The sequence below is a fragment of the Mycena indigotica genome (assembly GCF_014461135.1).
Source record: "Mycena indigotica strain 171206Taipei chromosome Unknown Mind.scaff0005, whole genome shotgun sequence".
Classification (NCBI taxonomy): domain Eukaryota; kingdom Fungi; phylum Basidiomycota; class Agaricomycetes; order Agaricales; family Mycenaceae; genus Mycena; species Mycena indigotica.
In genome coordinates, this window is record NW_023503004.1 from 2,834,403 (window position 1) to 3,111,085 (window position 276,683).

The window sequence follows — 276,683 nt, forward strand, 5'->3', positions numbered from 1 at the left end:
GTCCAGCGCAACTACGAAATCCACGACAAGGAGATGCTGGCGATCATCCCGCACTCGAGGAGTATAGGCACTTCCTCGAGGGCGCCCGCGCATCCCGTCGAGATTTGGACTGACCATAAGAATCTGGAGTACTTCAGGAAGACGCAGCACCTCAACCGGAGACAGGCCCGCTGGTCCCTCTACCTCTCCCGGTTCGACTTCACGCTGCACCACAAGCCCGGCCGCGACATGGGCCGACCTGACGCCCCTCTCGGAGACCCGGCCACGGAATCGATTCCGACAACTCCGGCGTCGTCCTTCTGCGGCCCGAACTCTTCCATGTCCGCTCTCGAAGGTGTTTCCGTTTCCGGCCCTGGTTCTGAACTCCTTCGCGACATCCGCGATGCCCTCTCCGGTGAGCCTGACTTAGAGGAGCCCGTCGCACTAGCGGCCCGGCAACTCCTAAAGGTCCAAGGTCAAGCTCGAGGCCCCCGCTCCTCGCGCTCCGACGAGTGGGCTGTCTCCGGTGGTCTTCTTCACTTTCGTGGGAAGATCGTCGTACCTAAGGATAAGGACCTCCGGAGACGCATCATCGAGCTCTGCCACGACACTCGAGTTGCCGGACACGCTGGTCGCTTCAAGACCTTGGAGTTGGTCTCCCGGAACTACTGGTGGCCTCAGATGTCTCGCCATATTGGCCGGTACGTCGCGACCTGTGACTTGTGCTGTCGCACCAAAGCACTCCGGAGACTGCCCCCACGGAGAGCTGCACCCGACGGAAACGCCCCCAGAGCGTTGGCATACCGTCTCCGTCGACTTCATCGTCGAGCTTCCGGAGGCCCATGGGTACGACGCGATCATGGTCGTCGTCGACACCCTTGGGAAGCGTGCCCACTTCTCGGAGTGTCACACCACGGTCGACGCAGTAGGGGCGGCTCGCCTCTACTACCGGAATGTCTGGCGCCATCACGGGACTCCGGAGAAGTACGTCTCCGACCGCGGCTCGCAGTTCATCGCGGACTTCACCCGAGAACTCTGGCGTCTAATCGGCATCAAGCCTGCCACGTCCACCCCGTACCACCCGCAGACAGACGGTCAAACAGAGCGCGTCAACCAGGAGCTGGAGCAGTACCTGCGGATCTTTACCAACTATCAGCAGGGACGACTGGGATGAGCTGATTCCGGCCGCGGAGTTCGCCTACAACAACCACGTTCACTCCTCCACGCAACAAGTCCCCTTCATGACGGACACGGGACGACTCCCGCGCATGGGCTTCGAACCCGGAGTCCGTTCCGCTATGGAGTCCGTGAACGAGTTCCGCGACCGGATTGCCACTGGTGTTGCCGAAGCCAAGGCCGCGCTCACTAAGGCCAAAGAGGAGTACAAGCGCTACTACGACCGGAGACGCACTCCGTCTCCGGAGTTTAAGGTTGGCGACCGTGTTTGGCTGGATGCCTCTGACATCAGGACGACTCGCCCCTCGGAGAAGTTCTCCCACCGCCGCCTCGGACCGTTCAAGATAGTCGCGGAGATCAGCAAAGGTGCCTACAAGCTCGACCTCCCCTCCGCTACTCGAAGCTCCACCCGGTCTTCCCCGTCGTCAAGCTCGAGCTCGCCCAAGACGACCCCCTTCGACGGACGCCCCGGCTACGACCAGCCCCCTCCGGACCTCGAGGACGGAGTCCCGGAGTGGGAAGTAGAGGAAATCCTGGACGCAAGGGTGAGGTATAAACGGCTGAATTACCGTCAGATGGAAAGGCTACGACGCGCGTCGCACGACCAGTGGGTCCCTTCGACCGCGTCTTCGCCCCGGAGAAAATCGCGGAGTTCTATCGTAAGTACCCTGGCAAACCACGGCACATCGCCTCTGCAACCTTCGACTCGATTCCATTCCGGTCTATGCGTCGGGACGCCGCATTCAAAGGGGGGTGATGTCAGGGGAACCTCCCTTTCGCCCCCTCAGAGACGATTCCGATTCCGGTCCGACTCCGGTTCCGACTCCGGCGATCGCATCACCGCCTCCGTCAGGCGCATCGCCGCCCCGCCTGGCGATCCCCTGGGACCTGGCCTGCGACATGGCGCAGGCATACGCACGGAGCAACGATCAACCTTGGCGCGTCAAGAGCGCAGTATATAGTCCCGCTACCTAGCAGGCGGACCCTTAGAGTTTCTTCTCTTTGGATCCTCCCCTGCTAGGTCAGCCTCACTTGTATTTGCTTACTTCTATTCACTCTTTGGATCCTCCCCTGCTAGGACCTTGATCTCAGGCCTCCGGGGTTGCCCTTACAAGGTCGGTTGGGGTTAAGGCCTAACACCTCCATGGTTTCTCGCAGCTGCTCGTGCAACGCAAGGATTGCCAACGCGGCCCGATACTTGCTATCAATGAGCGATGCTAAGATAGAGAGAACATTATTAAAAACTTTCACAGGAGGAAGACACGAACTGATATTGGCCAGGGCGTCGAAGTTGTCTGCGTGTGCGAAATACTCCACAATATCTTGTTGACGATGGAAAGAAGACGCATGTCGTGTGGTTCCAGCGAGAGCGTTCGACTTGGAGAAGATGCTTTCGGCATTTTCTGAGCCCTCAAGGCCGCTGCCCCTTGTATAGATGGGCATCTTGAGGAGTTGGCATAGTCGTTTGTGCCCAGTCCCATGGAAGGCTCCAACAACAGCCTCAAATCCATGCTGGTGAGCGACGGGAGCGCAGAGCAGGTGAGTGTAGACCCACTGCTCAAACTTGCAGCCGATATCGTAGCCCAGATGAAACTTGCCGAGGATGGTGAGGATGTGATATGTGGCCGCGAGGCCGTATTTTGCCCTGAAAGGAGTTAGTGGACATCCAAGTTAGTGGACAACAAACGCACAGTTCACCACTCCATATCATATCGCAGATGGAATGGCAGAGGCAGTGACGACAAAAGACTGCAAAGATACCAGTCTCCTCGTAGATCCCCCGGGCCAGTTTAGTAATGTGCTCCTTCATGTTATGCCAGTCTTCACCACAACCGCTATCCTTTTCGGTATACTTCGGATCGGGCAGGAAGTCATTGAGCAAGTTGTTAACATTTTCCTTCGAAAATCGATCAACTTCTTGTGGTGGCAGGTAGTAATCGCGAGGAGCAACTCGACTGTCGATAGCTTCAATTGAAGGGCCTGCCAATTTGCTCCCATCCGGACCGATGTGGTATTCCCTCCTCTGCACCCTCTTGAGCGAGTTATTCCCATCCATAGTAAGGAAGAACGGAGGGTCAAGCGGTGTCTCGCCCTCCACTTTATAATGGCAACAAGGACAGGCGTTTTTTAAGCGCCAGTTGGGCTCATCACGGCCCAACTCCTTGGCCACCCTTAGCCGCACCACCTCCTTGGTCTGGAGGAATAAATCGTACGCGTTGGAGAACTGGGTTTGTAGATAAGGTCACGGTGCAACACCGTGCATGTCATTCAGCCCTCGTAGAAAGGCTTGCTTTCCTAGCCGAGGGCAACGCATCCGCAGGGAGTGGAAGGCGTTCAGAGTGCGCGCTGTGAAGACAACCGTCGCAAAGTATGGCGTACAAGGAAATAGGCCCTGTCGAACAAGGGTCGGTGCAATCGTGCTGTCGCCCGGCACAGAATGGTACGAGCACAAAGTGCTCCTCTGGAACACAACACAGTTGAGTTAGCATCAGGGAGGTCGATGATGCCCGAGCCACGCACCAAACATATCCACAACATATGTAGTCCGCTCTGCTTGGACCACTGCTCCTTCTGGCAGCTTGTATGTGGCGTTTGGACCGTGTTCTTCAACGAAGAGCTCCCATGACTCAAATGCATCTGCAATGGCATCGATTTGTCTCTCGAAGCCATCGACCACCAGCTTAGTACGGCCTCGACGATTTCTTCGCGGAGTTTTGAGGCTGAAAAAAGTTTGTGTGAGCATATTGAGTCTGTGGCTATTATAGACCGCTCACCCATGCTTGGCCAGGTATGCGGTGTAGATTTCGTTGACTTCAAGCGGCGTCCACGCTATTGGAACCTCTCCTTCAGTGGACATTTCCAGCGGTATATGGCCTTCGAGCGCAGCAGCGTCGTACTCATCAACGTCCATGTCCGGTTGTTGCAGTCCCGCAAAGAACCTTCGCTCACGGCGAGTGGCAGCTGAAAGCCGTCAGCAAGGGCATTCAAGCAGTTTTGGCGCACCAAGCCGATGGTGCTTCTCAGCGAGGTGGTCCATCTCCACCCGTTCAGCCGCTTGGGTCCTGTTGAGGATGGAGCGTCGACGAGAGCCAGGGCGACCATAGGTCGGCCCACCAGCCGCTGTGATTTGCAATTTAGCGGGCTTGCGGCCCTGTAACCGAATCGACGACATGAGAGAAGAAAGTTAGTGGCCGCAGATCTAGAACTTGCTAGAAGAAACCATCAAGTAAAGTTAGTGGTCACGCAAACTTGGTTTGCCAAACAAGACCAAAGTTAGTAGTCACATCGTACTTGCTCTTGACTCTGATGTCTCCCAAACGAAAGACCCCCTCTCCTTCTTCTCCCAAACAAAAGAAGCCCGCTCGCAAACGAAAGAACCCTCCGAAGCCCCAGTCCGAACTGACAGGAGCCAAACTAGCCCGACGACGAAAGCAAAAGCGCGAGTCGATGGCACGAATGCGACAAGAGAAGAAGGACAAGAACCCCGCCCTCTTCAGGGAAGAGGGGCGCTTGAACATGGAGACATTTCGGGCAGGACGGAGTGCTCAGCAGAAGCTGGACCTTGCTGAAAAGCAGAAGGGATGGAACGAGAGACACCGAGAACGGTATGCGCTTGTTGACGAGACCACACCCAAATGCTCACCACCCTTTTCCAGCGTGGCTAATTCAGAGGGCCCTCGTAAACGCGGGTGTGTAATCGAGTTGGAAGTGAAGCGACGATGACGATGAGTCCACTAGGTATATCTTATCTATCTTACCGTGACATGACATTTCTGATTCATCTTTTTCAGACCCACGCGCAAACGTGCCAAGCGCACTCCGAAGAGCAAAGAGTTCATCGAAAGTGACGAGGAGAACAGCGAGCAGGAAACCTCTCACGACAAAGCCCCACCACCGCTGACCATCAAACTTCGCGACCGCAAGAAACCCCGCCAAAACCATGTCGCTCAAAGCAATGCGGTGACGTCTGAAAACGAGGAGACCGAGACCGAGACCGAGGGCGAGGGCGAGGGTGAGGGCGAGGATGAGGGCGAGGTCAAGGTCGATGGCGAGGTCGATGGCGAGGTCGATGGCAAGATCAAGGTCGATGGCGAGGTCGATGGCGAGGTCGATGGCGAGGGCGAGGATGACGCGGGGGGCCACGAGGGTCGCGTGGACCAGGAACAGGCTGGCAGTGCGGGAAAGCAGGACGAGGACGGCAACAAGGGCCGCGTGGTCGACAACGACCTCAAGACCGAGAAGGGTGGGGCTGCAACGCGCCTTCGGTGCGTCTTTCTTTTTTTGACACCACCCTCGCTGATTTACTGACTGCCTTTAGCAGGTCGCAAAGAACTGGGGCCTCTAACCCAGAGCCCGCGGCTCAAAAGCGCCAGAAACAACCGCCCAAGACACCGGTGACTAAGAAGCAACCGGTGAAGCGAACGCCAGCGGCCAAGAAGCAACCCGTTAAGCCAAAGCCAAAGCCAGTGGCCAAGAAGCAACCCGTTAAGCCAAAGCCAAAGCCTGTGGCCAAGAAGTCGACGCCAAAGCCCGCCACGACCGCAAACAACTCGCCGAAATCCTCGAATAGAGATCCCATCTGGTCCTCCTCCCTCACACCACCGCCTTCCTCTTTGACACCGCCCAAGAAAAGGGGACCCCTCCGGCTCTCTCAGATCGACGAAGAAGATGACGAGGATGCCCATCAAGAGGTCAATCCGTCAACGAGCAACAAGGCAACCCAAAGAGAGCCGTTGTTCTTGGAAGGCTCTGATGATGAGGAAGGGAGCAACGTGGCAACGCGGCACGATTCCCTGAAGGAACAAGCCGCTGGGGACGAGGGAAAATCTACGGAGAAGCTTTTGGCACCGGAGGACGTGCCTGGAAGTCAGGACGAGGGGGGATTTGCGGTGAAGGTTTTGGCACTGAAGGATGTGCCCGAAAGTCAAGCAACGGCCCTGCTCGACGCTTTCAAAATTCGCGCAGCAGAGGTGCAGGCGTACCGGAGATTTTCTCACTATCAAGCCCGCTTCGACCCGATTCTCTACCGCGCCACGGCACCCACTTTGACCGATCCCTGGGACCCCACGAATTGGACCACCTCTAAGGGTGTAATGGACCCCCAGACGATCAAGAAGATCAAAAAGGAGATGGCTGAGCAGATGTTAAACGTCGACAGCTCAGTGTCTGAGCAAGATTCGGGTCCTGTCGACGACTCCACCTCTACGCTGGATCTCCCCGTAAAATCGTTGATGCGCATACCACAGACGCCTTGGGGGCCGGAGCAATATGCAGATCGGGAGCACTATTGGAGAAATGTCGATTGGCGTCGGTGGTGGATGTATCGAGGTCCATTCCTTGTTGGCGTGCACATTTCGCACAAGGACTTCAAGGCATATCACCGGGAGTGGAACTCGATCGATAAAGCAAGACTGGAAGAGGGAGGGCAGGGAGCGATGGGTAAAAAGACGGATGCCTGAACGGTGTCGTCAACGTCGTCAACTTCGTCTCTGTTTCTTATCTGTAGTTGCATCGCCCGCGGACTGTATATTTTTCATCGTAGACACATACCATATCGCTAGCCTGAATCGATGAATGAGTTGTCTTGCTTGAATGCTTGAGTATGTCAGCGGTTGGGGTTAGGGTTACTGGTGTCCACTAACTCCCGCGTCGGTGCACCATCATACTCCAATTATGAGCTCAGATTGTGGTTAAATCCTATATAAAATAGATATTTGGAAGGTGCCCAAGTGCCCGAAGTGCGCCATGGTCATCCTGAGAGATCTTGAACCGTATAAAAAAAATGTACCCTCCGTAGCACCATGTTTGGTGAGCGCGTCACACTAATAACATCTTCGTCTTTGCCTTCCTTCGGTCACCACATCTTGACTCTGCTTCTGCTACCCCACTAAACTCGGGATGGAACAGCGTGAACGGCAGCGTGCTAGACGTCTGAACTACGAGGAGAGCGACCGGTACGTTCACAACCAATTGCTCAACGGCACTCACTCATGCGTTTCAATAGAGGCCGCAAAGTTCGAGAAGAAGCTGCGCGAACTCGGAGAAGGCGAAAAAAGCCCAAGAGACATCTGTATCGTGTGCATATCCCATATAATCTTGAAGAATGGGCCACGGCTCCCGCTCTGCGACAAGAGTGCCTTCTTTGAAAAGGCACAGGGGTCTACTTTTTCCCCTGGCTCTTACTCACCATGGCTCGAGCTGCCGCCCTTCGATGACACGAAAATTCTCCAGCCACAGGCGAACGGACTTGAAACCTATGAAATCTGTGCAATGGTGGACGGCCGACTGCTTCGACTGGAGAGGGAATATAAGGAGCGGTTTAGGCAAGGACTGGCGGCCATGAAGATGTCTGCTCGGCACGACGCAATACATAACGAGGTTAATGGGCTGCTGAGAAGCGAGTGGGCTTCCCTCCAAGAATCAGCTCTCACCTGTGAGAGTTTTACTCGGAAGCAGGTGGTGCACGCGATCGTCATATGGTATTCATGGCTCGTAAAATCATGCATCTGTATCGTCTTTCCTTCATCTAGCAAGTGTCTTGAATACTATATCTACGGTGTCCACCAACTTACAACCGTGTCCACTAACTTACCAATTAAGCTGTCCACTAACTTCATCCATATGCAATGTCCACTAACTCCATCTACATATATGTTGTCCACTAACTCCATCCATATGTATGTGCGTGCTATGTACTTGATCTGTCTGCCGTTTCCGCTAGCTCTACCAGCTCATCAAGGGTGCTCCAAAGCTCAAGGCCCTGCTTCCACCGGCTGGCCTTCTCCGCCTGCCGACGTTCATAAAGCACGGGGTCCGAGGCTGCCAATTCCGCCTCCGTTTGAAACCCGTTATCCACATATCGGAAAAGTCCGCCAGCCGAGTACTGTGTGAATGAGGACCGATGTTCTGTGGCAGATACCGGGACGTTTGAGTGGGAGATGGTAGCCGATGGGATGAGAACCGTTGCACCTGGGGGAAACTCTATGATGAGCTTCAAATCCCAGAGGATGAGATGCCCTCCTTTGATGGGGTCGAAGTCGCCGATCACAGTAATGGCGCACCAGCCGAAGGGCAGGTTAAGGACATCCCGATGTCTGAAGGTCCAAACGTTAGGACCGAGGTTGAAGGTGGCAGCGGCGAAGACGGATCGAGGGAAAGGTCGAGCTTGTGGCAATCTGGGGTCCAGTTTCTCGTTATACGCTCGCTAGTATGCATAGAGTCGGGAGCCCAGAAGGCTAGCATGGCTAGGTGAAGGGTGAGCAAGACAAAAGAGGCCATGAAGTTGGTTCGCACCACTGCCGAATGAAGCAATGGACTGGAAGGAGGTGTCCTGGGCAAGTTGCTGCACTAGTTCTGGCGAGTTGCGACCGATTGGGCTCGGTTCTGTTTGACCCTGCCCATAGGAGATGCCGACCGTGCTGCTGGCGAAGCATCCGCGTCGATGGGTCGTTTGGGGTATATTGGCCGCTGCTCTGGCTGCAGTTGCTTGTGCGAGGAGGCCGTAGGCTCGTCGGGTGGCAGATTTGTATGCTTCAGTGTTCGGCTGGCCAGCTAGCACTGCGAATATCCTCCCACTTGCGTCGGTCAAAGGCCTACCCTCCTCGCTGACGGATAAGTTAGTGGACGAAGTCAAGCAAGTTGGCACTCACATCCCGTTCCATTTGACAAGCTGGAAGCCTAGTCTCAGAAAATCTGCGGCACTCCACGATCTTTTGGCGCCTCTGACTTCAGCCGCGCTAGGCATGCTAGCGCGATAGGCGCCGTGATCGACGGCTAGCTCGTCGGAGTTGAGCAGGGTGGCAACGGGGGCCGACTTGCTGGCATATCTTGCATAGGTGGCAGGCCGGGTTTGATGTCCTGCGGCTGCAACCGCAGACGCTCGCTTCTTTTGTCGGGCTCGATGTGCCCTTGCCCGATGGCCACCGCGAGCTGCTGGCTCTAATTCCAGGACGGCGTTCCTTGGCTGGTTGGCGTTTGGGCGGCGCCTGCTTGGTCCCGAAGGGATCTCGTCCAAGTCATTCCCCAAGCCTTTGACTTCATCTAACGCATGTTCATCCTCAGTGCCATCCTCGGGCTCAGCATCCTGCTGGTCGTCGTTTTCGTTCTCGATGGCGAGGGCTAGCGGCCCCTGGATGTTGAAAATGGGGGACTGAAAGAACTCTGCGAAGATTCGACCGCTTCTGGTCTATGTCTCTTCAGTTTTGGACTAGATGAGTGCCGTGGCTTACCTTCTTGGTCGCGGGCGTCCAGAGCATGCTGCTGAGAAAGTCAGTGCGTGGTGTGGGCATAGAAAGAAGAAGGGAAGAGAGCCTCGCCACCAGCTCCAGTACCATGGGGAGCCCAGTTTGAGCTACAACGCACACGGTGGAGTTGGTGGGTGGCAGCGCTGGGCTGGGGGTGCCCAGTTTGAGCTCGACCCTTACCCAGCGTGATGCCGAGGAAAATAAAGGGGAAGGAGAGAAGGGGGCACGAACCTGGTGAGTCGGGAGGGTGAGCTGGTGGTGGTCTTGTGAAGAGCGCGATCTCCCACAATCCGTGTGACACAGATCAATCTCTCAACAACCCGTGCAACGGTGACAAATGTGACAGCTCGTGTTAACAATGCACACCATTCGCTGGCTATTTTACTCGTATCGCCACCGCAACGGCCGCCCCGACAATAGCCCGCACGAAAATATCTCCACTGCCGCCACCACTATAGCCTCTTCCGACCCCATCGTTCCTCCCGGCAATGTCATCACCCCTGCCCCCGGACCAACAGAAGCGCTAGCCGAGGCTGCGCCCTTGGAGTCGGTCGGCGGAGATTCCGTCGAACCAGAGGACATACACAGTGATTTCGAGGATGAAGCTTTTCTGGATCTTGTGAGGGCCCTCAGTCCTGAGGACCTGACGGCGATGGGATGCGTGCTAGATGGAGTGCCCGCGAAGGACGTCCCGGAGGGCATTGGGTTGAGGAAGGATTCCGAAGCAGAACAATTGGAAAGCGGCTGGAGGCAGGACAATGTCTTTCAGTCCCGCCCAATACGTCGGTCTGAGCCATGGATGTCAGCGGATGACATCGACCGTGTGCTGGCAAAAAGGGCCCTTAAACGTGCAAAAAAGCAGCAGCAAGCCAAAACGAAGCCCGTGAACAAGAGTAACAAAAGAGGTGCAAAGGACTGCTTAGAATAGCTTGTACTCAAGAAATTGCAACGACATTTATTTAAGTTAGTGGACAATAAGTTAGTGGACAACACCGGCTTGGAAATCAGCCATAACCGGCATCAATCAATTTGTCACAGTGACCTTTTTTTTCGACTTCTTCTACCATGGGCAAGAAGAAGACTGCAGATGTCGTTCAAAACACCCAGGCCATCAGCGGAAGCAAGGCTAGGGAAAACCGAGCAGCAGTCATCAAAAAAATAGACGACTTCTACACCTATCGAGACGATTTCATCAAGAAAACTTTTGACGGCCAATTCGGAGAGAGTCGCATGAGCTTGGACTGGATTCGGAAACAAGTAACCAGCACGGCATACACGGAGGCCAGCCGGGCTCCTAACTACTACAACGCATACACAAGTAGACTGCAGAAGGAATTGAAGGAGGTCGACAGCAGTAAGTTTCTATCCTAATCTCTCTGGTTATATGCTGACCTGCCGGTAGATGCTACGCTTAAGGATGCCCAGACGGAAACGACACGTCGGTGGAAGGCCGCTGGATGCAGCAGCTTCAGCGAATTCCTGACAGATGCAGAGAAGGAGGATCTTCGTATAGAGCTGGCCGGTGGTCGGGTGGAGAAACATGTCTCTCCCCGGAAAACGGAGTCTTCTAATGCTGGAGATCTGCAGAAGAGCTGCGACAGGATACAAGTCATGGTGCGTGGTCCAGAAAATCAGCTCAAGTTCAATGTGCTAACTCAATTCTTAGATCGAGGGCATGTGGGAGCGGAGCTCTTCCATCTCTCTGTGTTTCATCGCCATGGGTAACGCGAAGGATGTAATGAAGTCACAGTGCCTTTATACTGGGCCGGCGAGGGAGTTTTTGGAACAGGTCTTCGGCATGTCTCCAGTCCAGTTCATGTGGAGATATGAGGCATTCTGTTCTTTCCGAGGCCAAGGTATGCCATGGCTGGTTGAAAAGTGGGTAAACTGACCAGCCTTGATAGTACCGGCTCCTGCAAAGAACGCAACATCTCTCCGACGGTCGGTTGTGAAATTGGTCAACGAGGGCTTGGGTAAGTCCATGTGCTATAAGGTTGAGTTGACTGAGCAATACTTTAGCCCTCATTACCCTACGAAAGGATGCAAAAATGTACTACAAGCACTATGACTACGGGATTCGTTGTCTCCTGGGAGTCGAACTGGTCGGTCTACCTGAGGGGGGATACAACGCCTATCAATCCAACTCAGATCACATCGGTGGACCGGCTGTTGAAGACGGTGGAGCTGTTGGAGACGGGAAAAATGCACTGGCGTAAGATGAAGAAAGGAGATCAGGAGAAGCTTATCCAGTCGATGAAGCTATCTGGTGAAGCGGTCCTTCGTACGAAAACCAAGATGGTGAAGAAGTCCAAGCCTGAGGGGGGGGATGAAGAGGAGCAGTTCAGTGAAGATGAGCCGATAGATGGTGAAGAAGGGGAAGGGAATGTGGAGGAGGTGGGGTCGGAGGATTTGGAGGATTTGGAAAAAGAGCAGGTGATGACTTCGGAGATGGAAATAGGGACAGGGGAGGAAGAGGAAGAGATTGGGCATACCCAGAAGAAACTCCAGGCAAATACTCCATCTGTGGGTCCAAAGAGCAAGAAGTCGAAGATCGTTGGAACTGGTCAGAAGAAGGGGTCATTGGGGAAGGAGAAGCAGGAAAAAAAGAAAAAACAGGCTTCGGAAGGATTAAAAAGGGCAAGAAAGGAGAAGGGAAAGGAGGAGAAGAAGAAGAAGAAGCAATCCAAGGGGGATAAAGACGAATCAGGGGAAACCAGCAAGGCTCCTGCACCTAGGCCCAAGCCCAAACCAAACTTCAAGTCGAGTGAAGGTTTGATGAAGGACCAAGGAAAAGTAGTGGAAGAGGGAAAGGAAGAGGGAGTAAGTGGGAGTGGAGCTGAGGCGGCTCCCCCTTTGACTTTGGTGTTGAACTTTGGGGAGGAGGGGGGGGTTCAAATGGAGAAGGAAAAAAAGAAAAGGTCCTTGGATGATGGAGAAAGTGTTGCTGTGAAACGTCAAAGACGTGTTCCCACCGAGGAAGCGATGAAAAAGAGAGAGGAGTTGATTGCGGCTTTGAGAAAGTAGTTAGTGAGAAGAAACATTCTTTGGTTAAATAAACAAGATGTGTCCACTAACTTAGCTTATGATGGAGCAAGGAATATGATGTCCACTAACTTCTGTACCCCGGAAGTTAGTGGACATCGTCACTGCATACCGACCATGGTCCAGTGGTGTCAGAGACTCACAGATATCTCTACGTACATGGTATATGGACCCTCTTGCCAACTATATACCCTCAGGTGCACTGTTCGATATAGGTGGGATGTCCACTAACTTCGGTACCCCGGAAGTTAGTGGACATCTTCACTGCATACCGACCATGGTCCAGTGGTGTCAGGAACTAACAGATATCTCTACGTACATGGTATATGGACCCTCTTGCCTACTTATATACCCTCAGGTGCACTGCTCGATATAGGTGGGATGTCCACTAACTTCGGTACCCCGGAAGTTAGTGGACATCTTCATTGCATACCGCCCATGGTCCAGTGGTGTCAGAGACTCACAGATATCTCTACGTACATGGTATATGGACCCTCTTGCCAAGTATCCACCCTCAGGTACACTGTTCGATATCGGTGGGATGTCCACTAACTTCGGTACCCCGGAAGTTAGTGGACATAGTGCTAGTCATAATATATAGATATCAACAACCATAACTACTCTAGAGAGATATATAGGGCTCTACAGACTCTACATTAGTGTATATATAGAGGTCATTGACTGTGATGATGTTCACTAACTTTGGACCTAGAAAAGTTAGTGAACACAATATAAACCACACAGCTATGCTAGTGGCTAGTACACTATAGAGGTCATTCAATTCTCACAGTTTCTTAGACATGCCTTATGTATAATTCCCTGTATTAATAAGAACATTCACTAAGTCTGACTATAGACAAGCTGATAGACAGCAACATGAGCCTATATCTTATTAAGGAGTATAGCCATGCATCTCATTACTTTACAATATGGACTAGAATGGTTCTCTCTACAAGTTAAATTTTTTGATCCCAGATCATTAGATCAAAAATATCATATCTTCCTTAATATTATATATTTTCAATTTTCGCTTGTACATTTGAGACTATCTAGATAAGATGCCAAACTTTGATATTCTGATGCGCCATCAGATCGGGACAGTGGGCGGGAGGTCGGGCAATGTCGAGATCAACGCTGGGAAGAGGTTTGATGAGTGGAGGAAACGACCACTAACTTTCAGAGTGGACTTGGCCCTGCAGCGAGCAGCCATGTCCACTAACTTACAGGGAATCCTAAGAGCACACCGGCCACTGGCCTAAACCCCTCTAGTTAGAGGCTAACCCCCCCTTAGCCTCTAATTAGAGGGGTAAGGTGGGCATGATAGGTGGTTTTATTTTCGCAATCGTCAGAAAGTCTTCCTGGAGCAAAAGCATAGCTTGAACCCAAAGGAGAGCCAGTTTAATAGCTATATTAGCTTATGTATCTCGAATTAACGTTGTCGCCCGACGGCGGGTCCATGGCTGTTCTAATCTTCCCATCTGGGCTCGGAGCTCGCAAGTGCAACTCAAGCTTGTCGCACACAGCCCGGTCAGTCCATAAATGAATACTGTGTGTAGACATAACCCTCCCGCTATGACGCGTTCACTCTTCGGCTCTCTTTGTTGGGCTCCCGCCAACAAAACGTGGTTCACACATGTTGTGCCGATTTACGCATGCCCTATGCCCCAGCCGGTCCTGACTCCAACTATCTCATTGTTCTTTTTGTTTACCATCAATTTCCCCCAACATGACTTACTTTGTTCTACTCGACTCTCTTTGTTTTACGCGGTCAGCGGGTAAAAACGCGATCACAACGTGGCATCTGCCGGAATATTTGTTTTCTGTTTCAAGGGCTGAAGCTCTTCTCCGATGCTGCAGGAACTTGGATGTTGCGTGGACAGGATAACGAACAGTTTTCTTGCTTTTCCTCTTTCACATCCATGCCAGACATGGGCGTCAAGGCTGGCAGAAGCCATCTTGCACAAGTTGCGGAACGACAGCACCGGCGGCGTCAGGTTCTGCGCCTGCAATCTCCGCTGTCAGAAGCAAGTAAATCGAGCGAAGTTTTCGTAAAGCCGTGAAGCGAGGCGCTTAGATTGCCGAGGAGTTGACTCGTCGTCGATGGTGGGCACAGCAACATTAGTTGTTTTAATAGCATCCCAACAGGTATAAAATGCGGGGCTTTTGACACATTCCTCCAGAACCAGCCCCCCCCCCTCGAGTCCTCTCATCTTATAACCCATTTCACCCACCTTTGACTCGATGTGTTCCACTTGCCAACCCAAGACCACTCAGGCTCTGCCCCCAACCTCCATCTCGTCGACGATGACCACAACGCCCGACGCGAAAGCAAACGGCACAGTCGATTCTCCTGTAAACGCGTCCACTGGGCCCGTATGCTGCCATTGCCATTGGCGCGGGGGGGAGCACGCGTACGTGTTGCATATTCTGCTCACTTACAGTCTGACTCTGCCTCCAGGTCCGACTGCCCATTCCGTTCGTTGCATCCTTCGCTTCCAGTCTCAACATAGTTCTCATGTTATCTTCCAGGTTAGAAAGCAAGGCCTATTTCTCGATGCCTCGGGTCCCTGTGGCTACCGCTGTCTCCTTGTGAGTCTATCCATGTGGGTGCTGTCGCTGAAGTTGATTCGTTCGTAAAAGGCTTCCGTATATATGATCGCTGTCGTGTTCTCAATGCTCTTCGGCTTCAACTTGTACATCGTTTAGAAAGCTTCTTGTATACTATGTCGTTGTCATCGCTGTCAAGATTGTTTGAACAGGAACTTACTTTTCATCCTAATGACATCGCGAAAAGTTTTGAAGACATTATCCTTGTGAGGTGGTCAGATTGATCACTCGAACATGGTCGATAAAGTCCATTCAGAGTCGTATCGTTCAATAGAAAACCATATATCTCCTTGCCGTTGAAGCGTTTCCAGCGCCGAGGTAAAGGCCTGGTCCAGAACCGGCGTTGTCTCGGGCTGATATTGCATTCGAAGCTCAAAGCGCCGTCCACCTCCTTTCACTGAACCACCTATACCGCCGGTGTTGACACCCATGTCGAGAAAAATGCTGCGACGCGATAAGGCAAAGTCCAACATGGCGTGTGAATCAAAACGAAACACTGTCGTACAGGAGAATCTACGAAGTCGGGGACAGATCGCGAGTCCCAGGCGCACCTCGGGCGCTGCCAGGTGGCCGTAGTCGGCCAATGGGTCCGCGGTCGACGAAAGATGCTGTAAGAGCTCATCGGTAATGACGACAAAGTCCGAGCCAGAATTTTGTTGAGCTGGAGTCTCATTGTTCGAGTCCGGAGGGCGAATAGAATCAGCGAGATGAAGAATTTCGAGACTTGGAAGGGCAGTAAGTATAGCCAGGAGTTGCGTAGTGGTGATGAGGACTCCGTGCAGGCCCAAACAAGTGAGCGTGTGGTCGCAGGAGGAACGGGCTAGGAATGAATTGAAGTGGGTCTCGATCCACGGCAGAGGTTGGTTCTGGGCTTTCATATGAATGCTAAATCGAGTGAGAAGCGGCAAGCTCAGCGCTTCAATCACTTCGCCAACAATAACCGCACTCCTAATGGAAGATAGATTTCGACTATTGCGCAATGTTAGGGAGAAGGAGGTTGCAGTATCAGAGTAAGCTTGTGGGAAACGAAGCGACGGCAATGTCCTTGATACAAGACCAGAAACATCGAGATTGGTGATGTCTACGGTATCGAGATTGGGGCAACGGGCGACTAGATTGAGAAATGCGGAGAGCTCTAGCGCATTGCCGTCTTCATATTTCAAACGACGCAATTGATTCCAAGGAAGAAGGGGTGGGCGTATAGATCCCGACCGTCGAAGGGTAACCTGATTCAACTTTGGGGCATGTTCGAAAATTTTTAGGTCGCTTAGCGAGTCTCCGTGTATCTCGAGCGTCTGGAGGATGGGTACGTCTATATGATGATGGGAGGAGAGGTTCGGGAAAGCACCCGAATGGATCCATATCGTCAAGTCACGCCATCGTGCTGACGATTTTGTTAACTGGTCCAGTCTTAGTGTTTCGAAAGGTTGTCCCGTGACTTGTAGCTTGAGGCTTAGAGGACAGTCCCCACTGCGCATCAAAGCCGCTGATAAAAGCGGATCGAGTGTACGCGCAACAGAAGGAAGATACCACTCTGCAAAATTAACTTGTATTGCGGCCCAAAGAGACGGTGAACTCATGATGACTGTCCGCCACATAGAGCAAACCCGGGATAGCCGTAGAAGATCGTGCCGCGCAAGCTGCTCCATATGTTCTTGTGGAGTCAGCCTACTCCATGATGTGAATCCCGCCGAAAACACATTTGCTCGGCTGCAAAGAAGGAATATCTTCAGGAGAATTTCCGTCGGGAGCCTGCGAATCGGCGCTACAGCGCTTTGGGAGCGCTCGAGATGCGTCTGGAGGATGTCACGTTGTAAGGTCGCTTGTTTGAGAGTATCAGCGAGAACTGCAATATCAGTGTCGCATCGGGTCAAATCAACGCGTAACGACTTGATGAGTGAGTGAAATGCGCCATAGTTGGGAGGGATAGAGTTGGTGCGGAGAAGAGAAAGGAGCTCTGAGTTTTGTGAGTCTGTTGGCAAAAGTTTGGAGATGAACAACCCATGGATGATGCAAGTTTCAAGCATCGCGTCACATTTCACGTGTCTGTGACGATTGTCAAGCTTACAACTTTTTGTCCTTAGAGTACGATTGTTCTAGCGATAACATGTATGGCTCGGTAAGGTCAAAAATCTCCCCATTGTTCGCCAACAACAAGATCATGCTGAGAACTTGTCCAACCTGCGTCAATACCTCTGCTTTGGAGCCCAGACATAACATCCTTGGCCAACGGACCTAAATCGTCGTCCAGGTATAATCGAAAGAATCCAAGATTCGCACAGGCATGAGCCCGGAAAGACGCTCTAGAGTCTGCCATTTGGAGTACCGCCTGCAAACCCTGACTTGGGTGGTAAGCATAGACGAACCATCGCAGCTTCGGCAGAATAACATCGGCCGGTGGCTCGCCTTCTCGTAGTGTGAGCATATTGAGAAGGTCGTATCTATCCACTTGTCGAGATGTTTCCAAGAGAAGTGCTTCGAGAGTCGGCAGCTCGCTGAACAAGGCCGCCAGCATCATTGACGGAGCCGTACAATTGAACAGTACAAGCTTTGTCAGATTGCACTGAGAGCGACGAACAAAGGGCAAAATTTGTTCCATCTCTGGCTCTTTCAGGCCATCATGCTCCTCACACCAGAGTCCGAGGGCGGAAAGCGCTGGGGCGGTGATTCGTTGCAGGAGTGGAGGGTTCGCCAGCCGTAGAATACGCAATGTCGGAAATAACACGGCCTCGTCTGAGAGGAGATCGTTCTTGTGAAAACCGTCAGTAGCACCCAAGACACACTCAACGAGATCCGTCGCTGAGTGCAGGAGGTCATAAGACTCGGACTTCTGTGTATCATATGTCCCGCGAAAGTGCGTTATTTTTGACCAGTTAAACCCCAATTCGGGTGGCGAGCAGTCCATCGTGGATGGCGACAAAAGGATAAGGCGACGAAGGGAGTGGGCAGTCATGAAAATATCATCTGGAATGATAGCTTGAGCACAGTCGAAGAGTTCTAGTCGGGCCAAACATGACATTTGGCCCTCGAGAGCGCTCATCCAGCTGAGATCAGCGGCAGCTCCAAGCATATCCAGTTGTAATGCCACCCAACGGTGAGATGTAGGGAGAAGAATGTCGAGTATTTCCTGAGACACCGACATGGTCTCGCTTGGCGTGCTAATGCAGACACGTAACAGCGCGCCTTTGGTTCGGGTGAGTTGGTTTTGGAGAGAGTCCGGGTCTTGACTAACATCACTGTCCACCACAACGGTATCCCATAGAGATGGGTAGTTTACCGCGGCATTCCTCCAGGACCGACAGATGTGTCCCAAACTCCAGGGTGTTGCTCTTCGAATACCTTGTGCCAATGACCGCTCTGAAGACACGACCAAATCAAATACTGTGCACACAATTTCCGGTGGAATGCGGTGGACCGGGGACAGATTTGTTTCGTGGGTAGACCGTTTATCGACCATATCCAGCAGTGTCGAGTGGCCAAATGCTTGCTGAGGAAGAGCGAGCTCATCGCCCTCCTGCTCTCTGAGCAGTGAAGCCTCAACACCAGCAGGGGACTGGTTGTTGGCCAGCAACGCAGCGTGAGCCATGTGGCCTTCCTTGATGGTGGTGAGAGAGAGAGAAGAATCGAGCTCGGAGTATAATTCCGTCGACACACATCATGTCTCGACATCATGACAGGCATTTCCCACGCTGACAAGATAAGGCTCGAACACAGCATACAAATGCGTCAACTCTTGTGCAAAGACATATTACTTTGGATCGTTCCATAATGCACTGCTGTCCCGCTCAACACACTCCCGCCCTCGAGCTGATCTGTCTCAACTGCAGATTGATTGCGATTAGAGTCACGTTTGGCCTTCTTGCGGTCACGACGGAGCAGGAAGAGAATTAGACCAGTCCAGAACACTACAGTGTGCTCAGTTCGTCATGCGAATTGAAATGCAAAAAAATCCTGACGGAGAAGGCATTGCAGAGTAATGGACCAATGATATCCTTTCCTCGCACGAGGAAAGTCCGTCGTTTTCCACACAAAGTTTGGTGCGATGGCTTGGACAACGTACGCAAAGTCATTTCCCATGGCGACGCATATGGCTCGCAGCTCATTCTGTGGTCAACATTTCAGCTGGGTATAGAGCAGAGAAAAAATAAGGACTGGCATCTGATTGGGTTATCTCGCTGATCCAGTTGAGAATCAGTGGTCCCGCTGTCGTTCCGAGGACCATCAGGTAAAAGTAAGCAAAATGGGCACGAATGTGGGTGTATAATGGTAAGTTGAGCCAAATAATGTCGAAGATGAGAATGAGGATGGCCCCGTTGATGATGATGGGCCATCGTCGACCTTCATGAATATCAGCCAATAACTTCGGTGCGTGAAACATCATACCTTTCAGGGGCCCGTCGCTGATCCATGCCAAGACCAAAGCCGTCACCACAAATATAGCCGTTGAAGGTAATGGGACTGAAAAATTCGACAATTCTAGGAACAACCATGAAGTCACGACGCACGGAGCTGAATTTGTGAAACGGTCCAATGCTTCCCAGGTACAGGATACGGTTTGACGTTGAAGCTCTTTAACCAGTATTGGAAAGGCGACTGAGCATTGCCGTTGTTCCACAGCACATATTCGATGGGAAGGACGTAAATGTACCAGCTGGTCAGGATCCGTCGAAGCTACGGTACTTTAGGGCAATCCGCGGACAAATATATACCCATGACATACCTTGGGCCAAGACCACGGCTCACTCTCTTTCCTTCCGATAGCTTTCATACGAGCACGAGCCAAGGCAATGTCGGGCTCTGTCAACATGAAATTGGGCTTCGCATTCCAGGGAAGATTGGGGAGGAAGATGTAGCCAAACAAAGCAATCGGAATAGTTCTGTTGACTCTCCGCTTGATTGGACGACCAATACTTCAGTAAAAACACGCACACGACTGCATCGACAATCATCAACCATCTAATCTGTCGTCAGAGCAGTGAAACTGACGATACATAATACACACCTCCACCCAGCGAGTCCATGCACCCCATCAAGGTTGTTATATGCAGCCGTCTGTAAAAAGCCAGAAAACATCGACCCCAACGAGCCCGAAACCCAGAAGATTGTCGATCGCTTTGAAAGTTCTCGTGGCGTGTACCACGACCCAAGAATGTAGTGCATGCCAGGATAGAACCCCGACTCAAATAGACCGACTGGATGGTATGAATGATTTTTCCATCTCCACATCAACGGAACACACCGAAAAAGCGAATGGCGTATAATGACTTGACAGACTTGACGGAATAGGTCGCAAGGGTTGCTAATCCCCAGGCCAATTCGAGCTATGATCGTCAGTACTGCAAAGGTCCGAGTGGTAACTTACAGTCGGTATCACAAGTTGCGGAGAAATGCGGGTGAGAAGTAAGTTTGAAGGTATCTGACCGATGACATATCTGACTTATATTAGACGACAGAACAGAGGGGCAGGCGAAAGGCAAACCCAGCTGTCCAGAAAGATGTTGCATGGACGAGTTCATTTTCGAACATGCCTCTACAGCCGATGAGCTGAGAATGTAGTGAAGACAAGATCAGACTCACAAGTCTTCCTTCATTCCCGCAAAGAACTACGAACTTAGAGTCAATACTGCGCAGACGATCCAAATGTGGCCTACGGCGCTGGTGATATTGGTCTTGTGTGGCGAACGGTTCAGCTGGCAGCATTGACATAGTCATGGAAGGTAGAGACCTGGTCCAGATTCTTGATGAAGTAACCCAGCTAGAGGACACATTCACAAGAGGAAAGGTGGAATTGTAAGGTACCCACCGAGGCAAATAGAAGCAAGGACACATCCACCTTCAATAGCATCCGCCGCTCATGCACCCCAAGGTCAGCCGTGTCCCACAAATAACCTAGCCATGTTTGTTTCTGATGCTCTTGGTCTTGAATGGCGGGCAAGGCAGTCGCAGTTGCAGTTGACCCTTTGGAGGAAGACGAGTCTGTCGTAGCAGCAAAATCGTTGTTTGTCGTGGTCGTAGCTGAAACAGGCATTATCTGGGGAGAGACGAGGAGTCACCCTCGGAGATTGTTCGCATTCCGAATCGCCAATTAAATGCGTCTCTGGAGCAGAGGTTGCGCGATACACGCCATACTATGCACCATTTCGCAGAAACAAGAAGCCATCATCTAGTTTGCACAGCACGCCGATAGAAGGAGGGAAGACGTTAACGTTTTGGCGTAGGCACTCATTCCCTTCCACCAAAATGGCGACAGATGACGATTTCAGCGATGCCGCCAAGAAGATGAATGGAAACCAGACTGCGACAGCAGCGAAGGTCGCAAGCTGTTCCTGGACTGCAGCTTCATTGGGCTCAGAGTCGCGCAGTGGACGGTACTCGTGAAAAAGCTGAGTATCACGTGTGTCCATCATTCATAAACACGGTCATGTGAAGCGAATCATTACTGGTACAGAAGCCCTGGCCAACTAATCCTCACTAGTTTCTCTACCAATCTTCGCCGTACACCCAATCTCCCGACCCTGTGGCGAGCGCAGCTTCAACAAAGCTGGCGCCAGTGGTAGTATTCCCACTAGAGGTGAACCTGTCGACTCCATATAATGCTCTGGACCACACTGTCATAATCTCCTCGTTAGCCTTGGGCTCTCCCTCAATCTTGGATATTTTATCAGTCACAGAAAAGGATGCAAAATCGCTAGACGAACCTGTCTTCCACCAAAGCGAACGGCCGCTTGGTTAAGCCATGCGACAAAGAAGCGAATGCGTGCTGGAATAGACTTGATTCATGGGTTGGCGTGACGATGAAAAGACAAACTAGTCGTGCGTTCTGCTCCAAGGAATTGCAAGTGCCTTCCGTACCCTTCGCGTTCCCGTATACGATTGTTGTAAATTCGCCAGAGCTCTTTTGTGGAAGGGAGAACGGCCTTTTTCGACCAGACCTTGGCCAAAGCAAGGGAGAGATATTCGGCATATGTGAACGACTGCATGCCCCAGTTCACTGTCAGCAGTTGAGGATGGGGGACGAAGCAATCACACAAGCGAACATACTTGAAAGGAAGCCGATAGTTGGCTCCTCAATATAGAGGAAATCTTCGTACAACGCTCGAAGATGCGTCCCGTCGGTGACAATGGGGTTTTTGTTGACCGCACCAGATTCGTGGAACTGGGGAAGGAAAGGGAAGGAGTAATGGAATCCAGTCCCAAACACCACACGAGTCACGTCATATAAGTACTAAAATGTTAGGATATGAACAGTGAAGGACGAAGTACCTACAGTACCGTTGACGAGCTCTATGGAAGCATTGTTGACATGGAAAGCTTTGATTTCGGGAATCCGAGAGATGTTGGGTGGGAGGCGACTGAGCTGAATGCGAGTAAAGGCGTACGGGAGCTTGGGGTTGGCTTCCTAAAGGAAAGGTAAACATCAAGTGATTCCAAAGGTGATTTGTTATTACCCGGATAGACTGATAAACATGGCGCGCATGTTCGTTGACCTCGCGAGCAATTTCAACGGCACTCGTCTGCACAAGAGACAAGTCAAAATCGCCACTGAGGAAGAGGACATCACTGACCCCAGCGCCAATAACAACAATGGTCTCGTTGTGAAATGATTCGGGGCGGCGATATTGTCTCGAATGAGAAACCGAGCCGGGGAACTTGGTGGCCCACTCTTTCAGTCCCTTGATGCGAGGGAGGCTAGGTGCATTATATCGACCAGTAGCAACAACAACTGCGTCGAAGTCCTTGGTGCCCGGTCAAAGTCGCAAACATTTAAAGGTAATGTTGCTTACCTCCGTCCACCAAGTTGCCTTGACTTTCTGACTGGTGATTCTTTCTAGCTGTTTTAGCGTTAACCTCCACCCGTGTTCATTTCCGGCCTCGTCATGTCGCCTTTCCACTAGTTCAACCCGTGTGTTATAAGAAATGTCTGGGTTGCCGTCGTTGTTGTTGATGCCATGGAATGAGGCGAATGCACGAAGATAGCGCGCTAGTAATCTGTGCGGCAATTCTATGCGACAGGTCAGCCGCACCCCCCGAGTGATGAGCAATGTTATATACGCCAAGGGGTGCCCTGTGGCCAGGGAAGTTCGGTGATTTGTTGAACGGGCTGAACGTTTTATAGTAAGTCTGATGAATCAAAAGCCGTCGATTTTCTTACGGATGGTGCATTACTCTTCAGTGACTCCCACAATGGTTTTGGACCACGATGATCCCTCCAGCGTTGATTAGCCTCATCCCCAAGGTAGTATTCCTCCGTCGGCAAAGATCGACCAACTGGCGGTAATGATGGTTGGAAATCCCCAATGGCTGGATCCACATTAGGAATAGGAGCGTCAAGAGGAGTTTCTTCGGTGTAGTGCCAGTTTCCACCAGGTACACTGTCGCGTTCGAAAACACGAACTGTCTCGAAATCACCGCGATTGAACTCTCGGTATGCGATCAGCCCACTGCGGCGATACTTCAGCGCAATCAGACTGCAAGCTGCAAGAGACACAGACCTGACGCCAGCTCCAATAATGGCAACTTTCTTGATTGGCCATTTGAACTCGTAGCCCTCCTGATGGTCCGAGTCGAACGGATATTGTTGCTGAGAAACTATTGGCAGAGCGAGGGATAGAATCAAGACGAGTCTGGGACGGAGCATGGGGAAGCTGCGCGCGAAAGGCGGTCGGGAAGTTCTCCGTCGGACAGTTAAGTAGGGAATCATGTCGCTAGATCAAGCCAGGATGGCGCAACTTCGACATTGGAGGCCTGGCGGCTTCCGGCCCAGGCTAAATTCTGTCTATGGGTTCGGTGAGGACACCCCAAGGACATGAATATGGTGCTGACTGACTCAGTGGTTGGACTCCTTCCAGTCAAGGTTCCAAATTACTGGGGCTTGCCGTCGTGTTTGGATTCGAAGCCGCGATGTAAGTGAGGGTAGATGCGTAAGGCACATGTTGGATAAAAGTCAGAATTCCCGCGGGTCAAGCAGACTCGGAGTGGAAGCAAAGTGGAAGACAGAATTGATGTTGGAATTTGGAAAGAACCGCCTGTTGATCATTTGATGCGCCTTTAGACCCTTCAATTCCTTTGTGACGAACGAATGTTGTGAGTGAAGGGCCTCACTTGGGGGAGTTTTCCCATTCCTTCTTCTCAGAAAATGTACTTACTCTCGTGTTCCAGTTGATCAATTTCATCCTGATATAATCAGGCGGCAAGCTTGCGGCACACTTTAATTGATACCATGATGCATTTGTGAATGCTGTCCTTGACACCGAACTTCGACCGCACTGCGCAAAGAAACCCGCCAGCCAGCATTCTCGCTTCACTGCAAGTCCAGCTTAACACCCGGTTTGACATCATCAATATGCATATATGGACTATGTATGGCCAACGTCAACCGAAAGAGTCCTAGACTACTAGTCATTCAGCACCTGTCGTGCAGATAACGCTAGCCTCTGAAATGGCATCGACGTAACGTGTAACCTCGTTCGCGTCTTTCTTTCTCTCCAGCTCCTGGATGGGTCAGTTCAGTTCCTTCCACTCTTGTTCAGTGCTTGACGACAATATCTGCAGTGCGCAACCTTCTGCTTCTCCTGCTTTTCCCTGCGACGGTCGTTCTAGCCACTGTTAACTTTGAGACATGCCTCCAAGAAGTGCGCAACGGTGACTGGGGTTTGGAGGGAGGCAGGGACAACAATGGTGGTATAGTCAACGTCTCAGAGGCAACCGCGATATCGTATGATCTTTGCGTCGTTGCCTGCGGGACTGGACCTGAGCCGTTTGTGTGGAATAACTTCAGCCAGCAGTTTAGGTCCGTGGTGACACTCTCTTTCTGCTCCCCTCGGCTTATCAGGTTGACTTACATCGCGCAGTGCCTGGCTCCTTCCCTACTTGGCCTTGATGTCCCAACTGCCATTCGGCGCCAAGAACAGACTTGACAACCTCGTGTCGTTGCTTTTGGCCGTCGGGTCGCCCACTCTTGCGGCCTACTCTCTCGCCCTAACAGTGCTTAATGGGCATTATATCGCACACCGATTCTCCCACCTCACCTATCCCAACGTCTCAAACGCAGTCCGCATCCTCAGCTCTCTCCAACAGTCCGCAATCCACGTTATTACGGAGGAAGCGCTACTTGCTTCGCTTATCGTCTTGCCAGAGAATGATGAATGGTGGTCTGAGCTTGTTGTGTGGCTGAACTATGTTCATACATGGTCAGTCAGACAGCAGTCTAGACCGAATTGCAAACCTGACTAGCTTGTTTTTAGGTCTATTTCTGCTGTAGCGTCGATATTATGGGTTATAATAGCCTATGTTTTTACCGTGGTAGACTCGTTTACTTGTGAGTTGAGCCATCGTGCCTTGAAACTTTCTTAGAACTCTTTCAGCTGTCGTGACATACTCGTCGCTCAACTCCAATGGCCAGGCGGTGGGATCTATCTTTCTCTGGCTGCTTCCTGTTGTTGTTGGGTGGCTCCAGATCAGCCCCCAAGTGCGATTATGAACGAGTTGGGGCAGCGGTCGAGAGAGCCAATAAAATCGCCTATGTCGTGACCCACGATGGCGAAGCTATCCTTGCCTCGCATCTTTCCACCAAACGTGCCATCGCTATCCGCCGCGGTTCAGGCGACATTCACAGCGACGAACACCATACAGCGCCAATCTACAATTACGCGCGATTCCTTCCTTGGAGCATGGCCGTTGAGACTGTTTATGTCGCCTTTCGGGAGGCGTCGGAGCGCTCGAACAGTTATCGACCAGTTAATGGTGAGATGGCTTGGCAGAAGGGAGATAGGATGATGCCAGTTCGACCAGAGAATCGACAAGGCTCCTTGGAGCAGATTACAGCCTATGTGAAGACCTACCCTGTAGAAATTGAACCATCAAAGCGCAGCCGATGGGGACGGGGAATGGTCTCGCGATTCCTTCTGGCCTCGTTCCTTGCACTTGTGCTGACATGGGGGACAATTGGAGCGGCAATCCTCGTCGCGTTCTATACCCCAACGAAGGGGATCGCGTGTAGATCAGGGAGCTACCTCATCTATGGTGTCGTTTCGACGCTGATCTGGATTTTGCTTGTTATTTCGAGCGCTCTTTCACACTACTCCTCCCTTGTGCCGACCTACAAGGACCGATACCAGCACACACCTTCTACCCGCGTTGCAGGAATCACAGCGGTCATCCTTCGTCGTGCGGCGAAAACCTTGGCGGCCCTCAACTCCGCGTGGGTGATTCTGGCGTGTCTGTTCCAGTTCAGCAGCTTCTATGATCGCTGCTGGTGCAACTCGTCGGTTTTTTACTGGCGAGAGAACGCGTTTAACGTTATCAATGTGTCTCCGTCGGATGTTGCGGCGCTTGATCCGCCTTGGATCGGCGGGGTTGCCCTTGCGAGTGGATGTGCAGTGATTTTTTTGGGTTTCGTGAATCTCTTAATTCGGCCGACTCTCCCGACTTAGACTATTATGTAGCTGTATTTACTGTACTGATCTTGTCTGTTTACTATGTAAATTCGGTCTGTCTTTATTTTGGGTCAAAATTGCGTCAGTGTCTGTTTACAATAGTGTACATGAACGATACAACTCGAAGGGAATAAAATTTCATCAACTAGTCTACACAATATTTCAGGACTAATCAAAAAAACTTGGAAGCATGGCATTTGTTGTGTGACACTAACAAGTTGGTTAGTCCACAATTTCGATACAAGTTATGGATCTCCTTACATTCACTTCTGCTTTTTAGCAGGCTTGACTTGAGGCTTCTTCTTGTTGTCGCTGTTTGAATTCTTGGTGGTGCGTGGGGTAGTCTGGCCGGGGTTGTGTTTTGGGACAGGCCGTCCTCCATCTAGCATAATATATTAGTCTGGCGAGAACCTAGCGAGTCAAGCTTGTCGGGCTTACGCGCGGTACAGTAAGCGGAGCCCGAAACAGCCCTCATGCCGCATCCATGCGAGTGACAACGATGGGCTGCTCGACGCTGGCTAGGACCGCCAGGATTATAAGCGGGAGCGAACCCGTTTGCGTAGTAGTAAGACATTCGTTCAGAGGGGATACTCTGGCAGTGCCGTCGTAAGTGTAGAGAGATATTGGCGTATAAATACTGCGAGACCCAAAGGGCCGCTGCCTTTTCTCTGCACGGCGTCCACTGGCCTTCCATTTTGTTTGCTTGGAAAAAGCCTCAGGCTCTCTATCTAAGGAGGCTAGAACCAACTAAATCAGTGTCTCCTTCCGCCGCGTTGGGGGTGAGATTCGTTCAAGAGATCGGTTCGATATTAGCACCAAATATATATTGAGGTCCACAGCAAGAGCTGCTGTTAAGCAGAGTCATATGATATGTGGGTGTGTGAGTGGGTTTGTTCGAGTCAGAGTCATTTAGTGAGGTTAAGGTGTCGGACTCGGAATTGAACGCTCCAGGGCTTTTCACATTCGGAGAGAAATGGATTGTGCATGGATAAAAGACGTATCGGCGTTTATAGGGAGCCTCAGGCTGTCGTGTTATCGGTGACGAAAAGAGGGTACGTGGTGGAAAGGCTGATCAACTCTCCGAGGTCCGTATCACGTGAGCGTGAACACACTGTGGGCGTCCTCGTCCACAGCACTTTCAATCACTAACCACCATGGCGCAGAAGGAGTGCATTATCCCCTCATGCAGCTCTTCTGGGTCGTCTGCTCGACCATGCTACTGTGCCATATGCGAATGTTCATTCTGTTGGCAACATTTCAGCTCCAATGAGCACCACACCTGCAACACTTACACGGCACGTCCCCGTCGAAGTCGACCTGAAAGTCGCTTATTGACCCGTCATTAGGGCGAGAAAATAACCGAGGAGCTCCGCAAACGCGACTCTGCGGTCCGTGACCGGTTTCTTCAATCTCTGAACGTAGAACGACTTTTGGAGCGGGCATCGCTGGTTAACGGTGGAGTCAGCTGCATCTCTTCCAATAAAGAGGAAGTCGCGGAAAACCTGTTTGGAGGTGGCCGTAACTTCATGGTCCCCATTGAATTCGAGGATGGGCAATGCTGGTTTGCTCGTTTCCGCCGCCCAGAGCACCGTGGTCCCAGCAAAGAAATGCTGCGGCACGTTCTCCTGAGCGAAGTCGCAACATACCAGTTCCTGGTGTCCATCGATTTCCCGGTTCCGGAGATCTTCGATTATGCGGTCGATGCTGAGAGCAGCCATGGCGTTGGCCTGCCATATATTCTCATGGACAGAGTGGACGGGGTGTCTTTGGATATGATGGCATTTCGATCGCTTGATGCGGAAACGCGCGCCAAGGTACTCCGTCAGGCTGCAGAGCTCCAGGTCAAGCTCGCTGACAACCCGTTACCGTCGATTGGCGCCATCATCAACCCTACGTCGCCAGAGGTCGGGCCATTGACTTTCGATGCTCTCTTTCCAAGCGAGGAGAAGCCCTCAGGTCCATTCACTTCGGTTGCCGAGTATTGGGACCATAGGCTCGAGCAACGATGGAGACTGTCTGTGGGCGACATCGAGACATATCTGACATGCCTTTTCTTCCGCGAGGCCATCGCAAAACTATTCCCCCAGGATAATCAGCCCGAACAAGAGTTCTTTTTGCGTCATATGGATGACGGCGGAGACCACATTCTTGTGGACGACGATTACAATATCGTCGCAGTCATTGACTGGGAGTATGCTTGGGTGCTACCTAAAGCGCAGGCATTGAACTGTCCCGAGTGGGTCACAGAAGACATCGACGAGTTGACTCTCGATCTCAGTCCCACCGAACGGGAGTTTGCCTCTCTGCTGAGAACCGAATTCGGCCGCGACGATCTGGCAGCCTCAGCGGAAACAGGTCGCGCTTATTGGATCTTCGAAAACGCGTTCCGAGGCGAATGGGAATCACCCTTGTTCCGATACGAGTATATCCCCGCTATTCTCACATCGCTCGGGACACCTATGAGTTGGGATGAGTGGAGAACGATGGCACTGAGGAAATACGACGGTGATGAGGTCCTAAAACGTCTGAATGCGGAATTTCCCGCGATAACCAGCGCGTAGTGACGATAATAGACTGAAAATCTATTCAATGGTATTCGCCGAAGAGAAATTTTGACTTGATTGGCTCGTTTCAATCTCTCGTTTTCCCGCAACGATATCGCGCCTGGAGGTTACTAAATATACCATATCAGAATGGAAGTTGGGCCAGTTAGAGGAAAGAACAGACCTGTCCAACGCGTACAACTTTGGTTGCCTCGAGGCTCGTCAACACACGGGATTGAGCGAAGACACTTGATACCCGTGCACCTATTAACCCTTCACATTATATCAGTGATTCAGGAGACCACCGTATCGAATGTAAGGAGAACGTGCTCAGCTTTCTCTCCAGTCCCTTTGTAGCAAACTTCTCCACTGGCGCCGAAATAATCAGAGAAACTGGGTTGGAGAACAACACTTGTTCAACCCTAGATACATTCACAGGTCGTCGGGAAAAAAACCTCGCAGCCAGTTAGCCTCTTCTTCCATCTCCTTCATCGTTCTAGGTCTCCGGCTTTCATCTGCGTCGACGCGTAAAGGTTCTGATCTTATATCGTCCCTCAAGCCAGCTTCAGCCTTTTCAAGCGCTGGGTATATTTTGTCGTTCTCCTCGCCAGAAAAACGGTCGCCGGCAAGTTTTCGGGGAAGGAGATGGAAGTGAACGTGTGGGACAGATTGGCCCGCAGCTGCACCGTCCTAAAGTTATGTACAATGAATTCGGATTTGGTGGAGAGTGGTGTGGATTACCTGACACGCCACTGTGAGCCCATCCGCTCCATATACCCGTTCTACAACAGACCCGACGCGTTGAACAGCACGCATGAGGGAGTTGAGCTCGGGTTCTGCTTCGAGTTAAGTAGAAGAAAAAGCAAAATGTTCAGACGTGCCATTCAAGTCCGAAAGACGGTGAACAGGTCGAGTAGGTATAACAAGGACATCTGGGACAGATGAAATCGTTTTGCAGTATGGGTTTGCTAAAGGCGCACGACTAACGTCCGGGCACGATGGCTGGGATATTCAGTCAACGTTAGAGAGTTTTAAAGAGAGAACACACGCTTGAGGTTCACGATGGCATATGAGAGAGTGTTTCGGTAGAATGCCTGCTTTGTTACTTCAATCGTCGAAAAAAACAGCGCAGAGGACATGGGTGTCAAGGACAAGTCAATTTTGATACCATCAATCTAGGGCTACAAGGTGCCGCCAGCTCCGCGGCGACTGACCAACCTTGCTTTGACATATTGAAAAGAGTAAATGATTTGCAATTTTTAAGTTTGTTCTATCACGCATGAAATATGTCTGTTAGCACTCCGTTTCTCCACCATTGCCTGTTCATTGGTGTGCTTGAGCAACACGGAATCAACCAACTGACACACCCTCTACCCACGTTGACCACGGCCAGATCCAATGTTACTCGGCGGCCGCTACACTGGTTTATGAGAGCAAAGGGTTTCGCTGAACCCCAATCACTTATCCTACCGTCTCCTCTGCACTGTTCCAAATCCACACATACAAAAATCGCAGGAAATTCGTCGAATTTGTACACAAGGATAGGTTGACCTGCAGGGTATCGTTGCCAGAAGTCCAGCATCATTTCACGCAGCAGTGAGCAAACATTGCCCTGAAATAATTTTTGAACGAAGTCTCGTTCAAGTTGGTCGATGTCTGCGCTGCGGAACACTGCCAAGCTAGTCAACACAACGGCCGCCTTCAACCTGATACAAAACCTACTCATGACTGATGCCCTGAACAGAACACAGTTGTGCGCATGCACTGAACACCCCTGTTGTAGTGGGCTATTAACAACACACCCATCCGAGAAACTGAGGAAAGAAGATGAGCGGTTGGATAAGCTGACGGTGGACACCAAGAGGCGAGAAAGGGAGAAAAGGCGAGAAGGAACATACAATATATTACAGCATCTAACAACTGCCGACAGTGCTGGATAGCAGATAGCGCTATGTGGGATACAAATGAACATGGAAACGACAACGAGATGGAATTCAACGCACCTTCGACCGCTCCTTGCATCTACTAAACACCCCCACTTTACCGCACAAGCACGAAGTCGACGTTGAAATTTGAGCGTTGAAATGGCATAAGGCAGGAAATGAAAAGGGCTGCACATGTGATTAGAGAGAGTACGGGAAGCCCGGAAGAAACGGAATGCCTCACCAGCACAGGTTAGAGCCGAGTGCTTCGAGGGGAAGACGGTCTGACGAGCGGTAGCAATGATGTCGTCGGCAGCGAGGATGTTAATGTCCCAGTCGGTATTATTGTCACAGTCGCGCGGCAAATCATGCTATGAGTGCGATGTGCTGGGTGTGGACGGTGTATTGAAGATAAAGAGGAGACCGTGGTGATCAAAAAGAGAATGTCTGCGAGCAATGATGAGTAGGGCTACCGAAAAGTGCATAAGGACAGTGGGGGAGGAGGGAGGACGACGGGGGTAGTGGCAATGAAGGAACAAGTGGCAGGAGGACATGTGTGGGGAAGGGAGCACAGGGAATTATTAGTAGGAAGAGCATATGAAGGGAAAGCAGAGAACGGCGGACGCGTAGGGAGCCGGATCACCCAGTGTTGTGATATGTTTGTTTCTGGCAGACGAATTCGACCCAGGAAACGAAGGTAAATGACGTAAGGTGTTTACATTTGTTTGTAAATGGCAAGCCAAGCGAAGAATAGGATCACAGAGTGATGAGTATTTGATGGAACTTACCATAAAAGGGTCATTTCGACCGTGGGGGACCTTGCATTTTCAAAGCAAGGTGACAGCAAACCATGACCACCACCAGCAGAAATCCATAAGTCATAATAAGAGCCATACTTCTCCTCAAGCGCGGCAACCTCTGGGCATTTCGCGATGCGACAAACTCCATCCCTTCCCATCACTTTTTGACCATGCATGCACCGGTGTGTTGTGGCTGTCGACAAATCCACCACCATTATCGTGTTTCGACTTTCTATCATGTGGCGCTCGTCTAGCAAATCTCCATGAACGATCCCACTGGCATGGATGGCATAGATCGCGTCCATGTTATACCGTCTGAATGCAAGTCAACTTCAAGCAGGAAAAACGCAAAAGCAAACTCACCCAATGTAGTCCCGGTCGCCCATGAAAGGTGGCTTGCCATATTGCATCAGCAGGCACTGAATCTCCTTCCCGTCAACTCGCCCTCGAAAATGTCCGTAGATTTTTGGAACTGCCCTCCCTTGAACTTTCTTCAACACCCGATACATCGCCGCCTCTCGTTCGAGGGTGGCAATCTGCTCTGGCGTCTGTGCCATCTTGACGATAGCTGGTAGGGTTTTCTCGTCGCGGTTGCTCTTCGGAATCGTCATGTCCGTCTTGTGGGCTCCGATTCGCGCGGTGAGCACCCGTAAAGAGTGGTCCCGCCCTCCGTTCGCAATGCTTTTGATAATGTGAGCAACATAATCGGTGTCGGTCTCTGTCGTCCATGACCAGAGCTTCAGATAGGACCTTTTTTCCGGCCAGAAGAGCTCGAGGGTCGACATTGTTGGTTACTGTGGATGGATGTGGGTGGGCGGGTATGTTCTTGGATCCCAAATTCCACGTACTTATACCTCAACAACGGTACTGGTCCTCATTCCAAGCGCACCCTCGTGTGGCCACTGCGCAAGAGTGGTCCACAAAGCGCCGATTACTTCTGCCTTTGATATAAGACGGGGATCAAAGCGTTTCGATGCCATGATACCAAGTCTCCGTCAAAATCTCATTGGGTGTTATTAGCCAAGGCTAGTTTGGACCTGCGTATTGAGTTACTAGTAGAGATGTTCATTATAAACAGTCCTGGATCCTCGAACTATGGTGATGCAGTATACTCATTCTGTGATTGAGGGCAAAATTCTGGACCTCCATGTCAACATTGAGGGGGAAGCTGGGTATTTAAAGATTGTGTGCTTTGATCCAGCTTTGAGCGTTCACGTGATCTTTTGATTCCCTTTCCTTGACCACTGTCATGTCGCTTGCAGCTGGGTTGTCCTCTGAATGGCTCATTGTATCTGAACCTACACCACATGTCCTGCAAGTTTCGCTTTCCCGGTAGGCGATCTATATGCGTGGTTATCATGGTCTAAAAGTCGGAAAGATCACCGGTCAACGCATTTTCAACTGAGCAAGTAGGATATTCCCTTGGGTGCATTTCTCTGACATCGTCTCTCAGATTCTGGACAGCTTACGGAGCCTTGTTTGACCGCATAACGCGTGAACGGCGCGATGTGCGCGCTCTAGTCGTCTCGTCAGCACTTCCTAAGCTGTTCTCTGCGGGCATTGACAGTAAGCTATCGTCAAGCCCCTTGCCCCGACTGATGTCTTGAGTAAAGTCAAGGGCGGGATTGTAGAGGAAACGACTGGTGACGCAGCTCGGTCATCGTTGAACACGTACAACAAACTTAAGGAATTTCAAAGTGCAATCGGCGCCCCACAACGCTGTCCATTTCCTGTAATCGTCGCGGTCCATGGACTCGTTGTTGGCTTGGGGATTGACTTGATTTGCGCCTGCGACGTTCGCTATGCTGCCGACAACAGCCAGTTCACTATCAAAGTGCGCCTTCCTAGGCCTATATATTAACAATGCTCAATCTCTGAGCGAACAGGAAGTTGACGTCGGTCTGGCAGCTGATATCGGGACTCTTGCCTTCCTTCCGAAAATCACTGGCAACCACTCTCTGATGCACGAACTAGCTTACACTTCGAGGATATTCTCTGCCACCGAAGCATTGCAGCTTGGATTAGTCTCGCAAGTCGTTCCAGGTGGTCAGAAAGACGTGATTGGTGCTGCTCTTAAACTGGCTTCAACTATTGCGACCAAAAGTCCAATCGCGGTCTCAGGCACCAAGAGGATATTGACGCACTCGAGAGACCATAGGTTTGATCCAACGCAAAGCAACGCGTTTGATATTCATCCACTTGCAGTGTACCTCAAAATCTCGACTACGTCGCTGCTTGGAACGCCGCAGCCCTTCGCACTGACGTATGCCGGCTGACAAAGTCTACCTAAACACGCTAACCATGCAACTCAGGACATCCCCGAGGGTCTTCGTGCAGCACAGGCGCGCAAGCAAGCCACCTTTCAACCTTTGTCAAAACCCAAACTCTGATCGCTTTCGATGTTGTTCATTATGGATATCTATAGACGTCAATAAACCCTCTCGCTCCTAGTCCTGTTTCTCTTTCATATACTTCTCTGCTGTCACCTTCGTCTCCGCAATTACCCTCGTCATCTCAAACGCCAGCGTATGAAAATCGGCAGAGGCGCAAATAATGGTGAAACCCTGGTCGATGCGCAGCTTGAGCATCTCAACCCCCATTGCTAGTCCGAGTAATGGGACGTGGTGTTTTTGGGACATTTTCGTGGCTTTCGCGAGGGCAGCGACGAATTCCGGCTCATCGCCGGTCATACCGAGAGACAACCCCATGTCGAGACGAAGATCACCAGCACCGATCATGAACGCGGTAATCTCAGGCATTTTGACTATCTCTTCGAGATTCTTGATACCGATACGCGACTCGACTTGGGGAATGATGGCCACGTGCTTATTTGCCACAGAGAAGACTGTTTCGCCAGCGGGTGTTCTGTCCGTGATGCCGTTCACCTATCGAATTCTGGTCACAGAATCCGCGCGACCACTGGAAGGATATACTGACGAATGTAAACGGCGGGAAAGAGCGGTGTCCAATAGGTCTGTGTGGAGTGAAGTGAACATCAGACGATCGTACTCAACGAAAAACAGAAACGACAAACGGGAAACGACAAGCCTTGATCACTTGCTCTACCTCCTCTGCAGTTTCTATATGCGGGATAATGATGCCTCCTGCTCCAGCATCAAGGCACCACGCCTTAAAAAGGGATGAGGCCCACGAAGTTCGAAAGCTGATTCCTTACCATGTAATCGAAGGAGGTCTTGCTCGGCACCCGGACAACTGGGATCATCTTGCCGCCACTCTCGTGGATAATAACCTGGATGCATTCTACAAGTTGGGTCGCTGACCAAGCGACATGTTCAGCATCCTGCTTATTGACTTAGGACCCAATCAGTGGAGGAAGGTCACCCACAATCCAGCACCAATCTGCCCCAGTAATCGCGACTGTTTTTGCCACATGTCGACTTGGGATGGCCAGGCCAGTTCCAACCACGATCCTGCCCGAACGAAATAGCGCATGAGCATTGTTGGGCTGTTGCCGCGTCATTGCTTGGTACTGCTCTTGCATGCTCGTATTGAGGGTGAAGTGAGGCTCAGTAATGGTGCCGTTCATGTTACTCCAAGGTCGTCTGGTAGCTCACTTATCGCCTCGGTAGCCTTTATAGGCTTGGAATGTCCAGAAAAGGAACCCACAAGTCCGCCGAATTGCGACTAAACGACGATTCGGCGTCGCGTCTGCGATCATGATATGCGTTACGATTCCCTCCTTGTAGGGCAGACTACCGTTGTTGGTTTCCATATTTACCCCTTCTGAAAGTCCCCAAGAGCAGAATCACACTCTCTTCTGGCCGCCCGAAAACTCACGAGAGTGCCTGACTCGGAGGTTACTTGTCGGCATCGGCACGAGTGCATACGCGTCCCGCAACCAACTCCCGCTTTGTCCACTGGTTCAGTCTTCAAGTTGATCAAATTTAACTCTGTAGACCTGGAACGGGGTAAGTACATTACTCTGTGCCAAATGCGTTGACCAGCGTGAAATTTAGTGAGCACTACTGTGGATATCCGGGGCAAAGACAAACGAGATCCGTTGGGATTTGAGAATTTTACAAGTCGGCAAGGATCGCCGCGAGTCTTACTCGTGAAGGTAACCATCAATGGGGTTCATTTGGTACCGTCCAAACGAAATGCCTTACACGGAGCAGACCACACGGAGGGACATTGGAAGGAGTTATCTAATTTTGGATCCAGGGAAACAAGTATACACAATCAAGACAGTATGCTACAAACAACAAGTGGGAGATGTAGGTTAGTCAAGCACTACCCATCGACGGCGGTATCGTAGTTCTTCATCACTTTTTCCAATTCGTCCATATCGAATGAACTGTTTGACACGTCAAACATAGCATCGTCGGAACTGGGCTCCTTCGGGTTTGGTGGATTCACATTTGAGCAGCGATCGATGGGTGAGGGTGTGGTTGATTCGGCGGGTGTGGATGGCGGTGGGGTCGCATTAGTGGTATACGGCGACGAGTCTTGGATGGTTTCAAGTAAGTACGTGGATCAGAAAATGCGAGTAGAGTAAAATGAGCAATGTGGAGCGGCGAACAGCGAGAGCACGTAGCAATTGGAATTCCTGTGAAGGGGATATGACAAAAGAAAAAATTCACGCACCAGTCTTCCTTGAGCTGCTGCTCCGTGAAGAAGACGACTTCGTCGATCCGGAAGTTACAGGGGTCGCACATCCAACGTCCACGCTATTTGCCATGGACATAGATTTAAGCGGAGCCTTGTAAGGCTTTCTTAGTTGTGCTTGTGACGAAGCTAACCCTCCCGAAACCATTCCAACTGGTCCACTATGCGACCTCCGCATGCCCAGCGCAGGCGGCCCAGCTCGAGCAAGTCGGTGAGGAAGAGGTTGGGACTGTGAGGGTAATGGGACCTCAACAGCCGGAGCAGGCATGGATTTTGGCTTCGACTTGGATTCGCTTTGTGTCCGCGTTGTTCCGTTTCTTTTCTTCTCTTGTTGCTCAAGCAATTTTGGATGCAATTTGGCTTCCCGTTGAGAATGTTGGAGAATAGATGGAGGTTCGCGTCGGACCGGCGGAGAGTTCGTCTTGGAGGCAATTAAAGCCGGAGTCAATGCTTGCAGTTTGCTTCCTCCGCCCGTCGACATGGTGCTTTGCTTGGCTGGCACTGGTGGCGGTGGCATCAACTCGATATCTGCATCGAGTTCCATTGAGTGATTGGCATCGCGTCTTCCAAAGGAGGTTGACGCCGTATTAGTCCTTGAAGGACTGAAGAACAATGGGTCGTCGGCGCTGTTTGGCGCTGGGGCAAAAGATTGGGGAATCGAAGTACTTGAGAGTGGTGGACGGTTGGATATAGACGCCGACCCTCGTCCGTCGCTCCTTCTATCGCGTTCTCTTTCCTTACCCTTTCCCTTTCCCGAATGCTCGATGACTGAGGCAGGTCGTCCACCGCTCCCAATATTCAGCCTGGTCTGTTTTTTCAAGCCCATTCTCAAAGACCGTTCTGCGATGTTCTCGTCGGTCTTGGCCACCACACTTTTGAGAACTTGAGTCAAATCAGCGCGGCCTAGGTCGAAAATTTGGGCAGCCTGAGCCTGAGCTGAGTGGGATATCGAGCTCTCGCTTGCGGTTGAGGTCAATGACGGTGCAGAGTGTCGCGCTCTTTGTCGCCTTTGATGACCCGCTGTCGAGTTCCGGCGAGTCATCGATGTCGAGGCAATGGGGGCACTGTTGAGCTTGTCCTCGAACCATGGACGTATGCTCGGCGTGGGCTGTGAGCTCAGGTCTGGCTGAGAAAGGCTTGCTAAAAGTTGACGCGTTAGTAGTAGACAGTCAGAAACAACAGCGGCGACAACATACTTCTGAGGACTGCACTCTCTGCCTCTGCCTGGAGCCGTCTGTACACAGGATTGGCGGATTGAGAAGCTTGCCATATTACTCCGGGAAGTGATGGCTCCATTTCGAGGAAATCCGAGGTCCAAGAATCGGCTTCCATTTATATGTAGACCTTGTCTTTGTCCAGTGTCTACCCATTCAAGGATGGGACTCTTTGACGCAGGCAGAAACGGCCACGTGATGATGTCACGCAAGTTACGATACGCGGCACCTACGAAAGCTTCCGCGTTCGACGATGCAGTATATAATTCGATAGATAGGCATATAAACTTTAATGCACTCTACCACCGTGTCAAATCAACTTCTGCCTCCCCGAACACGCTTTCTTTCTTCACCGCAAAGTCATCTTCTCCTTCAACTTCTTCCACGGGACCCGAATACATATCTGCCAGTTCTCTCTGAAGGTACCCCAACACACAGTGGTTGATCTCTTCAAATTCCACCAAAAACCCATCATGACCCTCCCCGCTTGGGATCACGACCAATTCCGAATCAGGAATATGTGTCGCAAGAAGTGCTTGCTCGGGAGGTGTGAACAGTCCGTCAGACTGAATAGAGATTACGAGCGCTCGACTAGGCAGTCGTGAGAGTGTCTGGACCAGCGCTTCTTCTGGTTGAGCCTCCTCCGTAACTCTACCCCTGGCAAGGTCGTGTGTATCCATCTTCCGAGTGATGTGGATGTAGCAATTGGCGTCAAAGCGGGCAATGAACTTGTCGCCCTGATATCGCAAATAGGATTGAGCGGAGAATATGGGAGGTCGAGTAGGTGGCGAGTCGAGAGTATGGGCTCTGTGTCCGTCATTATGCAAATCGACCGCTTCGAGAGGAGGGGAAGCAGGGGGGGTCATGAGGACTGCGTTGTCATCAAGACGAGGGGATGGTGGGTGTTGCGCTTGGACTTTCCTGCCAAATCTCCGTTCGAAAGAATCTCTGGACCTATATGTTAGCAACGCTGTCATACGGGCAGCAGCAAGTCCGTTTCGAGGTTGTTGTTCGACCTCGTAGTATCCTCCTTTATAAGCGGGATCGCTATAGATGCTCTGTCGCTGACTTTCTCCCCATGCAATGCACCAAGCAGAGTGTCGAGCAGATGTCGCTAGAACAACGATTCTCTGTACAAAGCCTGGAGCAATGAGCGGCCATTCGAGTGTCGCCATTCCGCCCATTGAACCACCGATAACTACGGCGACTCTTCGCACGCCAAGATGTGTACGAAGCACATGTTGGTGAATCTTTACGTCGTCTCGAATCGAAGTAGGAGGGAAGGTCGGGCCGTAAGGCTTGCCAGTATCTGGATTTGTTGTAATGGGCGACGCAGAACCATAGGGCGAGCCCAGTGTGTTTGCACAAAAAATGAAAAAACGGCTGGGGTCAAATGCCTTGTTTCGACCCATGAGTGGGCCCCACCTATGGCTTGTGGTAAGTATACCAGTGAGAAACAAGGTAAGCACACACCAGTCTTCGACATCGGCACTTCCAGTGAGTGCATGGCAGATAACCATAACATTATCTTTTGTCTCGTTCAGTCGACCCCAAGTTTTGTACGCGACAGGCACGCTTTTAAGCTCTGTCCCGCATTCCAGAGTAAAAGACGGCAGAAAATGAATGTTCTGGTCAATCTGTGGGATGGTGGCGGAAGCCATGAGGTCTAACGAGAACAAGCGCTTGACCGGGTGTAAATGTTTGAATGGTCTAAAGATGGTGACAAGCGAAGATATGGTTATAGGCGATGTGAGAGCATGTGTAGTCGCTTAGGGAGCTCAAGAAAGCGGGGAACGAGGATTTTCGTCCTAGACAAGATGGACTATGTAGGAGGAAAAAAAGTAAGTTGCTTGGATGATGGCGGAACGGAAACAGAACGACAATCCGGATCGGCGTTGCGCAAAAAACAGAACTACAACTTGACATCCACTTCCTCTGTTCCCCCATTCAAGCCTCTAGATGTTCTCATAGTAGCCAGCCACAAAAAAAAACGGGGCAACGGTCTAAAGGGGTAGCGCCAGGCTTATCAACGACATCGGAAACTTATTCACTGACTAATGGAACTCTCCTTCCAGCCATCGAAGCCGCCTGAGCCACAATGCCCTTTCGACTGTCGAAGACCACTGAGACGTAGACTAACCGACCAAGTAAAGCACCACCACTGGCACTGAACTTACCACTAACCCCTACCTGATCACGTTCAGCGGCTAAACGGCGCGCAACAATTGGGTCAATCTTGTCCACATCTTCTCATCCGGTAGCACCTTTTCCAGGGCTAAACGGCTCTTTGGCCGCTTCATAAACCATGTCGACTTCCCTGGAGGCTGCTGACTCGGACACAATGGATATGAGTCTCCTCTTTCAGCCTCTCGAGGTGGGCGACGTAACCATACCGAATCGAATCGGTGAGCTTTACATTGAGCATCCTTTGACCCTTCGTTTCAAGCCCTTATAGGCATGAGTGCGATGTCTCGAAACCGCGCTGACCCAAAACGCATGCCCAGCCACCTCATGAAGAAATACTATCTTCAACGCGCATTGGGTGGTGTGTTTCATCCGGCTTGCTCTAGTCTTATACTCAAGTTTGCTGACCAGGTGCGGGATTAATTATCTCGGAGGCTACACTCATTAGTCCACATGGGTTCGTTCTGTCGGTCATCCTTCGTCCTCTTTCCATTGACTTCGCCCAGCGCGCAATTTGACCGTTGTCCTGGCATATGGAATTCCGAACAAGTCGCAGCCTGGAAGAAAATCACCAATGTCGTTCATTTAGCCGGGAGTAAGATGTATTGTCAGGTGAGCATCCTTATAGCGCGTTTGCGTCAACTAAAACCAACCCAATAGTTATGGCACTGTAAGCACCCAGTCCATCACTCACGCTCTCCAACTGACAGAATATAGTGGGTCGCCTAAGTCATCCTGATCCTAATGGGATGGTCTACTCGCCCTCCGCCATCCAGGCCTCGGGAGAAAAATACTGTTTTCATTATCTTCTGGGAGAGCTAGACTTCGTTGTGGTCCGTGATCTTGATTTTCTCGTCTCAAAGTCTCTTGAACTATCGTTACTAGCCCTCTGCGATTGAAGACCCTTTTGTTCTTGTCAAACAATTCAAAGATGCTGCTGTTAACGCAAAAGCGGCTGGCTTTGATGGCGTTGAGAGTATGTTGGCCCACATCCCATTAACACTGGCTAATAACTACATCTATCCAGTCCATGGTGCAGCCGGCTTCCTCGTCCATCAGTTCTTAGACACTTCTGCCAACATTCGCACAGACGAATGGGGTGGAAGTCCAGAGAAGCGCACGCGTTTCGCACTCGAGGTATTGAAAGCTTGCAAGGAAGTTTTCGGGATCAATGTCAGCCTCAAAATCAGTCCCGGTAGGTCCCTTTTTCTCTCTCTATCGTAACTTGTTCTTGATGAGCTTCAACAGCTGGAGGATTCAATGACTCCGGAATGCCGCTACAGGAGACTCTCGATACGTATCGTCACCTCGTCGCGGAGGTTGACAAACTGGGACTGTCTTACATCTCGCTCTATCGTCACAACGCACACAAAGACCCAATTGTCGATGGCAAACGTAGAGGAACGCCACACGATCTCGTTGCTTCGTACGGACCTTATATCAAGCAGTCCAAGATATTTGTCGTCGGTGGGGTCACGCCAATGGAAGCTGCTGAGCTTATACGCACTGAACAAGTCGCGGGAGTCTTTTTTGGCATGCCATGGCTCTCACATCCAGACCTCGCAAAAAGGATCAAGCACGGGAAGAATCTTGACAATCTTGTCGCCATGCCGTTCTTGTATGGTGACACGCAGGCGGGGGTCGACCCTCGAGTGGGTTACACAGACTACCCGAGCGTGACCTATTGACCTACGCACCCATATAATATACCCTATCGTGGGCTTCTATGTAGCTTTCCTCTTTGAACACATTTGTATCTTTTATTAGGCTGACGATTCGCCACTTCCATATTGCCAGTGAGAGTCACGAGTTGTGACTCTTCCTTGAACAACACCTCTAGGTGTATTTTCATCGTATCCGTAACCAGTACCAAGCTAGAATAGTCGGCATATGCACAAAAACGTGAGTTTGGGAACGTTCTAAAAATACGCGATCCGAGTCTGAATCGTGACCAAAGATTTCCAACACTAGAATGCAAACCCCGTAGGATTCTGACCGAAACGACGCTCAAGGAACGACATCCAGCCAGTTTATCACCGCCCCACCGAGAAATAAATAGAATTAGAAGCTCCCTCCCCGGGGCCGCCGAGTGTTCAGGGTTGGAACCATTTTATGGTTTGTGTGTCCAATCAACGGTTGCGGTAGTGCAGTGGCCAACAGTGGCAACTGATAAATTCATACAGGATTATAAGCGGCACCGAACATAGAGTACTCAAGCTGAATTTGCCAGCCGCCCTAAAATGGTAGTTTGCCTATTCGAGTCGTTCAAGCTTCAACTGATAATTCTTCATAGGCTTGGAACCTGCATCGAGATGACTGAAATATACGCAGATGCTGACAGCTGTTGGCAAAATCCTAGGCCACTCCAAAATTTCTACTCGTCTGACGTCACACACGCTCTGAGCTCGGAGGGTCGCTTAACTGGAGCAACAGTGGAGCATTGGCACTGCAAACTGCTTTATTTGGGTTGAATTCTGTCCGATGCTCCAAGAGAGGAAATTTTAATGTGGCCTAGGATTTTGCCAACAGCTGGAACGTCACCGACGAATTTCGGTTCAAGCCAGCTGATTGAGGACGGAGACGGGAATCTTCGAAGCCTCAGGCTCGCACATTCAGGGTCCACCCAGTTTACCCAATCATCAACCGGCGTTCTCCAACAGAAATATCGTCAAGCAAACTCTCGCTTAAGGCTCCCTCGGCATTGCGCGGCCCCATAACATATTTAAAAGGCTTTTAGAGCGCACTGTTGACTTAGGTTCTCTCCCAACAACACACTCATTCAAGCTGCGTGAACCAATGTCGGCTCCTCCCGTCCCCCAACTCCCGCCATTGGACTCGACCTACGGCGTATGGCTCGTATCCTTGTTCGTCGAGACTATTCTTTACGGAATGGGCATCCTGCAAGCATGGATCTACTTTGCCAATCGGCCTCAAGACTCGTTGTCTATCAAGCTCACGGTAAGCCGGCCTCCCGTGTTCAACTAAACAGCTGCTCATCGATGCTTTAGGTCTTGATCGTCGTGTATGTTCTTGCTTCGGTTTTCGACTTTCACCAACATGTCATAGTGTCCTCGAAACCTTACAGGCCACCTTCTTTTTTCGCTCGAGCTATCTCCGCTTCGTTCAAAACTTCGGAGTCTTGACTGCTGTGCTTAACTGGTCTGTTTTACCTTGTGCTCCGCCTTACGTCGCTGACTAGATGATTTACAGGGTCGATTCTGTGCAACTCCTTTCGTCAGTGAGTAATTTTTAGCCTCTTCAAGTGGAATCGGACCGTGTTCTTATACGCTGGTCAGTATCTCGGTGCCTTTGCCGTTCAACTCTTCTTCGCAAGCCGGGTTTATAGATGTCAATGCTCTCCTCTCGACATCTAGGACTCTCGATGTTCTGACCCCTCTCTAGTGACCCAAAACACTCGGAGCTGGTTTGCCAAGATCGGAATGTATGGCATCGTACGTCCCATCGTTGTTATTCGCCGCCGCGGACAAATACTAATGTGCAATTTTTAGTTCTTTTTCGCCTTCATTTCCGTTGGTACGCACCTGTGTACTGGGGGGAGGTGTTGACGTTAATCATCAACAGTTGCCGGTATCGCGCAAACAGCCTGGACAAACGCTATCGGCTCCTTCCTCAAATTGGATGAGACAAAGGCTAGTTTGGTTCATCGCTCGTAGCTCGAGCTCTCGCTTATATTATTCACATAGGCTGTCACTACTGTCCAAGCTGCTACTTCGCTTGCCTGCGACTTGCTTATCACGCTCTTCCTTTGTGTCTTCCTCACCAGCCAGAAGGGTGATATCAAAAAGTGAGTCCTCCACCTTGGCATTTGACTTCGGATCGGAGTCAAGTCAAACCGCAACCTCAGAGCATGGTCGCTCATGGGCATACCATTCTACAACAGGACAAACGTTATGATGGATAGGCTCATCTACGAGGCAATCAATCGCGGCACCTTAACTGCGTTGGCGTCTGGAATCAACCTTGTGCTGGTGAGCCGTCCATTTTGCATCTGTGTTTTGATACTCAGACTCTCGCTAGTTCCTTGCTCTTCCCGACACGTTCTGGTTCTTCCTCGGTCTCGCGCCCAGCTCGAAGTGTTGGTCTCCCATCGAAAATCTCGGAATATATTGTGCTCACAAGTTCTCTAGTGTACATGAATAGTATGCTTGCCACGTGAGTTTATTGCCTGGTTTTCCGTTATTCCGAGTTGTCCGACAAAACCGCAGGCTCAACAACCGACAACGCATTCGCGATCAAGTTGCTTCTTCTGCTGACAAGGGTTGGAACTCGATTCCGATGGGCTCCATGGCGCATACTGCTGGTGGACGATCAATGGGACCTATCGAGTTCAAGGCACACGGTAATGACACCAAGAGCAACTTTGAAGGCGACGTCTCGATCGTGCGTGTTTTTCTGTCTTTGAATTGCTTCTTCTCAATACACCTTTCAGATTGACGCGATGGCCAACAAAAGTTTGGAAGTCACCGACAATGCAGTTATGGGTGTCCACGTCAAGGTTCAGCGCCAAGTCTTGGCTCGTTAAACCTACCAAGTAGTGTGCTTCTTTCGAGTTTCTTCGTTCCTATTACTGTATTGTCTCCCCCAACATACGCGCATTCGTTCATAGGACCTCCTACTACTATCGCCACGCTACATATTCCATTCGCTACTCGCGATCATTTGTACTGCCGCTACATGCGTCCCAAAAGCAATAACATCGGATTGGACCTTCTCATCATCACCACGCGTTGGATATTGTCTCGTAGGGAGGGCTTTGATAAAGAAACTCGATCTTAAACACCTCCGCAACCCATCCGACCTCCCGTAAAACATCCGTGTCTTACATGGACGTCCTATAAATCTCAAGCTCGTGAAACTGTTCCGACGTTAACGTTCACAATGAGTTCAACCACTGGCACCAACACTACTTATCCTATCTCCGATGTTTCGAGTTGCAAGCTGACGATGCTTTGGAACTGGTACTTGACTCATTCTTCATCTGAGTCCTCTACTCAATATTCATTTCAGGGACACTGTGAACAGTTGTTTCATCTCCGAGCAATGGCATGTTCGCACCCAGCGTTTGTACCTATTCTTGCTCAACTGCCTCGATTGACGAGAGTTTCCACAGGGCAATATGCCGGAAGCGTCATTGCCATCTTCATTATTGTCATCCTTCTCGAGGGTGTCCGCCGAATTGCGCGGGTTTACGACCGCCACATCTTGCGCGTTCACCAAAACCGCCTCACCAGCTCACCCAGTCAGGTTCAAATCTCAGACACATTCCGCAATAACCGCCCCTTCAGGTAGGCATTTTCTTGACTGAAGGATTAGGTCTTTACTTGTGGTACAGGCCCACGGCGTTCCAGCAGTTGCTTCGTGCCTTCTTTTACTTTGTTCAGTTCAGCACTGGTTACCTTCTCATGCTGGCCGCGATGACGCACAACGGGGGCGTCATCATAGCGCTTTTCGTAAGTCCCCTCTCTTCAACTGACATTCGGCTTATTTGCTCGACAGCTTGGCGCTTTTGCAGGTTATCTGGTCTTCGGCGTGAGTTTGGCTTTATATCTTTGACTCACTGTCTCAAATGTCAACAGCGCGACACAGTCGCTGGCGCGACGGTCATAGAGACAACCGACTACGGTATTTGCCTTGAACAGGTCGGTTTTGGAAAGGGGAAAAGCGCCAAGGGCGATGATGTTTAAGTCCGTGTAGTATCCCAAACTGTATCGAATCAAGCTCCTTTCTTCTCCCCAAACTAGAGTTCATCGCAGTAAGGGAGGTCCTCGTCGTCGTCAGCATTGGTCTCCGGTTCCGGGCTCGGGTTGTTGAGCGGTTTAAGCTTTGATTCAGTGGCGGGCTTTGACTCAGAGGCGGCAGGCCCGGCGGGGACCTGGACAGTCTTGGACACGCAAAGGACCTAAAACACGTCAGAGGATGCCAATAGAGGTACAGGAAACAAAACCTGTCCGATGTAAATGTTCTCGCACTTTGCGTCAATCAACGGGTTGTTCGCATAGAGCACGTCGCTTCCGATACTGAATTGGGCGGTGATTTGTTCGCACGTGTCGTTGGGCCGGACAACATAGGTGGAAGTGCAGTCTTCGTTTCCGTAGCCAAGGCAAAGACGGTTGCCGGGCACAAGGTTGCCACAGTCTTTGTCAATGTCGTTGGAATTAACCGTTGCAAGCTGGTAGCTGAGACACGATGAGCACCGTCACTAAAATTGGAGAGGGTGCTCACGTAGAGACGTTGTGTGCTGCTGAGATGGAATCGCAAATATCATTTTCCTGGATCGTGTACCACCGGTTGCAATCGTCGCGCTCCTCAAGGGGCGTAACAGCCACCGCTGCAGCCGCATTTTGTCAGTGTGAGAGCATATATATGTAGAAACGGAGTCGTACAGTGGACTAGCAAGGGCAGGAGGAAGGCGACTCCGAGGGCAAGCATGAGGAAATGAATGTGTTGGTTCAAATGAGAGACGAAGATGGTGGTTGGGAGCAGGAAGGATATGAAAGGGGAATTTTGACCGTGTTGGCGAAGCGGGTTGCCAGCCCTGTCCGTCACTTTGTTTCAACAACGGACCGCAGCAAGCTAAGCAATGCCAAGCATCACGTGCCATCATCTAATCTTATCGTGAGTCAAGTGTTTGACTAAGCAAGAACCAAGCTTGTGTCCTGCATCCATGTCCCAATTTCCGTCCCAAAAGATCCAGATATCGCAAAGTTGGAAGGGCTCTGACTCACTCAAATTTCTTGTCATCTTGTATGTTCCCTCCAGTAAAAGCCGGGCTCATATTGGGCAGTGGGGACTCGTACTCAGCAGTGGGCTACGATTTCGCTTCCCACGTCCCAACAACAGAGGAGCCACTAGGAATTCCGTTTCCTGGAGAGACCTACACTGAACCAAGCACACCCAACTGGGTCGGCCATTTCATCACGACATGCGCAGTCGAAAATAAATGGGTCGTGTTCGACTACGCAGTTGGTGGCGCTAGTGTCCATGATGTGTGGCATCAAGTCAAATTTTGCTTCAAGGACGACATCGCCGATGCCTCCAGCAAGGCAGACTGGGCAACGGAAAACACTTTATTTGGTGGGGATTTCGATAAGTAGGTTGCGAGATCTCTCTGACGGACTCCAAGTGACTTGGGTGGGTATAAATGATTCTGCGTACGTGGTTGATCAGAATATTATGACCCTCTGCTGAAGCCTTTGGCGATGAAGATGGACGTCCGAACACGGAGGAAACATGAAGAAGTTGCTGTCAGCGCAGGAGGAGTTGTATAACTGGGGTATGAACCTGTCTTTCTTGGAAAGTCAGTGAGTTGAAGCGCGCTACTAGGTGCTCGGAATTTCCTCTTCATTAACGTGCCAGCCATCGACAGAGCCCCAGCCCAAGGAATAGCGGAAAATTACGTGGGCTGGAACACCGAACTGACAAAATCAGCGGCATCATTCGCTGCAACACATTCAGATTGCACAGTTTTGTTGTTCTCCGCTTGGGATACGTTTAACGCGCTTCTCGACGATCCTGTAGGCCATGGCTTCTGCAAAGGAGATGAGAGCAAGGCGTATAGTTCAGTGTGGACCGATATGCTGCATCCTACAAGCCGTGTGCACGACTTTGTCGCACTAGATGTGGTTGAATTTCTGAGAGAAGTAGAAAGATCAAGTTAACGTAATCGATCAGACGTCTACACGTGTCGTTGTGATCGACATTTTGATTGGACACTTGTCCTTTCCTTGCGGTCCACTCTTTCCGTCCTGTCCGTCATACTTAGCAGCCAGCAATGGCTACTCTTACCCAGCCCCCAACTGCATCGTTCCCGGCTTTGCATCTTTATCCCATTGACGACTCATTTATACCAAAACGCATCCAACTCGGTGGCGGACAGCGCGTTAAAATTGCTCGTCCGCCAAACACAAAAACTTTACCGGGCGAGCGGAACGGATACTTTGACTCCCGGGTTCTGAGCAGGTGCGCTCTGCTTCCACCTGTGTGGCAACTACCTTATATGCTATTAGACAACATGCGGAGGTCTGGGAGGAGGAAGGCAAGGTGAGTTTGTCAGCCGCGAACTGTTCTTGGTAGACGCTCAACGGAACGGAACAGATTTGGATTAAAGACATCAAAAGTGCCAATGGTACCTTCCTCAACGGCGAGAGGCTGAGCCCCGAAGGCCGGGAATCCGAACCTTGCGAGCTCAAGACGGACGATATTCTCGTATGTTTGGTTGAGACGAATGTTCTCAAGCTTAGCAATCAACAGGAATTTGGCGTGGACATTGTTTCAGAAGACAACAAGACTATCCTACACCGTAAGGTTGTCGCTCGAGTTGCGTGTATGCTCCCTGGCCAGCCCATACCCCTCACCGACCAGTACACCAATGGTCGACGCTCACAGCAAATGCCGATGATGCATCAAGGAATAGCTGGCCTTGGTGGTATGGGAGGTGGAGTCCGAGTACCTGGCCGTGGTCTCACGCTCGACCATATCTTCAGTCGCTTACAGGCAGAACTCGCCAAGAGTCGTGACACTGGTCATGACCTCCAGGTCCTGACTGGTGCCTTGAATGGGATTGAGGACACGTTGAATGGGGCATTGGTAAGTGCTCTTATTTACTCTGGCATGTTTTCGATGGAGTTCATTTCTTTCAAGCCAAATTCCGATGGGCCGCCACGTTTCCCCGATTCACTTCCGCCAGTTCGACCGCCCCCGGCAAGGTCAATGACCTTGCCAGCGCTACCAAATGTGCCCCCAGTTGAAAATAACCCTCAAGAGCAAGCAATTTCTGAGCTGCAGGCCCAGCTTAGAGAACATCAACGTGCTTTGGCAGCCCATGTCGAAAGCATTCGTGCTTTGGAGAGTGTCCTTGCCGAGCAGGAGGCTATGAAGCGGGAGGTTCAAGAATTAAGGCAGTTTGTTGGCGTCGATCGGAAAGACGAAGAAGATATCATGGCAAAAGACGACGATGATGACGATGCAAGGAGCATCGTAACTGCTGTGGCACACGACCTAACATTGGAGCGGGTGGAGGAGCTGGATGAAGTTGAAGTTGAACGGGAGGAAAATATGCGCCGAGAGCGAGCTCAGACACCTGAACCTACCTTTGAAGACCAAGACCCAGAACCGTCATCGCTTTCTCTCGGCGAACTTACTGCGCGTCTGACAACTCTAACCAATCAATTGGAAACGGCACTTGCTACCTCCAGTGAACTGCAGCAACAACATGCTTCCGCTCAGGCGACTATCCTGATCCTCGAGGAAAAACTCGCTCGCTTGGAAGCAAAAACCGAGCCCCAACCTGCCACTCCTCCTCCACCAACACCACCCGTCCCTATTACGGTCACACTGCCAAGTGCGGAGCTGGAAGAAATGCAAACCCAACTCGCAGCGATGCGAGCAGAATTGACTGCTGAGCGTGGGAGACGAGAAGCTTGGGCTGGCGCAGTCGACGAGCGAATACGGCTCGTGACCGTGAGCACATCGGTCCAAAATGGGCATATCCTAAAAAGCGAGGAAGAGATTGTCAGTCTTTCAGGCTCACCTCCGCCAGCTTACATCGCCAACGGTGTGATCAAGGCGGAAACAAGGATCGAACACCAGCAACCTCCGGTTCCTCCGATGGCGATGCAGACTGCCGTTGGCGTTCTTGTTTTGGGAATCGCCACTGCTGCTGTTCTGTGGCGAGTCAAGCCACAATAAGCCCGGTAGTGGCAACATCAAACCTACAGTATTTGCCTCGCTTATGTCTTGCGTTGGCGGGTGCTAGGATGGGAGCGACGGGACAGGCCCCTTGGTTTCTTCTGGAGAAACCGAGGTGAGTGCGTCGCCGGCTCGGTCAACCAGTGACTGCACAAACTGTCCCACGCTACGCGTTTGGGAGTGGATGGAATACCAACTAATGTCTTTCTTTTGGACGATCTCTCTCGTTTTCGATATTCTTATTTTGTATGCTCAGCTTCCAGTATCCATGTCACACTGTTACGGAGATTGCTTCCAGGTCCCCCGAAATCCCTATCAGAGTTGGTATTGTGTGCTGTGGAAACCTATCACCGACATTCATTCCAACCAATGATATGCAGACTAAATATTGACTGTAGCACTAGCCTAGTCAAAGTGTTGACGCTAATTCAAGTCAAAGCACATATATATCGGTTTCACAAGGCAAAACTTGAGACAACATGCGACACGTCCTCACCCCCACACTTGCCGCCTCCTTCGCTGGGCCAACCCGCCAGCAGCCCGCCAACCTTCGTGGACTGATCCATTCAGGCAAGATCCTCATTGGGCAGGTACTGTCGTACCCGAGCACGCAAGTGGCGCGGACGCTGGCTGCAACGGGCGCCGACTGGATCTGGATTGTGAGCAATTTGACCGCTGATAATGCATATGGTGGGTTGATGTTGGTCGGTGGTAGGACACAGAACATGTTGGCTGGTCGCCTGCGACGCTGGTGGAGTGCATCCAAATCATCAGCCACGAAAGCGCCGGCAGGATGGTACCTATTGTCCGAGTTCCGAGCAAGACCGCGTTTGACTACATGGTAAAGTGTGTTTGATTTCGGGGAGGTAGTGTTTAGCTGAGATGAACTAGGCATGGAGTCTTGATGCTGGCGCAGGCGGTGTGATTCTCCCGCACATCGAAACGACCGAGGAAATTACCGCTGCTGTGAATGCATGTCGGTTTCCGTGCGTTTCTGTGGCTTTCTTCCGTCTTCGTCATTCATCGAGAATCTTATAGCCCTGAAGGCCACCGCTCATTTCCACCCTTCACCTTCGCATGTATCTTTTCCGTCCTTCTCCTTTCGCTAAATAGTGGTCAGATCCCCGGATTGACGGACGCGACTCCCCCTGGCGAAACCGTCTACACCATCGCCAATAAACACATCGCCATCATCCCACAAGTTGAGTCGCCGGCCGGAATCGCCAACATGGACGCAATTATGGCCCTGCCTAGCGTTGACGCGGTCATGATCGGAGGTTAGTCAACACCGGATGTGATTCTTTATCTAATCTCCACGTAAAGCTGGTGATCTCCGGCTTGAACTGGGTCTCCCGGTTGGCTTCATGGGGAACGAGGCTACATTTGTCAACGCGATGGGGCGGGCATCACTCGCAGCCAAAGAACATCCACACAAGGCACTGATTGGGGCCGCACTGGGTGCGGAAATGATCGAGGAGAGGCTGAGATTGGGATTCCGGATGTTGATCACCACTATCGACTTCCATACGTTAGCGCTAAGAACAGTGGTTGATTTAAGCGCAGCGAGAGAAACAGTAGAGGCATCGCGTTATTTGAAGTAGAGCCCCATATTTATACGTTTAGTCGAGTTTGATTGTTGGCGTGGGTGGATACAGACCCAGAAGAGGTGCAGTCGCGCCGAGAGAGAGAATCGGTAAGGCGGATGCTGCTAGAATCTTTGTGACGAGGTTGTCCAGGAAGGACCGGTACCAAACCAACAGAGAGAGACTGGTCCATACGACGTCCCAACCGATTGAAGACTGGGCTGGGTGCTCGTGGAGGGTGGCCCATATGGATTGCATCACTTGTGAAAACGAAGCAGAGTCGGAGAATGCAGAAAAGCCAGCAAAGGCGGATAGAAAGATCGATACGAAGGCTATTTGTGAATATAGGGCCTGGATGGTCACTACTCCGGAGGAGCTTTTGTGGGTGGGGAAGAGAAGCGGAATCATAGTAAGCGCGTGCATGACCAGCAAATTAGGGAGGAACGTTTTGGTGTCGGTGAATGGGCTTGCTGCGACGGTGATCAGCGAGAGAACGACAGGGAGCCACAGGGTGAGTGGGGCCCTTTGTCGCGGGCCGTGCTGGCGTGGGTGAGAAGGGCTGAGAGCAAGTGCAAGGTAAAACAAATTTGACGCGACAGAGATGGCGACGAGCTGGCCTAAGAGCATATATGCCCAGACACGCTTTATGTGGTGTCGTTGGCCTGGGAGTGGATGTGAATTCAAGTATATATGAATAGTTCGACACACACCTTCTATGGCGAGGAAGACCGTCCACCCGCCAACGGTATATAAACACAGCTGCTGGCTCCACCACCAATTCACCTTGCCAAAACACACGCGTGCCCATGCTTGCTCGAATAGCGACGTGTTCAATAGCCAGCGGCTGATTCGTACGATAATGGGTGTGTCGGGATGGACTATATTACTCGCCTCGAAATCGCGAAAACTCCACTGGCATGCTATCAGTCTGGGAGAGCAGGGGGACGAAAAGAAAGCATACGGCCATGAACTTGAACATGTCTGGTATCAAAAAGGTTCAGTATTTTCTTCTCTGCTGAGACAAAACACTCACAGAACCAAGTATGCGCAAACGAGCATACTGTCAGCCCGCCAAACATGTATAAGCGATCGCTGACAGGCTTCTGAACGCGACGGGCGAGATCACGTGATATGAGCGCAAACAGGGCCCCGATAATAGCGAAGTAGCTGATGAAGACGCTGCAGGCAGCAAGCTCTGCTGGTGTGAGGAACATGGGAGGCGAAGAGGAAGTGTTGGATCGTGGGAACCTGAGGCTAGTGGCTAACGGTCACGTGCTTTAGGCGAACATTCTCACACCGTCTTATTTACGCGTTGGGTCAACCTTCCACACGCGTTTTTCGTTGCGGCTCAAATGCCTTTTTCTGCGATGCCGGTATATGGAGCGGAGCCATGTGGATCATCACTAGATGTGCGATGATGGGCGATCGAAGAATCATATGACCCCTTGTAACCAACTTCTTTGTCGTTCGATTTTTTTTTTCTTCGGCTTTTGCATGGGCCAAATTTCGAGTGAGTCTCCCTTCTCTTCGACAACGCTGATAGTGCTGGAGGTAGGCAGCCACAGGAGGCTTAGGCTAGGCACATGTCCCCCACTAATTCCTGCTGAACGGAAGCGAGGTCAACATATTACTTGAAAGTGATTGACAGGCCCACGCCGGGGCCTTACTTACTTAATACTTCGCGACGAAACGTCCACTGAAACTATAAAAAGCGGGTCGTACCATTCCCAGTCCCCAACTCTTTCTTCCCCAGAGTCCACCCACCCACCCAAAAAACTCGTTCCAAAATGCGTTTCACGGTTGCCCTTCTCGCGTTCGCTGCCACTGCCTTTGCGCAGTCATCCTCTGGCCCTGCCTCGAGCCTCCCTGTCTCTGGCGCTCCCTCTGGCACTGGGTCTGCTCCACTCCCCAGTGGCTCGGCTGACATCAGCGCCCTGACGCCCTGCATCATTGGCTGCCTCACTGCCGCTGGTCAGGCCACCGTTTGCAACACCTTGTTCGTTGTCGTTTTTTTTTCCCCTTTTTCCTTTCTTTATTGACATGAAATTGTCTAGCACAAACGTGACCTGCGTGTGCACCAACGCCGACTTCCAACAGAAGTCTGCGTCCTGTTTCCAAGGCGAGTGCAAGGCTGCTGAACTCGCCCCCGCTATGGCCCTCCAACAGTCTCAGTGCGCCGCCGGTGAGTGTCTTCCCCACACTTCTTCTTTTCTTTTCCCACGCCTTGCCGTAAAATGCGACAGACGATCCTTGTTCCCATCTTTTAACCCACTCAACTGAATGCTGATCAAATTTTTTCCCAGCCGGTCTTTCTGCGACTGCTCGTCCCACCGCCAGCGCTCCCTTCCTGCCCTCCAACCCCGCCGCTGACATTTCCCGCTCTGGTTCTCCCTCTGGCTCGGCTGCTTCCCGCGCACCCTCCAGCTCTGGCTCGGCCCCGCCCAGCGCTGCTGCCCCCCTTGCTCTCCCTGGCATGGGTCTTGTCAGCGCTGTCTCCATCGTTGCCGTCCTCATCGGAGCTGCTGCTGTCTTCTAAGCGCCCGCACTAAAAATATAACTACATATACCAGTGTTAGTCTTGTCGTGTCGTAGGAAGGACGCGTAATGAGTTTTTTTTAATGACGTGTCGAGTGTGAATCATCTGACCGCATCTTGCTTCATCACACGAGGTCGAAGGTGTCCAGTCTTGGTTTATGCTCCAGCTTGTCTCCTTTGGTATTCCCGGGGCAGCATCTGACTGCATCATCTTCACCACGTAGCCAACACGTACCTCAGACTCACCGCTCAGTCACTGTCAACGTCTGTCTGCGGCGCATAAAAGGAGTCAATGGACTCTTCAACCGCCAACAATGTCGAGCTTACTCTCCGACCTCATCCGACGCGCCTTTCCCTCTACCAACCCCGGTTTCCGAGCGGTTATGCTTGGTCTCAACGACTCTGGCAAGACAACACTGCTCTACCGAATGAAACTGGCTGGTCAGGTGATCCAGACCATCCCCTCCATCGGGTTTAACGTCGAGGACGTCGTGCTCCAGACTGGTCGTCTTGGGATTCCCCTCAAGCTCACGTGTTGGGACATTGGTGGGTGCGGCCACAGTCATTTGCTTGGGCTCTTCGCGCAGCAAGCAGACATATCTGATGCGATTATCTGGTGGGGGGTTAAACATTGCCAGTGGCTTCCATGCTTATAACCTTTCATATGCAGGCTAATCGACAGCGCGTCTGATGAGGCGTGGTTCAAAGAGAGCCTCGATGAATTTGCCCAGATCCTGCGACATCCAAATTACTCGACCCAGCAGCAACCGATCCTGGTTATCGCGACCAAACAGGACCTGCCCAACCGCCGCTCCATTGACACCATCAGGCAAAGCATCGCTCCAGTCCTCAAGAATCGTCACTGGTTTGCGGTCGATGTGACACTCGAGACGAGCCTCCTTGACGGGCCACTCGTGCGCGCTTTCGGCTGGCTGCAGGGTGCCTTGGGAGCGAGGAAAATACAACAAGAGCAGAACGAACCACCACCACCCTCACCTTCAAAAACACCCTCCGCTCTCGAAACATGGCTGATCCGCGCCGATTCTGATTCGCCTGACGACGTTTTTCTCAGGCAGTTCGAAAATCTGTTATTGCCATCGTGGGACCACTACACCCACATCCGACTGGCGTTCGTCCTCCTCGAAAAACACGGCAGACAGAAGGGCAAAGACCTGCTTTTCTCGGGCATCCAAGACTACATCACCCGTGCCCCCCGCAGTCAGACAAATGGACGCACTTTCCATGTCACTATGACATACCTATGGATCCAGCTTGTGCACTTTGGCATGCAGAGCACCCCGCCCAGCGATAAGCCCGGGGCCTTCCTCCGCTTTCTCCTCGTGAACCCATATGTCGTAGACGGGGGGCTATGGCGCGATTATTACTCCAAGGACATCATGATGAGCCCGCAGGCGAAGGAGGGGATGGTGTTGCCTGACTTGAAGCCGTTGCCTAGTTTAGTTGTCAGAGATGCGATCAAGAGTGTCAGATAAGATAAGAGTCAAAGATTAGATTAGCTTTCTGCCCCTGTCAAAAGGCACGAGTGACCGGTCCCGCAGACGATCACAGACCTGTGCATACCTATCGGCCAGGGGCGCAATGGAGGGACGAGCCAGACAGACGATTTCGTCGGACAAGAGGAGCGACATATAATTTGCCAAGTTTATAAGAACTTGAAGTGATCAGCAAGCTTACACTGACCGGAAATGCAACTTCCCCTTGAGCTCATCCAGACTGTCATCGAAGCTTTCTGGCACATGCCGTTGACTGCTGCAGACCGCACGACGTTTCTTGCATCATCTACGCTGGTCAACTCGACTTGGGCCGACACTGTCGACCAGGTATCAGCCCGCCACGTTTATCTCACCAGCCCCTTGCTGGCTGAGCATTTCTTGCAATGCGCACAGGCCTCTGCGCGACCACCATTACCGCAAATAGCACCGAGCCTATTGGGCCGCCTCTTTTCGGGGCGGACGAAGCGGCCCGAGTCCCGCCGACTGCCCACTCGCCCCGCCAACCTCGCATGTGTTGCTATCACTGTGGAGATTACCAACACTGCAACACACCCCAAACCGCCCAAGTACCTTCCGCAACTGCCAATGGGCTTCGTTCTAGACGAACTGCTCGAGCACGTTGATGCCCACTCCCTCCTACCGAACCTCCGCACTCTAGCCATCGAGTATATTGACGCTCCGTTTGAGAATGTCTTCCAGCGCTACGGATTGGCGGCATTGCCTAATCATGTGCGCGAGTTGGCAGTCAGGTGGCGCTACAGTGAGGGTATGCCAGATTGGCTGGCAAAGTCTCTCAGAGAAAAACAGGGCCCCCAGTGCCACTTCAATTGGGTCGCGGAGGGAGTGCGGAGGGTGGTTGTCGAAGGGGCAGGTGACAACGTTGTCAAGGGTCTGAAATGTGCTTGTCCAGCAGCAAAAGTGGAAGCGGTCCGTTAGAAGCTGTTCATCTACTTTACAATCGAGTTTACACCACGCGCTGTTTATATCGTTATTCAATAATTTATCACTTGCTTTCATGGAACTCACCTGCAAGATAATCCTTCACCGCCGCCGGACTCTGACTCGAAAAATCGGCCAAAGTATGACTGCAGTGGAATGTGTGCTTACCAACCCCTTGATCAACTCGTAGATACTTTTGTCGTGGTACCGCAAGCGCGTCGCCGGGTCCGTATATGGTGCCTACAATAAGATGACAAATCGACAATGGAGCCAAAAGCCACCAAGTACCTCCAGTCCGGTGATATCGCAGTAATGTCGTTGGGGAAGCAACGACGGGGGTGCCTCGATTGAGGTGTCTGCCTCTCTTGAGCACATTTCCACAAACAAATCGCTACTCACATGTCGGAAATTCTTCTTCCTCCTCTTTGTTATCCTCCCCGTCGATTTCCATGCCCTCTCCATCGGCCTGCTCACGCTCCAGCCTACGTCTCTCCCGCTCTGCCTTTTCCCGTTCGCGTTCCTGAGTCAACACTGCCTTGACGTGTTTGGCGCGCTTGGACCCTTTGCGTATGTAGTCTGGGTTCTTGAAGGGACGAGGGAAGTCGAGGAAAGAGAGTTGCTCCGCGAGACTCTGTTGCAAATAAACACGAGTAACAACGGAAGTAAGGATGCCAACGTACAGGCATCTGGGGCGTTGCGGACCCATCTGACGGTGCGGGCTTGCGCTTCGTGGACCCTTTTGGCGGCCTGTGGGCAACGAAGCGTCAGTGAGTCGAGTGTTCATACGGTCCTCGAAATTGAACCGACATGGCTGGCGGAAAGAAAGCAGCGTTGATTGACCGCGTGGGACGCCGATCATCACCTCGATTTTTTTTCCGCTCACGATCATGGTCGCCTCCAAAGGTCAGTCGAAGAAGCGGTCAGCGCCAACGCAAGGCGGGCCTAAATCCAAGAAGGCTCATCTTGAAAGACGCAGGGAAAAGCCTGCATCAGCACCAGCTGAGAAAAAACCGAAACGAAGTCGGCCAGTCACACAAGTTGTGGAGGAAGAATCGGAAGATGATGATGATGAGGGGGAGGATGTGGGTGCATTTGAGGATGTGGAAGATGGGGATGAAAACGAAGATGTAATGGAAACAGATGAGCCAAAGACCTTCAAAGATCCACAAGGTATTGATCAACTCTCTTGTTTGTCCCTCTACCACTAACATACCCACCAACAGCCTCCAAAGAAGCCCACAAGGCGCAAAAAATCCTCCACGAGCAGCGAAAAGCACTCAAACCACACTCGACACTGTTAGCTGACGCCAAACGAGTCTGGTGTCTGGCCAATGCACAGAATGTCCCACCTGCGGAGCGACAAAAGCATATCGACGACCTGATGGGCGTGATTCGGGGCCATGTGAAGGAAATCGTTTTCAAGCACGACGCGAGTAGAATTGTGCAGACGGCCGTCAAACACGGCCGTCAGAAAGAAAGGGACGAAATTGCGTTGGAGCTCAAGGGGTCGTATCTGGCGCTGGTGCAGAGCAAGTATTCCAAGGTGTGCTTACTAACAAACGTAGTATTTCACTCACTGCTGTCCAGTTCCTCGTCTCAAAACTCATCCGGTTATGTACCACTCATCGGCCCGCCATCTTGAAAGAGTTCCAAGGCCATGTGTTGCGCCTTCTCCTCCATCGAGAGGCGACGTCAGTTCTTGCTGACGCGTTTGAGCTGTATGCCAACACCTATGAGCGTGCCCTTCTCGTTCGTGATTTTTATGGCAAAGAGGCAACATTGGCCACTGTCACGAGCGGCAGCGAACAGGATAAAGAACTGGCCAAGAAAGGGCTGGCAGGGCTACTGGAAAACGCGGACAACGATCGACGACGGAGAATTTTGACGTCGCTGAAGGAGTCGTTGACGTCGATGTCAGTTTTCCTTGCATTTCCTTCTGTTTTTTTTCATCGGGTTGCAGCTTCAACAACTCAGATAAAGGCGCGATAACACATGCAGTAGTTCATCGTGTACTGTGGGAGTACATCAGCGTGGTCACCAGCCTCCCCGACGAGGCTGAATCTACCAAACATTTCCGCGAGATATTCGAATTGCAAGTTTTTTCGACAAAAGTACTGACATGATACTGAGTACGATATAGATGTCAAGACATGCTGGCAGAGCTCGTGCACACAAAAGACGGCAGCAGAGTCGTGCGGGAATTCTTGGCGCGGGGCACAGCGAAGGTCAGCTTGCAGCATCTCACTTCCAACCAACACTGAAATTATGGCAGGACCGAAAACAAATTATCAAAGTGCTCAAACCACACGTTGAGCGCATGTGTCTCGATGATGAGGCCCAAACAGTGCTCTTCACCGCCCTTGATGTCATCGAGTGTGTTTTCTTGCTTGCTTTAAACCAAGGCCAATATTTGTTTCCAGCGACACCAAGCTCCTCGTCAAAACACTCGTTCCCGAGATAACCACACCTGTCAACACCCTTGTCGAAACACCCCAAGGCCGGCGCGCCATTCTCTACCTTCTTGTCCCCCGCACGAGAAGACACTTCATCCCCGCTCAAATTGCCAGCCTCGCCGAAACTGATGCTCTCCGGGCTCAGACGAGTAAGAAGGCGGTTGACGTAAGGCAGGCGGAGGTTCGGGCCGGCGCGAGCGAGGCATTGTTGGCGTGGGTCAAGCAGAAAGGCGGGATCCTTCTGCGAGAACCCGCGGCGAGCTTGGTTGTTGCTGAGATTATGCTCTTCACCGAGGGTGGTGAGCTTTTCTTGTTCTTGTGAAAAAAAAAACTGTGTTGACACCCACCACAGACAAATCCGGCGCAAGCCAAACGCTATTACGCGCCGTTTCTGCAACATATCCTGGGGCTGACGAGACAACGACGCACCCAATCGACCTCCCACACAGCTCGAGGCTGTACAAAACCCTCTTGCAGGGCGGACACTTCAACCGCACAGCCAACTCGGTCGACCGGTCGTCAAGCTGGGACTGTGGTGCCTTTGCACGTGATTTTGTTGAGATCGTCGGCCAGGATGTGTGTGTCGCGATGTGCACGACTGGGGGCTGCAATGGGACGTTTGTCATTGCCGAGTTGTGTGGCGCGCTCGTTACCTCAGACGACGACCATTCAGCAGAGACAAGGAAAACGGTCAAGCGTTGGTTCAGCGGTAAGGTGAGGAAAACAATCGAAGCAGGGGATGCAAAAGGGAAGAAGGTGCTACTGGACAGGATAGACACATTGTAGTGAAGCAAATTTATGACCTTTCCCGCAACCTCGCCCGTCGTGAAGCCCACTTTAGCCGCTCGTCCTCTCTGGCAATGCGCTTCTTCTCCTTTTCCAATGCATCTCTAATGGCAAGTGCCTTGGCATCCAATGGGGGTAACGTGATCCGGCGGGTCGGCCCCCACGGCCGGCGCGGTGGAACAGCGAGGCCATTTGGTCCACGCGCTTTCATATCCGGCTCGACCAACTTGAGGGTCGTCATCCGGAAGAGCGAAGGGCGTCTAATGTCATCGTCGTCAGTTAGTATATGCGGCTCCTCCTTCTTCCATGCTGCCTCTTTCGACGTCCGATCCAATTGTTCTGTGCCCACGCTGCCCTTCTCTTCAAGACTCCTTCCCTTCCGGCCACGTCGGCCCGCCGCCCAATTCTTTCCCGTCCGAGGCTGTTGTGCACGGGTCCGGACATCACCCTTCGGCTGATCGATTTGATGTGCTGGTTTTTCATGGTCAATTTCGGGCATTGATATCCTCACCGGAGCCCGTTGGTCCAAGGGTGTTTGTGGCCTGGAAGAAAGGTTGTCCGTGAGGGGTTCTGGAAGCGTTGGTGGGGCCAAGGCGGGTGGTTGGGGCTCGTGATCATTATCATCATTGATCGTATCAGGGAGGAGGGACAACGCTTCTGCAGGCGGCGTCAAGTGCGGTGGGATGCCAGTCGCAGCCTCGACTTGGCTTCGCAGAAGACGATTCTGCAGCCGAAGTGCGCCAACTTCCTTCTCCAGAGCGAGCACCTTGTCGGCCTCCACGCAAACAGACTCGAGATGGGGTGTACTGGACCGGGAAGTGGAAACAACGCCTACCGCGACGGAGGATAGTGTTACGCATTCAGAGACACCGCGACTCCCGGGCCGTGACATGTGGGAAGAACCGCTAGAGCTTGAATCGGAATCAGAGTCTTTGTCAAAGACCCTTCTAAGTTGGGCATTTGGTTCATCCTCGTCAGAAGAGCTTTCCGAATCGCTTGAGCCTGGATCGGACTCGGAATCGTCTTCGAAGACACTTTTCAGTTGAGCATCTGGTCCATCAGCTAGATAGCAGAATGAGCGCGAATTGGACAGTTGAACCAAAGGCTTACCGTCAGATGCACCTGAATCTGTATCGGAATGGACATGTAGGGACTGAAGTTCGTCCTCCAAGACATCATCAACATCTTGAACGGGAGTGAGCGAAAGTATGTTACTCGAAGAAACGAATATACCATGCTCCATGTTGGTACCGTCATTCTCCATGGCATTTTCGGCATCTGAAGCATCATCAACGAGTTGTTTTAAAAGGATGGGTAAAAAGGATATACCATCACGTGTGGCCATATCTGGGAAAGCATTGTCCTTGTCCTCGATATCTAGAGCGAGTGGGTATAAATGGGACAGTAGCAAAATGTGGATATACCGCGAGTGAGGACTGGTTCCGCATTGACATTGAGATAGCCAGAGTCATAGTCCTCCAAATCTTGCCATAGTCAGTGGAATTTGGGTACTTGGTGGTAGAGAGTATACCATATTGTACATTGGCATTCTCATGCTCAGAGTTATGGTCGTCCTCAGGATCTAGAGCGTAGTTATTAGTTGACGTCTGAAAGTGTTTGGCAGCAGTATACCGTGATGCGTGACTGAACTGCTGTCACTGTTGGACTCGTCTTCGTCTTTCTCCTCTAATGCGTCTGTGCAAGGGAGTGAGTGAAAATTGACCGATGGCCGCAAAAAATCATACCACGATGGATGACTGAATCTGTATCATCATGGTTGTCGTAGTTCACATGGGCAAATAAATGCGCAATCGACAAGTGGCCCTCCTCTTTCACAGTTCTCCCCGCGACAGCCTCCAATAAGAAAACTGCCGAAGTCTCGCTTTCCTCGCTGGGGGCAATCGAAACCGAGTCAGACCCCGCGTCTGTTACAACAGGCGTGCTGACATCTACAGAGTGGCCAGAGGGCGACGAAGATAGGTGTCGTTCCATGATGTGGGCGGAGTCAGAGTCGATTGAGGATGAGACTGCATGGCATCAATATCGACACAATTCCAGAAACACCAACAAGTACCTTCTGCATCTGCATTGGCAAATAGATGCCAAAGTTCATAGCACTCCTCCTCGTCCTCTGGCTCAAAGACTTGCACTTTTGCATCGTCATCTTCGATGTATAGGACTGGTGCATTTTGAACTCCTCCGTCAGTCTGAATCACTCCATCTGATCCCCACTCCGCCTCGACCGGTAAGAACCGCGATTCAGAGACGACTGAATGTCGACTGATTACAGATCTTGACTCGACTTCTTGCGTATGTTCGAGGGACTCGAGTTTATCAGGTTCGTAGACGAAGATTTCATGGTTGACATCAGTGGGCAGCGCAAGCGCTGGTACCAATTCCTCGACAGGGGGAGGAACGATGACTTGGGCGTTGGGGCTTTGACGCAAGAACAAGAGCGTTCTACGCCAATTCGTAGCCTTGTGGTCCTGTTTACCATTAAGAAGGCTTTTAGGGTGGTGAATGCATACCTTCTTCTTCTTCGGCGTCGAAGTTGGGACCACCGAGTTTGGTATCACACTCTTGCGCCGGCCGAAGCTGACCCCTTTGAACTTGAAGCGGTTTCTTGAAGGGCTGGGAGCTGATAATGGGGTAAGTTATGGCTGTCGTTGAGCACAAGGGAAGACGCTTGCATGGGACATCGGAGGACATGTTGGTGCAAGTGTGAGTGAAGGTGGAGGAGATTAAGACATCGAGCGGAGTAGGTGGCGGCTCGTAAAGTGATACATTGTTATCGAACACAAGGCTACGCAGCTAGAACGGAAGTTTCATGCAGTTGTCGGGAAACAGCAAACACGGTCAGGTGATTGATCATAAATTTGTGGCCAAAGTATAAATAAACATTCAGTCGGGGTTACATCGTAATGGTCGGTGCGGCCGCTCCGATGGTGATTTTCCCCCAGGGACTGTTAGGGAAAGCGCCAACTCCGACGGCAGCTGGCCAAGAAGAGTCGTCAAACCCGGGCTGCTCCCAGCCTGCAGGAATCATGCCTTTAGTAGACACCCAGCTTGCGTCAGTTAGCGCAAATGCCCCAGCAATACACCCAACTCGGCCACTAGGCACCATGTTGATCTCCGCTGCAAAAATTAATCCGGCAGGTCCAGCCGCTGAGTTGGTGGCAAGGACAGCAAACACAATTTCCTCCGGGGCCGTTGCGAAGTTGATGTTGTAGTGCTGGGCAGTGTTGAAGTTCGAGCCCGTCCCGATCTTGACGCCATTCACCCAGAGTGTGTATGCATTGTCCACGGAGACTATAATACTCGCGGAAGCGGCCACCTGGCCAGGCGCAGGCGTGAATGTCCGACGAAAGGCTCTTGAGCCAGCTGGAATGGTCCCGCCCGCAGGGACAGCATCTGTCCAAATCCATTCGCCGCGGTCGAAAGAAACGACAGGAGGAGAGGCGGGAATATTGATTTCATCCCAAGGGTCGTCACCAAATGAGCCACGGACAGTAGCAACAGGCCACGTAGTGTCATCGAATGAGAGTTGTTCAAAGCCGGCTACAGTTTTATGCACGCGCCAAGAAGCATCGCTCACAAGAGTATCCGTAGTCAAGTCGGAATAAGTGAGGAGGATAGTGGCAATCATTGCTGCTTCATCGACGGTTGAGTCGGTAGCGTTCACAGCAAAAACATTGAAACTTGGTAAGAGGTCGATGCAGAACCTTTGAGCGAAACGCCCACGGATCACGGGAGTGCCGTTCCCAATAAAATCTCCGTTGACATAGAAGCTGAAGCGATTGGACGCAGTTATGACGACCTCAGCTGCAATGAGAGATTTTCCCAGCGGCGGCGTAAATCCTTTGCGAAGTCCCACGAAGCTGTTAGCGACAAAGCCCGTCTGCCAGATCCACTCTGAGTTGGAAAGCGAGATGGGAGAGGTGTCTCTCGTGGTCAGGTTCGCTTCGCTACCTGCTATTGTTCAATCATATATTTCCCTTGAACGGGTAAGGAGCATACCATGAGAGATAGTCGAGCAAATCGCTACTGGAGTCAACAGAAAAGCAAACAAAATGGCTGCAAAATTTCATTATAGAAATCTAGCGGTAGAGAGGAAAAGCCTACAGAGGAAGGGCATTAGATTCTTCTGCTCCAGACATGGCTGACTGCCGATTTATATAGGAACATCGCTCACAATTTGAAGCGCTGCTTGAATACAAGAACTCTTCGGAAAGAGTGTTGAAGCTAAGGCTATGGCAAATTTCCCGCGCATGAGCGCTTCCGGAGTCTGCTCGATGATAGGCACAGACTTTGTTAGACAGTGAAATTGCAGTGAAATCGAAGTTGAACAAACTTGAAGTGAATCTTCGAATGAACAAATAGACCGTCGTCACATCAAGGTGACGTTTGATGGGGAGGTAGCCAAGCGGCGGCAAACAAGCCAAGAAAGACGACCGATCCGACGATCGAATCGAGATCGCGATCGTGCGCGCGTGCGACGACGGTGAGGAGGCAGCGACAGCGGAGGCAAACGACGAGGCCGCGCGACGAGGCCGAAACAACCACGCGCGGCGAGGGAAGGAAGGAAGGGGGAGGGAGAGAACGGAAACAAGAACGCGGGAGGCAAACAACGGACAACGGGGGTATGTATGAGAGAGAGAATGAGGAATGAAAAGAGCAACCGGCCGTAGGCCGGGAAGAAAAATCGAATCGGGGCGGGAAGGAGGAACGGAAAAGAAGGAGGAACGTACCCCGAAAGCCCCGAAAGCAAAAGACCACCACTAGTGGCCGCACTATAGCTAGTGGCCTGATACACTGGCAGTGGCGGCATGGTCTGTTGATTGATTCGTTTGTTGATTCGTTTGAGAGAAGTGGAGATTGCTGGGTGTGGGGATTGCTGGGTGTGGGTAACAGTGGATGGGAGGCGAGAAACGGTGGGGGGAGGGGAGGCGAGGAGGAACTTAGAGAAACGCGTGTTTAGTCGGACGGACGCGGACACGACGCGACACGGTGTCGATCGGACACGGACAGCGGGACAGCGAGACGTGTAGTGAAACAAGATAACTGGATCATTAACGTATGCTGTCAGTAAGGCATGTTTGCTCGGCTGCATACAAAATGTCTTTTGACGTTCGTTCCGACTCAGACTGTCTTTCAGTGTGAATTATGTGAGTGAAAAGACATTTCTCGCCAGCCAAAATTCGCCCGAGCGAACGAGACACATGGAAAAAAAGACCTTTTTGATATATGGGGACCAACAGCCGCCCAGTCCAGTCCGGTGCCGATCCCAGCAGCAGGTGCCGTCGCTTGTGCCTCGCGTGTCTTGTTGTGCTGGGTAATGGTTGGCCTGGCCGCGTTTTTTGTGTGACTTGAACGCGTCGCGTCGCGTTTGTTTATTATCGTCAACAACCCAAAAATGCAACAACCCAAAAATGGATTGCTTATTTAAGCCCGTGACTTGACCTCTCTTTCCGACCTTGCGAACGTCCTCTCCAGCCTTGCTGCCCTCAGCAGAGCAATGCTTGGTGGAGAGGACATTTTATCGAACCCCACTCCACTCCCGTCACAGACAGCCGCCTTCCAGTCGCCTTACAACCCTTGCCTCTGACCAACTCTAGCCTGGCTCGGCTCTGGTGGAGAGGACATTTTATCGAACCCCACTCCACTCCCGTCACAGACAGCCGCCTTCCAGTCGCCTTACAACCCTTGCCTCTGACCAACTCTAGCCTGGCTCGGCTCTCATGACTCACGGGCGGGGGCGGGCATTACAGCTGCGCTCTATCCGAGTCGTTGTGGCGTTGTGGATACTCTATGGCTAAAGGTATGTCTCTTTTTCCCTTTGGTCCCCCGCCAGTTGTTCATGCTCAGACAGCACTTGCCCATCGATATTCTTGCTCGACAGCCATCATCAATGACCCTCATCCACGCATGACCCACTGCACTTCCATCATTGGTACAGCGCAAACACCTCGCCTCGGAAATCTGTGCTGGGCACTGAGCTGCGCCATAATAGGCCGTGACGACTGGGTGGACAGCTTCACATTCGCAGCCAGGGCGTGGTCGTTTTTGCCTTTCTGCTACTTCTCTGTGCTCTGTGGTGAGCCCTCTCCCTCTTTCCTTTTGTTCCTCCCATCTCCCTTCTATGCATGCCGCAAGGAGATTCGCCCTTGGATCCTGCGTGGCATGTTTTCTCTCTCTTTGTTGTTCTTTTTGTTGTGCTTAGCTGATTTTTTCCGTGTTCTTCCAGGTCTGTCCGGGACCAACTGGCTACTGTCTTTGGGAGGCCCTAATCATGCCGCAAATGTATGTACCTCCTCTTTTGCTACTTCCAACTTGCAGGGTTGACATGAATCCATTTGGCTGCAGCGCGTCGACGCTAATCATGTGATCGCCGCCATTCGATTGTCGCTACCCCTCACCCTACCCCTTGACCACTACGACCATGGGCATCAAGCAAATGTGGACGGTAAGTATCAATACTCTGCCTATATGCTATTAGAATCAATGTTTGCTTTGCAGGAACTTGCCTGCGTCGAACGAAAGGTCTCGATGATTGCCTATTCGGTCAACGCTGGATTTCTGGCAAATACAAATGGGATGCGGGCTCTTGTAGTGGGTGTTGATGCCAGGTAACGGTGTTTCGAACTATGTGAATCGCATTGCTGACTTTTCTAGTGCGTGGATGCATTGTGCTGCTGCGAACGCAAAGGCAGGCCGAGGCAACGCTAGGCAGGAGCTCTGGGCTCGTGTTGAGCAGTTTGCAACTGCTGCTGTAGTGTTGGTCTTTGTGTTCGATGGACCCCAGCGCCCGGGCTACAAGCATGGCCATCGAATCTGTCGCAACGGTCACTGGCTTTGCGGGACTTCCAGGAGATCATCGAAGCCTTTGGCTTCAAGTGGTTTATTGTAAGTGCTTTAATACTTCAAAACACATTCTCAATCCCTCACTTAGGCTGCGGGAGAGGCAGAAGCAACATTGTCAAATATGTCGGCCTGTGGTATTCCGGTTCCCATTGATGCAGTACAATCCGACGACTCAGACTGCTTCGCCTTTGGTGCCTCCAGCGTCCTACGCATGTACGTTGTTCTGTATTGAGTTCTGTTCCTGAAGAGTGATCTCATACTGTTTACAGTCGCTCAGACGATAAGAAGACCTTCAACGTTTCACAATATTCAGCAGTGGATATCAGTAGCACCCTCGGTCTATCTCGAATCGACTTCATCTTTATAGCATTGCTTGTAGGTGGTGATTATGACGTGAGCTATCTATTCAATTTGTTGTTTGTCTCGCTGACAATAGCCTTTACAGAACGGGGTTACCAATTGTGGGATTATGACTGCGATGGCTCTTGTTCGTCTGGGCTTTGGTACCAAGCTGGCAGCGGCGGTTGAAGGTCACTCACGAGATACTGCTCACTACTTGCTCTCTCGTTGGCGGGAGGAACTATGCTCCGAGCTTACCACCAACGATTCCGGACTACTGCCAAGTCGAAAAGCTACCCTTGCGCAATCACTCCCTGCTTCATTCCCCGACCTCAACCTTATCTATCTCTACCTCCAACCCATCGTTTCGGGGCCGATCAACGGCTTTGAGCTTGAGCGACAAGAGCCTCAACTCAACAAGCTTGCTCCTCTCGCTGGCGTCTTTTCACATGGGGCCATTCAATAGGCATTCTTGAACGCTTTGCCAAACGAATCCTCACCGGATTTGTTGTTTCGATACTCATTCGTTCAGCTGTATCCATCGACAAGGGTCATCTGGTTTGCGCGACCTCAAGTCCTTGGCCGCATTGTGCGTGAGCGCTCACATGCTAATACTGGCCACACGCGTGAGCTGCGTGTCCTTATTTGCATCGATTCTGGCACTATCCGAGACGCATTGCGTGATCTATCTGGCCACCGGCGGAGTTCCAATACAGCAGTAGAGCAGTGGATGGAAGGAGAGCTTGGGAAACTTCGTGTTTGGCTGTCAAAGTCTATGCTAGAGGTGATTGATCCCTCGTATGTTCTCGACTTTGTCTGCAAGCCCTCCAAGCATATTCGTTCTCTGGCTGACAAGTGTCGTGGAACAGTTCCTCATTCTTTTCATGTCGCTTACAACATGTGTCCAGCTGATAAACGCTACACTGCTATATCGATAACATATGAAGGGCATGAGGAGATTTATATAATGAGTGACTCAGGGCGAGCTCTAGATATACTCCTAACTCATCTCCTACTTTCTTTTGTCATGTCGTTTGACCTTCGCTCACCTGCGTATTCTGGTGTACATGATGCAATCGCTAAACCCGGAAGTCAGTATAATGCTGCAATAGATAGTGCAGAGGAGGAGCGGATGGAAAGGGAGCAAAAGGAGATTGAAGATGATTTGGACGGCGAACAAGAGGCCTATGGATTCCCCAGGCTACAGGATCTGAGTCTCGAGCAGGAGGAAGATGAGTCGGAAGATGACGAGGCTGATGAAGATGAAGATGCAACAGACCAAGATGAAGCGCAAATGAGCAGCTTACCCCAAAGCCATACAACAAGTCAGATTGATCTTGGGAGCATGAAGAAAGTGATTGCTGAGGCATCGAAGGGGGTTATTGAGGCTACTGATGCAAGCTATCGAAGGCAGTGAATTCATACTTTTAAGCTCAAAATGCTGATCATATACCAGGTTGATTACTCAATCGAGAAATTTATGCATGACAAAGGTTTCATTCCAGAAGGCAAACAATTTTTTTCACCCACACCAGTGGCTGACTCGGCAACGTTCCTTGTTGCCTGGATTATGAGCGAGTAAGTTGTCTTCTAAACTCTAACAGATTTATCTAAGAGCTGTAGATGTGATGATATTAACCTCGATGGAACAGCAAAACCTTCCGGGCAAGTCCATGGCTCCTACAGTCATGCCCAAAAGATGCGAGCTGCTGCCACATATGGCTTTGGTCGCATCGCTGATCTTGGTTCACGTCCATGGGAACGAGTTGATTCCTATGAAGTCTCAGGAGCAAGAACCTGGCGCTGGATGGGCAATCCTTCGGTTTCTGAAACAGTTTCACGCTACATGATTACTCTCCGAAAGAAGAAAGTACGTGCTGGAGAGGTTGCTACAAGTGCTCGTGCAATCACACCCGTATGCTTACTATTGATAACTGGGTTTGACTTGTGGCTGACACTACATTAGGAAATGCTTTACAAGCTCTATCACTTTAATAACCAGCCTGAAGTCTCACAAATCAAACCGATCACTCGGAAGTCTCGGAAATCAGCAAATCTTGATAACTGGTGTGGCGGGGCACTCGAGCCATGCTACATGCAGTCTATGTACTTGCATTTCTGTGTCTACTTCGGTTTGATGAAGCTCTCAAAATTCAGCATCAAGATATCAGACGTCTTGATGAACATAGCTTTGAGCTTACCCTTCCTTTCAGGAAAACGAGCCAATATGGAGGCAAGTTTGCTGTATTAATCTCCAAACCTCTTTTCAATAGTATTCCAGACATCAAGCCATTTGTACTCCATGAACGCTCAGAGGACGAAGCTCACATCTGTCCTGTCCGAGCCCTTGCACGTTGGATGTCAATAATTGAACATGACGATGGGTATCTTTTCCCGAACATCACTAAACGAGACCAAGTTGGTGATTTCAGATTTCCAATGGTATGTGTATTCCAACAGTTGAAAACTCTATCTTATGCTATACGGAGAAATCGGAAAGATTTCTTGAACTGTTTCGAAACAACCTGCTTGATATCGGTTGTGACCCAGTTCCATATGGAACTCACTCCTTCCGCCGTGGTGGTTGCCAATTTTTTTCAACACACAAGCGATGGAGCATTCGGAAGATTTGTGAATGGGGTGGTTGGAGTATGGATTTCTCCAACTTGACCATCGTTAAGTACTTGATCAGTTGGAACGACGATCCAACTCAAAGGCGGGAGGATTTCCTCAATCCTAATCAACAGGTCACAAAGTTCTGTCCTGCATGTGGTCGAAACTGCCCTTGTGGAATGTAGATTTTGTTGTCTTGTCTATTTAATGTATTCCTTCAAGTTCCAATTCCAATACCTTCTGATTTCAAGAGAAAATGAATGTGGATTATTGTAAGTATAACACAAATTAAGCTAGTCAATTTCGATTCCATCCCGCTTTTTCAGACGTTTGTACTCTTCTGCAATATGAGACTCGCGAGTCATCACAACACGGTCACCTTTCTGTGATGATACGTAGGAGAATACCTCGGAAAACCTGCTACCATACTCTGCCCGTGCTTGTTCCACCAACTGACGATTCCTTACTCCACGCTCCTCCCGCAGCTTCTTCAAGATGGCCGTGTAGTTCATTCGTGTGCCATTTCGGGTGAAGTCGGCCCAGAAGTCTTCCATAGTACCACGCCGATATCGTTCGACTAGAAACTGAAGTAGAATTAGCATAGAAGTAGAGATCAAGAGTCAACTCATACCTTCCACTCTGTCCACGCTGATTTATGAGCAGACCATTGACCAGTACCTTTGAATAGCCCCCGCCAATGGATAATCGCAATGTGCCGACCACGAATTTGTACCAACGATTTATCCTTCCAAAAAGGTGAGCTATCATCCCACATCTCATTCAGTAACCCGAAATCTTTGGCGAATGAGTTGGCAGGAACGCTAACGCTCATGATCTCATGGCCAGTAACGGGAAATATGGTCCCGTCCCCAAGAACCAGCGAGCGGTCCGCAGGGTATTTCATATTCGAGCTATCCAACAGGTCAGAAGCAGGGCAGTAGCATCGTACAAATTACCTTTCAGCAACGAGCATTATTGGAGGATGTACCGTGGTTGAAAGCATGTTCTGAGTTGATTCAATCCGAGACCCGACGTGGAACACAATCTGTAACATACCATTTCGATATCGTAGGTGAAGCCAGTTGAGTCAATATCCATAGGTGCTGGCGCTGGTGGAGCTGAGACAGGTTGGGGTTGTTGGGACCAATCTAAGTCATTGAATCCCCCCATGAATGTGTTGTTCGTGGCCGTAACTTGCTCATATGGTTGCGGGTTGCAGTCCCATGGTGCCGCCCTTGACGAGAGGAGAGGATAGCTAGCCGACTTTCGAGCACCTCGAGTCGTGCCGAAACGTCAGCTACCTGTCATGCATAAGTTTATCTAGTTGACACATATCCTTCGAAGACTTGACTCACCTCAGTTATAACAACGGGAACAACAGGAACGGTTGCAGGACCCTCCTGTGGAATGAATGGTTGTGCCGGAGGTGGATTCTGCTGCTGAAATGGTGGAGCTCGGTATGGTAGCCTTGCACACGTTCGTTTGGCCTGTGTGATGCATTCATTGAAGCACTTGAGCAAAACAAAGGTGACGCACCCATTCCCGCATGTCCTTCTTGTCATTCTCTGTGCGATTGTCCTTAGAACGCTCTGTAACACGTTCGGTATCGATGATGTTGGCACGACGAGTGTCGGACAGCTTGGTTTTGGTCTTCTTGGTATCTTCACGTGGTCCCTTGTGTGCACGCAGAGCGGAAGCCTCTCTTTCCTTTGCGACTGAATAGAGTACACATAAGAATGAGAATGAGGGGCAGAGAAAAAGAAAAGTCGCACCAGTTGGCAGGATCAGCACAGTATTGGATGCTGAATTCTTGGAGGCGCTTCTCGAGAATAGGCTTGTTTCCGGTGAACGGGAGGTTGTATACGCGAAGGAGCTCTTGAAGCTCGTTCTTGGACTTGCCGGCCCTGGAAATTTGCCAACGATGAGGTATAATGAGAAGGAGTCAAGATATAGACACTCACAGACTGTGTTTTTCGCTGCCATTACCCTCCCTGGCCGGAAACAGAAATGCATTGCATTTTGCAGCAGCAGCAATCTCCTCCTCCGAAATTGAGGCTGGCATCGAAGTGGCTTGGGTGGCTTGGATGGATACGACGATGACCCGGGCCAGGGGCCAGAAGCAGGCAGCGAGGGCAACGGCAGAGAGCGTGAGTGGCGAAGAACGAGCGGCGGCTAAGACAGTGGTGGTGGTGGTAGAGAGGTGACTAGCGGTAGTGGTGACAGCGTCAAGGCCAGCAACGGCGATCGACGAAACGGCGGCAACACTGGAATAACATAACTTGCGTTAACGCGTATACGCAAGCCAAGTGAGAGGGAACGTCAAAAAACGAAGAAGCGGTGCAGCTGATGCCATCATCAAAAAACGGTCAGAATTGACGGCATACGCTTGAGCGTGACAGGACCGTCTTTCCGCCGAGAGAAGTGAATCTTCGAATGAACAAATAGACCGTCGTCACATCAAGGTGACGTTTGATGGGGAGGTAGCCAAGCGGCGGCAAACAAGCCAAGAAAGACGACCGATCCGACGATCGATCAGATCGAGATCGCGATCGTGCGCGTCGGCGACGACGGTGAGGAGGCAGCGACAGCGGAGGCAAAACGACGAGGCCGCGCGACGAGGCCGAAACAACCACGCGCGGCGAGGGAAGGAAGGAAGGGGAGGGAGAGAACGGAAACAAGAACGCGGGAGGCAAACAACGGACAACGGGGGTATGTATGAGAGAGAGAATGAGGAATGAAAAGAGCAACCGGCCGTAGGCCAGAAAAAAAATCGAATCGGGCGGGAAGGAGGAACGGAAAAGAAGGAGGAACGCACCGAAAGCCCCGAAAGCAAAAGACCACCACTAGTGGCCGCACTATAGCTAGTGGCCTGATACACTGGCAGTGGCGGCATGGTCTGTTGATTGATTCGTTTGTTGATTCGTTTGAGAGAAGTGGAGATTGCTGGGTGTGGGGATTGCTGGGTGTGGGTAACAGTGGATGGGAGGCGAGAAACGGTGGGGGGAGGGGAGGCGAGGAGGAACTTAGAGAAACGCGTGTTTAGTCGGACGGACGCGGACACGACGCGACACGGTGTCGATCGGACACGGACAGCGGGACAGCGAGACGTGTAGTGAAACAAGATAACTGGATCATTAACGTATGCTGTCAGTAAGGCATGTTTGCTCGGCTGCATACAAAATGTCTTTTGACGTTCGTTCCGACTCAGACTGTCTTTCAGTGTGAATTATGTGAGTGAAAAGACATTTCTCGCCAGCCAAAATTCGCCGAGCGAACGAGACACATGGAAAAAAAGACCTTTTTGATATATGGGGACCAACAGCCGCCCAGTCCAGTCCGGTGCCGATCCCAGCAGCAGGTGCCGTCGCTTGTGCCCTCGCGTGTCTTGTTGTGCTGGGTAATGGTTGGCCTGGCCTGGCGTTTTTTTGTGACTTGAACGTCGCGTCGCGTTTGTTTATTATCGTCAACAACCCAAAAATGCAACAACCCAAAAATGGATTGCTTATTTAAGCCCGTGACTTGACCTCTCTTTCCGACCTTGCGAACGTCCTCTCCAGCCTTGCTGCCCTCAGCAGAGCAATGCTTGGTGGAGAGGACATTTTATCGAACCCCACTCCACTCCCGTCACAGACAGCCGCCTTCCAGTCGCCTTACAACCCTTGCCTCTGACCAACTCTAGCCTGGCTCGGCTCTGGTGGAGAGGACATTTTATCGAACCCCACTCCACTCCCGTCACAGACAGCCGCCTTCCAGTCGCCTTACAACCCTTGCCTCTGACCAACTCTAGCCTGGCTCGGCTCTCATGACTCACGGGCGGGGGCGGGCATTACAGCTGCGCTCTATCCGAGTCGTTGTGGCGTTGTGGATACTCTATGGCTAAAGGTATGTCTCTTTTTCCCTTTGGTCCCCCGCCAGTTGTTCATGCTCAGACAGCACTTGCCCATCGATATTCTTGCTCGACAGCCATCATCAATGACCCTCATCCACGCATGACCCACTGCACTTCCATCATTGGTACAGCGCAAACACCTCGCCTCGGAAATCTGTGCTGGGCACTGAGCTGCGCCATAATAGGCCGTGACGACTGGGTGGACAGCTTCACATTCGGCCATGGCGCGTGGTCGTTTTTGCCTTTCGCTACTTCTCTGTGCTCTGTGGTGAGCCCTCTCCCTCTTTCCTTTTGTTCCTCCCATCTCCCTTCTATGCATGCCGCAAGGAGATTCGCCCTTGGATCCTGCGTGGCATGTTTTCTCTCTCTTTGTTGTTCTTTTTTGTTGTGCTTAGCTGATTTTTTTCCGTGTTCTTCCAGGTCTGTCCGGGACCAACTGGCTACTGTCTTTGGGAGGCCCTAATCATGCCGCAAATGTATGTACCTCCTCTTTTGCTACTTCCAACTTGCAGGGTTGACATGAATCCATTTTGGCTGCAGCGTCGACGCTAATCATGTGATCGCCGCCATTCGATTGTCGCTACCCCTCACCCTACCCCTTGACCACTACGACCATGGGCATCAAGCAAATGTGGACGGTAAGTATCAATACTCTGCCTATATGCTATTAGAATCAATGTTTGCTTTGCAGGAACTTGCCTGCGTCGAACGAAAGGTCTCGATGATTGCCTATTCGGTCAACGCTGGATTTCTGGCAAATACAAATGGGATGCGGGCTCTTGTAGTGGGTGTTGATGCCAGGTAACGGGTGTTTGAACTATGTGAATCGCATTGCTGACTTTTCTAGTGCGTGGATGCATTGTGCTGCTGCGAACGCAAAGGCAGGCCGAGGCAACGCTAGGCAGGAGCTCTGGGCTCGTGTTGAGCAGTTTGCAACTGCTGCTGTAGTGTTGGTCTTTGTGTTCGATGGACCCCAGCGCCCGGGCTACAAGCATGGCCATCGAATCTGTCGCAACGGTCACTGGCTTTCGCGGGACTTCCAGGAGATCATCGAAGCCTTTGGCTTCAAGTGGTTTATTGTAAGTGCTTTAATACTTCAAAAACACATTCTCAATCCCTCACTTAGGCTGCGGGAGAGGCAGAAGCAACATTGTCAAATATGTCGGCCTGTGGTATTCCGGTTCCCATTGATGCAGTACAATCCGACGACTCAGACTGCTTCGCCTTTGGTGCCTCCAGCGTCCTACGCATGTACGTTGTTCTGTATTGAGTTCTGTTCCTGAAGAGTGATCTCATACTGTTTACAGTCGCTCAGACGATAAGAAGACCTTCAACGTTTCACAATATTCAGCAGTGGATATCAGTAGCACCCTCGGTCTATCTCGAATCGACTTCATCTTTATAGCATTGCTTGTAGGTGGTGATTATGACGTGAGCTATCTATTCAATTTGTTGTTTGTCTCGCTGACAATAGCCTTTACAGAACGGGGTTACCAATTGTGGGATTATGACTGCGATGGCTCTTGTTCGTCTGGGCTTTGGTACCAAGCTGGCAGCGGCGGTTGAAGGTCACTCACGAGATACTGCTCACTACTTGCTCTCTCGTTGGCGGGAGGAACTATGCTCCGAGCTTACCACCAACGATTCCGGACTACTGCCAAGTCGAAAAGCTACCCTTGCGCAATCACTCCCTGCTTCATTCCCCGACCTCAACCTTATCTATCTCTACCTCCAACCCATCGTTTCGGGGCCGATCAACGGCTTTGAGCTTGAGCGACAAGAGCCTCAACTCAACAAGCTTGCTCCTCTCGCTGAGCGTCTTTTCACATGGGGCCATTCAATAGGCATTCTTGAACGCTTTGCCAAACGAATCCTCACCGGATTTGTTGTTTCGATACTCATTCGTTCAGCTGTATCCATCGACAAGGGTCATCTGGTTGCGCGACCTCAAGTCCTTGGCCGCATTGTGCGTGAGCGCTCACATGCTAATACTGGCCACACGCGTGAGCTGCGTGTCCTTATTTGCATCGATTCTGGCACTATCCGAGACGCATTGCGTGATCTATCTGGCCACCGGCGGAGTTCCAATACAGCAGTAGAGCAGTGGATGGAAGGAGAGCTTGGGAAACTTCGTGTTTGGCTGTCAAAGTCTATGCTAGAGGTGATTGATCCCTCGTATGTTCTCGACTTTGTCTGCAAGCCCTCCAAGCATATTCGTTCTCTGGCTGACAAGTGTACGTGGAACAGTTCCTCATTCTTTTCATGTCGCTTACAACATGTGTCCAGCTGATAAACGCTACACTGCTATATCGATAACATATGAAGGGCATGAGGAGATTTATATAATGAGTGACTCCGAGGGCGAGCTCTAGATATACTCCTAACTCATCTCCTACTTTCTTTTGTCATGTCGTTTGACCTTCGCTCACCTGCGTATTCTGGTGTACATGATGCAATCGCTAAACCCGGAAGTCAGTATAATGCTGCAATAGATAGTGCAGAGGAGGAGCGGATGGAAAGGGAGCAAAAGGAGATTGAAGATGATTTGGACGGCGAACAAGAGGCCTATGGATTCCCCAGGCTACAGGATCTGAGTCTCGAGCAGGAGGAAGATGAGTCGGAAGATGACGAGGCTGATGAAGATGAAGATGCAACAGACCAAGATGAAGCGCAAATGAGCAGCTTACCCCAAAGCCATACAACAAGTCAGATTGATCTTGGGAGCATGAAGAAAGTGATTGCTGAGGCATCGAAGGGGGTTATTGAGGCTACTGATGCAAGCTATCGAAGGCAGTGAATTCATACTTTTAAGCTCAAAATGCTGATCATATACCAGGTTGATTACTCAATGCGAGAAATTTATGCATGACAAAGGTTTCATTCCAGAAGGCAAACAATTTTTTTCACCCACACCAGTGGCTGACTCGGCAACGTTCCTTGTTGCCTGGATTATGAGCGAGTAAGTTGTCTTCTAAACTCTAACAGATTTATCTAAGAGCTGTAGATGTGATGATATTAACCTCGATGGAACAGCAAAACCTTCCGGGCAAGTCCATGGCTCCTACAGTCATGCCCAAAAGATGCGAGCTGCTGCCACATATGGCTTTGGTCGCATCGCTGATCTTGGTTCACGTCCATGGGAACGAGTTGATTCCTATGAAGTCTCAGGAGCAAGAACCTGGCGCTGGATGGGCAATCCTTCGGTTTCTGAAACAGTTTCACGCTACATGATTACTCTCCGAAAGAAGAAAATACGTGCTGGAGAGGTTGCTACAAGTGCTCGTGCAATCACACCCGTATGCTTACTATTGATAACTGGGTTTGACTTGTGGCTGACACTACATTAGGAAATGCTTTACAAGCTCTATCACTTTAATAACCAGCCTGAAGTCTCACAAATCAAACCGATCACTCGGAAGTCTCGGAAATCAGCAAATCTTGATAACTGGTGTGGCGGGCGCACTCGAGCCATGCTACATGCAGTCTATGTACTTGCATTTCTGTGTCTACTTCGGTTTGATGAAGCTCTCAAAATTCAGCATCAAGATATCAGACGTCTTGATGAACATAGCTTTGAGCTTACCCTTCCTTTCAGGAAAACGAGCCAATATGGAGGCAAGTTTGCTGTATTAATCTCCAAACCTCTTTTCAATAGTATTCCAGACATCAAGCCATTTTGTACTCCATGAACGCTCAGAGGACGAAGCTCACATCTGTCCTGTCCGAGCCCTTGCACGTTGGATGTCAATAATTGAACATGACGATGGGTATCTTTTCCCGAACATCACTAAACGAGACCAAGTTGGTGATTTCAGATTTCCAATGGTATGTGTATTCCAACAGTTGAAAACTCTATCTTATGCTATACGGAGAAATCGGAAAGATTTCTTGAACTGTTTCGAAACAACCTGCTTGATATCGGTTGTGACCCAGTTCCATATGGAACTCACTCCTTCCGCCGTGGTGGTTGCCAATTTTTTTCAACACACAAGCGATGGAGCATTCGGAAGATTTGTGAATGGGGTGGTTGGAGTATGGATTTCTCCAACTTGACCATCGTTAAGTACTTGATCAGTTGGAACGACGATCCAACTCAAAGGCGGGAGGATTTCCTCAATCCTAATCAACAGGTCACAAAGTTCTGTCCTGCATGTGGTCGAAACTGCCCTTGTGGAATGTAGATTTTGTTGTCTTGTCTATTTAATGTATTCCTTCAAGTTCCAATTCCAATACCTTCTGATTTCAAGAGAAAATGAATGTGGATTATTGTAAGTATAACACAAATTAAGCTAGTCAATTTCGATTCCATCCCGCTTTTTCAGACGTTTGTACTCTTCTGCAATATGAGACTCATGAGTCATCACAACACGGTCACCTTTCTGTGATGATACGTAGGAGAATACCTCGGAAAACCTGCTACCATACTCTGCCCGTGCTTGTTCCACCAACTGACGATTCCTTACTCCACGCTCCTCCCGCAGCTTCTTCAAGATGGCCGTGTAGTTCATTCGTGTGCCATTTCGGGTGAAGTCGGCCCAGAAGTCTTCCATAGTACCACGCCGATATCGTTCGACTAGAAACTGAAGTAGAATTAGCATAGAAGTAGAGATCAAGAGTCAACTCATACCTTCCACTCTGTCCACGCTGATTTATGAGCAGACCATTGACCAGTACCTTTGAATAGCCCCCGCCAATGGATAATCGCAATGTGCCGACCACGAATTTGTACCAACGATTTATCCTTCCAAAAAGGTGAGCTATCATCCCACATCTCATTCAGTAACCCGAAATCTTTGGCGAATGAGTTGGCAGGAACGCTAACGCTCATGATCTCATCAGGCCAGTAACGGGAAATATGGTCCCGTCCCCAAGAACCAGCGAGCGGTCCGCAGGGTATTTCATATTCGAGCTATCCAACAGGTCAGAAGCAGGGCAGTAGCATCGTACAAATTACCTTTCAGCAACGAGCATTATTGGAGGATGTACCGTGGTTGAAAGCATGTTCTGAGTTGATTCAATCCGAGACCCGACGTGGAACACAATCTGTAACATACCATTTCGATATCGTAGGTGAAGCCAGTTGAGTCAATATCCATAGGTGCTGGCGCTGGTGGAGCTGAGACAGGTTGGGGTTGTTGGGACCAATCTAAGTCATTGAATCCCCCCATGAATGTGTTGTTCGTGGCCGTAACTTGCTCATATGGTTGCGGGTTGCAGTCCCATGGTGCCGCCCTTGACGAGGAGAGGATAGCTAGCCGACTTTCGAGCACCTCGAGTCGTGCCGAAACGTCAGCTACCTGTCATGCATAAGTTTATCTAGTTGACACATATCCTTCGAAGACTTGACTCACCTCAGTTATAACAACGGGAACAACAGGAACGGTTGCAGGACCCTCCTGTGGAATGAATGGTTGTGCCGGAGGTGGATTCTGCTGCTGAAATGGTGGAGCTCGGTATGGTAGCCTTGCACACGTTCGTTTGGCCTGTGTGATGCATTCATTGAAGCACTTGAGCAAAACAAAGGTGACGCACCCATTCCCGCATGTCCTTCTTGTCATTCTCTGTGCGATTGTCCTTAGAACGCTCTGTAACACGTTCGGTATCGATGATGTTGGCACGACGAGTGTCGGACAGCTTGGTTTTGGTCTTCTTGGTATCTTCACGTGGTCCCTTGTGTGCACGCAGAGCGGAAGCTCTCTTTCCTTTGCGACTGAATAGAGTACACATAAGAATGAGAATGAGGGGCAGAGAAAAAGAAAAGTCGCACCAGTTGGCAGGATCAGCACAGTATTGGATGCTGAATTCTTGGAGGCGCTTCTCGAGAATAGGCTTGTTTCCGGTGAACGGGAGGTTGTATACGCGAAGGAGCTCTTGAAGCTCGTTCTTGGACTTGCCGGCCCTGGAAATTTGCCAACGATGAGGTATAATGAGAAGGAGTCAAGATATAGACACTCACAGACTGTGTTTTTCGCTGCCATTACCCTCCCTGGCCGGAAACAGAAATGCATTGCATTTTGCAGCAGCAGCAATCTCCTCCTCCGAAATTGAGGCTGGCATCGAAGTGGCTTGGGTGGCTTGGATGGATACGACGATGACCCGGGCCAGGGGCCAGAAGCAGGCAGCGAGGGCAACGGCAGAGAGCGTGAGTGGCGAAGAACGAGCGGCGGCTAAGACAGTGGTGGTGGTGGTAGAGAGGTGACTAGCGGTAGTGGTGACAGCGTCAAGGCCAGCAACGGCGATCGACGAAACGGCGGCAACACTGGAATAACATAACTTTGCGTTAACGCGTATACGCAAGCCAAGTGAGAGGGAACGTCAAAAAACGAAGAAGCGGTGCAGCTGATGCCATCATCAAAAAACGGTCAGAATTGACGGCATACGCTTGAGCGTGACAGGACCGTCTTTCCGCCGAGAGAAGTTGCAGACACTGGCGCCGTGACACAAGAGATCACGCGGTGTGACTACCCATCATTTGACGACCAACTTGAAGACCGTTTTCGCTGGACTCGCCCTAGGACTTACAAGTGACTTCTCATAATACTTGTCTCATCTTAACACTATGTAACGAAACCGCCAGAAAACCAGAGCCACCTCTTCATTCTCTTGACGCGATTTGAACCCGCATCAAGTGTTGATTCCGAAACCATTTCTTTTGTCCTCCTCTCTCAATGACTCTCATGACGTTTGGTTTGGTCATTTCGGCGACTGCATCCGAGTCTCTCCCAACGGAATGTGCATTAAACCGGTGGGCTTCCTTTCTTCATCACTTTTGACCCTTCATTCTAAGTTGCTTAGATTCAGAAGAACCGTCAAGGCGCTTCTCCTATCACCCAGTTGCTGCTCATCGGATATAATGTTCGTGTATTCATACTTACTGTTCGCAATGATCAATATCACAACTGGCAGATCTGGACCATCTGGTGACATTGTTGTCCTCGAAAGCGGCGCTCAGTATTTTAGCTCGGCACAATGTGAGCTGAATATGTAAACACAGAAAATCGCCTCTCTTTTGTTCTTCCATGACATGCTGCTCTACGGATTCGTCATTCCTTTAATCCACTTTCTTGCACGGGCCCATTCCGTGACCGCAATTGGCGTATGTTCCAATTTGACCTATCGCACTGTAGCCAACAAGGTTTCAGGTCCTGCTTCCATTATACGTCTACCCAGGCACCAACTGTGCAGCTTGGAGCGCTGTCAACAGCGCGTATGTTTGTTCCACAGCCTGGTTCCCCCTCTGAGCTCCTTCCTTCAGCATCTCTAGTCATATCTCAACACAATGGTACATTATCATCAATCCCAACTCCGGCCCCGGGAATACCGACACACTTTACCAAGGATGTGTGGCCTCTCTTGCTTCCTCCAACAACCGGATAACCATGGGGTACATTAACACGCGCGGAAGTAATGTCGAAGACGACATCAATAAATATGCAAATTGGCCAGTGAACGCGCGTCCGAAAGGGATTTACTTCGACTTCATCAGCCCTACTTCAGATAACCTCAATATGTACACGAAATATGTGTCATTCGCAAGGGGGAAAGGCTTCTCGTTCGTTCGTGTTTCATTCGTCGTCTCATTCTTCCCTAAACTCAGAGTGTAGATTGGTTTGGACTCTGGGCAGAATGTCCCTGACGGCTACCTTGCCCTCGGAAATCTCATCAACACATATCAGGCGTCGTACTCTTCATTCCAGGCTTCGTCGCTCACCGGTTCGCTCTCCAAACAGTCGATAACTCTGGAGAATGCACCAGCCTCAGACTCCTACAGCACTATTATCAAGCAGCTGGATAGTATGGGCGTCGCTGCTGTGTATATCACAAACGAGGGCGATTCCAGTCAAGCAATTCCCGCTCGTTTCAGCGCATTTGTTGACGAAGTTGCGAATCCTGGCGTATGGGTGGTTAAATTCTTCTGTGGTTCTGTTGACATTGCTTTCTAGACTTCTTTCGGTGGCAACCCCCCTCCTGTAAATCCCGCAGCTCCAACGACGTCAGGCAACAACAACAACAGCAATCCGCCTCCAAATTCATCGAATCCCGTTCCCACACAACCACCCTCCCATATTAGCCTTAGCTCACCCTCGACTACGCCGAAGGGCACTGAAAATTCTGGTCCCTCCCAACTTGAAGATGTGAGTAGCCATCGTTCCACGAACCCCCCACTGAAATACGAAAATTCAACCAGGCTGCATCCAGGTCTTCGACGGCGAATGCGCCCGGCAAGACGTTCAAATCCGATTCGCCCGGCTCATCGCCAGATGAGAACTCCAATCAAGATGGAGGTAATACGGGCTCTGGTTTGACAGCAACCCACCACAGTCCACCGGTGGCTGCTATTGTTGGAGGAATTCTCGGTGCCGCTGTGGTGATCCTTTGTCTATTCCTTGTTGCACTTTATCTGCGCCGGCGAAAAGGACGGTTTGAGGGTAAGGCTGCGCTCTTATTGTCTACCCGACCACTGATATTTGCCAGAATCTGGGTCTCCTCGCAATATTGCTCCCTTTACTACGGAACCGCGCCGTCAGATGTCAATAATTACAGACACCGTCACGGATGGTGTGTTTACCAACCGAGGCTCAGTTACACCAGACACCAGCCCGGAGGAATCGTCAGCAGGAGCGCCTATGCCGCCTTCGCGTCGTTATCAAACCCAACAGTGGACTGCGGACATCAAGCAACCCATTCCCGAGGATGCCGCCTCAGCCAGCTATCTCCCTAGCTCATCTGCTCAACTACCATCAAGACCCGAATCTAGCGACCCCTTCGCTGATCTTGAAGCAGCCACGGTACAAACCCCAACACGAACCTCTTTCATTTCCGCATTTTCCGCCTACACCGCATTGAGTGGTTCGACTATCCCGGCCTATCCCGGTGCCAACACGAATAGTGCGACCACGCGTGATTCAATGCCGCCACCCGCCTATGCTTAATACCATGGTTTTAATTCAACCAGGACTGTTTGGTTTCGCACTTGACATGATCGTTATAGGGCTATACATCGGTATGCGGTACTGTGCTTTAGAAAGTCTGGTAATGAATTCAGAGAAATTTGCGCTTCTATGGGCAGTGAGAGATGGCTCATGAGTCATCATACGCAGGTGGTGGCAACGACTCGCGCTGAGCAACATAAACAGGAACCGTGATCCCAGTCCCAGCGATCGAAATCGCAGACAATGATGAGTTCCGCTCTCTGATTAGAGCGGAATCAGTAGTTAGCTCAGTAGGTTGGCGGGTCGAGGTATCTGCATCCCCCGAGAATGGGGTTTTGACATCCAAGGCTCTGTGTTGGGTGGCCCATTGGCGGGAGGGCGGTATCACATCACCGACAGATGACTGTTCCTGGCCGATGGTCATCTCTTCGGAGATGGTTATTGGCGGCAAGTTTGAACGGCCAACTTGGGTGAACGGCAGAACAGCAGATTCGGGTGAGGCTGCAGGGGAGAGTAAGCAATCGTGACGACGGAGTCAGATAGAGAATGTACTGGTGTTAAGACGCCTCTTGCGTCTGCGAATACGCATGACAAGAAGAATGAGACCCAGTAGCACAACCATAGTACCAAGTATTCCGCCCACAATGGCGCTGGTCGATGAGCCATGGCGGCGCGATGTCCCAGAGTTCGAGTTTGCACCACTGCCTGACGAGGAGTCCGGATGACTGCCACTGGTAACAGTTGAAGCAGAGGAGAACGCAGTACCAAAATTCTTGTCAAAATGTCAATTGTGAGATCAAGTTTGACTACGAGATATACCTACGCCAGCAGTAGAGTGTGTTCCGCTATCCTTGGAGTTGATACCGCTTATAGATGGCGATACGGGGTTGGAAGAAACTGGCTGAGGGACTGTGCTGGGCGAGGTCGGTGGCAAGCTACTGTTCGGATCAGAACCAGGCAAAGATCCACTCGGCGAAGAGCCTGAGCCTCCAGAAGATTCGGATGTTGACTGACAGAAAGACATTAGTATGTAAAAGACAACAAAAGAAATGTATTACCCCCGTATTAGCCACCTCGCTAACAAACTGGTTCAACTGAGAGGGAAGCGCCTGGTTGGTATCATCCTCATTGGTGATATAAACAGCAGCAACACCCATACTGCTGAGCTGGTCGATGACCGTGCTGTACGACCCCGAAGACGGCGCATTCTCGAGGTTCACGGATTGTTTGGAAAGTGCACCAGTGAGGGAAGAGGGTGTGAAGGAAGTATAAGACGATTCGTATGTATTCACGAGGTCTCCCAGTGCAATGTAGGAGTCGGATACTGTTTGCCCTGGGTCTAGGCCGATCTGAAGCGAATAAAAAACGTCAGGAAAGCATCAATACAGACCTCGACGACGTACGAAAGAGAAGCCTTTGCTCCTCGCATATGACACGAGACTCGTATATGTGTTGAGATTGCCTGAGGTGGGGCTGATGGGATCGAAGTAAATTCCTGTCGGACGTGCATTGGAGGGCCAACTCGCATAGGTGTCGATATCTCTTTGAACATTTCCTCGGGTGTCGACGTATCCCAAAGTTACTCGATTCTTTGCTGGAGAAAGAGCAGCTACACAATTCTGATAGAGCGTATCCGGTTTGCCAGGTCCCGAGTCCGGGTTAATAATAATGTACCACTGGGTTGATGAGTGTGTTGAAATCCTTAGAGACAATCGAAAATTAATTAGGCCAAGTCAAACAGTAAGCTTACGCGCTGTTAACAGAGTTCCATGCAGCGCAGTTGTTGCCTGGATAGACGTAGAGCGGAAGGAGGACCTATTTTCGAGTGAATACGAAATTGCAGCATATCGAGGGTAGCTCACGCCAAGTGAGAGGGTTCGCGTAGCCCATGAAAGGCAAGTTAAAAGAACGAGGAGGCCATGGAGAGTCATGGCATGAGGGATAAGAAGGGAAAGGCTTTATGGTAGTTTCCGGGATCATATCAGTTCGAAGTTGACACCAACGATCTTAAGATATGTTTAACACCCGGGGAGAGGCCGCAGAATGCATGCTCAACGGGAACGGGCAGTGTGAACATCTGAGTGGCTTAGTGATTGCCCTCGAAAGTCAGGCAGTACTGTAGAAATATCGCATCAGGGGCCCTTTCCGCGAGAGAGAGTCTGCTCGACGCACATTTATTTCGTCATTTTCCCACTCCAAGGTCCGCCATCTGCCAACCCCCCGTAAGCCTGGTGCACACACATTATCACTGAATTGAGTTTGCCAGAGCTGGAGGCTTCGAATGGTGATCAAGTCCAAAGAGATTACAGTAGCTTGCCACAGTACGGAAGCAAAAGGAGACCAAACCCAGTGCTGTACAAACGGCCGTCCAAATCGGGCGAATGGCCCCAAAACGGCCCCTTTTTTGATTTTGCCTGAAGGGACATTTGATTTGTGACTGAAGGTGCCTATATTCGTACCTGAAGGCACTTAAATTTGCACCTGAGGTCTCAATATTCATGCCTATAGGCATCATTCATTCTTGCCTGAAGGCATCTTGCAATTTATACCTGAAGGGACTTATAATTGTGCCTGAAGGATAAAAAAACTTGACTATAGGCATTTTCATTGTATAAGTACCTCTGGGGACTTGATGGTGATGTGTTCCAAAAAAGGCAATTTAAATAACATGTCATTTCAACTCATTTAAGCCACTCTCTGCTCATAACACAATGTATCTCATGAAGGGATAATTCATTAAGTTGTATCAAACTGGTTAAAAATGTCCTCAATTAATTACAGCTTGATTTTCTTAGATCATCATATACATCAGTGATGCCAAAGTACAAACCATTTATACCGATCCTGTAGCATCTTGCTCTTGTTGCTTTTAATGCTGTTTCTCTGTTATTTGGTGACTTGCCTATAGTGCTTTGCTTCAGGATTTTGAACTGTAGCCTTTTTTTTATATTACAAGTAACTTGAATTCATCTCAGTTTCTTCAAGTAATGATAGGCCTGAGGGCATTTTTATTTGCTACTGAAGGGAAAGAACAAAACTCACTGCAGGAACAAGAATGAACTGTCCTACAGTGACCAGAACTTACACTGAAGGGGCAAAACATAATGTACTGTAGGTTCAATGCACTTGCACCTGAGGGAACAGAAATTGTGCCTCCAGGCATGAAATTGAATGCCTGAGGGAGCATAAAATATTGCCCTCGGGCACGATATTTCGTCCCTGAGGGCGCATTGGATTTTGCCCGAAGGCAACTTTTTTGTCACTGGGCCGTTTTGGGGCCGGCCCATCAATGGGCCGTGACTCGTACAGCACCAGTGGCTATCTGAGCAAAAGAGGATCGGTCACACTCCGCGTCACAACTGGCGATGTGCGGGTCCCTTTCAAAGACTCCATTAGTACTACTAGTAGTCACTCGCGGCGCTTTTGACTCCTCCAATAAACATACGTACCCGTTTTCTATACCCCGCCGCAAGTCAGCAATGAGAAATATCAGTAATCCAGCGATTCTAGCCCTCAAGTATCGTAAATACCAGTACAACTTTCGCGGAATCCAACTGAACAGTATAGCCGTGCCTCGATCACGAGTAAGCTCAACTGACTTACATATAGTGCTACGACTTGTTATGTAACTTGCTGCCTGTTCGTAAACGCCTACGTCTTTGTCTTTGGCCAATCTTTGGCCACTTGAAGGCAAGCATCTAATTTGACTCGGGATTATATCTCAGTCTTTTTCTAGCTCTTTGAGGTCCAGGGCCCGAGGTGAGCTATCTTATTTGGGTTGTTCACCTCATCTTCTGGACGGCCGCAGGAATGTCTTATGTCACTTTCATTGAGCTCTTCGCGACTCTTGTGGTAAAAGTGGACGTGTAGCACTAAGCAAATATGGGACACCATCATCCACTGCTGTCTAGAGCTTCCGCCATGATACCGCATCCATGTGTCCTCTCTTGGTTACCGTCAACTGAGTCGCCCGACATGGCGACACCACACCCTGACATTGACAAGACTTTCGCCTCCAACGAGTCCCGGTGTGGACATCAACATGCTTGGGTCATGCACTAGTCGGATCGGCACACATGGGACGGCCTCCGCCCAGAGAAAGTCAGGCAAATTCCTTTGCCCTTGATTTTCCTTTCACCGTTGTGCTCGGTCGGTACCTCTTCATATGCTTGAGCTCGGTGGTTGCTCGAGCGCTCATTATCGAACACCGTTTGAACTGAAGGAAGCCCTTCGTCGCGATCGAGAAGGTCTTTTACTTATGTAAGTATGATCGACGTAACCGACATCTTGGGTGGCATCGCCACAGCTCTGGCTGTTTATGAGCGTGGATCGTCAACAGCTGGGCTTTCTGTTCCCCTTGACGCTCTCCGACACTGGACACGCTCTTTTTCTATCTTTCTGTTTTTCCCGGCTCTGCCGGCCGTGTTGCTGGCAGCCGTTATCTTCACAAACTCTACCTTTAAGAGATGCAGGTCAATTCATTGTGCGTGGCTATCTTCAGGTGGGTACTCGATGTTTGCACAGCAGACTTCGGTTGATTTGTCTTTTGCTCTAGTTTCCTCTTCTTCTTTGCTCCACTGGTCACACGCGCCTTAATAATCACCGCTCCGAGCTCTGGACTTGTGAAGGGCAACAACACCATCTCATACACCCTCCAAGCTTCGGATGCCGTTGGGCTCTTGACATTCTTTCTTGCACGCAACTCAACAAGCGCGATAATTGCAAAGGACGTTTTGACTCGACCGATCTCCAGTGCGGTTCCCATTCCAGTCATCGTGCCTGCGGGAATCTCCGGGTCAGTATATTATCAAGGCGAAGGATGGCTCTCACTGAAATCATGTCATAGCGATGGATGGAGGATATTGGCGGTCAATTCAGACAAGTAGGTGTCGCTCCCTGCCATGGGTTGTGCGTCTGAAATCATCCAGCACCATTATCGGCCAATCGTCTCCCCTCCAAGTAAGAAACACTCCCGACTCGGAGAGAAAACGGGTTGACGGCGCTGTAATTGGGGGAGTCGTCGCTGGGGTCTTGGTTTTAGCCATTTTGATGCTCGTCCTTTTCATCTTCTGGCGACGTCGTCATCAGCGACAACTTGGTCCCACCTTCGATCTGGAGACTGCGTTCGCTGAGGCCAGGATGGAGCGAGATCGCTCGCGTTCTTTTTCTGGCTCTGTCAACGAGGTGGAGATGGGCAGGAAGTGGACGGAAGCAGACAAAGTGGAATGGGAGCGCGAGCTGGAGGATCAGTTTGCAAGAGCGCGTGCTGGGACACCCAGCGCCATGTTACGGGGCCTTGCTCCACTGAGACCACAACGCGCTGTCGTGCGCAACTAATTGCTATGCCCTTGACCTCAGACTCGGACAATTACGAAGAAATGGACTCTTATGGAAATGTTTCAAGATGCGTTTAATTCACTGCTTTAGTGTTGCGCGTCTGTTCTAGGGGAGAACTCGCCCAGAAAAAGGTTAGTTGTCTCTGTATATATGAACTGGTCGAATCCACGGACCCTAGGATTAGATCAGTGCTTTCTTCACAGTTTTGGCAAGGATGACTACAATGAACAACGTCAGCATGCTTCATATCTATAGTTGCTTGCGCCGTCGTATACCTTACCCTCCATCTAACTCTTACCATGACTTGGATACCCTTAGACTTGATATCCCATCCCGCTCTCTTTTTCTCGCGAAATCTCTTTCATGTCGCTTTGCCGAGTTGAAACGCGTTCTCGGCAGACAACCTTAAAAAGCCGCGCGTCAAAATGAGCCAACACACCAACTTTCCTTCGCAATATGAGCGTGTCCTTGTCAGCTCGCCGGTCTGCTTTGCAAACCCTATCAAGGTCAAAGCCATTGCGCACTGTCCTGCCAAGAAGGACCTTCGTCACTATCATCGAGCAGGGGAAGGAGGGCTGGCGGTTAAGGTACCACAAAACTCTCTTCGTTGGCTGTCTAATATTTTTTATTCAGCCTTGGTCGAAATCCCGTTCGTCTTACGCCAGGACTAAATCTCAATATCCCCGTATACCATTCGCTCCTCAAAATTGACCTTCGAGAATCTTCAATAAACATTCCCAACGTCGGTGTGGACCTAATCTTGGCCAAAGCAGAATTCTTATTCTTCGTAGCTTCCTGGTTACACAGCAGACAACGTGCCAATCATTGTCTCCGGTTCTCTGTTCTACCGCATCGTCGATGGGTACAAAGCGTGTTTCGCTGTCAGCGACGTAGAGACGAACATTAAGAATACGGGGACGTCTGCTGTCCGCTCTGTCCTAGGAACGTTCACATACGACCAGGTTCGTGCTCTTGACCAACCCAGTTTGTGCTAGTTCTCACTGCATATAGGTGATCAGCGACAGGAATGAACTAAATAGTCGGTTGAACACAGTTATTGGCAACTCCATAACGGCAAGTTCTGTCTTCTCCTCTGGTTTTATGTAGGTTCATCCGGCATAAAATCAGAACTGGGGTGTCGAATGTACTCGATTTGAAGTTCAGTCCTTCCAGCCAGCTAATCGTGAAGTTGAGGTATGCCAAAACATATTTGTCTTGTGTTCTTTGGAAGCCGATAGTCTTCCAGCGCCAACTCGAACTGCAAATGGAAGCGGAAAGGAACCGGAGAAAGCAGATGCTTGACACCCAGGCGCAGATCAACATTGCTGAAGGCCACAAGCAGCGTGTCATTCTAGAGAGTGAAGGCCATGTACGTTTATCAATCTATTGGTTAACACTCTTGAACTTGCCATCTCTTCAGCTTTCTGCAAAGTCCAACGAGGCAGATGCCGCATTCAAAACTGTTGTTCGAGAAGCAGAGGCCCGTAAAGAGCAGGCACTAATGGAAGCTTCCGCCTTGGCACAGCAGATATCGGCTGTTGCAGATGCTATCAGCGAACCAGGCGCAAACCCGGGGCCAGCAGAGCGCAAGCAGGCACTCAATGCATTGGTAGAGTTGAGGCGACTCGACCAATTAGGTGCGATTGCTCGTGGTACAGGAAACTCGACGTATTTCTTTGGCGATCGTGCTGCTCTTGCTGCCGGAGAGTCGTTCAATATCGACTATGCTGAACAGGTCAAAGCAGGATTGACAAACTCGAAAACGAAGAAAGGCGAAGTTGGAGCTTACGTGGCCTAAAATTTTCATGGCCGACGTACATCGTGTATCTACTACTTACCCCCACTCACTGTAGCAACCAAATAACCAATACGTTCTGTACAATCAACTTCTGAACTAATCACTTGGTCGCCTATGCGAAACCTAGTAGCACCAGCGCGCCGGAAACCACGATTGCCTAAAAGCGAAAAAGGTTGGTTGTGGGGGAAAATAATATCGCTCGATGACCTACAGCCTGAACGTAAAACACCAACTGGGGCATGGTGGATATCGAGCTATTGCAGCATTAGCAAATCGTTGGTAGCATCGATATCACTCACGCAGATAGTATACCACCCATAAGAACCGGTGAAAGCAGCTTCCCAAATCCAGAAACTATCTCTATCGCTGCTAACGTCTGACCTTGAATTAACGGGTCAACAGCCACAGTCCCAACGCCTAAAGAACTCATTGCAGCCGACGCAACCACACTACGAAGGATTGGGGCTCGTGGGGCGCTACATCCAATGACAACAACAGCTAAATTGTTGTTGCAAATTAGGTTACTGAGTTCGCACGTGCAAGGAACTTGCCTGCGAATTGAGCTTTGCGGCTGTTTACTGAGGCCAAAGCAATGAATCCTGCAGCGTCAATGCACCAGGCCAAAAAGATGAGGTGGATGTCAACACGCTTGCGCCCATCATTCCGTGCTACTTCAGTATTGTCTTGAGTATATTTCGCTCGGAGCATTGCGATGACACGAGGAATGACCATGGTCAACATTATAGTGCCGACTAGGTTGAGGGTTGTGAGAGCATACCCGACCTAGGGATCTCATAGGTTTGAATGAAAAGTTGGTCGCGAGGAATTACCTACCTCCTGAGGCGAATATCGCTCAACGGCAGTGAGATACACAATCAAAGCTGTCGAGCCATAGCCTCCACCAATGTCGACCAAGAGCGCATGGATGGCACAAACCATAAGTTGCCATTGTCTTGAACCAGTCTGGGGGTTGCGAGAGGGAAGAAGACGCCCAAGAGGCTTGCTCAGTAGCTGGACAATGTCACGATTGTTGGCATCGGGTTCCAAAGCACGGCGTTCGTCGCGTTTGCGTTTAGGGTAGGATTCAGGCAACGTGATGACGATGTAGAGAAGCATGGCCATCCAGACGACGCTTGAGACAACATAGACTGGAAGGTCATACTCCAGGTTGGTTGTGATGGTGCCGCCGATTGTGAACGAGAGTGCGGAGCCTGAATGCACGTTGAGGCGAATTCAACCACAAAGGACGTTCATACCAAGAGTTGACCAGCCCCAGAGAGTACTCAATGCGGATGTTCTAATGATTTGTCAATGAGTGCCAGCCATGAAGAGTCAATTGTACCTTTCATCAACCTCGACAAGATCTACAAGGTAGATGTTTGTCGCGAACACAACGATAAGGGGCTGAGAGAGCGAATTAAAGAGCATCCATAGTATCATTAGGGCTGCCCTCGTATGAAGGCTCGAACAGAGGTTTGAGGCGATCATGAGACCGTTTGCGGCCAGTCCCGCCGCAACCACACACAAAATGGCAGGTTTGCGCCCAAACCACGATGAGATCCAGCTCAGCAGCGTATATGCGACCATGGCTGTAATACTCATTATCAGGTCAAAACATTTTGCCCATTCCCCTCGAATTCTCGCTCACACCCAATTCCGTCGCTGACGGCCATGACTGTAAGCACGTTGGCGTATCGCTGCTTGACTTCGGGGATAGCGCAGAGAGTGTCTGGAATGCGACCAGTGGGTGGAACTTGGCCGGGTCCGTGTGCAGAGTACCATAGTTGACAAAGCAGTTGTTCGATGATGTGGAACGTGGTCGTTGAGGGGAGCCTGATGGCAAGGCGGCATATCATAGCAATGGGGACGACAAGGTATGTAGGAGAGAGTCTCGGCTTCAACCGTTGCTGACCGGAAACCAGAGGCTCGCTCTCCGAGTTGTCGTTCATGGCATGAAGCAAGAGATCACACCGAATGATGATTGACAAGTACAAGAATGAACAAAAAAAATTACTACAAGACTGAACTTCCGTGATCATACTCGCACATCTTGGAAGACCTCTTGGAATATCTCAAAATTTCCGGGCCCATTGCTTGGCCGACTATAGACGGCGAAGGCAACCTTCTTGAACCAGCCATGGAACTCTGGCTCAAGCAAGATGTCGCGCATTTCGCGCGAGACCCTCTGGGGAGGACATCCATATGCACCACACCCCATAGCGCCTGCGAATGATAACAATTTTTTTAACTGAGGTAAGCTTAGGTGTTAATCAAGAAACGCACCAAGCACAAGGTATCGCTGCCCGTTATGAGCAGCCAGCCGATATACGAGTCGGATTTTCTCCTGCATATATCGCAAAACTGCGGGTAGTGCGAATTCCGTCTCGTCCTCCGAAAGTCGTGGACCACGTGGTGCAGCAACGGTGATGACAGACACAATTCTCCGCTCTTCCTTGGGTAACTCGACGCAGTTATGGTCGAGGTCATCTCGGAAGATAACAACGCCAGGAGAGTAGATCCCAGCGACACATCCATCACCAAGATTTGGCCATGGATAGTACTTTTTCTTCAAGGTGACATAGAGTGTGGAGCTGTAGCAAAGTGCCTCTTCTTGAGTCGTGGTCATAACCTCGAGCCACGGGCCTGCAGGGAGTATGTCGCTTGCGAGGTTCAGAACAGCAACTTTGGCAGTGGGGTCGTCGTTCAACAGTCGCCGTGCGAGAGTGAAAGCATCGATGTTGACAACATCGACAGTAGTAGGAGTATGTTGGTCGATGTCAGGAGCAGGTCCCAATGGAGGAAGTTGCACCCTGTGGAATATGCCATCGAGCGAGGCGCCCAAGTCTGCGTGCTGGGAGACAATCTCAGCTGAGCGCTCGATGGAGTCGTACGCGATTTTCGTGCGCTGGTTGAAGTTGGGGGCCATGTTAAGCTGGGCAAAGCAGGTCCGTTATATATACGTTTGGTTTGACTCGTTGTGCATCAGAGGACACGTGGACCACTCCGGAATGACATCTTGGCGCTTTGAAATAGAAAAATAGCTCAGGAAGAGTAGTAGTCCAACTCTGGCTATCTGCCAACTCTTGTTACATAATCCAATCATTTGGTATGATACTCGACAGCAAGATATAGGATTACTCAGGTGATTATTCTACGGAAATGGTCTCGATGCAGCACGAGAAGCAGGAGCAGAAGGCATGGACATGGCAAGTGTAGGCGTTCGTGACTTGATGGTACTGGCCCGTCGGATTCCCTTTCGGATTGAACGCAAGGGCCACGAGAATCGATGCAAGATGGAGTATTCGTCTTCGTTGTTGCGGATGAGACTGTTGGGATCCCGTTTCCTATACTGGAATGCAACAATGACCCAGACCGTAATGAGCGTCAGTGGGACAGCGAATGCAACGTAGTGAGCGAGAGTTTCATTAGTGCCTGGGGCGATCTCTTTGACGTTCATCCCGAATACAGCCTGGGGGTGATTCAGCAATGGGTAAGCAAGCTCACAGAAGAGACGCACCGCAGCGAACGATGCAGGCAAGAAAAACATGGTCAGATAGGATATTTGCTTCATTGCTGAGATGAGGAATGAGAAAACGGACAAATTAGCTGGCTATGGTCCGAACCTGCACTGTCTCGTAACGCTGCTTCTGTAAGCTTCTGCATTGTGCGACTGTCTTCTAGTGCAACACTGCTGAATGCCTATGAAAAGCGCATATAGAGTGTGCAAGACCACGGGAAATTGAAGCGTACCAGGTTCATAACGTTTTTCAGCCGATTGTCCTGCATGCTCCGATTTTGCTCAAGCCTTGCGATTTCGTTCAGAAGATTGCTGGATTCCCGTCGCATGAGCTCCCGGACGAGAATTGTAGTCTCCGAAGGTGGGTCAGAAATATTATCTAAAAGCGGATTCGGTGTTTCCGCGACAAAGACCACAGTTTTTCGAAAGTCTTCTAGGACCGATGCGTAATGCAACAGATGAGCCCGCACAACATGTAGTTGTTGTGTCAACGTCATGTCCGTATTGCCCATGACGCGAGACTCCTGGTCGGAAAGTTAGCTGTGGGGGAAGAAGCACTAATGTAACCCACAAGCCAGCATATATGCGTATAAAGCGCTTCCAAGGACTCGTCGAATGCATATAGTGGAAACCATAACAAAGCTAGAAGAACGAATGTCGGGTCTGAATTGATCGTGCCTTCAAATATCTTGTTCCAGTACACAGATTGACCCGCGGCAAGGAGTCGGGTACGAAGCGTGAATGCTGTTGTTGTTCGATGAGTGTGAGGTGGGTGGTAGCTGATGATCGTGCTGTATTGCGGTGATCGGATCATATGGATGGCCAAGATATCAGGAAGAACAATTCGGTTACCTTGCCCGGTAGCTTAGCGCCCAGTGATAACATCCATGAAGGCTTACTTGAACTTAGTCCTAAAGGTGCCTGAGTATCGATGACCTGGTCCGCAGATTGAAGAGTAGGAATAGTCGGAGCAAAATTAGATGTTGGACTTGATGGCAGAGTTGTCGGGTTTTGCATCGACCGAAGGAAAGGCAGTGTCAGCGTGATATGGTCTCCTTCCCCGACAGCCTCTTGGTAACGAGAAGGTATCCAGTTCAGCGAGGAGGAAAAAAAGAAAGGCTCGATGTTATAGGCGGTTCCAAGCATCCTTTAGATATGCGGATAAGTCTTGCTTCATAGACTTGAATAAAGCCGCAAACCCACTGCAAAACTGGTCCACTAAGGTTATCGACGAAGAGAGCACGAAGTCGGACATCCATTGGAACAGCAGCCTTTAGTCGTTGCCAGTATTCGCCTTTGTTTTCGTCTGTGATGCTGACACTATCACCGGCCTTGAACTGGCCATCCAGGTGGACATCAACGCAATGGATTATACAAGGCTCTTTGTAGGGTCGGTTGACGATTTTGCTGATACCGCTTTTCGCCTGCTGCGCAAGAGTCCAATTCGGAAACAAAATTTGAGGGTACTGGCAAAACATGAGCCTAAGAATGACAATGTCAAGCTCAGGAAACACACCTTTTGCCAGTCAGACACTGTTTCCGGCATTGTAGGGCGCCTTGAGCACTCTAATTGCTCGGAGTCGATCTGGTGTTATATGAAGATCTGAGTAAGCGTTCTTGGAAGCGGAAAACACCTCCGAGTCCAAGTCAAGGAAGGGCCAAGGCCCAGATGGCGCGGCATGTCGATGGGACGGCTGTGGAATCCGCGGGGGGCATTTCTCGCGCATTTCGATACAGTTCGATAGGAAACTCCATGGGTTGACTCTGAGAAAATTAAAGATGAGTCTTACTTGAAGCGAACGATAACTTTAAGTACCTTGGGGTATAAATGCAGTAGTGGTGAAAGCAAAGAAAACCAGTCCGGAGGAGATGGAAGGTATATAATACTCAGCTCCACTTCGTTGCATGACAGCCAAACGCTGGAAGAGCAGAGTAAGTAGCCACAGCAAGGCTGTAAAGCGGAAGGAAATCACTCGTTTGGTACACATCGGAGTGTGACCGTGTGATAGGAAGTGTCAATTGAGATTTTCGACCACATCTTTATTTTTGGCACACGGTGACTTTAAGCCATCTACTCCGTCCTTCCTCTGACAGCCTACCTGCGTACCTATCAGGGGTATTAGTAGGCTCTTTTCAACCTCTGCAAGTTGTGTTTTACATATAGTTGCCAATGGCAGCTAGGATGGTCGATGAGGTCAGAATTACCTCTGATCCTGATGCGGGTGGTTCGGGAATCCACGCTTCCTCGGTTTCCCTTCGACTCCACGCTCGCTAGGCCCCCAATTTCTCTCTTTGCAACTGTCTTTTCTTCCAGTAATTTCCGAATGGCCGATCGAGCCAGCCCACAGCGAGGCTATTTCGCGGTCCCAAACTCATCTTCAGCCTTGCTCTCTCCATCGTCGCCAAATACTCCCCACTCTCCATTTCGGTCAACACCAAGCGAATCAGCTCATTCCATAAACCGCCCGTCATCGCTAACCACGTCTCTCTCCGAAAAGGTGCGTGGCTTGCTTGGCTAGACTTGGCTCTTGGCCGTTTACCTTTTTTTAAACTCGCCTATAGTATCATCTTACTGCTGACCCAACCGAATGGGGTGCCGACATAACTCGACCAGAACCTGACGATGCTCTACATGACCCTCGACGCGACGACAAGTCGCATAATGTTTTTACCCAACGTGGGCTGTGGAATGTTGGCTGTATCGCTGTTTTAGCTGTCCTTCTTGTTGCTCTCTTGTGCGTTAACGCCGACTGCATCCACGGAACTAAAATTCACATCATCTAGTCTGGGATACCCTGTAACTTATCACTTCACGCACAACGACTCAGCCACTACGACCTCTGCGCTCGTCAATGCTTCCGGTCAAGTCGCGAGCATAGGCAACTTCGGTCTCATCGACCTCAACACTCCGAAGGCGATTTCCACCAAACCTTTTGAATTGTGCTCAGACTCAAACCCCCACTCCAGGAATTCTACAAGATCGCTTCGTATTATGACCCATCGAAAGAGATGCAGCTCGTTTTCAGCGACGAGTTCGAGGAAGAAGGTCGCACATTTTACCCAGGTATTCACCGGCGAACAGGTACTCGTCTGCTTCGACTAACCCGTTAATCAGGCGATGACCCGTATTGGGAGGCTGTGGATATGCACTACTGGTCCACTGGTGATCTTGAATGGTTTGTCCGCAGTCGTTTCAGTGTGTGTTACGTGGCTCACGACGGTCGTAGGTATGATCCCGCGGCTATTACCACGCGCGGAGGTGCGCTGGAAATCAACCTCACACACTTCGATGACATCAGTCTCAACCATAACCTCGAATATCGTAGCGGAATGATGTCTACTTGGAACAAGTTCTGCTTTACTGGTGGCTTAATGTGAGTAGTAAACGAGCATGTAGCCCAAGAGTTGAGACCGATAGTCTTGCCAACGTTATGCTGCCCGGGACAACAAACGTCTTCGGTGATTCAAGTCTCCGCCAATGGGATAAATTTACAACTGCGGACAGGACTTTGGCCGGCGATCTGGACTATGGGCAATCTAGGTCGAGCAGGATAGTGAGTAGTCTTTGAGCTTCAAGTTTCCATGTGATGCTAACGAGTGTAGTGGAGCGACACTGGAGGGTATGGTGAGTACGCGCGAGTGTCATGATTGTGTTTTGTTTACTGACTAGTTCATCTCTTAGTGGCCCTATAGGTCCGTGAAATTGTTGTCTGTAATACACAGAGACTTATTCATGGTCAGCTACGACGCATGCGATGCCGGCACGATGCCAAATCAAACCCTGAATGGCGGCCCACCGGCGGCGCTCAACACGGGGAAGGATGGTACTGAATTATCATTCCTTCCCGGTCAACGGCTTTCTCGATGTGTCTGCCCTGGCGAGTCTCATCCAGGTCCCGTGCATGAAGATGGGACGTACGTTGGCAGATCAGCTCCGGAAATCGACGTGTTTGAGGCACAAATTGGTGGTCCCGATGGTGCGCATGTAGGGCAAGTTAGGTCAGCATTATCACATTCTCTGCACATTTTTTCTTCTCAATCAAGTTGTTAGTCAATCTGCCCAATGGGCGCCTTTCAACGCAGGATATATTTGGGACAACTCTAGCGCGAATGTTCAGATCCCAGATTTAACCGTGTCGTCTCAAAACACCTACTCAGGGTCCATATATCAGCAGGCGACCTCGGTGTTGACCACCACGAGTACATTTGTTTTCCTCGTTGCTATATATCTTCATCCGAGTTTACAGATCAGAATTGTTATCAACTCAAGAAGCAATGCTACGCTGTTCAAGGCTTCGAGTACATTCCTGGATATGATCAAGCAGTAAGGCACCCTTCAGTATCTCATCATTCAGACTAACTCGCCCGTAGTATGTCACTTGGATATCGGACAATAAGGTCTTTTCTTTTCTTTTTGCTCCTTTAAATAAGTTAGTAAAAACTTTTCTGGCAAGGTTTCTTGGACAATGAGAGCAGCAGCAGCTGGTGCGGACACTGCGGCAGAGATCTCTGCTCGTCCTATCACCCAGGAGCCACTGGTACGATGGTCTGTTTTCTGAAATCGTTCATCGCTCATCAAGACCAAGTACATCCTGGTTAATCTAGGCTTTTCTCATTCGTTCTCGTGGATCGACTTCGACAAGCTCATTTTCCCTGCAACAATGCGCGTCGACTGGATTCGGGTTTACCAACCCCAAGACAAGATCAACATCGGTTGCGATCCTGCAGAAAGACCCACCGCTGCGTATATAAACACGTTCGTTGTTGACTACATATTCTGTCGCTGCCTTGCCAGTGCTGAAGCCTTTCCAGGTACCTGGAGGCGTACACGAACCCCAATCTAACCACGTGGCATGACGATTATAAACAGCCGGTCCCTAAGAGCAAGCTGAATGGCGGATGCTGATAGACATACCTATAACCTAGAACTCTGTATTTGTCCTGAATTGTTGTCTTGTCATCATCATTTGTTTGGAAAGGCAACAGTTGATCATGATGTCGGTTGGCACTCTCTCCTCCTCTACTACTATGCCTTACCCATTCGCACTCACCGGTGAGTGTCTGTCTGCTGGTGCTAGTGTTAGATAGACTTAACTCGTGAAGATCGTCCTTCGGGCGACTGGAAAGACCAATTCGACAACCGAGCAATGTACGCTCCCTGGTTGCTTATATGTAGCCTTTTCAACTTGGCAACCTCAGCGAGATGTCCGTTTCGCACAACATGTTCATTCGTGGAATCAATGCCATCTACGCGCAAGCAGAACGGGTAACCAAAGCTCAAGTTAAGTCTTTTGCGTTCTTCTGTATTTCCTTTGTGCGTATGCGACGGTGCCAGTGCCAGTGTCGATTGGTTGAATATCGTTCAAAGATTGAAATGGTCCACCACCACCACCATATTGAGGAAACTTTGTTGTTCCCCTTCTTCGAGACCAAGTTTGGAGAGGGCTCGTTGCAGCAGAATGTCCAGCAACACACTACGTTCATGGGCGGTTTGCAAGATCTGCAAACATATTTTAAGGCCGTCCATGATGGATCGGAGGCATATAATGGCGTGACTGTCATCGAGAAGCTGAATAGCTTCAGTGACGAACTCGTCCGTCACTTGGTGGATGTGGGTTGTTGTTTTCTTTTACTTATTCCACTCGCCCCTAACCGCCGACGCAGGAAATCCCAACCCTCGAGTCCTCCAAGATGCGGGCAGCCTTCACTGAGAAGGAACTAACTGATCTCGATGCCGCTCTTGGTAAACGTATTCTGGCAGAGGTATCCCTCGTCACGTCGCTGCCTGTCGCACTTGTTTGTCACGAAAAGTCCTCCGCGCCTTAGTAAGGCCCCTTGGCTTGCTAACTATTCATGTACTGAAATTTCATGTCAGCTTTCCCCCATTGCCAACCCCCATCCTGTGGGTGGCCAAATATGGCTTGTATCGACTGCACAGTGACGCTTGGGCCTTCGGTCCCTGTGATGTTCATGGCATACTTAAACCTGGTTTTGGTAACGACGCGTAGTATATCTAAATGGACGGTTCATGAGTGTCGCGTCGTGACTTACGATGCATGTGACCGCGACTAGTTCATGTGGCTGGTATATATATATGTATATATTGCAAGTACTGGTTCTTTCTTCGCAGTATTGGGGACAAGGTATTGGGGACAAGTATCACTTAGCAAATTTTGTAGATTATAGTCCAATTATACCACAAAAACCAAGAGAGTCTCAATTTACATAACCACACACCGTTGATCTGGGTCTAAACCCAGCTCATGCAGCTGCTCCTGGGTCGCCTCCTGCTCGTTCTGCTTCAACTTCAGACTGGCTTCTTCTGGAAACCAGTCGCGCATAAAGTTGAGCAGTGCCCAATCGACATTGGCTATAATTGAGATCAGCAACCGGCCGATGAACAGGGGTCACACTCACATTTGTCTGCTAGCAAGACACACGGCGAGCGACACATCGGACATTGAGAATTACCCCGTTTTTGCATCTTCACCAAGCATCGCACACAGAAAAGGTGGCCACACCTCAGTCGAATGGGCTTGAATGCGATGCCTGTACATATTAAGCATGCGTAGTCCTCTAGCGATGGTATGACGGGAAGAAGAGTCGTTCCTAGCTCCTGAACGAGGATCTGTGGCAAAGAGGTGCGGCTGGTTGGCAACAATACGAGCGCGTTGTTGTTCTGGGAATCGGTCGCTGGTAAAGCCGTCCGTTTCGCATGTTTTTTGAGAATTTTGCGAGTCGCTTCGGCATTAGCCAATTCAAACTGTCATCAGTGACGAGTTTAGTATAAAATAACAGACGAGGATAGCTTCCCCATACCTTCTTGACATTCAAGATGAACAAGTTGAGTTGCAAGAATGACTCAAGTGCTGGCCGGCTTTGTGGAAGCCTCAGCGTCCGTCCGTCGCCGAGCGCTCGAGCGGTTACTCGTTCAATAAATTGCTTCAAGCGGTGCTCGGCGTCTTCTGTCGTTCGTTCCCCGCGGTGTTGCTCCGACACACTCTCGAATATTTCTGCCTCAATATATAGCTGGAATATCTCGCGCCACGAGTACAGGTCGCTCTGTTCTGTGTCAGACTCAACTTTTTTAAGAAACGGTCAACGCACTTTGCGACTACTGGCATCGACTCTAACACCTCCTGCATCCGCATTGAGCGCTGAATGGACCTTGAAGCTCGACACAGCTGAGGCAGGACGGGCCGAATTCGACACGGTCTTCGTCAACTCGGAAAGCGTTGCAATGAACTGGGTTCTGATCGTGAGGAGATTGTCGGAGAGGGCTTGGAGCGTTGTGGTGAGTAGTTCAAAGAAAGCCGAGTCTGACGGCAAAGGTATGACGAGTCCACCCTGCGCAGTGTCTCCGTCGAGCCTCTGAGTCTGCCGCTGCGATGCCCACAGTAGTGCAATTTGTGATGCCGTCTGTTCAGCCTCTGGGTCGACAACGTCGGATGCCTCGATAGCTGGTGGGCCGGCAAGAAGCCGAAGACGAGGTTCGATGTGGCCAGAGTGAGTGTCGAGTTCATACGAAACAATAGCCCTCTCCTCGGCTGCGCCAGACTTCAACAGATCATGGAGTACAGACGGAGCAAGTCCCAAAGATGCTAATTCAACAACGACTTGGTTGATTTGTTTCTTGAGCTATATATCGTTCACATACAGCGCACGTGGAGGTAGAATACTGGTACCTGTCTATATTGGATAGCATTTTGACTGAGTTCGGGAGGGAGCTCTTGCAGTAATTGCGCGTAAGTTTTCGAGAAATGCATAAGAGAAATACATTGCGTGACCGTGACATTTGTGACCCAGATCTTTGGTCTTGGCGGTCATGATCCTTGGGTTCAAGTTCGGCCTGCTCTTCCTCATTCTTTTTCTTTGGCGGGTGGCTACTAGGCTGCGCCGTTCACCCACGTCTAATGTTTCCCGTTTGAAAGCGCACCCACTTCCAACTAAAGAGGAATTGGAGGCGGTTTCCTATTCAGATATCGACTTGCTTGCAACAATTCCGCCCGCAACTCACTCAAGATATGTAGTCATCGGTGGCTCCGGTTTTTTGGGAACGTAAACTGCCCTCTCATTATATATCGCTACGTCACGCTGAAAGTTGTCTTAAGCTACATTGTCCGTTTGCTCATCATGCGTGGCGAGACCAACATCCAAATTCTTGATGTCAATCCACCTCCAGTCGCTATAGGCAACGACCCGTCCGTCTCCTTCATCAAGACCGACATCACCTCCCTTGATTCTCTCCGCCAAGCTATGCCTGCTGAGCACAATTCCCCCACCGTTATCTTCCATGTCGCCGCCACGATAAGATTCTGGGAACGTGCCGAATATTGTTTTAGTGCCTCCCACCATATCAATGTACTCGGTACAAAGAATGTGCTCCAGCTTGCTCAAGAGCTCTCGAATTCAATGATGATTTATACCTCATCCATTGACACAGTCCTGCCAATGCCCAAGTTCCTGCGAGCGGACTGGGATGTTTTCCCTGCTATAATCGACGATGACACTCCCGTGCCAACCCACATTCATGAAGGTTGCTATGCACGCTCAAAGCGTATGGCCGAGCAGTTAGTCGTCGAGGCTTCCATAAATCAGGGACTGAAGACTGGGATTTTGCGGCCAGGAGGGTAAGTGTTTCCTTGGCCACGACTCTAAATAATCGATTTTGCACAGAACCATTCTTGGGCCAAATGATCGTCTTGTGAGCAGCACACTCACCATGTCACAGGTAGCCGTTGAACCCTGTTACGCCTTTCAGTGCTCGTCCTCTGACCAACTTTCGAGGTTCCGATATGGGATGAACCTTGGACCGGAATCCACATATGTGCCTGGGATGCAGCCGCAGCTCATTTGTTGCTCGAAGATGCTTTGAATTGCATTCCAGAGCAGGTTTCTGGCCAAGGCTTCGCAATCACCGGCCGAGGCCCACCGTGGAGTATGGAAAACATCAGAAAAGTTATTCAGGTTTGTTCCTGACCTTGTACACGGCAATGAGTGAGCTTCTTCTAGCACTATGCGACCCGTGACCTAACCTTTATTACAATTCCGCCACTATGGATTTATCTCATGGCTCATATCATGGAATCTTTTCTCTTTCTGCGCTATTTTATACTGCTACCTCTGGCTTCAATGATGGGTCAGAAGCCTAGCTTGACACCACGATGGCTTGGTGCAGCAGTCTTTCTGCAACCTTCCACTCTCGATGTACAGCTGATAGATGTAGCTATCGATGACTCCCGTGCCAGGAAGCTTCTCCGGTATGTGCTGCGCTTGACACTGTTTGCATTTAACTGATTCCAATTACTTACTCTCAGGTATAGACCTCAGTGGGACATCTTACAAGCCATACGTTACTCTGTGGATGAAATCCAATCTGGAACAGTCGCTGCGGAGCATGGTCTTCGAGTGTACTAATCTTAGAGCCTAGAATAGCTACATTCGTTCCGTGTTGTTGGGTTTTCAGTAACGGTGGCTTCTTATCACTGACATAATAGTGGAGTGAATGTAGTGGTGTTAGTGTGGCAAATCTTGAAGGATATAACACTACTTGAAGTCATTTCCAGTCATCATCTTGCTCATGTTTGTGATTATTGTTTGGCTACTTGTCTTGGTTTCTTGTTGTCCAGCTCGCTTGTATCACAATGTGACACAGCTTCCTAAAGCTCATTATGACTTCATCATCATTGGTGGTACTGAAAGCTTCCTTACAGATTTTCCAGATATTAATATTTTTCTAGGAGGAACTGCAGGAAATGTGGTTGCAAATCGTCTAAGTGAGAATCCTGCCTTTTCTGTGCTGGTATTGGAAGCTGGTGGATCGTAAGCAAGATAATATTCAACCTTAGATAAACAGATAATATTGTCTAATATAGGAATATTGGCCTGCTTGCATCAGAGGTCCCTGGATTGGATGGATTGCTCTTTGTACCCCCCAGCAAAAACACCTGGTAGATTTAATTTCAAAAGATCTTGCAGGAATTAATATCTTAAAGGAACTATGTAACAACACCTCAAGCAGCAGCAGGCAATAGGATTCAGACATATCCACGGGGTCGAGTCCTTGGTGGGACAAGTTCAATCAGTTTGTTCTTTTTCCAATCACAAATTTAGGGCTTACATCCTTTCAATTAGATGGAATGTGGTATACTAGAGGTAGCTTTCAACTCATCCTTTAGCTATTGATTCAATTCACTATACACTCAAGGATCCAAGGATGATTTTGATCGATATGCTTCTGTCACTGGAGACCAGGGTTGGAGTTGGAAAGCAATTCAAAAATATTTCCATAAGGTTTGAACAATTAGCTTAAATCACATTTCTTTTGATATTTAAAAAGAATGAAAAATTTTCACCTCCTGCTGATCACCATAATACAACTGGCCAATATGATCCTGCAGTTCATTCAACTACTGGCATCAATGCTGTCAGCCTCCCTGGTTTTCAGTGGCCTTCATTCCAAAAGGTCATTGAAACTACACATGAAATGCCTCAGGAGTTCCCATTTGTCTTGGACTATAATGCAGGAACACCAATTGGTATTGGTATGTTACTGGCATCTTAGGCTATCAAACAAGTTTTATTAACTACACAATATAGGCTGGGCACAAAATACAATTGCAAATGGTGCTCGAAGCAGCTCTGCTACATCCTACTTGGCTTCTCAGTTTATTGATCGACCCAATCTTCATGTTCTTGTAAATGCACAGACTACAAGAATTCTGAGTGCAAATAGGTCACATCATTTTAATCAAGTTGAATTCTCTCAGGATTTCCAAAGTAAGACAAAGTCTAGATTTTCTTTGTTTCTTCTCTAATTAACTTTCAACTTGGTAGAGTTGCAAATTGTTACAGCATTAAAAGAAATTATCTTGTCTGCTGGGGCTATTGGCACACCACATATTCTGCTCAACTCAGGAATAGGAAATCAAACAATGCTTTCTAGCCTTGGTGTCAATCCAGTAATTGATTTACCAGATGTTGGTCAGAACTTCACAGATCAACCCTTGATATCAAATAGCTGGCTTGTCAATAGCACACAGACATATGAGAGTTTCTCAAACAATGCAACTCAAATGGCTGAAGACCTGGCACAATGGAATAAGACAAGAACCGGTCCACTAGTTTCAACAATTGTTGGTGGTCATATGGCATGGCTCCGATTGGAGAACAGTTCTACTATCCTGAAGCGGTTTCAAGATCCTGCTGCAGGAATAAATACCCCTCATTTGGAATTACAAATTGCAGTATTTATCCCTCTGTTACTACTAACGCAATCTACTTACAACTGCATTATAGAGTGGCATTGGCTTGGAGACTGTAATCCCTGAAGATGGAGGCAATTTTATTAGCATACAAACATCTGTTGTGTCTTCAGCAAGTCGTGAGTAATGTCAAAAATATTTAACATAGGAAACTAGAATATTATAGGTGGGACAATCACCCTCAACACATCAAATCCTAACCCTTTCAATGCTCCGCTCATTGATCCTGCAGTCTTTACACACAGATTTGATGTTGAAGCCATGCGTGTTGCCATTCAAAAGGCAGTCAAATTCCTCTCTGCCAATACTTGGAAGGGCTTTATCATCCGACCAATTGACAGCCTGGCACAAGCATTGACCTCAGATGCTGCCTTGAATAACTATATGCAACAAAATGTTATATTTGCTCTTCATGCTGTAGGAAGTGCAGCTATGTCCCCATCTGGTGCATCATGGGGAGTGGTGGACCCCGATCTCCTTTTGAAACATGCAATAGGTGTGCGGATTATTGATGCTTCTATTATGGCAAGTAGTCTCTTGTGCAACTCTTGTGTACAGTTTAAGGGTTCTGATGACTTGTAGCCTTTTATTCCAAGCTGCCACACTCAAGCACCAACCTATGCAATTGCAGAGCGGGGAGCAGACATGATAAAACAGAAATGGATGTAGTTACTTCTAATTCAATCAACACGTGATCGCGTTCCGTTCGAGGGCACGTGGATGTCACACCTCTTCCGCTCTCAGCACAACGACAACAGCGACGACGGATAATTACCAGACTGAATGGCGCCTCTACCAGCAACGCTGAAGCGTATTCACCGTGAAATAGCCGATGTACACAAGGAGGATCTTGGGGCAATAACGCTGACACCTTCCGACGATCTGTTTGCGTGGCATGGGTCGCTGCCTGGACCAGAAGGCAGTGTATACGAGGGCGGAACCTTCAACTTCGCGGTTGAGTTGCCAAAAGACTATCCATTCTCCGCCCCGAAGGTTGTTCTTAAAACACGGTGTGTCCTCCGAAGCCTTCTCTCTCACTCATAGCTTAGTCGGTATCACAGGATCTACCACATGAATGTAAGTGAGGTTGCGACGACTTAAAGGAAGGATATACTTAGTTGCGAGAAGATAAGCGACCAAGGCAACATCTGTCTGGACATCTTAAAACATAACTGGTCGCCCGCCCTTTCGCTTTTCAAAGTCATTCTATCCCTGTCCTCTCTGTTGACGGACCCAAATCCCAGTGCGTCTACGCAACTACTCTAGGACTTAGCCAACTCATTTGCACCTTTAGAGGATCCGCTAGGTATGGCCTATTCGTTTTTGACCGACTTCCCATTGAATGCCCCAGTGCCCGCCATTGCCACCCAATTTCAACGCAATCGGAAACTACACGACTCAACCGCGCGCCAATGGACTGATCTTTATGCACGACCTAAAGTGTCCGCTCCTTCTCCAGTCGTGGCCCCACCACGTGCATCGGCGCCGATAAGACAAAGCAGGATCACCCCGACGAACGCGGCTGCCAGCTCATCTCAGACAAGTCCTATAATCATTGACGATTCGGATGAGGAAACAAGTCGTTCCGCTGGGAAGAAGCGCAAACGAGACAAGGGTAGTACACTCGACGTTGAGGAGGAGCAGCGCACTGGGATTAGGAGTAAGAAGCGCCCTGAACGCAGTGGTTCGAGACGACCCACCGAAGTCATCGACATTGATTAGGTGTCTGGTGACTCTTCTATCTGTCTCCTTGATTGCACAAGACTACGGCTACAAGATTGTTTAATCGTTAAACATTTTACCTTCCAGCACTGAATTAGTGGTTAACTTGGGGCGGAGAAAATAAACCTACCAGTACAATTTGAAGCGCCACAGTAACATGCATTGCTTTGCTTATGACTCGGCCCATCCTCGTCCGTGTCAGGTTTGTAATCGTCGTCATTGCCCTTTAGCTCGTCATCTTCGTCCCCAGGAAGCTATGTAATGTCAGTAAACCTGGACGGATGTACTGACCAATCTGTGACCTTTCCAGAATATGAGAAGCATAGCTCCTCATCTGTCGCGATGTCCCGTGTCGCAAAGAATACAATCAAGGGTCGACGTTCGTCCGGTTCGTCAATGTAGCATGGACAAACACGGCAGTTGGGATCACAAGAATGATTCTGAAAGCCGTCGGTAATTGTCTGCTCGCTGACACGAAACTTACCAAAAAGCGTGTAAACTGGGCGAGATGAATATTGGAGTGCGAACTAGTGGCCCACTCACATTTCCAACATGGTACGCGTCAACCCCAAATTCAACGTTGTCGCCGAATTTGCGTGTTACATTATAGAAATCAATGTCGAGAAGATAGGTACGGTTCGACATGTCATAGACCCTAATGCTTATGTTAGCGCGATCGAGAAAACCATTAAAAAAACTTACATTCCCCGACGCTCGCATTCTCGCTCCAGAATGAACTCTCCCGAGTAGATACCAATAAAAGTACCCTCAAGAATCTTGGACTTGGCAAAGACACCCCAACCTTTCTTCTCCGTCTTTCTCAGGACGACATCACATTGCCTCCCCTTCTGAACCACGCGATTTCGACATTCCTCGTCGTCACATGAGCAATGAGCGTTGCACTCAAATATGGGAATCCCCTGATTCCTGATCCTGCCCTTAGTATCGTATTGGAAACCAGGCCAATACTCTTGTGTGTATTCGTTCTGCCTCTGAAGACATGTGCAAGTTTTTGAATCTGGGTCGCAGGGGCCAACGCAATCACAGCCTACCAATGTCGACATGTCCGATGCCTCAATGTCGCTTCCAAGCCACAGTCGATTTGTGTAGTAAAACTCCCAAGGTGGGGTAGGATCAGAGTCAACCATGTTTTCAATGCGAATAGGTGGCGCTACAGGCTCATCCTCCGAAGTGTTTTCGCGAATAACGGCTTCCAACAGCTTGCGCGTATCGGGACTGTCTCGGAAACTCTGCTGGTATGAGTTGATATGGTCGTGCATTGTGCTCTCCAAATCTTTGGCATAGTACGTGGGGTGATGGAAATTGTGCCGATAACTCTTCCAGGAAAGAGATGGGTATGATGTTGGCCTACTATCGTGCCGAGACTCATCTGCATCAGAAGATGAGGAGGAATCGGGAGTGGGAGAAATGGGAGGAGGTCGTCCTTTATGTGGAATTAGATCAAGTTGGTCAGATTCCTCCTCGTCATCAAGGTGTGGAACATCTTCGGACTGCGTCGAAGACCGCGAGGAAGGGCGCCGAAATGAAAACGGAGACCCTGAGCGAACGGAGGAGTCATCAAGGTCGAATTCCTATATGCCTACAGCTGAGACTGGCTTTTATGGTCAGAATGTCACATACTAAGAGTGCATCAATTTCATTGCTTGAGTTGGATGACATATCCTCGTCAACACTGCTCTGCAGCACTGTCAACTCTGGATCGCCCGAGACCAGTGGTCTGTCGGGAAGGGCAGGGCTATGCACCACGAGCGGCCTATCATCAAGATATTCGAGATAATAGGGTTCAGTATCATCGTAACTCCGTCGTCCTAAGACTAGTAAGAGGGGACAAACCATCAATACGTAGCTGGTAGCTTACCAGGACTAGGCGGAACAAGCGGCACCAGCTCGTCAATGTCGGCACCAGGTGGGAAAATAAGAATGACGTCCTTGACTACTTCACTGTGTAGGGGGATGATTTTTTGTTGATACATCTCAAGTCTCGTGGTTGCGTCAAGAACAGCATGTTGCTCTTGAGATGTGTCGGTATGTGTCAGTCCCGCGTCGGCATCCGCCAACTGAGGAGAGTTGCTGCTATCTGGGGTTTCAATGGCAGAAGCCGGTGGTGGATCAATAGGATTTTGTTCCTGTCTCTGACTCTGAGCTGCGATAGAAACCTTGCCTTTATTTTGCATGCGCCTCATTTTGTTGGCGATTTGTTGCAATATGGCGTCATTACTTTGAGGTAGCTCTGTCTGAATAGGCGACTGGGGTGGAGGCGTGTTGTCGAGCGTCAAGTCGACCACAGCATTGAATTCTGCGTCTTGATTATCGAGAGATTCGGCTCGTCGCTGGAGAGGCAACGTCGCATTCTCGCCGACGATATCGACTGAGGGTACCAGGGAGGAAACCTCAGCATCAGGGTGTTCAGAAGTAGATTGACGGGAACTTATTCGAGTTTTGAGATCTAGCAACGGTAATGTGCCTAGTGGTGAGATCGGTGAGGGGGGGATGGGGACGGAGAACGGGGATGTCGGAAGCAAGCCATTCGGCATGAAAACAAGTGGGGGCGAAATGCGATCCACGGTGGTTCGCGGGGGTGTTGGAGGGGGTGTCACGTCACCAGAATGAACGATTGGTGGTTTCTCGTTGAGAATAGGGCCGTCTTCCTCGGAGTCGCTAATCACGATTATCTCTTTACCCGGCACCGGAGATTCATCGTCAGAGTCAGGGATTTCAATTATTGCTACATATGCAGGTTGACTCTGGCAGAAGGAAGAAGCGAGAAGTGTGTCGTACCTGGCGTTTTCACTGGTGCAGTAATGGATGTCGAAAATCGACTTGCTAGTGCCGCTCTAGTAAATGATATGTTTCTCTGGGGTACTGGAGCAGAAATGGATTGTACGGCCTCGTCGTGAAAGGTATCCTCTTCGCTGTCCGAAAGCCCCGTCTTTTGCCTGTCCTTTTCTTGACGCGTTCTCTTGACGCGTTGGAGCCCTGCCCGCGGTTGACTAGTCAATGTAGTCGGCAGCTGCTTCGTGGTCTTTGCCTCATTCACCAATGGGTCTTATCTTAACATGAAGCAAAGTTCCAACCCGGTAAATAGCTCCTCACCATCGGATATGACCCTTCTCTTTCGCGGCCGCTGGAGAGGTGAGAATTCCTGCTTTCTTTTTTGCTGATAAGAGGGATTGCTAGCACGGTCGTCGCGGTTATTGCTGCGCTCGTCTTCTGAACGTTCCGTCCTGGAGTGGCGTTGAGTGGCGATGAAGGAGCAGAAAAGGTCTTGTGCCTTTCATGATTTCCCATCCTGGAGAGGACGCCTCATGCACGCGTTGCTGGCGCAGTGAACGCGTTGCTCAAGGTGTCCTTCCCGTGACCGTCACAAGCCAACGACGTAGAACGACACTCAACTCTCTTTGCAATGTTTACATTCGGTTTTTACATGAAGTATCATATATACATTGAATATTCCGCTTCACTTCCCACAGGTCGCGCACGAGCTGCAGATGGCTTCTTTGGCGGAGGCGTAGTCCAGGATGAAACTGCTTGAATTGGCCCGGGGTTCATTAAAGATTGGCAAAGCAACTTGTGGGCGGTGGTCAACAAGATGTCGTCCCATACCCCAAGACCATCTTCATGCAATACTAGGCGGTGACTTGGAACAAGATCACGTGGTGCAGGAGAACCAACAAAAGAAGTGGGGAAGAGAAACAATCGTGCATGCCGCGACCTCTCAGCTTGATGCGCGACAAAAGCAGCAGAAGCGGATTGCACCAAATTTGGGGGGGCGAATGGTTGGGCTTCTGGGGACTATCGAATGCTGAGTGGGTGAGGACGATAAGCATGAGGGACTGACGAAATAATTGTCTGTGGAAAGATAGCGAATGGGCGCCTTGACCAATCGTGATGATGATATGTAAGCAGGGGCCGGGTATTCGTCGAGAAGAATGAGTCGCTCAGGTTGAACTGAATCAAGGATAGTTGTCGCATATTGACGTATTGCCCACAGTGGAAGACGAGTTGAAACTTCTGAGATCACCACGGGAGCTGCTATCCAACGGGGTTGGAATAGGAGTCCTACCTAGAAAAACACTGGTCAGTTACAGTAGAAGAGGTTGAAATGACATAGTATCATCTAACCTCGAGCTCGTGAACGAAAACCGAGCCAATCTGTTCCCCAAGATCAGCTCCACGAGCCCAAATTTCCGCTACACTGCCCGTAGCGACAATGAGTTCATTCGATGGAGAAAATCCGGCAAGTTTAATGTCAAAAGATTTCGGCTTTCCGTGAAGAGTCTCCAGTGGGTTGTATTCGTCTTCGTCGTCCGATTCTATTGCGTGACGGGGCGGGACCGTATCGGCGAGAGGATCGACATCCTGGACAGCATCAGACTAGTAGGTTGTCTGCAATTAACTTCTTGCCATGAATGTGGGAAGTAAGTGAACGTGTGTGACAGGTGTTCGTGGCAGTTGAATACCCGATAGATAAGATTATACTCAGCACATCTAATCTAATCTAGTCCTCTTCTTTACGTCCCCAAGCTTTTGGCCCACGCGCACTTTCTGTCCAGCGTGAACCGCAAACTCGAAGTCGTTCGGCGCCTCGAAGACTAGTACGATCGTACTACCCAGACAAAATCCGCCCATCTCTTGTGCAGCCGTCAGCGGCTGGCCATTCAGCAATGTAGAGGCGGCTGAGTAGACCGCTTCTGTGTATGTTCCAGGCGGCGGCGGCTTTCCACGAACATTTGTGCGTAGTGTCTTTGGACCGGTAAGGCGCCGTGAACAAGGACAAAAAAATAGAACAGACCTGGTCAAAATTGACTTTGATGCTGCCAACATTCGTGGCGCCAACCGGGATCATGCTAAAAAAGCCATGCCTCCATCGGCCCAAGAGCGCCACCCTCTCATTTAGCACGAATAAGTTCTCCAGACGCTTGGCCACGTAGGGGGAGACTGAGAACAACTCGCCAACAAAATGACGCCTTTTCTCCACAACCCACGCTGTTGGACTATGGAAACGGTGATAGTCACCCGGGGCCAAGTAGATGACGGAGAAGAATAGTGAGTGGCCTGATTTCACTGTGGTTCCACTCGCGCTACGCGTGAGGGAAGGTTTCAGGCCCATCTCTGCTGCAACCGATGCGTCGTGTTGTATCGTTTCCGGCAAGTCGCGTTCAGTGACGACTGAGGCGTCAATCTGCTTTCCGAATTTCTGTGGGGGCGATTCGGAAACAGGAGTTGTTGTGCCAGAGGTACCAATGAGCTGATCCAAACTATACTCGATTCCGTTGACGTTAGCGAACTCATGGTCATCAACGACAGGCATAGTTGCGTCAACGTGTGCAAAGGTTGCAGGTGGTGTCCCAGGTCGTTCAACGCCGAGTAAAGCATCAAGTGAATATGTGATGCCCTTGACCTGTTCGACTCGTAAATCCTGAATAGTCCCAAAATGCAGTATCTTTCCGTCAGCAGGGCTGACAAGAATTGCATCAGCAACGGGCCGGGCACCGTCTTTCAGTTTGCGATAGAAGAATGCACCAAGACTTGGGTATGACTTCAAGTCTGCTGGCTCTATTTCATCAAGGTTGCAACCAAAAGCGACGGCGTAGAGGCGGAATCCATATGGCCGGAACCAGACCGGTAGTTCCAGCGAGTTGACATAACCCCATAGTCGAGACATGTTGCGAAGTGGTAAGGCACCAAGTACATGAACCTGAGAGATAAGTTTAGCACATGGAGAAGCCGAAACCTACCTGCCAGGGCCCCTTCAGCCTTATAACCTCGTTCCCATCCTCATCAACGTGTACCTCTTTCCTGGCCTTCTTGCGGTATTGGATAGCCACCAGAACTAGGGCGCCGACAGCAATTGGTATAGGATACCAGGTTACAGGGGTATCGCTCCAGGCGTTCAACAACTTGCCTAGAGGGAAAGATGGTCGGAGAGGTTCATTTTATGGGAACTGTACGTACGGTAAAGTGGCTGTTCAGTGTTGGTGGGGTCTGGCGGTCTTGTGGAATAGACACGGTGAAAACCTTTCGACCTCACTGACTTGAACAGCGCTGAAGTTTTGTTCGTGCTGTGGACCCAACATTTGGCGAAAGCCGAGGATGCGGTGGGGAACGAGGCATTTAATACTCGAGATGCTGCGCGGAGCGGTCGTCGTCCATTAGTGACGAGGTTTTTCTTGGAGAACATGAAGGGGAGAGGAAGGGAGTGATATGCGTAGTCTACTAGTATAACATCATCGCTATTACTCTTGGTATGGATATGAAAGCTTCGGCGCATCCGTCCGCCTCCATAATTTCTTCTTCTTTTTTGTGGGGATATGCTCAGCAAACACCTCCACACAATACTTTGCCTTGAACGTGCGGATGAAGCGAGGGTCCCTGATCAGCTTTTGAGCCTCGCAAACAACAGTGAAAGTGCATCTACTCACCATAACTCGCTCGCAACACCCAAATCCTTGCAGCATCGCATCAGCGCATTGCTCTTGGCCGACTCGAATGCAGTGGGAATGCCAGCGGGATCGAAATATTCTTGTTCTCCCCGGGCAATAGCTACTAGCCTGCGAGTAGCGCGTGAAAAAAATAGGATGGGAACGACAGTAGCGACAACTTACCGACCTAAACACACCAGCGCGTACTCTCGACTGACCACTTTGGGGCCTACGTTGGTCATACTTCGCGGTGCAAGTCCCCAACCGCCAGGTCCAAAAGCGCGGTTGAGTATTCGCCTGTATTTGATTTCAGGAAGGTATAGCATTCCGTCTGGTAGTTCGTTACAGGGACGCAAGATAACGCGGTAGATTAACTTACCAGGCTTAACTTCAATATCATTTGGTTCAACAGGCGCGAGAAGAATGTCCGCTACCTCCTTTTCAAATGGCTTTTCAGACAAGCCAGCGTAGCTTTTAGACCAGTCTGTCGCCTCGTCCGTGGGAACAGGGAGTGGGCTTGTAGCATTTTCTGTCTTCTCTGCTTTCAACTGGTCAGGAATCGAGCTCAGCTCAGCTTCTGTTGAGACAAAACGACGTGTTGCGACAAAGCGACGAGCTGGGAAGTTTGAGATTCGTGAACGAAGTGGAAACATGACTAGTGTCCGCAGTGTCCCAGACATGGTTCTGCTCAAGTTTCTGGTCTTGAGGTTGGATCAATCAAGTCACACTCAAATTTTCTTTCCAACATGGCCAAGACCAAGAAATCTGTGCATTCCTCCCCAGTCCTCATCGACGGCCATGTGTCGTCAGAGCAATGTGCGCTAGCGGTCGAGGCGCTGCATCAGCACTTCGGAAAGCAGGAGAAGGCACGCGAAGAGACAGACCTACTGCCAGTCAAAGAGCAGCACATCTGGCTCAACCTGACCGTCAAAAAAATCGCCTCTGCCCACCGTTTCAAACCGATTAAAATTCCCATTACTCACCCTATCGTCGACCCACGCGTGGAGGCGGTCTGTCTTCTCACGAAAGATCCACAGCGCAAATATAAAGACTTGTTAGAGGAGCATGGGATCAAGTTCATCTCTCGGGTTGTGGGTATCGAAAAACTCAAGGGCAAGTTCAAGCCTTTCGAAGCGAGGAGACAGTTGCTCAAACATAATGGATTGTTTCTTGCGGATGAACGGATTGTTCCATTACTTCCTAAGTTGCTTGGGGTCAAATGGTTTGAGGCGAAAAAAGTGCGTGCCTTTTCCAACTCAAGTTTCGTTGCTAACTTCCTGTAGACAGCCTATACCTGTGTGCTTGACGAGGAAAGATCTCAAGGCAGAATTAGAACGTGCAATCTCGTCGACGTATATGAACCAAAATCAAGGCACTTGCACGTAGGCTAGCTCCCTCGTATGCAACGACCTGCGCACTGATTTTTTGCAGAGCTATTAAAATAGCCAAGTTACCTACACATACGCCAGCCCAAACTATTGCTAATTTGACGAGGGCACTTCCCGCTGCTGTTAACGCGATTAAAGGTGGCTGGGAGAATGTGCAAAGTTTGCTACTGAAAACCAACTCGAGCCCGGGATTACCAATATGGAGCTGCGATTTAGGAGAGAGTCGCTGGGTCGGATTGGAAGAAAAGATGGAGGAGAGTGAAATCAAAGAAGTGCAGGCGGGTGGCGCAACCAAGGGTAAAAAAAGAGCTGCAGATTCGGATGGAGATGAGGTTAGGTCTGTCAAAACCGGAGCAGTTGGGATTGACCAGCCAAACGAGGGCGTGGAGACAAAACCGAAGAAGAAAAAGGCCAAATATCTAGATGACTCGCTGCCATCCAAACGACAATCACCCGATTCGCAGGTCGACGTTCGAATCAGCAGCACCAAGATAACAACGAAGAAAGAATCGACTGAAAAGACGAAAAAGAGAGCGGAGCAAAAAGAGGACGTGCAGCTACCTGATACCCAGGTTGACGCGCGAATCAGCAGCAGCAAGGTATCAACGAAGAAACAGTCGACCGAACAGGAGAAAAAAAAAGCGGAGCCAAAGCAACCAAATGATGACGTGCCGCCCCCCGATACCCTTGGAATCAGCAGCAACAAAATATCGACGAAGAAAGAATCGACTGAAAAGGTGAAAAGGAGAGCGGAGAGCAAACTACCGGAGGCAAAACAACAGAATGATGACGTGCAGCCCCCGCCTCCGATAGCGACAACGTCCACCGACCTGAAGCAAAAGCGACATGGCGAGCGCAAGAAAGAGGTGATCGTGGGTGGAAAGGGGAAAAGGAGCAAAAACGTGAAGAATTCGGTGATTGGTCGGAAAGCAGGCCAGTAAATCTAGCATACAACGGTTGTATTGCAATACTGTACATGCGTGGAAATAATGGGTGCGCAACAGAACAAGAATGGATGGTATGGGGTAGATGTAATAATTACGTAGGTAGGTATGATGGTTCAAAGCCCCTGGATCTGGACAATGAGGAACTGCTTCTCATCGCTGAATTGCTCGTCTTTGGGCGCGTTCAACAAGCGTCAAAACTCGAAAAAATACATCGACTTACCTTCCTTATCATTGTGGAAGTTCTGGAGGAAGACAAGCAACTTGTCCTTATTGCGTCGCAGTATAGTTTCAATCTGAGTCGGCTTCTTGGGATTCGCTACAAAAACCTGGAGGAATCAATGACCAGCTTTGCTTATTAAAAGTAAACAGTACCTTGAAGACATGAAAGGCTTCGAACTGGATGTTCTTGCTCTTGTCGCGAAGCAGATTCATCATCATCTTGAGATTAGCTTCGTTGGCAATGTACCGAGTCATCACGTTGAAGTTGGCGCGGTCAAGGAGGATTTCACCGAGCAGCTTGAGAGACTGCCGCTTGGTGACATAGTTATTGGACAATATCAACGTAGTAAATGATGAGAAAAACTGAATCGGCATCAGTCAAAAAGATGGTAGAACGTTGAGCAAGACGGACTCGGTCATAGTTCTTGTCGATATATTCAGCAACCATTGGCTTGTGTCGGGTGAGCGTCTCCTTGAAGTTGGCAAATGCGTCACATGAAATGCCGAAGGTGGTGGTTTCAATGTAATGAGGGAACTTGTAGAATCTACGTCAATTTCAGCGATTAGGTCGAGAGCAAAGGTTATGTGTGGCACTGGTCTGAATAGAGCAGTATTTTACTCAGCTGCTCGTGACGCAGGATCTCCTTCAGAATCATCCCAGTGTTAAGCGCAACCTCCTCATTCTCATAGCCAGCCAGAGCAGCAAAGATGACCTCAGGCTTCGATGCGATGTAGTCAACTGTAGGCCACCGTGTGCCGATTTGCCTTCGTAAAAGATTATTGAAGATTTGGACAACGTCTTTGCGCGCCTCAAACTCTAGTCGAGCGATATTCAGCACGAGGAGATGGAGGAGGTCGGTGTTATATGTCTCTTGGGCTAGTTGAGCGACAACCTCGGGAAGGGGATCTATAGTTTGCTTAGTTGCAGTGCCGCTTGTACCGAAGGTATTACTCGCCGCCATCGCCATAGAGAATCCCCTTGATTTGCTGCAGATTCTTGGTAATGTCTTCGCTAGCCTCCATACACGTTGTTAGCGATGACGAACGGGCGGATCAGCAAAGAAGTACCTTGCGACGGGACTCGCTTCCAGGTGCGCCATGCTCAAGGCGGGGTATTGTGTCGCGCAAACCACGAACAAGGTCTGGGGGTGTCCGTTGCTTGGTCTTGAAGAAGTTCATCTGGTCGCCGAGGATGGACTAGTAGCGGCGGCGAGGGCGCAGTCGCGGGGAGGAAAGAAGGGTCGGTTAAACGGAGAGGTCCGTCGTCGACGTCAACTGAGGGAAGGAAGCTGTTTGTTTTGGGTGTGTCACGATGTTACAGGGCATCCAACACTCCTCATTATTACGCGCCGTCTAGCGCGTCAATGCCCGCCCCACGTCCCTCGGAGAGTGCTGCAGCTCGAGCCGCAGCACAACAGGCTGAATTCAACGAGAAAAAGTGGGTTTGGGTTCCCGATGACAAGGACGGTTACCTCGCAGGATGGGTGAACTCAGAGGAGGGTGATTATGCCCAAATTATCATGTCTGCTAACGGCGAGGTGTGTATTTTCCCCGTTCCTGTTGTATTTGAGCACGATCTGTTAGTTTCGGAATGTGCCACTTTATGCATTGTCCAAAATGAACCCTCCCAAGTTCGACCGCGTCGAAGATATCGCCGATCTCACCTTCCTGAATGAAGCCAGCGTAGTACATAACCTCCGTCTACGCTTTGGTTCCGGCGCTATATACGTGCGTGCAAAGCTACTAGTGCCTCAAGTGGAATTGTAACTTGGCTTTGGCATCCAGACCTACTCAGGCCTGTTCTTGGTTGCCATTAACCCCTACCAAAGTTTACCTCTCTATTCGGATGCTATTATCCAGCAGTATCGCAGTAAACGGCGAGACGAGAACCCTCCTCATATCTTTGCGGTCGCTGAGCGAGCGTGGGTTAATATGGGCGATGAGAGGGAAAACCAGAGCATTCTCATAACGTTTGTCCATTGATATATTCTTTCTGCGACTGACTTATATGATTCTCAGGGGCGAATCTGGTGCCGGAAAGACAGAAAGTACCAAGAAAGTTATCCAATATCTTGCTGCGATTGCGACAGACGTCCATATAGCTCACTCACGCTCTCCTACAATCGGCACGTCGGCTTCTACTGCGAGCATTTCTCGGAGCGACTCATTCCGACGTGGTCATGGCCCCTCATCATCCAGCGGTACGGGTAGCCATATGACAGCTCGGGGCCGCCTGGGTCTCCTGGAACGTCAGATTCTGCAAGCAAATCCAATCCTAGAGGCCTTCGGAAACGCGCAGACTCAGCGGAACAATAATTCCAGTCGATTCGGCAAATTCGTGCGAATAACCTTCGCCCCAGATGGCAGCATTGCAGGAGCGAACATTGATTGGTACTTACTAGAAAAAAGCCGAGTGGTGGTAAGGAGTGAAGCAGAACGAAATTTCCATGTGTTCTATCAGCTGATGGCAGGTGGTGGTAGTCTCAAAGGTCGATTCTTTCAGCATGTTGATGACTTGGGCTCACTTATTTGTAGAGAATCTGTTACTGAGCGGTGGGATTGAAGACTATGAATATCTCAACATGAGCCGACGAGAAGTAGATGGTGTGGATGATAAGGAAGAATGGTCTCTACTCAAGGTGAACCGATAGATCTCCGCCGATTCTTCCATCTCAAACATTCAAGGGTGCTCTTGACATAGTCGGGTTCACGACTGCTGAACAATTCGATTTGTTCCGCATTGTTGCTGCCATCCTTCACATCGGAAACATTACCATCACTTCGACAAGGGCAGACGACGCAGTCATGCCAGACCCATCCCAGGCAGAACGAGTTTGTCATTTGTTAGGCATGCCTGTGGCAGATTTTACGCGTGCTGTCTTGCGTCCACGGACGCTTGCAGGACGCGAATGGGTCACTCAAGCCAGAACAAAGCAACAAGCTCTTGACGAGCTAGGCTCCCTATGCAAGACCCTCTACGAGAAATCATTCAGCGCCATTGTAGACCGCATCAACGTAGCTCTTGATCGACCATCCTCGAAGTCGACTTTTATTGGCGTTCTCGATATCGCCGGTTTTGAAATTTTCGAGATCAATGGATACGAACAACTCCTAATCAATTACACCAATGAGAAACTCCAACAGTTCTTCAATCACCACATGTTCGTACTGGAACAGGAGGAATACGCTCGCGAGGGAATCAAATGGGACTACGTGAACTTCGGACTCGATCTACAGCCCACGATCGACCTCATTGAGGCCAGTGGCTCGGTGATAGGCATTTTGAGCTGTCTCGACGAGGAATGCATTATGCCACGTGCAACGGACCTGACGTTCACGAATAAACTGCATGGACTGTGGGCAGGCGGTGTTGATGATGAACATTCGCACTCTGGCCGAAGCAAATACGATCCGACCCGCTTTGATCAAGGCTTCATTGTGCACCATTATGCTGCTAATGTTGAATACCGGACTGATGGTTGGTTGGAGAAGAACAAGGACCCACTCAATGACAATCTCACTCGTGTCTTGGCCGCATCGTCTGACCGCTACGTCGCTTCGCTCTTTGCAGAATATGCTGACACACCCAACGCAAGTGGAAGTATGTTCGTCGCGAGTAAAAAGCGTGGTACCAAGAAAGGTGCTTTCAGAACAGTGGCCCAAAGACACAAAGAGCAGCTGTCAAGCTTGATGTCTCAGCTTCAAGCCACTCAGCCCCATTTCGTACGTTGCATCGTCCCCAACTCGAATAAGAAACCAGGTCGACTCGATGTACCTCTCGTACTGGATCAGCTCCGCTGCAATGGTGTTCTAGAAGGAATACGGATCGCTCGGTTGGGATACCCCAACCGGTTACCATTCGTGGAATTCCGGCAGCGTTATGAAGTGCTGACTCCTGGTATCATACCCAGAGGATATATGGATGGGCGAGAAGCGTGTCGGCGGATGGTCAAGGCATTGGAATTGGATGATGCCATCTTCAAGATTGGTACTTCCAAGATATTTTTCAAGGCTGGCGTGCTGGCCGAATTAGAAGAGCGTCGTGATGCATTGCTCTTCGAAATATTCTCCCGACTCCAAGCCGTCGCCCGAATGTGGACCGCGCGGCGCCAGATGAAGAAGATTCTGCACAGGGCCGTTGCCATTCGGACCATCCAGCGAAATGCCAGGGTCTATGCGGAGCTTAGGGACTGGCCTTGGTGGCAATTGTACACTAAGGTATTCCGTTTCTTGCGCCATTCACCAGATATCACAATGCGGAGCAGGTCAGGCCATTACTAGCGGCCACGCGCAACGATGAAGAGCTCCGAAAGAAGGAAGCCGAACTGAGCTTAATCAAAGAGCGCGCTGAACGCGATAAGCAAGAACGTGAGGCGCTCGAAACGCTGAAATCATCGCTTGAAGCCGAAAAACGGAGAGTGGAGGAAGAACTGGAGGCGGAACGCATGCTTGCCATCGATAAGAATATAGTGCTTGAACGGAGCAAGAAGCGCGAAAGCGAGCTCGAAGATGAAATTTCTGCCTTGCAAAGTGACTTGGATATGCTCGACTCGCAACTCGATCGCGCAATGAAGCTTCAGAAGGAAAGTGATGACAAGTTCGAGAACCTTCGGCAAATGTTCGACCAAGCTGCGGAGCATCTCGTGCGCTTAGAAGCCGACGAGAAAACATGGGCATCCAAGGAACAAGAATTAAACGCCCAACTGTTATCAGCCCATAAGGAGGCTGAGTCAATGCAATCCACCATCCAGGAGCTCCACAAGATCGGCGAAGAGCTGAAAAATCTTGCTTTGCAGCGGGAAGAAGACCTGGCACGTACGAAGGAACGGGCAGATGGAGCAGTCAAAGAGTGGGAAGCGAAGCTCCAAGCAGGGGCCAAAACCGGGTGCGTCGTTCCATTCTGCCCCACCTTTTATCCTCATGAGTATCAGCGAAATCTTACAACACAAAGTCGACGAACTCGAGGAAAGTCGACGACAATCGCACCAGCATCTCGCCGAGATGGAGCGTACCGTCACAACGTCAGCCAAATCAATACAAGACAGGGACACACAGCTGAAGAATCTTTCCGACCAAATCGCCTCCATGAAAAAGCTGCATGGGGAGGCGCTTACCGAAATCCGTGCTTTGCAGAACGACATCAATGCCCTCGAAGGAGAGCTTGAGGTTGAGCGCGGGTACCGGACCAACGAGAACGAAACTCGAAAGAAGCTGGAGCATGAGTTGGACGAATTGCGCAAGATGATGGAAGCTAAGACAAGTGAGGCGACGCGGAGGGCCGAGGCGGAGAAAAGTAAGGAACAAGAACTGGCAAATCTCAGAGAACAGGCGCAAAGGCTGCAACAGGACCTCAGTGATGGGCGGAAGCAACTTGTTGATGCGCAGAAGCAACTCAAATTGGAGCTAGAGACATCACGGAGGGAGCATCTAGCATTGCAAGAAAGCCACAAATCGTTGGAGGCGCGTGAGCAGACGGTTGAAGCAGAGCTCAAACGGGCGTTGGCGCAAGTCGGAGAACTTGAGAAATCCAGGCGTTCTTTGGAGTCAGAACTTCAATCGACACATACTCGACATAACGATATCCAAGAACAGCTGGCTGAAACCAAGAAGGCCAAAGAGGTACCTTCCGTGTGGTAATCCGTTTAAATGCTCACATTCATCTATTAGGCTCTGGATCGGCAATTGGCAGTATCTCTACACAAGCACCATGAAATCGAGGATGTTATGCTTCAACTGGAACGCGACAAGAGCGCCCAAGACAGACAGTTGGATGTGCTGAAACAGCAGTTCGAAAATGAGTCTACCAAGCGCAGTCAACTAGAACAATCTCTTGCCAGTCGAAAGAATGACATCGCACAACTAAAGCAACAAAATACGGAACTTGACGCTGCTCTTGCGCAAGCTCTGCTGGACATTCAGACACGGGATCATGAAGTCAAGCAGATTGAGACGAAACAACACACGACGATTGTAGAGCATGTCCATGTTCTTGAAGAAGCCAAGCGAGTGACTGATAGGGAGTTGGCGGACGCAAGGGCGGAACTGGAGCAAAATAGAGCCTACATCCGATCCTTAGAGAAGGCTAAGACTGGGCTCATGCGAGAGGCGGAAGATCTGACCAGGGAAACGGAAAGAGAACGCCTCGAACTCCAGGCCAAAGAAAGATTGGTCAAAGCACAAGAAGATAAAATGGTCAAAGCGGTCGCAGAGGCTGAGCGGGACAGGAAGGAGAAGGACGCTGCCGAGTTACAGACAAGAAGACTCCAAATTGAACTGCAAAGCACCCAACGACAAGTGGAAGAGCTCAACCACCAATTGTCTCAACTTCGGCGCTCCAAAGATCAGCTGGATGCCGACTTAGACAGGCTTGTGGACGACAATGCGGAACCGGCGAGAAAGTCGATGGCACGGAGGATATCACAGCTCGAGGGTCAAATTATCGAGTCGAATTCACCTCGGATGCCCGCTCGATATGATGGTGAAGGACCGAGTGACTGGAGGCGACAGAAGGAGCGGTTGGAGTTGAAGCTGGCTGAAATGACCAAAGCCTACGAACGGTCCTCAGCCGAGCAATCCGAACAACGAAGCCAAATCACAACTATGCAAGGTCAAGTTAGTGAACTACGGTCCGCATTGAACGACGTGGAGGCCGACCGACTGATGCTTCAAAACGCAAGGAAGGCGCTTCAGAGCGAGCTGGAGACCATTCGACATGACCATATCGACACAAGTCTGGTTTCAAGTGATAGGGAGATGCACAAGCTTCAGTTAAGACAACTCGAACTGGAGAGAACAGTGGATGAACAAGAGTATCGGAGTGCGCAAAGCCTTGAAAGGATGAAAAAGGCCGAGATCAAAGCGTCTCAAAGCGAAATTGATTTGGGTAAGGTAAGGGTGGAGAAGTCAGCACTAGATCGTCTGAATGTGAGTGTTTTCTTGTCTGAGACGCTCAACGTGATTGATCCCACAGGCGAATTTGGAGAAACAAGTGATTGAACTTCGGGGACGTATCAACGAACTAGAGTCTCGCCCACCCAGTACTCCACGAGCGGTGAAGAGAGAAAGTCGGATTGAGGAACTCCAGAATCAGCTGCAGAACAAGTCGCGACGATGAGAAGGGTAGAGCCATAAATTATATCTTGCAACATTTGTATTGTACTCATGCATTTGTACCACTAATACTTTGATATGTTCAGTCCCATTCGTCATCGTCGTCGGCCTCCTCGTCGTCATCACTGTCTCCCATGTTCTTGTTGCGAAGCATGAGTGCTTCTGCAAGTGCAGTAGTGAGATCTGGAGCAGCGGACCCGTTTGTCGGTGATATCGGTTCTTCGGGAGCGGCTCGGGATGGTGGCTGTGGGGATTGATCCGTCTTACGTAAAGAGTGGATACCTTTTCCTTGGATTGATTCCAGGAGGGCTGCGCGACCTGGCTGAGGGGTGGGTAATGGACTGGATGTACTCCCATTTGTTGTGGGTGCTGGCGGGGGTGGGGGAGGTGGGGGAGGTGGGGGTGGGGGTGGGGGTGCGGATGAAGGAGCAGGTGTCGCATTATTAATATTATTATTTACGACTGATGGTCTCGGCGGAGGTGGGGGTACTGGTGTATTTCTGGTAGAGGGTCTGGCTGGTGGCGGTGGCGGTGACGGTTGTGCAACTGGTTGTCTCGGTGGAGGAACTGAAGGTCGAGCTGGTGGTGGCGGTGGTACCTGTGACACCCGGCTAGACCTTGGCGGTGGTGGGGGCGGAGGCATGGCAGTTGATGAAGAAGTGCTATCCGTCTGGGCATGAGTTCGGCTTCTTGACGGTGGAGGAGGGGGTTTGGGCTTTTTGGGTTCTTTCGTTGAAGGCAATGCTGCCTGCGGATGTTGACGGACGTAGTCCTTGATAAACTCCATTTCCTTGGCGATAATGTTCTTGTCCACTCCAGACTTTTCCAATTGCCCGAGGAATGCAGTCCAAGACGGGTCCACCCCGGTCGATGTGAAACCTTGGTTTTCGTCGTAACCCATATGCGCCACATGCTTGAACGCCGTTGGCGCAGAAATCATCGTCTTGTCAATTTTGCCACCTTTGGCTGCCTTCTTTTTCTTCTCTGACGCTGGTTTCGCTATCGTCGTGTTAGCTCGAGCTCAAGCGGAAGGGTAAGAAACATCTTACACCCCTTGGACTCCTTACGCTGCGTCACTTTCTTCCAAAAGGACTTGCCTTCACGTTCATCGGCGAATATGAATGCGACCATGCAGTCCTAGGGTTGGATGAGAACAATACCATGAAATACTAGATCCCAACGTACGTCGGAGGGGAAAGAGTGAAGATAGGCGGTGTCAGGCGTGTATTGAAGGCCATCGTACAACTCATGGTCCCAAATAACTCCGCGAGTTCCCGTCAAATCCACCATGCGGAAATAGTGCGAGTTCTTGCTCGTGTCTTTCACGAGTGCGATGCCGCCTTGTAGTCCAGCATAAGACCATTTCGTTGGGTCTGGGTGCGCATAATAGATACGGGCAAGCGTGGCAAAGAGGATCTTGTTGGTCGTTGCGGGTATTGCAGACTTTATTTTCGCCTTTTCGTCGTTGTTTAGCGTCGACTGTGAAGGCATGACAGAAACTGCGGGTCAGCGTGACCGACTGAAACTCTTGCTGTCTTACTCGATGGATGCACTGAACCAGACACAGCAAAGCGCAGTGGCCCAACTACGTGACCTCACAAACGGCGACGAGGACGTAGCTATCAGTGTTCTCCAGACTGTAGACTTTGATGTTGAACGGGCGGCTGAACTTATATTTGGCACCGCACCACCACCACCTGCTGGCCATGGACGCGTCGCACCAGTTGTAGAGGAATTCGACATTGACGACAGCGAGCAACGACATCACGGCCAGCCTGTTGTTGTGCGACCGACACATGCTTGGAGTATATCAGTCCTATTCACCTGGCCCTTTCAACTGCTGTCTTCGCTGCTCAGATTCATACTTGGTATTCTTCGGGTCCCTTTGCCTCGCCCATTTGCTTTCAATCTCGCTCTGTTCCGGCCACGGCGAACTTCCCCGCCGCGAGGGAATGGTGGGGCTGATCGTTGGGTGAGGGAATTGGAGGAGGAAACTGGTGCCCGGTCTCTCAGTGCCTCCGGTATTGAAACCAGTCCCAGCGCAGGGCCCTCTACGCTCACCCACCGACCCCAGAATGATAGAAAGGTCCTTCCGGATTTTACTCTCGGTACTTACGAAGAGGCTCTCCGAACCTGCCAGCGTGATCTACGCGTAGGCTGTATCGTTTTGGTCAGTGAAGAACATGACGATGTACCAGAATTCAAACGGTAACGCTCTCCCTCCTCTATGTTATCTTGCATGCTGATATCCGTTGAACCAGATCGACACTGACGGACTCCACATTTGTCAGGCTTCTCACAGAAAACAACGTCCTTGTTTGGGGTGGAGACGTTCGGGACCGTGAAGCCTACAGTGCTGGACTAAAACTGCAGGCCACTACCTACCCATTCGTAGCATTCCTCGCCCTCCAGCCGCGTCGTGGTTCTTCTTCAACATCATCGCCAGTTCTCACAGTATTGTCGCGCCATCAAGGCTCTCCCGCTGGTCCTACTTCAGCCAATACCTTAGCTAATCATCTGGAAAACCAAGTGTTGCCTCGCGTCACGCCATTTCTCGGCAGCCTGCGAGCCGTTCAACATGCTGCTGCTGCTGATAGGGCATTGCGCGAGGAACAAGGCCGTGCTTTCCGCGAAGCTGCCCTTAGGGATACTGCCAAGATACAAGCAGCAATTGAAGAAGAAAAACGTGCGAAACAAGAGAGAATTGAACGAATTAATGAGGCTGCGCGTATTGCTCAAGAGGCTGAGGTGAAGGAGAAAATGGCGAATGATCGTTTGCAATGGCGAGCGTGGACAAGAGCAGTTGTCGAACAAATTCCTGAGGATCGCGATGGAATACGGCTAGCAATGCGACTCCCCGATGGTAGAAGGCTGGTTCGCAAGTTTGACGCCAGCCGTTCACTTACTTTCCTCTACACATTTGTGGACGCACATCTCTCAGACCTCAATCGAGCCACCACGACGTCAACTTCGCCTGACGGCCATGGGGCAGACAACTTGGAACGTGCTATGGAGGAGCAAATCGATCGTGTTGGTGATCCTCAGTCGTGGTGGGGCTTTCAACTGATGCTGGCATACCCTCGACAAGAGATTTCATGGCGGCGAGGTGCCCTTGTTGGACAAATAGAAAGCCTCAAAGGCGGCGGACAGCTTGTTGTTCAAATGAACTCTTTGATGGTTGAGGGGGAAGCAGACGAGGAGGGATACATTTCGGAGGATTAACCGTGATAGAGCGTAATATACATTCTGGAACTACTGCGACAAGATCGTCCTGACGAACGATTCGTAATTGACGTTTCCGTCGCTAGAGTGTTGGTCAGCCTTTAAGCAAGTGCCGAAGATTAGGTATAACGCACGCCCCAATTTGGACTCCTTTGAGTAACTCATCAACCTCCTGGTCGGTCATTTTCTCTCCAAGTTGCGTCAAGACATAGCGTAACTCCCCCGCACCGATAATCCCATTCCCGTCCTTATCGAAGACTTGGAAACCGCGAATAAACTCCTCTGTTCTATCATGTTAGCTGGAGGGGGGGGGGAGAGGGGTAAAGCAAGACGAACCGGCAGTACCGGCGGGCTTGAAACCATCAGGTCGGTTGAGAATGGCCAGAAATGTCTTATAGTCAACTGCAACTTGTTCGGTAAAGTGAAGCAATTGTAGGATAAAAGAAAAGGACCATCGCGCGGAGCAGCACTGACGATCTCTGCTACCTCCGCTTGGGTTGGATTCTGGCCCAATGCACGCAGTAGATCGCCCAATGTTTCTCGGGGGACAGAGCCAGTTCCTCGTTTATCGAAGAGAGCGAAGGCTTCCTTGTATTCTGTGCAACGCAAGAGTCAAAATGGCTCAACGAACTGGAACACGGTATAACCTGCGTTGTCGCTCTAACAATAGGGTTGGTTGAGTTCAAGTCACCCTGAAGAGACACTGACCATAGTAGAAATGAAGTCAGAAGTGTGTGTGACTGGTCACTCAAATGATAATATACTGATTTAAGCAAGCAACTAGGATACATGGCGTCTGTACTGTGCACTAACCATCGCATGGTCTCTCTCATAAGGCTCGAGAGTAACCTGCTCGATAGGTTTAAACCTTCCTGCTTTCAGTGTCTGCAACTCGGCGGCAAAAACGACATCTGGTGGTGCAGTAGAGTCGATACAGCTCGCTTTTATCGAGATCACGACATGGCCGTTGTCTCGCAAGAAACTTTCCGCATTGCGAATAACGATACGAGCTTGGTCGGGTTGCGCTACGTCAGCAAAGATGACGTCCACAGTCGATATCAGCATTCGATACTTGTTCGGAAGTCGAGCATCTTCGACGATAGCTGAATTTGCTTAGTGAGAAATCTAACAAGAGGATAAAGAAAGAGAGATGTACGAATAACGTTGGTTCGTTTTTTTGCCATAGTGATCAGGTCACGGCCTGAACGCGGCGAGAATTCCACTGCGTAGACAACCCCTTCCTGCGCAAGTCCAATGAGACTATCAGGACAAACAAGAGAGAGTGACATACTGGGCCTACAATATCAGCGACATGGCTGACGCTGGTCCCGCTCGCTGCACCGAGATAAAGCACTTTTTTACCAGGATGAATATAAATGTTGTCAAGACCGCTGAGAATTCCCGCAGCAAGTTTGCTGCGAAAAGGATTCCAAACACGATATTCGATTTTTGTGCCGTCAACGCCGCCGTCGATGGATATTCTTTTTTCGCCATAGACAGATTCGCCTGGGACCAGATTTTTTGTAACGAGCATGTGTTCTTTGCCTTTTGCAATGAACACTCCTGGATGTCGGTGAGGTTCAAGGACAGTGTTAGATCCACCCTTGGCTCCACCCCGCCCACCGCGCGGAGCACCTCTTCCTCTTGGAGCACCACGGCCTCGCCCACCACCTCTGGGTGCACCTAGAAAGGAATCAAATCCAAAGAAAAAATAAAAATAAAAAAGAACAAGGCTCACCTCTGCCACCACCACCACCACGCATACCACCTCCCCGACCTCCCCGACCGCCTCTGTCGCCACCACCCCTGCCGCGTCCACCGCGTCCACCAAAACCACCTCGTCCTCCAGATTCACCAAAAGCCATCGAAGTTTTTCTGTGGAGATAACGCCTGTGACTGATGGTTTGTTCATGTTCTCCACTCGCCGATGTTTGCACGAGAATCCACTTGTTGGTGATATCTGAACTGAAAATCGCTCATTAAATAGCTACTAGGGGCTTCAAAGACTCGCATTGCCACGAAAAGCGACTGGGATTCCACAGAAACGTTGTATCCCAAATGTTAAACGTGTCGTAGCTGTCGCAAGTGGCAAAGGCGGCGTTGGAAAGAGCACTGTTGCTGGTAGAAAAATTTCCCCGCGTCTCTTTATCTTGCAAACTTGCTCTACAATAGTCAATCTTGCGTTTGCTCTATCGACTCGCAAACTACGTGTTGGTATCCTTGACTTAGATATATTCGGTCCTTCCATTCCAACTCTAATGGGACTACAACATAGCGAAGAGCCTCTAATCACGTCAAGTAAAATTTCGCTTTATTGCTTTTGTTGCTCATCCACGATATTTTCCACTTAGACGGAGCGCTGATTCCCTTGATGAACCACGGAATAGCAAGCATGTCGATGGGGTTTCTTCTGCCACGAGACCTCAAGTCTAGTTCTACACACGATAGTCCTGTCGTCTGGAGAGGGCTGATGGTACAAAAGGCTGTCCAGCAGCTTCTATTTGACGTGGACTGGTCGAATGAATCACGACTACCTCCTCTCGATGTCCTTGTCGTGGATCTTCCGCCTGGAACTGGTGATGTACCACTCACTCTCGGTCAACACGCTCAAGTCGATGGCGCAGTAGTCGTGTCAACCCCGCAAGATGTGGCACTTGCTGATGTTCGCAAAGGTATCGCCATGTTACGCAAAATAGACATCCCTGTGTGTTCTTGTTCAAAAACGAAGTGCTACTTGATGCCTTATATGTCTAGATCATTGGCCTTGTCCTCAATCTTGCCACGTTCCTTTGCACCTCTTGCCAAACGGCGCACCAACTTTTTGGATCCCCTGCAGCGTTTCACAACGTTGCTGAGCGCTTCGACATCAATGTCCTGGCGAAACTACCTCTCGTTCCTGGTGTCAGCATTGGCGGGGATAACGGTTCACCGTTTGCACTCTCTCGTGAACAACAGAGACATAGAGGTCCTGATCAGTGGCTATTAGAGATGGACAAAGCAGCAGAAAGTGTCTGGCAAGCAATAGTATAGCGTAGTATCATTCGACAACTCCAAGCATCGTTCTCATGACATATTCGCCTTTCCTTCTCCCTCCACCTCGACTCGTGTGACGGATGAACCCTAACAAATCAAGCTCGTGAACTGCTCGAACAAAGCGTGCTTGCACCCTTGATCGCATTTTATCTTCTGACTGTTCGTTCTCCAGTCGGACTGACGAGTGTTTTCGTTGCCGACCGTCTTCCTGGGCCTCCACTACGACTCTGAAAGTGTCAAACCAATCAAATACATTGATCATTTTGCCACCCTTGAGATACCCTTGGAATAGGATATTTGTATCTGGGAATGTGGATATTTCAGCGCTGATATTCTTGTCGAACGCTACGTTGTCCACGCCATTGAACGTGTACTCATGAGGAGAAGACAGGCCGTTAATCAGCGATGACCGCATAGCAGGATTGACGAGCTGCGGAAAGATAAGCTATCCAGCAAGCCACGAATCGATTTTGTTCACTTCACCGGGAAAGCAAGTTTTGCCTGTGTACCAAACGTCCCAGAGAGGACCTATTTCGTCCAAAGGTTTCAGCAATTCCCTGAAGCACTCAAAACCCCATGCAGCCATTTGAGCTTGAAGTTACCTGATGATTTTTTCCATCGCACTGGCACTTTGAGTTTCACTGTCACCCCTCACACTTTTTAACGTAACTATTTCGCTTCGAATTCTAACGTAGGCTTGGCGGACTTCAAGAGATGATTCTTGAAAATACTCGTGGAACTTGCCGAGCACTGTGCTAAGTTCAGATGGTGCCAGTTTCCTAGAAGCAGTTGTGGGATGTGCGGTCAACGGTGAGATGGACTTACTGTAGAAGACCCGCGACAGCATGACCCTCAGTCAATGCGCGAGACATCCGTGCAGCTCCGCGCCATCTTTCGATGGACTTGTCTGGACGAGAGCGGAGAAAAGTAATGACAAGATGAAGCAGCGAAAATGCAAGTTTGATATCCGTGACCTTGCGAGAAGCCGAGTCCCTGATGTCGTCGATGGCTCCAATCAGAGCGGCAAGAGACGAAGAGCAATTCCGCCAATCCTCCTTTTGTTTCGTTGAAAATTTCCCAGCGCTGTAGCGGTCGAGAAGATCTCGGGCAAAAACAGTCGATGTTTCGAACAGAAGGGGTGGCGTTGTCTGCGCAAGCAGACTGAACTTAATGGTCGAGAAGTGGTGCAAATATGCGATCTGCTGCAGGTTGAGAGAGACGATGGCGTTTTTTCCAAAGTACCTCCTTGTAAAACACTGATTAGTGCACTGATAGAAGAATCGTTTGTTTCGTAATACTCCTCCACGAACTCGAGCAGCTGTGGGCCGGGGAAGAGGGTTGCATCGAACGCGGGATTAAAGAAGACCTGTTAAATAATGAGCCAAAAAAGCAGAGACCAAGGAATGGCAGACTCCAAAGAGAATAGAATCGAGAACCGTTCGCCCGCCCGGGACCTCCAGGTGGTATGGTCGCAATAGTTTCAATGTGGAATGTGGAAGAGTCTTTTGAAGATAGTTTGATGACGATGGTCCTGATAGTAGCAACACAAAGAGGAATGGAAGGGTAGTCGAACTTGGCGATATGAAAACTCGGCCGCATCACACAGCAAGTAGTATTACACTGACCTGCAGATATAGAACATGTCTTGGACCGTCTGTTGGTCAAATTTCTCGAAATCGTGTAGAAAGACTACGAGACGTAGGTCTAAATAGGGTTAACGACTGGGTCTGTCCAGAGAAGGATAACTCTCGCCTTGAGCCATTTCCTGATACCATGCGCTAAGTAGTTGAATATCCACTGATGCCAAAGCAGTGCTCTTGCGCTGTAGGGCTTCTTTTTACTGTGAGCAGTGTTCGAAGATACAATCTGAGGTACCTTTATCCACAAAACCTGTGATCAGGCTTTTCATCGCTGCTCCAATGCTTAGATTGTCGTTAGGATGGATGTGGGTGTCCACAAAGTTGGTGGCATCGACACTCTCATTGACAAGGCTAAGAAAGATGGAGCCTCCTGAGGCGTCTATGGGATCCTCTAGCAGACATAATATTCCAAGGAGCAAATGGTGACTGACTGGTGACTGTAATAATAGGTAGTTCGTGAGAAGGTAAACCAGGAAGAAGGTCGATGTGAGCGCTCTCTAGCTTTTGGATGAATGTTGAAACGACCGGAGCGTAAATTTCCGCGATTATTTTCTACGATGAAAGGCGTGAGCTGAGATGAGGGCACACAAATGCAGCAGGGACTTTGATCCTATCCAGACAGCGGGCCCAGGCAACTGTGTACGCGTGCTGTCGTAGTAGAACTAAGTTGGTGTCTTGGGTTTGAGGCGGATCATCCTCTGGTTGAAAAGGAATAGAAACCACAATCTGGTGTGGTGGCATTGGTGAGTGTCACACTACTCGTGACCGCGCCAACTCATGCAGTCACCACTCATATCGATCCCTCGAAAGACGACAGAGGAGGTTGACTGGACTACAAGTATCAAGAATCTTATCTCGCATTCCTATGGAGAGAGCCCAGAAAACTACTCTGCGGAATGTGCAGCCCTTCAACGCTGTCGTCAAGACGCAGTTCGAGGTGCGGGCAGCGATATGACTGCTCGCGACCTTCTCTACAAGTATTTCGGCCAATTAGAGCTTCTGGAACTCCGTTTCTCCGAGATTCGTGTCACATTTCCATGGCACGATGCATTCACCCATAAATTAACTACCCAAACCTCTATCGCGTATGAGAAGGCATCCATACTCTTCCAAATCGCATCGACGCACTCCGCCATCGCTTCCTCGCAGAACCGCTCGTCGCCCGAAGGGCTAAAACGTGCATTCTACTACTTCAGAACATGTGCGGGAATGCTCACCTACATCAACGAAAACTTTCTTCACGCACCGTCTAAAGACCTTAGCAAAGAGGTCATCAAATTCCTCGTGAATCTCATCTTGGCCCAAGCTACGGAGGTTTTCTGGGAAAAGTGCGTCGAGGAGAAGAAAGGTAGTGGCCTGATTTCCAAAATCGCTTCTCAGGCTGCCACAATGTATACAAGTCTCGCTGAAGAGGTAAAGGAATTCCAAGGCCAAAATATATTGGATAGGAACTGGGTCACTCTGATTCAGGTTCGGACCTTGGTATCGGATGTGAACGAGCTGACAAATCCTATAGATCAAGTCAAAATACCTCACCTCGCAGGCTCAATACCATCGTTCTCTTGCAGATACGGATACTGGAACATATGGCGATGCCTTGTCGCGCCTCACCCTAGCCGAATCTCTTGCTAAAGAGGCTTTACGACTGTGCGCATCATTCAATCCGACATTCACACCAGCAACGGCCTCTGCACCCTCTTTGTCCACTTTTCCTGCCGACGCCAGCTCATCAATGCTTGCTCTGGCTAAGTCTCACCTCGCACTCGTGAGCGATCGTCGGGCAACCGCTAATCGCGAGAATGACCTGATATATAATGCCATCCTTCCTTCTGTCGATGCCCTTCCTTCCATCGAAACCAAGACTGCCCTTACCTTGGCGACTCCGATACCAATTCAAGAAGTCTACGGCACACCCGAAGTGCAGAAAACCATCGGTGCCGACATTTTTAGTCGTCTTGTACCTCTCAGCGTTCACGAGAGTGCATCTGTCTACTCTGAAGAGAAGGCAAAATTGGTTCGCGGAGAAGTAGAGCGGGCTGAAATTGCGGCTAGCGAGTCGAAAAGCTTTTTGGACGGACAACAGATCGTTCAGGGTCTGGATCGTTTTCGTCAAATGCTTCGCGGTACCCAATCAAATATTCCCCCCGAAGTCAAGCGATGGTCTTCCGAGATCTCCTCGCCGGAAAGTAGAGAAAGTATCTCCGATCTCTTGTCACAACTCATCCGACTCAAGAATGCCTTGCAGTCAGAGCTGGACCCTGCAACAGGGATTGCTAGAGAGCTGGATTCCGAGAGTAGAGAATGCGAAGCCATGAGAGTTCGGTATGATCACAGATGGACACAACAACCGAGTGCGGCTTTGAACAAATCCCTACGACAAGATTTGAAGGCTCATATCATCGCGATGGAGGAGGCCGCCAGAAGCGACGCTCAAGTTCAAACCCTTTGGGATAGCGTTTCAGCGGACATTAAAGCACTGGCGACTGGTCAACTAGAGTCGTACTTTGTTCAGATCTCGACGTCTGAGAAGCGAATGAGTCTGTTGGATCTCGGGGATGAAGCGGAAGTTGCCGAGAAGGAGGAGAAAAATCGCATTGCCCACTTCGTCCGCGAACTAGAAGAACGGTTAGCGGTGTTGCAGAAGATTGAGAAGGAGCGCAATGAGGTCTTGAAGGACCTGAAAGAGAAGGTAAGCATGTCTCTGCGAGCGATTGCGATTCTTTCTGATCGTTTTTTTTAGATACAAACCGACGATGTCTCGCACTTGCTTTTATTAAATCGTCGTAACACTGGCGTCGAACAAACACTCTTCGCTGCGGAACTAGAAAAGTTTCGGCCCTATCAGCAACGAATTGCGGCTACCATTCACCACCAAGAAGTTGCACTACAAGAAATTGTCGCTTGTTGGAAGGATCTGTGTGAGTTTGCAGATTCAAAGAACTCTTCACGTCAATGGGACGATAACGAGAAACGACGCGAGGTGGGTGTTCGTCAATTGAAGAGTGCTTGGGAAGGTTATCAGGAAGTTCGAGATGGTGTTGCGTGCGTTCTCTTTTCCCGTAGTAGAGGACTTTTCATTGACATTCTTTATAGCAAGGGGCTGCAATTCTACTCAGAGTTAACAGATCTGACCGTCAAGTTAAGGCGCAATGTGAAAGCGTTCATTAGCGGGAGGGCTGCTGAGCGAGAAGCCTTGGCATCCAAGCTCCGCGGCAAGAGGCTCACCCAGCCGGGCCCGCCCCCTCTTGCGCCAAAGCCATCATCGACGGGACTCGAGTCAACATTTTCTACCATGAGCATTGCACAGTCAACATCACAATGGTCGCCTCCAGCCTCTAATTTCCCTTCCCCACCCCCACCCCCACCTCCAAGCCAATTTCCACCTCCGACTCATTCAAATCCTCACTACTTGCAACCAGTACCTATTCAATCATTTCCCCCACCTCCGCCTCCCCCACCCCCAAGTCATTTTCCCTTTCAGTCCCACATTGCACCACAAGACCCCTATGCAAACCTAGGAATGTTTGCTTCATCATCAACACATGCAAGTGTATCATCACCTCAGAGTTCTGTGAAGCCAGAGATATATGGTGGTTATCACCCACCTGCAATACAACAATCTGGTTTCCCACCACCCTCATTGCCTGTTACCTACCAATACACTCCATCTTCTCCTCCTCCTCCTAACCAGTCACATTATACTGGATTGTATCATGAATCTTAATGTAGACAACTATTTTGTGTGTATATAACTTGTGGCTATAAGCCTTGTCAGATTGCTAAATATTAAGTTTTTCAAGGAGGAAGGAGAGAAGAGAGGGATATTGTAGTATACCTTAGGTACTTGATATACTGGTTTCTCTGCCTGATTTATATCCCATGCATCTTCGGATGCTCCAAGGTTATCCTTGGAGTGCAACAGGGTTTTTATATAATGAAGATATCTAAGTGTTTCCCTTCAAACAGTTAATCTGCACACAGACTCCCTCAGACAAGTTCAGACCCTTTGACTATCAATATCAGACCTTATCCCATATCTTCTCGTTCCCTTTTGTAAAGTGCCGTGCAAAGACTAAAGGGAAGTAATGGAGAGTCCAAAGGAAAACTGAGTAGCCATCACAACACTACATCAGAGTGAGCAACTACACATCTTGCAGGCTGAATACAAGTTTGAACAAATACATGAACTCTTGTATATATGTTCCGCAAGTCCAAAGGCAGCAAGGACTTAGAACACAAGGGGAGTCAGATAAGAGTGGAGAGCAAGGTAAGAAACATTAATAACGAAACTAACATATAGGAGCATAGAGTACAAGTATTTATACTAAGTAGTAAACATAAGGTATATGACCTCACAGGGAGATCCAAAGAGATCTTCCTGTGGAATAAGTACAAAGGCAGAGTAAAATAAGGGGAATGAGAAGACATACATAAGGCAAAGGAAACAAACTGAACACAGGTGTTATATGCATGCAAATATGTGTACCAGCTATATATAGTGGAAGCGCATATGACCAGTATTTGGTCATAGTGGTCTTTTGGCCTAGTTGGATTCTGTGTTAGCACTTCTGTATGGATTTCACAGTGATAGCCTCGGAGCGTCCAAAGATGCACAAGATATAATAGTACTCCTGTTAAAACTATTGCCCCGAGAGTCATAGAACCATCTAGAACAAAGCGTAACCTGCCGGTGATGGCCGAAAATTTCACTATATAAGGAGGTGAAACATTCCTATTAATTTCTGCTATGTCATCCGTAGCGCCAAACTGCCAACTGCCCAACAAGGATAATAAGGGGCCAAGCAAAAAAGGCTGCCCTAAAACAGAAGTCCTGCAAGGGCAAAGAGCCAGCAAGGAAGGAGGGGAGCGATTCGGAGAGACCGAGCAGGGCCCAGTTACCGCCAGTCAGTGCATCATAGCAAATCTGAATGGGCCGTACTAACCTATCCCACAGAGGGAAGTGGCCACCAAGATAGACGACGCTGTTGATATCCCGTGGCATCTTGTTGATCCAATTGATCTAGAAATAATCAGTCCGTGTGCTAGATTTTGAGTTTGACTGACCTGTTGCTATTGAGTAAACCCCACAAATCAAATCCTCTTCCTCAGGCGTTAATTTCTCAAAGAAGACAGTCCGGTTTGGCCCAGGAATAGGGAATGATGCATTGGCATCATATATATCGAGGTTATCTCGGGAGCATAGACTAATTGGGATCTCGATGATAAGATGAGTGATTCGCGAAATAACACCGCCAGCATGAATTGCAAGTTTGCCCCAAGGCAAGCATAAAAATTTGTCGGCAAGCTTGATATATCCGTAGTAGTCAAGGAGCATCGTGTCAGACTGCAGGTCGGGCCGTGCAAGGACTTCTCCTAAGAACGCCGCGCGCCCGGAACAGAACAGACGAATCATCGGGCCCGTGAGTACGGCGAGCGGGGTAGATCGAAACCGAAAGGGCCCATTAACTCGGTCCCTTGTCGCTGTTGGTGGTCAAAGGTTCGAATTGGGTCGTGTCGGGCCCGATGAGTTGTTGGCACCTCCTTGCATGGAGAAAGGTAGTTCTTCAGACGATCTAAGTGATATAGTACATGGTACGTTATCGTGCATTATATACACTGGCCCGCAAAGGGGTGATCGAACACCCTGGCCTCTCCTGCTCCTCCTCGCCCCCATTCCTGGCCGCAGAGGGGACGATTGTACATCCCTTGCGGGCCAGGCGCTACTCCTAACCTCCTAGCACTCCTCCTCAGTCCCCTGGTGTCGAGTTGGGCTCGGCAACGGCTCGACATGTTGTTCTCGGTCACGTGCTTTCCACGTGTGCATTCCTCCTACTGGGGCGCATGTTCCCCGTCGTCACATGCTGTGTGTTACGGGCCTGCGGTGGCCCGACACCAGCGCCAGAGAGGACGGGCCGGGTCTTATCCATGACATCACCCCCTCCCTAGGAACGACTCGTCTCGAGTTGGCGTGGCTTGGTCGCCCTGGTTTCTCAGGTTTTTTAACTTTAGCTCGTCCTTCCAATCGCAATTTCCATCCACCCCATAAGCTTAAGCTAAGCTTCAGCTGCGCGTTTTAATCTCCCGTGGCTTCTGTCGCCTTATGGCGCTCGCAGATCGCTTCTTCCTGTCCATCAAGTGTTTCACCGCAGTCACGTGCACAGCTGTGTTGGCATTTCCAATTCAGTTTCGCATCCTTTGTTTGTACTGATTGCGAGTAGGCTGTGCTGCGCACCTCTGTCAGGTTCGATATAGAATGTATTCGTTCTTTCTTTCATATAAGGCCCCGGGTTTTTCCTTCAACTCGACTTGCTTCCCTTCATGGCATCCCCCAACTTGTATCGTCCAGGGCTCCTGCCCCCGCTCCACTCGCAGATGGTCCCCCCGTCTTCGGAGCCCGGTCGTCTGTTTGTCCGATTCACGTCGATGTCTCTGATCGAGTTTCCTCCTTTCTGGCCTATCGCGCAGGGGCGAGACCCGTTGTACCAGGAGTCACTCGAGCCCCTTTGCTCTCTAGATGATCTGTCTCCTTCCCAGGCTGCCAAGCACTCCTCTAGGCTGGTTCCCCGTCTGGCCCCCTTAGTGCCTTCGCATCGTGCTCCAACTCCTCCGACTGCCATTCGTGATGTTGAACGCCGGATCCTTGTCGCGCAGGGTGCATGTATATCGAATCTCGACCTCCAAAGTGAGTAAGCTAAGACCCCATTGTCCGTTCCCATTCGCCGCGAGCGGGGACCGCACAGTGTTCGTCAGATGAGGCAAATTCTTCGCCCCCGTTATCCTCCCGTCCAGTGTTGTGACAAAGGAGTTCGACCGCTTGATACAGGCGCGCCTATGGCAGCCGGTCGTTTTTGGGGCCCCATCACCTCTACTTTGGCGTCCTTTTTGATGCATTCCCTTCTTTCACTGCGGGCAATGGAGCATATTCTGCCCTGGAATATGTTGAGAATATTATGAATATCATAGGCTGTATTCATTCCATCTTCTAGGCTGGAATATGACAGGAATATCCGTGGAATATTCTCAATTTTCTCACCATCTGTCATATATATGACAGCCCGGAAAATGTTGAGCAGATCCGTGGAATATTCTCAATATGCCACATGTTTTCATTCAATATTCCGGCCTGGAATATATCACATGTTCCAGGCTGGAATATTGTGATAAGATTTTGAGACTATCATTGATTGGGATTCTGATTAGGATTCTATAATTAGCTACTATTTCAGCAACCACACAAATGCTTAACAAATGCTGCCTCTAGAAATGCCCAGCAGACTTGCAAGAGGCAGAGCACAAACCTAAATGCTCTATTGCCTTCTAAATACATATATCTCATTACTAGCTAATACTACTAGTAGCACAGATGTAAGCCTGGCTTACATGAGAGATGATGGGATTGATAAGATCACCTTTTTCTTTGCTTCTGGACACTACATCGCTTGTACCGGTACATATCCCGAATCACCCACAGAAGGGTTCTGTTGTCTCTCGGCGTACCTCTCGACGCTCTTAGTGTTTCCAGTCTCTCCCGAGCACCGGTTTCCACTTTTTTGACAACATCAACCACTTTCTGGACGATAACTTGTACAAGACCTTGAAATCAACACCCCCACACCTTTCCGAGCATCTCGCCAACCTCTCCGTGGACTTCGACCTCCATTCGGAAGCCTCGCCGAAGGCACACGACCACGGACTCGTCGCCCGACTTATCACACACATCACATCCCTCGCTTGATCACCCGTAGCTGTAACATTTAGCCTAGTGTAAGGGCAACCCTGGAGACTCCGACGAAAGCCTAGCAGGGGAGGATCCAAAGAGAAGAAACTCTAAGGGTCCACCTGCTAGGGCACCCACCAACTATATACTGGTCGTCCGTAACTGCCGACGTAGAGCGCAGAAGGCCTGAGCGGCGTCGCAGGCTCTGTCCCAAGGTGATCGTTGGGAGGGTCTTGACGGATCGGTGATTGTGCGGGCGAAGGAGGCCGTGGACGATGGTCGGGGTGGGTCGGAGCGTCCGAGGGGGCGCTGGTCGGATGCGCCTCGGATGCGTTCAGAGGGTCCGAAGGAGGCCGAAGCGGGGGTTCCCCTGACAGCCAAGCGCGAGGAGATGGTGACTGACTACGACTTCAGGACCGCCTACTACCAGAGCACAGTACAGGTCCTCCATTTTCATGGGAGTCAATCCAACCTGCAGAAGCACGCCTGGTACTTGGACTATGTGCAGCCCATCAATGCGCTCGCTTATGCTCTCTACTCTACCGACTTCGAGCGCTCGGTCGGCGACTTCTCCTATGAGATGTTGTTCCTCCTTCAGGGCATTCGCCAAGAAGATCGTGTGCATGTCGCACTTTGTTATCGCGCAGAAGTATTTCAACGAGACATATGAGGAGCGGCAGCACCAGGAGGCACGCACTGGCCAATTGACACGGCCTTACAGTTATCTGACGGAATTGCTGATTCGGCAGAATGAAGAAGATCAGAAGGCATTCAAGACTCGTTAGTGGCATCATCTGTTCAAAATGTACAATTTACGTAGTGATTATGCAGAATTTTCGTTGATGAATCCCGCTGTGTCTATGGACTTCTACGACAGTGAAATGCGACAAAGAATCTAACGGTGGCGGTCAGAAATTATCTGACGACGACAGCATTACTTATTTGGGACTTTTTTCATTTACATCAGGTAAAATTAACGCAAGGGAAATCAACTCTTGAGAGTTGATATTATTATAACGACAATTCAATAAATATTTATTGGAATTTTATGAAAACTTTTTGGGCAACAATACTGAATAACACGCTGACTACTGTTATCATCGTTTACACTGCTCGTCGCGCGTATGTCACCGGGCCATCCAACGTTTGTATAACAATTCGATTGTGAGCGTCGATCCTGGTGTTTGCTTTGTCCAAAGTGTGTGCCAATCGACCCTCGTGGTGGATGTATCGTGTGCCCTCGTCGTCGACAACGGTGTACAACTCCTCAAAAAACCGAGTGACGAAGTAGGGATGAGGCATAGTTTTGTGATCCGAGGTGATAATACTCGAGATGGGCCAGCGAAGGGTTCGAGGGCATGTTGAGAGTCCGCAGTTGGCGACGGCCGCGAGATGCAGGGCTTAAAGCCCATGCTGTCTCGATAGCTTCCCTTCGACAAGGCATTGACGCTCAGATTGCATGTGAGGCACGAGTTCAGCCGGTAAATTCGGGACAAAACGATCAACGTTGAAACGAGGAGGGCCACTGCGAGTAGGGGAAATAGCTGGTGGGCCGTTGCGAGGGAGACGGCCAGCAGCCCGAGCCCGTTGCTCAGGGAGCTCAACCTCGACGTCTACTGTAATAAGTTGTCGCATAATGTCGGAATCGCAAAGGGCGTAGTAAGCACTACCAGCTTTGAAATGATTTAGCCAGCTTCGAGGGACAAAACGAGGCCTTACACTGGTGGGCATTGTCCTCAGACGCACGGCTTGAATCGTCTTCAAGTTCATCCGTCCATACAGTCGTCTGTGCCACAACTCAGTCAATTTAAGGACTTGAAGTAGTAGGAGATAGACCTGAATCGAAACTTATGGGAGAAGAGGAGGGCGGCGGAGGCGTTGGAGGCGTGGAGGAACGCGTATTAGTCTCGAAGGAGAGACAAGAATCGTCCAAGTTTTCAGTATGGGGATCCGAGTCCATGGTGGTGGAATGAAATTTTTTTTGCGTGACTGGAAAAGTTACAGGCCCAATTCTCATTTGGAATAGCGCGGGGGTTTGGATCTATCGGGCGTAGCCGGTGTCGGTCGCGTCAGCATCAAATGTTATGCTTCACTCATTTCAAGCCCGTCTTTTTGTCCTCAACCTATTTCTTCCATGCGAGAGCAGTCCTACAACGCGCCACCTCCTGGAGAAGATGAGGGACATATAACCGTTCCTTCGACTCCTCGCAAGATATCCTCACACACTGCAGGCAATGGAGCATATTCCGCCCTGGAATATGTTGAGAATATTATGAATATTACAGGCTGTATTCATTCCATTTTCTAGGCTGGAATATGACAGGAATATCCGTGGAATATTCTCAATTTTCTCACCATCTGTCATGTATATGACAGCCCGGAAAATGTTGGGCAGATCCGTGGAATATTCTCAATATGCCTCATGTTTTCATTCCATATTCCGGCCTGGAATATATCACATGTTCCAGGCTGGAATATTGTGATCAGATTCTGGGACTATTATTGATTGGGATTCTGATTGGGATTCCATAAAAACGTGATATACTAGTACCACTACACAATCACTGGTTACTAGTACTGTGAAGTGAAGACTAACCTGAACCAAATTGGAGTCACCTCACTTACAGGAAGATTCTCAGATTGTCAATGAGTTTTATCCAACGGGGACATTTCAACAACACTCTCCACCACAGATATGGTTGGACCTTGCTCGAAAGCACTAGCTCTGCGCAATCGAGCCACACCGCTTCAACGCCAATCCCTTGACCCGGCCCAGTGCACCCCCCAGCTCGACCTCACACATTGGTGGAAGCGACAATCATCCAACTCAACTGCATCCCACCGCCGGCTTGCGATTTGTCAATGACAAGCTTATCATTGAGGCAAAATTTGCACTGGGGCATACCTGACAAGTAGGTCCTCATTTGGACATACCTGTCAACATCCGCACCATCATTTCGCCACCATTGTTCTTCGACCATTGAATAATTCACCGTTGATGAGTGTTGGTGATGAAAGATACGGGGAAGGTGTGTGCTTGCTGCTGGCGGTGGGCGACGCGCAACTAGTCGCGCACCCAGGCATCTGTTTCCGTCTCCTTTGAGTCTGACGTCGACTCAGCTGGAGGCTGCTCATTGCAGCTGCAGGACATCTCACATCTCTTCTTCGTGGCTTTCAAAGTCGAGAAGGGTCACGATCTCGCGCAAGTTGGGCAGCGATGGCGGTCGTCAAAGCGGCCGTTTGGTGGGTAGTTGGCAAGAACGGGCCAACTTGAAGCACATTGGTGGGGAAAACACCAGCATGGCATTTCCCATAGGTTTCGGCTGGCGAGTCCGAACACAGACGAGCGCATCTGGGCAATAGGCATACTCTCTGTTATTAGGGTTCCCAGTAATGAAGTTCGTCGTCGTCGCTGGCGTTGAGAGTCGACACAGCCGTTGTCAGAGACAAGGAGAAAGCGGGGGGCATAGGTCAACGTTGTCTGGGCGGCCAATCCCGAGTTGCTGCTGTTGCCGTTGTTACCCCAGCCGCTTGCCCAGTTTTGGAGGAAGCCTGGCGGACCGGGTCAGCACAGTGATTCAGGCAGCGTGCGGACCCAGGCCGTAGTCCGTAGTTTGTCGTGAGTTGCCAGAGGGGATTCAGGGGAAGGGGGACGCCGGATATTGGGCGCCGGCATACGTTTTGGTGGTGGTTAAATGCTGCCGTTTGGGCCGGAGAGTGTGGGGTCGGCGTTGCCAAGTCGCTGTAGAGCGTTGGGTGTGGCCTGGTAGAAGTGTGATCGCTGGGGATAGCGGGCGTGCTGGGCCGGACTCACCGCTCGCTTGTAGATTCGCCGCTGCTCTGTCGCCGTTTCTCTCCCATCTCCCCCGGCGGGTATGCTCGTTTGTGGAAAGCTGTGGTCGTCAAAGAGGCCGTCTGCGCTTGCGGGCCGTCACCGCAAGCGCAGACGATCGGGATGAAAGACAAGAGGGAGAAACAAGTCACGACTCATGCTGTGTGACGGCACACGCGCAAGGTGAGCAAGATATCTCGTTGTTTTTCGACGTCACGACGACGTGATACAACGGTGTACTGACATGTATTCTACTAGGCTGTCCTGCTGAACATGCCCGCCATTCTAGTAAATGAGAACTGAACGTAAGAACTTCGATTATTTATCCTGCTTACCTTGTTGCTCCAGTCAAGCGCGAATGAGTTTGCCCCGGAAACCGCCTGTTCCGCCCCGAAGAGGCCATCGGCCACGTCTGGCAACGTCGAGGAAGGCCTGGTGGACTTGTCCCAGTGTTTTATTTGTAGAAACTTACCGTGATATTCAGCTGTTTTGGCCCAAACGGTGAGATGAACATTGGCGCGGAGAGGGCGGCATTGACGCGGGAGACGCAGCCGTTAAGTGGGTGCCTGGGGTTGTAGCTGGCGGCAAGGCGGCTCGTTTGGCGGGCAGTAGAAGTTGGCGCCAGAGTTGCGCGACCGGCCGATGAGTGCCGTCGAGTAGTCTAGCCAGATGCTGAGTGCGGCGCTTGTGCTCGCCGTTCGCGGCAGCCGCCCGATCCGGCCGTGCGTTTTGAGGGCGCCCAAGGAGGCCGTTTCGAGGCGGGCGGGCGGGAGATGGCGGTGGGCCAAAAGCCCGCTGCCAACGGGCACGTGTCCGCGTGAACCCTCCACTGTCAACCACGCGCGAGACCGTGGCCGCCCGCGGCTCCGCGCGCCCTGACGCGTTTTCCCGAGCTGGCGGTCGACGCTGGCTTGTCGTGAGCAAGAGTCAAGAACGGGGCTGGGGTCCAACTTGTGGTCTGACCGCCGCGACTTGCTCCCTGATGCGGTTTGCGGCTGCTGTTGAGGCTGCTGCATTCCACCCAAACGGAGCTGCAGTAAAATCGAGAGACGATTATGGACCATTCGTTGGTTTGGCTGTGTCGTAGCGTTTGAAGGACCCGCCCCCCCAGAGCGTCGAGAAATGTAGAGTCTCTGATTTCGGCGCGTGCACAGCCACAACGTGAGTCGAATGGTATATAAACCACCAGTGTTTCTTGTGTTGAGCTATTGCGAGATGGAGTTTGGATGGCGCGGATAAAGCAAAAGAAGATGCAGGGGCCAAATGCTTGACCCAGACACAGAACGACTCATTCCGCCCCGCCTTCGACGAAGAAACGAGTTGTGGGCCTCGGCTTCCACTAGACAGAGCCAGGATAAAATCAACGGGCGCTCGCGATGAAGGAGACGTAGCCTGTACTCCATGGGACGTTCCAGAGGACCAACGAAAACACGACACTGAGAAACGGCAATTTTGTGATTTCGCAGGTGCACAGCCACAGCTTCGAAAATGAAGTCGTTTTATATCGGTGCTGGAATAGCGTTGGATGGAGGTGGAGGACTTGTAGCGTATTCCAGGCCATGTTGTCGCCCCAATGGGAGACAATGCTTCTCGAAGCGGAAAGCTGGGCTGGTCGCGAAAGGCGAAGCACGGGCAAAATATCGAATTCCCGAGGCAGAAGAGCGGGAGGAGCAGGTCGGAGTAGATCGATTGGCCGCTGGTCGATATTATGTTGCGATGAACGACCACCGAATGGTCTTACTCAGAGAGAGAGTCGATTAGATTATACGCAGTGTCGAAGAAGGAGAATGTCGACATTGGCAACAGCCACGAAGGAGGAAAATGTGGAGTAATCTTGGTGCTTTTGGAGTTGACTCCAAAGAAACTCGTTGTCGGGCTTCGTTGGGTTTCGGGCCTAGAAAAGCCTGACTCCTAGCTAGACATACGAAATCAGTCCTGCAGCAAAAGCCCATTGGCGGGGGCGTTTACACACCTCGTTACTGGGTCTGAGACCAGTTTCTCCGGCGAGAAGATCTCCGTCGTGCCAAAGTGGCTCATTCCAGCCCAATAACGTCTCCCAGCTCAGCAAAAGATGGTCTTGGTACTCCGTCTCGAGGGCAGAAGTCAACTTCCAACTCAGCAGTGTTCCGCGAGAAGATTGTGGTGGAGCAGAGATAAAAAGGAATGAGGAGGATGAGGGGACGAGGTATGGGTCCTGCACAGTCAGAGTTAGCTCGAAAAGAACAAGTAGAAGACATACCGCTGTATCCAGCCGTTTTTCAAATGAAAGTCTGCTTGTCGTTGCGTTGTCGCTCGCTCACGACAACATCATTCAATGACCGCTCCCCGACACGCTACCCAGCCTTCTTCCTCTCCACACACAGTCCAGCTTTGCCCGCCACTCCCCCGAGTTCGCCTTCATAGTCGTGGGCTTTTGCGCAACGTCTGGGTGGGTGGAGATTCGAGTGCCGATGATGCTTGTCGCGGGTTTGGTGTAGAAAACGAGGGAAGTCTGGCTGCTCGTTCTGGTCTAAGCTGTCGAAGCCGCATCTCCAAATCGTAGCTGCAAGGCCCTGCAGTTTCACCAATGCATCTAGTTTTCGAATGAGCTCCCTGACGAAAGTGGTGAGGAACACTCACAGAACATCTCTCCGCCATGTAATAGTGCCAGTATGTTCAAATAAGATACCCAATGGTGAACTTGCGGGTCGGAAAGATAGGTTGGGATGTTTTGCGATGAGCTTGAAAGACATTCACATCTGTGGTATTCGTCCTTCTTCGTCTGCCAGTCAAATCTTTGAAGACCCGCCCTGAGCTCCTCTATACCGGCCGAAGCGATGGCGAACGGGAACGGGTGTCATGAAGGTGATCATGAATGTAGCTCATCACGGAAGGGAAAAGGAAGAAAGGCCTGTGACCATCTCCCATCTCTGTCGTGGACCTCTCATATAATGGAGCCCGCGTCTCATTCTGGACAGCAGAACAACATCTCATGCTACTCGTATTATTCGAGTCAAAAACCTCCTGACTGTCCTTAGTCCTCTTCACAGTTGCAGCTACTTATATGTACAGGAACCGGTCTGCGAGTATCACAGCATAATGTCGCTGCCAAATTCCAATATATCCACTTCCTCCCACTGGCAAGAGTCATCAACACTCAGCGAGCGAACAAACACTCGGTTTAGTGCTTGTTACAGGGTTCCTCAGTGTGCCCAGCGGCGGTATACTAATCTCCACAACGTCTCCGTCCTTGAGCCAAACCGGAGGCGCCATGCCCATCCCAACCCCGACCGGCGTGCCCGTCGCAATGACATCGCCCGGCTGGATCGAGATGCCCAGCGACGCGGTCTCGATAAGAGTCGGAACATCGAAGATGAGCTCCGATGTGTTCTGCGACTGGCGCACTTCGCCGTTGACTCTCGTCGTGAGATGGAGGTCGGGAAATGAGAGCGAGGAGGAGGGGACGAGGTACGGGCCCTAGCGAGTCGAAATTAGCTTGGAAACAAGCCAAACAAGCAGACACACCATTGGACAAAAGGTGTCCAGACTCTTCCCGATGAAAAACTGCTTGTGGTCGCGTTGTCGCTCCCTCGCAGTAACATCATTCACAATGACGGCTCCCCAGACATGCTCCCAAGCATTCTCCTTTGGTACGCCCAATCCGGCCTTGCCTAATACTATCCCCAACTCGCCCTCGTAGTCGGGGCTCTGCGTGACATCCGGGTGGGTGTAAATCGGCGTGTTTGTCGCAACGATACTTGTCGCGCGTTTGGTGAAGAAGACGGGAAAGTCCGGCTGCTCGTTTTTGTCCGAGCTGTCGAAGCCGCTCTTGTGGAACTCGGCTGCATGAGCTTTGTAGGAGTGCAATCCATGGCTTACTCGGCAATGCCAGGGCCTGTCCAATCGAACTATGGCCTGGCTCCGAGAAAAAGCAGCAAAGCTTGGCGCCGTGCGGTTCCAAAGCCTGGTGTGGGCAAAAGAAGACCCAATATCAGCTATGGAGATATTAGACATGTCGATATGGATGCTCAGGCCATGCACCAGGGCGCCCAGACGCGTTTTACGCGTGATTCCCCCTCCCCAAACAATGCTGCATCCCCTTCATGAGCATTTTACGCGTTTTCACGGCGTTCACATGCACTGCAAGCTAGCACAATCCCCGTAGTAAGCATGTTGAAGAGTTGGCAGTGAATTTCGGAGCCTTCGGCGGGTCGGGAAACGAGGGCATGGGGATGGATCAAAGCTGTGACGTGACGTGACGAGCACCGTCACGCGCATTCGTGAGCGCCGCACCACATTGCACAGGGCACTCAGATTCAATGTTATGCATATATGACGTCCATTAGAGTCTACTTGTGGTATGTGTGAGGTTTTGGCCCTTAATTATATATCCCAACGGGACAAACGTCAATTTTGTTTTAAGCTGTTTTAAGCCATTTGTCACAAGCACCTGACTCTGTTTGGTCACAACGCAACGCGACGTGTTTTCATGAGCGCGTGGCACGCTTTGTCGTCTTCAGACTCTTCCCTTGCGTTTGCGGTGTTAACCCAATAACGTAGCCCTCATGCGGGGCCAGTTCTTTGGAATAGGTTCTTGAGAATGGCAGTCATACATCATCACCCTTTTGTTGTCATTACAGGGCACAATGACGAGTGGTGCGTTGACCATTTGTACAGCTGTCTGAACCTACTGCCATCTGCACAAGTTTTGCCACCACCAACATCCCACGGCTGAGCCGATTCATGTGCGTACTAAGTGCTCATCTCCTGTCTCCTCTTCCCAGCTCTCATATCATTTCAGGTCTCAAGAGGCACGTTGGCCTGTTCCTCTTCACCAACCTCATCATGCCGAAGCTGCTCGCCACTGGCTCTCTTGATTTCACCCCGCGCGTGGTGTAGGTAACCGTCTTTCAGCTGTGCACGAAGTTAGTAGATGTCTAAGAGAAATGCACTGCGACACACCGATTTCGCAAACCATCCACGCTTCATGTATGGGTGAAGCTTCTGCAACATCACTTGGCGTTCGTTGTTTCCTCCTCCGAACCGCTGAAGAGGAGTTCTGAGCCAGCCTGAACCTCGCCGCCGCCATCCGCGCAAGTTCTCCCGCCAACGTCCAACGTCCTTGACGTCAACCTTGCCTCGCTTGCCGCTTGCCGCTGTCCGCACGGGCGCAAGGCTGCGCGGTCGCGTTGACATCTGGCGTGTCGATCTCACATGCTCGCACATGTTGCGCGTCTCCCTGCCTCGCACCTCACCAACGGCCTCTCCACTGACCCAGCCACCCTGGGGTCGTCCTAGCGGCTGAGTTCAGTATCGATTTGATGGGTTTCGAGGGCAGCCGTGATGGGAAGCGTTTGGGATGTTTTGGAAGACCTTGGCCGATTGCTGGAGGGAGGTAGTTAGCATCCTCAATGTAAAATGTTAGCACACTGAGCCAGATTCTCATTCGGTGCTTATGGTTGAGTTAGCGCCGGCGGCCGCAGCTGAGTAGTGTGCCATTTGCGGCCAGAGGCAAGATGAGACACGGCTGTCTTGTCCGTGCTGGACTGCGAGCGGGCTCAAATACTCTGCCTCCTCCTTCTCCAATGCAGCCCGACAGTAGTAATCGTTAGAACTGGTCATGCTTAGTCAGAGTCTTCCAGTTAGACTCTGACAAATCATCGTGACTCTTCGGGTCACAGTGCCGGGGTTTCTCTCACGCTTTCCACACCCACCACGACCTCGACACGAGCCTGACGACCTAGAAAGAGAGGCCGGCGGATGCAGCGATCATTGCCCGACCGGATCCCCGCATTCATGCAGCTGCTGTTTACAACCACCCATGGACAACATGGTGTGTAATTGTGGATTTGGAGCGTGGGTGGGGCTGATGAGAGGGCAGGTTATCCCAGCTTCCAATCTTCTGCTGGTACAATGCCCGTGTCCTTACGCCGCCTCAAAACGATCAGAGATCTGAAGGGCTGGAACTTGAATGCTCAGGCTGTCTGGTCCAGCTTTATAGCTTGCTCCTTTTGTGTGTGTATTTTGTTCTTTGTTAACTTGGATATTTCTCAGACCATTTCTGTGTAGTCCACCTAGAGCATCAAGCTCTTCACTGCCCGCAAAGTCACTTCTCATCTATAGTGTCTCTGCCTGTGGCGGCAGCACCGATATTCATCCATCCACGACTATCATCTATCAGCTTTTGTATGGCGTGTCTCGTCTCAACCTGGCCGTTGCAGTGTGCACAGCAGCGGAGAGCAATGGCATATCGATCACCACCCACTGCCTCTTCTTGGGGCACCTCAATGACACAGTTGGATTGCAAGGGTTGATAGCTTGCAACTGTCAACCCTTGCAATCCAACTGTGTCATTGACTTGGGTCGTTATCACTTCTACCCTGCCAGCACTTAAAGCTATTGTGGGTGGCCGATAGATAACTGCACATCCAGTCCTTGTCACGTGACTACTGCTTGTCACGTGCACTACTGCTTGTCATGTGCCCTGCCGCCCTTGCAGGTCCGGTGAGGTAGTGGAATAGGCTGCCAGGCAGCAAGGAGGAGGTGCGCAGTAGCCAGTCCCAATATTCCATGCTGAACTTTGTGTTAGTCCAAAATGTCCCATCACTGAGCTGCTGGACCACTGCCTCAGCCAATGAATTTCGATATCTGTCGCAGCAGCAACAGCACCAATTACTGCCCTGGCTGAAATGGTTATATCCCACTGTGAGTGAGATACTAGTAATCTATATAGTCAATGCTCATTTGATACTCCCTAGTATCTGTATAACTTTCTTGCTGGTTATAACAGGCTTTCCCCCAGCATGACCGACAGTCTGGTTGTATATGGACTGGCCTCAGTAGGACCGCTCACGCTGGTTGTAGAGGGCTTTTTCCACAGCACGACCGACGGTCTGGTTATATACGGGCTTGCCTCAGCATGACCGCTCCAGATCCCTTGCTGGTTGTAAGAGGGCTTTCCCCCAGCATGACCGACAGTCTGGTTGTATATGGACTGGCCTCAGTACGACCGCTCACGCTGGTTGTAGAGGGCTTTTCCACAGCACGACCGACGGTCTGGTTATATACGGGCTTGCCTCAGCATGACCGCTCCAGATCCCTTGCTGGTTGTAGAGGGCTTTCCCCCAGCATGACCGACAGTCTGGTTGTATATGGACTGGCCTCAGTACGACCGCTCACGCTGGTTGTAGAGGGCTTTTCCACAGCACGACCGACGGTCTGGTTATATACGGGCTTGCCTCAGCATGACCGCTCCAGATCCCTTGCTGGTTGTAGAGGGCTTTCCCCCAGCATGACCGACAGTCTGGTTGTATATGGACTGGCCTCAGTACGACCGCTCACGCTGGTTGTAGAGGGCTTTTCCACAGCACGACCGACAGTCTGGTTATATACGGGCTTGCCTCAGCACGACCGCTCCCTTGCTGGTTATAGAGGGCTTTCCCCCAGCATGACCGACAGTCTGGTTGTATATGGACTGGCCTCAGTACGACCGCTCACGCTGGTTGTAGAGGGCTTTTCCACAGCACGACCGACAGTCTGGTTATATACGGGCTTGCCTCAGCATGACCGCTCCGGATCCCTTGCTGGTTGTAGAGGGCTTTCCCCCAGCATGACCGATAGTCTGGTTGTATATGGACTGGCCTCAGTACGACCGCTCACGCTGGTTGTAGAGGGCTTTTCCACAGCACGACCGACAGTCTGGTTATATACGGGCTTGCCTCAGCACGACTGCTCCCTTGCTGGTTATAGAGGGCTTTCCCCCAGCATGATCACATCATTGCCCAAATCCTTATTGGACCAGCACCCTCCCCACAATTCCATCCCAGTCCTATGCTCTCATATGTTGACCTTGCTGTCTATCCTCACCAACTCCTTGACTATGTTGTTACTTAGTGCCTATCATGGTCTACCATTTACACATACACTACTCAATATTTTCTTGTAGCATTCTCTCTCTCCCTCTTTTTTATCTCGTCTTCCTCCTCCTTCGTGGTTTTGACTTAACATATTCCGGACTCGGTGCCATGGGTACTATATCTGGGGAGTGGGCGCTCTTTGAGTTTGTGGTGGAGCTAGAAACACTGCGGGCAATGGAGCATATTCCGCCCTGGAATATGTTGAGAATATTATGAATATTCCAGGCTGTATTCATTCCATCTTCTAGACTGGAATATGACAGGAATATCCGTGGAATATTCTCAATTTTCTCACCATCTGCCAAGTATATGACAGCCCGGAAAATGTTGGGCAGATCCGTAGAATATTCTCAATCTGCCACATGTTTTCATTCAATATTCCGGCCTGGAATATATCACATGTTCCAGCCTGGAATATTGTGATCAGATTCTGAGACCATCATTGATTGGGATTCTGATTGGGATACTATAATTAAGTACCATTTAAGCAAGAACTCCGTGGACCTGTCTATTCCACAAAAGAAAAATAACCTGAACAATTATGATGTCTACTCCCAATCTATCTAACAGCGCATGCATTCTTCCAGTCCTCAACTTACATTCTGGCACCAGCAGGGGCATAAATTTGTTGGTAAAGTCAAGCAACTCCAAATTACAAAATCATTTAAAATACTCTCCAGCACAGCCGACAAAGACCGATACCATGGCAGTGTTGCACATGTTGCGAGCTCCTGCCGGAAATAACATAGTTTTGGCGTGGGGATGTGACTCCGAGGGGCAAGGCAATGGCTATGAGGAAGAGTCGGCAGTGAGATGTCGGTGAAAAATGGGAGTTCGGTGAATGATGTCGCGCTTGATAGGCCGAGCGAGGCAGCAGCAGTGCAAACTCGAAGCAAGGTGCGTTGAGCTAGATGCCAGTCAGCGCCGCAGGCGAGCGAAATTGGAGAATGGTGGTTCCGTTCAACTGCAACTGGCGCCGCAGGCCGGAAAAATTCCCGCTACCCAGGCCAAAAACCCATACATCCCGCCGAAATCACGCAGTTTTGGCGCCCGGGGAGGTAAGTGGAAGATATTGGTCGACAATGGGGTTCGGGGTTGGCAAGTTAGTGCCGCAGTCGAGCAAAAAATCGCGCTGCCTAAGCCTTACGCCAAAACTGCGTCATTAGAGAGATGATGCCGGGGAGGGAAGCACCCTCGAGTGGGCCGCGTGTGTGTGAAAATGGAGGGAGGAGGTGGGAGAGTTGACGAGGATAGGTGTCGGTAGGAAATATGAATGATGGCGTCTGAATATCCATCAGCAATTGAGATACAAGACGAACGTGCAAGTCCACACTTACGAGGTAAGTCTTTGGTGCCATATCTGACAATGGCCCGCGGCACTGAAGTAGGTAAGCCACCGACAATGGTGATAGTCGTGACGGCGGCTAGGAGAAGCGTCGTCCACGGAACGAGGTCGGTGGGAGAAACATATTATTCTGAGTATCAGTCAGCAAAGGAATCAAAGATGAACGAGCAAGTACACACCTTCACTGTCGTCTCTGGGAGAGCTCGCGGATGCAAACTTGGCGCCGCAGACAAGCGAAAAATAGTGCCGCTTTGGTGTTCGACAGCCTGGGCGGGCCGGGCGCAGCCAGCAACGACAATGCTCATCGAAGTTGGTGGTGAGGACCAGCTGGAGTCTCTCGACTTCCGTGCCGAAATCATGTGTGCCATCCCAACATGGATTTGCGCAGCTCTGCGCCGCGCTCATAGAGCCAGAAACTACCCATGAAGGTGGGTATATGCTCCAAATTTAGTGTTGACAACTCGCCCACCCGCTTATTAGACGCTCGCTATGGCATCGTTTGCCGCGACGACCAGCCAAATCCCCCTCCAGCACGACTTGTCCACTTGTGCGCCGATGGAGCCGACCGTCGAGTTGTTTCGTTTCAGGCTGCAACTGCGCCAATTGCCGATTAAGCTGGTCGCGCCCTGCGTTCAGCACGAAACTGGTGAGTGTGGGGTTCAAACTTCAAAAGGAGCGCACTAACCTGCTTATTCGACGCTATAGCGTCGTTTCGTGACCAGCAACCCAAGTCGGCCCCAGCACGACTGGTCCCGGTGTTGCATAGATCGAGCTGGCCTGCGAGAGACTATAGGTTGAGGTGAGTTTGGGGCTCGAACACTTGGCGCATCCCTCGAACAGAACGAGGTGTGGAGTCCCTTCCGCGGTTTTGTGATTGTTGTTGCCGATTTTCAGACTCTCAGCCTCGATCTCGGTCACAATTTGACCGCCTCTGGAATGACAAGGTGTTTCTGGTCCTCGTTGACGCTGATTATCGTTGCGAATCGGCAGATTGGGAACTATATAACCCATGAGACTAGATTTGTCAAATGTGAACAGTATTTGCTTGACGCACTTTTGAAAACGGGCTCCGGGCCATTATCGAGACGAGGCCGTTTGCGGCTCCTTTCCGAGTTGCCATCAGCTGCAGCTGCACATTTTTCTTGAGCAAGTCGGTCGAGACCCAGGATAGACGCGCAAGGGATCGGCTCGAGTGGTTTTGCAAGTTTCCTTGAAGGTGTGCTGCTGAATAAGGTTAGAGCAAATATCACTTTGGGACGATGCACGCACTGTATTGGGCCTCGTAAGTCCACCTGAGCCTCGCCAGTCCAAGCTCGACTGCGGTGCCCGACTGGCTCGAATATCTTCTCTAAGTTCTCTTAGCAGCTTACGCTCAATCCGAGTGAGCTCTTCGCGTTTCCCTTGAGCCCCACGGACGATGTCTGCTCAAGCAGCATGCATGGCGTAAGCGATGGGTGGTGTTGCTGAGGAACTAAAGCTACCAGTTAACGACTAGAATGATGAAAAAAACAATAGACCACGCACCGCTTCCCCAAACCAGCTCCGTAGAACGTAAGGCTGCAGCTCGTCGGCAAGATATTGTCCAGTTCTTGCAGCTGCCCCTGCATCTGTTCCATCTTGCTGACCCTTCCTAACGACGCTGCGGGGCGTATCCCTCGTCCAACTCCTTGTTCATGAACGATGTGACATCGCTTTCGCCACCTAGCGCCAGCCACAGTCCTGAATTTGTGTCCACTGCAACGTTCAGGCTCGAGCTCTTGCGGGGAGAAGTCGGTGTTATCCTCCTCGACCCTATTGGTGCCGTTGTTTCGGCTGGATCGTTGGCCTCGTTCTGGACATTGACAATGTGGCACTTGAGCCCAGTGACGACCTCGTCGTGGTCATTGAGGGCAAGAACTTTCTAGCGAATCTAGAAAGCGTCAGGCTAATGAAGATGGTGGACGACGACGACGCACCACGCTGTTTTGCCTTGGGAGGTCATGGCGGAGAGGGAGAGAGAGCGTGTCAGATGACGAAGAGATTTTGCTCAGCGATTTGAGGCGCAACTGGAGATTGAAGAAGAAGAGGCTGAACGGGTGAACGAAGCCAATATAGAACCTACGGCGGATGCGCCGGCGACAACATTCGCAAAGGTTTTGATTGATAATGGGAAGGAATACGAGATTGGCGCAGCTGTCACCAAATATGTTTGCATTCAGCCATCGAGCAAGCTTACCCTTCGTCCCCTTCGCGTTCAAAATCTCCGTCTTGAGGACCTCCGACGGCGCCACGAGGGTACATTCGATTTGACAAATCTCGAACAAGAAGATCTTATCAAGATGAATGATTTATGTGCGTGTCTTGTGCGAACGAGAACATCTGTCTTTCTCGCCGTTGTCCAGATTCATGGCTTTCGATATCCGGGAGGACGCAAGCTGCAGGGTGCCATCACGATGGACGAACTCGAGGATGTCTCGAAAGCAATTACAGCCGTAGTCCAAATCATGGACTTCAAGCAAACGCCAGATCGGAGGAATTGGGAGTGGTCGGGCGAGTTTCTCTTGCGCAAACCACCCGAAAGCACAATCACGAGAGAAAGCTACCTTCTCAGCATCCCCGCTATCCTGCTTTGTCCCCTCACGCCCGACACCACCCATATCAAGCGTGGCCCTTCCGATGCTTCAATACGCAGTTTGACATGGCGGATCTCACATTCGTCTCTCCTACAAGATGTCAAAACGGCATGGGCCCTGGTTGCGGAAACCAACGAGAACAATATTCTCAACGGTATTCTTACACTTCCCTTCATTGACTTCGACGCTTTCGAGCTCCCATACTGGGATGTTGACGACAGACCTGTCTTTGTTGTGCCTAATGTCCCAAAAGAGATGCTGCAAACTACGCCCGCCAAAGATGCAAAAGAACCGGTTGCATGTCGGTGTTGCGCTCGGATTTACAAGCTCCGCGAGATGCGCAATCATGTTGGGATGCATATTCTGCGCTCCCTGCGGGGCATCGGCGACGAAGATGACAACAAGGTGCCTCTCCTACTTGAGATATATTCTCCCGATCCCGCTAATCTCGGTGTCAAGGTTGGCGATAACGCGTGCGGATTTTGTGGAGCAGATGGCTGTGTAACTCAGCTCATTGAAGATGGACGGAAGTACAAAATCTACTCGACCTGCGAATATCGGTACGAAAATCTCAAAATCCGGCAAATTCTTGAAAGGAAGATCAAATCGCAACCTTGCACGAATGTGCCAATCTTCTGTCGGTTTGAAGGTTGTCGATCGAAGGTCTCTCGTGTCCCCACTACAATCTGGAAGTACAACGCGCTCACACATATCATTTCCGAGCACTCCCAAGTGGAGGGCAAGCTACCCGCGATTCCCCCGCCGATGATGGTTGAAATGTTCACACGCCAGGCCGAGGAAAACGCTATGAGGGTCCCTGAAGATGTTACTTACAAGTACCGCGCCGAAAACAGCATTCCTGACAGCGACGTTATCTTCCAAGACGCCGAGGACGACCACCGCGACGATGATCTCCCTCCATCGAGTCCACCACCGGAGATCGGCCAAAAAAGGGATCGAGCACCGACAATCACACCAGGAAACCCAGCTAAGGCCAAGCGTCGCCCTATAGATACAGTATAACTTGTAATTAGACCGAAATCTACAGGCTTCAAGCGTGACTTTCTAATATGGAAAGATTTTGGGGGGGTCACTGGGCACGTCCATCCGTTCCTCTTCACCAACCTCATTGCGCCAAAGCTGCTCGCGGCCGGCTCCCCCTAGTTCACCCCGCGCGTGGTATGGGGTCACTGTGTTGACAACTTGAGCCTGGCCCATGCGCTTGACGACAGCGACGTCGACTTTGCGGGGCTCACCAGGCCCGGGCCCGATGCCGCGGCGGCGATGCGGCCACGTACGACCTGTGCAATGCATACAACCAGGTCAAATGCGCAAACGTGCTCAGCGCGGGCGAGCTGTTGGGCCGTGCCAGCGGGAAAATCAAGAGTTATAGCTGAATCCCGGATGTAAGCGGTCGGATTCGTCAATGTTGGCAACGATACTGACCGCTTCTCGCAGTAGTCTACACAGACATGCTCGTTGCTGACCTCGCCGTGTCGTTTTCCAAGGCCCTCGGTGCGCTCGGCGCAGACGGCAAGCCCTCGCGCAAGAAGTTTGACTGGAAGACACTCGCGCAGGGTGCTGGCACGTGCGATTTCGCTGATTGAACTGCCCTCCGAGCACTGACGGTCATGTAGGACCGTCGTGCCCTGCCGCAACCATGATGAGATCGCGCGGGCGGGTCGGGCGCTGTAAGGAAGCTTAGGATACGGTCGTGGGGCACGGGGAGGTGTCGGTGTATGAATCGTCGCCAGCACCAGATAAGCACTGATTCCTTGTGTGAGGAGGCGGGAGCGGGAGCGGGAGCGGGAGCGGGAGCGGGTTTGGTGTGGTCGTGGGGTATGATGCCGCGGCGCTGCCGTCAAATGCAGGCCCGGGCCTTGAATCTTGAGTGCGCTGGGTTTCATAGTCGCGAAGAGTAACTTTTTTGCCTGAACAAATATAAGCTAGTTGAACAGTCTCAATTCAGTCGGTTGTAAAAACCACTGGCCATGCTTAGTCAGAGTCTTCCCAGTCAGACTCTGACAAATCACTCTTCAGGTCACAGCGCTGGTCACACTTTCCCCACCCACGACCTCGACACGAGCCGGACGACAAGCTAGGGAGAGAGGATGGCGGATGCGGCGATGCTCAATCGGATCATGTGTTTGTGCTGCTGCTATGCTGCTGCTGTCTGCAACCACCTGAGTCAGACAATAAGGTGTGTAATTGTGGGTTTGGAGTGTGGGTGGGGCTGATGAGAGGGCAGATTATCATTGCATTGAGCATCAAGCTCTGCACTGCCTGCAAAGTCTGCCTTATCACTCCTGAAAGTTCGCACCTGCTTGACACTATACTACAATCCATCAAACTTGTCTGCTGCGATACCAAGAGCTCCAGACCAGCCTGCTTGCATCCGGTGCTATCAGTGGCGAGGTATGCTCTCTTGGCTAGCTTTTGTTGTTCTGACCCTCACTTGAAGTGTATATTTGGGACTTCCACTCACTTGCAAGTAAAGAAATGAGCACTCTCAGCTGCCACTCGTCACGCTCTGCTGCTTGTCACGTGCACTGCTGCTAGTCATGTGCACTGCCGCACATCTCTGGCACTGTCCTTATCTTCATCACCAAGCCCGCCAGAGCACGGCCTCAAATAACCAGTGCTGATTGCTGCCCTCACTGCAGTAGTTGCACTTTGCTGCTGTTGTGGCTATCACCAAACCCGCTCCTCCACATGATATTGTGTTCAGAGGCTCCCTAGCGCTGGGCCGGCCAGACCACGGCCTCTCTCTCTCTCTTGTCCTCAATGCTTAGTTAACTACCTGAAAGTAAGTTTCATAATCAGCTCTTGATAAGCTAATGCTCATTTGACATTCCCTAGTGTCTGTATGGCTTTCTTGCTGGTTGTAGAGGGCTTTCCCCAGCATGACCGACAGTCTGGTTGTATATGGACTCGCCTCAGCACGACCGCTCTTGCTGGTTGTAGAGGGTGTTTCCAGAGCACGACCGACAGTCTGGTTATATACGGGCTTGCCTCAGCACGACCGCTCCCTTGCTGGTTGTAGAGGGCTTTCCCCAGCATGACCGACAGTCTGGTTGTATATGGACTCGCCTCAGCATGACCGCTTTTGCTGGTTGTAGAGGGTGTTTCCAGAGCACGACCGACAGTCTGGTTATATACGGGCTTGCCTCAGCACGACCGCTCCCTTGCTGGTTGTAGAGGGCTTTCCCCAGCATGACCGACAGTCTGGTTGTATATGGACTCGCCTCAGCATGACCGCTTTTGCTGGTTGTAGAGGGTGTTTCCACAGCACGACCGACAGTCTGGTTATATACGGGCTTGCCTCAGCACGACCGCTTCCTTGCTGGTTGTAGAGGGCTTTCCCCAGCATGACCGACAGTCTGGTTGTATATGGACTCGCCTCAGCATGACCGCTTTTGCTGGTTGTAGAGGGTGTTTCCACAGCACGACCGACAGTCTGGTTATATCGGGTGACGCCTCAGCACGACTGCTCCCTTGCTGGTTGTAGAGGGCTTTCCCCTAGCATGACCGACAGTCTGGTTGTATATGGATTGGCCTCAGCACGACCGCTCTTGCAAAGCTGGTTGTAGAGGGCTCTTCCACAGCACGACCGACAGTCTGGTTATATCGGGCGACGCCTCAGCATGACCGCAATTGCCTCAGTACTTGATTATGCATTGAAGATGGCCTGGCCACCTGGCCTGGCCTATTCAAACTTCTCTAGCAAGTTTCTCAGCTTCACATATTTCCTTGTCTGATTCACTTTTTAGCCCTTCCAACAATCAAGAGGTTTTTCCTGCAATGGATAATTGGTAGTCATAGATAATAACTTTATACTAATACTTTTGGCTGACTCACAAAAATAGATTTACTACTCTGTGCTCATCATGGCAGATGTGTTGGGCCTGAGCAACAACTCACAATCTGACTAGAGGTAACTTTCAAAATCTATGTCATGCAAGTGGATACACTAACTACTACAGAAGGGCTCATTCCGCACGGCAGATGAGCTGGAACACCGCAGACCACATTTCAACGCGCAGGAAATGTGCCCCCCCACCTGCGAGTTTCGGGGCAGACACGGCCGTTGGCCAATCACGCTGGGACAAGTCCCCCGGGTCTTCCTCGACGTGGCTGGACGTGCCTCTAACTCGACGGTCAACCAGCAACCATGGCGGAAAATTGAAGATCGATTGATGGCCCGCCGCACGTCACATGTCACTTAACGTCACTTAAAGGCTAAAGCCCACACCAACCACGACCACGACCACGCTAACCACGACCAAGACCACGACTGCCGTGGCTTCACTGCTACTCGGAGCGCCCTGCGAACACCTGCGCTGCCGCCCGGGACAGCCTGCCCCTCCCAACATAACACGGCCCGCACGAGTTGGTACCAACGGCAACCCAGTTTTTTGGCCACTAGCTGGCTCAGCACTCCACACCAAACCCCGCGCCCAACGCCTGTGGAATCTCGCGGCACGGCCACGGCCACGGCTTCTGGCAACCGCTTCTGGCAACCGCAGGACTACGACTACTGTGCCGCCGAAACGACGAACACGGTGGGGTTTGCTTGGGCCGGGCGTGTGGTTAGGGCCGCGCGCGCATCATGATTTTGTTGGGGAGCGGAAGTGCTGGGAAGTCCGGGTCAAGGTGCGTAAAATCTGGCTGAGGTAACGCGCAAACTCACACTTTGAAGCGGCGCCGAACCACCCCCCGAATTGTGGGATTGCGATGGCCGGGACCGCCCGACCTGCAGACGTGCGAAGCTGGTCTACCCGTCTTTTCGGGGCGGGAAAAGGGATCGCAGGGGTGGAAGGCGATCAAGAACTTGCTACACTGGCCAGGTCAGGTCGTGTCTATCCGCTTCAACTGATCCACTTACTTGAGTAGGTTTTTGCAGCCATTTTGAGTGTGGCGGACATGAATCGGGGAAGTGCTGGGCTAGCTATGGCAGTGGCGGCGAGCTTCAGGCCGGTGTCAACAGTGCGCACATCTTCCCAAAGTGATATTTGCTCTAACCTTATTCAGCAGCACACCTTCAGGAAACTTGCAAAACCACTCGAGCCACCGACTCCTTGGCAACTCGGAAAGGAGCAGCAAGCGGCCTCGTCTCGATAATGGCCCGGAGCCTGTTTTCAAAAGTGCGTCAAGCAAATACTGTTCAAATTTGACAAAGCTAGTCTCATGGGTTATACAGTTCCCAATCTGCCGATTTGCAACGACAATCAGCATTAACGAGGACCAGAAACACCTTCTCATTCCAGAGACGGTCAAATCGTGACCGAGATCGAGGCTGAGAGTCTGAAAATCGGCAACAACAATCACAAAACCGCGGATGGGACTCCACACGTCGTTCTGTTCGAGGAAATGGCGATGCACCAAGTGTTCGCGTGTCAAATGTTGGCTGGAACGTTGTTCAGGAGATGATGGGTCCGGCTGGGGACGAATACTCCGACGATGACGCAGAAAGAGTGGGGAGGGCAGCTCGATGTATGCAACCACTGAGGTCTTAGTTTGCTGACCTTGGTTACTTCAAGCACATTTCCAACCAGGTTATTGCCGGGTTATCGTGTGCAACACCAAGTCTTGATTTAGACACCGTGGCCGGTGGGCCATTTGCGAGCATCTGGCGGAAGGTGAGTCTTGGTATCACTTGCCGCGATCTAACTGACCTTCTTCTGGAGTCGGAATGCATATGCCGTGCTCGCCTTGGTCATTGGCACCTGCTGGAAAGGTGAGTGATTGCATTGCTGGTCGTGTCAGACTGACCTGCTCGGCAGTTCGGACCTGTGTGCATTTGCGGAAGAGCCGCGATTGCCTGGCAGTTTGCATGTTCTCGTTGTGTCGATGCGTGGCCGGGTTGCCCTTGGCACGAAAGGTGGTCAGCCTCCATTTTGCCCCAGGTAAGTTCTACCTTCAAATGAGCCACATATTCACTGACCTGAGCAAGACAACAGCGCATTTTCAAGTCCCGCCGGTGTGTGCTAAACTGGGAAAAAGCAAGTCTTGCCCTCGCTTGCATTAATCGGATTAACCGCGTTCTCTAGTCGCGAGACGCCGTGTCATTTGCGCCAGCGGGAAAAAGTGGGCCATGATGTGTTGCTTGCAATGACCTGCTCGAGTTTGCTTGCGGGTATGTTCGGGATTGCCCTCTGTTTGCAGGGCAAATGTCATTGGGCTCTTTTGCGAGAAAGGTAAGTGGTTGGTGTTGTTTCCCATGATTGGACTCACCGACGTCAGATTCCCCGTTCAAGTTCCAGCACCTCCCATCCAAGCACCACCAAAATTGTGTTGCCCAGCCGGCCAGATACTAGTAGTCCTGTAAAGCTCGGTCAGCACCAGCCAAAACAGGACGAATAGGGCGCAAACTCGAACTCGGGATGTCTCGGGCAGCGCTGAACGACGGACGTTGAGCGCGAGCGATCTTGTGACCAACCCGCCACAGTCTTGCCTGTACGGTCAGTGTACCAGCCACGTTTGCCCCAAACGTGCTGCGTTGACAGCGGGCTTTTGCCGCCCACCGCCATCTCCCACCCGCCCGCCTCAAAAGGCCTCCTTGGGCACCCTCAAAATAACGGATTTCACGTCTGCGACGACCGACAACAAGGTCCATTTTGCCAAAAAATGTCTGGCAAATCACAAAGTGCGTTCTCGAGTATTTGCTCTCGGTCTACAAACGAATGGCGCCCACAGCCACCGTATTCTAAACCCGAAGCATCTGGTTCGTCCAGTTCGGTCAACCCGCAAGGCCGAGCTAGGACAAACAGCAAGAATTGTGGAGCGAACACAAGTGCCAACAAAAGGGGGCCCAAAGTGTGTGCGCCTGGCGCGTACGCTGTCATCGTGTCTGTCATCGACCCCGCCAAGCGCGCTGCCCAGCTCGGTAGCGTCGACATCTGGCACGTCGACCTCACGTGCCAGTGCTGCCCCGTCGCCTTGCCTCATCGCGGAACTACTGCTTTCCCTCCGCCAACCACCAGCCGCGAACACCTGCGCTGCGGCCCGGGACAGCCCGCCCCTTCCGACCTCGCCCGGCCACTCGCGGCCTTGCAACACGGCCCGCGCTTCCCTTGGCGCACGCGCGAGTTGGCACCAACGGCAACCCAGCTCATGATCATCCGCCACCCAGCTGGCTCGGCACTCCACGTTGCGCCGCAGCACGGCCACGGCTTCTGGCAAACTCAGGAGTACACAGCCGACTACTACTACGGGGCCCCGCCGAAACGACGAACACGGGCCGGGCGCGTGGTTAGGGGCTTGCGGGCTGCAACGCGCGCGCATGATGTTGTTGGGGAGCAACAGCGCTGGGGAGACAGTGGGGTCAGGGTCAAGGTGCATAAAATCTGGCTGAGGTAATGCGCAAACTCACGCTTTGAAGCAGTGTCGAACAAACCCCGAATTGTGGGATTGCGATGGCCGGGACCGCCCCACCTACAGCGGAACCCATACGCGAAGCTGGTCTACCCGTCTATTCGGGGCAGGAAACGGGGATCGCGAGGGTAGAAGTCGATGGAGGACTTGGTATGGTCGTTTCCGTCCGCTTCAACTAATCATCCTACTTGAGTAGGTTCTCGTAGCCATTTATGGCCGGCGGACGTGAATGGAAGTGCTGGGCTAGCTAAACGACTTGTAAGTTCTTCTCCCGTTTGTTTTAACCAGCCGACTCACTTGAATCTTGAGGTTGCGGAGGCAGCTCGCAAACGGGGTTACCGAATAAGGCGTGTTTGTAGGTACTTGGGAAACCAATTGGGGATTGCTGGGCTATAAGTGTCCGCGGAGAACTTGCGATGATGGCAGTGAACATTGCGCGGTTGTCACTAATATGGAGGTGAAAATATGTTGAAAGCACTTTTTGAAGAGGGTAGGGTGATTGTCGGACATCTCGAGACATTGACAAGAGTCTGTGCTGGTATTAGCCTAGTAATGAGATATATATATTTAGAAGGCAACAGAGCATTTGGGTTTGTGCTCTGCCTCTTGCAAGTCTGCTGGGCATTCCCAGAGGCAGTATTTGTTAAGCATTTGTGTGGTTGCCGAAATAGTAGGTAATTATAGAATCCCAATCAGAATCCCAATCAATGATGGTCCCAGAATCTGATCACAATATTCCCGCCTGGAACATGTGATATATTCCAGGCCGGAATATGGAATGAAAACATGAGGCATATTGAGAATATTCCACAGATCTGCCCAACATTTTCCGGGCTGTCATATACATGGCATATGGTGAGAAAATTGAGAATATTCCATGGATATTCCTGTCATATTCCAGCCTAGAAAATGGAATGAATACAGCCTGGAATATTCATAATATTCTCAACATATTCCAGGGTGGAATATGTTCTGTTGCCCGCAGTGAAACTGGTGAGTTTACTCCTGACCACGCCAACACACACTTACTTTCCCATAGCGCAGCCAAGTTCAACAAATTGGCAGGTCCTGCCCCTTTGGTCGGCATACTTGATGATTCCACTTGTTCGTGATTTGCGCCGCAAGCGCTGACTGGTGGGGGCGGAGTTTGGTTCTGGATCACTCTTTGTGAGTTTCGCTGCATGTCTCTGGGTGCACCAGCGACAAGACCTTGTTAGCTCGTTGCTGGGGTTGGGGTTGGTTCTGAGCTGGCTTGGTTGGTTTGGTGAGTATAGCTTCGCCCGCCTCGAATCACAACTCACCTGGCATAGCACACGTTTACCCGACTCGTTTGCCATTGCTGATGGAGTTGCCCGCTTGCACAAATTTGGGCTCAATGGTGGACGTGTCGACTCTGGGCTAATTTCCCGTGCCTGTAATGCGACTTACCGAACAAGAGACCCGCTTCCCTGACTTACCACGGCAATGAAGTTTTGCGCCCCGCACGGTAAACTTTGGGTGTTGTTTATGCAGCGTTGTTGTTGCCCTCTATGACAACCAAGGTAAGTTTGCTATTGCTTTCGATATCTGTGTTAACTTACCAGATTTGCAGCGTCATCCCCAGATGGTTGGCCGGAGCGGACTTGTGAACCGAGACGTTCCAGATCTGGGTGAGTCGGGCTCGTTTTCATGGCGAGGACTCTATGGCTGGTTTGATTTGGTAAGTCTAGCTTTCCTTGCCTCTAATCACGACTGACCTGACAAAAGACCCGTTTTCCCGACTCGTTCAGCATTGTGCGATGGACACGACTCGTTTGGCAGCTTATAGTTCCCCTCGCGATTGGGGCAAGACAATGCGCTCAGGTTCTTCTTGCGCGCACTATGACGACAAGGTCAGTTTTATAGTCTTTTCAAGTTCTGAGTCCACTTACCCAAGGTCGGACTAGTTCAGGCGTATCCTAGCCGTTCTCGGAGGGTTTGCCTTTGCTGTCACAAGCTGTCTTCGCCGAGCGGGATGAGGAGCGGCATAATCGGTGAGTTCGCAGCCGTCTGGCCGCTTGCGACTGCTGACTTGCTCCAGACGACAATTGCCGGGCCCGTTTTCATGGCGCGGCGCAAGGGAATTGGAGGGCCGGAGTTGCTTGCCGCTTTGGGGACTTGATTGTGCGTTGGGGTTCGCGCTAGCTGGGCAGAAAGCAACAAGTAAGCTTTGCACCCGTGCTGAAATCACTACTTACGTCGGTTCGCAGAAAGCAGCTTACCCCTTGTTGCCGTTTTTGTGAGAGATATTACCTCTGGTGCGAGCGGCGGTTCAAACGATGAGGGCGGTGACTGTTATTGCCAAGGTCAGCGCGGAGGGAACGAGTTGGCGCCAGTGCTCGCGCGGTGGTTTGGCGGGGGGATGGTGCTGATATTCCGCTGGTTGCGGTTGATGGGGAGAGCAACGGCATCGTTGTTACTGCTAGACTTGTTGCTGTTCGCTGAGCCTGTCGGTGCAGGTTGGCAGGACGGGGCCGACTTGTTGCCGAGGCAAAGTAAGCTGCGTGCCGCTCACGCCAGTTGATGAGCTAGTGCGCCGGGCGATGGGTTTACTTGTCGCTGTCGTTGGCTGCGGTTTGTCGGCTCACGCGGAGCTAGCTGTCTTGCTGTAGTGCAGTTGTCGCTGACTGCGAGTGGCCTGTGCCGCCCCACTCAGGTGTGCCCTCATTGTCGTTCTAGAGCTTGCCGCCAGCGACGTTGAGGTCAGAATCCTCTCTCCCTAGCGTGTCGTCCGGCTCGTGTCGAGGTCGTGAGTAGAGAAAGTGTGACCGGCGCTGTGACCCGAAGAGTGATTTGTCAGAGTCTGACTGGGAAGACTCTGACTAAGCATGACGAAGGCCAAATTCGCAACCGACTGAATCATGTTCATTCAAAGGATCGACAGCTATCTTTCCTTCTTCCTTCATGATGATAACCCAATAGCGCACTGACTCGATGTCTTCTTACTCGTCGTCCAACGGCCGCTTCCGCAATCGACTATCGCGAAAGAGATGGGGGGCGCCAGTCGTTGCCAGCGGAGGATTGGGGCTCATTTTGCTTGTGACGGTGGTTTGAAGGTGTTCCGGGGCAGTGGGGATCACGGTATGTGGCGCTTCCCCGCCATAAATGCGCTGCTAACAGATGCTCAAGACCTTAACTTGCCGCCCCCACGAAAAACGGGCACGCAGCACGACTTGCCGGACCCAAGCCAGCCGCATTACCCTGGCTCAGGGTCTTCAACGACGCCTACCGCTGTCGATGACCTCTTTGACTGGCAGTCGCAAACGCTGGAGCAGGCTGTTGCGCGGTATAGATTGAAGACAGACCGCAATCCACCGAATGGGTACGACAAGTGGTTTGAATACACGCGGGAGAAGAGGTGCTTGGTGGACGACTACGAGCAGATATACCGCGACTTTGCGCCGTTTTACCAGCTGGCGGATAAGAGGGAAAGCGAGAAGAATGCGGCAAAGTTCTTTCCTCAGATGGTCAAGGCGGTGGGGCACTGGTGCGCTTGTCTGATGTTTTCCGTGCTTGCAGGGGCTAAACTGCATATAGATTCACGAGGAAGACATCGGGATGAGGACATTCACCATGCAAGAACATCGTTTGGGCACAGCCGATGAGTGGACGAGCAATTACGACGAGCTTTGGAACACTACCCTTACCCAAGTGCGTGTTTTTGTCTTCTTTTTCTTGTGTAACGATTCAACGAAATGGGCAGCTGGGACCGTCTTTACCCGACTTCAAACTCATCATCAACCAGCGCGACGAGCCTCGAATAGCGTTCGATGTACGCGCGCTTTCGCCCGAAGTAGCCTTCAAACCAGAAGACAAGGCTCCGTTTCGCAATACGCCCAAGCCCACGTCCAAGTTTTACACCGACGACGGCCACTGTCTGGTGCCAAACGACCCCACGGGCTTTTTGACTTGGGCAAACAGCGCAAGCTCATGTGAGTTTTTGAGTCTCTTACTTTCTCAAGCTAATAATATTCCTAGTTTTGCTCTACAGCGCCAGCGCCGACTTCACCACCGACCTTTATCCGGTCCTCAGCCAATCGAAGATATACCCATGTTTCTCCGACATCCTCTTCCCCAGCCCCTTCCACTACAGCTCGCATAGAAAGTACTCCAAGCCGGACAATGTGGGGGTGGGCCAAGAAGAAGTCTGTACTTTACTGGCGCGGACAGTCGGTCAGCGGCTGGATATATGGCGTAAACTACCGCTCATTCCCGCGCTTCCGCCTCATTGACATCGCGCGCGAGCCTCAGAATGCTGGGTTGATGGACGTGGCGATAACCACGTTCTACTCATGGTTCTGCCAGCTGGAGGGCTGTGACGGCGAGAAGATCAGCAAGGAGTACAATATCACAGGGGAGAATGCACCAAGGGAGGAGGTTTATGGGTACAAATATGTGCTCGACATGGACGGCAACGCATTCTCGGGGCGCTATCTTGGGTTACTCGCGAGCGGGTCGTTGGTGTTCAAGGTGTGTCGCCCGTTGGTTGTTTCTGTTTTGTCCTTATGGTATTCCCAGTCAACGGTCTTCACGGAGTACTTCCACAACTGGCTGCAGCCGTTTGAGCATTATATCCCTGTTAGACCGGACCTGTCGGACCTTGCGGAGCGGATTCGGTGGGCACAGGCACATGATGAGGAGGCGCAGAGGCCTCACTCGTAACCTGCAGTGCAATACCTCTTCAAGCTTCCGCTGGCTCGACACCCCAGACACCCATCTCCCAAATATCGACGCCTTCGACAGACCTTTACGAGCCTCCACGCTCACGGTACGTGCTTTATCGGTATTCTGGACTGCTTTCACTGATGTCATCTCCGTCGTCTGCTTCCTTGACAGCAGATTTGCTCGAATTTGGACTGCCTGGAATGTCGGCTTTTAAGTTGGCGTCGGACTCCCCGGAGTGCTGAGTGCGGCTGGTCGGCCCGCCGTTCGCGGCAGTGCGCAGACTCCACCTTGAGTTTTGAGGGCGTGAGGGATGGCAGTTTCGAGCCAGGGCCCGATTCGGCGGGTGGGAGGATCGGAGATGGCGGTCCGATGTCAACGGGCACGTGCCCGTGTCTTGTCACCTCTTCTCTGCCCAACTGCCAACACGCTCGAGACCACCCGCCCGCCCCGACGCGTTTCCGTGAGCGGGCCGCTTGTCGCTAGGCCCAATGAGCAAGAAGCATGCAGGCCGCACTCCCTGTATGGCTTTGCTGGCCGCCGCGGCAGCTGCCTTCTGCACCTCCTTCTCCGTCCACGCTCGAGACCGCCCTGACGGGTTTACCCAAACTGGCCCTCGTCGCTGGGCCCAGTGAGCAAGAAGAACGCGGGCCGCACTTGCTGTGACCGCTGCGACCTGCTTTCTGGTGCGCCTCCATGTCTCCGGCTGCCGTTGGGTTACTATCGATGGCTTTATTTATACAATCTGCTCAAGGACAACTTGGACGAGGCCAACTCGACGCCGGAGACCAGGGAAGACACTATACATGCGGTCAAGGTGCGTCGTTAATAACATCCCGCTTCCTGCATTTTGACCCAGATTAGGAAAAACGCATTGCGTATGAAAACCTCAGTATGTTCCTTGCGTCGCTGGGCGGCGCCTGTGTCCAGGACGGCATCAACCTGAGGTTCCTCTCAACCGTCATCCCTCCCCAATATCTTCCCTATCAGCTACGCGAGATCCAGCAGCCAGCACCACTGGTGTCCAAGTTCCTTTATACGCTGATGGATGAACTGGTCAGTGAGGATTCACAGATGCGCGAGATTTCCAAGACCGCATTGGGTAGTGAGTTGAGTCCGAGACTATACTCAAGGCTATTGAGGCACTTTGACGAGTATGTTGTCAGCACTCTCTCGACTGTACTTGTTGATTGGCGTTTTCAGTACCATTCGTCAAATCAGTGTTTTAGTGACTGGCTCAGAGCTTGCAGAATCGCATATTTTATTTGTCGACCAGGTAATTTTCTGCCTTTGTGCGTATTCCTATTTCACTGAGAGATTTCTGTAGTTTAGCCGTCCTCAAGCTCATAATTGAGAGCACGCCCATCAACTCTGAAGAGATCATGAGTATCGACATCAGCGGAACGATGCATTTGTTAGCATCTTTCATTGGTCGTTTTAATGCGTATGCGGCTTTGCGACTTCGACTCCGGTTCTGCATTCTGTGTGATGCTGTTTTGCGACCGTGCGGATCTGTTGACAATCCGGTGAGATAGTCCTGCTCGCCAAAGGATTCTCGATATCTTGGCTGAGTGGATGCAGACGTTGCCAGAGGTATAATCCCTTTGGTCCAGGTTTATCGTTGTTGATGTATTCGCAGATCCCCCGAGCACCTTGCGCAGACGGAGCTAAATTTTGCTTGTCTGAGGACTTGTGTTAAGCTTCTCGACCGGTTGCAGATACGACCTCCACAAGAAGCTGCAGCCGGCGACGATAGTGCACATTCAGTCTCGCGCTTATGCCCCAAGTACTCTAGCTTACTTGTTCGTGGGTATATCGAGTGTCAACTGGACGATGTGGTTAGCATTTTTGTTTGGAACCGGAGGCTGAACTAACTGATCGTCCTGATAGCGTTTGGACAATGTTTCGGAGGCGATGTCCATACACAAGGTATACAGTATATCTTGTTATACAGTGAGTTGGTAATATAACTCGACCACAGAAGAATCGAGCGGCGCAACGGGAGGCCGAATTGCGCGAGCTCGTCATTACTGGTCTTACGCACATGGTCAGCGCCAACTCTGAGCATGGATTCAAGCAGTGTTTGCCCCTGGCCTACGGCTCTGATCTCAAGAAACGAGCAATATTTGCAAGCGTCTTTGCCCGTGTCATCTCTCAAGGCACCAAATTCGAGATTGAGGCAGTCCCCGCGGCCGTCAACCGGCATTCACGTTTACTGGAGCTTATGAAAGGGTTGAATGTAAACATGCCTTTGGTTGCGTCTGCGTATCTCATCGATCTATCATAGATGGTGCTTGTCATGGCTATTTGCTGGGTTATCAGGCATTATGGGTTATCCTGGCTATGGGTTATGTAGACTTTGACTGTAAATTGATTAGGTCAATATGAAAGAATGTTTAAATTTGTACTTGTCCAAGCATGGAGAGATGACTTTAAATGCTGGTAATATATATATATATATAATATATAGAATCCCAATCAGAATCCCAATCAATGATAGTCCCAGAATCTGATCACAATATTCCAGGCTGGAACATGTGATATATTCCAGGCTGGAATATTGAATGAAAACATGTGGCAGATTGAGAATATTCTACGGATCTGCCCAACATTTTCCGGGCTGTCATATACTTGGCAGATGGTGAGAAAATTGAGAATATTCCACGGATATTCCTGTCATATTCCAGCCTAGAAAATGGAATGAATACAGCCTGCAATATTCATAATATTCTCAACATATTCCAGGGCGGAATATGCTCCATTGCCCGCAGTGACACTTCCAGCCTCCATCAAAACCGCAAAAGCCTCTGTCGTCTGGTTGTAAGGACATCCAGCAGTCGTCTTGAAAGTCTTTGTCGTTGACTTGTCTAGGCTTCGCTTCTCCAACAATCATTCAAGGTAAAAAAACCTACGCATGGCCAAGTCCCAGACCTCTGACTGGTCAAGGTACGCTCTGCTTGACGTCGACCTTGTCATCATCTCTGACTCTCTTTCAGACAAAGCGGAGCTTCGCCAAAGGCAGCGAGAGTGACGAGAACGATTGAATACTCAACGCAAAGCACTTCAAACCCTTATTCGCCAGATACAAGCCTTAGCTGGAGATTTTGACCTGGTCAAACAGAAACGAGATTTGAGTGGTCAATATCATGGCATGGTTATTCGAGCCAACCAAAGTGTGGCAGACTGGTGCGAAGAAGTCGGGCATCATGTGAAGGCGACTCAACACCATCGAGAAATCGCGTACCACCTAGCTCGAGCTAAGATGGCCAAGAAGGAGGAGAAGGATGCGTTCAATGCATACTGGGCCTTGTTTCATGTTGAAGTTCGCATGCGCCACGAAAGCGACCTTCTCAAAGACGAAATTGAGTCCTTGTTACCTTGGTAGATAGTATATATTGCCATGCACAATCGAAGCACGATCGACGAGACCTATTCAAGATCATCGCTGGTGAACAGCTGGTGATATTCATGAAAGAGCAAGAGTAGAAAACAAGGTCATCGCTGGCGAGCAGCTGGTGACAGTGCATCAGACGAGTCATCGTTGTGATACTCAATGACTTGTCACATTGTTGCGTGGTCAGCAGAAAATAAGTCGGCGACCGAGTGGGTAGCAGCTCTGTAGTACTACATTACACATTTCTGGCGTGCTTTCGATGTATTAATTACTGAATAAGGTGTTGCCCATCAATATCTGAATCAAAATCGGAACCAAATTCGCCAGCTGCAGCTATCTTTGCTTCTAGTTGCGGATTGCACCAGAGCCAATCATGCGCGACTCCCAGCATGTCGTCCAAGTCCCCTGCTTCGCCCCAGCCGTAGTGTACGCTCCATTGAGACTCCGCCAACCCGACCGCACGGAGGTGTCCCCATCCCTCGTTAACAGCCCTGCTTCGGGCATGAGATTGTGAGATCATCGCATTCCAGCATCCTTTCTCCCATGGCAGGCTATCCCGATCTTCAGAAGGATTAAACCAGGACGGGAGGATTTTTTGCGCAATCTGCTTCGCTTTTCTCATTGATATTTTCTTGTCGGATATAGTCCTACCCATTATTCGAATCCGCTGTTGGTCAGCGCTGGAGAAAACTTGCTCGGCTTTTACTATCGCATTGCGAGCAAAGTGCTTGTCGATCCCATAATTAGTCGGCTCGGACCACATCAGCGTATGTGGAGGAGGAGGGTGCGAGGACAATTCCTCTATCGCAACTGCCATAGATTCGCTGGCAACCACCAAATTCTGTGTCAGACTGCGGGTCGGGCCGTGCAAGGACTTCTCCTAAGAACGCGCGCCCGGAACAGAACAGACGGATAGTCGGGCCCGCAAGTACGGTGGGCGGTGTAGATCAAAACCGAAAGGGCCCGTGAACTCGGTCCCTTGTCGTAGTCGGTGGTCGATGGTTCGAATCGGGTCGTGTCGGGCCCGATGAGTCGATAGCGTCTCCTCGCACGGAGTAAGGTAGTTCTTCAGACGATCTAAGCGATAGAGTATAAGGTACACTATCGCGCATTATATACGCGGGCCCGCAAAGGGGGTGATCGGACACCCTGGCCTCTCCTCCTCCTCCTCGCTCCCGTTCCTGGCCGCAGAGGGGACGATCGCACATCCCTTGCGGGCCAGGCGCTACTCCTGACCTCCTAGCACTCCTCCCCAGTCCCCTGGTGTCGAGTTGGGCTCGGCGACGGCTCGACGCGTCGTTCTCGGTCACGTGCTTCCCACGTGTGCGTTCCTCCTACTGGGGCGCATGTTCCCCGTCGTCACGTGCTGCGTGTTACGGGCCCGCGATGGCCCGACACCAGCGCCGGAGCGGACGGGCCGGGTCTTATCCGTGACATTCTGCAAACGGCCATAGACGATATGATGGAAGAGTCATCGGATGCTTTCAGGCTCTGAGCAGCAGCATAAGAGGAACAGTGTGTCAAGAGCAGGCAAATGAACCTGGGCAGCTTCAAGGTCGGATTGACTGCGGCACACAGCCCATTTCAGGTGCCGAAGGTTTGGTAGAAAATTCACCATCGCAACAAGGTCGGCCTCAAGCTCATTGGGACAATGAGTATCGTTGATGCACAGCACCGTAAGATTGGAAGGTGCCAGTGTTGGTTGATGAGCGAAAAAACAGGAGTGAGTCAGTTGGCTGGGCGAGTCGAGATTAAGGACGCCTTCCCCCAGACACTACGGACATTAATGTATTTTCTGCCCCAGAAAATGCACAGAAAATTTGAAATTTTCTGATAATCTTCTGAAGATTTTCCGAAGATTTTCTGTCACAGAAAATTTGGAATTTTCCATCAATCTTCTGAGAATTTTCTGGAAATTTTCCGGGTCAGAAGATTTCTAATTTTCTGCCACAGAAAATTTTCAGAAAATGTCAAACTCGGATCTGTGATCCGGCTGATTGCATCTTTCCAGTACACTAATTAGGCATCATGCGGCAGTGCCCGGATTTTAGTAATAATAATAATAATAATACGGCAAACAATATTCAGTTAGTCTCACCTTGACAAGTATAATACACAACATTACTATTCATACCTGCCCACCCTACATGGCGGGCCTCTTCTCCCACAATTTCACTCACAGCCGCCTCGCCATGCTATCTTCTGATGTTGATAAGAACAATATGCCCGCATCCAGTCCCGCATTCAGCAGCTGGCTAGAATCAAAAGTTAGCGCTGTTTTCCCACTGGAGAATTAGCTTCTGCACTGCAAAACACTCTGACTTCAAGTCAGTGTCAATGTTGTCAAATCTCTGGCCAAAGAACACAAAACATGCACCCAAACCGATATCATCCCTAATCCTAACTACTTATTGCCTCCCCAAAACTCTTGGCAAGACAGACCCCCCCATCAACTAAGTTGTAGACTTGAGATCAACCCAACTCTGTTGTCAGCAACACGAGCATTGGGAACAAATCATGACAAACCTCAAGCAAGGCGAACAGGGCCGAGCAATGGGCAGTGCCGCACGGATTGCGTGAAATGGCTGAGGCACAGGCGGCCAGTGCCAGAATAAAAGAGGAGCTCGGGACGACTCGGACTGTCGCCAACTGTTGGTCATTTGGGCCGGGATCGTGGCTTGCGGCGGCCTGGCGCGCAGCGGGAAGGCTGTACCTGCGGTGGGTCAAGCATTTACGCTTGCATCTCCTTCATCAGCAGCATTCTCCTCGCTGAACAAGCTGGGTATAGTGGTTGTACTCTCAGACTTGCTAATCGTTGGCGCAGTCTCGCTGACACTGACGCTCGTGGCCCGCACTGACTTCAGAAGGCGCTTTATCGCTCTCATCATCAGTCTCGGCGAACGAAACAAGGCCTCTCAAAATTAACCCCTCCTTCCCAGTTGTATCCCCATCAGATGTCGTTAAGCCAGCGAGTCCATGGCCCCCCCGAACTTTGCGCTCAACCTCCACCTTTTCGAAACCAAGCAGAGTGCTGTTCCTGCAAGTCTGTTCAAGCAGACTGAGAAGAGCCTTCCAACCCTCCCCATCAATCTGTTCGCGTGCCCAGTCCGCGACGGCCGCTTTGTCCTTGTCGAGGGCTTCCTGTAGACCTTGGGCGTGATCGACAACATCATGTTCAACGTATACAGTCTGCACGTGAACTGAGCCGCTTTGATGCTTCCTGGATGCGCTAGGGAGATATGCCACGCTGACAAGCTTGCCGCCAAAACAGAGCAATGGAACCACTTGGGTGGCTGGGAAAGAGAAAAGGTACCAGCATGGTCAGTTCCTCCAGGTCGAGCCACTCCCGACCATGACTTCCTTCTGCTTGCCGTCGCTGGCAGGCGCAATAGCGCTGCTGCCAGCGCATCTGCAAAAGGGTAAGTCCTGCCATCTCTATCTCTTGTCTTCCTTACCACTGTTGACAGTCCATGCGGCCTCGTTTAAATTTCTTGTCGGCCTATGCTGGGGAAAAGTTCGTCTTCGTCGTTGCCCAGTTCATTCCTTGCTCACCTTCTTCCAATTCAGTTTGTCGTCGTGCTAGGTATCACGGGCGGGATGCTTGTTGCTGTTCTGAGGTGAGTGCGGTACAGTAAGCTGCATTGGTGGACTCACATTGCATTGGTGCGCGTGTCTGGCAATTACTGCCCGCTAACGGTGCAGGTGAGTCGTTTGGTGATTCTCCTCCTTTGCAAGCGCTCACTCTAGCAATCGAAGTTCTGCGAGTTCCCGCTTGCCCTCCCGCTCGACGCCAAATCGTTGCGGGCTGTCGCCAACCTCAAAGGACAAGGTGAGTTTGACGCTATATCCATTGTCTTATCGACTTACCGCGTTTTAGAACCGTGCACTGGCATCAGTGCTCTAAATCCATCTCCATCGTAAGGTATCTTCTTGTTGTCAATGTACTTGTTGACAGACTTCCTCCCTGGGGCCCAACCTTATTGCAATCGTCTCCTGGGTTGGCGCCGCCCTCGACTCGTGTGCAAGCCATCAGCCCTCGATTCCGGTGTCGCGGAGCTGTTTTTGCTGATATTCCGTCCTCAGTGTCCAGAATGCTAACAAACAGCATAGTTAGCGTCATATTTTGAAGCCTCTGATTTCTGACGGTAAGCTCACTCAATAAAAAGGTCCTGCTGGTGATATAGGAGAAGGCGCTGACAGCGTGGATGGACTCGTTGTTGCCCATATCCGTATTTTGCGCCGCTTTGACTTCGAGTTAGTGTGTATTATAATATGGGACTCAACTCACTGGATGTGTTGCTCAAGAAAGCAAACTGGGAGACAGTGCTACTCGGAGACTATCTTTCCCATTCTGCGCTACGACGACCAAATACGAATTTCCCAAGTCTGGCAAGCCCTCCCCATGACCACTTCCCATCGGAATGAATGCTTGGTTCGTGAAAGGGTGCCGCTCCAGGACACTCAGGACGGTCATGCCGTCTTGAGAAATATCCTTCAAGGGATTGCAACGATATACCGACAAGCCCGCAGTTGCATTCACGTCAATTGGCTGGCTTGTCCGGGTTTGATGAGACTGATGAGTCTGCTAGACGTGTCGTTTAGAGGGTTGGTGAGCGGCTGCCAGTGATGACTTTGGAGGCATATTGTGATAATGTAGAATGAGTCTTTTGAGGACTGGAGACCATAGTTAGGGTAGACTTGGGCTAGCAAAATCTCGGATCGCGACATTGCAGGACTGAGATAATATCAGCCACAACGTGACGAGTAGCCAACAGCACAGTGCTGCTCATTGACGACAACGCGAAACCGGATGGCGGTTGGTGTTCACGTCGGGTTTTGTGGTGGCTGGGGACAGAACTGACCACCATAAAGCAGGTGTTGCCCGTGACTTCAATCCCGCCCGGCAATGATGACCGGCGGTGTCAAATCATGAACATCCGCGAGTCCAAGGTCAGCGCACGACTGAAAACTCTCACTTTCTCGGATCGAAACAACGCAAGACCGAGAAAAATCCGTGTTGTGGATGACCGGGGCATAACGAGAGCGCGAATTGCAGGGGTGCGCCTGGGAGGTGGATGGCCGGCAGAGATTGGCCGAGCCAGTGAATGTGCCGTTGGAGTAACGAGAGCGCGGATTGGAGTCGGGGTTTCAGTGAACCGGAAGGGGAAGGTGAGTGAATGTCAGCAGTGCTGGTCATTGACAGCGCGAAAGCGAATGGCGATAATGAAGACCGGCAGTGAGGTGTTATGACATTGTCCATGGCGGCAGTAGATGGGCAAGGCAGCGCTATTGCGTTGCGCCGCGCGAAACAAGTCACGTTTTGTGGTGGGTGGTTGTGCCGAGTGGGATTGAATCGCGGCGCCGAGGCGGCGACATCACGAAAGTCGGTTAACGTGACCTGCATATGTACAGTTGCAGCAGGCAATAGGTAACGGGTGGTGGAGTCAAGATGAGGGTGTGGCGGGGCAATGAAGGCGCGTGAAATAGCACCAGTGCTGGAGATAGCACATAGGGACTAAGCCACAGGTTGCAAGGTTACGGGCGTCTTTGGAGGCAGATGGTGTCGGATTTGCCTCTTGCCAGGCACGATAACGACTGATATTGGCCCGCCGGAAGGCAGATTGGCCGTGTTGTTGACTGAGTTCACAGACCAACGGTGTGACGGGCGCGGAGAAGGAAAGGAACGGAGGGTGACAGTGATGGTCGCACAAGTGATAGCAAGAGTGTGCCGGCAGCAAACAGCTGCCAACATTCACTTTGCTAGGCCAACCGGTTGTTGGCCTCCGGCGGCAAAACCCCACAAAATTTGAGCCGATTTAACGCGTTTTGTGAGCGCAGAATAGCTCCCCAAAATCATCGGGAAATTCGGATCATTGATCGAATCGACGTCCGACAGCTCGGCACTGGGTCCCGGCGCACGGCGCCATGATTTCCAAGTAATGTTCAGTTCATCGACAATGTGGTATTTTGGAATCATACCTGGCTGCAAATGGCAGCAGCCGCAACATTGAGTCCAGGCGGTTATGTGTTGCCTCCGGCGGCAAAATATCTGACAAAAGTGAGTTATTTCAAGTCGAAATGATGACAGGAAAATCGCTGACGTAATCACATACTTCCGTCTAATTTGCTGCTAAAAACCCAAATAAGGCCCCAAAAAGTCCTGTATGAGTTGTAAGGGAGTGTGTTAGAGAAGCAATCAACACACAGAGTTAGCCACTGGGGTGCAGCGCGGCCGCAAGCTGAACGTGCTTGGCACCGGCAATGATGATGATGAGCGGGTCATTCGACAGGCGCGCATATGGGCTTCAAGTATCTCGACGCGCTGTCGCGCGCTGCAGGCGCAAAGACTTGAGTGAGTAACATTCTGAAAGTCTCCGTCAACAATAGGCTTAACATGAATAGAATCAACTCACTAAAGCGCACTAGCATCACAAAAGTGCAAAAGCACGCGATGTTCCAGCACGGCAGCACCCGCCTGAGGCCTAGACTTGATGACCTTGGAGACGGCGAGGAATCTGGAGGAAGACAATGAGAACTTGATGCATGAGGGAGAAAAACAAAGACATGCCATGTCAGCACCATGGGGGGCTCACGATATGCAGCGTGTGGTTTGAGCGCGAAGACAAGTTCGAGTTGTTGACAGTTGCGTGACTCTAATGTGCACGGTTGGCCAAGCGGCGCGCAATTTGTGAGCGGGGATGTAGCCAGAGTCTACAAGCCATAAATCAGTACAGAAACAGGGCGCAGAAAGCACCACTGACCTGACTACAACATTTCAAGTTGGGGGCAGAGGCACGGACAGAGTCCCGCTTGTTGCCAGGCGGCCCGGAGACGAGCTTCGGCCTCGAATTTGCTGCTCCATTAGTGCCATTTATACTAGGATTGGTGGCGCTGCTGATAGCATTCGCGGCAAGTGAGTTCCAGCGTAAACGTGCTGCAAGAGAATTTCGATTGGGATTCGGGGCGGGCGATGATGTAGAGTTTGTGGTCGTGGTACAGACGCCGCATTAGGTATTGTAGCTGGTGACTTCGCTGAATTGAAGTTTGTTGCGTTCACAGCGGGCGAAGTTGGCTGGGGGACACGTAGCTCGGCAATAACAATTTCGAGCATCGCACTTGGTTTACCGACATTCTTGAGCTCAGCCAACTTCTGATGCAAAAATCGCGCATCTGTAAGGAGGCTGTCAAGGCACAAATTTGTCAAAAATCGCTCATTATCGAAGGCCGGGAAAAGACGCACCCCTGGCGTGCCTCTTCGTTGGGCAAAACTACTTTTTGCGTACTCTTCCAAAAGGCGGTGGTTGATCGCGGCGAATACCTGTACCATCACGTCCTATACCGCGCTATCAACATCGGCGTAAAGACCGCAGCATCATTCTTACCTCTACAACGGCGGCGGAGAGATGGCGCGACAGCACTTTGTGAAGGGTCACCGTCTCTCGCACCAACACTGTCATGTAAGAGTTGACACCCTCCCGTGGCGTAGACTAATCAATAGACTAACGTTTTCGATAAGCGCTTGGACCGTTTTCATAACACCAACTTGTCATACCTGGAAAGTACGAATATGGGCGTTGAGACGGTCGCCCATGATCGCAATCAACTTTGCGTGAATCTCGTTCTGATGCTCCTGATAATCCTGCTGTACAAAAATTGTGTTAGAAGGACGAAGGACAAGAGAGAGGAATGGAAGAGAACACACGTGTTTGAGTTTGTCAAATTCTACTAGCATAACAGCCTGCTTCTGGCTAAGGTGCCGTCGAAAAGTCTCTCGAACGTAGGGAATGAGGGCTATCATAATGGACAGGGATTGAGATGCAAGTGCTGTGGAAAAAAGGTTTATTATTATTGAGCCAACACAAAAGTCTCGGGCACATACCGAGATGCTTCGCAGTGATATTTTTGAGACCGGCAGATCGCATTGCCCCTGCACCCAAGACAACCTGGCACGTACGAGAGTTGAAAGCCTTGAGGAATTCAATCACACGGCTCATGGTGTCTGTTGTCAACATTGACGATAACGCGCAAATCGTCGAGTAGCAACGAGAGAACCTCAGTCGTCGCGGCTACTGCTCGACTCGGATCCGCAAACGAATCTTTGCGGCTTTAGCCGTGGATGATGAGCCATTGGCCTTCTTTGAGGGCGGCGGAGCAGATGGAGATGAAGGGGGAATGCCATTGGAAGAGTTCTCAGGGGCTAGACTGTCCATGGTCGATTGCGAAGGCATGGTAGCAGACACCAACAGTTCGGGCACATCTTTTACAGCGCATTCAACCAGAACATCAGTAATATGCTGAACTGGCTGTGTCGCGTCGACTTGCTCCCATTGCTCGTTTTCCACAAGACTGGCTGATTGGGTCAATCGAGCCTGATGGAAAGTTTGTAGGAACGTCTTTGACTGCGCCATGTTAGGAAATGCGATTAAAAACATGGCTGAAACGAACCTGGCTGATTACCATGCCTCATAGGCCCACGATCATCTGCCTGCATATCACTTCACACTTGACGACGAATGACCACGAGTCATTGAAGAAGACAAAAAACTTGGAGAGGCTGAGAATCGCATGCTGCTCGGCGCGAATAATAATTAATTTGGTGGCTTGCGTGTTGGAGAGCTCAGCAGCAGAGCTGAGAATGTCCGTAAGTTCTTCTTGAAGAGCGGCAGTATTCTGGAAGCTGGAATGCGGTCAAAGATGTGGCGCTTGGCTCAATTGACCTGTCACATACCTCGTCGTCTCAAGAACCTGAACAAAGGCCGCACATTGGGCTTGAAGCCCTTCTACGGCATTGAGGAAGCTCTTGTAGACAGATTGTATGAGCACCAAAAATTCGGCATGTGGCATGTTTTGGAGGTGGTTGGCCAGTCCCGGCCTGCGAGCATTAATTAAAGGAGCAGGGAGTAATAATTACTACCTCAAAGTGTCTCCGCCAGCTGTTGTTTGTTCTTCCGTTAGATCTACCCCCGGTAAATGCTACCGTATACGGAATGAGCAAAGGTTTTCTTCATCTGGCTTCAAAACATTACTCACTGTTGCCACAACCCCACGAATTTCGTCTAGCGCAATCTCTCTCCATGACAGTGTTGCTTCGCGAATGCCGTTTGTCCGTATCAAGCCTTGTAAGAGAGGTCGCAAACGATCTGTAAAGCCTTCGTGCAACTTCTTGGATGGAGTCCCAGAGCTGATACATTCCAAAATATCACCTCGAAGCACGGAAACGAGCTCCGTTGATAAAGAAGACGTTATTTCCAACGTTAATGTCCGAAGATGTTCTGTCAGAGCTGCAAAAGCAGTTAACGATGATAAGGGTATTGGCGGAGGAACGGAAGGCGAAGGGGCTGGCTGCTCTTCTGGTGTCGGTGGCAGAGCTGGCAGCCTCCGGTTGATGCTACCTTCAGCAGTTGCCACAGGAGAGGTCACCACACTAGAAGGCTGGGGTTCTGAAGTACCGTCCCATAAATGTTCCATCTCCATTAACACCGTCAGTGCTTGGTCCCATTGGCCAGCCGCGACTAAACCCTTGGCAACACTCGTCATTTCCCCACCACCCCACCCACAAAAGTAACGCCCTCGCGTACTTTTCCCAAATTCCGCAACCGACCACCCCATCACACCAGACCCTTCTTTGCGCTTTTATCGTCCACCTCCTTGAGTAAGGCACGAAGTTTGGAAATGCGGTCTAAGCATTGCTCGGATTCACTTTGCAACTCGTGGAGATTCGTGAGAGCAGCAAAAAACGATGCAGACCGAATAGAGATTTCTCGGACTAGGTGTTGCTCAACCGTATCGGCATAATGCGAGAATTTCTCGAGGAGTGGTAGAGAATAAGAAATCGAAGCGGGGTCATGCTCAGCAGAATTTTCTTCCGTTACAGTTTTGAATGTGCGCAGGTCGCCGAGGTTGAAGTTTCGCTGGAAGAAGACAGATGGGACAATGTCCAATGGTGGCAATGGGCGGCCTGACGCTTGCGTAAATGGGCCGTTTGTCGGCTTTGGTGTTGAACCCCCTTCCAGTTGTAGCTCGGCTTCACGACTAAGCTGGTGACTATGCTCGAGCCTTTCCCACTCTGGAGCAATTGCTCCAGGTATTAGCTTAGGTAATCTTAAGATACTTTTGGCCTAGTCACCCTTTATCTTAAGTTTACTTATACCTTAAGTTGAAATAAAATACCTGGTATGGGTCACGAGTATGAAAGATTATGTAATTTCTTTATAAAACATAACTTAAGTTCATGTCTTAATTTATTGAAGCTGAAGGGTAAGATCTTAAGATATTAGCCTTGTAGAATTAAGTTACAAGTCTTATGTACAAACAAACCTTAAGATTTATTGCAATACAGAGTGCTGGAAATCAATTATCTAACTAGGGAACTGAAGCTAAACTAGGGAACTGAAGCTAAACTAGGGAACTGAAGCTAACTAAAGCTAAATGAAGCTAAATGAAGCTAAATGAATGAAGCTAAATGAAGCTAAATAAACTTGAAGTCAACATATTGAAATATGTTATATAGGATGTAATGGAAGCTAAACACAAGCCCCATGACACTCCATACATGAGCTTGAACATCTAGTGGATTATAGTAAACCTATATAGTGAATTGAAGCTAAGTTGGCAGTCTAGGAGCATAGCTGAAGCTAATTTGATAGAGCCAACTATGATTTACAAATTTTTGTATATAATGGCACATGTAAAATGGTCCTTATTTGAGTTGAGTCAAATTGAAATCCTACAATAGTACCTTTAAGGTAAAGATATGGAGCCAAATGAAGCTAACCCTGATATTCATGGAAATTATCTGATGATACAATTTAAGGCCAACTGAAGCTAAACTCAATAAGTGATAATCATGCTGAAGGTTTATATCTACAGAAGAAAACTTAAGTTGAAGATTTGGTGATCTTTTGGGGCATCAAGTTTATATACTTAAGGCTCAGGTCTTAAGAGTCTTTTAAGTTACAAACCTTGAGATTTATAGTGGGCTATTTGATTGAAAACTTAAGTTCCAAAAGCTTAAGCTGTGTACTAAAGGCTATACTTAAGTATTAGATTTTAAGATCATGTTATATAATCATACATATAGATCTACTTAACCAGTGAGAGGTCCTAGTAATATTTCCAATATCTTAAGATTGAGCTAGGCTTAAGAAATAGTTTGACTAGGCCATGGAAAACTTAAGTTATGCTCAGCTAGTTTATGATTGCTCGGAGGTAAGAGTCGAAGTCCTTCCTTCGTACACGAGGAAGTTCGGCGGGCGCAACAGCCGGAAGAGAAGAATGGGCTTTCGGAGGGGCCTGTTTCTTGTGTGGGTTGTTCAATACCATTGATATGGCTTGAAACTTGGTGAGTGTCAGAGTTACCATGAAAGCAAGATGCCGCACCATGAAATCCATGGGTTGTACTGCTCCATTGTTGAGGAAGAGAGCTTAGGCCAAGATTGGCGGTAGAAGTGTTAAATAGATTGAGACGCGACGGGCCAGCGAAGTAATATTAAGTGATGTTCGCACCACTGGACGCACGGCCATATCCCTCCTCGCAGCACCTATGACCTCCACCTGCCCCCACGCGTGCGATGTCGTGATGCTTCTGCTCGCCGGCAGTGTCCCGCGGAGCTGCTCGCCCACGCCATGGAGGAGTTCGTGGCGGGCGGCTTTCGAGACGAGCGAAGGAGAGTGGTTAGCACCGGCGCCAAGTAACGTGACAGCTGATGATATGTAGCTGATCGTTAGGGAAGAAGACGTGAAGAGCGCTGGTAAATGGCTTGGGGCTGGGGGATGAAAACGGCGCCAGATCTCGATGGTTGTGCTGGCCGTCCCGCTCGCTCAGACCTTGCCAGGGTCCGCCGTCCGCCCGGTTGCCCGGTTGCCCGGTGTCGGCCGGAGTCCCTACTTCCTTATATAATCAGTGTTCCAAGACAGTGTAACACTGTCACATAAATGCCGCCGCGAACAGCTTGTGATAAGACAGGCCTGCAAAGCAAGTTGAGTTTTGACACTTTGGTGCCCTACGCGCGAGGTGAATCATTGCTGCAGCGGTACAGTTTCAAGTTGCTCATCTACTCACTATCTGTGCAGACTCGGCCCCCGCTAGTGGTGCGTGCGGCCTGGTGATTTCGGGCAGGGTTCTCAGACTAGTCAGTCCAAAGTCAGTCCGCTAACGCTGACTGGCAAAGAACGAGACGACTCACAATACTTCCAGAATCCAGAGTCAACCTCACGGTCGTCTTCTTCGATGGGTGCCGCGCGAGCCGTGCCGGGGCCCGGAAGAGCAAGAGAGAATTGAGTTTTCAAATTTGTGCGTGTGCATTGTTCAAGGGTCTGCGGCTGACGGGACTGTCGTGCCAGCCTGAGTGCGCCGTTGTAGTTTGATCCTGGCGGGCTCAACGGCTTGCATTTCCTTGGGCGCATCGCTAACACGCGCTCGAGTTTGACGGCGCCGCCACTCAGTGGGTGAACAAGATTGACCACATGAGACAAGGCTAGTACATGCTGTCACATCGCTCTCTCTTTTTCGATCACAGTCTCCTAGGTCGCAACTCTTGCGACTCGCAAGTGCCGCTTTTACTCGAGTCAAAGTCGGCCGAGCAATTGATACTGCTTCTCGGAATGCCTAAACCTTGCCGCCTGAACTCGACAGCACTTGTTGGCTCAAACTCAGCCCCTGCGAATCAAGAAACGGTCAACGCCAAGACCCGGGCCCTAACTGCTGGTGGACGCCGGCCAGGCCAGCACAAACCTAAGGTATGTTATTATTTTGCGGCTTTTCCAATTTTGATGAGGACACTCACCATTCACTCAGCTTGCGAATGTTGCCCAGCTCCCTCAATGGCCAGCAAAAGCTCACAAAGCATGGGTCACACCCGGCCGGCTTGGCCTTTACGCGCAACTCAAGACTACCGCCTGCCGCGCCGCTTCCAAGTCTCTGCAGCACAAGTGTTTTCAGGGCAATTGTTAACTCGGCGGTATGTTATGCTGTCGTTTTGAAGGAAACTCATCCTTAATTTCAAAGCATTGCCCAGCGTTACCTTCGTCAAAACCAGCGGCCACGCAAATGGCAAAGCCTCAGCCACGACCGGTTGTCTTTGCCTTCCTCCGCGCATGCAACTCGCAACTGAACGACTAGATACGGACTACTCGGACGGCACAAGCCCCGGCCCGCAATATCCCAAAGCAACATATTGTGCCGAAGGCAATAAGAGATTGGTTTGGCTGCGAAGGTGAGGCTAACACGTAGTTTCCGACAAGTCAGCTGACTAACTCAGAGGTTTGGCAGCAGCTGCCGGGGCCGATTTGAGCATGGAGACGGGCCTGGGCATACTCGATTCTTTTTTAGTTTGACGATACAACCAGCCCGCAAACTGTTCGGTTCAAGTTGTACAGAACCACGCGGTCGTCGAGTCGCCCCTTCGCTGCTCGGAAGGCGTGCTATCCGCATTACAACGAAACCCCGCGAATCCGAGCTGTAAACAAGCCCACATCCATCTTGCTGCACAAATCAACTCACCGAAAATCAGCATCCACTCATCCTATTGCGCTAGGCCAATTTGGCTCGCACTGGCAGCTCGTGCATTATGTTATGTTCCTTCGTCGAACACAAAACAGCGCCATCACGGTGGGCATTGGATGCAGGCTGAATTTGCGCTACTACGACTCGAGCGTTGCACTTCCCCTGCCACGCGTCCAATTCTGCTTTTGTTGGCACCCAGTTCGCTGCGGCGGTCCCTCGATACTCGATCGCGCTGTTCCCGGGGTATTTGCTGAGCTGGAAGAATGACCCGCAGTCGGCGCTAGCGGGTGTGGGCGGATAGATGGAGCGGCAGCAGCGAGAGAAGCAGGAAATTGAGGCGGAGGAGGCGGGAGGCCGCGGGTGATGTGGACAGCGGAGGAGAAGAAGAGATGAGGGCGGCGAGAGGAAGTGGGCAGGCGAGTGGGGATGGAGAATTAGCCGTGAATAAAAAGGAGGACTTGGAGGAGAGTGGACAGACTTTGCCGGGGATGGGTCCAAGAAATCGTTACAGGTTGGGGAGTTGGGACGGAAAAGCCAAGATTTGCATTTATTGAAGTACAAATATGGCGTCCAAATGCTGTGTATGGGGGGCGCTATTGTGAAATGCGGGTCAATGCAATGTGATTGCGACAAATGGAGGATTGGAGTTAATTAAGTATGCCGACTGATTGCCTTGATAGCTAACTTGTATGCCAGAAAAATGTTATCAGCTGGATCACAGATCCAAGGGCTATATTTTCTGCAAAATTTCTGTGACAGAAGATTAGAAATCTTCTAACCCGGAAAATTTCCAGAAGATTCTCAGAAGATTGATGGAAAATTTCAAATTTTCTGTGCATTTTCTGGGGCAGAAAATACATTAATGTCCGTAGTGAGAACAGTCAACTCCTTCAACCTTGGGGCGGGTCCGTCGAATCGAGAGAGCAGTTCGGCAGGCAATTCCAAGCAGAGAGATTTCCATCGCATTCGGACGGCGCAAATTGCGTTTATTGCATCAATGAAGTGGTCGTGAATTGGAACGAGAGGCCGAGGGCGGATAACGTATGTAATGAGTTGTTGGCCAGAACGGTCGGCCCAAAGCCTAACTAGCTGAGGTAAACCTGGGTTATCCACCCGCTGGAAGCGCAAGGAGGCCCATAACCGAGAGTTGTGGAGGACAATTTCCCTCCAACGTCTACAGACCGACGCCAAGGGGCGTAGGTGTTCCTTCTCCTTCGAAACCCGCAGGGTTGGTAACGTAGTGCTCAAAAATGATATTGAGAACTTCCACGGGAGCAGAGTTTGTGTCGAATACGATACCACCCAATCGGCCGCTGACTCCTTTGTTGGTCGCAACCTGGAATTGCAGTAGACGTCTCCATTTATTGGCGTGGGCTTCAATTGCTTGCAACTTGGAGCGGATTATGGCTTCGGTAGCTTGCCCACTGGAGAGCTCAGGCGCAGGGCCTGGTTTTGCGATGGAGGCGTGCATCAAGAGTCAAATACATAAGTGCTTATTTTCTTCCTTTGTGACCAATGTTGCTTTTTTGTTTTCTTTACTTGTAATCAATGACTGTGGCTTGTGGGAGAATGTCGGCATATAAGAGACAAACGGTCGCTAGCTGGGCATCAATCTTGGAAGAAACAGAGAAGAAACAAAGGACAAAAAAAATATATTAAGATGAATTGCTGCTGTTGAATACAGCGGACACTAGCCAGGACAACGAATAGGCAAGGGCGCCCATCACTACTGCCGGTGAATACGGCGGACAGTCGCAAACCAGCTGGCACAGACTCTTGTTCGTGACTCACAACCAATCTGGAAGCGGGTCAGAGCAGGACAATGATTACTGAGATAAGACTGACCCATCGTCCCTGACAAGTCGTTTTACGGCCATTCGAGAGGTCAGAACCGGCAGGACAAGGAATAGGACAAGGCGCCCATCACTGCTGCCGGTGAATACGGCGGACAGTCGCAAACCAAAGCTGGCAAGTCATTAAGTCCCATCGACCACTGCTGCCGGTGAACACGGCGGACAGTCGCAAACCAAAGCCCGCAATGCTCGCAGAAGCGTGTGGTCATTGGTTGAAAGGAGGATGAGAGTGATGTGACCCATGACATCAGAATCATCAGCATCATCAGAATAACGCTGTTTGAATGATTTGAAGAATTCTTAAGATTTATAAGACATGTTGTACATACAAAGCAGTGGTTTACAATCGAGATGAAAGGTATTCTTATCATAACAGATCCTGATGTTCGTAAATGTGGTGGGCCTTCTGAAAGTATTTAATATTTCATCGCCATTTTGTGTGAGTCCACATCCGGCCACCACCCGACTCCATCTCATTCAATATCTTCCGGAAGAAGTGCTCGCAATTAGGCGTCCACCATCCAACATTAAGACCTGATTTGAAGAATGCTGCGGGCTGAGGCCACCATGATAATCTTGCTGTGGATGTTTGCTGACCGCCGACTTGGATGTGACGACTATGTTCCAGGTGGTCTAATAACATACTGAATGGATGATAGTCATGGAAATAATCTGGATACACCCACTTATTTCGACCAAGTAACACACCACAAATGAGGTCCTCTTCCTGCGGGTTGAGTGATGGTAATAGTACGCGTGGTCGGCGAACTTTGGATTCACAATCTCCGCGTCAGCCCGCAAGATGTCGACTGAGTTCCAACGTATTCTGCGTAGAGGATCATCGAGAACATGTCGTGCGATACGGCTGATGATGCCACCGGAATATAGCGCAAGCACACCTCGTGGAGAGTGAAGGAATTGGTCTCGGTGGACCACATAGGACAAGAAATCGAGTCGAGATGGCCGATAACCCTCTTGACGAACCCCAAGACCAACCCATCTCATGTATCTAGGAGCATATGGGATTCTGGAATTCGCTAGTATGATATGGAATGGGCAACCGAGATGAACAAGTTCCGACAATAGATCTTCCCAGTCTTGAAATCTCAGTCGAATGAGGTGCAAAACAGTGGTCCGCTGAAAAGCAGAATCTTTTCGCCATGGTCGCTGTTCCTTCCACGGGGGGTTATCACGAAAACGCGGCTCTCGTGGACCGGAGCGTCTTGTTGTCGGAAATAAACAACGTTAATCCCCCGATCTTTCCAGAGGTGCATCTCTTCTTCCGCCTGGGCCAAATCAAGCAACACTGCTGGGATTTCGGCTAGGGGTTTTGCATTTGCAATCTCCTGGAATAGAACTCGAGTCGAATTTGACACTAGGTACGATGAACGGAGGTCTCCGAGCACATTTAAACAGTTCTCGGATGTGATAACCTCAGGTCCTGGAGCGTTGAAGGATTGATCTTCTATATGACCAAAGCGTTCTGCTAAGACGACACCGCAATCATCCCAATTTGTCAGAGACACTGGGGGCAAATTGTCTTTTTCCACCCTGTAAAAAGTTGAGAAAAAGTTTAAAAAAATCGATATTTTCTGGCTATTTTCCCATCTTTTTCCAGTCTGGAAAAAGTTAAGAAAAAAACTTATTTACTGGCTATTTTCTTATCTTTTTCCATGCTGGAAAATAACTTATTTTCTCATTATTTTCTTTTTCCAGGCTTGAAAAAGTTGGGAAAAAGTTGAGAAAGCATTACCAAATTAGGTATAGTTAGGATTCTCAGGATTTTCAGGATTGCTCTTACATAAGCTTCTTCTATTTTTAGGCAGCTGAGTTTCTTTTCTTATACTTCAAGTTTTAGTTGCTACTTTACCTCTCTTATCTGTCCTTCTGCTCTAGTCTCTAGATCTATATTTGATTCTCTTATTGGTCTCTTTGTCATGTGATAATACAGTCATGTGTTGAGAAAGACTGTCCTGAAGGAATGTGACTGTGGGAAAAGTCACATGCAAAGAAATTAAAGAAACCCTTCTCATAATAAAAGCTCTATAGTTATTCTTTTCTGTCTGTTCTTGCTGTTTTGTTGCTATGCAGGAGCTGGAGGGAAATATCAGTATTTAGTATTTCTATGACATCATTGGAGTCCTCGAACTCCAATTATATAATCAACAATCTACATATGAAATTAAAAGCATAGCAATCAGTTACATGCAGGATGAGCAGCAAAACCACTACGGAAATTTCAACAATCATTCATGATCAAGAGGCTATGATGTAGTCCGCAAAGTTGAAAATTTCACCCACCACCGAGTCCGTGATATTCTGTAGTAGTTGTTCAAGGCCGCAAATCCAACTAAAATCCAGACATGCTTATATAAACAGTAGTCTACATCTATACGAGCAAGATTTGCGCCGGCAAGATGCTCGAAGGGCCATATCCCTTCCGGCGGCAACACTTAGTCCAGACATTCCCATCGACCGCCCAACGTGCTCGCGGTTGACAGTCGGTATCGGAGGCTGTGGCCATTTCCCATTGACACGTTGAGTTGAGAAGACAGAGATAGGAGAACATACAATTATAACGCAGTAAAATGCCTTGTTAATGGTCCAGCCAAAGCGAGCTCTATGGATATGATATAACGGAGTCCATCGTTGGTGCCAGGTAGTCAAATACCACCTTGAAGGGTATGGGAGGTGAGTATCCGCTTGTCGTCGACGGACTTGTTGTCCTTCGGGATCATCTTGAGTTTGATTTGAAGTGCAGCAATATATATGCCTCACCGCAGCAGTCTGAAAGCTAGCCGTTAAAATTTTAATTGACTAGACAAAGCTAGAGAGTTACTAGTGGATTGGTGTTGTCGCGTTTGTGGCCCAAAGGAGGGCGCCCGCGCCCGCGCCGGATTTAGACACGAAACAAAAGCATGTGAATAATTGGCAGTGGTGGACTCTCTGAGTTGGATCGCAGAACCTGGGGAGAATCCAAGGTCCGTTGTACGGTCACACATGCCCACAACCCCTGTGCTGATTCCACTCGATTCAAACGCTGGGATGGCCTCAGTCTGGGGGTTTCCCGGACTGAGATTGTTCCTGCTTGCCGCGCATAGGCCATTTGCTAGAGGGATGGTCAGTTTGCCAACGTTCTTCAGTGACTTGCAGTCAGCGGGGCGGGACGACGTTCAAGTCGGGAACATCAGCATTGACAGTGAGTCTTTCGCGTGGTTGCGCTGCTCAAATTCTTGAGTTTGTCGGTATTCACGTCGTTTAGGTGCCCACCTTGAATCTATAGTTTCAGAACCACGATTCGACGTTGGTGTTCAGCGCGCTTTGTTGGTTTTGACTCGGGAAGGATCTCGTAGTCTGTTAGTTTTGCGCTGCGGATAATTTTCAAGCTCGCGCTTGAGAGCGAGGAAGACTTGCAGTCTTGAAGTACGTGCTCTTGCGTTTTGACCCCCGTTCCTCGATCCTGACCATGCGCAGTATCGATTCCCGCTCACAACACCCTCGAATCGCGATTTGCTGTCGGCGTTTACGAGCGGCGAGAGGTCGCATGTGATATGCCCAGTATGGATGCCTGCCGCTGGAATTTTTTGCGAAGCTAACCTTGTGATTCAGAGATTGCGATTTTGACGACATCGGCTTGTTGTTTGCTCCGAGCAGACTAACGATTTGTCGAATTTCTCCGAGCAGAGAGTGGTATCGTGGAGCGGGAGCCCTTGACCACGTGCGGGGGGGGGGGGGGGGGGGCGGGGGGGGGGGGGGGGGGGGGGGGGGAGGGGGGGGGGGCCGGGCGTCCTGCCCCCCTTTTCCCCCGGGGGGGGGGGGGGGGGGGGGGGGGGGGGGGGGGGGGGGGGGGGGGGGGGGGGGGGGGGGGGGGGGGGGGGGGGGGGGGGGGGGGGGGGGGGGGGGGGGGGGGGGGGGGGGGGGGGGGGGGGGGGGGGGGGGGGGGGGGGGGGGGGGGGGGGGGGGGGGGGGGGGGGGGGGGGGGGGGGGGGGGGGGGGGGGGGGGGGGGGGGGGGGGGGGGGGGGGGGGGGGGGGGGGGGGGGGGGGGGGGGGGGGGGGGGGGGGGGGGGGGGGGGGGGGGGGGGGGGGGGGGGGGGGGGGGGGGGGGGGGGGGGGGGGGGGGGGGGGGGGGGGGGGGGGGGGGGGGGGGGGGGGGGGGGGGGGGGGGGGGGGGGGGGGGGGGGGGGGGGGGGGGGGGGGGGGGCCGGGGGGGGGGGGGGGGGGGGGGGGGGGGGGGGGGGGGGGGGGGGGGGGGGGGGGGGGGGGGGGGGGGGGGGGGGGGTGTTATATCCCGTGCATCTTCGGACGCTCCAAGGGTTATCCTTGGAGCGCAACAGGGTTTTTACGCGATGAAGGTATCTGAGCGTTTCCCTTCAAACAGTTAATCTGCACGCAGACTCTCTCGGACCTGGTCGGACCCTCCGACCATCAACTCGGATCTTTACCCATTTGGACTTGCGTTTGTTTACTTATATCCTTTAGGCGTTCTCCTTGTTTCCTTTGCCTCGTGTATGTCTTCTCGTTCCCCTTACTTACTATGCCTTTGTACTTAACCCGCAGGGAGATCCTGCGGACCACATCGGATCTCCCTGCGAGGTCATATGCCTTATGCTTACCACTTAGTATAAATCCTCATACCTACGATCCTGTACTTCAGTTTCATTATTAACGTTTCTTGCCTCGCTCTCCGCTCTCGTCCGACTCCTCCCCGCGTTCTAAGCCTTATCGCCTTCGGCTTCTCCGAACGTATCCAGGGAGTTCACGTATTTGTTCAGACTTGCTTTCGGCCTGCAAGACGTGTAGTCGCTCACTCCGATATAGTGTTGTGATAGCCACTCGGTTCCCCCTTCGGACTTTCCGTTACTTCCTTTCGGTTCTTGCACGGCACTTAACAGTATAACGAAACTCAACTACTCGCCTTGCCATGTCTGGACACTTTTCCCCAACGACTCCCTCTCCCCAACGCGCGGTTCTGTACGCTGCGCCTCACAACCCCCCTTTGGTTTCTCCTTTGGTTCAAATGCCTTCTCGGGATCGACACTCGCATACGGAGCAAGGCCTACAAGTCCGTGTTATGGCCGACCGTCGTCAATCCCGCTTGTTCAGTCAAGTACCTATTTTGCGCTCTCCTACTCAGTACGTCTCTTCCTCTCCTGGTCCAAACACACAATTCATTGTTCCCCCTCAATTCGCGGTTCCCCGGTATCAAGACATTCCTGTCAATACCGCTCCACCATACTTCATGCCTCAACCTCGTCGCCACTCATCTGATGCTATTTTCTTGGATGAATCACTCCTCCCTCGGCCCCTCCGTAAATACGCCGACGCTCAAACTTCGCCCCGTCTTCACGAAATTGTGGAGACTAACGAAGGTGTTGGTGGGGGAAATCCGGGAGGTGATGGCGGCGACGGTGGGGATGAAGGTGGGGAACCCGAGGGTGGAAATGAAGGGCCAGGAGGAGGCGGAGGACCCGATACCCCTCCGAACCGAGGCTCTCCCCTTCCGGGAGGTGGCCCTGGCGGACCTGGTGGACCTGGTGGCCCGGGTGGCCCCGGAGGCCCCGGCGGTCCTGGTGGAGGTGGTGGAGGTCGAAGACCTGAGTCTTCTGCGTCTTCAAATCTGAGCGAAGATCGCCAGTGGTTCCGTAACGGTATGGCCGCCCTGATTGACGTTTTGACTGGCATTCGCAATGGCCAGCAACGTCCAACTACTCAGCGGCAATCCCGATCCAACCTTCGGAACCCCGACCCGTTCGATGGCTCTGAATCCTCAAAGCTAAGACCCTTCTTGGCTATTGTTTACCTGCATTTTGCTGAACGCCCTGACGCCTTCCCCGATGATGAATCTCGCATCATCTACGTCCTCTCGTACTTGAAGGGATCAGCACTTGCTTGGTTCGAGCTGGCCATCTACGACGCCGACCCCAACTTCTTGCCAGCCTGGCATAACAACTTTCCAGCTTTTGTTCAAGAGCTGCAAGACCACTTCGGCCCTGTGGACCCCGTCGGTGACGCCGAGACTGCCCTTCGGCATCTCCGTATGTCCTCCGGCGACCACATCTCGAAATACTTGGTCGAGTTTCATCGTCTTGCTTCGCTTGCTGGCTGGGGTCTAGTCGCCCTTCGTTCTCAGTTTTACGAAGGTTTGGCTCCACGGGTTAAGGATGCACTCCTTAATATGGAATACGACACTACTCTCCTCGGCGTCAGCGCGGCAGCTAAGAAAGCTGATCACCGTTACTGGCAACGCGTAGCCGAGAAGAAACGCGAAGGCATGACGTCTGCTAATGCCGGACGCTCCGACTCTTCGAGCTCTGCTCAGAGTTCGAATTCTAACCAGAAGGGTGGTGGGAAGAAGAAGGACAATCATCGGTCCTCTTCGGGAAATTCTGGTTCTTCCTCGTCGTCTAACAACTCGGGCAACAACAACAACGGCAACAGGGGTAACAACAACGGAAAGGGTTCGGGTTCTCCGAATACCTCCAAACCCTACGCCAATGTGCTCGACAAAGACGGGAAGCTAAGTCAAGCCGAAAAGGATAGGCGCAAAAAGAACAAGTTGTGCCTGTACTGCGGCGAAGACGGCCATATGCGGGACAAATGTCCCCATATTCCGGCCAACAAGACGGCTTCTGGGAAAGCGTCGACCGCGGAGACCTCCGGTAAATCCGCAAACACCTCCAACGCTAACGAGTCAAAAAATAGTTAGCAGCTCTGGCGATACCTCCTCGCACGCCCAGAGCTGCGTTGACTCAGGTGCGATTTCCGAGGTTGTCCTCAACGCGTCCGCTCTTTCCCCTAATGCCCTTTTCCTTGATCTACTCGTCTCTCTAGTTTCTCCTCTCTCTCTCGGACTCTCCCAGCCGTATTCAACCACGGTAGTATCGGACTTAGCGAAGGTAGCCTCGGGTTTCAACATCCTGTTGCGTACTCTTGTCGACTCGGGCTCTTCTCATTGTTTTATATCTTCGTCTACTTGTGAAACGCATCATATTTCCTCGTATTCGATCGCTCCGATTCGACTCCGATACCTCGACGGCTCTTTCTCTCTAATCGATCGGCAAGTCCGATTGCCTATTCGGTTTCCTTCTGGCGAAGTGCACCTCCTGGACTTCTTTGTCACCCGTCTTGATTCTCCCAGTGATTTGGTACTCGGATACAACTGGCTTCACCGCTTCAATCGTTGATTGACTGGTCGATGGCTAGTATCTCTTTCCGGACTACAGTTATTGAAGATTCTGTGTCGACACATGAGCCTCTGGCTCCTTCTGATTCGGAAGTTCCGCATCTGCCCCGAACTGTCCCTAGCTCGCACCCTGCCAACCTTCCTCGGGCTCACGACCCAACTTTAACACCTTCTTCGGATCCTATTCCTTATTCCCTTCCCTCGACATCAGAAACCCCCATCTCCGCACCGCTTGTCTCTCTGGTCTCCGCTAGTGCTTTCTCTGCTGTTCTCGCTCAGAAAGGTACAGTTCAGTACGTCCTCCGAATGCAACCCTCGGAGGAAGCACGGGCGCGAGCCGGGTCTGTTGATGAAGACCTCTCGGCTCTTCCGAATGAATACCGGGAGTTTGCTGACGTTTTCTCTGAGTCAGAAGCCTTCAACTTACCAGGGGGGGGGGGGGGGGAAAGGGGGGGGGGGGGGAAAAAAAAAAAAAAAAAAAATTTTTTTTTTATAATAAATTATTTTTTTTTTTTTTGTTTTTTTTGGGGGGGGGGGGGGGGGGGGTTTTATTTTTTTTTTTTTTTTTTTTTTTTTTTGGAATAATTTTTTTTTTTTTTTTTTTTTTTTTTTTTTTTGGTGTGTTGGGTGATTGAATTTTTTAAAAAATATTAAAAAAATAAAGAAAAAAAAAGGGGGGAAAAAAAAAAAAATAAAAAAAAATTATAGTTATAATATTTTTTTTTTTTTTGTTTTTTTTTTTTATTTTTTTTTTTGGGGGGGGGGGGGGGGGGGGTGTTTTTTTTTTTTTGGGGGGGGGGGGGGGGGGGGGGGGCAAAGAAGGGGGGGGTGCCTCATCGGGAGTACGATTTGCACATCGAAACCGAACAGGGTGAAGTCCCTCCAATTGGCCATATCTACTCGCTCTCTGAAAAGGAGCTCGCGGCCCTTCGGGATTTCCTGGACAAAAACCTTAAGTCTGGCTTCATTTACCCTTCTAAATCGACTCACGGAGCTCCCATACTTTTCGCGAAAAAGAAGGACGGTTCGCTTCGCTTATGCGTTGACTATCGTGGTTTGAACAAGATCACGAAAAAGGACCGTTATCCACTTCCTCTTATCGCTGACCTTTTGGACGCTCCGGGACGGGCCCGAATCTACACCAAACTTGGCTTGCGGCACGCTTACCACCTACTTCGCATCGCTGAGGGCGATGAATGGAAAACGGCCTTTCGCTCTCGCTACGGCTCTTACGAATGGCGAGTTGTACCTGAAGGCTTGACCAACGCCCCTGCAGCCTGGCAACGCTCGTCAACAGTCTGTTCGCAGATTTGCTGGACGTGTGCGTTATTGTTTATTTGGATGACATTCTGATTTATTCGGACGATCCGAAACAACATACGGCCCACGTTCGGGAAGTCCTAAAGCGACTCCGCGCTGCCAACCTTTACTGCAAGCTTCCCAAATGCGAATTTAGCGTCACTACGACAGAGTACTTGGGGTACATCCTCTCCCCCGACGGTTTCCGTATGGCTCCCGAAAAGGTCGCCGCCGTCGTTGATTGGCCTACCCCGCGTAAAGTCAAGGACGTTCAGTCCTTCCTTGGCTTTTGTAACTTCTATCGGAGGTTCATAGACGGCTATTCGGACATTACTGTCCCTCTTACCCGTCTAACGCGTACTAACGTCAAATGGGTTTGGTCTTCTGATTGTCAAAAGGCCTTTGATCATTTAAAGGCTGCTTTTTCTCATGCACCCATTCTTCACCATTGGGTTCCCGGTCGGCAAATCACGGTTGAGACCGATGCCTCCGACTATGCTATCGCGTCTATTCTTTCGATTGACGGCGACGATGGCGACATCCACCCTGTGGCTTTCCGAAGTCGCACCCTCGGACCCTCCGAATTGAACTACGCGTTCACGATAAGGAGCTCCTCGCTATTTTCGATGCTTTTTCAGTGTGGCGCCACTACCTTGAAGGCTCGGAGACTCCTATCGACGTGGTCACTGACCACAAGAACCTCGAGTATTTCTCTTCTATGAAGATACTCACGCGTCGTCAAGTTCGCTGGTCCGAATACCTTTGTCATTTCAACTTGACAATCCGCTTCCGTCCGGGCCGCCTGGGCGGAAAGCCCGATGCTTTAACTAGACAATGGGACGTCTACCCTAAAGAGGGGGAAAAAACGTACCGGCAAGTTAACCCCCAAAATTTGCGTCCTATCTTTTCTTCTGACCAACTATCGGCATCATTACGGGCTACCCTGCTCGAGGACGTTTGTCTTCGCGCAACTGTTGTCATGGACCTCGAAAAACTCCACAAAGACATTCGAGAGCACCTCCGTGACGATCCGGCTGCTGTCATCGGCATTACCGCTGCTGAATCTGGCTCTTCTAACCGCTGGACTCTTGACGAATCTGGGCTTTTACGCCTTGATGGTCGCATTTACGTTCCCTTAACCAACGGGACGTCCGAAGAACTCCGAGTACGTGTACTTCAATATCGTCATGATCATATTCTGGCTGGTCATTTCGGTCAGAATCGTACTTTGGAACTAGTTCGGCGCGACTATACTTGGCCGGAGCTCCGAACGTTTGTCCGAGTCTATGTTCAGTCTTGCGTTCTTTGCAAGCGCAACAAGAAGCCTCGACACAAGCCATACGGTTTACTCAAGCCGTTACCTGTCCCTCTTCGCCCTTGGCATTCTATTTCCATGGACTTCATTGAAGGCTTACCCAAATCTGGCGAGTACGATACTATCCTGGTTATTGTTGACCGCGCATCTAAGCAAGCGATCTTCATTCCCTGCGATAAACACATCGACTCCCCGGAGCTGGCACGGCTTTTCCTTATCCATGTCTTTTCGAAACACGGTATCCCCGAACACGTCACTTCGGACCGAGGTAGAGAATTCGTCTCAGCATTCTTTCGATCTCTTGCTATGCTCTTGAACATGGAGATGCACTACACGTCTGGCTACCACCCGGAGGCTGACGGACAAACCGAACGTGCTAACCAAACCCTCGAGCAGTACATTCGCATGTACACTTCGTACCAGCAAGACGATTGGGACCAACTCTTACCCTTAGCTGAGTTTGCTTATAATAACGCTCCTAACGCGTCTACGGGCATCTCACCTTTCTTCGCTAACAAGGGTTATAATCCAACTCTTACGGTCAATGCTGACTTGGACGTTCCGAACATTCCCGCTAGAGACTACACTGTCGAACTTCAATCGCTTCACGAGTTCCTACGCGAACAAATTACTTCTGCTCAGGAAAGGTATAAGGAGACTGCTGACCGAAAGCGGATTCCCCAACCTGACCTGGCAGTTGGCGACTCAGTCTATGTCCTGGCGAAGTACATTCGGACGACCCGACCAACTCCGAAGTTCTCTGAACAATTCCTTGGCCCCTACGAAATCATTGCGAAACCCAGTTCTGCTTCATATACGCTACGTCTTCCAAAAAATATGCGAGCCATTCACCCAGTCTTTCACGTATCTCAGCTCGAAACTTCCATTCCTAACCCCTTCCCTGATCGCGAACCGGAGCCCCCGGCCGCGGTCGAGGTAGATGGTGAAGAACAATGGGAAGTTAAAGAGATTGTCGATTCTAAGATCGATCGGAGATGCCGAGTTAGACTCCGCTACTATGTCGAATGGCTTGGTTTCGAAAACACTGACGAGCAATACTCCTGGGTTGGCGCTGACGACATTGCGGATGCTCCTGACCTGATCGAGAGTTTTCACAAGAAGTATCCTCAGAAACCTGGGCCTGACTACTAATGCCCTTCGGACTCTCCGTCTTACTCCGACTTCCTACTCTTGGTCACTCTGGTCTTTTCGGCACTTGGTTTCTTGCGGTTTTTTATTTACATTTGGGCTATACTATTTACTGGCCCTTTCTTGGCCCCCTTCGATGACCCTTCGCCTTTGTCGGCCCCTCCGTCCTTCTCCGAGCGCTTCTTCGACTTCTTGGCTTCTTCTTTGGAGGCTGTTCGGCCTCGGGTTCGGGGCCGCCGGCTTCTCCTTGCGCTTTGCGTCCTTCTCGTCATCAAGCCTTCTCTGCTTGTGACGCTTGTGCTCCATCCCCTTCTGGCCTTTGCCAACTTCTCCCGCCAGTTCGCGTCGTAGTCGCGATCGGTAATGTTCAACCGATCGCGCAGGTCGGCCTGGTTGCGGGGAAGCCGAGCCCGCGCTCGGGACCTCCGCGCCTCGTACGCCTCCTGCGACTGGTGCTCGGGCTCCGCCGAGCTTTGCCGAAGCGCCCCGCGATCTCGGTCCGGGAGGGCCACGTCGAAGTCGGGGAACTCGTAGGCAGAGTTCTCGACGTTGTCGTCGTGATGGTGGCGCGCCAACAACAAGATGGCGTTTTGGTTGCCATGGGCGTACGACAAGAGGTTGTCGATGTCGTCCTCGTTATCACGCTAGAAAAGGGGGTGAGTACTCGGACTCTCCGCTGAATCCGATAACGCACCATCGCCTGGTTGCCTGCAAGCGACTTCTGCGTCGCGTTCAACTCCAACGTCATACTTTTCACCCCCTCTCCATAAACCCCCAACTCGTCCTCCAAATCCTGCACCCTTCGGCGCAGCCGCGCTAACTCCGAACTCGAACCGCCGCCAGACGCGAACCTCTGCTCAAGGAGCCTCCGGCGGGCCTCCTGTGCGTCGCGCAGGTCGCATTTCTGCTTCTGTCGGCGACACCGCGTGCACGCCGGCCCCGGTCCAGCGACGCATGGCTCCTGCTCTCTGTCCGCCGTTGGTCGACGACTGCAGCGTTTACACTCTGTTGAGTTGGGTTAGTACGGCTCACTTCGGACGATCCGCCACGCACCGACTGGTGGCAGCTCGGCCTCGTTCGGCCCGTCCGATCGCTGGGTGCCTCCTCTCTAGCCGGCTCCTTGCCCTTGCGGGACTTCTTCTTTGGGGCGGCCTTTTTGCTCGGCCCTTGGTTGTTTTTGTTGGGCGGCTGACGGTTTGGTGCTGCGGACGACATGGGGAAAATTGATGGCAATGGTCGGTTTCTCCGCCGCCTTATATGGTGAAAATTTCGGCAATCACCGGCAGGTCACGTTTTGTTCTAGATGGTTCTATGACTCTGGGGCGAGAGTCTTAACGGGGAGTACTGTTATATCCCGTGCATCTTCGGACGCTCCGAGGGTTATCCTTGGAGCGCAACAGGGTTTTTACGCGATGAAGGTATCTGAGCGTTTCCCTTCAAACAGTTAATCTGCACGCAGACTCTCTCGGACCTGGTCGGACCCTCCGACCATCAACTCGGATCTTTACCCATTTGGACTTGCGTTTGTTTACTTATATCCTTTAGGCGTTCTCCTTGTTTCCTTTGCCTCGTGTATGTCTTCTCGTTCCCCTTACTTACTATGCCTTTGTACTTAACCCGCAGGGAGATCCTGCCGGACCACATCGGATCTCCCTGCAGGTCATATGCCTTATGCTTACCACTTAGTATAAATACTCATACTCTACGATCCTGTACTTCAGTTTCGTTATTAACGCTTTCTTGCCTCGCTCTCCGCTCTCGTCCGACTCCTCCCCGCGTTCTAAGCCTTATCGCCTTCGGCTTCTCCGAACGTATCCGCGGGAGTTCACGTATTTGTTCAGACTTGCTTTCGGCCTGCAAGACGTGTAGTCGCTCACTCCGATATAGTGTTGTGATAGCCACTCGGTTCCCCTTCGGACTTTCCGTTACTTCCTTTCGGTTCTTGCACGGCACTTAAGGGGGGGGGGGGGGGGGGGGGGGGGGGGGGGTGTGGTTTTTTTTTTTTTTTTTTTTTCAGGTGAGTTGAAAGTGGGCCCCCCCCCCGGGGGGGCCCCCCCCCCCCGGGGCCCCCCCCCCCCCCCCCCCCCCCCCCCCCCCCCCCCCCCGGGGGGGGGGGGGGGGGGGGGGGGGGGGCGCCCCGCCCGGGGGGGGGCGGGGGGGGGGGGGGGGGGGGGGGGGGGGGCCCCCCCCCCCCCCCCCCCCCCCCCCCCCCCCGGGGGGGGGGGGGGGGGGGGGGGGGGGGGGGGGGGGGGGGGGGGGGGGGGGGGGGGGGGGGGGGGGGGGGGGTTTGGGGGGGGGGTTGGGGGGGGGCGCGGCCCCCCCCCCCCCCCCCCCCCCCCCCCCCCCCCCCCCCCCCCCCCCCCCCCCCCCCCCCCCCCCCCCCCCCCCCCCCCCCCCCCCCCCCCCCCCCCCCCCCCCCCCCCCGGGGGGGGGGGGGGGGGGGGGGGGGGGGGGGGGGGGGTAGACCTTGCTCATTTTGGCTTGGACGACCATACCCATGCTCAAAAGACCAGCGGTGTTTAGCGCAATTAGTCCATGTAATGCTCTATTTATCTAATAAACAGCTTCCACGCTTTCTCGTTGCCCGTCGCTGTCTCCGAACGATTCGCTCGCCGCATTCTCAACGTTGCTGATGCCCTCCTCCCCCCCATTCTATAACACAGCCTTTGGCACTGGCTGGAAAAAGAGTCCTTGTTGAGGTCTTCACTCTTCGCAGTGCTGATGTGCGGTCCACGAAACACCATCGCCGCCGCTTTTTTTTTGTTCGCGCCTCAAAGCCTTTCCCAGCTCAAACCATGGCTTCCGTTATTTATCTTCTTCCCCCACCACGGAAATTTGTATTTATGTAGTATAAAGGGAAACATGTATATAAGTATGTATGATACTTGGGGTATTATTATGTAGAGGTCGTCCTCCCCGGCCTCTACGTAATATCGGGATAACAATCAATATTAGTCACTGCTTACACAACCTGCTCTTTTAGGACCATCTACATCCTCTTCCCTGTGCTGTAGTCTCAAGGAAATGGCTAAGAAAAACATCTTCCAACATTCAAGTAAAGCCTTTTAAAGACAAGAAGTTTATGTCAGAACAATCCTAGAAATCCTAAGAATCCTAACTATACCTAATTTGGTAATGCTTCTTCAACTTTTTCTCAACTTTTTTCCACACTGGAAAAAAACTTTTTTTCCAGGCTTGAAAAAGTTGGGAAAATAATGAGAAAATAATGAGAAAATAAGTTATTTTCCAGTATGGAAAAAGATGAGAAAATAGCCAGTAAATAAGTTTTTTTCTTAACTTTTTCCAGGCTGGAAAAAGATGGGAAAATAACCAGAAAATATCGATTTTTCTCAACTTTTTCTAGGGTGGAAAAAGACAATTTGCCCCTAGTGAGACTCCAGTTGCGTTGTCTCAAAGTCCATTCTTTCAGACTCGTAGAAAGCGACGACATTGGCGGAGGCTCCACCTCCATCGTTCAGCAACAACGACATGTTATCCGGAAGATTTACGGGAAGATTTGGGAAGGCAGGTCAACCACTGGCATCCGAGTCGTCGGCAACATCACTGACACTGGCTATCCCAACCGTGTTCGACTCGAAGTCGCTCACTTGAGACTCGATGTCGTCAGGCTCCAGCTGAACATCATCCCCAACACCATTCGCTACAGACTCGCTGTCGAAAGTCACCGGATGGGATTGAGAGTTTGGAATTTCCAGCTGGCCCGAATTAGACTCGGAGTCATCGGACTGATCATCAGAACTTTGACCCTTTGAGTCCGAGTCGCCAATGGTGGAGTCCGAGTCGCTGATAGTGGAGTCCGATTCGAGAGTTTTTGCTTGGCCCGGAGCAGAGTTCTGACTGGTTCTCGTCCTCGGTGCCGGATCATCTGCGATTGTCGTCAAAGCTGTGCTCTCTTCCCAAGTCCTGATTCCAGGACAGAGGTCCCATTGATTCGAGCCCACATCATAGACACGTTGATAGGGCTCATAATCTTTCCACACATTGACAGCAAATGAATGTGTTATCGGTCTGCGTATCAAAAAGCCGTCATAAGCATTCCACATGAAAACCTGTGTGTTCTTCGAACTCGGACCCAGTCCTTGCATCTTCATGACATGCTCTTGTCGTTTTTTAAGCTGTGCCTTCTCCTCTGCGGAATTGATCGCCGCGTTGTGTCTGGTGCGCCGCAGGAAAAAATCTTGATAACTCTCGCCAAATCTTTGGCCGCTATTCGGATCAACCGGCGGCATTTCCCGGCGCGGCGGCTTCTTTGGCAGTTCCTCAGCTTGAGCGCACGTTGCATAGAAATCAGCATTGCGGAATACTCCAAATCGGCGCCTAGCGTTGTCGATGAATGTCCATTCCATGATTGCATCTTGGCCACTAAGATTGCGAACTTTCTGTATGTGCTCTGATTGGACAGAAAGGTGGTAACATCGCATGGAGGGAAGAGCATTGAACAACGTGGGATCGGTGCTATTCAAGAAGAAATACAAGGGTACACGAATGTCATTCTTAGGGTTGAGCACGGGTCCGGGTCCGGGTCTCAGAAGGCCGACCCTGACCCTGACCCTGACTAACCCTGACCCTTCCGGGTACGGGTCCAACCGGGTCCGGGTTGACCCACGGGTTGGAGACATAGAAGTAGAAGATGTATTTGGGACAATAATTTCAACATAAGATACATTTTTCTGTATGATATTGGCTCAGATATAGCATATCGAGCCTATTCCTCAATATGTCAAGCATATTTAATACAGTGCACTCATATGTCACATGTCACATGAGTTTTGTCTCTTAAAAACTCACAAAAATCAAGTTTAGATAGGGAATTGTTAAATCACAACAGCTCATTGGACCCTCCGGGTTGACCCTGAAAGGGTCCGGGTTTGGCCGGGTTTAGAAATTGTCATACCCTGACCCTGACCCTGACAGACCCTACCCTGAAACCCTGCGGGTCGACCCTGACCCGTGCTCTACCCTAGTCATTCTTCAATATCATGGAGAATAGCCAATCCAGAGACCGAGCTTTCTTGATTGCTGCTGGGCTTGAAAAGTCCAAGATACCTCCAATGGGTCCCGCGGCAATCTGAAAAACGACTTCTTCTAGTTCGTCCCACAGTGCCGCATCCACTTGACTCTCCTTGATATAGCGTTCACGCCATCCTGGCATTTTAATGTCATTGAGAACTAGAGTCAATAATGTGATAGCCCCAAGCAGCGGGCAAAAAGCATGGAGAGATTGCAAGACAGCTTTGCGTAGATCTTGTAGGGATTCAAGGTCAAAGAGTTGTGTATACCCGAATGTTGATGGTAGAGAGTGCCATGGACAAACGTTAGATTTGAGTTCCGTCGGAGCCGTTGGCGCTTTCATAACATTTTGATCTAACCAAGTCAAGGTTGTTCGCAAAAAACCCTCGAGTCGGAGCCATTGATCACGCAAGTCACCTTTCATACCCCTAACTCGAACATGCTGCGCACCACGAAAATGCGGGACAACAAACTCCTCTTGCGGGGTTTCACCGATCTGAAAGTCCAGCGGATTGTGCAAGATGTGGAAACGAGGCATAAATAACAAGTGAGGTAGGTCCATATTAAGTCAGGCTGTTTTGGCCATCTCGCCGTTAAGCATTTTGTTCGAGGAAGTGGGAGGGGCTTGCCGCTGACTGGGGATGGAGTAAATGACAGCCCAATCGCCGTTGAATACGAAAAAAATTGCGGGCTTATTTCGCACAAGACCGGTATAATGTTTGGGGGAGGTCTTGATAACAGAGGTTAACGTCGAGTACCGGTTTGGTGGGAGCTAAGTTACTTTTGGTCGCTCCTCCTCATCAAGCGCGCGCTGAGAGGTAGCAGCCGCACAAATGAATTTCCGGACGTCGACATTTCGCATGACGCCATGAATGGTTGTTACCCGACGTCTTAGCGTCTGAGCTAGTCTTGAGATCTGAGAAACGGCCCGACCCGACGTCTTAGCGTCTAAGCCAGCAACAAGAGAGGAAGGAAGAGAGTATCCAGCAACAAGGAAGAGAGTGTTCAATGTCGTCGTCGCTCGCTCGCTCGCACAACTTGAGCACGGTGAGAATGTGCTTGCAGCCAACTGTCAGACATGAGAAACGAACAGTGTTCAGCGTGTACCTTCGCAACACGATCCAGACTGAGAAAATGTCAGAATCATGACCTTGGTGCGATGAGGTCTGATGAGGTGTGACGATAGGTGACAATGTGTGTAACGATAGGTGACGATGTGACGACTCGGAAGCTTCCGATTGTTCGTTCGTTCCTTGACACTGCGAGCTGTTGGCGAGCTGTATCCACCAGCCGTGACGGTTTACACACAGTATTTTAAAGCCCTTTCGCGAAACTCTCGGACGTTGCGAGCTGTATCCACCAGCCGTGACGGTTTACACTGTACTTCAGACGCCGCGAGGTGCTCCCTTCCGACCAACTACTTTGAAACGATGCGAATCTACCAGCCGCAGTCGCATGTCCTGCACAAGATCCACGAAACACCAAGAAATCTTCAACTTGGAGAGCGGCAAGTTCTTGGCTTATGGGAGCAATGTGATCCTCATTTTTGGACAGTTATGAAAATGTGGATTGGACTGCGGGATGGGCCTTGTTTAATAAGATGGGCAGTCTCTATGACTGCCATTATCTTCACATAGCGCCCGACACAGGAGGTCAAGGAATCAACCCAACCTGAACTTTCCCCAACTTCGCCAGCCAAGGTTGACGCAGAGTAGCCTGTAATTACTTATGGACCAAAAGAAATAATTGTCGTGAAATAAATGGACAGCGCATCAAGTTGATGCCTCCATCTTTTCGCATGCCTCGACTCCCCAACGTTGTGCGACACACATATTTTGACGACGCCGCTGAGGAGGAATTCAACCACCTACAAGTTCATTATTCTCTGGATGGACAGGCGTGCTGAGCCAGCAGACAAATCCATCGCCTAAAAAAAAAGGCTCGCCTTAATCAAGAGGTCATTGAAACTCAACCTGAACTCCCTGACTGAATGCCATTCCCAGATGCACAACTGGAGGACGTAAGAGAGCTGGTGGATACTGTGTCGTCGTTGGAGATTCAACTAGAAGAAGAATCGATATTGAAGAGAAAACATTATGCATCGGTCGGTTGATACTACGACTTTATACAGAAGCTCATTCCCTTAGGACGATCCTATGGCAATGTGGTAACCACTGACGGCTCTCTTTCTGAAGGAAATGCTACGAAGAGACGGTCTCGGAAACCCTAACGCATGCCAAGAATGTGTGAATTGTCAAGCCAATCATATGGAGGAGACGGGGCTCCGTTTTTTTTGCTGCAAGCAATGTGGGGACAGACTCCATTGTGAGACCTGTGTGGAAGCCGCTCATCAGAAATTGCCGCTCCATGAATTGCAGGTATTTATTTCTTCACCGATTTTGTTACTTGTTTACCTAGCTTGTTTAGGAATGGACGGATCACTTCTGGACGAAGGCCTCCTTGTTTTATGCCGGACCCATCCAGCATGGAGCTCGTGGTTTGGCGGGCTGTTATCAACTTGGTCATGCCGGTGCCCCATGCCCATTCCCTAGTAACCGTCGACTGTTGGTAGTCATCGATGTCAATGGCATTTTTACTTTGGACGTGCAGTACTGTGGCTGCGTGAATCCGTTCGGATTCGACCCTGTCAGACAATTGCTTCGAAATGCGTGGTATCCGGCCACGACAACAAACCCTGCGACCTGTGCAACCTTCAACGTTTTGGAGACATTTCGCTTCCTGCGCTCCATTGCAAACATCAATGTCCAAGACTATGTGCGCACGTTGGAGAAGTTGACGGATTCAACCGGACTGGAAAAGGTCCCAGATCGTCGCGTTGCTTTCGGTCGAATGGCTCGACAATACAGCTATCTTAAAATGATGAAGTGTGGAGGTCGCGGGCATGAAGCCAATGGAATCGTAACTACGCCGCCAGGGGCGTTGGCTGTGCATTGCTGGGCATGCCCAGATGCTTCTCGTAACTTGCCTTCCGGATGGGACAAGGTTCCGGAGTCGAAGGCGTGAGTAGCTATTTAATCAAACTATTCTTGACTAACGAATGTGCAGATACTTGTATAAGCTCATGTTGGCATTCCATGCCAATTTCCACCTGAAGAACAAGCTTCGTGCTGGAGAACGCATGGATCCGGCGTTGACCGATGGCTTGGGATACTTCATACAATCTGGACCATATAAAGAACATATTAAAACGCTCGTTGACGAAAAAGATGTCAGTGCGCTCTAGTCGAATCTATTCCATGTTAATGCGATACTTCAGGTCCAGGCTTGTGCTGCGTTTGCTGCTCTTTTACAGAAGGAGACCAAATTGACCACTGGCCTGAGAGTTTCTGGTGTAGTTGGTTGTGCACGGCACGGCCTCGTACGTCGTCGAGGGATGGGAGACCTTCAACGTGGGAGAACGGCAAGTTGCTTAATGCCAGGAACAACTTGGATACTAACTCATTGTGCCAGCTATGGAAACGTGGATTGGACCGTGCTATCAACTCTGTCAGACGAGGAAGTTCTGTGGGTCTTGCTTGCATACGACATTGTATGTCACTGGCAAGTATACTTTCCTGAGTGCGTCGCATGAATGAAGACAACGGGCGTGGATATCGAAGAGATATTCACCGAATTGGACCGTATTCGCCTGCAATACGGACTGCCGATCTGGTATGCTGAAGCTCATGACCCTAAATGTCGAATTCAGTTTGCGCTTAGGTACTTGTTGGGTGTTGGAAAGACAGATGGGGAAAGCACCGAGCGTTTGTGGAGCCTACCTACTCAATCCCCGCAAGTTGGTCGACAAAGGAAATGGGAGAAGGTGCCCGTGATGATGTCCTGGAGGACAAGATCGACCTGATTAATTTTGAGAAAAACAGGAGCATGGGTCAGTTAAGGTTTCTTTGAGAGTTTAAGCTCACTATTTGCAAGGGCAGACACTTGCAAGACGTTTGATTGTCGCTGTAGCAGAGCGTCAAAGGCAGGGCATTGAATTCCAGGAGCTGGACGACAGCATTCCTAAAAAAAAACGATGTGAATGGGCCAAGATGATGGATGCCTGGTATAAGGATAACACCCAGACGAATCCATTTGAAGTCCAGGGTGGGAAGCTCGGTATGCATGACGTTGAATACCTGTTGTAGCATTGATGACCTGTCTCGACAGCCGGGCCTAGTGAACGCGAAATAAGTGAAGAGTTGAAACGAGCTGAGGTGGAAGATGCACGAGCCGGAATCAAACCTTTGCTGAAAGGTAAAATGACCATGACAGCGTTCATCAGAGCGGGTATGCAGCTTCAGGCCATCCAGTATGTCAAAGTCTTCATTCCACAAACTCTATTCACTATCCCCAGGCGTCGTATACGGACTGCTCTGAAGGCAAAAAAGTCGGCAGATCAAGCGAGCCAGATACAAGAATTACGTCTATCTCTGATCAAACAAATGCGCACCTTCGAAAAACTTCAACTAACTTACATGCCTGGGGTTCAGGGTCTTCGCGACGCAGCACGGTATAAATTGGACGCGGAGAACGCGCAACCGGAAAGCGCAAAGCTTTATCTTCCGTCACAGTTAACCGCAGAAGAGTGTCGACAAGTCAGCATGGCGGACTTGATTGAGACCGAAGCAAAATTGCGTTGGGGACAGTGTGCAGATGCACTGGCTGCCTTACGAGGGAGGCTTCATTCGAAGCAACACATGATTTGGTTTCGCGGGGAAAACATGGTGGGGCAACGTGCAAGAACGCGCTCCGTCACTCTAATGGCTCGGATGGAAGAAGGTGTAACAAAGGCCGCTGCCAAATATACTGAAGGCTACGAGGCTCTCGTTCACCTCAAAGGCAAACGTTACGCTCCCGAGTTTCAAAAATTGGACAAGACCCATTTGAACACTCGTATCGAAATCGAGAGTGATGCAGCAAGAAGCTTACGAACAGCAGACGGATCGCGACCTATGAGAGAGGAGACTGCTGCAAAAAAGAAGAAAACCAAGATGGCGCCAATTTCCTAGATTTGGGCAGCAGGCGGGCAGGCCGACGGGTTGAACTTCATGACTGTGAGTAACTATGGCTTGTTGACCATTTGCTTTCGGTTGAACGTGGTATCATAGCTATGCGTGTCGAGTGGGCAAAAGCACGTGCATGGAAGGAACGCTGGAACGAGGAGGTTGAATTGTTGTAGGAGGAGATGAAGCGGGTCATGCGATCATTGAAGTGGGAGGCTTCAGAATGGCAAAAACGAGCCGACGAAGTTCGTTCAGACGTTGATAGAACGACGGCGGCTGGAATCCGAGCTTATGCGCTGCGTAACGTGTACCTGCATACTGAATTTATAGTGCGCTTTCGAGAGGAGTGGGACAAAACAATGGGAGCTGCTGTCCGTCATTGGGCAGCAGAGGAGGAGCGGGAAATATTAGAGGGAACATTTATGGCAGAGGGAATGTAGAGAACAATGTTAAAATTGTATGATTCGGACCAAATCAGTCGTAATGATGATATCAAAGCTGCAGGATAAAGCGGAGTTCGGAGATCAGCGGCAAGGAAGCACGGAAACGGGTGGGGTTCGAGTGTTGTCAGAGACCTCAGGTGGCAACACACAGGGATGATGGAATCGGATTTTCTGGCAGTTCCCGGGGCTGATTGAAACAGGCTCCAGCCACGGGTGCGGCACAAAAGAGGGTTCTGACTCTAAGTCTCCAAACGCATTGCTGGGTGAGCATGGCAGAACTAGTGAACGTGAGGAATCCAACAATGCATCTCTGATCTGCGGAGAGGCTGGGCTGGAAGACAAGTAACCTACAGCAGCCTTAATAGGCAGGTCAAGAAATTGCGAGTTGTTGCTTGGGCCCAACACATCTGCCATGATGAGCACAGAGTAGTAAATCTATTTTTGCGAGTCAGCCAAAAGTATCAGTATAAAGTTGTTATCTATGACTACCAATTATCTATTGCAGCAAAAAGCTCTTGATTGTTGGAAGGGGTAAAAAGCAAATCAGACAAGGAAATATGTAAAGCTGAGAAACTTGCTAGAGAAGTTTGAATAGGCCAGGCCAGGCCATCTTCAATGCATAATCAAGTACTGAGGCAATTGTGGTTGTGCTGAGGCAATCCCGTATATAACCAGACTGTCGGTCGTGCTGTGGAAAGGCCCTCTACAACCAGCAGGAGCGGTCGTGCTGAGGCAAGTCCATATACAACCAGACTGTCGGTCATGCTGGGGAACGCCCTCTACAAGCAGCAAGAAAGTTGCATACTAGGGAGTATCAAATGAGCCTTAGCTATATAGATTATCTCACTCACAGTTTGTGTATATTTCACTGTAACCTGGTTCAGTGGCAGCAGCATGGCATAACTATCATAGCAAGATCAGCAATTGGACCCATTGCTGCTGCAACAGACATTAAACTCCATTGTCTGAGGCTGTGGTCTGGCAGCTTAGTGACAGAGAGAGAGACAGGGACATTGTGGACTAAGACAAAGATTAGTATGGAATATTAGGACTGGCTACTGCACACCTTGTCCTGGCTGCCTGGCATTCCCTGCCAAGGACCCTGACTTGCTCATGTCAAGGCCCAGCCAATTCCATAACCTCACCAACCTGCACCACTTGCACCGGTGCACAGATGACGAGCGGCTGTGCACGTGACAATCGGTAGTGCACGTGACAAGCAGCAGTGGCGCACATGACAAGGGGCGGACATGCAGCTATCGGCTGCCCACAATTGCTGGACACAATGGGCGAGTGGCACCTCTGTAGAAGCAAGACAAGCAGAAAACACCTCCTTTCTGCGCAAATAGGCCTTGGCATCACTCTTCCAACTTGGGAAAGAAGTGTCCTTAGCAAGAATAGGCATAACATCTGAGTTTGCCATTGGGTGGAATGAGAGAGAAGTGAATGGATGGAAATGAATCCAAAGCTAAAACCACTGCAAATAGGCAAGTGGCGCCCTCAGTAGTGTGTGTGGTGATGAGAGAAAGAGAGAGAGAGAGATAGTAGGTAAATGAGTAAGCAGTTGTAATCTCTCTTGAGATCGCAATCCCTAGACTCAGTGGGGTTACCACAATGTTGTCTAGTGACCCAAAGGATGCCTTATACAAGGATTACCCCAACAGTTCAAGCTCCTATATACTAGAGACCACCACACACACAAAGGACAGAGATGTTGAGCAGAGGGGAGTCTCACACACAAGGAAAAACACTCAGAAATAGCTCAGAGAGCGGGGCCCATAACCTGTTGAACAGGCAAGCACAGAGGTCTGAGGTCAACAGTGAGAAACTCTGTGCTTGCCTGTTCAACAAGTTATGGTTGTGTAGTGTCGGTCTCATCTCCGGTCTCCCCACCCGTCATCCTGTTGAACAGGCAAGCACAGAGGTCTGAGGTCAACAGTGAGAAACTCGAGACCTCAGAGCAAAACTAGACTACTTATAGATGTATGAGTATGTATCTAGTATGCATCTAGTATGTATCTAGTATCAATCTAGGAAGGATGTGTAACAGTAAAGGAACAATATGTATCAGATATGTATCAGATAGCTAACAGAGTCCATGTGACACAGAGATAAGACGAGATTGAGAGAGATAAGACAAGATAGAATGAGACTGAATGAAGCCAATAGCATGGTTTTCAACAACCTTATAAGGCTAATCCCAATAAGGAGAATCCTAAAAGAATCCTAAGAATCCTAAGTATACCTAATTTGGTAATAAACCACTTTGGGCGCAAAATCAAGGCTTTTCAGGAAGACAAAGGTGGAGAGTACATGTCTAATAAGTGGGATAGAGGAGTCGTCAGCTTCAGATGCGCTGCCTGTGCAATGTTTGTGTCCTTGAACGAGAGTTCCAGCTCCGCAATGAGGTTGTCGAATGTATGGCTCGGTATCACTGGGGGCAAATTGTCTTTTTCTACCCTGGAAAAAGTTGAGAAAAATCAATATTTTCTGGCTATTTTTCCCATCTTTTTCCACCCTGGAAAAAGTTAAGGAAAAAGCTTATTTACTGGCTATTTTCTCATCTTTTTCCATAGTGGAAAATAACTTATTTTCTTATTATTTTCTTCTTATTTTCATAACTTTTTCCAGCCTAGAAAAAAACTCTTTTTCTGGTGCGGAAAAAGTTGAGAAAAAGTTGATAATTTGGTAAACTTAGGATTTTCAGGATTTCTGGTTATATAAACTTCTTCTTGTTGTTCCTAGGCAGCTGAGTTTCTTTTCTTACAGTTCTAGTTGCGATTATTATATCTGTCCTTCCACTCTATACTTAAGTTTATGATTGGTCCCTTTGTCATGTGACAATACAGTCATGTGTTGAGAAAGACTGTCCTGGCAGAATGTGACCGTGGGAAAAGTCACATGAGATCATTTTGAGGTTTGAAACTGTCAATTGTTGTGTTTTGTGCTGTGAAGCAGGTCTAAGACAGTACTTGACTGGTGCTTGAATGTTGCAAGGAGTTTTCTTAATCATTTCCCAGGGAAGAAAGAGCGGGTTGTGTAAGCATTGACTGATTGATCTCAAGATATTACGTAGAGGTCGTGTGTTATATCTGTGCATCCATCAAGAGCTGCAGCCCACGGCCGGCCACGGTCCACCAGGCTCCGGCCCGATCCGATCCGGTCGCTCTGGCGACCTTGTACTCTGTCTGTCCTTCGCCTTGTTACTTACATCTCTGTATATCCTTATGCTTGTTACTTTCCATATGCACTCTGTACCTTGTACTTACTTATGGTCTTCACTTTCTACTTACTCGTAGTATTTAAGCAGCTAAAGTAGCTATGGTACTTTAGCTTGATTATAAACGTTACTTGCACTCCTCCTCTCTGTGTGGAACGACTCCGACAACTCTCCTCTCTTCTCCTGTCCTTCAACCGGACTACTCTCTATTCACGGACCTTGTCCGCTCCGACTCCGCTCCGGTCCGGTTGGTCTTGTGTTCTTTCGTGTCAGGCAGCTACTGGCTTGTTAGCTATAGTAGAAACCCCCTCTGTTCTGCACGGCACTTGACAGTATAATCAAGCTAAATCTGTCTGGCTCTGTTTTTCCCTCATGTCTCACGACAACTCCCAACAACATTTCTCACCCAATCCTCATCGGTTTCCGACTCGTCCGCGATGGCCTCAACAGTCGTCTCCTCCGGCTCCTCTGGTTAACTTCTACGAGGGCCTAAATCTACAAGTCCAAGCTGATCGACGTTCTTCTGCTCTGTTTTCTTCGTTTCCCCCTGGGAATCTTTACAACACCCCTCCTGCTTTCCACGCTCCCATTCAGCAACCAATCTCGCCCTCTCCGTTGCCTCAAGGCGCTTCGTACGTCACTTTGCGCCCTTCAGCACATCAGTCCTTAGAACCCAACTTCGGACGACGCTCCGCTCCTCACCCCCTCGACTTATATGGATCCGCCTGTTCCGCCTCTCCCAGTCAACAATCCTATTCGGCAGTTCAATGCTGATGTCTCTGGCTTACGCGGAACCCTTCCGGCCGATCTGGCTCAGGAAATTCCGGATCACAACCGGTTTTCCCGAATCGATGAGGAGGTAGAGCAACAAGGTGAAACCATTCCTCCTCCTGTTGAAACAGAGGAACAACATGGTACTGGTTCTGGCCCTACTAATCCTGGTGGGCCAGGTGGGAATGGCCCTGGTTCGCCCAGCGGTCGTAACAGCCTGCTTGGTGAAGGTCCTGGTGGCCCTGGAGGTTCAGATGACCCAAATGGTCCTGATGGTTCTGACGGACCTGACGGTCCGGGTGGCGGCGGTGGCCCAGGAGGTGGCCCCGGCGGACCTGGTGGTCCTGGCGGCGGTGGTCCTGGAGGCGGAGGTCCTCCGGGAGGTAATCTGCCTGGTGGTCCTGGTGGTCCTGGTGGTCCTGGTGATCCGGGTGCCCCTCCGGCACCTAGGGGACCTACTGATGGAGAGAGAATGGCAGCTAGCATCGTTTCTGGTCTGGCTGCCCTGGCTGCTGCGATCAACACTATGTCGCAAAATCAGGCCATGGCTCAACAATTCTCCTTCAAGACGTCTCGAAACGGAAAGTCCAATCTCCGTAATCCAGAGCCTTTCGAAGGCTCTGACCCTTTAAAGCTTCGTCCCTTCCTCACTCAATGCTATTTGCATTTTGCTGAACGTCCCTCTGAGTTCACTACGGACTCGGAGAAGATTGTCTACATTCTCTCTTACCTTCGAGGTAATGCCTTGTCGTGGTTTGAACCCCAGCTGTTCAGCGACGATCCAGACTCCATTCCGTACTGGGACAGAAATTTGGAGCTCTTCTTATCAGAGCTTCAGACTACGTTTGGTCTGGCTGATCCGGTTGGTGATGTGGAGGCATCACTCCGCATCTTGAGGATGAAGAGCGAGGACAAGATTACGACCTATGTGATCGAGTTTACTCGACTTGCGTCTCACACCTTCTGGGGTCCGGAAGCCCTCCGATCCCAATTCTACGAAGGTCTTCCTCGACGCATCAAGGACGAGCTTTCTCGCGTCGACTACGCGAATACACTGGTCGGCATGCACCTTGCGGCAGTCAAAATCGACACTCGCTATTGGCGACGAGGAGATAATTCGCAAGAATAATCTCAAGGATTCCTCCCACTGGGGGCAAATTGTCTTTTTCTAGCCTGGAAAAAGCTAAGAAAAAGTTGAGAAAAATCATTATTTTCTAGCTATTTTTCTGCTATTTTCCAGGCCAGAAAATAATTTTTTTTCTTGTCTTTTTCCCATTATTTTCTCAACTTTTTCCAGGTAGGAAAAAAAGTCTTTTTCTGGTGCGGAAAAAGTTGAGAAAAAGTTGAAGAAGCCTGCCTATATAAGGGAGCTTCTATTTTGTACTGGCCGATGTTCAGAAGTGATCCTATCATCGGATCAATCAAATCTGATTGATTGAGGTGATTTCCGATCAAAATGGCGCTGGAAATTTCCTTATTTGGGAAATCTATCATCACAACATGATTGATAATCAGATCCCATCAAAGACTCGGCCAAGCCAGAAGCATCAGCTTCTTCAACTTTTTCTCAACTTTTTCCGCACTGGAAAATAACTTCTTTTCCCACCCGGAAAAAGTTGAGAAAATAATAGGAAAAAGTTGAGAAAAAAAAATATTTTCCAGCCTAGAAAATGATGAAAAAATAGCCAGAAAATATCGATTTTTCTCAGCTTTTTCTCAACTTTTTCCTAGGTAGAAAAAGACAATTTGCCCCCAGTGTCCGGTGGCGGTAACCAGAAGGGTGGTGGGAAGAAGTCTGGCGGGTCTAACAACTCATCGTCTTCGCATCGACTGGAACTTCTGGTTCGTCCAACTCCAACTTCAAAGGCAACAACAACGGCAACGGCAACAACAAGTCGAACGGGGGCAACAATCGCGAACAACTCCGGGGGTAAGACTTCCGACGTTCTCTCACCTTTTGAAGGGTGGCCATCTCAATGCTGCAGAGAAGGAACAACGGATCAAAGAGGGCCTTTGCCTCTATTGTGGATGGAGGTAAGGGTCATACGGCTGACAATTGCAAGAAGCGTCCGGCCAATGCTCAGGCCAAAGCTTCGACCACGGAGGCTGCTCCTGCCTCCGACGCTGCCGAGTCAAAAAAAATAGACAGCAGCCCTGATGCCTCTGCACTCTTCACTTGCCGCGGGATTCAACTCCCGCTTACGGACACTCATCGACTCTGGCTCCTCTCACTGTTTTATATCTGCTCAGGCGTGTAAAATATATGATTTTGTGCCTTACTCGATCGCGCCCGTTAAGCTCCGATATCTCGACGGCTCTAGTTCTATCATTCGAAGCCAAGTCCTGTTGAAATCTGTGCTATTGGCTTCATTCAGTCTCATTCTATCTCGTCTTATCTCTCTCAATCTCGTCTTATCTCTGTGTCACATGGACTCTGTTAGCTATCTGATACATATCTCATACACATTATTCCTTTACTGTTACACATCCTTCCTAGATTGATACTAGATACATACTCATACATATATAAGTAGTCTAGTTTCGCTCTGAGGTCTCCAGTTTCTCACTGTTGACCTCAGGCAAGTCTTCCTTGTACATCCAATCTAGAGTTTCTCACTGTTGACCTCAGACCTCTGTGCTTGCCTGTTCAACAGGTTATGGGCCCCGCTCTCTGAGCTATTTCTGAGTGTTTTTCCTTGTGTGTGAGACTCCCCTCTGCTCAACATCTCTGTCCTTTGTGTGTGTGGTGGTCTCTAGTATATAGGAGCTTGAACTGTTGGGGTAATCCTTGTATAAGGCATCCTTTGGGTCACTAGACAACATTGTGGTAACCCCACTGACACTGGGGGCAAATTGTCTTTTTCCACCCTGGAAAAAGTTGAGAAAAAGTTGAGAAAAATTGATATTTTCTGGCTATTTTCCCATCTTTTTCCAGCCTGGAAAAAGTTAAGAAAAAAACTTATTTACTGGCTATTTTCTCATCTTTTTCCATGCTGGAAAATAACTTATTTTCTCATTATTTTCTCATTATTTTCCCAACTTTTTCCAGCCTGGAAAAAAAGTTTTTTTCCAGTGCGGAAAAAGTTGAGAAAAAGTTGAAGAAGCATTACCAAATTAGGTATAGTTAGGATTCTTAGGATTCTTTTAGGATTCTCCTTATTGGGATTAGCCTTATTAGGTAGAAGCAAATAGCTATATATGGTAAATATGCTCAACTTGTTGTTAGAAATAGAATACATTCATATATTGCTACTAGCACTGAAAAACTCAGTATCACTCTCTGAACTGCTGCTACTAACATTATCTTGATACCATACTTTCTCTTGACCGTGGTCCAGATAAGTAAATGCAATATATACTCCTTGAAGTTTGTTCATCTTGCTCGCCTTTTGTATACTTGTATCATATGCGCAGACGCCAGGAGATTCCTACAGTAATGTAGAGAAGTGACTGCTAGAATGAGAGGAAGTTGGATGGAGAATCTGATCTATTGATCATCATCAAACTGATAGTTATCTTCTTTTCTTGAATCGTGTCAATATGCATGAATCTAGTGGTTCTGACTTTACTGGATATGAACAAGAACTGAGTATGTCTGCAAATATATACTTACTGATAGCAACCTTTAAAAGATATAACAGGTTCTAGTATAAGGTTTTTCCACTGCTTAAGTTTTGTAAGTTTCTCTGATGAATCTTTAGATGGTCTGAAGGTATGGAAGCTTATGAATCTTTTTATGGAGCTATAGCTTGTTTGCATAGAAATAACCTCAACACAATCATCAGGCTATTATCTTCGTTTGTTTAAGCTTTTATCAGATGGTGAATACTGATAAAAACAAAATTAGCCATATCTATGCAGTCAGACATGGGGATAATAGATGAGGATGATGAGTCAAGTAGTGAAGATGAGGAGAATAACAGTATCTCTTCTCCTCCATTATCAACAATATCAGGTGGGTGCTTGATATTTTATTATTAACTAAACTTATTTGTGGACAGGAAAGGGCAAACAAAAAGCACAGACTACTAGGTTCTCATCTCAGCAAAGAGTCAATGAATTTCAAAGAGTATGGCATGCATCACAACAATCTGGCTCTATTCAGAATCAGGAGAGTCAAAATAATATTCCAAGTCAGACTGTAAGAGCTATATATATATTGACTAATAGATACTTACTTCTGCTATTCTAGTTTGCAACACAAGCTGATATTGAGAATCTGCAGAATCAAATGAATAAAGGACTTCATCAGTTATTTCAATTGATTTCTGAAAACCAATCCTCTCGTCTGTTTCCTTTTACCATATATATCCTTTCTGATATAATATTCAACTTAGGAAACTCTAGACAGAGTTCTAGACAGAGTTCCAGAGCACAAACTCCCAATCTATCCAGAAATCAGGAGTCTGGAGCACCATTCCACCATTCCCAAGTGTTTTCATCAACACCACCACTAGGATCTGCTCCACCAGCGCCTCCTAGGCCTTCACCACCCAGACCTCCACCTCCACCACCCAGACCTCCACCACCTCTACCATCCAGACCTCCACCACCACCACCGCCACCACCACCTCTACCTCCATCCCAACCTGGACCCTCAAATCATTATTCATCTCAACACTTTAGTTCCTTCAGCTATCCAGGATTAAGCAGACCCTATCCAGTATCTTCCCCTAAAAAAACTGGTGGTGCAAAGAGACAAAATGCAGATGTTCTGACATTATCAGTAGGCTCTCTTATTATTATATATATATATATACTTTGCTAACTTGATTTATTAGAGAAATGTCCGCAAAGAATTTGACAAACTAGTACCTTATAAATCTCAAATTATTCCCTCTGTGGAACCATATGAGATTGTTGATTTTGAAGTCAATCTTGAGCCACTGGGATATGAAGCCACAACACTTCAATTTTTTCGATTTCATCTAGAGGGAAAAGCAAAATCTCCCTGGAATAAATCTTCAGCTCGTGTCTTTGCAAAATATATGATTCAGGAATATGGCTATCCAAACACATATGCCATGACTAATGCAATTTATGAGTCCTTTGCAACCTATCTACGGACTATTCAGAAGCGCTGGAGAGAGTCCAAAAAGGAAGCAAGTATTCAATTGCACAACAAGGTCAAAAATCGACGCCAGGTTCGAAAATACCAGGTATGAACATCTATATATACTAGACAGTTTGCTCATCTTTTCTCTAGCTGTTTCACCAACGTCGCTATCTAGCCTATGTTTTTGCTCCATTAAGAAAGCATGCTGATATACTAGAGCAATTTGGAGTTGATGGCATGTCTAGTGATGAATCAGAGGTTGATGAGGAGGGTGTTATATCCTTCCAATCACATATGCCTGCATGGAGGGCAGAAATTGTGACCATCTGGTTACATTTATTTGATGTGCTCCATTCTATGTTGAGGAAGACTTCTCTTGGGCCCACAAGGGGGTCTGCTCCTAGACAACGTAAACATCTACGGAAGGTCTCACAAACAGCCGGCAGTGTTCCTGGTTTACCTATTAATGCTTATGATTCTCAATGGCAACAAGCCAACTCTCAAACCTGGGCTCAGTTTTTGCAGCCAATAGCACCATATGACTTTTCTCATGATCCATCTGCAATGAAGTATGTTTCTCAACTGATCCTTGCTAAGGCTTTGACTGACCATTTCATTAGCTGGTTCTCATCACAATCCTCAGGAATCTAAGCTATAATAAATATTTACAATCAGTTTTTAGTTATAAAGCCATCTTACTTCAAATGACCATATTGTTTAGTTGTATTTGATTACAAATCATTATCTAATCAGAAGCAGTTTGTCTTATACCACGATCTCTGATAAATGTCGCTACAAACCATAAACCAAATCTTGCAAGCTTTGCTCTATCAAGAAGTAGACAATAGTTCTATCCAAGGTTAGTTTTCATTGAAATATTTCTGCTAAATCTCAAAGTCGAGCTAGCACTTCGCAAAGATCTTCAAAGCATAGATGACACCAGATTTAGACTTGATCAACTCGATAATCTGGTATCTGAGCGACTTTGGAAGCTAATTAAAAGCCAGATTCCAAATGAAATCTGGCTTGAAATCTTTAGACATTATGCAAATTCTAGAGATGCTGATGTGTTTACTCTTGCTCTTGTTTGTCATCAGTGGAAGAACCTGGTCTTATCAACTTCTACTTTTTGGAACAACTTCAATGCCTTTAGGTTTCATTATGATTATCGCAAAAGAAACCATCTAGTTAGATGTTTGCGCTTACTCCAACAGCCTTACTCTGGATCTTCGCTCCTGCCTTCCCACTACAGCACTGACTATACTGTCAAAGGCTGCTCCATTCTCAGATAAATGGAAGAGATTATACAATCCTGGTTATTCACCAGATATGTTGACAATACTTCATAATCATCTTCAAGGATGCCAATTCAACAAATTGACTACTCTTGGCATCATAATAGATAATGATTATGATTCGTCTATCCCTCTCTTAGCTTTCAAAGCTACTCCCTTACTTGAAAATTTGGAATTGGGCAGAAGAGCCACACCATCCAATCTAATACTCTCATGGTCTAACTTGAGATCTCTCAAAATTAAGCATCAAACAGTCTATTTGACCATCAAGATTCTTCAAGCAACTCCCAATCTTGAGGCTTTGAGCCTCATGGGCAGTGAGATTTTCCCAGATACTACTGTGCAAGTTTCCACAGAAGAAATCTATTTGCTTAAACTCTCTAAGCTTGAAATAGGTCCTGGCATTCCATTAAACGCAATTGGGGTTCTGCATGTTCCAGCTCTCAAAATACTAGGAATTTCTGGTTTAGGACAAGAAAATTTTCACACTCTATTGAAAATAATCAACAAACATCGTTGCTCAATTGAATCTCTAGATGTGGAGGAGTACCATCATTGGTGGCAGACATTTCAAATGTTACTTGAAACCATGTCTTCTACCTTACATCAACTATCTGTGCCATTAAAGTATCTGGAAGCATACAGGTACCCCTTCTTCAGACAGGCATTGCATACAAGAGACTTTCTTCCTGCACTCACACATCTTTATATAAAACAGGACAAAGATAGAAAAAACATTCCTATATCTCTTAAACAGATCATAACCAAGCGAACTGACTTAAAAATTTCTATTGTACATGTGTAGATCAGTTTTTTTTTTTCCAATATATATAGGCGAGAAAACTACTGGTTTTTTGTTTGTTTGTATAATTAAATGTCTTAAGGAAGTATGCCCAAGAGTCTGTTGTACTTTAGTATATTGTACATATAAACAAAGCTACCTCAAATTTATGCTATATGTTGTTTCAGATATGGTATATAGACAAATCTGGAACAGTATTGAACCATAGTATACCAGCTTAGTGTGCTAGTAGCATATAGAATAGTATGAATGTATTTTGTCTAATTAGAGTAAAAGTGCAAAGACAGAAAGAAATTGAACTTGCACTTAGTTATGCATTAGAGCAGCGTGAACAAATGAAGTAATATATCAATGTAGTAATCATAGCTTACTTTCTATCTCTCATTATGACTTTCCTACTGGACAAAGTTTTCCAAGCTCTGCTTGCATTGGATATAGGCCAAGCTGATAACCAGAGTATGTCTATGCATTGCTTGATTATATGAAGATAATTCAGATCTCTTATATAGCTGTAATCCGTAAAAATATTGAATCTATCAATACAGCAGGAGATACACTTGTCCAACTGCGCAGTGTACTATCTCAACAGCTTTGGAAGCTCATTCAAGATCAGATTCCAAATGAAATCTGGCTTGAAATCTTTGAACATTATGCAAAGGACACAGATCCATTTACTCTTGCTCTTGTCTGTCTTAAATGGAAGAATCTTGTTCTCTCAACTCCTGCCTTTTGGAACAACTTTGACAGTACTGGTTATAGTTATAATCCTGATAAACAGAATCACCTATTCCGATGTTTGCAGTACTCAAACATTCTGACACTGGATCTGCGCTCTAGTCTCAGTGAAACAGCATTGGTCATTTTAGCAAAGGCAGCACCATTCTCTATCAAGTGGAAGAGATTGTTCAATCCCACATATCACACACAAGATATGGTTTCTACTTTCCAAAGCATTCTTCAAGATTGCAAACTTGATAAGCTGGATACTCTGACATTTGGAATATCAGAGAATCCTGAGCAAGTGCCTATGATTTCTTCATTGGCTTTGCATACACCTGCACTTAAAACCCTGGAGCTTCAAGGGAGCACAATCAGCCTATCTCTTGTGGCATTGCCATGGTTGCAACTGACATGCTTTAAAATGATCTACAACCCTGCCCATCTGACTTTGGATATTCTAGAGGCAGCCCCTAGTCTTGAAATATTGACTCTATCATTCATCTATGCAGACACTCAGCATGATATAACTGCTCTTACAAACAAGCCAACTATTCACCTGCTTAGGCTATGTGAATTGGAAATCTATGGGACTACCTTCCATCTGCTAAACAAACTATATCTTCCAGCTCTCAAAGAGATCACTGCTGTAGATATAACAATTGAGACTCTTAATGCTCTGTCTGGAATGATACAGAGATCTGGCTCTCAAGTTCAATCTCTGAGTCTTCAAGGATATTACACATGGCCAGAATTCCAAGTCAACATATTACTTAAGACACTTTCTGCCACCATCTCAAATCTGTTTCTTCAGATGCGGTCCCTGGACATTGAGTGGATTCAGCAGTTGTGCAAGAAAGAGTTTTTCCCTTGCCTTACTTCTATTTCCATCGTGCAAAACAATGAAACTCAGATATCTGTACTGGAGGCTATTGAGGATTTAATTCTCCAGGCCAGTTTACAAACCTTTTATTATGAGAGTTGGTTACCTACAAACAAGAGAAAAGGGAAACAAGTATGGCAGAAGGCAAGTCAGATGAACAAACTCCGGGCAGTGCATATTGCATTTACATATCTGGATAATGATCAAGAGAAAGTATGGTCTCAAGATGATACTAGTGGCAGTTCAGATAGCAGAAGTGATCAGGATGCTGAGTTTCCAAATGCTAGTAGTCCTATAGAATGGTGAGAATGTATTGTATTTCTGACTGGTTTATGGATATTTGTTTTAAAAATATATATATTTTGTTTTCGACTGTTCATAAGCAGCATATTTACTATATATAGGTATTTGTTTTTACCTTATAAGGCTAATCCCAATAAGGAGAATCCTAAAAGAATCCTAAGAATCCTAACTATACCTAATTTGGTAATGCTTCTTCAACTTTTTCTCAACTTTTTCCGCACTGGAAAAAAACTTTTTTTCCAGGCTGGAAAAAGTTGGGAAAATAATGAGAAAATAATGAGAAAATAAGTGATTTTCCAGCATGGAAAAAGATGAGAAAATAGCCAGTAAATAAGTTTTTTTCTTAACTTTTTCCAGGCTGGAAAAAGATGGGAAAATAGCCAGAAAATATTGATTTTTCTCAACTTTTTCTCAACTTTTTCCAGGGTGGAAAAAGACAATTTGCCCCCAGTGTGAGTCTAGGGATTGCGATCTCAAGAGAGATTACAACTGCTTGCTCATTTACCTACTATCTCTTTTCTCTCATCACCACACACACTACTGAGGGCGCCACTTGCCTATTTGCAGTGGTTTTAGCTTTGGATTCATTTCCATCCATTCACTTCTCTCTCACTCCACACAATGGCAAACTCGGATGTTATGCCTATTCTTGCTAAGGACACTTCTTTCCCAAGTTGGAAGAGTGATGCCAAGGCCTATTTGCGCAGAAAGGAGGTGTTTTCTGCTTGTCTTGCTTCTACAGAGGCAGACAAGAAAGTGCTTGGTGCAGTTGCCATTGACAAGTGTGCTGGCATTCTGTGGGGTATGCTCTCTGCAGAGGTCAAACCTCTTGTTAAGCAGCATGAGGACGATCCTTGTGCCCTTTGGAAAGCCCTGGAGGACATCTTTGCCCCCAGGAAGGCTGGTGCTCGCTTCACTGCCTACAGAACCCTCACCTCAATTTGTCTTAGAGATGGGGAATCACTCCTAGGGCTCTCTGGTCGTGTTTCTACTGCTATGTCTCTCTTGAAGGAGTCAAGACCAACCGGTTTTGACCTCTCCAAGGCAGATGAAGAGCTACAAGCTGTGGTTCTTCTTATGGCTCTTCCTGATGAGGGACTCTTAGGAGTTCTCAAAGCACCTTTTCAGCAGTCTACTGAGCTCAAGGTGTCAGAGATCGAAACTGCCTTTGCCAATCACCAGGCATTTCGATTCCAGCATCAGGAAGGTGACACAAGTTCAGCAGAGCAAAATCCTCTGTCTGGTCTTGCTATGACTGCAACCCCTCCAACTGTTGTCCCACCAACTACACCTGCTGCCGCAGTTGCTGCTCCTGCAGTTGATCCTTGCATCTTCTGCAAAAAGCTACACCTCCCTCTCAAGTGTCCAGACTTCCTGGCCTTGTTAAAGGGCAAACACCATGCCAAAAAGGGCGGAAATGGTGAAGGTTCAGCAACAGTCCAAAGTGCTGCTAATGCAAGTCTTCTTACCCTCTCAACTCTTATGCTTGCTGACCCAAGATGGAATCCAGACTCAGGAGCCACGTCGCATATGACCCACCAAAAGGAGCGTCTACTCAATGCTAGGCCCTTCAGGATACCCATACAGGTTGCAAACGGAGTAATAGTCTACTCAGAGTTGATTGGAGATGTCTTGTTGAAGCCTGTACTTAGAAAAGGACAATTAGGTCGACACATTCTACTCACTTCTGTCTTGTATGTTCCGGGTTTATCCCATAATCTCATCTCTACCACTCATCTGTCTCGAGTTTATGGGCTCTCTGTTGTTATGAAGGGATGTACCATCTCCTTTGAACATTCTGGAGAAGTCCTGTTTGAGGCAGATATTGATGAGAGGAACCAAGCACATGTGAATGAAGTTGTCGATTCCATTTCTCAATCAGCTTTTTCTGCATCTGGGACTTTGCCTCTTGACTTGGACTTGCTGCATCGTCGGCTTGGACATCACTCTGACACTCAGAGAGTCTTGAGCAAGAATCTGGTGACTGGAGTGAAGCTTACTTCACAAAAGAAACCAGATCCCATTTGTGAACCATGCCTAGCTGGCAAGCTGAGTGCTGCACCTTTTCCCTCTACTGGTCATCGTTCTGGAGCGCCTCTTGATCTGGTTCACTCTGATCTCAAAGAATACCGTGTCTACACTCGAGAGGGTTACAGATACCGAATAGTCTTTGTTGATGATCATACTAGCTTTAAGGTGGTTCAACACCTGAAGCGTAAGAGTGATGCCTTTGCTGCTTTCAAAGAGTTCAAGGCTTATGCTGAGAACCACTTTGGGCGCAAAATCAAGGCTTTTCAGGAAGACAAAGGTGGAGAGTACATGTCTAATGAGTAGGATAGATATCTCAACTCAGAGGGCATTGTGCGTCGCCATTCGGTGAGGAACAGGCCACAGCAGAATGGAACAGCAGAGCGTGCTAATCGTACCATTGATGAGCATGCTACGGCTATGTTGCATGAGGCAAACTTGCCCCCTTCTTTCAAGGCTTTGGCTGTGAATGCTTACATTCATGTGTCCAACATGCATCCTACTTCTCACATTCCTGAGGATACTACTCCTCATGAATTGTGGTACAAGTCGAAGCCAAGTGTGGCACACCTTCGGGTTTTTGGTTGCCTTGCCTATGTGCATGTGCAAAAGGACAAAAGGCCCACTTCTGGTATTCATATTCAGAAGTGCATCTTTGTTGGCTACCCTCGTGGCTATAGGGGCTGGGCATTCTACAGTAGCGGCAAAATCAAATGATTCTGCCTTTTTTGGCAATTTTGTGATGCGAAGCTCTTTTCAGTATTCTAGCAAGAAATACGCAATGTACAGCAAAACTAAAAGTATGGAGGGTAAATAGTAGCTAGTATTTGGTCCAAAGAAAGTTATTATCCTTGAGTAAGCGAAGGCGGCGTGGAAATGAATGATAGACGTCTACGACATACTTCCCAAAAGAATCACTATACCAAATTTCTTCGAGCAACTGGAACAGCTGCATGTTGGTCCGCAGCTCCCAGTAGCGCCTGTCCAAGCGTGCCCGGCGCTTTAACTCAGCCCAGACATTCTCAATTGGGGAGAGATCTGGGGAGAGTGCCGGCCAGTCGAAGACATTGATGTCGTGTTGGTGAAACCAGTCCTTCGCGACTCTGGATTTATGCTTGGGGTCATTGTCTTGCTGGAAGACGAGGAAGGTGTGTGGATGGCGTTGGTAGTGCTGATACATTGGTAGCATCACGTGCTCAAGAATCTCTGTATACTTGACACCAGTCAAGTTGCCTTCGATACGAAAGAGAGTTCCCACTCCATCTGGCCCAATAGCGCCCCACACGTTCACCTTGACCTTGAGTCGGCCATGGGGGAGGTGTCGGCGGATGTTCCTCTCAGTATAAACCTGCTCCCCACGTCGACGGCGTGTGTATCGAATGCCATCCGATGCCGCAAGATTGACTTTGCTTTCATCTGAGTTGATAAAGACTCCCTGGTTGAAGACACGCTCATCGGTCCAGCTCTGGTTCTTCTCATACATTGTCTTGCGTTGCTGGACATGTGAAGGCTGGAGGTTGGCCTTCTTGCGTCGGACAAACCCCCCAAGACCACGACGTGTGAGTAGAGCGTGTCGGACCTGGGAAATCGATAGAATCAGATGTTAGTGTGTAGAAAAAAAGTATTGACACGCACTGTGCATTCCGGGACATCAGGAATCACTTTGCGATGAACATCCGCCGCAGTCTGCAATTCTCCCGACTCAATCCGCTCAACCACCTCGTCTAATGTCTCCTCTGAGATCTTGGGTTTGCGTCCACACCTCCCAATCTTCCCATTATAATAGCAGTCTCCATGATGCTTCTTGACAGCGCGAACATTTGCTGCGATGACGCAGGGTTGGATGGCCTTGAATGGTGACCGTTGTGCAATTTGTTGATAGGTTAGGTGAAGCTCATCATGGAGAATGATAGCTTTTGCGCGCTTGGTGGGTGTACATTTAGTCGCAGGATGCTCAATGGCACGTCGTTGGGGTGTGGTTGGAGGTGTCCGCACCATACAGTGGCGAAAAGAGGGCAAAGGAGGCAATGTGACATGTTATTGATCGTAACTACCAAAAAAAAGGCAGAATCATTTGATTTTGCCGCTACTGTATAACCCAGCCACCAGGAGGATTGTTATTGCTGAGCATGCTGTGTTTGATGAGCGCTATTTCCCTGGCAATAGCCCTACCCAAATGGCAAAGTGTCCTCGCATTGAGCCTTCTGTCTTCTCTCGTCTCAATCATCTCCTCCTCCTCCTCCACCTGATGGCATTTATGTTCCAGATGGTGATGATGATGATGACAATGACACTCCTGCTCATCCTATACCAGCCCCTGCTCCAGCACCCCCTTCTCCATCTCCATCTCCATCCCCCCCTCCTAATCTTCCTAACCTGCCAGAGCAAACTCCCCCGCCTTCTCCAGTTGGAGTGGCAGCTAGATGTCGCTTCCATGGTCAGATCACTGAGCATAGAGCTCCGGGGGAGTGGTGGAAGGCTTACAGAGAACCTACACCAGCTGTATCATCAGGTGAAGAATCATCTGATGATGAGTTGCTTCTCAAACCTGGCAGTGTTATGATTGTTGCCCATGAAGGCAATCCAATGTCTCCTGACTTGCAACGTGCTAACAGTGCCGTTGCTGCTCTTATGAGAGTTATGTTGGCTTCAGATCGTCTTCCTAGGAACCTACCTGAAGCATTGCGAATGGTAGATGGGCATTTATGGGATGAGGCAGCTATCGCAGAGATTCATGCTTTGCTTGAGAACTGTACATGGGAAGTGGTGGACGCACCTCCTGGCGTTAGCCCTATTCGTGCCCAATGGGTCTTTATCAAGAAGTACAAGTCTGATGGCACAATTGAGCGCTACAAGGCCCGGCTTGTTGCTGATGGTCGTAGACAGCGCCCAGGTGTGGATTTTAATGAGACATTCTCTCCCACCTTTAAACCTGCCACCCTCCGCACTATTTTTGCTCTTGCTGCTCAGCATGATATGAAGCTTCGTTCCATTGACTTCTCCTCTGCCTACCTCAATGGGGACCTTGAGGAAGATATCTATATGACTCAACCTCCTGGCTTTCCTCAAGGCAGACTGGACCAGGTGCTTAAACTTCTGCACTCTCTTTATGGCCTGAAGCAAGCAAGTCGGCAATGGTACAAGAAGCTTCTAGGGAAACTTGTTTCCATGGGATTCAAATGCCTCCAGTCTGATCACTCTTGCTATATCTACTCAGATGGCAATGTGCGCATCATACTCCCCATTCATGTTGATGATGGTGTCATCTGTGCCAAAGATGATGCTGCTATTGACCAGGTCATTGCTCAACTTGGCACTTCCTTCAAAGTCAAGAACCTTGGTCCCACTGAGTTCTTCTTGGGGATCAAGGTAGAGCGTGATTCCCAGACTGGAGCCATTTCCCTCTCCCAGCACCAATATGCTGTGGACATGCTTGAGCAGTATGGGATGTCTGATTGTAATCCTGTGCAAACTCCGATGTTGATGTGTTTACTCTTGCTCTTGTTTGTCATCAGTGGAAGAACCTGGTCTTATCAACTTCTACTTTTTGGAACAACTTCAATGCCTTTAGGTTTCATTATGATTATCGCAAAAGAAACCATCTAGTTAGATGTTTGCGCTACTCCAACAGCCTTACTCTGGATCTTCGCTCCTGCCTTCCCACTACAGCACTGACTATACTGTCAAAGGCTGCTCCATTCTCAGATAAATGGAAGAGATTATACAATCCTGGTTATTCACCAGATATGTTGACAATACTTCATAATCATCTTCAAGGATGCCAATTCAACAAATTGACTACTCTTGGCATCATAATAGATAATGATTATGATTCGTCTATCCCTCTCTTAGCTTTCAAAGCTACTCCCTTACTTGAAAATTTGGAATTGGGCAGAAGAGCCACACCATCCAATCTAATACTCTCATGGTCTAACTTGAGATCTCTCAAAATTAAGCATCAAACAGTCTATTTGACCATCAAGATTCTTCAAGCAACTCCCAATCTTGAGGCTTTGAGCCTCATGGGCAGTGAGATTTTCCCAGATACTACTGTGCAAGTTTCCACAGAAGAAATCTATTTGCTTAAACTCTCTAAGCTTGAAATAGGTCCTGGCATTCCATTAAACGCAATTGGGGTTCTGCATGTTCCAGCTCTCAAAATACTAGGAATTTCTGGTTTAGGACAAGAAAATTTTCACACTCTATTGAAAATAATCAACAAACATCGTTGCTCAATTGAATCTCTAGATGTGGAGGAGTACCATCATTGGTGGCAGACATTTCAAATGTTACTTGAAACCATGTCTTCTACCTTACATCAACTATCTGTGCCATTAAAGTATCTGGAAGCATACAGGTACCCCTTCTTCAGACAGGCATTGCATACAAGAGACTTTCTTCCTGCACTCACACATCTTTATATAAAACAGGACAAAGATAGAAAAAACATTCCTATATCTCTTAAACAGATCATAACCAAGCGAACTGACTTAAAAATTTCTATTGTACATGTGTAGATCTTTTTTTTTTTTCCAATATATATAGGCGAGAAAACTACTGGTTTTTTGTTTGTTTGTATAATTAAATGTCTTAAGGAAGTATGCCCAAGAGTCTGTTGTACTTTAGTATATTGTACATATAAACAAAGCTACCTCAAATTTATGCTATATGTTGTTTCAGATATGGTATATAGACAAATCTGGAACAGTATTGAACCATAGTATACCAGCTTAGTGTGCTAGTAGCATATAGAATAGTATGAATGTATTTTGTCTAATTAGAGTAAAAGTGCAAAGACAGAAAGAAATTGAACTTGCACTTAGTTATGCATTAGAGCAGCGTGAACAAATGAAGTAATATATCAATGTAGTAATCATAGCTTACTTTCTATCTCTCATTATGACTTTCCTACTGGACAAAGTTTTCCAAGCTCTGCTTGCATTGGATATAGGCCAAGCTGATAACCAGAGTATGTCTATGCATTGCTTGATTATATGAAGATAATTCAGATCTCTTATATAGCTGTAATCCGTAAAAATATTGAATCTATCAATACAGCAGGAGATACACTTGTCCAACTGCGCAGTGTACTATCTCAACAGCTTTGGAAGCTCATTCAAGATCAGATTCCAAATGAAATCTGGCTTGAAATCTTTGAACATTATGCAAAGGACACAGATCCATTTACTCTTGCTCTTGTCTGTCTTAAATGGAAGAATCTTGTTCTCTCAACTCCTGCCTTTTGGAACAACTTTGACAGTACTGGTTATAGTTATAATCCTGATAAACAGAATCACCTATTCCGATGTTTGCAGTACTCAAACATTCTGACACTGGATCTGCGCTCTAGTCTCAGTGAAACAGCATTGGTCATTTTAGCAAAGGCAGCACCATTCTCTATCAAGTGGAAGAGATTGTTCAATCCCACATATCACACACAAGATATGGTTTCTACTTTCCAAAGCATTCTTCAAGATTGCAAACTTGATAAGCTGGATACTCTGACATTTGGAATATCAGAGAATCCTGAGCAAGTGCCTATGATTTCTTCATTGGCTTTGCATACACCTGCACTTAAAACCCTGGAGCTTCAAGGGAGCACAATCAGCCTATCTCTTGTGGCATTGCCATGGTTGCAACTGACATGCTTTAAAATGATCTACAACCCTGCCCATCTGACTTTGGATATTCTAGAGGCAGCCCCTAGTCTTGAAATATTGACTCTATCATTCATCTATGCAGACACTCAGCATGATATAACTGCTCTTACAAACAAGCCAACTATTCACCTGCTTAGGCTATGTGAATTGGAAATCTATGGGACTACCTTCCATCTGCTAAACAAACTATATCTTCCAGCTCTCAAAGAGATCACTGCTGTAGATATAACAATTGAGACTCTTAATGCTCTGTCTGGAATGATACAGAGATCTGGCTCTCAAGTTCAATCTCTGAGTCTTCAAGGATATTACACATGGCCAGAATTCCAAGTCAACATATTACTTAAGACACTTTCTGCCACCATCTCAAATCTGTTTCTTCAGATGCGGTCCCTGGACATTGAGTGGATTCAGCAGTTGTGCAAGAAAGAGTTTTTCCCTTGCCTTACTTCTATTTCCATCGTGCAAAACAATGAAACTCAGATATCTGTACTGGAGGCTATTGAGGATTTAATTCTCCAGGCCAGTTTACAAACCTTTTATTATGAGAGTTGGTTACCTACAAACAAGAGAAAAGGGAAACAAGTATGGCAGAAGGCAAGTCAGATGAACAAACTCCGGGCAGTGCATATTGCATTTACATATCTGGATAATGATCAAGAGAAAGTATGGTCTCAAGATGATACTAGTGGCAGTTCAGATAGCAGAAGTGATCAGGATGCTGAGTTTCCAAATGCTAGTAGTCCTATAGAATGGTGAGAATGTATTGTATTTCTGACTGGTTTATGGATATTTGTTTTAAAAATATATATATTTTGTTTTCGACTGTTCATAAGCAGCATATTTACTATATATAGGTATTTGTTTTTACCTTATAAGGCTAATCCCAATAAGGAGAATCCTAAAAGAATCCTAAGAATCCTAACTATACCTAATTTGGTAATGCTTCTTCAACTTTTTCTCAACTTTTTCCGCACTGGAAAAAACTTTTTTCCAGGCTGGAAAAAGTTGGGAAAATAATGAGAAAATAATGAGAAAATAAGTGATTTTCCAGCATGGAAAAAGATGAGAAAATAGCCAGTAAATAAGTTTTTTTCTTAACTTTTTCCAGGCTGGAAAAAGATGGGAAAATAGCCAGAAAATATTGATTTTTCTCAACTTTTTTCTCAACTTTTTCCAGGGTGGAAAAAGACAATTTGCCCCCAGTGTGAGTCTAGGGATTGCGATCTCAAGAGAGATTACAACTGCTTGCTCATTTACCTACTATCTCTTTTTTCTCATCACCACACACACTACTGAGGGCGCCACTTGCCTATTTGCAGTGGTTTTAGCTTTGGATTCATTTCCATCCATTCACTTCTCTCTCACTCCACACAATGGCAAACTCGGATGTTATGCCTATTCTTGCTAAGGACACTTCTTTCCCAAGTTGGAAGAGTGATGCCAAGGCCTATTTGCGCAGAAAGGAGGTGTTTTCTGCTTGTCTTGCTTCTACAGAGGCAGACAAGAAAGTGCTTGGTGCAGTTGCCATTGACAAGTGTGCTGGCATTCTGTGGGGTATGCTCTCTGCAGAGGTCAAACCTCTTGTTAAGCAGCATGAGGACGATCCTTGTGCCCTTTGGAAAGCCCTGGAGGACATCTTTGCCCCCAGGAAGGCTGGTGCTCGCTTCACTGCCTACAGAACCCTCACCTCAATTTGTCTTAGAGATGGGGAATCACTCCTAGGGCTCTCTGGTCGTGTTTCTACTGCTATGTCTCTCTTGAAGGAGTCAAGACCAACCGGTTTTGACCTCTCCAAGGCAGATGAAGAGCTACAAGCTGTGGTTCTTCTTATGGCTCTTCCTGATGAGGGACTCTTAGGAGTTCTCAAAGCACCTTTTCAGCAGTCTACTGAGCTCAAGGTGTCAGAGATCGAAACTGCCTTTGCCAATCACCAGGCATTTCGATTCCAGCATCAGGAAGGTGACACAAGTTCAGCAGAGCAAAATCCTCTGTCTGGTCTTGCTATGACTGCAACCCCTCCAACTGTTGTCCCACCAACTACACCTGCTGCCGCAGTTGCTGCTCCTGCAGTTGATCCTTGCATCTTCTGCAAAAAGCTACACCTCCCTCTCAAGTGTCCAGACTTCCTGGCCTTGTTAAAGGGCAAACACCATGCCAAAAGGGCGGAAATGGTGAAGGTTCAGCAACAGTCCAAAGTGCTGCTAATGCAAGTCTTCTTACCCTCTCAACTCTTATGCTTGCTGACCCAAGATGGAATCCAGACTCAGGAGCCACGTCGCATATGACCCACCAAAAGGAGCGTCTACTCAATGCTAGGCCCTTCAGGATACCCATACAGGTTGCAAACGGAGTAATAGTCTACTCAGAGTTGATTGGAGATGTCTTGTTGAAGCCTGTACTTAGAAAAGGACAATTAGGTCGACACATTCTACTCACTTCTGTCTTGTATGTTCCGGGTTTATCCCATAATCTCATCTCTACCACTCATCTGTCTCGAGTTTATGGGCTCTCTGTTGTTATGAAGGGATGTACCATCTCCTTTGAACATTCTGGAGAAGTCCTGTTTGAGGCAGATATTGATGAGAGGAACCAAGCACATGTGAATGAAGTTGTCGATTCCATTTCTCAATCAGCTTTTTCTGCATCTGGGACTTTGCCTCTTGACTTGGACTTGCTGCATCGTCGGCTTGGACATCACTCTGACACTCAGAGAGTCTTGAGCAAGAATCTGGTGACTGGAGTGAAGCTTACTTCACAAAAGAAACCAGATCCCATTTGTGAACCATGCCTAGCTGGCAAGCTGAGTGCTGCACCTTTTCCCTCTACTGGTCATCGTTCTGGAGCGCCTCTTGATCTGGTTCACTCTGATCTCAAAGAATACCGTGTCTACACTCGAGAGGGTTACAGATACCGAATAGTCTTTGTTGATGATCATACTAGCTTTAAGGTGGTTCAACACCTGAAGCGTAAGAGTGATGCCTTTGCTGCTTTCAAAGAGTTCAAGGCTTATGCTGAGAACCACTTTGGGCGCAAAATCAAGGCTTTTCAGGAAGACAAAGGTGGAGAGTACATGTCTAATGAGTAGGATAGATATCTCAACTCAGAGGGCATTGTGCGTCGCCATTCGGTGAGGAACAGGCCACAGCAGAATGGAACAGCAGAGCGTGCTAATCGTACCATTGATGAGCATGCTACGGCTATGTTGCATGAGGCAAACTTGCCCCCTTCTTTCAAGGCTTTGGCTGTGAATGCTTACATTCATGTGTCCAACATGCATCCTACTTCTCACATTCCTGAGGATACTACTCCTCATGAATTGTGGTACAAGTCGAAGCCAAGTGTGGCACACCTTCGGGTTTTTGGTTGCCTTGCCTATGTGCATGTGCAAAAGGACAAAAGGCCCACTTCTGGTATTCATATTCAGAAGTGCATCTTTGTTGGCTACCCTCGTGGCTATAGGGGCTGGGCATTCTACAGTAGCGGCAAAATCAAATGATTCTGCCTTTTTTGGCAATTTTGTGATGCGAAGCTCTTTTCAGTATTCTAGCAAGAAATACGCAATGTACAGCAAAACTAAAAGTATGGAGGGTAAATAGTAGCTAGTATTTGGTCCAAAGAAAGTTATTATCCTTGAGTAAGCGAAGGCGGCGTGGAAATGAATGATAGACGTCTACGACATACTTCCCAAAAGAATCACTATACCAAATTTCTTCGAGCAACTGGAACAGCTGCATGTTGGTCCGCAGCTCCCAGTAGCGCCTGTCCAAGCGTGCCCGGCGCTTTAACTCAGCCCAGACATTCTCAATTGGGGAGAGATCTGGGGAGAGTGCCGGCCAGTCGAAGACATTGATGTCGTGTTGGTGAAACCAGTCCTTCGCGACTCTGGATTTATGCTTGGGGTCATTGTCTTGCTGGAAGACGAGGAAGGTGTGTGGATGGCGTTGGTAGTGCTGATACATTGGTAGCATCACGTGCTCAAGAATCTCTGTATACTTGACACCAGTCAAGTTGCCTTCGATACGAAAGAGAGTTCCCACTCCATCTGGCCCAATAGCGCCCCCACACGTTCACCTTGACCTTGAGTCGGCCATGGGGGAGGTGTCGGCGGATGTTCCTCTCAGTATAAACCTGCTCCCCACGTCGACGGCGTGTGTATCGAATGCCATCCGATGCCGCAAGATTGACTTTGCTTTCATCTGAGTTGATAAAGACTCCCTGGTTGAAGACACGCTCATCGGTCCAGCTCTGGTTCTTCTCATACATTGTCTTGCGTTGCTGGACATGTGAAGGCTGGAGGTTGGCCTTCTTGCGTCGGACAAACCCCCCAAGACCACGACGACGTGTGAGTAGAGCGTGTCGGACCTGGGAAATCGATAGAATCAGATGTTAGTGTGTAGAAAAAAAAGTATTGACACGCACTGTGCATTGCGGGACATCAGGAATCACTTTGCGATGAACATCCGCCGCAGTCTGCAATTCTCCCGACTCAATCCGCTCAACCACCTCGTCTAATGTCTCCTCTGAGATCTTGGGTTTGCGTCCACACCTCCCAATCTTCCCATTATAATAGCAGTCTCCATGATGCTTCTTGACAGCGCGAACATTTGCTGCGATGACGCAGGGTTGGATGGCCTTGAATGGTGACCGTTGTGCAATTTGTTGATAGGTTAGGTGAAGCTCATCATGGAGAATGATAGCTTTTTGCGCTTGGTGGGTGTACATTTAGTCGCAGGATGCTCAATGGCACGTCGTTGGGGTGTGGTTGGAGGTGTCCGCACCATACAGTGGCGAAAAGAGGGCAAAGGAGGCAATGTGACATGTTATTGATCGTAACTACCAAAAAAAGGCAGAATCATTTGATTTTGCCGCTACTGTATAACCCAGCCACCAGGAGGATTGTTATTGCTGAGCATGCTGTGTTTGATGAGCGCTATTTCCCTGGCAATAGCCCTACCCAAATGGCAAAGTGTCCTCGCATTGAGCCTTCTGTCTTCTCTCGTCTCAATCATCTCCCTCCTCCTCCACCTGATGGCATTTATGTTCCAGATGGTGATGATGATGATGACAATGACACTCCTGCTCATCCTATACCAGCCCCTGCTCCAGCACCCCCTTCTCCATCTCCATCTCCATCCCCCCCCTCCTAATCTTCCTAACCTGCCAGAGCAAACTCCCCCGCCTTCTCCAGTTGGAGTGGCAGCTAGATGTCGCTTCCATGGTCAGATCACTGAGCATAGAGCTCCGGGGGAGTGGTGGAAGGCTTACAGAGAACCTACACCAGCTGTATCATCAGGTGAAGAATCATCTGATGATGAGTTGCTTCTCAAACCTGGCAGTGTTATGATTGTTGCCCATGAAGGCAATCCAATGTCTCCTGACTTGCAACGTGCTAACAGTGCCGTTGCTGCTCTTATGAGAGTTATGTTGGCTTCAGATCGTCTTCCTAGGAACCTACCTGAAGCATTGCGAATGGTAGATGGGCATTTATGGGATGAGGCAGCTATCGCAGAGATTCATGCTTTGCTTGAGAACTGTACATGGGAAGTGGTGGACGCACCTCCTGGCGTTAGCCCTATTCGTGCCCAATGGGTCTTTATCAAGAAGTACAAGTCTGATGGCACAATTGAGCGCTACAAGGCCCGGCTTGTTGCTGATGGTCGTAGACAGCGCCCAGGTGTGGATTTTAATGAGACATTCTCTCCCACCTTTAAACCTGCCACCCTCCGCACTATTTTTGCTCTTGCTGCTCAGCATGATATGAAGCTTCGTTCCATTGACTTCTCCTCTGCCTACCTCAATGGGGACCTTGAGGAAGATATCTATATGACTCAACCTCCTGGCTTTCCTCAAGGCAGACTGGACCAGGTGCTTAAACTTCTGCACTCTCTTTATGGCCTGAAGCAAGCAAGTCGGCAATGGTACAAGAAGCTTCTAGGGAAACTTGTTTCCATGGGATTCAAATGCCTCCAGTCTGATCACTCTTGCTATATCTACTCAGATGGCAATGTGCGCATCATACTCCCCATTCATGTTGATGATGGTGTCATCTGTGCCAAAGATGATGCTGCTATTGACCAGGTCATTGCTCAACTTGGCACTTCCTTCAAAGTCAAGAACCTTGGTCCCACTGAGTTCTTCTTGGGGATCAAGGTAGAGCGTGATTCCCAGACTGGAGCCATTTCCCTCTCCCAGCACCAATATGCTGTGGACATGCTTGAGCAGTATGGGATGTCTGATTGTAATCCTGTGCAAACTCCGATGTTGCCTGGTCTTTCCTTGACCAAGGAGATGGGAGCCAAGACAGAAGATGAGTCAAAGCGCTACAAGAGTATTTATCTCTCTGCAGTTGGCTCTCTGATGTACTTGGCTACCCAAACTCGTCCAGATATCTCCTATACAGTCGGAGTTCTTGCCAGATACAACAGCAACCCTGGCCCAGTTCACTGGTCAGCTGTGAAGCATCTGTTCCGCTACATCAAAGGGACACTTGACTGACTTACACCAAAGAGGCATCTCCTTCATCACACATCTTCACTGCTTATGCAGATGCTGATCATGGTGGTTGCAAAGACTCTGGAAAGAGTACTGGTGGCTACATGATTATGATGAATGGTGCTCCAGTGAGCTGGAAGAGCAAGCTGCAATCGACTGTCTCTCTTTCTACAACAGAGGCAGAGTATATTGCAGCTGTAGAGGCTGGTAAGGAAATCAAGTGGATGCGCAATCTGCTCTCTGAATTGGCTTTCCCTGTATCTGGATCATCCCCATTGCTCATGGACAACCAGTCTGCCATATCTGTTGCAAAGAATCCTGAGCATCATGGGCGTATGAAACACCTAGACCTTGCCTTCTTCTGGCTTAGAGATGACGTTGGCAAGGGCACAATTGGTGTCCAGTATGTTCCCACTCAAGACCAGTTGGCAGACATCCTCACAAAGGCTTTACCTCGTCCTGCAGTTTCTCTCTCTCAGAGAGCGACTTGGACTCCATGGATGAGACTGCTTTCATCCTGGGGGGAGTGTGCTGCGGAAGGCAACCGGATGAATGTCGCCGTCATCCCCGTTGATAGAGAGGATAGAGGTGATGGCATAGTCGGAGGCGTCCGTTTCGACAGTAATTTGCCGACCAGGCACCCAATGGTGAAGTATTGGGGACTGTTTAAAGGCATTCTTAAGTGTATTAAACGCCGCCTCGCAGTCCTCCGACCAGTTCCACTTGGTATTGGCTCATGTGAGACGAGTCAATGGAACGGTAGTGTCGGAGTAGTAAGGAATGAAACACCGATAGAAATCACAGAACCCAAGAAAAGACTGTACATCTTTGACCTTGCGTGGCACAGGCCAGTCGACGATAGCCACAACTTTCTCCGGAGACATCCGGAAACCATCAGGTGAAAGGATATAGCCCAAGTACTCACAAGACTCCACGCTGAACTCGCATTTTGATAGTTCGCAGTAAAGTTCAGCATCGCGTAAGCGTCGGAGTACCTCCTGTACATGTTTGCGGTGCTCGGAGGGGTCGTCCGAATAGATTAGTATGTCGTCAAGGTAAACAATGACGCACACATCCAACATAGAGGCTATTGACGAAGTGTTGAAAAGCCGAAGGCGCGTTTATGAGGCCTTCAGGAACAACCCTCCATTCGTAAGAACCATACGGTGAGCAAAACACTGTTTTCTACTCGTTACCCTCCGCTATGCGGAGCAAGTGGTAAGCATGACGCAAGTCCAACTTCGTATAGATCCTAGCTCGACCCGGAGCGTCAAGGAGATCGGAAATGAGCGGAAGCAGATAGCGGTCGCGTTTAGTGATATGATTGAGACCACGGTAGTTGACACAAAGTTGAAGAGAGCCGTCCTTCTTCTTAGCAAATAGGATCGGAGCATCCGGGGTTGCCCTTACAACAGCATCAACTCTCTACATCGACCTTTCGACACGGCCACCTCGGAGCACCATGAGAGGATTTAGACGGGTAAATGAAGCCCGCCTTGAGGTTCTTGTCGATGAAGTCGCGTAAGGCTTCAAGTTCGGCTTGAGAGATAGAGTAGAGGTGTCCGATAGGCGGAACAGCTCTGTCCTCAGTCTTGATGTGCAAGTCGAACTCTCTATGCGGTGGCAGATTATAAGCTTCAGTCTCTGAAAAGACTTCAGCGTAGTCATGGTATTCGGAAGGGAGTCCGTCAGGCGGGCCAGATGCAGAGGCCGCATTACCACGGACTGTCAGAACGGTGGTCCGTAAGGTATACTGAACGGTACCTTTTTGACAAATAGCTGCAAATAAGCCGCAGCTGAGACAAGAGAGAGATGTGAGGGGCAGAAAAAGGTGAAGTGCCTTGACTAAAGGCCGAATCCATAGAAGGATCAGACTCCATAGAAGGAAGCAAGACAGGAGGAGGCGACAAGGGAGTGTTCAGAGGTGACGAAGGGGCCGGAGCGGTGTCCGCCGGAGTGTCGTCCGTAGAGGATGATTTCTGAACCAAGACAGGCGTAGTCGCCAGTGGTGTCGACACAGGATCATTAGGAGTAGTAGAATGGAAAGAGATACTGCCTGCTGACCAGTCAATCAACGGATTGAAGCGGTGCAGCCAGTTGTATCCAAGAACCAGTTGACTAGGAGGATCAAGACGAGTGACATAGAAGTCCAAGATTTGAATGTTGCCAGAAGGGAAAAGAATTGGTAGCAAGAATAGAATGAGACTGAATGAAGCCAATAACACAGATTTCAACACTCCCCCAGGATGAAAGCAGTCTCATCCATGGAGTCAGTAAGTCTCTCTGAGAGAGAGAACTGCAGGACGAGGTAAAGCCTTTGTGAGGATGTCTGCCAACTGGTCTTGAGTGGGAACATACTGGACACCAATTGTGCCCTTGCCAACGTCATCTCTAAGCCAGAAGAAGGCAAGGTCTAGGTGTTTCATACGCCCATGATGCTCAGGATTCTTTGCAACAGATATGGCAGACTGGTTGTCCATGAGCAATGGGGATGATCCAGATACAGGGAAAGCCAATTCAGAGAGCAGATTGCGCATCCACTTGATTTCCTTACCAGCCTCTACAGCTGCAATATACTCTGCCTCTGTTGTAGAAAGAGAGACAGTCGATTGCAGCTTGCTCTTCCAGCTCACTGGAGCACCATTCATCATAATCATGTAGCCACCAGTACTCTTTCCAGAGTCTTTGCAACCACCATGATCAGCATCTGCATAAGCAGTGAAGATGTGTGATGAAGGAGATGCCTCTTTGGTGTAAGTCAGTCAAGTGTCCCTTTGATGTAGCGGAACAGATGCTTCACAGCTGACCAGTGAACTGGGCCAGGGTTGCTGTTGTATCTGGCAAGAACTCCGACTGTATAGGAGATATCTGGACGAGTTTGGGTAGCCAAGTACATCAGAGAGCCAACTGCAGAGAGATAAATACTCTTGTAGCGCTTTGACTCATCTTCTGTCTTGGCTCCCATCTCCTTGGTCAAGGAAAGACCAGGCAACATCGGAGTTTGCACAGGATTACAATCAGACATCCCATACTGCTCAAGCATGTCCACAGCATATTGGTGCTGGGGAGAGGGAAATGGCTCCAGTCTGGGAATCACGCTCTACCTTGATCCCCAAGAAGAACTCAGTGGGACCAAGGTTCTTGACTTTGAAGGAAGTGCCAAGTTGAGCAATGACCTGGTCAATAGCAGCATCATCTTTGGCACAGATGACACCATCATCAACATGAATGGGGAGTATGATGCGCACATTGCCATCTGAGTAGATATAGCAAGAGTGATCAGACTGGAGGCATTTGAATCCCATGGAAACAAGTTTCCCTAGAAGCTTCTTGTACCATTGCCGACTTGCTTGCTTCAGGCCATAAAGAGAGTGCAGAAGTTTAAGCACCTGGTCCAGTCTGCCTTGAGGAAAGCCAGGAGGTTGAGTCATATAGATATCTTCCTCAAGGTCCCCATTGAGGTAGGCAGAGGAGAAGTCAATGGAACGAAGCTTCATATCATGCTGAGCAGCAAGAGCAAAAATAGTGCGGAGGGTGGCAGGTTTAAAGGTGGGAGAGAATGTCTCATTAAAATCCACACCTGGGCGCTGTCTACGACCATCAGCAACAAGCCGGGCCTTGTAGCGCTCAATTGTGCCATCAGACTTGTACTTCTTGATAAAGACCCATTGGGCACGAATAGGGCTAACGCCAGGAGGTGCGTCCACCACTTCCCATGTACAGTTCTCAAGCAAAGCATGAATCTCTGCGATAGCTGCCTCATCCCATAAATGCCCATCTACCATTCGCAATGCTTCAGGTAGGTTCCTAGGAAGACGATCTGAAGCCAACATAACTCTCATAAGAGCAGCAACGGCACTGTTAGCACGTTGCAAGTCAGGAGACATTGGATTGCCTTCATGGGCAACAATCATAACACTGCCAGGTTTGAGAAGCAACTCATCATCAGATGATTCTTCACCTGATGATACAGCTGGTGTAGGTTCTCTGTAAGCCTTCCACCACTCCCCGGAGCTCTATGCTCAGTGATCTGACCATGGAAGCGACATCTAGCTGCCACTCCAACTGGAGAAGGCGGGGAGTTTGCTCTGGCAGGTTAGGAAGATTAGGAGGGGGGATGGAGATGGAGATGGAGAAGGGGGTGCTGGAGCAGGGGCTGGTATAGGATGAGCAGGAGTGTCATTGTCATCATCATCATCACCATCTGGAACATAAATGCCATCAGGTGGTGGAGGAGGAGGAGATGATTGAGACGAGAGAAGACAGAAGGCTCAATGCGAGGACACTTTGCCATTTGGGTAGGGCTATTGCCAGGGAAATAGCGCTCATCAAACACAGCATGCTCAGCAATAACAATCCTCCTGGTGGCTGGATTATAGAATGCCCAGCCCCTATAGCCACGAGGGTAGCCAACAAAAATACACTTCTGAATATGAATACCAGAAGTGGGCCTTTTCACTGGGGGCAAATTGTCTTTTTCTAGCCTGGAAAAAGCTAAGAAAAAGTTGAGAAAAATCATTATTTTCTAGCTATTTTTCTGCTATTTTCCAGGCCAGAAAATAATTTTTTTTCTTGTCTTTTTCCCATTATTTTCTCAACTTTTTCCAGGGTGAGAAAAAAAGTCTTTTTCTGGTGCGGAAAAAGTTGAGAAAAAGTTGAAGAAGCCTGCCTATATAAAGGAGCTTCTATTCTGTGCTCAAAAGTGATCCGATCATCGGATCAATCAAATCTGATTGATTGAGGTGATTTCCGATCAAAATGGCGCTGAAAATTTCCTTATTTGGGAAATCTATCATCACAATATGATTGATGATCAGATCCTCGGCCAAGCCAGGAGCATCAGCTTCTTCAACTTTTTCTCAGCTTTTTCCGCACTGGAAAATAACTTCTTTTGACACGGTATTCTTTGAGATCAGAGTGAACCAGATCAAGAGGCGCTCCAGAACGATGACCAGTAGAGGGAAAAGGTGCAGCACTCAGCTTGCCAGCTAGGCATGGTTCACAAATGGGATCTGGTTTCTTTTGTGAAGTAAGCTTCACTCCAGTCACCAGATTCTTGCTCAAGACTCTCTGAGTGTCAGAGTGATGTCCAAGCCGACGATGCAGCAAGTCCAAGTCAAGAGGCAAAGTCCCAGATGCAGAAAAAGCTGATTGAGAAATGGAATCGACAACTTCATTCACGTGTGCTTGGTTCCTCTCATCAATATCTGCCTCAAACAGGACTTCTCCAGAATGTTCAAAGGAGATGGTACATCCCTTCATAACAACAGAGAGCCCATAAACTCGAGACAGATGAGTGGTAGAGATGAGATTATGGGATAAACCCGGAACATACAAGACAGAAGTGAGTAGAATGTGTCGACCTAATTGTCCTTTTCTAAGTACAGGCTTCAACAAGACATCTCCAATCAACTCTGAGTAGACTATTACTCCGTTTGCAACCTGTATGGGTATCCTGAAGGGCCTAGCATTGAGTAGACGCTCCTTTTGGTGGGTCATATGCGACGTGGCTCCTGAGTCTGGATTCCATCTTGGGTCAGCAAGCATAAGAGTTGAGAGGGTAAGAAGACTTGCATTAGCAGCACTTTGGACTGTTGCTGAACCTTCACCATTTCCGCCCTTTTTGGCATGGTGTTTGCCCTTTAACAAGGCCAGGAAGTCTGGACACTTGAGAGGGAGGTGTAGCTTTTTGCAGAAGATGCAAGGATCAACTGCAGGAGCAGCAACTGCGGCAGCAGGTGTAGTTGGTGGGACAACAGTTGGAGGGGTTGCAGTCATAGCAAGACCAGACAGAGGATTTTGCTCTGCTGAACTTGTGTCACCTTCCTGATGCTGGAATCGAAATGCCTGGTGATTGGCAAAGGCAGTTTCGATCTCTGACACCTTGAGCTCAGTAGACTGCTGAAAAGGTGCTTTGAGAACTCCTAAGAGTCCCTCATCAGGAAGAGCCATAAGAAGAACCACAGCTTGTAGCTCTTCATCTGCCTTGGAGAGGTCAAAACCGGTTGGTCTTGACTCCTTCAAGAGAGACATAGCAGTAGAAACACGACCAGAGAGCCCTAGGAGTGATTCCCCATCTCTAAGACAAATTGAGGTGAGGGTTCTGTAGGCAGTGAAGCGAGCACCAGCCTTCCTGGGGGCAAAGATGTCCTCCAGGGCTTTCCAAAGGGCACAAGGATCGTCCTCATGCTGCTTAACAAGAGGTTTGACCTCTGCAGAGAGCATACCCCACAGAATGCCAGCACACTTGTCAATGGCAACTGCACCAAGCACTTTCTTGTCTGCCTCTGTAGAAGCAAGACAAGCAGAAAACACCTCCTTTCTGCGCAAATAGGCCTTGGCATCACTCTTCCAACTTGGGAAAGAAGTGTCCTTAGCAAGAATAGGCATAACATCCGAGTTTGCCATTGTGTGGAGTGAGAGAGAAGTGAATGGATGGAAATGAATCCAAAGCTAAAACCACTGCAAATAGGCAAGTGGCGCCCTCAGTAGTGTGTGTGGTGATGAGAGAAAAGAGATAGTAGGTAAATGAGCAAGCAGTTGTAATCTCTCTTGAGATCGCAATCCCTAGACTCAGTGGGGTTACCACAATGTTGTCTAGTGACCCAAAGGATGCCTTATACAAGGATTACCCCAACAGTTCAAGCTCCTATATACTAGAGACCACCACACACACAAAGGACAGAGATGTTGAGCAGAGGGGAGTCTCACACACAAGGAAAAAACACTCAGAAATAGCTCAGAGAGCGGGGCCCATAACCTGTTGAACAGGCAAGCACAGAGGTCTGAGGTCAACAGTGAGAAACTCTAGATTGGATGTACAAGGAAGACTTGCCTGAGGTCAACAGTGAGAAACTGGAGACCTCAGAGCGAAACTAGGCTACTTATATATGTATGAGTATGTATCTAGTATGCATCTAGTATGTATCTAGTATCAATCTAGGAAGGATATGTAACAGTAAAGGAACAATGTGTATGAGATATGTATCAGATAGCTAACAGAGACCATGTAACACAGAGATAAGACGAGATTGAGAGAGATAAGACGAGATAGAATGAGACTGAATGAAGCCAATAGCACAGATTTCAACAGTTCCACCTTCGAGCCAGGTGAGTCGGTACTACTACTCGTCTTTGCTTCACTTACGTGTCCCAGTGGTTGCCTGCAGCGTTGATGTCTTCTGTTTGCCATCGTCGTTGGAGCCGCTACTTCAAGGAATGTGAGATTCTTCTCTCTACTACCGAATTCAGCAACTCACCACTCCCAGTCACACGCCCTTGCCAAGCTCGAAGGATGGACAATGAAGGGCTCATTGAGACGCAGGGCAGTTTGTCTTGAAATTGTGCGTGGGAGAATGGATGACGACTGGCGCCTCCCTTTGCTTCCTTCAGATTTCGCTATTTGGCATGTTCCGCAGCGCGACGGGATTGCTGGCGATTACAGCCGGTTGCGGCAGGAATGAGCGCCGTAGAGACAGGTCGTATTATAGTCCGCTGCAGAGATTTCACCAGTTTGTCATCGAATGCGCGGCCACGGCTGTTTGAGCACGCTAGCGGCATTGTCCGTGTCGAGTCCCCACGCGGTACTGGGCCGTGTTGCCCAGGACTGTGAGCGGGTGACAGGGCAGTGGAGGGTGGAGAAGGAGAGATAAGCGGCACGTGGGGCTGTGCTGCCCGAGTGTTCTTCCCACGACGTTTCCTCCTTCACTTTACTACCGTTGCCCACCCAACGCCCCCCCCTCCTCCTCAACAGCGCTGCCCGCCCAGGCCCTGGATGTGGATGGTCGATGGTCGACGGACCGTTATGGAGTGTGTATGTATGTCTTGCACGTTGTTTTTGCCTTTCACCCCGGAGTAGGTCAGCCCCAGGTCTTTTCTCCAGGATAGAGTAACTCCAGCGAAGTCTTGCTTACCGCTACTAGAAGCCGCTCTGTCTGTAAACTTGGGACCGAGGAGCTGGGGTAGACATGCTGCGTGCATTGCGACAATGATTCAACTTTCTTGCGCTGACTGACCTTTGCAGGTTCCTCCCTGGCATTGCTGTAGAGCTCCCAAATGTGAGCTGCAGAATATCGTTGTTGTTGCATGGTATATCTGTTGCTCATTTTCCGAGTGGGGCGAAACTGACCTAACTCCAAGTTTTTGCTCTGTGTTGTGCTGTTGTGTGGTAAGTCTGTAGCCCGACTCTTGCCACCTCCCTTGAATCATCCAGGCTGTCATGCCACTTAGCGCCAAACAACTCTCCCTGTTGAGGACCATGCGACCGCCGCTACCGGCGCCCTGCAACCGACTCACCATCAACCCCCGGACAGCCCGCGTCCCGTCCTAACATTGTCTGCCCTTGCTCCCAACCAACCACCGCTTACGTTCTTTTCGCATGCGAGTTGGTAGCCACCTGGCGGCACTCATATCCAAACCAAACGGGTGAAGAACGTGCTTGGGCTTGACCCAGTGGATGAAGGCGTCAAAGCGTGTGTGAAGTACAGAACAAATAGTTCTGATTTTAGCGCTTGGCTGCATGAGAAAGCCCTCGCCCTGTAAGGCTCATATCACATTAGCACCCCGGGATTGCTAATGACTCTTGCCTTTCCTCATCCAGTGCCACACAACTCATGCCTGCCCGAATCAAGTCTGCAAAGGCTAACTGCAGGTCAGTGAGGAATACAGGCAGCGCAACAATAAATCTGACCTTGTTTCTTTCGATTGCAGAGAGCCGGCCGCAATGTGGCGTCGGTGAAGGGAGCGGGCAATATGGGCTGGGGCTGTTGTGAAGGACAACGCACGTCTGGGACGAGATAAGTGCGACGCGCTTGACGCGAAACTGATCATTTTTGTGCAGCAAATGGCCAAGGCCCGTCACAATCTCTGAGGAAACACCCAGACCAAGGATATCCTAGTATGTGAATCAAATGGAGGCGAGGGCAAGGGTTTCGGTCCATTGTTGTGCACGACCACTGCAGCCGGAAGTCTAGTGCAATTAAATATGTAGTAGATAGGATGTGTATAATAGATAAGATGTGCATACAAATAGCAACTGAAATTTGGAAGTATCAGGGAAGAAATGAATCCGAAGACAAGAAGTTTATGTAAGAACAATCCTAAGAATCCTAACTATACCTAATTTGGTAATGCTTCTTCAACTTTTTCTCAACTTTTTCCACAAGTTTTGTTCCAGGCTGGAAAAAGTTGGGAAAACAATAAGAAAAATAATAAGAAAATAAGTTATTTTCTAGCATGGAAAAAGATGAGAAAATAGCTAGTAAATAAGTTTTTTCTTGACTTTTTCCAGGCGAGAAAAAGATGGGAAAATAGCCAGAAAATATTGATTTTTCTCAACTTTTTCCCAGCTTTTTCCAGGGTGGAAAAAGACAATTTTCCCCAGTGTATTGGTGTTTGTGGTTTCCCAAAAGAATTAAGCAAAAATTCTCCTAAAAAGGAAAGAGAAAAGAAAGGGAATTGTAAGATTCTGGATAATGTCCTTATTATATACTATACTATTTTAATTATTTCCTCACCCCCCATGGTGTATATATCACATGTTTATTATGCCTTTCCCACTGGGAACTTTAGTGCAGAATCAGTTGAAAAATTGCCTTTGAGGGTTCCATTTAGGGCAAAGTTTTGCTAGACGCACATGATTAAGAAAAAAAAATATTAGGCACAGTCCTACAGAATGTGATGAAGTGTTCAAAAAATTAAAATACTGTACAGTACTGCTTCTGGATATTTTGTTAAATGGCTTGGTGATTGGAATATTTGCCTTTAAAAAGTTTTAAGCTACTGTAATAAATATACTTATATCATGTATACCATTTGATACCATAATAGCAATAAACAGGATATATCCTTTAGTCTTTGTTTAACTTGTTAAAGTACTATGGTATTTTGATTGTTTTGTCAGTTATGCGTCACACCCCTGCTGATCTGATAAAAAAATTTCGTTGGTCACAGGATGCGGACAAGTGCAACAAAATGGCCAGAGCTGCCACTGTATACATAAGTATACTTAATTCTTATATTTCATTCCATATTATAGGCTGCAACAGATTGAGAAACATTGAATATTACTGGCTCATACCATATTTTGACCCAACCTAATGATTCACTGCAAATGCCTAATTATGTTGGCAAGTCTAATTGGTTGATTTTTTACCTGAATTTCATGTAATTATGAGTCATGTAAATTATTTCTGTAGGGTTATATAGCTCTATAAGGTACAATGATAATATGAAAGCATCCTTAAATTTTTCCACATTTTTCCCACAATTATTCAGGTCAAAATGTAAGCTAAACACAGAAGAACAATATTGCAGTAACATATTGTGACATCATCAAATCAATCAAATGGCTTCCTTTTTAAGCTACACTCTTGACATCGCCATCACATCATTGCTTTTTTCAGCTATACCCAAATTGTGTGTAGCCAGATTGGGCTACACCTAATTGGGCCATGCCATCACCACAAACACCACTACCGCGCAGAATGTATAGGTAGTTGCCAGCACACCATTCTCAAGGGTTCGCTTTTCCAATTGTGCACCCAGTTAGCTGCCGTACATACGGAAGCATCTGCGGATCGAAGGTACGAGCTCAAGAACCAAATTCGTTTATGATCCGTATCAAGCTCATCAGTGTAAGCCACAATATAGGTTGTGACGGAATCGTAGAAATTTTCCCCAAGTGATTTCTTGCCAGAGAAGAGAGGAGGGGGGTTTGCGAGTACAACACAAGACATGTTTGTTGGTGGTTGGGGTGCAGGTGCAGGTGTGGATTGGGGTATGGTTGCAGGGGTAGGTGTGATGGCTAGAGTAGCCAGGGCGGAGATAAGAGATGGAGGAAGAGAGTCGAGGTAGAAGTGGTTGAATGGAGAGGGGATAGGAGAGAGAAGGGGGTGTAGAATTTCTTGAAGACTCCTCAGAAGGAGCCCCTGACGAGAGGTCAGGGATCAAAGCGCGAGGAGAGCGCCACAGAAGATGGACCGGAGAGTCTATTGTCGTGGGTCCAAGAGACCCTTTGCGTGAGAGGAATCCACCGGGGCCTTCTATAACACACCCCGCGCTGGACAAACTAGGGTTCTCCGAAGATTGCCCCTGCGCTTCTTGTAGCAGCTATGACTCTACAAAGGCACCTGGGTTGGGCCAGATGTCTCTCTTGCAAGTATGAAGTGCGTGTCCTCTCGAGTGGGTCCCTTGGATTGTCGTCTCCGAGTGTACCTAGCCAAGAAGAAAAGAACCTAGAGTAAAAGGACCTAGAGCAGACGACCTAAAGCAGAAGGGAAGAGGCGTGGGAAAGGGGTGGGAGGAAAATTGGCGATAGTTTTGGGGTAGGGGAGTGGTTTGGGTAGGTGGTAGGAGATAGGAAGGTACGAGGGTAAGAGGGTAGTCTTTGAATTATGTCACAAACAACACTAATTTAGAGGATGCCAGTTGGCCAGTAAAGGCAAGCAAGAAGCACTGTGAAAAGATATCGTAAAGATGATGCAATTCGAAGACTGGGGTACAAGTCGAAATCTACTCTACTTATATGCACTACTATCATGTGTTTACCATGCCTAATACGAGAGGCAATGACGTCATACTTTAGCCATGCTTTTACGTGCTGTTTGCCTCATGTCCAACTCCACGCTGTCAATCAACATCAGCATCGACATCTGATGATCCAATCACCATCTTATCGTCCATCTTATCTCCTCCTTGTCTTATCTTATCAACCAGGGCCAAAATGAAAGGTTTAAAGGGCGAAGAAAAAGGGTTTTTGAACCCAGGGTTTGACAGTTTTTCATTCATTTTTAATATACTGATATAGACACTACAGGGCATTGTCAGGGGAACCCCCGCTTCGGCCTCCTTCGGACCCTCCGAACGCATCCGATCGACGCCCCCTCGGACGCTCCGACCCACCCCAACCATCGTCCTCAGCCTCCTTCGCCCGCACAATCACCGATCCGTCAAGACCCTCCCAACGATCACCTTGGGACAGAGCCTGCGACGCCGCCTCAGGCCTTCTGCGCTCTACGTCGGCAGTTACGGACGACCAGTATATAGTTGGCGCCCTAACCCTTAGAGTTTCTTCTCTTTGGATCCTCCCCTGCTAGGTCGGTCCCTCCGTGTATTTCCGTAGCTTCTATTCACGCTTTGGATCCTCCCCTGCTAGGCTTTTCGTCGGAGTCTCCAGGGTTGCCCTTACAGCAGAAGAAACTCTCTACGGGATTAACCGGTCAAGATTGCCAGGTTTGGCGTAACCTGCCAGAGCAAACTCCCCCGCCTTCTCCAGTTGGAGTGGCAGCTAGATGTCGCTTCCATGGTCAGATCACTGAGCATAGAGCTCCGGGGGAGTGGTGGAAGGCTTACAGAGAACCTACACCAGCTGTATCATCAGGTGAAGAATCATCTGATGATGAGTTGCTTCTCAAACCTGGCAGTGTTATGATTGTTGCCCATGAAGGCAATCCAATGTCTCCTGACTTGCAACGTGCTAACAGTGCCGTTGCTGCTCTTATGAGAGTTATGTTGGCTTCAGATCGTCTTCCTAGGAACCTACCTGAAGCATTGCGAATGGTAGATGGGCATTTATGGGATGAGGCAGCTATCGCAGAGATTCATGCTTTGCTTGAGAACTGTACATGGGAAGTGGTGGACGCACCTCCTGGCGTTAGCCCTATTCGTGCCCAATGGGTCTTTATCAAGAAGTACAAGTCTGATGGCACAATTGAGCGCTACAAGGCCCGGCTTGTTGCTGATGGTCGTAGACAGCGCCCAGGTGTGGATTTTAATGAGACATTCTCTCCCACCTTTAAACCTGCCACCCTCCGCACTATTTTTGCTCTTGCTGCTCAGCATGATATGAAGCTTCGTTCCATTGACTTCTCCTCTGCCTACCTCAATGGGGACCTTGAGGAAGATATCTATATGACTCAACCTCCTGGCTTTCCTCAAGGCAGACTGGACCAGGTGCTTAAACTTCTGCACTCTCTTTATGGCCTGAAGCAAGCAAGTCGGCAATGGTACAAGAAGCTTCTAGGGAAACTTGTTTCCATGGGATTCAAATGCCTCCAGTCTGATCACTCTTGCTATATCTACTCAGATGGCAATGTGCGCATCATACTCCCCATTCATGTTGATGATGGTGTCATCTGTGCCAAAGATGATGCTGCTATTGACCAGGTCATTGCTCAACTTGGCACTTCCTTCAAAGTCAAGAACCTTGGTCCCACTGAGTTCTTCTTGGGGATCAAGGTAGAGCGTGATTCCCAGACTGGAGCCATTTTCCTCTCCCAGCACCAATATGCTGTGGACATGCTTGAGCAGTATGGGATGTCTGATTGTAATCCTGTGCAAACTCCGATGTTGCCTGGTCTTTCCTTGACCAAGGAGATGGGAGCCAAGACAGAAGATGAGTCAAAGCGCTACAAGAGTATTTATCTCTCTGCAGTTGGCTCTCTGATGTACTTGGCTACCCAAACTCGTCCAGATATCTCCTATACAGTCGGAGTTCTTGCCAGATACAACAGCAACCCTGGCCCAGTTCACTGGTCAGCTGTGAAGCATCTGTTCCGCTACATCAAAGGGACACTTGACTGACTTACACCAAAGAGGCATCTCCTTCATCACACATCTTCACTGCTTATGCAGATGCTGATCATGGTGGTTGCAAAGACTCTGGAAAGAGTACTGGTGGCTACATGATTATGATGAATGGTGCTCCAGTGAGCTGGAAGAGCAAGCTGCAATCGACTGTCTCTCTTTCTACAACAGAGGCAGAGTATATTGCAGCTGTAGAGGCTGGTAAGGAAATCAAGTGGATGCGCAATCTGCTCTCTGAATTGGCTTTCCCTGTATCTGGATCATCCCCATTGCTCATGGACAACCAGTCTGCCATATCTGTTGCAAAGAATCCTGAGCATCATGGGCGTATGAAACACCTAGACCTTGCCTTCTTCTGGCTTAGAGATGACGTTGGCAAGGGCACAATTGGTGTCCAGTATGTTCCCACTCAAGACCAGTTGGCAGACATCCTCACAAAGGCTTTACCTCGTCCTGCAGTTCTCTCTCTCAGAGAGCGACTTGGACTCCATGGATGAGACTGCTTTCATCCTGGGGGAGTGTGCTGCGGAAGGCAACCGGATGAATGTCGCCGTCATCCCCGTTGATAGAGAGGATAGAGGTGATGGCATAGTCGGAGGCGTCCGTTTCGACAGTAATTTGCCGACCAGGCACCCAATGGTGAAGTATTGGGGACTGTTTAAAGGCATTCTTAAGTGTATTAAACGCCGCCTCGCAGTCCTCCGACCAGTTCCACTTGGTATTGGCTCATGTGAGACGAGTCAATGGAACGGTAGTGTCGGAGTAGTAAGGAATGAAACGCCGATAGAAATCACAGAACCCAAGAAAAGACTGTACATCTTTGACCTTGCGTGGCACAGGCCAGTCGACGATAGCCACAACTTTCTCCGGAGACATCCGGGAAACCATCAGGTGAAAGGATATAGCCCAAGTACTCACAAGACTCCACGCTGAACTCGCATTTTGATAGTTCGCAGTAAAGTTCAGCATCGCGTAAGCGTCGGAGTACCTCCTGTACATGTTTTGCGGTGCTCGGAGGGGTCGTCCGAATAGATTAGTATGTCGTCAAGGTAAACAATGACGCACACATCCAACATAGAGGCTATTGACGAAGTGTTGAAAAGCCGAAGGCGCGTTTATGAGGCCTTCAGGAACAACCCTCCATTCGTAAGAACCATACGGTGAGCAAAACACTGTTTTCTACTGTTACCCTCCGCTATATGCGGAGCAAGTGGTAAGCATGACGCAAGTCCAACTTCGTATAGATCCTAGCTCGACCCGGAGCGTCAAGGAGATCGGAAATGAGCGGAAGCAGATAGCGGTCGCGTTTAGTGATATGATTGAGACCACGGTAGTTGACACAAAGTTGAAGAGAGCCGTCCTTCTTCTTAGCAAATAGGATCGGAGCATCCGGGGTTGCCCTTACAACAGCATCAACTCTCTACATCGACCTTTCGACACGGCCACCTCGGAGCACCATGAGAGGATTTAGACGGGTAAATGAAGCCCGCCTTGAGGTTCTTGTCGATGAAGTCGCGTAAGGCTTCAAGTTCGGCTTGAGAGATAGAGTAGAGGTGTCCGATAGGCGGAACAGCTCTGTCCTCAGTCTTGATGTGCAAGTCGAACTCTCTATGCGGTGGCAGATTATAAGCTTCAGTCTCTGAAAAGACTTCAGCGTAGTCATGGTATTCGGAAGGGAGTCCGTCAGGCGGGCCAGATGCAGAGGCCGCATTACCACGGACTGTCAGAACGGTGGTCCGTAAGGTATACTGAACGGTACCTTTTTGACAAATAGCTGCAAATAAGCCGCAGCTGAGACAAGAGAGATGTGAGGGGCAGAAAAAGGTGAAGTGCCTTGACTAAAGGCCGAATCCATAGAAGGATCAGACTCCATAGAAGGAAGCAAGACAGGAGGAGGCGACAAGGGAGTGTTCAGAGGTGACGAAGGGGCCGGAGCGGTGTCCGCCGGAGTGTCGTCCGTAGAGGATGATTTCTGAACCAAGACAGGCGTAGTCGCCAGTGGTGTCGACACAGGATCATTAGGAGTAGTAGAATGGAAAGAGATACTGCCTGCTGACCAGTCAATCAACGGATTGAAGCGGTGCAGCCAGTTGTATCCAAGAACCAGTTGACTAGGAGGATCAAGACGAGTGACATAGAAGTCCAAGATTTGAATGTTGCCAGAAGGGAAAAGAATTGGTAGCAAGAATAGAATGAGACTGAATGAAGCCAATAACACAGATTTCAACACTCCCCCAGGATGAAAGCAGTCTCATCCATGGAGTCCAAGTCGCTCTCTGAGAGAGAGAACTGCAGGACGAGGTAAAGCCTTTGTGAGGATGTCTGCCAACTGGTCTTGAGTGGGAACATACTGGACACCAATTGTGCCCTTGCCAACGTCATCTCTAAGCCAGAAGAAGGCAAGGTCTAGGTGTTTCATACGCCCATGATGCTCAGGATTCTTTGCAACAGATATGGCAGACTGGTTGTCCATGAGCAATGGGGATGATCCAGATACAGGGAAAGCCAATTCAGAGAGCAGATTGCGCATCCACTTGATTTCCTTACCAGCCTCTACAGCTGCAATATACTCTGCCTCTGTTGTAGAAAGAGAGACAGTCGATTGCAGCTTGCTCTTCCAGCTCACTGGAGCACCATTCATCATAATCATGTAGCCACCAGTACTCTTTCCAGAGTCTTTGCAAACCACCATGATCAGCATCTGCATAAGCAGTGAAGATGTGTGATGAAGGAGATGCCTCTTTGGTGTAAGTCAGTCAAGTGTCCCTTTGATGTAGCGGAACAGATGCTTCACAGCTGACCAGTGAACTGGGCCAGGGTTGCTGTTGTATCTGGCAAGAACTCCGACTGTATAGGAGATATCTGGACGAGTTTGGGTAGCCAAGTACATCAGAGAGCCAACTGCAGAGAGATAAATACTCTTGTAGCGCTTTGACTCATCTTCTGTCTTGGCTCCCATCTCCTTGGTCAAGGAAAGACCAGGCAACATCGGAGTTTGCACAGGATTACAATCAGACATCCCATACTGCTCAAGCATGTCCACAGCATATTGGTGCTGGGAGAGGGAAATGGCTCCAGTCTGGGAATCACGCTCTACCTTGATCCCCAAGAAGAACTCAGTGGGACCAAGGTTCTTGACTTTGAAGGAAGTGCCAAGTTGAGCAATGACCTGGTCAATAGCAGCATCATCTTTGGCACAGATGACACCATCATCAACATGAATGGGGAGTATGATGCGCACATTGCCATCTGAGTAGATATAGCAAGAGTGATCAGACTGGAGGCATTTGAATCCCATGGAAACAAGTTTCCCTAGAAGCTTCTTGTACCATTGCCGACTTGCTTGCTTCAGGCCATAAAGAGAGTGCAGAAGTTTAAGCACCTGGTCCAGTCTGCCTTGAGGAAAGCCAGGAGGTTGAGTCATATAGATATCTTCCTCAAGGTCCCCATTGAGGTAGGCAGAGGAGAAGTCAATGGAACGAAGCTTCATATCATGCTGAGCAGCAAGAGCAAAAATAGTGCGGAGGGTGGCAGGTTTAAAGGTGGGAGAGAATGTCTCATTAAAATCCACACCTGGGCGCTGTCTACGACCATCAGCAACAAGCCGGGCCTTGTAGCGCTCAATTGTGCCATCAGACTTGTACTTCTTGATAAAGACCCATTGGGCACGAATAGGGCTAACGCCAGGAGAGTGCGTCCACCACTTCCCATGTACAGTTCTCAAGCAAAGCATGAATCTCTGCGATAGCTGCCTCATCCCATAAATGCCCATCTACCATTCGCAATGCTTCAGGTAGGTTCCTAGGAAGACGATCTGAAGCCAACATAACTCTCTATAAGAGCAGCAACGGCACTGTTAGCACGTTGCAAGTCAGGAGACATTGGATTGCCTTCATGGGCAACAATCATAACACTGCCAGGTTTGAGAAGCAACTCATCATCAGATGATTCTTCACCTGATGATACAGCTGGTGTAGGTTCTCTGTAAGCCTTCCACCACTCCCCGGAGCTCTATGCTCAGTGATCTGACCATGGAAGCGACATCTAGCTGCCACTCCAACTGGAGAAGGCGGGGGAGTTTGCTCTGGCAGGTTAGGAAGATTAGGAGGGGGGGATGGAGATGGAGATGGAGAAGGGGGTGCTGGAGCAGGGGCTGGTATAGGATGAGCAGGAGTGTCATTGTCATCATCATCATCACCATCTGGAACATAAATGCCATCAGGTGGAGGAGGAGGGAGATGATTGAGACGAGAGAAGACAGAAGGCTCAATGCGAGGACACTTTGCCATTTGGGTAGGGCTATTGCCAGGGAAATAGCGCTCATCAAACACAGCATGCTCAGCAATAACAATCCTCCTGGTGGCTGGATTATAGAATGCCCAGCCCCTATAGCCACGAGGGTAGGTAGCCAACAAAAATACACTTCTGAATATGAATACCAGAAGTGGGCCTTTTCACTGGGGGCAAATTGTCTTTTTCTAGCCTGGAAAAAGCTAAGAAAAAGTTGAGAAAAATCATTATTTTCTAGCTATTTTTCTGCTATTTTCCAGGCCAGAAAATAATTTTTTTTCTTGTCTTTTTCCCATTATTTTCTCAACTTTTTCCAGGTGAGAAAAAAAGTCTTTTTCTGGTGCGGAAAAAGTTGAGAAAAAGTTGAAGAAGCCTGCCTATATAAAGGAGCTTCTATTCTGTGCTCAAAAGTGATCCGATCATCGGATCAATCAAATCTGATTGATTGAGGTGATTTCCGATCAAAATGGCGCTGAAAATTTCCTTATTTGGGAAATCTATCATCACAATATGATTGATGATCAGATCCTCGGCCAAGCCAGGAGCATCAGCTTCTTCAACTTTTTTCTCAGCTTTTTCCGCACTGGAAAATAACTTCTTTTGACACGGTATTCTTTGAGATCAGAGTGAACCAGATCAAGAGGCGCTCCAGAACGATGACCAGTAGAGGGAAAAGGTGCAGCACTCAGCTTGCCAGCTAGGCATGGTTCACAAATGGGATCTGGTTTCTTTTGTGAAGTAAGCTTCACTCCAGTCACCAGATTCTTGCTCAAGACTCTCTGAGTGTCAGAGTGATGTCCAAAGCCGACGATGCAGCAAGTCCAAGTCAAGAGGCAAAGTCCCAGATGCAGAAAAAGCTGATTGAGAAATGGAATCGACAACTTCATTCACATGTGCTTGGTTCCTCTCATCAATATCTGCCTCAAACAGGACTTCTCCAGAATGTTCAAAGGAGATGGTACATCCCTTCATAACAACAGAGAGCCCATAAACTCGAGACAGATGAGTGGTAGAGATGAGATTATGGGATAAACCCGGAACATACAAGACAGAAGTGAGTAGAATGTGTCGACCTAATTGTCCTTTTCTAAGTACAGGCTTCAACAAGACATCTCCAATCAACTCTGAGTAGACTATTACTCCGTTTGCAACCTGTATGGGTATCCTGAAGGGCCTAGCATTGAGTAGACGCTCCTTTTGGTGGGTCATATGCGACGTGGCTCCTGAGTCTGGATTCCATCTTGGGTCAGCAAGCATAAGAGTTGAGAGGGTAAGAAGACTTGCATTAGCAGCACTTTGGACTGTTGCTGAACCTTCACCATTTCCGCCCTTTTTGGCATGGTGTTTGCCCTTTAACAAGGCCAGGAAGTCTGGACACTTGAGAGGGAGGTGTAGCTTTTTGCAGAAGATGCAAGGATCAACTGCAGGAGCAGCAACTGCGGCAGCAGGTGTAGTTGGTGGGACAACAGTTGGAGGGGTTGCAGTCATAGCAAGACCAGACAGAGGATTTTGCTCTGCTGAACTTGTGTCACCTTCCTGATGCTGGAATCGAAATGCCTGGTGATTGGCAAAGGCAGTTTCGATCTCTGACACCTTGAGCTCAGTAGACTGCTGAAAAGGTGCTTTGAGAACTCCTAAGAGTCCCTCATCAGGAAGAGCCATAAGAAGAACCACAGCTTGTAGCTCTTCATCTGCCTTGGAGAGGTCAAAACCGGTTGGTCTTGACTCCTTCAAGAGAGACATAGCAGTAGAAACACGACCAGAGAGCCCTAGGAGTGATTCCCCATCTCTAAGACAAATTGAGGTGAGGGTTCTGTAGGCAGTGAAGCGAGCACCAGCCTTCCTGGGGGCAAAGATGTCCTCCAGGGCTTTCCAAAGGGCACAAGGATCGTCCTCATGCTGCTTAACAAGAGGTTTGACCTCTGCAGAGAGCATACCCCACAGAATGCCAGCACACTTGTCAATGGCAACTGCACCAAGCACTTTCTTGTCTGCCTCTGTAGAAGCAAGACAAGCAGAAAACACCTCCTTTCTGCGCAAATAGGCCTTGGCATCACTCTTCCAACTTGGGAAAGAAGTGTCCTTAGCAAGAATAGGCATAACATCCGAGTTTGCCATTGTGTGGAGTGAGAGAGAAGTGAATGGATGGAAATGAATCCAAAGCTAAAACCACTGCAAATAGGCAAGTGGCGCCCTCAGTAGTGTGTGTGGTGATGAGAGAAAAGAGATAGTAGGTAAATGAGCAAGCAGTTGTAATCTCTCTTGAGATCGCAATCCCTAGACTCAGTGGGGTTACCACAATGTTGTCTAGTGACCCAAAGGATGCCTTATACAAGGATTACCCCAACAGTTCAAGCTCCTATATACTAGAGACCACCACACACACAAAGGACAGAGATGTTGAGCAGAGGGGAGTCTCACACACAAGGAAAAAACACTCAGAAATAGCTCAGAGAGCGGGGCCCATAACCTGTTGAACAGGCAAGCACAGAGGTCTGAGGTCAACAGTGAGAAACTCTAGATTGGATGTACAAGGAAGACTTGCCTGAGGTCAACAGTGAGAAACTGGAGACCTCAGAGCGAAACTAGGCTACTTATATATGTATGAGTATGTATCTAGTATGCATCTAGTATGTATCTAGTATCAATCTAGGAAGGATATGTAACAGTAAAGGAACAATGTGTATGAGATATGTATCAGATAGCTAACAGAGACCATGTAACACAGAGATAAGACGAGATTGAGAGAGATAAGACGAGATAGAATGAGACTGAATGAAGCCAATAGCACAGATTTCAACAGTTCCACCTTCGAGCCAGGTGAGTCGGTACTACTACTCGTCTTTGCTTCACTTACGTGTCCCAGTGGTTGCCTGCAGCGTTGATGTCTTCTGTTTGCCATCGTCGTTGGAGCCGCTACTTCAAGGAATGTGAGATTCTTCTCTCTACTACCGAATTCAGCAACTCACCACTCCCAGTCACACGCCCTTGCCAAGCTCGAAGGATGGACAATGAAGGGCTCATTGAGACGCAGGGCAGTTTGTCTTGAAATTGTGCGTGGGAGAATGGATGACGACTGGCGCCTCCCTTTGCTTCCTTCAGATTTCGCTATTTGGCATGTTCCGCAGCGACGGGATTGCTGGCGATTACAGCCGGTTGCGGCAGGAATGAGCGCCGTAGAGACAGGTCGTATTATAGTCCGCTGCAGAGATTTCACCAGTTTGTCATCGAATGCGCGGCCACGGCTGTTTGAGCACGCTAGCGGCATTGTCCGTGTCGAGTCCCCACGCGGTACTGGGCCGTGTTGCCCAGGACTGTGAGCGGGTGACAGGGCAGTGGAGGGTGGAGAAGGAGAGATAAGCGGCACGTGGGGCTGTGCTGCCCGAGTGTTCTTCCCACGACGTTTCCTCCTTCACTTTACTACCGTTGCCCACCCAACGCCCGCCCCTCCTCAACAGCGCGCTGCCCGCCCAGGCCCTGGATGTGGATGGTCGATGGTCGACGGACCGTTATGGAGTGTGTATGTATGTCTTGCACGTTGTTTTTGCCTTTCACCCCGGAGTAGGTCAGCCCCAGGTCTTTTCTCCAGGATAGAGTAACTCCAGCGAAGTCTTGCTTACCGCTACTAGAAGCCGCTCTGTCTGTAAACTTGGGACCGAGGAGCTGGGGTAGACATGCTGCGTGCATTGCGACAATGATTCAACTTTCTTGCGCTGACTGACCTTTGCAGGTTCCTCCCTGGCATTGCTGTAGAGCTCCCAAATGTGAGCTGCAGAATATCGTTGTTGTTGCATGGTATATCTGTTGCTCATTTTCCGAGTGGGGCGAAACTGACCTAACTCCAAGTTTTTGCTCTGTGTTGTGCTGTTGTGTGGTAAGTCTGTAGCCCGACTCTTGCCACCTCCCTTGAATCATCCAGGCTGTCATGCCACTTAGCGCCAAACAACTCTCCCTGTTGAGGACCATGCGACCGCCGCTACCGGCGCCCTGCAACCGACTCACCATCAACCCCCGGACAGCCCGCGTCCCGTCCTAACATTGTCTGCCCTTGCTCCCAACCAACCACCGCTTACGTTCTTTTCGCATGCGAGTTGGTAGCCACCTGGCGGCACTCATATCCAAACCAAACGGGTGAAGAACGTGCTTGGGCTTGACCCAGTGGATGAAGGCGTCAAGCGCGTATTGTGTGAAGTACAGAACAAATAGTTCTGATTTTAGCGCTTGGCTGCATGAGAAAGCCCTCGCCCTGTAAGGCTCATATCACATTAGCACCCCGGGATTGCTAATGACTCTTGCCTTTCCTCATCCAGTGCCACACAACTCATGCCTGCCCGAATCAAGTCTGCAAAGGCTAACTGCAGGTCAGTGAGGAATACAGGCAGCGCAACAATAAATCTGACCTTGTTTCTTTCGATTGCAGAGAGCCGGCCGCAATGTGGCGTCGGTGAAGGGAGCGGGCAATATGGGCTGGGGCTGTTGTGAAGGACAACGCACGTCTGGGACGAGATAAGTGCGACGCGCTTGACGCGAAACTGATCATTTTGTGCAGCAAATGGCCAAGGCCCGTCACAATCTCTGAGGAAACACCCAGACCAAGGATATCCTAGTATGTGAATCAAATGGAGGCGAGGGCAAGGGTTTCGGTCCATTGTTGTGCACGACCACTGCAGCCGGAAGTCTAGTGCAATTAAATATGTAGTAGATAGGATGTGTATAATAGATAAGATGTGCATACAAATAGCAACTGAAATTTGGAAGTATCAGGGAAGAAATGAATCCGAAGACAAGAAGTTTATGTAAGAACAATCCTAAGAATCCTAACTATACCTAATTTGGTAATGCTTCTTCAACTTTTTTCTCAACTTTTTCCACAAGTTTTGTTCCAGGCTGGAAAAAGTTGGGAAAACAATAAGAAAATAATAAGAAAATAAGTTATTTTCTAGCATGGAAAAAGATGAGAAAATAGCTAGTAAATAAGTTTTTTTCTTGACTTTTTCCAGGCGAGAAAAAGATGGGAAAATAGCCAGAAAATATTGATTTTTCTCAACTTTTTCCCAGCTTTTTCCAGGGTGGAAAAAGACAATTTTCCCCCAGTGTATTGGTGTTTGTGGTTTCCCAAAAGAATTAAGCAAAAATTCTCCTAAAAAGGAAAGAGAAAAGAAAGGGAATTGTAAGATTCTGGATAATGTCCTTATTATATACTATACTATTTTAATTATTTCCTCACCCCCCATGGTGTATATATCACATGTTTATTATGCCTTTCCCACTGGGAACTTTAGTGCAGAATCAGTTGAAAAATTGCCTTTGAGGGTTCCATTTAGGGCAAAGTTTTGCTAGACGCACATGATTAAGAAAAAAAAATATTAGGCACAGTCCTACAGAATGTGATGAAGTGTTCAAAAAATTAAAATACTGTACAGTACTGCTTCTGGATATTTTGTTAAATGGCTTGGTGATTGGAATATTTGCCTTTAAAAAGTTTTAAGCTACTGTAATAAATATACTTATATCATGTATACCATTTGATACCATAATAGCAATAAACAGGATATATCCTTTAGTCTTTGTTTAACTTGTTAAAGTACTATGGTATTTTGATTGTTTTGTCAGTTATGCGTCACACCCCTGCTGATCTGATAAAAAAATTTCGTTGGTCACAGGATGCGGACAAGTGCAACAAAATGGCCAGAGCTGCCACTGTATACATAAGTATACTTAATTCTTATATTTCATTCCATATTATAGGCTGCAACAGATTGAGAAACATTGAATATTACTGGCTCATACCATATTTTGACCCAACCTAATGATTCACTGCAAATGCCTAATTATGTTGGCAAGTCTAATTGGTTGATTTTTTACCTGAATTTCATGTAATTATGAGTCATGTAAATTATTTCTGTAGGGTTATATAGCTCTATAAGGTACAATGATAATATGAAAGCATCCTTAAATTTTTCCACATTTTTCCCACAATTATTCAGGTCAAAATGTAAGCTAAACACAGAAGAACAATATTGCAGTAACATATTGTGACATCATCAAATCAATCAAATGGCTTCCTTTTTAAGCTACACTCTTGACATCGCCATCACATCATTGCCTTTTTCAGCTATACCCAAATTGTGTGTAGCCAGATTGGGCTACACCTAATTGGGCCATGCCATCACCACAAACACCACTACCGCGCAGAATGTATAGGTAGTTGCCAGCACACCATTCTCAAGGGTTCGCTTTTTCCAATTGTGCACCCAGTTAGCTGCCGTACATGCGGAAGCATCTGCGGATCGAAGGTACGAGCTCAAGAACCAAATTCGTTTATGATCCGTATCAAGCTCATCAGTGTAAGCCACAATATAGGTTGTGACGGAATCGTAGAAATTTTCCCCAAGTGATTTCTTGCCAGAGAAGAGAGGAGGGGGGTTTGCGAGTACAACACAAGACATGTTTGTTGGTGGTTGGGGTGCAGGTGCAGGTGTGGATTGGGGTATGGTTGCAGGGGTAGGTGTGATGGCTAGAGTAGCCAGGGCGGAGATAAGAGATGGAGGAAGAGAGTCGAGGTAGAAGTGGTTGAATGGAGAGGGGATAGGAGAGAGAGAACGGGGTGTAGAATTTCTTGAAGACTCCTCAGAAGGAGCCCCTGACGAGAGGTCAGGGATCAAAGCGCGAGGAGAGCGCCACAGAAGATGGACCGGAGAGTCTATTGTCGTGGGTCCAAGAGACCTTTTGCGTGAGAGGAATCCACCGGGGCCTTCTATAACACACCCCGCGCTGGACAAACTAGGGTTCTCCGAAGATTGCCCCTGCGCTTCTTGTAGCAGCTATGACTCTACAAAGGCACCTGGGTTGGGCCAGATGTCTCTCTTGCAAGTATGAAGTGCGTGTCCTCTCGAGTGGGTCCCTTGGATTGTCGTCTCCGAGTGTACCTAGCCAAGAAGAAAAGAACCTAGAGTAAAAGGACCTAGAGCAGACGACCTAAAGCAGAAGGGAAGAGGCGTGGGAAAGGGGTGGGAGGAAAATTGGCGATAGTTTTGGGGTAGGGGAGTGGTTTGGGTAGGTGGTAGGAGATAGGAAGGTACGAGGGTAAGAGGGTAGTCTTTGAATTATGTCACAAACAACACTAATTTAGAGGATGCCAGTTGGCCAGTAAAGGCAAGCAAGAAGCACTGTGAAAAGATATCGTAAAGATGATGCAATTCGAAGACTGGGGTACAAGTCGAAATCTACTCTACTTATATGCACTACTATCATGTGTTTACCATGCCTAATACGAGAGGCAATGACGTCATACTTTAGCCATGCTTTTACGTGCTGTTTGCCTCATGTCCAACTCCACGCTGTCAATCAACATCAGCATCGACATCTGATGATCCAATCACCATCTTATCGTCCATCTTATCTCCTCCTTGTCTTATCTTATCAACCAGGGCCAAAATGAAAGGTTTAAAGGGCGAAGAAAAAGGGTTTTTGAACCCAGGGTTTGACAGTTTTTCATTCATTTTTAATATACTGATATAGACACTACAGGGCATTGTCAGGGGAACCCCCGCTTCGGCCTCCTTCGGACCCTCCGAACGCATCCGATCGACGCCCCCTCGGACGCTCCGACCCACCCCAACCATCGTCCTCAGCCTCCTTCGCCCGCACAATCACCGATCCGTCAAGACCCTCCCAACGATCACCTTGGGACAGAGCCTGCGACGCCGCTCAGGCCTTCTGCGCTCTACGTCGGCAGTTACGGACGACCAGTATATAGTTGGCGCCCTAACCCTTAGAGTTTCTTCTCTTTGGATCCTCCCCTGCTAGGTCGGTCCCTCCGTGTATTTCCGTAGCTTCTATTCACGCTTTGGATCCTCCCCTGCTAGGCTTTCGTCGGAGTCTCCAGGGTTGCCCTTACAGCAGAAGAAACTCTCTACGGGATTAACCGGTCAAGATTGCCAGGTTTGGCGCTGATTCAGGCTCGGAGTACGAGTCCGTACCCCCCTTGTCACCGCCCCTGCCACTTGACCCCTCCTCCTCTGCTCTTGTCGTCTTTACGCCCGCTATGTCTACCGGAGCTGCTCCGGACGCTGACGCGCGCATGGACGCACTTGAGGCGAAACTAGACAACCTCACCAATATCCTCACCCACCTTGCTTCCCAGGCTTCCGCTGCCGCACCACCTTTGGCAGCTCCTAACACTACGGACATTGATGCATTTTCCGCCCCAGAAAATGCACAGAAAATTTGAAATTTTCCATCAATCTTCTGAGAATCTTCTGGAAATTTTCCGGGTCAGAAGATTTCCAATTTTCTGTCACAGAAAATTTTCAGAACATGTAGCACTCGGATCTGTGATCCGGCCAATGACATTTTTTCCCGGCATACACATTGGTTATCAAGGCAATCAGTTGGACCACAATATTCACTCTGATTTGTTGTAATTGCATGTAAGTATGCATGTAAGTACACAAGGGTATAATATTCATACTGATCATGCCGCGTACACAGCCTTTGGCCCAGCAGCAGGGCGGTGGAAGCAAATGCAGGTGTGTTAACTCATTGGACATGCTGGGCGACAGGCTCGGGAGGTCTGTGATATTGTCATGAGACGAGCAACAAAGACAAAAGCAACAGAGAACGCACCATGTTCTTCATCCGGAGAAGCCCTCTGCGTGCGCATGCGCTGGTCGTGGATATCTGTCAGCATTCTCGCCGCTAGCAAGCGACTGGGTGGGTAAGGGTGGGGGGGGCGGTCGTGGTCAGAGTCCTCTGTCAAGCTTGATAGATGATCGTCGTTAGTCGTGGAACGGACAGCCTCATGAGTGCTGTGAATGCCTAAGCTGGAGTGTCCCAAGAGTGGGCGTAGGGCAGAGGACGAGGGCAGCTGGTTGCAGCTATCTTGATAAAGGGTCAGCATTCTCAGTGCCGACACGACTTGACAAGGCCAGAACGAACCCAGCCAACTTGTGGACTTTGGAGCTCAGCGAGAAGCCAAGCCCGAAGCGGTGAAGCAATGGTTTGCGTTGGCAGCAATGGCTTGTGCCCTTAGCGCGACTCACTCACTTAGGGATGAATGGGAACGGGACACAGCGTGAACTTGAATCAATTGCAGTCCGTCAGATTTGCGAATGAACTTACCTGCGGGCGGAACAGGGGGGCTAATTTCCGCTGAGGACTCGACTGGAGAGTGTTTGACGTCTTTGAGGCGTCCCTGATGTGTCTCGGCGGCGATTTCTGAAGAAGGCGAGGCAGACAGGCGGAAGTCCTTTAAATTGACACGGATGTCATTCGTCCAGTTTTCGCGCCGATGTGCGGTCGCGGTCGCACGCTGCGGCGAATTCGACAAAGGGGAGGCTTGAAGACGGTGGGAATCAAGATGATAGGTCATCTGTGTGGCGGACGTCGCTTGGCGCATCAGGGTGCCAGTGCTGGGCGCACTTTCACGGCAGAAAGTTAGCACGGGCAGAAAAGCACAAACAAGATAGCAAAACACACATACCTTGTGTTGACAAGCACAGCGAGCGGGCATTTCTGGGCCTGTCTCATTGGCCTCGACATTCTCCCCAATCGTGCGTCTTTGTTCGCCGTCGTCATTCCCCCGCTGACCTCCTTTCGCCTCCAGTGCTTGTCTGGAAGTGATATTTCCCCCCGTTGCTGCATGTCTCTTGACCGTTGTGTTCTCACGGCTGACCTTCATCGACAGGCTTCGCTCGGTCAGCAAGGCTTCGCAACAGCATCAGAATCACGCCCTGAAGGTCGTTCACATTTGGCGTTAGCAAAGCCAGCTTGGCACTGGTAGTTTTCAGCCTCACTGTCTGACCGCGCTCTCCCCGCGCCATTCGACGTGGCCGTTCCGGTCATTGTCGAGCCGGAACTGGGGTGCTCGTTGGTGCCTGTTTCGTTGGCACTGTTGGCGCTTCCAATTTGTCGAATGCCGCGTTGGGCGGAACGCGCCCGTTCGGCGCCAAAGCAAATGAGCTTCTTCAGTGTCCCAGCGGGGAAAAGTCGAGGCGGTAAGTACATTAGGTTGTTGCCAGTGTTGCCAAGCGTTTGGTGTCATTTGGGCCTGGGTCCTCGTCGGTCCTCGGGACAGCCTCGGCCAGACGGGCGTGGGCGGGTAGCGGGCGGTCGGAGAAAAAGGGTGAGCGGACCAAGTGAAGCGGCACGTTGCGTTTGCGTTGCCTGGTCGTCGTCCAAGCTGTGACAGCCTCGACGGTGGTCTCGGGCTGTTAGCGGGACGGAGGAAGCGGGAGACAAGCAGCAAGTGTGGTTGATAGGCGGCACGTGGCGCCTGCAGGCCCGAGTAGCCGAATTCACTCCCACGCTGCCTGTCCTTTCGTGCTCTTTTCTTTTCCTCGCTCATCGGCCGCATGAGGAGAACGGCAGTGCTCGTGAACAACGGCCGCGGGAGCATGGTGTCGTCACACACGCGCTGGCGGCGGCGCTAAGAGAAGACAGACTGTGGGGAGCAGGGCTGGACGTCGTGGATGGGGAGCCGCATGTCGAGCCAGATGGTAGAGCGGCATTGGATAGTCCAGCTTGCGATTAGGTATAGTCAATGGTGGGGGAAGGGGAGATGGCTTTGACGGGATATGTTTGCCGATTCAGTCACCGGAACCTTCTTGATTGCTTGTCGAGACGAGTGGGACGGCAAGTCGGTGAGTTTGCAGCCGTCTTGTTGAGCTGTTTTTGTTATTGCGCGGCAGGACGGGGAGTTGTTGCTTGGTTAAGCTGGGGAGAAGTAGTCGCCTTATTACGATTGTCGATAGTGCCGCTTGTTTCGAGAGTCCTTCGGGGCTGAGCTGCCAGGTTTATAAGTTGTTGCTGCTATGAGCTATAGTAGTAAGTACTAGTAGCGCACACGAGTTCTCGTTAGCCGCGAGCGGCCTGCGGTTTGTCATTGTCGTTCAAGAGCCTGCAGGCCGGCACAGGCAGCAGTGTTGAGGTTGGTCCTGGTTGGAAGCCCAGCCGTCGTCGTCGTTTCGAAGAAGTGATGGCCATACGCGTGTGGCTGTGGACCGGCCAACGGAGCCAAATCGGGAACCCGGCCCGTCACCCACTTCGACCGTCTTCACCGACTCTCATGTCGCGGTGTGGTGCTTGACAGTCCTTTTACAACTGGTACTGTAGCTGCAAGAGAAGGTGAGTGATGGCTACAAATGTAGCTGTTTCTGACAGCTCTACAGTTACTTGCAAACACGACTAGCTCGTGTCTTGTGATCTCGGACATGCGTTGACTCAAGGACGAGCAGGCCGCAAGCGCCACTGGCGGAGGCCAAGTCTGCTTGCGACAGAAACATGTATGTGACAGTGTTACGACAGTGTTACACTGTTTCAAAACACTGATTATATAATCATAGTCGGCCGTCGCTTGATCTGGTGGGACATGAGAGTGATTAACAAGTTTAAAGCATTGACTGAGGATATTGACTTGGGAAGGTGGGATGTCGACTGCACGGCCGCATAAGCAAGTGACACTGCGGGCAATGGAGCATATTCCGCCCTGGAATATGTTGAGAATATTATGAATATTACAGGGTGTATTCATTCCATTTTCCAGGCTGGAATATGACAGGAATATCCGTGGAATATTCTCAATTTTCTCACCATCTGTCATGCATATGACAGCCCGGAAAATGTTGAGCAGATCCGTGGAATATTCTCAATCTGCCACATGTTTTCATCCAATATTCCGGCCTGGAATATATGACATGTTCCAGGCTGGAATATTGTAATCAGATTCTGGGACCATTATTGATTGGGATTCTGATCAGGATTTTTATAATCAGTTACCATTCAAGCATTTAATATTTACCATTCTCAGGTTGTCCGCTACATAATTACTTACATGCTGGCAAGAATGTACTATAAAAACTAACTGGAACACCTCCATACCTGGTCTACAGTCTCACGGCAGAACTCAGCTGGTCAACGCCAAACTACGGCAACTGGACAAATTAGCACGGAGACAGCGACAGCAACCTCGACACGGGGCTTTCAAGATGCCGACTCACTGTTTCCTGATGCTGCAAGGAGGGCGGGGCACAAATCTGGTCAACACAGAGTTCATCGCTTGTTCCGTCAACACCGTGGACGACAACGACGGCGAGGCGCAAGGACACCACCATTAATGCCAGTTACGGCCCTTCAAACCAACAAACAAGCAAACTTACCAATGCAGCGCCCTGTCGTCTGACCTCTCTCGCCCGCGCAGCAGCCATCCGGCTCGCGAATATGCCTTGCGGTGCCTTCCCAGGCCGGGTACAAATCACCCGATATATCCTCTAGGCTCTCTCCACAGTCAAACAGGTCGAACAAACTCCAGCACCAGCTGCACAAGTGTCGCTTGTTTCCGAAGCTGTTGATAAGTGGTTGGCAACACAAACGACTGCAGTTGCCCACCAGAAGCAGGCTTCAGCGCCGCGTGCAGCTGGCCCTCGTATGTCGGTCCCCTGCTATCTCGTGGGGGCATCGGAAGGTAGTGCGGGGCGGAGCTCCTCCATCGGAATAGCTCCCAGCAATCGTCGTTGCAGGCCAAACACAGGCTCGACATATGGCATCGGTGTGGGTTTTGCGGCGGCAGCGACAGAGCCGGCTAACCGTTTTGCGACGTCGACTGATCGTCTGCGAATACGAGATGGGTTGGGTGACGGAGGAGACGATGATGGTGATGAAGACATGTCAGGAACAGATGCCCGACGGCCGCCCAATGGTACGAAGCCGTTGCAGGGAAACGACAGCGAGTAGAGTAGGATGCGAGCATATTTGGGTTAATGTAGCTGTTGTACATGTTTGAGATGCGGTAGTGGTTTGGGTTGAGGATGGGGTCGACTCTGGGGCAGCTTTTATGAGATTCTAGAGCGGATAATTTGGGGAAGATGTCTGAGACCGGTCCTCTGACGTCATGTCTCAGGCAGCAAAATATGGCGATGCAATCGAGGGAGACTTTTCCGAGACATTCGAGGCTGTGGCAAAATGTTCTAGTTGGTACGAAACGGTCGAGAAGGCGATCTAACCTGGGTGAAAAGATCAATGGAGAGATTCTAGGAGGAAAAGAAATACACACCGGTGTACACTGGCATCTAGAGTGACTGCTGGCCCACGAGTTTCGGCTCTTCAAGCATTGCCCACCAAAAAGAGAGTCGACAACCGGGGCATGAAGGACGACACAAGCAGGGCATTGTTGCAGGAACCCGTAAATTGGCGGCGGGGAAAGGACGCGATCGCGGTCGGACTGGTGTTGCCGTTGGTGGTGCCCTTGCAAAAACACGGGGGGCCGCGTCTTTGGATACAACGAGTTCTTTTTCGTCGTGCAGTGGTCCGATATGCGGCGAAAGGAAGGGACCAGCGGCGGTCTTCTAGTTATGTCCGACCACAGCGACATTCGTCTTGTGAACTTGCTTGTGAAGCTGACGAGTGGATCCGTCAGCCAGTATAACTGGAAGAGAGGTCAACAACGCACTGAAGCCGGCCACATAAGGTCCCAGCAGTCGTCGTTGGTGAAGGATCTTGGATCCGTACTATAGCGCCACAACGAGAAGAACTCTGAGATCCTATGTCCTTCACCGCTAAGTAACCAAGTTATTGGTCGCCGGCTGGAGATGAAACATCAGGATGCAGTGAAAAACAAGTTGTCAGTGGATGCACCTTCACGATGTCTGGGACCCAACCTCACTCATCTGCGCATCTACATTCGGTCCTTGGAAGGCAGAGATGTCATCTGGGGACAGTGGAGAGCCGGAATACGATACGGTGAATGCTAGTGGTCGTGGTCAAGGAAAGAAGTGTGACACTTCTCAGATGGACAACCACGACATTTCGGGCTCGGTCGTAGGATTCCTCACCCTTCCAACATATTCTTTACACCAACGCTGTCCCTAGCGATCAACAATACAACGAGATTCGTGTCTTTCTTGCTCCACACCGTGCCAAACATGCCAAACTAGAGGAAGAAGTTGCTCTCCTCCGAAAAATGCTCGAATCCGCTCGCCAAGCACGCAGCAAGCTTGAAAGCTGCATTGCTCCCCCACGCAGCACTCCTGTCGCCCATGCGTAGAATGCCCGACGATCTACTTCACCTTATCTTTCTTCACACTCTCCCCGAGCAACGAAACGCCGCAGTCCATGGCAGCGAAGGCCCATTGCTCATTGCAAGCATCTGCAGCCATTGGCGAGGCCTTGCCATGACCACCCCACGTCTTTGGTCGAAAATGACACTGAGGCTGCTGAACGCGTACACTATCTTAAACCACTGGCATGTGTTTTCCAATTCTTCACATCGTCTGTTATATTACTAGTACTCTCACTTGTCTACTTCAGGCCCGCAAAAAAGCTACCGCGAGAACAAAAGCCCCTGCACCGTCGCAATTATCATTTGCGCCACTGCGGTCTTCTCATGCGGCAGCCACAAAGGCTCGTGGAAAGATCCTCACAACCAAGCAACACTGCTCTCCTCGTCGCCCGCTCCGCCGCCCATCGACCGTTCCACGCCGCCACGCGGCCTGGGCCCGTAATTATAGAGACTGGCGGCCCGGGCGCGAGCATCTGGTGTGTCTCCACTGCGTATACCCGGACGATGGACTGACAAACCGTCCGTTGTCGGCGAGCGCGATCGATAACGCCACGGGCAGCGGCGAACGGAGTCACCACGAGATCGCCCGGGCGGGTCTGGCGGAGGTGGCGGCCGGGGCGCGCTGCAAGGAAGCTCGGGATATGGCCGTGGTGGGGGGGCCGGCCGGCCGGCCGGGGGAGGCGTCAGGTGTGTGAATCGTTGCAAGCACCAGAGAGATAAGCGCTGATGGGAGCGGGGAGCGGGTCTGGTGCGGTCGGGGTATGATGCTGCGCGCCGCCGCCGTCGTCTGCTGCCGCGCCGGGCCCGGGGGTGGTCGGACGGACGAGGAGGACCCCACGAGCACCGTGCGGCCCGCCAGCATGGCATACTAGCACAGTCTACCACTGGCAGTGCAACTTGCCCGCGGCTCGGACGGTCGTCCCCCCTACCACAGGAAACTCCAGTTTCTCTACCTCTTCTGGGTTTCGTAGTCATGAAGAGTGATTTTTTTGCTTGGCTCAATGCGGGCTAGTTCAATAGTCTTGACTCAATTGGGTGAATACACTACCCCGCGATGACGGTGAATGTGGAGGGTTCATCCTTGGTCATGCTAGCGCTTAGTCAGAGTCTTCCCAGTCAGACTCTGACTAATCACTCTTCGGGTAACAATGCCGGTCACACATTCTTCTTCTACGACCTTGACACGAGTGCCTGCCGCCTCCGCTGTGTCGTCCGCCAGCTTGGAATACGTGCCGAGCAGTAGTAGTCAAGCGTCCCCCACATGCTCCCGCGGCCCGTCCACCTCCTCATACCACCTCCTCATGCAGTGACGCCACACCCCTCCCCCAAAGCTTGTTGGCAAGAGTCGGGTCCGCAGCGCTGGAAAAGAAGTGCTTGCGACAAATGATCTCCTCCCGGGTGTTGACTCTGAGGGTGCATAGGTTCAAGGCAAAACCGGTGAGTTTTATTTTATTTTATTTTCTTTCATTGGCCCGGGGCTGATCAGTCATGCTAGCCGTATGTCTATGGCGCCACGCAGGAACTGCTGGCTGCTCTGCGGGCTATATTTTTGGAGGATGCAGATATCGATTTCAGTGGCTTGTACCCCCCTGGCTGAAGAGGATCCAGGCTTGTCGGACAAGTAGTGGGTGTAGATCGTGGTGATCGATGTGTGGCCCATGCGCGATGGGGTATAAGTTTGCTTATGTTTTTCTTCTTCTTCTTCTTGTTCTGATTGTGATATTTCTTTTTGTAGGATTAAAGACCACCCACCGATTGCAGGCACAAGGGCACATCTGCTGGCTGTCACGTGACTACTGGCTGTCACGTGTACTGCTGCACCACTGCCGCGTATGCCTCTGGCAGCGGGATGGGCTCAGCACAAGCAAGTAAGGATAGATAATATATATAGCCAATGCTTATTTAATGCTCTAGTGTTTCTGTGGCTTTCTTGCTGGTTGTAGAGCGCTTGCCTAAGCATGACCGACAGTCTGGTTGCATATGGACTTGCCTCAGCACGACCGCTCTTGCTGGTTGTAGAGGGCTTTTCCACAGCACGACCGACAGTCTGGTTATATCGGGCAATGCCTCAGCATGACCGCTCCCTTGCTGGTTGTAGAGGGTGTTTCCCTAGCATGACCGACAGTCTGGTTGTATATGGACTTGCCTCAGCACGACCGCTCTTGCTGGTTGTAGAGGGCTTTTCCACAGCACGACCGACAGTCTGGTTATATCGGGCAATGCCTCAGCACGACCGCTCCCTTGCTGGTTGTAGAGGGTGTTTCCCTAGCATGACCGACAGTCTGGTTGTATATGGACTTGCCTCAGCACGACCGCTCTTGCTGGTTGTAGAGGGCTTTTCCACAGCACGACCGACAGTCTGGTTATATCGGGCAATGCCTCAGCACGACCGCTCCCTTGCTGGTTGTAGAGGGTGTTTCCCTAGCATGACCGACAGTCTGGTTGTATATGGACTTGCCTCAGCACGACCGCTCTTGCTGGTTGTAGAGGGCTTTTCCACAGCACGACCGACAGTCTGGTTATATCGGGCAATGCCTCAGCACGACCGCTCCCTTGCTGGTTGTAGAGGGTGTTTCCCTAGCATGACCGACAGTCTGGTTGTATATGGACTTGCCTCAGCCACGACCGCTCTTGCTGGTTGTAGAGGGCTTTTCCACAGCACGACCGACAGTCTGGTTATATATGGGATCGCCTCAGCCACGACCACGATTGCCTCAGTACTTGATTATGCATTGAAGATGGCCTGGCCTGGCTTATTCAAACTTCTCTAGCAAGTTTCTCAGCTTCACATATTTCCTTGTCTGATTTGTTTTTTAGCCGTTCCAATAATCAAGAGCTTTTTCCTGCAATGGATAATTGGTAGTCATAGACAACAACTTACTGCTGGTCATTGTGTCAGTCATTGTCACAATCTGATTCCCCTCTCAAACTTCTTCTACAAATGAATGGCGCCCACAGTCACCTTATTCTAAATCTGAGGCATCTGACTGGTGGGGGGTGGAGTTTGATGGTGCTGGATCGCTCTTTGTGAGTTTTTTCTGTCTTCCCATTCTGAAGCCAACAACTAACCTTAAGCTTGTTGTCAGTGTTGACATCGACAGTGATATCGTTGATGTTGTCTAGCTCAATTTGCCAGTGGTGTTCGCGACTTGCGTGGAACCAACCTTTCGCCGCCACTGCCATCCCTTCATCATTCACGCCATCACCATCTCTCGGCGTTAATACTCCCCCGCATCTTCGACTAAGGCTCAAAGTCGCAATTATTGGCCAACAACTTTTCTTCATTGCACTGTAGTACTGCTGGCCAACGCGAGTTTGGCAACAACGACGCGCCTCCAATTCCGAAGCAATGTTGGAGCGGTTGCGCGACAGCTACGAGAACTTTGCGGAAAACTCCCTGCCGGCGAAGCCACGGGTTTGAGTAGCATCCGTACCTTATAACTGCTTTCTTGTTCATCAATGCAAATTCCACGTACATCAAGATTCTAGCTGTTGCAGCCTGGCATGCATGCACTCTCTCGCGCCATACCAGTCAGTCTCTCTCTCGCGCCATATGAGTCCCGTTTACTCACAGTCGTTCCAGCTTGACTTCGGAAGCCCGGCCAGACGGCACATCCAAGCACCACCAAAATTGTGTTGCCCACTGGCCGGCCAGATACCTGTAAAGCTCGGTCAGCAACAGGACGAATAGGGCGCAAACTCGAACTTCGGAATGTCTTGGGCAGCACTGAAGGACGGGCGTTGAGCGCGAGCGATCTTGTGACCAACCCGCCACAGTCTTGCCTGTACGGTCAGTGTACCAGCCACGTTTGCGCCACTCAACGCGGCCCCAAACGTGCTGCGTTGACAGCGGGTTTTTACCGCCCACCGCCATCTCCCACCCGCCCGCCTCAAAAGGCCTCCTTGGGCACCCTCAAAAATCACTGCTGGATCGGCGGCTGCTGCAAATAGTGAGCATAAGCGCCGCACTCAGCACCTGGCTAGACTACTCGTCAGCCTATCACACAACTCTGGCGCCAACTTCTACTGCCCGCCAAACGAGCCGTCTTGCCGCCAGCTGCAACCCAAGGCACCCACTTAACGGCTGTGTCTCCCACGTCAATGCCGCCCTCTCTCGCGTCAACGTTCATCTTGCCGTTTGCGCCAAAACAGCTGAATATCATGGTAAGTTTCTGCAAATAGTCTCTACGCTGCGAAAACAAAATGCTTACCTTGACGACCAGAATTCCCTCCCTGATGGCTTTGCCCACTTCGCAAGCCCCCCGAATCCACTGCAAAGGCAACAATGCGCTGGTCTGCGACTACTGGGACCACGCGCTCAAACCGCCACTTTCTCCAACTCCGACACCATTACCGTCGCCTACATCTGTGATCGCTCGCCTTCAATTCGCGCCTCTTCGTGGCAGTCGATTACTTCACTGGAAAAGCACTGGAATATGAGCTGACGACTTTGATGCAGATGATAATGGAGATGAAGACCAGGAGGGTGATGAATGTCTGTGTTCTGTCCCCTGTCGACTCTTTTCTTTACCACCACCTCGACACCAGTGAGTTTCTTCTCTATTGTGCTGGGGTCAAGCTCATTCTTCTCCAGAACCCTTTCCTTCCAGCGAGATAGGACACTGTACATTGTCTCTGACCTAATCCCGTGACCACGACCACAAGCGTCTTCCTCGACATCACAACCTGTGTCTGGCTCTGAGTTCGCTTGCTGTGCATTGGAGACCGCACGCACTCCTGAAAATGCAATTCCTGCTCAGGCGGCACCGATCATCTGGTATGTCCATCCGTTTTGTCCGGCATGGTTTTGGTGACTCAGCATGGTGCGGGCAAGTGCTGGACGGAGTTTCAGCCCGCCGCACATAGGTTTTGACGTCTCCCTGCCCAGTGAGCAGTCCAGCCCGCCAGTAGAGGCTGTGTAAGCGGCTGGCGTTGAATTAAAACGCGGCCTGTGCTGTCAGGACAGCTTTTGGGCAGGCTGGTCGGGGGGCAGCGAGCGGGAGGAGGAAGTGGTTCGTCAGCAACACGTGCCGGGTAACGGACCCGGACCCGGACCCGACTTACCGGCCACGTTCCCACCGCTGCTGCCTCCCTCGCCCCCCGAGTCTGCCTCCGTGCCCGATGCTCTGAGGTCGAGCAAAAGGCCCGCTCCGTCCAGACGCGTTTCCCGGAGCTGACGCTGGCTCATTGCCGGGGTCTCGCCCGCTCACCACCAACATTTGCGGCTGCTCCACAAACTCCCCATCACTGAGACGGCCAGTGCTTCCCACCAGCACTCTCCATCTTTCACCCATCTCCCCCCGAAGGCGTTGCTGCGCATTTGTGGCATGACGAGCGCTGATTGGCAACGGATTTCACGTCCGCGACGACCAACTCAAATTGGAGGGAGATGGTCGTCTGTAGTAGTTTGTTGGTGAGCTGGCTGTTTGCAACGTTGAATTCGCTCACCGACCTTCATCAAGGCTGTTCCCGCTCTCCCTCCATTCTGCCTTCCGCTTTGACCCACCCTCGTTGTCGTTGTTGGCATTCAGCTTGGAATTGGGTGAGTTGGCCGTCTAGATTGTCGTTGTCGTTAGTGCTGACTGTCGCGTTCGAAGAATACTTGCTTTGTGAAGAGTTGGGTTAGAGTTGGAGGCGGGGAGTTCTGAGGCGGTTGTTGAAGGCGACCTAGGTGCGTTTGCGGTCCCGTTCTTGACGTTGTCTGACTTGCCTCGAAGGATGCGACGGCGAGCGCGCCAACCCGACCCGACTTTCCTTTTGTGGTTAAACGGGCGCGAGAGCTGGAGGCGGTTCGGTTTGGAATTTGGAGCTGGGTCGGGACGGTAGCGGGAGCATGAAAGAAGCCCACAATACTGGCCAAATGCAACAGCGCAGACGTTGACATTGCCGTTTCTAAGCAGGAGCCGACTTGAATGGTCCCGTTTCCCACATTTCCCCCCTCATTCCTGCCGTCGTGCCCAGCGCGACTTGTCTCGCTCGGTTGTCGAATAATCATGCCGACTTTGTTCTGTTCACGGACTCGAGCCGGTTTGGGTTGTTGCTGGAGGGAGATAACCGCTCGCGGGTGAGCGTGATCGTTTACAGCACTAAATGTGCTCACTGACCTTCATTGCAGCCGTCTTTACACCCCCGCGCTCGTTTTCCCCTAGAACCGGCTCACACTGTTTGCGGGCGCGCTGTGCTCGGACTTTGCGGAGCCAGCATCAGAGGCAGGCCGCGGGCGACAAATTGCTATTGAGGCAACCATTCGCGAGCCTGTTTGCAAGTGGTTGCGGACGCGCGGGGCTGGGCAGTTTGCGACTTTTGTATATTATTGGCGTTGAAGTCGGCGGAGGCGATCCAGCTCGTTCTTCGCGTTGTCTGGCTTGCCTCAAAAGACGCTTCGGTTTGGGGGCGTGAGAGCGGTTTAGTTTGCACATCCGAGCTGGGTCGGGCGGGAGCGGGAGCGCAAAAGAGAGCCACGGCGCTGGCCAAAGAACAGCGCCCGACGTTGACGTTGCCGTTGCCGAGATTCAGAAGGAGCCAAGTCGGGGCGCCAGGCATTAACAAGTGTAGGTATATCTTGAGTGCCTGCGGGCCGTTTGAGGCAGCGGAGATGGGTGTTTGCGACAAGAAGTCCGTGTGGCTGTGGATCGGCCAACGGAGCCAAATCGGGAACGGGCCGGCCTGTCACTAAACCTTTTCTTCACCGACTCTGACGAAAGGGCGAACGGAGCGGTCCTGGTGTGAGGGGCTCTTAGCTTTGCAGACGGGACAGGCTCAAATTCGCGTGGTTGGGGGCTTGCGGGCTGCAACGCGCGCGCATCATGTTGTTGGGGAGCAACAGCGCTGGGGAGACAGCGGGGTCAGGGTCAAGGTGCGTAAAATCTGGCTGAGGTAATGCGCAAACTCACGCTTTGAAGCAGTGTCAAACAAACCCCGAATTGTGGGATTGCGATGGCCGGGACCACCCCACCAGGGCCCACCTGCAGCGGAACCCATACGCGAAGATGGTCTACCCGCCTATTCGGGGCAGGAAACGGGGATCGCGAGGGTAGAAGTCGATGGAGGACTTGGTATGGTCGTTTCCGTCCGCTTCAACTAATCATCCTACTTGAGTAGGTTCTCATAGCCATTTTATGGCCAGCGGACATGAATGGAAGTGCTGGGCTAGCTAAACGACTTGTAAGTTCTTCTCCCGTTTGTTTTAACCAGCCGACTCACTTGAATCTTGAGGTTGCGGAGGCAGCTCGCAAATGGGGTTGCCGAATGAGGCGCGTTTGTAGGTACTTGGGAAACCAATTGGGGATTGCTGGGCTATAAGTGTCTGTGGAGAACTTGCGATGATGGCAGTGAACATTGCGCGGTTGTCACTAATATGGAGGTGAAAATATGTTGAAAGCACTTTTCGAAGAGGGTGGGGTGATGGTCGGACATCTCAAGACATTGACAAGAGTCTGTGCTAGTATTAGCCTAGTAATGAGAGAGATATATTTAGAAGGCAATAGAGCATTTGGGTTTGTGCTCTGCCTCTTGCAAGTCTGCTGGGCATTTTCAGAGGCAGCATTTGTGGTTGCCGAAATAGTAGCTAATTATAGAATCCCAATCAGAATCCCAATCAATGATAGTCCCAGAATCTGGTCACAATATTCCAGCCTGGAACATGTGATATATTCCAGGCCGGAATATTGAATGAAAACATGTGGCAGATTAAGAATATTCCACGGATCTGCCCAACATTTTCCGGGCTGTCGTATATATGACAGATGGTGAGAAAATTGAGAATATTCCACGGATATTCCTGTCATATTCCAGCCTAGAAGATGGAATGAATACACCCTGTAATATTCATAATATTCTCAACATATTCCAGGGCGGAATATGCTCCATTGCCCGCAGTGTGAAGAAAGATAGTGAACTCTCAGTCTTGCCCAGGGAAAAGAAGGAAAGTCGTACATGTCGTAAGACTCTGAATGGTCTTTTATAGTGGTCACTTTGGGGAAATATTCCCCCCTGCCATATATGTGTACATTTTTCGCGTTTAGCACAATTTTTCCTGTATTTCTCGGTGGATTTGACTGTAACTGACCATGATAATATAAAATTATATGTGTTACTTCTATAAGACATTTCCAATTTAAAAAAAGTTACATGCTTGGACTTATGTGGCATTTATTAATGATTGCCTTTTTTGGTTAAACTTTAAAAGCCATTAGAAAAGAAACAATAGTCACTGTATTCTATATTTTTGTTTAGCTGTAACAGATCATGACAGTATATAACAATTTGCACAGGCCACTGTCTACAGACTACAGTTCCAGGGTTCAATAACTACTATTGACTTGTCTAGTAATCTTGAAATTGGAGGCATTTCTGTATCAATTCCAGAGATATCCAGGCTACTTACTGTCAATTGAACCTAATTAAGCAGGCAGTAAGCCAAGGCTCAGTATCTGCCTTAGACAAACCGAAATTTGGGTCAATCCATTGTCAATAGTCTTGGTGATATGTAAATGAGGTTTGGCTGGGGATGCTATAATAGCCCATTGGGCCCTGGGGTGATGGACCCGTTCAGCCACTAGTGTTATGTAGAAAAGTTGTGCCATGTTGCGGAAAAGTTGCACTGTTAAAATAAATATGTCGCTGAGTCAGCCCGAGTGGCCCTGCGCTTTTTCTGCTAATGGTGTAACAAAATTTATTGTGCTACCTAAATTATGCAGAAAAATCGTGCAAAACACGAAATTTGTGACAATATGTGGTGGGGAATATTTCCCCAAAGTGACCACTATAGGTCTTTAAAAGTGATGACACTTTTTGAAACAAATAACAGTTGTGTTGGTTGTATGACAGGAAGAGCAGACATGAGCTTGCCACTGGCATTCCTTAACAAGTTTCATGAGTGCCTTGTAGGTTGGGAATCTTGGGATGGGCGAAGAGCTAGTTGACAAGCCCAGCACAAGCGGACACTCTTGCCAATCAGAGGCTTGTACTCAGTGATACATTTGCAAATATAGTCACCAAGGTAGTTGCCAATGGCATGGCTGCACGGGGATTGTTGGTTGTTGAAGATGGAGGTGGAAGAAAGGGCGCAGGGGAGCAGATGGGGAGAAGAAGAGTATGAAGAAGAGTATATTTTTCTACTGCCATTACAGAGGTTTATATAGTGTGTGTATTTGTCCTAGCAATATCTAGTAAGACTGAGGAAGATGAATAATTAGAAATGGAAAGAAGCTCGGGGAACACCAGAGCTCCAGGCTTGGTAAGCGCTGGCCGGTGATCATTCCCAACATTGGTGGGGAGAGCAGAAGTGGTGAGCAGCGAGCAGCGGGTAAAGTTGAGCTATGGTGATAAATAGTGTGGTTGTTGTTTGATGTTGATATTGTCAGGGGAACCCCCACTTCGGCCTCCTTCGGATCATCCTAACACATCCGAGATGCATCCGACTGGCGCCCCCTCAGACGCTCCGACCCACCCCAACCATCGTCCACAGCCTCCTTCACCCGCATAATCACCAATCTGTCAAGACTGTCAGACTGCGGGTTGGGCCGTGCAAGGACCTCTCCTAGGAACGCGCACCCGGAACAGAACAGACGGATAGTATATCCGTGACAGGTAAGGAGCGGGGACGGAAGGAGAGAGCCGGGAACCAGACGTCGCCCTCAGGCAGGCTGGCAGGGGCCTGATGCCGAATGACCCCCCGGCCCGGGAGGCAACAACCCAGCACCGACCACAGACTCCAACTCCTCCACGACTGGCGGATCCGGGAAAAGCATCTCGAGAGCATCCTGACGAACCACGACGGGGGGGAGGGCTCTGTACCAGGATCCAACCACTCCACCCAACGCTCCGCTACGCCCAGAAAGGAGAAAGTGGTTCCCAACTCCGCCTCTTGGAGGTTGCGGCCCCCAGCAAAGGTCACCTCCTGGCTGCGGGTCGGGGCCATCCCAAAACCACACTCCAAACTCTAATACCGGATCCCAAGCGAAGTAGTACACGAAACGCAGCATCGCACGTGACCGCGGTGAAACACTTAATGGACAGGAAGGATCGATTTGCGGACGCCATGAGGCGACAGAAGCCACGAGAGATTAAAACGCGCAGCCAAAGCTAAGCTTACGCTTATGGGCTGGAAGGACGAGCTAAAGTCAAAAGAACCTGAGAAACCGGGGTGACCGAGCCACGCCGACTCGAGACGAGTCGTTCCTAGGGAGGGGGTGATGTCACGGATAAGACCCGGCCCGTCCGCTCCGGCGCTGGTGTCGGGCCATCGCGGGCCCGTAGCATGCAGCACGTGACGACAGGGAATGCGCCCCAGTAGGAGGAACACACATGTGGGAAGCACGTGACTGAGAACGACGCGTAGAGCCATCGCCGAGCCCAACTTGACACCAGGGGACTGGGGAGGAGTGCTAGGAGGTTAGGAGTAGCACCTGGCCCGCAAGGGATGTACGATCGTCCCCTCTGCGGCCAGGAACGGGAGCGAGGAGGAGCAGGAGAGGCCAGGGTGTCCAATCACCCCCCTTTGCGGGCCTCCGTATATAAGGCGTGATAGTGTACCCTGTACCCTATCGCTTAGATCATCTAAAGAACCACCTTACTCCGTGCAAGGAGACGCTATCGACTCATCGGGCCCGACACGACCCGATTCGAACCTTCGACCACCGACTACGGCAAGGGACCGAGTTCACGGGCCCTTTCGGTTTCGATCTACCCCGCCCGCCGTACTTGCGGGCCCGACTACCCGTCTGTTCTGTTCCGGGTGCGCGTTCTTAGGAGAAGTCCTTGCACGGCCCGACCCGCAGTCTGACAGAATCTAAGTGATCCCCCTACACCCGCAACAGAATGGACACTACCACCGTCATCGCACTCCCGGCGTGGGCTACGATAGTGGCCATCGTCATCGCCTCCCTTGCCTACCTGTACGGACGCACCCTCGAAGCCCAACCCGTGGTCTTCAACCGCGTCCTCTACGGGAGAAAGGAGCCCACTCTGAAGTGGGGCACCCCTAGGCGGGTCTCCCTGGACGAACACCATCGGCACATGGAACACGCCTGCCCGGCCCATGGTGCCGGGCCCGCCGCAAAGCGCCGACGCCTCAACAACTCACCGCCCCTCCCCGCGTACGGCCGGACCCCGACCCGAATCGTCTCGGACCGCCCCCGGGCCACCGGCACACTCTGCCTGATGAAATGGGGCACACCTCCCTCCGTACAAAGGCCCTGGGGGCCATCCTTATTCCTCTCATAATCTGCTCTATTTTAACCTTTGGCGGGGCCTCCGGGCCCCTAATAATAAAATCTCCTGTTTTACCCACCACACACGACGAACGAGCACAAGACGATTGGTTAATTGCAAAAAAAAAGATATACAAAAGAAACAAGATATAGTCCGAACCACAACGGGGAAGTCCTACGGGAGGGGGCCGACTTGACAAGGCGCGCGAACGACGACAGCAAACGAAAAGACGGGGATACCCGAACGCCGAGACCCGAGTAGACGGGGAACTCGGGACGATGTCGCCGAAAGACGACCAACGATCCGCCTAAGCCTAATCCAGGTCCATCATGTCGAAGTTCAGGCCGTCCCGACGGCACACATCCGCATACACCTCTCGTTCAGCGGCCCGACGCTCCTAAACCCTCCGGCGTCTCCCAGAATCCCGACCTCTCGCCCTCCGACCGGTGGATAGCCAGGAGAATGGCGCCCAGGTAACGGCACACACGTCGGCAACGTCCCGCGATGCTATCAGGGACTCCAGCGAGTTCACCAACCGGAGGTCTGCGTCTAGAGAACGCATCGACGACAACTCCGCGAGGGCACGGGTCCGAGCATCCGGAAAACCCCCGTCGGCCGAACGAACCGCCGATTGTTGCAACAGCAGCACGCCCAACGGCGACAAGCGTTGGTCGGCGGGCACCGACAGATCCCCATGCAACCGGCGAGACTCGGCGATAGCCCGATCCAAGTCCCACTCCCTCCCGAACCACAGGGAGACTCGAGGGAATGATGGCACCTGGAAACCCATAGTGGGATAAGAAGGGGGGGCGGGTCTTACCCGCAGGAGCGTGCGGCCGGAACGACGCTTCTCCTGACGAGCGATCCGCGACAGGGGGGGTTGGCCGGCGGAAATTGGGGCGAGGTCTCGGCCGGGAGCAACCCGGCGATGGTGGGGGAGACGGCGAGCGGATGCGAACTCGTTTTCGCACGGGGGAGGGGGAGGAGTCCCGAGAAGACCCTGGCGAAAGGACGATCGGGCGGCGACGACGGCCCGAAGAAGGCCCAACTGTCGGGGTCGGGGAACCGGTCCTCGTTTGAACGGGGCAAATAGGAGAACAAGAAGGATCGGTACG

The 276,683-nt window shown here is 50.0% G+C and overlaps 52 protein-coding genes across 52 annotated transcripts; 24 read left to right on the forward strand and 28 right to left on the reverse strand.

Annotated features, from left to right (window-relative positions):
- Positions 1–19,146: 19,146 nt before the first annotated feature.
- Positions 19,147–21,075, reverse strand: MIND_00596900 (MFS general substrate transporter; the record flags this gene model as incomplete). Its single annotated transcript, XM_037362726.1, has 13 exons — positions 19,147–19,385; positions 19,431–19,505; positions 19,553–19,718; positions 19,768–19,924; positions 19,977–20,003; positions 20,050–20,239; positions 20,287–20,368; positions 20,410–20,479; positions 20,527–20,577; positions 20,625–20,650; positions 20,699–20,716; positions 20,773–20,802; positions 20,851–21,075. 13 exons carry the CDS (start codon positions 21,073–21,075, stop codon positions 19,147–19,149), a joined length of 1,356 nt encoding a protein of 451 aa, XP_037220647.1.
- Positions 21,076–21,527: 452 nt separating this feature from the next.
- MIND_00597000 (Dimethylaniline monooxygenase) lies at positions 21,528–23,748 on the reverse strand (the record flags this gene model as incomplete). The annotated part of the gene is made up of 10 exons (XM_037362727.1): positions 21,528–21,695; positions 21,746–21,807; positions 21,856–22,038; positions 22,089–22,272; positions 22,315–22,446; positions 22,496–22,783; positions 22,832–23,049; positions 23,100–23,148; positions 23,200–23,488; positions 23,540–23,748. 10 exons carry the CDS (start codon positions 23,746–23,748, stop codon positions 21,528–21,530), a joined length of 1,782 nt encoding a protein of 593 aa, XP_037220648.1.
- A 795-nt stretch (positions 23,749–24,543) lies between these two features.
- MIND_00597100 (uncharacterized protein) lies at positions 24,544–26,479 on the forward strand (the record flags this gene model as incomplete). The annotated part of the gene is made up of 6 exons (XM_037362728.1): positions 24,544–24,547; positions 24,600–24,837; positions 24,899–25,237; positions 25,292–25,365; positions 25,412–25,452; positions 25,517–26,479. 6 exons carry the CDS (start codon positions 24,544–24,546, stop codon positions 26,477–26,479), a joined length of 1,659 nt encoding a protein of 552 aa, XP_037220649.1.
- Positions 26,480–29,457: 2,978 nt separating this feature from the next.
- On the reverse strand, positions 29,458–29,909 carry MIND_00597200 (Diadenosine 5',5'''-P1,P4-tetraphosphate asymmetrical hydrolase; the record flags this gene model as incomplete). The annotated part of the gene is made up of 3 exons (XM_037362729.1): positions 29,458–29,715; positions 29,767–29,861; positions 29,903–29,909. 3 exons carry the CDS (start codon positions 29,907–29,909, stop codon positions 29,458–29,460), a joined length of 360 nt encoding a protein of 119 aa, XP_037220650.1.
- A 147-nt stretch (positions 29,910–30,056) lies between these two features.
- MIND_00597300 (uncharacterized protein) lies at positions 30,057–31,144 on the reverse strand (the record flags this gene model as incomplete). The annotated part of the gene is made up of 4 exons (XM_037362730.1): positions 30,057–30,200; positions 30,530–30,696; positions 30,748–30,974; positions 31,029–31,144. The coding sequence occupies 4 exons, from the start codon at positions 31,142–31,144 to the stop codon at positions 30,057–30,059; spliced, it is 654 nt and encodes a 217-aa protein (XP_037220651.1).
- A 587-nt stretch (positions 31,145–31,731) lies between these two features.
- On the reverse strand, positions 31,732–32,532 carry MIND_00597400 (uncharacterized protein; the record flags this gene model as incomplete). Its single annotated transcript, XM_037362731.1, has 2 exons — positions 31,732–32,062; positions 32,111–32,532. 2 exons carry the CDS (start codon positions 32,530–32,532, stop codon positions 31,732–31,734), a joined length of 753 nt encoding a protein of 250 aa, XP_037220652.1.
- A 455-nt stretch (positions 32,533–32,987) lies between these two features.
- MIND_00597500 (Delta-2 dienoyl-CoA isomerase) lies at positions 32,988–34,137 on the forward strand (the record flags this gene model as incomplete). Its single annotated transcript, XM_037362732.1, has 6 exons — positions 32,988–33,079; positions 33,126–33,313; positions 33,361–33,581; positions 33,634–33,905; positions 33,953–34,010; positions 34,060–34,137. Exons 1-6 carry the CDS (start codon positions 32,997–32,999, stop codon positions 34,135–34,137), a joined length of 900 nt encoding a protein of 299 aa, XP_037220653.1. The 5' UTR covers positions 32,988–32,996.
- A 1,861-nt stretch (positions 34,138–35,998) lies between these two features.
- MIND_00597600 (DUF3533 domain-containing protein) lies at positions 35,999–37,705 on the reverse strand (the record flags this gene model as incomplete). The annotated part of the gene is made up of 3 exons (XM_037362733.1): positions 35,999–36,213; positions 36,353–37,513; positions 37,570–37,705. The coding sequence occupies 3 exons, from the start codon at positions 37,703–37,705 to the stop codon at positions 35,999–36,001; spliced, it is 1,512 nt and encodes a 503-aa protein (XP_037220654.1).
- Positions 37,706–37,886: 181 nt separating this feature from the next.
- Positions 37,887–39,248, reverse strand: MIND_00597700 (AB hydrolase-1 domain-containing protein; the record flags this gene model as incomplete). Its single annotated transcript, XM_037362734.1, has 2 exons — positions 37,887–39,012; positions 39,061–39,248. The coding sequence occupies 2 exons, from the start codon at positions 39,246–39,248 to the stop codon at positions 37,887–37,889; spliced, it is 1,314 nt and encodes a 437-aa protein (XP_037220655.1).
- Positions 39,249–39,892: 644 nt separating this feature from the next.
- On the forward strand, positions 39,893–41,459 carry MIND_00597800 (Oxidored-FMN domain-containing protein; the record flags this gene model as incomplete). The annotated part of the gene is made up of 9 exons (XM_037362735.1): positions 39,893–39,992; positions 40,043–40,132; positions 40,183–40,228; positions 40,278–40,383; positions 40,432–40,441; positions 40,489–40,604; positions 40,657–40,747; positions 40,799–40,966; positions 41,020–41,459. The coding sequence occupies 9 exons, from the start codon at positions 39,893–39,895 to the stop codon at positions 41,457–41,459; spliced, it is 1,167 nt and encodes a 388-aa protein (XP_037220656.1).
- Positions 41,460–42,567: 1,108 nt separating this feature from the next.
- MIND_00597900 (uncharacterized protein) lies at positions 42,568–44,314 on the forward strand (the record flags this gene model as incomplete). Its single annotated transcript, XM_037362736.1, has 14 exons — positions 42,568–42,729; positions 42,780–42,793; positions 42,838–42,930; positions 42,982–43,009; positions 43,068–43,119; positions 43,174–43,223; positions 43,281–43,305; positions 43,354–43,421; positions 43,476–43,576; positions 43,673–43,760; positions 43,810–43,867; positions 43,920–43,944; positions 43,998–44,172; positions 44,222–44,314. The coding sequence occupies 14 exons, from the start codon at positions 42,568–42,570 to the stop codon at positions 44,312–44,314; spliced, it is 1,032 nt and encodes a 343-aa protein (XP_037220657.1).
- A 1,215-nt stretch (positions 44,315–45,529) lies between these two features.
- MIND_00598000 (uncharacterized protein) lies at positions 45,530–46,221 on the reverse strand (the record flags this gene model as incomplete). The annotated part of the gene is made up of 4 exons (XM_037362737.1): positions 45,530–45,691; positions 45,737–45,968; positions 46,015–46,120; positions 46,176–46,221. The coding sequence occupies 4 exons, from the start codon at positions 46,219–46,221 to the stop codon at positions 45,530–45,532; spliced, it is 546 nt and encodes a 181-aa protein (XP_037220658.1).
- A 226-nt stretch (positions 46,222–46,447) lies between these two features.
- MIND_00598100 (Lipase-GDSL domain-containing protein) lies at positions 46,448–47,450 on the forward strand (the record flags this gene model as incomplete). Its single annotated transcript, XM_037362738.1, has 5 exons — positions 46,448–46,536; positions 46,577–46,866; positions 46,916–46,943; positions 46,998–47,065; positions 47,116–47,450. Exons 1-5 carry the CDS (start codon positions 46,457–46,459, stop codon positions 47,448–47,450), a joined length of 801 nt encoding a protein of 266 aa, XP_037220659.1. The 5' UTR covers positions 46,448–46,456.
- A 113-nt stretch (positions 47,451–47,563) lies between these two features.
- MIND_00598200 (FHA domain-containing protein) lies at positions 47,564–49,479 on the forward strand (the record flags this gene model as incomplete). Its single annotated transcript, XM_037362739.1, has 4 exons — positions 47,564–47,751; positions 47,799–47,832; positions 47,887–47,997; positions 48,043–49,479. The coding sequence occupies 4 exons, from the start codon at positions 47,564–47,566 to the stop codon at positions 49,477–49,479; spliced, it is 1,770 nt and encodes a 589-aa protein (XP_037220660.1).
- Positions 49,480–49,958: 479 nt separating this feature from the next.
- On the forward strand, positions 49,959–51,080 carry MIND_00598300 (2,4-dihydroxyhept-2-ene-1,7-dioic acid aldolase; the record flags this gene model as incomplete). Its single annotated transcript, XM_037362740.1, has 5 exons — positions 49,959–50,138; positions 50,195–50,320; positions 50,371–50,465; positions 50,518–50,756; positions 50,803–51,080. The coding sequence occupies 5 exons, from the start codon at positions 49,959–49,961 to the stop codon at positions 51,078–51,080; spliced, it is 918 nt and encodes a 305-aa protein (XP_037220661.1).
- An 18-nt stretch (positions 51,081–51,098) lies between these two features.
- On the reverse strand, positions 51,099–52,282 carry MIND_00598400 (uncharacterized protein; the record flags this gene model as incomplete). The annotated part of the gene is made up of 4 exons (XM_037362741.1): positions 52,096–52,282; positions 52,024–52,043; positions 51,773–51,974; positions 51,099–51,724 (listed from the first exon to the last, which is right to left on the reverse strand). The coding sequence occupies exons 1-4, from the start codon at positions 52,274–52,276 to the stop codon at positions 51,099–51,101; spliced, it is 1,029 nt and encodes a 342-aa protein (XP_037220662.1). The 5' UTR covers positions 52,277–52,282.
- Positions 52,283–52,807: 525 nt separating this feature from the next.
- MIND_00598500 (CFEM domain-containing protein) lies at positions 52,808–53,598 on the forward strand (the record flags this gene model as incomplete). Its single annotated transcript, XM_037362742.1, has 3 exons — positions 52,808–53,058; positions 53,117–53,244; positions 53,366–53,598. Exons 1-3 carry the CDS (start codon positions 52,850–52,852, stop codon positions 53,596–53,598), a joined length of 570 nt encoding a protein of 189 aa, XP_037220663.1. The 5' UTR covers positions 52,808–52,849.
- A 313-nt stretch (positions 53,599–53,911) lies between these two features.
- On the forward strand, positions 53,912–55,090 carry MIND_00598600 (ADP-ribosylation factor; the record flags this gene model as incomplete). Its single annotated transcript, XM_037362743.1, has 2 exons — positions 53,912–54,213; positions 54,268–55,090. The coding sequence occupies 2 exons, from the start codon at positions 53,912–53,914 to the stop codon at positions 55,088–55,090; spliced, it is 1,125 nt and encodes a 374-aa protein (XP_037220664.1).
- A 968-nt stretch (positions 55,091–56,058) lies between these two features.
- MIND_00598700 (YL1-C domain-containing protein) lies at positions 56,059–56,859 on the reverse strand (the record flags this gene model as incomplete). Its single annotated transcript, XM_037362744.1, has 7 exons — positions 56,059–56,087; positions 56,138–56,168; positions 56,219–56,290; positions 56,339–56,406; positions 56,450–56,681; positions 56,731–56,797; positions 56,837–56,859. 7 exons carry the CDS (start codon positions 56,857–56,859, stop codon positions 56,059–56,061), a joined length of 522 nt encoding a protein of 173 aa, XP_037220665.1.
- A 78-nt stretch (positions 56,860–56,937) lies between these two features.
- Positions 56,938–59,289, forward strand: MIND_00598800 (PUM-HD domain-containing protein; the record flags this gene model as incomplete). The annotated part of the gene is made up of 7 exons (XM_037362745.1): positions 56,938–57,220; positions 57,274–57,593; positions 57,638–57,963; positions 58,011–58,146; positions 58,191–58,423; positions 58,471–58,802; positions 58,856–59,289. The coding sequence occupies 7 exons, from the start codon at positions 56,938–56,940 to the stop codon at positions 59,287–59,289; spliced, it is 2,064 nt and encodes a 687-aa protein (XP_037220666.1).
- Positions 59,290–59,299: 10 nt separating this feature from the next.
- MIND_00598900 (uncharacterized protein) lies at positions 59,300–61,998 on the reverse strand (the record flags this gene model as incomplete). Its single annotated transcript, XM_037362746.1, has 11 exons — positions 59,300–60,351; positions 60,400–60,474; positions 60,523–60,567; positions 60,619–60,666; positions 60,714–60,773; positions 60,821–60,871; positions 60,922–60,984; positions 61,035–61,316; positions 61,364–61,766; positions 61,818–61,927; positions 61,980–61,998. 11 exons carry the CDS (start codon positions 61,996–61,998, stop codon positions 59,300–59,302), a joined length of 2,208 nt encoding a protein of 735 aa, XP_037220667.1.
- Positions 61,999–62,200: 202 nt separating this feature from the next.
- On the reverse strand, positions 62,201–63,424 carry MIND_00599000 (uncharacterized protein; the record flags this gene model as incomplete). Its single annotated transcript, XM_037362747.1, has 3 exons — positions 62,201–63,258; positions 63,307–63,363; positions 63,412–63,424. The coding sequence occupies 3 exons, from the start codon at positions 63,422–63,424 to the stop codon at positions 62,201–62,203; spliced, it is 1,128 nt and encodes a 375-aa protein (XP_037220668.1).
- A 4,092-nt stretch (positions 63,425–67,516) lies between these two features.
- On the forward strand, positions 67,517–68,740 carry MIND_00599100 (uncharacterized protein; the record flags this gene model as incomplete). Its single annotated transcript, XM_037362748.1, has 4 exons — positions 67,517–67,867; positions 67,922–68,067; positions 68,113–68,404; positions 68,456–68,740. The coding sequence occupies 4 exons, from the start codon at positions 67,517–67,519 to the stop codon at positions 68,738–68,740; spliced, it is 1,074 nt and encodes a 357-aa protein (XP_037220669.1).
- A 655-nt stretch (positions 68,741–69,395) lies between these two features.
- On the reverse strand, positions 69,396–71,164 carry MIND_00599200 (uncharacterized protein; the record flags this gene model as incomplete). Its single annotated transcript, XM_037362749.1, has 9 exons — positions 69,396–69,686; positions 69,734–70,013; positions 70,059–70,108; positions 70,159–70,220; positions 70,367–70,403; positions 70,458–70,589; positions 70,639–70,817; positions 70,894–71,006; positions 71,064–71,164. 9 exons carry the CDS (start codon positions 71,162–71,164, stop codon positions 69,396–69,398), a joined length of 1,245 nt encoding a protein of 414 aa, XP_037220670.1.
- Positions 71,165–75,398: 4,234 nt separating this feature from the next.
- On the forward strand, positions 75,399–76,680 carry MIND_00599300 (uncharacterized protein; the record flags this gene model as incomplete). The annotated part of the gene is made up of 4 exons (XM_037362750.1): positions 75,399–75,784; positions 75,828–75,950; positions 75,996–76,287; positions 76,339–76,680. The coding sequence occupies 4 exons, from the start codon at positions 75,399–75,401 to the stop codon at positions 76,678–76,680; spliced, it is 1,143 nt and encodes a 380-aa protein (XP_037220671.1).
- Positions 76,681–77,280: 600 nt separating this feature from the next.
- MIND_00599400 (uncharacterized protein) lies at positions 77,281–79,048 on the reverse strand (the record flags this gene model as incomplete). Its single annotated transcript, XM_037362751.1, has 6 exons — positions 77,281–77,571; positions 77,619–77,900; positions 78,046–78,288; positions 78,343–78,474; positions 78,524–78,890; positions 78,948–79,048. 6 exons carry the CDS (start codon positions 79,046–79,048, stop codon positions 77,281–77,283), a joined length of 1,416 nt encoding a protein of 471 aa, XP_037220672.1.
- Positions 79,049–80,015: 967 nt separating this feature from the next.
- On the forward strand, positions 80,016–81,924 carry MIND_00599500 (uncharacterized protein; the record flags this gene model as incomplete). Its single annotated transcript, XM_037362752.1, has 7 exons — positions 80,016–80,087; positions 80,134–80,198; positions 80,247–80,547; positions 80,596–80,886; positions 80,935–81,126; positions 81,180–81,420; positions 81,467–81,924. 7 exons carry the CDS (start codon positions 80,016–80,018, stop codon positions 81,922–81,924), a joined length of 1,620 nt encoding a protein of 539 aa, XP_037220673.1.
- A 148-nt stretch (positions 81,925–82,072) lies between these two features.
- On the reverse strand, positions 82,073–83,855 carry MIND_00599600 (uncharacterized protein; the record flags this gene model as incomplete). Its single annotated transcript, XM_037362753.1, has 7 exons — positions 82,073–82,425; positions 82,477–82,696; positions 82,748–82,933; positions 82,983–83,273; positions 83,328–83,625; positions 83,675–83,739; positions 83,787–83,855. The coding sequence occupies 7 exons, from the start codon at positions 83,853–83,855 to the stop codon at positions 82,073–82,075; spliced, it is 1,482 nt and encodes a 493-aa protein (XP_037220674.1).
- A 2,535-nt stretch (positions 83,856–86,390) lies between these two features.
- On the forward strand, positions 86,391–87,261 carry MIND_00599700 (uncharacterized protein; the record flags this gene model as incomplete). Its single annotated transcript, XM_037362754.1, has 4 exons — positions 86,391–86,425; positions 86,480–86,719; positions 86,771–86,806; positions 86,853–87,261. The coding sequence occupies 4 exons, from the start codon at positions 86,391–86,393 to the stop codon at positions 87,259–87,261; spliced, it is 720 nt and encodes a 239-aa protein (XP_037220675.1).
- A 456-nt stretch (positions 87,262–87,717) lies between these two features.
- MIND_00599800 (PHB domain-containing protein) lies at positions 87,718–89,059 on the forward strand (the record flags this gene model as incomplete). The annotated part of the gene is made up of 7 exons (XM_037362755.1): positions 87,718–87,848; positions 87,895–88,003; positions 88,053–88,223; positions 88,273–88,344; positions 88,390–88,455; positions 88,508–88,630; positions 88,682–89,059. 7 exons carry the CDS (start codon positions 87,718–87,720, stop codon positions 89,057–89,059), a joined length of 1,050 nt encoding a protein of 349 aa, XP_037220676.1.
- A 112-nt stretch (positions 89,060–89,171) lies between these two features.
- Positions 89,172–91,098, reverse strand: MIND_00599900 (MFS general substrate transporter; the record flags this gene model as incomplete). Its single annotated transcript, XM_037362756.1, has 8 exons — positions 89,172–89,216; positions 89,271–89,313; positions 89,359–89,557; positions 89,611–89,842; positions 89,894–90,270; positions 90,316–90,356; positions 90,402–90,648; positions 90,708–91,098. 8 exons carry the CDS (start codon positions 91,096–91,098, stop codon positions 89,172–89,174), a joined length of 1,575 nt encoding a protein of 524 aa, XP_037220677.1.
- A 1,112-nt stretch (positions 91,099–92,210) lies between these two features.
- On the reverse strand, positions 92,211–94,483 carry MIND_00600000 (uncharacterized protein; the record flags this gene model as incomplete). Its single annotated transcript, XM_037362757.1, has 3 exons — positions 92,211–94,161; positions 94,211–94,340; positions 94,393–94,483. 3 exons carry the CDS (start codon positions 94,481–94,483, stop codon positions 94,143–94,145), a joined length of 240 nt encoding a protein of 79 aa, XP_037220678.1. The 3' UTR covers positions 92,211–94,142.
- A 167-nt stretch (positions 94,484–94,650) lies between these two features.
- MIND_00600100 (GH16 domain-containing protein) lies at positions 94,651–98,584 on the forward strand (the record flags this gene model as incomplete). The annotated part of the gene is made up of 23 exons (XM_037362758.1): positions 94,651–95,074; positions 95,139–95,311; positions 95,361–95,490; positions 95,544–95,640; positions 95,692–95,752; positions 95,804–95,950; positions 95,995–96,035; positions 96,082–96,130; positions 96,180–96,201; positions 96,259–96,269; positions 96,318–96,575; positions 96,628–96,776; positions 96,824–96,900; positions 96,948–96,974; positions 97,031–97,114; positions 97,163–97,332; positions 97,389–97,449; positions 97,503–97,629; positions 97,680–97,725; positions 97,776–97,890; positions 97,945–98,187; positions 98,241–98,401; positions 98,452–98,584. The coding sequence occupies exons 1-23, from the start codon at positions 94,766–94,768 to the stop codon at positions 98,582–98,584; spliced, it is 2,691 nt and encodes an 896-aa protein (XP_037220679.1). The 5' UTR covers positions 94,651–94,765.
- Positions 98,585–98,797: 213 nt separating this feature from the next.
- On the reverse strand, positions 98,798–100,342 carry MIND_00600200 (uncharacterized protein; the record flags this gene model as incomplete). Its single annotated transcript, XM_037362759.1, has 5 exons — positions 98,798–98,946; positions 98,994–99,339; positions 99,396–99,638; positions 99,684–100,214; positions 100,262–100,342. 5 exons carry the CDS (start codon positions 100,340–100,342, stop codon positions 98,798–98,800), a joined length of 1,350 nt encoding a protein of 449 aa, XP_037220680.1.
- Positions 100,343–100,386: 44 nt separating this feature from the next.
- MIND_00600300 (3Beta-HSD domain-containing protein) lies at positions 100,387–101,993 on the forward strand (the record flags this gene model as incomplete). The annotated part of the gene is made up of 6 exons (XM_037362760.1): positions 100,387–100,634; positions 100,688–101,206; positions 101,253–101,307; positions 101,364–101,543; positions 101,589–101,836; positions 101,894–101,993. Exons 1-6 carry the CDS (start codon positions 100,402–100,404, stop codon positions 101,991–101,993), a joined length of 1,335 nt encoding a protein of 444 aa, XP_037220681.1. The 5' UTR covers positions 100,387–100,401.
- A 163-nt stretch (positions 101,994–102,156) lies between these two features.
- Positions 102,157–104,509, forward strand: MIND_00600400 (Pyranose dehydrogenase; the record flags this gene model as incomplete). Its single annotated transcript, XM_037362761.1, has 12 exons — positions 102,157–102,268; positions 102,317–102,398; positions 102,452–102,526; positions 102,572–102,660; positions 102,711–102,731; positions 102,784–102,869; positions 102,916–103,120; positions 103,176–103,355; positions 103,413–103,822; positions 103,875–103,959; positions 104,007–104,365; positions 104,423–104,509. 12 exons carry the CDS (start codon positions 102,157–102,159, stop codon positions 104,507–104,509), a joined length of 1,791 nt encoding a protein of 596 aa, XP_037220682.1.
- A 114-nt stretch (positions 104,510–104,623) lies between these two features.
- On the forward strand, positions 104,624–105,562 carry MIND_00600500 (UBIQUITIN-CONJUGAT-2 domain-containing protein; the record flags this gene model as incomplete). Its single annotated transcript, XM_037362762.1, has 4 exons — positions 104,624–104,850; positions 104,902–104,917; positions 104,969–105,083; positions 105,135–105,562. 4 exons carry the CDS (start codon positions 104,624–104,626, stop codon positions 105,560–105,562), a joined length of 786 nt encoding a protein of 261 aa, XP_037220683.1.
- A 60-nt stretch (positions 105,563–105,622) lies between these two features.
- Positions 105,623–108,871, reverse strand: MIND_00600600 (uncharacterized protein; the record flags this gene model as incomplete). Its single annotated transcript, XM_037362763.1, has 12 exons — positions 105,623–105,642; positions 105,693–105,816; positions 105,865–106,002; positions 106,047–106,061; positions 106,106–106,217; positions 106,265–106,554; positions 106,615–107,154; positions 107,204–107,391; positions 107,442–108,308; positions 108,362–108,628; positions 108,677–108,807; positions 108,855–108,871. 12 exons carry the CDS (start codon positions 108,869–108,871, stop codon positions 105,623–105,625), a joined length of 2,709 nt encoding a protein of 902 aa, XP_037220684.1.
- A 144-nt stretch (positions 108,872–109,015) lies between these two features.
- MIND_00600700 (Membrane-bound transcription factor site-2 protease-like) lies at positions 109,016–109,990 on the reverse strand (the record flags this gene model as incomplete). The annotated part of the gene is made up of 4 exons (XM_037362764.1): positions 109,016–109,375; positions 109,422–109,646; positions 109,706–109,942; positions 109,988–109,990. The coding sequence occupies 4 exons, from the start codon at positions 109,988–109,990 to the stop codon at positions 109,016–109,018; spliced, it is 825 nt and encodes a 274-aa protein (XP_037220685.1).
- Positions 109,991–110,071: 81 nt separating this feature from the next.
- MIND_00600800 (Phosphatidylserine decarboxylase proenzyme 1, mitochondrial) lies at positions 110,072–111,773 on the reverse strand (the record flags this gene model as incomplete). Its single annotated transcript, XM_037362765.1, has 4 exons — positions 111,539–111,773; positions 111,322–111,488; positions 110,376–111,281; positions 110,072–110,326 (listed from the first exon to the last, which is right to left on the reverse strand). The coding sequence occupies exons 1-4, from the start codon at positions 111,762–111,764 to the stop codon at positions 110,072–110,074; spliced, it is 1,554 nt and encodes a 517-aa protein (XP_037220686.1). The 5' UTR covers positions 111,765–111,773.
- A 46-nt stretch (positions 111,774–111,819) lies between these two features.
- MIND_00600900 (Mitochondrial genome maintenance protein) lies at positions 111,820–112,712 on the reverse strand (the record flags this gene model as incomplete). The annotated part of the gene is made up of 4 exons (XM_037362766.1): positions 112,385–112,712; positions 112,189–112,336; positions 112,006–112,134; positions 111,820–111,955 (listed from the first exon to the last, which is right to left on the reverse strand). Exons 1-4 carry the CDS (start codon positions 112,683–112,685, stop codon positions 111,820–111,822), a joined length of 714 nt encoding a protein of 237 aa, XP_037220687.1. The 5' UTR covers positions 112,686–112,712.
- A 39-nt stretch (positions 112,713–112,751) lies between these two features.
- Positions 112,752–114,334, forward strand: MIND_00601000 (uncharacterized protein; the record flags this gene model as incomplete). Its single annotated transcript, XM_037362767.1, has 3 exons — positions 112,752–113,243; positions 113,293–113,387; positions 113,437–114,334. 3 exons carry the CDS (start codon positions 112,752–112,754, stop codon positions 114,332–114,334), a joined length of 1,485 nt encoding a protein of 494 aa, XP_037220688.1.
- A 119-nt stretch (positions 114,335–114,453) lies between these two features.
- On the reverse strand, positions 114,454–115,738 carry MIND_00601100 (uncharacterized protein; the record flags this gene model as incomplete). The annotated part of the gene is made up of 6 exons (XM_037362768.1): positions 115,628–115,738; positions 115,154–115,576; positions 114,972–115,104; positions 114,713–114,922; positions 114,561–114,666; positions 114,454–114,509 (listed from the first exon to the last, which is right to left on the reverse strand). Exons 1-6 carry the CDS (start codon positions 115,657–115,659, stop codon positions 114,454–114,456), a joined length of 960 nt encoding a protein of 319 aa, XP_037220689.1. The 5' UTR covers positions 115,660–115,738.
- Positions 115,739–115,923: 185 nt separating this feature from the next.
- MIND_00601200 (Myosin type II heavy chain) lies at positions 115,924–121,673 on the forward strand (the record flags this gene model as incomplete). The annotated part of the gene is made up of 10 exons (XM_037362769.1): positions 115,924–116,097; positions 116,144–116,287; positions 116,345–116,529; positions 116,579–117,048; positions 117,095–117,198; positions 117,245–118,777; positions 118,825–119,444; positions 119,491–120,178; positions 120,227–121,483; positions 121,530–121,673. The coding sequence occupies 10 exons, from the start codon at positions 115,924–115,926 to the stop codon at positions 121,671–121,673; spliced, it is 5,319 nt and encodes a 1,772-aa protein (XP_037220690.1).
- Positions 121,674–121,751: 78 nt separating this feature from the next.
- On the reverse strand, positions 121,752–123,160 carry MIND_00601300 (uncharacterized protein; the record flags this gene model as incomplete). The annotated part of the gene is made up of 3 exons (XM_037362770.1): positions 121,752–122,668; positions 122,719–122,806; positions 122,855–123,160. 3 exons carry the CDS (start codon positions 123,158–123,160, stop codon positions 121,752–121,754), a joined length of 1,311 nt encoding a protein of 436 aa, XP_037220691.1.
- A 1,761-nt stretch (positions 123,161–124,921) lies between these two features.
- On the reverse strand, positions 124,922–126,803 carry MIND_00601500 (rRNA methyltransferase NOP1; the record flags this gene model as incomplete). The annotated part of the gene is made up of 10 exons (XM_037362771.1): positions 124,922–124,973; positions 125,026–125,173; positions 125,228–125,293; positions 125,344–125,487; positions 125,539–125,551; positions 125,705–125,994; positions 126,048–126,132; positions 126,183–126,397; positions 126,451–126,574; positions 126,630–126,803. The coding sequence occupies 10 exons, from the start codon at positions 126,801–126,803 to the stop codon at positions 124,922–124,924; spliced, it is 1,311 nt and encodes a 436-aa protein (XP_037220692.1).
- On the forward strand, positions 126,628–127,921 carry MIND_00601600 (Iron-sulfur protein IND1; the record flags this gene model as incomplete). Its single annotated transcript, XM_037362772.1, has 5 exons — positions 126,628–126,840; positions 126,886–127,012; positions 127,064–127,189; positions 127,243–127,595; positions 127,646–127,921. The coding sequence occupies exons 1-5, from the start codon at positions 126,802–126,804 to the stop codon at positions 127,919–127,921; spliced, it is 921 nt and encodes a 306-aa protein (XP_037220693.1). The 5' UTR covers positions 126,628–126,801.
- An 824-nt stretch (positions 127,922–128,745) lies between these two features.
- Positions 128,746–130,305, reverse strand: MIND_00601700 (Origin recognition complex subunit 3-like; the record flags this gene model as incomplete). Its single annotated transcript, XM_037362773.1, has 8 exons — positions 128,746–129,169; positions 129,235–129,290; positions 129,337–129,496; positions 129,550–129,628; positions 129,671–129,757; positions 129,800–129,955; positions 129,996–130,116; positions 130,153–130,305. The coding sequence occupies 8 exons, from the start codon at positions 130,303–130,305 to the stop codon at positions 128,746–128,748; spliced, it is 1,236 nt and encodes a 411-aa protein (XP_037220694.1).
- Positions 130,306–130,341: 36 nt separating this feature from the next.
- Positions 130,342–133,288, forward strand: MIND_00601800 (BRO1 domain-containing protein; the record flags this gene model as incomplete). Its single annotated transcript, XM_037362774.1, has 4 exons — positions 130,342–131,034; positions 131,081–132,253; positions 132,305–132,606; positions 132,658–133,288. 4 exons carry the CDS (start codon positions 130,342–130,344, stop codon positions 133,286–133,288), a joined length of 2,799 nt encoding a protein of 932 aa, XP_037220695.1.
- Positions 133,289–175,284: 41,996 nt separating this feature from the next.
- On the reverse strand, positions 175,285–176,407 carry MIND_00601900 (Vacuolar protein sorting-associated protein 54; the record flags this gene model as incomplete). Its single annotated transcript, XM_037362775.1, has 5 exons — positions 175,285–175,746; positions 175,796–175,900; positions 175,966–176,055; positions 176,116–176,237; positions 176,293–176,407. 5 exons carry the CDS (start codon positions 176,405–176,407, stop codon positions 175,285–175,287), a joined length of 894 nt encoding a protein of 297 aa, XP_037220696.1.
- Positions 176,408–176,479: 72 nt separating this feature from the next.
- On the reverse strand, positions 176,480–177,950 carry MIND_00602000 (Vps54 domain-containing protein; the record flags this gene model as incomplete). Its single annotated transcript, XM_037362776.1, has 5 exons — positions 176,480–176,858; positions 176,917–177,090; positions 177,142–177,285; positions 177,328–177,386; positions 177,444–177,950. The coding sequence occupies 5 exons, from the start codon at positions 177,948–177,950 to the stop codon at positions 176,480–176,482; spliced, it is 1,263 nt and encodes a 420-aa protein (XP_037220697.1).
- Positions 177,951–203,336: 25,386 nt separating this feature from the next.
- Positions 203,337–204,757, forward strand: MIND_00602200 (CxC2 domain-containing protein; the record flags this gene model as incomplete). The annotated part of the gene is made up of 4 exons (XM_037362777.1): positions 203,337–203,420; positions 203,469–203,637; positions 203,682–203,864; positions 203,916–204,757. The coding sequence occupies 4 exons, from the start codon at positions 203,337–203,339 to the stop codon at positions 204,755–204,757; spliced, it is 1,278 nt and encodes a 425-aa protein (XP_037220698.1).
- Positions 204,758–276,683: the final 71,926 nt, after the last annotated feature.